General features: G+C 34.7%; 3 protein-coding genes across 5 annotated transcripts; 2 read left to right on the top strand and 1 right to left on the bottom strand.

The window, feature by feature from the left end:
* The first annotated feature begins 18,731 nt into the window (after positions 1-18,731).
* On the top strand, positions 18,732-26,222 carry LOC101898868 (uncharacterized). The gene is made up of 2 exons (XM_005176540.4): positions 18,732-18,885; positions 25,276-26,222. Exons 1-2 carry the CDS (start codon positions 18,853-18,855, stop codon positions 26,026-26,028), a joined length of 786 nt encoding a protein of 261 aa, XP_005176597.2. The 5' UTR covers positions 18,732-18,852; the 3' UTR covers positions 26,029-26,222.
* Positions 26,223-37,202: 10,980 nt separating this feature from the next.
* On the bottom strand, positions 37,203-64,234 carry LOC131804465 (putative mediator of RNA polymerase II transcription subunit 26). 3 transcript variants are annotated; one of them, XM_059127387.1, is made up of 4 exons: positions 64,153-64,234; positions 61,531-62,374; positions 61,262-61,431; positions 37,203-44,368 (listed from the first exon to the last, which is right to left on the bottom strand). In XM_059127387.1, the coding sequence occupies exons 2-4, from the start codon at positions 62,170-62,172 to the stop codon at positions 42,973-42,975; spliced, it is 2,208 nt and encodes a 735-aa protein (XP_058983370.1). In that variant the 5' UTR covers positions 62,173-62,374; positions 64,153-64,234; the 3' UTR covers positions 37,203-42,972. The 3 variants fall into 3 exon arrangements, with proteins under 3 accessions (XP_058983370.1, XP_058983369.1, XP_058983368.1); XM_059127386.1 differs by lacking the exon at positions 64,153-64,234 and adding an exon at positions 63,780-64,143; XM_059127385.1 differs by lacking the exon at positions 64,153-64,234 and adding an exon at positions 63,959-64,143.
* Positions 64,235-65,794: 1,560 nt separating this feature from the next.
* On the top strand, positions 65,795-233,660 carry LOC101898060 (mucin-2). The gene is made up of 7 exons (XM_005176534.4): positions 65,795-65,955; positions 67,329-67,425; positions 133,352-134,859; positions 226,171-228,630; positions 228,722-228,915; positions 230,139-230,547; positions 230,606-233,660. The coding sequence occupies exons 3-7, from the start codon at positions 133,980-133,982 to the stop codon at positions 230,914-230,916; spliced, it is 4,254 nt and encodes a 1,417-aa protein (XP_005176591.2). The 5' UTR covers positions 65,795-65,955; positions 67,329-67,425; positions 133,352-133,979; the 3' UTR covers positions 230,917-233,660.
* The last annotated feature ends 10,946 nt before the right edge of the window (positions 233,661-244,606 follow it).

Below are 244,606 nucleotides of genomic sequence, written 5' to 3'. Positions count from 1 at the left end.
GCGAAATTAAGATCCGATTCCATTCAGACTTGGCACGTCTGAATATTTTCCTCAACACAAGATATGTTATAAAGATGGTAGAGATCGGGCCATTTCTTTTGCTAACAAAAGATCTGTTGTGAAGATTATATATACCTGCAGACCCCTTCTGGTACCTCACCCACAAAGGGTCGCATTTTGCAATATTTTATGTGTCATAACTTACGAAACAAGTCAGCGATTCTTTTAATATTTCTCTCAAGCAGAATCTTGGAATGAATATGGATTTTATGATGAAGTTACACATACAGGGTGAGATAAAAAAACTGCAATAAAGTCAAACGCCATAATTTTTATTTTTTAATTTTATTTAATGATAGCAAAAAGTGTGGGAAACAGAATCAGATTTTAAAATGAGTTTAGATTTGTTCGAATTGGTTAACTTTGGCACGAATTATGGCCTTCAAACGGCCAATGAAACCGTTACACGCTGCCCGAATGTTGCTCTGCGGTATTTTGGCCCATTCCTGGCGAAGCGCTTTGCTTGAGGCGATCGATACTTTGGTATTTTTAGAGCCAACCTTGCTTTCCAAAATACTCCAGACACAATAGTCCAACGGATTGGTATCCGGAGATTTTGGTGGCCATTGTGCGCTGAAAATGAAGCGAGGAACCTCATTTTGCAACCATTCATGGGTGGCGCCTTCGCCTGAGTGCGATGGTGCTGAGTCCTGTTGGAATGTCCAAGGTCTGCTTCCAACATGTTTGCATACCCAAGGCTTTAATACACCCTCTAGAATATTTCCGCGATAATATTTGGCATTTATTCTGATGCCACGGTGGATTAATACGAGCGGAGAGCGACCATTAGCTATAATGGCGGCCCACACTATCGCCATGGCCGGCGCTTGAGTTCTGGTGGCCAACCGAAAGTGCACATTTTCAGCTAACCTCTTTGGCAAGTAAACACGATCATTTTGTTTGTTTACAAACTGCTGGACAAGGAATTTTTTCTCATCGGAGACGGAGAAAACCAAATTCGGCAGTTCACCAGTTTCGGCCAAGCAAAGCAACTCTGTAGCTCTTCTGACTCTATTTTCTTTCTGTTGCGATGTAAGTTCTTGCATTTTTTGGAAATTCAATGGCTTTACCCCGAGCTCATTTTTTAATATTTGAAGAATTTAATATTGCGATATTAAGATCACGAGCCATTTTTCGACCAATGCGACGAGGGGTTCGATCAAGTCGCTTTTTTACTTTTGGAACTATTTCTGCTAATGTTGCTGTGTTCGTCCGTCCACTTCCTTGACGTCGGGCTACGCTACCAGTATCACGGTAACGAGCGATGGCACAAGGCACTAAAGATTTATTCACATTTAAATGCCGGAGTGCTCTAACGATAGCCACTTGTGGTTTTCCAGCCAAATATAAAGAAATCACACAATCACGCTTGAATTCCATCACGAATAACTTTTTTTCTGGAAAATTCTCAACAAAATGCTTTTGTGCGCTTGTGAACAATATAATGAGCTGTCACTGGAATAATTGTAACAGGTGTTGGACGAGTGGCTTAAAAATGACAGCAGTCTTAAGTTGGTTGCAGTTTTTTCATCTCACCCTGTGTAGTAAAACTTAATGAAAAACAAGTTAAAAAGTATCAGTCGGTATTGCCGCCAGAGATATACCCTCAGCCTATGTTCGATTATCTAAATATATTTTGACTAGTGTTAAGGTTATTCAAACGTTTGACCCTCTATGGAGCAGATCCCGAAGGAATGGGCCAAAAGATGATATAAATATTTCGACAGATGTGCCAAGTCTAAATGGAATCGGATGTTAATTTGGCGATTTATGAGCTTTATGGGTACTCAAAATTTCAATATTTTGTGGGGGAGGTACTTGATGGAGTGGACCGATATTGTCAATTTTCACACCTGTCCTAGCACTGACGCAAATATTAGGATTCGCAAAGTCGGAGCAAATTCGGATTAGCCTTTCTTTTTCTGTGCAAAAAATTTGTTTTTTTTTTTTTTTTGAAAATTTCGACCTTTTGTGGGGGAGGTACCAGAAGGAGTGGGCCGATATTGTTCATCTTAACACAACACCTTGGGTTAATATAAATATTGGGATGTGTGAAATTTGAAGACAGTCGGATTCGTACATAACATTTTATGAGAGTTGTAATTATTCAAAATTTTGACCATTTGTGGGGGAGGTATTTGATGGAGTGGACCGATATTGCCCATTTTCACACCTGACCTAGCACTGACGCAAATATTAGAATTTGCAAAGTTGGAGCAAATTTGGATTATCCTTTCTCTTCCTGTGCAAAAAATATATTTTTTGAAAATTTCGACCTTTTGTGGGGGAGGTACCAGAAGGAGTGGACCGATATTGTTCATCTTAACACCAGACCTTGGGTTAATATAAATATTGGGATGTGTGAAATTTGAAGACAATCGGACTTTTACATAACATTTTATGAGAATTATAATTATTCAAAATTTTGACCATTTGTGGGGGAGGTACTTGATGGAGTGGACCGATATTGCCCATTTTCACACCTGACCTAGCACTGACGCAAATATTAGGATTTGCAAAGTTGGAGCAAATTCGGATTATCCTTTCTCTTCCTGTGCAAAAAATATATTTTTTGAAAATTTCGACCTTTTGTGGGGGAGGTACCAGAAGGAGTGGACCGATATTGCCCATCTCCGAACTCGATCTAAGTTTGACAAAAATATTACGTTGTAGCCAATTTGGAGCAAATCGGATACTCCCTTCGAGAGTTATCGTGCGCACCAGCCAGCCAGACAGACAGACAGACAGACAGACAGACAGACGGACGGACGGACGGACGGACATCGCTGGATCGACTCCAAATGTTCTGAAACGGATTTGGTCCAAAGAGACCTAGGGTCTAAAACCGTTATTTCGACTAGGCACGTTTTGGCCGTATCAAATGATATATACCCTCTGTAGCCATATGGCTGAGGGTATAATAACTTTGTAAAATATTTTGACAGGCTATGATCATTCTTAAAGGAAGTTTTAAAAGACCTCTTTGGTGACTTGCTTGAGGGTCAACATTTTCGAACAAAGTAATTTTCGTATCGTCAGCTGCAATATTGCCGAAGACACCAAACACCTAAAATGCAAATATTCCAAAATTTAAAGAAATATAGAAGAGGGGCGAAATTACGTTCCGATGAAGCTCTGAAAACGCCAATACACGTGTCTTCTATTTTGAGCTCCTCTTTCATAATCTGCTGGGTTTCCCCGTATTTTTTTATTTATTTATTTATTTATTTATTTTTTTTTTTTACCTGGTGTTATTGTCGCTATAATGTCTTGGCGAATTTTAAATGTTTTTGTGACAATAAATTATTCTAGGGTGTGGAGCATTTCTATGGAACTGATTATGACTTTCGGTTCTTAGACCGAGAAAAACAGAGAAAAAACAACTTTTAACACCCAACCACTAAAAGTTATAAAATAATTTAATAATAACCTGTATTCTAATTTCGAAATAATATTCTATTGGAATTATTTGCATGGACGTATCAAATATTTTATAATGCGTTCTTTTTTGCGCTTCGTTTGGATTTTTTGTTTTCGAATTTTGAAGACGAAGCATCGTTGTGAATGACAACATGTCTGATGATTTGAAATTTTTGTTTATTTTTGTTAATCATCACCGTCGTCGTTATCATCAGCATTGTCTGTGCCAAATTCACAATCATCAGCTTTAAGCAGTAGTACTGACCCCACCCCGCCACCAATCATTAGTCATTACGTCAATAACTCTATTTTGCATACAACAAGTTCATAGCTGTCATTTTTCATTCTCCGTTGTTGGAGAATCGAATAGCGAGACGGCTAGCCAGCAACCACATGGAAAACTGTAGAGAAATCAATTCATTAATTTTATTTAGTTCCAGAAGCGAGAATAAATGACTAGATAGTTTGTCTTGTAATTTTTTACTTTTTTTTGTAAATGCTTCTATTAAAAGTCAATCAAAAGCCTAACGATAGTTAATTTTTCGTGAATTTCAACTTTTTTTTCAAATAATTCTAATAAAAATTCTTATCGGTTTTTTTAGTACCTATGCATCGTTAAGCATCATTTGTTAATTATGTGAGAGCTATTGCGCAATTTGATGGGGCGGAAAATCCCAAAAACAAAACACCGACCAACCAATAACAAGTCTAATGATCCACGAAAATGTGAAAGGTGAATCGTGGTTATTTAATAGATGTTCCATTGCCTCAGATGGGGAGTGTTGGGTATTCGAATGTTGGGCGCCAGGTCAAAAGATCAAATTGCATTTAAATGATGTTTTAGGAATTATTTAAATAAATGAAAAAAAAAAACAATAGAATGGAGACCAGTGATTCAGAATTTAATTTTCCAGGAAAAATTTCATTTTTTGTTTATTTTTCATTTTTTAGTTAAATATTAACAGAATTTCCGATCACCGTCAATAATTATATTTAAACCAAGTTAAACTAAGTTTTTTTTTTTGATGATATGGTGTGGTCCCTACTCCCTTAGAAACGTCTACATAGAATCGCACTAGCCTTATAAAATAACAAGTTAAAAAGTTGTAAGTTCGGCCGGGCCGAACTTTGAACACCCTCCACCTTTTGGAACGAATTTGAAAATTTCAGAAAATAAAATTATTAAAACATTCTGTTAAAATTTTAAAAATACCAAATATAGCCGTTATATTGAGGTATATACGACGTGGGCCTACATAGGCATTGTTTGTCATAAGCCATTACCATATTCAAATTCGAAACTTGAAATAAACGGTGAATAATGTAGCTGCATAGACAATTTTCTGTCACAGGCTGTAGCATCCATTATGAACTTCAAATACCACATCTCAAACAATTTCGGAGGGTATTGTACCTAAAATTGTCAAAATACCGAATATAGGGATGTACTGATATATGGGACCTATACGAAGACCTGGACCAGCATAGACAATTTTCTGTCTTAGGGTGTAGTATCCAATTCGAACTTCAAATACCAAATTTGAAACAATTCCGGTGAATAATGTCGCTAAAATCATTAAAATATCGAATATCGGGAGGTACCGTTATATGGGGGACCTACATGGCCCATTCACGAACTTAACCTGTCTACTGGAAAACTAAACATGTCTGCAAAATTTTAGAATTAACAACATACTGGGGGAAGTTTAAATCATTGTATGTATAGGTATATCGGTATAGCCCCCATATAATGGTACCTCCCGATATCCGGTATTTTGATGATTTTTGCCATATTTTCCCACGGATTTGTCTAAAAATTGGTATTTTTTAGTCATAATTGGTTCTAGCTACGGTGGCGAAACAATGCATGTATAGGTCCACATTTTGGTTAAGCCCCCATATAACGGTACCTCCCGATATTCGGTATCTTGATGGTTGTTGTCACATTTTTTAAAGGATTTTTCAAAAAAAATGGTATTTGTTGCTCCTAATGGGTTCTAGCCCCGTGGCGAAACATTGTTTGGCCACGTTTTGGTATAGCTCCTATATAACGGTACCTCTCGATTTTTGCCACATTTTCCCACGAATATGTCTAAAATTTCGCATTTGTGGTTCATAATGGGTTCTAATGTTTTCTTTACCCAAAGGTGGAGGGTGTTAAAAGTACTACTAGTTTTATTGATTTAAATACTAAATTATAATCCACTCCCTTGTAATAGATTGAATGCCCCTATCCCTGGATGTATTGATAATAGGGAATTCCAAGGTGTATTTATTAGGTGTCACGGTAAGCTCATCTGGTCTCTTCTTTTGCTGTCAAAGCACAAGTTTTCAATTAAACAAGTTATAAAGTATCAGACGGATTTGCCGACAGATGTATACACTCAGCCCAAGTTCGATTTTAAAAAAATGTTTGGACTTCTGTTATGACTATTCAAATTGTTGACCCTCTATAGAGTAGTTTCCCAAGTACTAAAAACGGAATACTTCGTTTTGGACAAACGGTATTAATTAGAATTCTAAAATTTGCAATGAGAGTCACTGATCGAGTGTGGGATAGATATACCAAAGAGTTTTTGGAAATTCAAATTTTAAGGTTACGAAAATTTCTAAAATGGTACTTAACTTTTAAAATTATACCGTAAGGTATAATGTGAACAGATAGAGCCAGAAACTTGAAATTTTCTATGAGAATCAGGGTTGGAGTAAGTTTGAAACGAGAAGGTGGTTTTGGAAATGGATTCTGAAATGTGTATTATTATTGTACGAAAAGTACTGGTTGGTACTATATTAGGTATTGGATGAAGGGATAAAGACAAAATTCTGAAATTTGAGATGAATGTCACTGTTGGTATCTAGAATTGAGAAGTTGAGGTGGTTTTTTGAAATTTGCACTATAATTGTCTGAATAGTACTAATTAGGACTCAACTTGGTTTTGGGTGAAGGAATAGAGCTGAAATTTGAGATGGATGTCATTGTTGGTATCTGAGGTTGAGAAAAAATGTGTACTATATTTGTACGAAAGAATAGAGCTGAAATCCTGAAATTTGATATTGATATCACTACTGGTGTCTGTGACATAATGTATACTATAATTGTTGAAAAATGTCCTAAGTAGTACTAATTGGGTACTGGCTGAAGTGATAGACCTGGAGTGCCGAAATTTCATATAAAGGTATCTGAAATTGTAATATAAAGGTAGTTTTGAAAAGGTATACTATAATTGTTTGAAAGTTACTAAATTGAAGTTAATGTGGTATTGGTATATGAATAGAGCTGATGCCGTGAAATTTTATATTGCGATAACTGTTGGTGTCTAGGATTAAGATATGGAACGGTTTTGAGTACCAAAATTATACGAAAAGTACTAAATGGTAATTAATTTGGTATTGGGTGAAGGGATAGGGTTGAAATCCTCAAAATTGATATTGGGGTGTCTATTGGTATCTTGAATTGAGATATGGAGGTGGTTTTGGAAATGTTTACTAAAATTGTACGAAAACTACTGAGTGGTACTAATTTTGCATCACCGTTGGTGTTTAGCATGTAGAGGTATAAATTGTTTTGAATATGCGTACTAGATGTTATCCTGAAATTGGATAATTAGGTCTATGTTGGTATCTGTGGTTAAAATATAAACGGATTCTGGATAAGTGTACTATAATTGTTCTATAACTACTAACTGGTACTAAATTTGGTAATGAGTAAATGTGTAGAGTAAGAAACCGAAATTTGATATTGAGGTCTCTGTGGTATCTGGTGTTGAGATGTGGTGGTCGTATTGCAAATGGGTACCACAATTGTTCGAAAAGTACTAAATGATATTAAGATTGGGTCATGGTTAATGTCTTGCATGAATGTCTTGGTTGTTTTAGTTATGTGTACTAAATATTACTAAATTTGGTATTGGGTGAAGGGATAGAACTGGAATCCCGATATTTGATATTGAGGTATCTGTTAGTATGTGGAATTAATATATGGAGGTAGTTTTAAAAATGTGTACTATAAACGTGCGAAAAGTACTAAATATAACTAAATTTGGTATTGGCTGATGGAATAGATGTGACATTCTACTATAGTTGTTCGAAAAGTACTAATAGGTGCTACATTTGGTATTGGCAGGAATCCTGAAATTTGATATTGAGGTCAAATTGGACAAATTGTGTATTTTGAGTACTTAAAAGGCCTTACACGAACTGTTGCCACGAATCTAAAATTTTTAGGTGGACTTTTCACTGACGTTGTAGCGAGCACTTGTTGGTATTTTATAAAACCAAAAATCAATCCCACCTCATTTCTAACAACTCGTAACGGTTATTGCCTTTTTGCATTTTGTTTAAAGTATAACAAGTATTTTTTCTTCTCTGTACAATATTTGTCGAAACACAAAAATCCCAACGCAGAACATTCTAATAATTTGCATAAATCATTTTTTTCGAAATCAGGTTTCTTCAGGCGGACAAATGATGAAGATATTTGAAAATATTGAAGATGATGTAAATTCTATATTAAACAAACGATCTAATTTTAATTTATTTAACCAATTTATTCACACGTTCATATTTGTCATCGGCATTTTTTTAAAGGTGTTAAATGTTTTCCAAATATTGAAAATATTGGATGCGTTTTTTTTTTGATATTGTCTCCCTGCGAAAAGAATTGAAAAATTACTTACTATAGTACCTGCTGGTCTAGATGGTTATAGGTACAGGGAATACATCTGTCGACACACCGAGCGATATTTTCTAACTTATCTACACAGGGTGAGATGAAAAACCTGCAACTAAGACAAACGCCATAATTTTTACATTTTTTAAATTTTATTGAATGAAAGCAAAAAATGTCTGAAATAGCATTAAATTTTAGAATAAGTTTAGATTTGTTCGAATTGGTCACCTTTAGCACGAATTATGGCCTTCAAATGAAACCCGTCACAGGCTGCCCGAATGTTGCTCTGCCGTATTTTGGCCCATTCCAGGCGAAGCGCTTGCTTGAGGTGATCGACACTTTGGTATTTTTTTTAGTGCCAACCTTGCATTCCAAAATACTCCGGACACAATAGTTCAACGGATTGGTATTCGGAGATTTTGGTGGTCATTGTGCGATGGAAATGAAGCAATTAACCTAATTTTGTAACCATTCTTGGGTGGCGCGTGCGCGTGAATGCGATGGTGCCGAGTCCTGTTGGAATGTCCAACGTCTGCGGCCAAAATGTTTACGTGCCCAAGGCTCAATACACCCTCCAGAATATTTTCGCGATAATATTTGGCATTTATTTTGATTCCAAGGTTGATTAATACCAGCAAAGAACAACCATCGGCTGTTATGACGGCCCACACCATCACCATGGCCGGCGCTTGAGTTCTGGTGGCCAACCGAATGTGAACATTTTCACCGTATCTCTTTGGCAAATAAATACGATCATTTTGTTTGTTTACAAACTGCTAGACAACGAAGGTTTTCTCATCGGAGAAACCCAAATTCGGAAGTTCACCACTTTCGGCCAAACGAAGCAACTCTTTAGCTCTTTTGAGTCTATTTTCTTTTCGTTGCGGTGTAAGTTCTTGCACTTTTTGGAATTTCAATGGCCTTACCCCGAGCTCATTTTTCAATATTTGCCGAATGGATTATTGCAATATGTTCAGCTAACGAGCCATTTTTCGATCACGGCGACGCGGGTTTCGATCAAGTCGCTTCTTTACTTTTAGAACCATATTTGCTGATGTTGCTGTTTTCTTCCGTCCACTTCCTTGACATCGGGATACCCCACCAGTATCACGGTAACGAGCCATGGTATGAGATAGAAAAGATTTATTCACATTTAAATGCTGGAGTGCTCTAACAATAGCCACATGTGGTTTTCCAGCCAAATATAAAGAAATCGCACTATCACATTAGAATTCCATCACGAGTAACTTTTTTTCTGGAAATTTCTCACCAAAATGCTTTTGTAGGCTTGTAAACAATATAATGAGCTGTCACTGGAATTACTTTAACAGCTGTCGGACGAGTAGCTTATTCTTTAGAGAGACATGTGGCTCTCTTCCTATGCAGATTATTTTTTGCACAATGTTATTTCCTCTTTTTTTGATCGATTGTATCCTGTTGAAGACTTCAATGGTTTCAACTTGAGTTGACGATTTCTGTTGTTTTCAAAATAGTCACCGCGACTAAATACGTCAATCTATTTCGAGTTAGTAACACATTTATTGTCAACATACATATGTATATTTTTCTATTTTAAATCCCTCCGTTTCTGAATCATCAAAGAAACTCAAAATTAATTCATAACTACGAAAAAAGTTATCCGATAAATTTGAATATTTTAGTTCTAAAGAAATTGTGGTTAGTTAAGAATGAAACAAGATTTCAACTTTTTATCAAGAAAATCACTAGCCAAAAAATAACAATAACAAAAAATATATTTGGGATTGAAATCACAATATTAACATAAATTAATCATAAAATGTCTTCTTGGAAATTTCTTTTGAATCGGCTGTTTTAGAATAAAACGTAGCTGAGGTAAAAATTTCTTTTCGAAAAAACACAATTTTTATGTGTGTATATGTTCTTTGGCGACAATCATTCTATTGATATGAAATAATATTAATTATCACCCGACAACTGCTAAGGAACTCAATATTTTTATTTTTGGAATTTCCTGAAAACACAAAATGTTAATCAATTTCAAAAAATAAAAAAAAAATAATTGACAAGACTACAGCATCATTGCTATTAAATATGATATTGAAATGTTGTAATCTTTTACTGGAATACATTAATTACAGTTCCGATATGAGGAAGACACGCCGGCAACTATTCAACATATTCAAATTAATTATTATGGATTTTGTTTTTTTTTATTTTGAGCAAATTCTATTATTATAATTAATAACAATTGTAGTTAATAAATAACTACTCGTTCGAAAATAGTGATTGGTTAAATAAATGTATGCACGTTTTTTTAGTTTTATAAAATTTTAATAATTTCAATTACTTTTTATGGTGGCAAGGAAACAAATCCACCACATTGACCTTGAAAAACGTCGAACTCCATTACGAGATATTCTTCTATTCAATACGAAGCCAAAAAACAAAATTGCAAAAAAAAAGTTAAGAAGATCTGCGAAAATTGGGCTTTGAAAAATAGTCGCCAAAGTCCTTTTAAAAATCTTTAGAAATCCAACATTATTTAGGATTTCTTATGCAAATGAAAACAAGTAAGCAAAGGCTACAGTCGAGCGGGGCCGACCGTTGAATACCCTACAACACTATAATAAATGATACAGTTTATATAGGCCATATACTCGAAAGAATTCCACAAGATATTGTGACAAATAATAAAAGAAAACCATCAAGTTTCGTTCTCTAATTTTTGAATAATAGCAACTTAAACGAAATTGCTCATTTCCAATTTATTGGTAGATGTTGCACGTAAATGGTCTTCCTAGATCTGGAACCAATATTTCCCAAAGACCTATAATCTCTCAGAAGTGGCAAAAGATTAACATTTATTATTTGTTTTTGACTGAAACGCATCTATATGAGATACAGACATTTGACTATATTCTTCAACGAAATCAGCGTTGACGAAATAGTCAGAAGTGCGACTTTCCTGTATTTGTGAATTCTCCAAAAAGTCGCTGGAATGGACATTTTCGTATTTAGTCTACAAAAGTTGGCAAACTATTTCACACATTGAATATTTTTGGATGGCCATCCAAAACTGCTTGTCTTTTGCAATGTCCATTCAAATGCGATCGGGCGATAATTACGACTTGCTGAAAATTTTGCAGTTTTTTTGTCCATTTCAACCCCTAAATATATGGCGATTTTCTCCAAAAAGAGTGGGCTTCTATTCTGACCCTCATCTTATCCCCATGCAAAATTTCATAAGGATCGGGCCATAAATGCGAACTGTATATGATATCCTGATATCTCAACTACTTAGTTTTGTTAGCTGTAGGAATATTACCAAATGATTAATTCAAAATGAAAATATGACAAAATTGAAAAAATATGAGAAAATTTTCGAAAATTAATATTTTCATCTTTAGAGAGATATTTTTATGCGATTTTTTAGGCGTTTTTTCTTTCCTGCGAAGAGGCTATTCTGAATTAATGAGAATTGTCGAAATCAGTTCAGCCGTTCTCGACATATAAGAGACCTTTCAAGCATATCTTCTTTGATAGTCATATATATCGCACATATTTTCTATATATCCGATTTGTTGGATGTTAACATCAATGTAAAGATCAGAGGTAACCTTGTCATGGCTTTTGATTTCGCCGGGATTTAAAATATTCGCGGTTTAATGAAAAATTTTTACTTTTTTCAACGCAAAAGATATGGTCTATTTTACCCGCTAAATATTATCCGATGACCACCCAAATTGGTAGGCTTCTTTCCCGCCCTAAACTCTAGCTACATGCGCAATTCCGCGTCGATTGGTTTATAATTGCGACCTGTAGAGCAACTGTTTGTTTAGAATGTCTTTAAAAATTCTTAAAAAATCTAACATTTTGGACCAGGATGTCCTTAAAAAACTTTTGCTAGCAATTCGTTTATTTTCTTTTGTCAGGAAATCGTTGAAATCATTCAAAGGTTGTTAAAAATGTCTTAAAAACACATTATTATTGTTCACAGGTGTTCAAAAGGTCGAAGTTTGAAAAAAGTCTTAAAAAGTTCAGGGATTAAAAAAAATTAACATTTCACAAATTTTGACCGGGTTTTCTTGAAAAACATTTATTAAAACGGAGTTCCTAAAAAATCTTATATTTTTGACAGGATATCCTTAAAAATCAGCAATTGTAAAAAAAATTCTATAAATTGCAATTTTTGAACAGGATGTTTTTAAATCTTGAAAAGATACTCGGCTTGGAAAGAAATCCTTAAAAAACCATTTGCCTTTGAAAAAATCTTAAAGAATTCAAGATTTTGGTTAGGAGGTTTTTGCATTTTTTTTTAATCCTTGACTATTGGGAAATTCCATTTTTTTTGTTCAGGAAGCACTTGAAAATTGTTTAGAAAATCTAAAAATTTCCTTTAAGATAATCTTTGTTAGAACAACAACGACAAATTAAACGATTTCTGGTTAAGGGGGCTCTTGAAAAACCTCCCTTCAATTTAGTGCGTCTAAAAAAATTCTTCACAAATTCTTAATTATACCCTACAACACTATGTGTTGGGGGTATTATAAGTTTGATTGGGCCAAACATTATGTAACACCACGAAATATTGATTTCCCACATAGGAAAGTATATATGGATCTTCCTAGCTCGACGAGCTGAGTCGATCTAGCTATGTATGTCCGTCCGTCCGTCTGTCCGTCTGTCCATGTTAATTTGTAATCACTCTACAGGTCGCAATTATGGTCCGATCTTCACGAAATTTAAAATGGAGGTGGGACTAGGGTCAGAATAGAACCCTATTTCTTTTGGTGATGATCGCATAATATTTAGGGGTTGAAATGGACCAAAAACTGAAAAAATTCCTGATTTTGCACTTGCTCTACAGGTCGCAATTATAGACCAATCGACGCGGAATTTCGCATGTAGCTAGAGTTTAGGGCTGGCAAGAAGCCTACCAATTTGGGTGGTCATCGGATAATATTTAGCGGGTAAAATAGACCATATCTTTTTTGTTGAAAAAATTCAAAATTTTTCATTAAACCGCGAATGTTTTAAATCCCGGCGAAATCACAAAGCCATGACAAGGTTACTTCTGATCTTTACATTGATGTTAACATCCAAAAAAACGGATATATAGAAAATATGTGCGATATATATGTTTATAAAAGAAGATATGCTTGAAAAATCTCTTATATGTCGAGAACGGCTGAACTGATTTCGACAGTTCTCACTAATTCAGAATGGCCTCTTGGCAGGAAAGAAAAAACGTCTAAAAAAATCGCATAAAAATATCTCTGTAAAGATGAAAATATTGATTTTCTAACATTTTCTCATATTTTTTCAATTTTGTCATATTTTTGGCATATTTTCATTTTGAATTAAACATTTGGTAATATTTCTACAGCTAACAAAACTAAGTAGTTAGGATATCAGGATATCATATATAGATCGCATTTATGGCCCGATCCTTACGAAATTTTGCATGGGGATAAGAAGAAGCCTACTCTTTTTGGAGATGATTGCCATATATTTGGGGGTTGAAATGGACCAAAAACTGCAAAATTGTCAGCAGGTCGTAATTATCGCCCAATCCTCACGCACATTTGAATAGTCGCACATTGCAAAAGACAAGCAGTTTTGGATGGCCATCCAAAAATATTCAATGTGTGAAATAGTTTGCCAACTTTTGTAGACTAAATACGAAAATGTCCATTCCAGCGACTTTTTGGAGAATTCACAAATACAGGAAAGTCGCACTTCTGACTATTTCGTCAACGCTGATTTCGTTGAAGAATATAGTCAAATGTCTGTATCTCATATAGATGCGTTTCAGTCAAAAACAAATAATAAATGTTAATCTTTTGCCACTTCTGAGAGATTATAGGTCTTTGGGAAATATTGGTTCCAGATCTAGGAAGACCATTTACGTGCAACATCTACCAATAAATTGGAAATGAGCAATTTCGTTTAAGTTGCTATTATTCAAAAATTAGAGAACGAAACTTGATGGTTTTCTTTTATTATTTGTCACAATATCTTGTGGAATTCTTTCGAGTATCTCGCCTATATAAACTGTATCGTTTATTATAGTGTTGTAGGGTATTCAACGGTCGGCCCCGCTCGACTGTAGCCTTTGCTTACTTGTTTTTGTTCTGAAAATCGTAGAAAATCTACAAAAGATATGATTTCCACCTACAAGTCCTTAGAATAAAGCATAACTATTGCCCAGGTAATCTTAAAAACTTTTATTCAGAAAATCAGAATTTTTTGGTTGGGAGGTACCTAAAAAATGTGTTACAGCGTCTTTAGAAAAGGCGTCTTTAGAAAATATTATGATCCTGGGAAATATATCCTAAAAATGTGATCTTCTGATTTTTAGTCAGGAGTCTTTGAAAGATTTTGGAAGATCTTGGAAAATCCAAAAAAATGGTTAATGAATCTTTAAAAAATATTCTTAAATGCAAAAATTCGATATTTAGATTTTTAGTTGGTTGATTTTGATCAGGAGGTCCTTTAAAAAATCTTAAATAATCCAGAATACTGATCGAGTTTTGAGTTTATGTTTTTGAAAAATATCTTTAAAAATTAGTGATTTTTATTCAGGATATCCTCAAAAAAAACTTAAAAATTGAAAAATTCCAGTCAGATTTGTTTTGAAAAACTTTTCTTAAAAATTCTTAATTTTAGGTTGTGAAATCCTCAAAAGTCTTCGATCTTATTTTTAAAAATTGAAATTGTTGGCGAAGGTTTTGTTGAAAATTATTTTACGATTTGTTTTTAACATTCACCAAAAAAATGTTTTTAAATATTTAAGGATATTTGAAAAACATCTAAAAAATCAGAGTTTTTACAAATATCCAGAATTCTTGAGCATAAAATTTTTCAAACAATTTTGATAAATATTTTTAGAACTCCAAAAATTTGACTGGGAAGTTCTATAAGAATCCACAATTCTTAACCAGAAAGTGGTTTAAAAAATCATCGATTACTTAAAAATAAATGATTTTGGACAAATATTAAAAAAATCAAAATTATTAACCAGGAAGTCCTTTAAAAAGTACACAATTTTTGGCCTATAATTGCTTGAAAATATATTATGAAAAAAAATATTTGCAAGAAGTAAAAAATAAAATTATGCTTAAAAATATTGAATCACCAACCTTTCAGATTTTAGACATAGAAAAAACCCTAAAACGGATTTCCTCAAAACTGTTCAATAAATGTATCAAAGCACATATACAACAACGGACATTAGATACGACTTGAGTTGAGAATATTGAAAAGAAAAATACAAAATTAACAAAAATACTTTTTAATAGGGTGACATTTGCCCAATATTGAAAAAATGTATATAAAAAATATTCACTTTTTTATTGTCATATTTAAACGCGATTTTTCTAAGATTTTATCCTTTTCTTGCAATAGACCATTCCGAATTGATGGGAATTATAAAAATTAGTCCAGCGGTTCTTGACTTATAAGCAAAATAAATATGATATAATTCTTTTATATATATACTAGCTGAACCCGGTGCGCTTCGCTACCCCTTTTGATTTTATATGCATTCAAAATTTTATTTACGAATATATGTTGGTTAAAAAAAAAACAAATTTTATAATTAAAAAAAAAATTATTGCACTACTTTAATGCGTAAATATACAAAACCATTAGAAAAACAGTAACATGACATACATACACGAAGGGTTTGTCCTTCTGATTTATTTATTTCATAGCAAATACCAAGCGTGCAGTAAACTGCAATCTTTTGAAGTTGAGTGGCATTTCTGTTGCAATTAATGAATTCGAGATAGCAACATACTTCGCCGTAATATCATATTTCAAATAAATTGTTGTGTTGTTTTTTACTGTTAGCCTAAGGCGTTGTGGGTCAATGGTTCTTATTAAAATCATATCCCAATCTGATCCGATTTAAATATAATTTTAAAAAAATTACTTTTACACCAAATTCCGCCACACCTTTCATATTTCATTGAAATTGGTGCGTCAAATACGTGAAATCGGCCGAGAATATATATATGGGAGCTATATCCAAATCTTAACTAATTTCCAATTAATTTGTCACATTTATTATTGTAACCACACATATGTTAGCTATACCCAAACCTCAACTGATTTCAATAAAATTTGGCAATTTTTTCTGGTGCCAGATTTCGTCTTTCTCGCTTTGGGTGCATCAAATATGTGAAATCGGCTGAGTATATATATGGGAGCTATAATTAAATCTGAGCGTATTTGAAAATAATTTGTCAAATTTATTTTTGTACCAAATTTAGCCACTCATGCCGAATTTCATTGGAATCGGAAATACGTATCGTGTTTTGTGCATCAAATATGTGAAATCGGCGGAAGATATATATGGGACCTATATCCAAATCTGAACCGATTTTAATATAATTTGACTAATTTATTTTCTAATCAAAATCCCGTTACATATTCCAAATTTCTTTGGAATCGAACATACATATCGTGCATGGTGCATAAAATACATGAAATCGGTCGAAAATATATATGAGAGCTATATCCAAATCTGAACCGATTTTACTATAATTTGAAAAATTCATTTTTGCTCCCGATTCCGTTACTTATTTTAAATTTCATTAAATTTGGACATACATATCTTATTTGGTCCACCAAATACATGAAATCGGCCGAAAATATATATGGGAGCTATATCCAAATCTGAACCGATTTCAATATAATTTGGGAAATAAATTTTTTTAGATAAAATCTATCACACGTTTCAAATTTCATAGAAATTGGGTATGTATCCCCAATTTGTGTTTCGTGTTTGGTGCATCAAATGCTTGAAATCGGCCGAAAATATATATGGGAGCTATATCCAAATCTGAACCGATTTCAATATAATTTGACAAATTTATTTTCGGATCAAATCCCGTCACATATTCCAAATTTCATTGGAATCGAACATTCATATTGTGTTTGAGGCATCAAATGAACGAAATCGGTCGAAAATATATATGGGAGCTATATCCAAATCTGAACCGATTACAATATAATTTAGCAAACTTATTTTTGTTCCAAATTCCGTTACACATTCCAAATTTGTATACCGTATCTTTAACCGATCAATAGATATGTGCATATAAAATCTAAATTTTTGGGAGGTACCTCCGATTCTGATGCTATATCTCCAGTTCCAAGTGGAAATTCAAAAATGTATATAGCCTATGTTACTTTCAGGCGATGTTGCAGTATATATGGAAATTTTCAGAAAAATCTATTCAGCAGTTTTCGAGTCCATAAATTACAAACAAACAAACAAACAAACAAACAAACAAACGTACAAACATTTTCCTCTTTTATAGATATAGATATATATATATATATATATATATATATATATATATATATATATATATATATATATATATATATATATATATATATATATATATTGTACCTTTTTTTGCTATATATCCGACATGTTGGCTATCAGCATCACTTTAATGGTCCGAAGTGACTTTTAAATGAATATGTGATTTGGCAGGTATTAGAAATACTTGCGGTTTAGTGGAATTTTTCGTATTTTCTTACTTAAAAGTTATGCTTTAATTTACCCTCTATATATTGTCCGATGACCGTACAAGTTGATAGGCTTCGGCCCGACCTTAAACTCTAACTACATGCGAAATTCCGCTTCGATTGGTTTATAACAGCAAAATCAGGATATTTTTATGTTTTTGGTCCATTTCAACCCCCAAATATTCTGCGATCATCTCCAAATATTTCGAGGTGTTACATAATTTTTATCCCAATCAAACTTATTATACCACCAAAACATAGTGGTGTAGGGTATGAAAACTTAAGACTTCCACATCCTCAACTTTTGTTCTAAGCGAAAAGATAAAATTCCATTTCTCATAACCCTATTAGTTTAGAAATATTATTTAACAATTGATATTTGCATGCATGTATGTCTTTGTGTAATAACCACTTAATATTAGAAACAAACAATGCCAATAATGATGAGGGTGCTAATGAACGATTACACAAAATAATTACAAATTTGAATACGTCTTCCCCATTTGTTCGGTTAATTTGAGGAAGCTACAACATGACCACAGAACAAAACACAACACAAAAGTTTTGATTTGACTGGCAGCGGACGAGAAATGACAAGACAACAGGGCATCGCATTAGAAAACCGGGTTCACAGCAAACGCGTGCGTCTTTTTTTCGTTCCATAGAAATAGAAAACAACAAATTTTGTTCTTGGCAAAAAAAAAAAAATATTGATTGACTTGGCGATAAAAAAGAACATACAGCTTTGTTTTCTTATTTTTTTCTTCGACTTAAAGATGGTGAGTAATAAACCGGCTACGAGAACAAATCTCATCTTCACAGAACCAAATGAGATGACGCTAATGATTATGAGATGGATGCTGTTGGAGAGTATCATCATTGGCTGTTATTTTTTTAAAACGTATTCAGCCATGTGCTTAATTTATTGTTTTGTTGTTTTTTTCAAAACGTTTTTTTGTTTTCTTTTTGCATTTACATTTATTCAGCTTCGATTTAAAGCAATCGTCTATATAAATAGAAAGATTTTTAGTATTTCTAAATCATTAGCATTTCGCCAGTGAAGAGATTCAAATCGGTGTTGAGAAGTAGTCAAAAACAAAAAAAAACAAGTTAATTGCATTGTAGCAACAAGTTCGTGTATTAAGTCTTTCGTTTTAATTACTCGAACATCAAATATGAAGTGTATTTTGTTCAGTGTGTTGTTGGTGGTTAGTATTTAAACTTATTTTCCTCTTGTTCTAAGACAATTACAAAAAAAATTGTATTTCAAATGTGAATCTAATCGAAAGATATCGGAAAAGACAGTTCAAAAATTATGAGAAAAAAAGAGATACAGACGAATTTGAAAAACGAAAATGTGTTAAAAATTCAAATATTTTGAAGTGCTGACATAAAGAATTAAATAATTTTAAAAAATAAACTTGAATGCATGTGTTCGACACAACCTCAAACTATGAATGTGTGGATATGCAACAACAATTATTTGATTCCAAATTCTTTTTAAGTGAAAAGAATTTTTCTTGAAAGTTGCTTGAGTTTAAATTGGATTTTTTTTAGTTCAAAATAAACGAATTTTTGTGAAAAAAAGACATTCTTCGTAAAAGGATTTGCTAAGCCTATTTTCAGAAAAAATACACGTTTTTAACCGGCAAAGTTCCTCCTGAATTGATGTCAAGCGAAAATGTGGTTATCGTAAAACAAACAGTTATGTTTGATAATATCTCTTTCGAGTTGAGCTCTTAACGACCTATGGATATGACATTGAAAATTAAAAAAATCTAAATCTAACGAAGTCCCAAGAATCCAACCAGAATGTAACGCTCATCGCCATTGGTTAAGCAGCTCCTCAGGCATTTTAGATACTATTTAAGTGGCTATACGAAGATAAATTTTTGAAATTTCTACTTTTTCATACCTTATTAGATAAGTGAATTAATGTAGAACATTTTTTTTTTTTTCATTCCAAGCCGGTCTAAAGTCTGACTGCAAAATCCTATTTTAAATTCTCAACCTAAACAAGGGAAGTTTCTTTTTCTAAATGAATTGGATCGGTCTTCCAATTCGGAAGTGTTACAAGTGTGTTGTGGATTAAAACGCAAAGACTCCGACAACACGTTTCGAGAACGTGGATTAAATTTCCAGGCTCATGCTAACAATATTTATATTTGACATTTTTGCCCTATTAGGGCGAATATCATTTTCGAGAGGATATTTGATAATATCTCTGTCGAGCTGAGCTATTAAAGACCCAAGGAGATGGCGTTAAGAATTAGAATCTGACAAAGTCCCACGATGCATAACTTTATTAACCCTTCGTTGGAGGCTATATTAATTTTGTGATTCGATTAATAGCACCCTGAAAGTGTTGTTGATGAACCTCATAAAAGGTTATTTCCAAATCGAAAACTCTAGGGTTCAAAATTGCTTCTTTCCTCATTAAATTTTAGTAACTTTTGGAGGGTTAAAAATCTTTTTATATTTGGAAAATTAAATGCTGAACGTGATTCGTAATACAGTTTAGCCTTGGGCCATTTTATTAATTCAAATCTTAATACTAACATAGGATAAATGGCATAAACCCAAGCAAAGAATTTCGGAAATAGCATCAAATTGTAGAATAAATGAATATTCTGTTGGTTTGGTCACCTTTGGCACGAATAATGGCCTTCAAACGTCCAATGAAACCGTCACACGCTGCCCAAATGCTGCTATGCGGTATTTTGGCCCATTCCCGGCGAAGCGCTTGCTTGATGTGATCGACACTTTGGTATTTTTAGTGCCAACCTTGCTTTCCAAAATACTCCAGGCATAATAGTCCAACGAATTGGTATCCGGAGTTTTTGGTGGCCATTGTGCGCTGGAAATGAATCGAGGAACCTCATTTTAGTTCTGAGTCCTGTGGGAATGTCCAAGGTCTGCGGTCAAAATGTATGCGTTCCCAATACACTCTCCAGAATATTTTCGCGATAATATTCGGGATTTATTCTGATGCCACGGTTTGCCACTATAAACACGAGCGGAGAGCGACCATCGGCGGCTGGCGCTTGAGTTCTGATGGCCAACCGAAGGTGCACATTTTCAGCTGACCTCTTTGGCAAGTAAACACGATCATTTTGTTTGTTTACAAACTGCTGGACAACGAATATTTTCTCATCGGAGAAAACCAAATTCGGCAGTTCACCACTTTCGGCCAAGCGAAGCAACTCTTTAGCTCTTTGAGTCTATTTTCTCTCCGTTGCGGTGTAAGTTCTCGCACTTTTTTGGAATTTCAGTGTCTTTACCCCGAGCTCATTTTTCAATATTTTCCGAATGGAATATTGCGATATGTTCAGCTCACGAGCCATTTTTCAGCCACTGCGACGGAGGTCCAGGCACGAATAAAGTATTTTTCTTCCCTACACCCAAGCCTTTCCATCTATGAGACGAAATGTCAAACCAGAGGGGGAAGGAATAGGCGGCGAAATTTCTGATCATCTGCAGGTAGATCCAGGGCCTAACATCTTGCAAGAAACCACTTCTCACCTTTAAGATTCCACTGTATCTGAAACAAAGACGTTATCATACCCTCAGCGATGATATTATCTATGAATTGACATCTGTCTAGAAAGGAAACTATTTATCTTTCCCACAAACTTAGCCTTTATACCTGATGAGACGACATCTCAAACCAGGCGAGGAAGGCATGGGCGATCTTAGATCTTATCACCTGCAAGTTGATCAAAAGCATAACATCTTGAGAGAGACTACCCTTCATTCTTAAGATTTCCTAAGTCTCGTATCCGAGACATGAGTCTACTCCGAGCATTGATTCAAAGACAGTTTAAACCTTCTTAAATTAGGGAAGACTACACCCGGAGGACCACTTAGGACCGTAGCGCAAAATTTCCATATATTCAACTTTAGGTGAAGGATATCGAAGTACTAGTTAGCGCTCCTACTAACAATTTTATAAGTACTTAGTTCATATGTTATTCCAATGAATCGTCCAATTGAAGTATTTTATTTTCCATAGCCACCTGATGAAACGATGTGTCAAACCAGACCTTCTAGTAGATCAAGAGCACAACATCTTGGGAAGATTCTGAATCATAGAAAAAAACTAGATTGGCTTACCTAATGTTCTTTTAAATTAATTGTTCAATCGAAGTGGTTGATTCGTGAAGTTTACAACTCCATTTCATTGTCCTGGACTTCACTAAATCCTATTATTTCTGGACTACAGAGCAAAATATTGAGATAATCCGCAGTCTAAATCCTAATTTATATATCGCATGTGAACAAAAAATGCAACATCACATTTGTTTAAATTATAGCACAAAACATGGTAATATTAATATTCAAGTTTAAAGAACATCGTCAAATGAGATCTCATAGATCCGGCTTGATTAAATGTGCCATTGAATTGCAAAAAATGCTAATTTTTCGGAATTTGATAACCTTTTCGCGATATCTTCTTCTTGATCTTGTGGTTTTTATTCAACAAAAAAACCCGTTAAATTCTAGTAACTTCGTTGAAGAAACAACAAATGAGTTTCAAATCATATATTAATCGGCTTTTTAACCAACAAGCATAACCGATTGATAGAATAAACACCTTTTTTCGAAAAAGAAAGAAATTATGAATTTATAAATGAAAAAAATTTCAATATTATTAACATCAATCGTTTTCGATCGCACAAAGAGAGATGATCTCAACCCTTCTCAAATGGAAAATAATTCATTCAGAATTTTATTCAGTTAACCAATAAAATATTTCAATATTTTCATTTAGTCTTCCCTATCTATCAGCATGAGGATGAGTAGAAAGTAACTTGTTGGTTTTGTTTTTGTTTAACAATAAAAGCAAAAAAAAATTTGAAACAAGTTTTAGCAAAATATGCGCAATTCCGGGAATTCCAAAAGTGTTAATTAAATAAATAAAAGCGGAAATAATCATAAATATAAATGTTTATTGTTCAATTATTATTTTGCAGTCAGTCTGTGGTTGTTTTTTTTTTTTTTTTTTTTTTTTTTTTAATTGTAAAAAATATATAAACAGTTGTTTTTGTAAGAAAACTAACTTTAAAACCGGATTGTTGATATGGCTCATTATTTTAAAATGTGTAAATATTGTCACCTTTTTGAAATGATTTTATCTTTAAATACCAATCAATATCAAAATTAAGTTTTCCTCAAAAATTCAGTGTGGGTGTTTAATGGCTCACTTAAATTTTATTTATTTCCCGGACTGTCAGAGCGGAACTTGTCGAATTTGTAAGTAAAGGTGGATACCAAAACGGCAATATACTGTGTCTTTAACGCTTTTGAGGTAATTGAAGGTGGAAATTCCATGCCCGCGGATCTCCACTCGGCATTTACAGCATTTATTGACTGCTGTCGATTTAGGACCTAATGGATTCGGGATCTTACCGACCTTTTTTTATTTTTATTTTATTTCATTCCCTGACTGTCAGAGCGGAACTTGTTGAATTTGCAAGCAAAGGTGGATACCAAAACTATAAACATATCGTCGACTGTGTCTTTAACGCTTTTGAGATAATTGAAGGTCGAAATTCCTTGCCCGCGGATCTCCACTCGGCATTTATTGACTGCTGTCCATTTATGACCTAATGGTTTCGGGATCTTACCGACCTTCTTATACCCTCCACCATTCTATGGAAGGTATATTAGCTTTGCCATTCCGTTTGTAACTCCTTAAAATATTCATAATATAATCTAGAAAGTATTTACAGGGTGAGATAAAAACACGTCAACAATTTTTTAATTTTATTGAATGAAAACAAAAAATGTCGGAAATAACATCAAATTTTCGAATTGGTCACCTTTGGCACAAATTATGACCTTCAAACGGCCAATGAAACTTTCACACGCTGCCCGAATGTTGTTCTGCGGTATTTTGGTCCATTCCCGGTGATCGACACTTTGGTATTTTTTAGTGCCAATTTTGCTTTCAAAATACTCCAGACACAATAGTCCAACGGATTGGTATCCGGAGATTTTATTGGCCATTGTGGGCTGGAAATAAAGCCAGAAACCTGAGTCCTATTGGAATGTCCAAGGTCTGCGGCCAAAATGTTTGCGTTCTCAAGGCTTTAATACAACCTCCAGAATATTTTCGCGATAATATTCGGCATTTATTCTGATGCCACTGTCGATTAATACGAGCGGAGAGCGACCATCGGCTAGTATGGCAACCCACACCATCACCATGGCCACCAGAACGCCAACCGAAGGGGCAAATTTTCAGCTGACCTCGTTGGCGACCCACACCATCACCATGTCCGGCGCTTGAGTTCTGGTGGCCAACCGAAGGTGCACATTTTCAGCTGACCTCTTTGGCAACGAATGTTTTCTCATAGGAGAAACCCAAATTCGGCAGTTCACCACTTTCGGCCAAGCGAAGCAACTCTTTAGCTCTTTTGAGTCTATTTTCTTTCTTTTGCGGTGTAAGTTCTTGCACTTTTTGGAAATTCAATGGCTTTACCCCGAGCTCATTTTTCAATCTTCAATTTTCCGAATGGAATATTGCAAAATGTTCAGCTCACGAGCCATTTTTCGGCCAGTGCGAGGCGGGTTTCGATCAAGTCGCTTCTTTACTTTTCAAACCATTTCTGCTGATGTTGCTGTTTTCTTCGGTCCACTTCCTTGACGTCGGGCTACGCTACCAGTATCACGGTAACGAGCGATGATACGAGACACAACAGATTTATTCACATTTAAATGCCGGAGTGCTCTAAGTCTAAAATTTTACATACACGTTTCCGTATAGCCCCCATATAACGGTATCTCCCGATAATCGGTATTTTGATTATTTCAACAACATTATTCACCGGAATCGTTTTAAATTTCGTATTGGAAGATCTTAATGGGTTTTACTAATTATGGCAAAAAATGTTCGTAGCAGGTGCAGGTCTTCGTATAGGCCCCATACATCACTACCTCGCTATATTCGGTATTTAAAGAATTGTAGGTACAATATTCACCGAAACTGTTTGAAATTTCGTATTTGTAGTTCCTAATAGGTACTACAGCCTGTGACAGAAAATTGCCTATGCAGGTCCAGGTCTTCGTATAGTCCCGATATAACGGTACCTCCCTATATTCGGTGTTTTGATGATTTTAGCTATAATTACCCGGGTTTTTTTCAAGTTTCGTATTTGAATATTGTAATAGCCTTTGGCCCACGTCTTCGTATAGATCCCAATATATCGGCTATATTCGGTATTTTTAAGAGTTTAACAGAATTTTAAACGAATTTTATTATTTCGAAAATTTCCAATTTTTTTCGAAATGGAGGGTATTCCAAGATCGCCTCGGCCGAACTAACTGTTTTTTACTTACTACCCTTCCCGTCCCCAGTCGGCAAGACCTCTAAACTGATAATCTATGGACGAACGAATGTATGTGCTCAAGATGCTGTAGCTGAAGATGTTTACTTAGCTTTATGAAAATATCTTGCTTTCATTTTGATTCATCTGGAGAGCTTCCGGCCAGAGTAGTCCTTTTACAGACCTATTTGTAAAATAAAATAAAGAAAAATAATTGTAAAACATTATATATTTAATAATAACAAACCATTTTCTCTTTTTTCCTTCCAGGTCCTTCCAGCCGCCCTCTTGGCAGAGAATATTTTCAAAATTAACATTTCTCCCGAAGAGGCTCAACAATATATTGCTCAGGTCAGCTCACGTGGCCTGAACAACATTGAATATGCTCCCAAGACCGGTGAAAATCCTTTGCCCGAAGCACGCAACGAAAAGGGTGAATTCGTTTATATGGGTCGCGTAATTGAAAATCCCAACGATTATGTCGAAGAACATTACGATGCCCATCAGTATCATGGCCAGGATGGTTTGGGTCAATACGTCTACGGCTACAAGGATTGGAATCAGGGTAAAAACGAAAAGAAAGATGCCAGTGGCACCGTAACCGGTACCTACAAATATGTTCAACCTCATGGCCGTGACTTCATTGCCAACTACTATGCCGATCGTACTGGCTTCCATGTCGAAGATAATCGCCCCGCTCATTTGAAGAATCCCCCCACCAAAACCCCAGCCGTCAAGAAAGCCGAAGAGGAACATTTCCGTTTGTGGGGTGAATATGCTGCCGCTGCTGGTCACAACCCCGATCCTTATGCTGCCGAATATCAAACCGGTGAAGGCCGCTATGAACCACAATCTTCCGATCAGGAATATGTGCATCAAGAACCCGAATACGTACCCGGTCCCGAAGAACATGGCGAACCCAAAGGATTCTACTATGCTTTCGACTACAATGTGCCATTGTTGCGCAACAAGAAGGAACGCGAAGAATTGGAACAATTGCGCGCCATCAACAACAAGGATTAAATGCAATAGTAAAGTTTCTTGTATCTAGGACATGTTTAAGTTTTAATTTATAAATTATTTATTTTATGTATATGTTCTGCAATTAAATTAATTTATATGTAATAGCTACGTCCTTTTTTCCACGTCGTCAAATGCACTACGAATGTACCTCATGTGATTGTAAATAAATAACAAAAAAAAAAAAAAAAAAAAACGACCGTAATAAAATGATGAGATTTTTAATTAATAACAAGAATATGAAATTGCCTTAGGTTCTTCGGAACATACTGGTTCCAGGGAAAACACACGAAAATAATGTTAATTTTATGGAAAAGCGGATGGCTGGTAAATGTCTCTCCCTGTCCCTCTCTCCTAAAAACTCACTTTCCTCTCTGGCAAAATGAACACAAAATAAGGGAAATTTTTGACAGGCAGGTATTTAGCAAAGATTTGCGGAGATACTACTGCTCAAGCAAGGATTTATAAGAATAGGGAAGGTTATCAAAGCAAGAGTCCTTAATAAATACTCAAGCAAGGACTCATAAGTAGGCAGTAGCATACCACCTAGATAACACCTTAATAAGTACTCAAACCCTTACCTACAAGGCTAGGCAAACATTGTACTCCAAGATACATTAATTAGTCCTTAAGCTAGGCTACATATGAACATATAAGGACGCTATATTGAAAGAGCCTTTGATAAGTAGTCAAGTATGGAGCTACATAGATAGGAAAGGACGTCACTGCAAGAGCGATACAATTATAGACAAGGATACTATTCCAAGAGTATTCAATAAGACATGTGCTCTATGGTTAGAACTTTGTAAACTATTGCAGACATATTTCTAAACTGGCTTTTTGTATTTTACAGTCACGAACAAAAAAATAGGGCACCTCTCTCTATTTCTAACAAAATACAGGGTGAGATGAAAAACTGCAATCAACTTCAGATTGTTGTCATTTCTAAGTCACTCGTCCGACAGCTGTTAAAATTATTCCAGTGACAGCTCATTATATTGTTTACAAGCGTACAAAAGCATTTTGGTGAGAATTTTCCAGAAAAAAATTATTCGTGATGAAATTCAAGCGTGATAGTGTGATTTCTATATATTTGGCTGGAAAACCACAAGTGGCTATCTTTACAGCACTCCAGCATTTAAATGTGAATAAATCGCTTGTGTCTCGTACCATCGCTCGTTACCGTGATACTGGTAGCGTAGCCTGACGTCAAGGAAGTGGACGGGAGAAAACAGCAACATCAGCAGAAATGGTTCGAAAAGTAAAGAAGGGACTTGATCGAAACCCGCGTCGTGATACTGGTAGTGTAGCCTGACGTCAAGGAATTGGACGGGAGAAATCAGCAACATCAGCAGAAATGGTTCGAAAAGTAAAGAAGCGATTGATCGAAACCCGCGTCGTGATACTGGTAGTGTAGCCTGACGTCAAGGAAGTGGACGGGAGAAAACAGCAACATCAGCAGAAATGGTTCGAAATGTAAAGAAGCGATTGATCGAAACTCGCGTCGTGATACTGGTAGTGTAGCCTGACGTCAAGGAATTGGACGGGAGAAAACAGCAACATCAGCAGAAATGGTTCGAAAAGTAAAGAAGCGATTGATCGAAACCCGCGTCGTGATACTGGTAGTGTAGCCTGACGTCGAGGAATTGGACGGGAGAAATCAGCAACATCAGCAGAAATGGTTCGAAAAGTAAAGAAGCGACTGATCGAAACCCGCGTCGTGATACTGGTAGTGTAGCCTGACGTCAAGGAAGTGGATGGGAGAAAACAGCAACATCAGCAGAAATAGTTCGAAAAGTAAAGAAGCGGCTTGATCGAAACCCACGTCGCAGTGGCCGAAAAAATGACTCGTGAGCTGAACATATCGCAATATTCCATTCGGCAAATATTGAAAAATGAGCTCGGAGTTAAGCCATTGAAATTCCAAAAAGTGCAAGAACTTACACCCCAACAGAAACGAAAAAGAGACTCAAAAGAGCTAAAGAGTTGCTTCGCTTGGCCGAAAGTGGTGAACTGCTGAACTTGGTTTTCTCCGTCTCCGATGAGAAAACATTCGTTGTCCAGCAGTTTGTAAACAAACAAAATTATGGTGTTTGCTTGCCAAAGAGGCCAGCTGAAAATGTGCACCTTCAGTTGGCCACCAGAACTCAAGCGCCGGCCATGGTTATGGTGTGGGCCAACATAACAGCCGATGGTCGCTCTCCGCTCGTATTAATCGTCCGTGGCATCAGAATAAATGCCAAATACTATCGCGAAAATATTCTGGAGGGTGTATTAAAAGCCTTGGGCACGCAAACATTTTGGCCGCAGACCTTGGACAATCCAACAGGACACAGCACGCGCCACCCAAGAATGTTTACAAAATGAGGTTCCTCGCTTCATTTCCAGCCATTGTGCATCCAAATCTCCGGATACCAATCCGTTGGACTATTGTGTCTGGAGTATTTTGGAAAGCAAGGTTGGCACTAAAAATACCAAAGTGTCGATCACCACAAGCAAGCGCTTCGACGGGAATAGGCCAAAATACCACAGAGCCACATTCGGGCAACATGTGACGGTTTCATTGGCCGTTTGAAGGCCATAATTCGTGCCAAAGGTGACCAATTTGAACAAATCTAAACTTATTCTAAATTTAATGAAATTTAAAAAGAATGTAAAAATTATGGCGCAGTTTTTTTATCTTACTCTGTACAGATAAAAAATTGTTGTGTGCAAAATTGAAACGAACAATTTGATTCGAACATTTATATCCAATTTTATGCTAAATCATAAATTTCACATTCATCTCAGAGACTGGTTGAGAGAAATATTTACAGATATCAAGTGGTAAAGAATCACCGATATAAGTATTGAAAATTTTGACTTTTTGAGTGTGAGGTACCAAAGAGGTTCGCAGGTATATATCATCTTTACAATAGATCTTGCGTTAGCAAAAATATTTGGATGTGTGAAATTTGAAGAATATTAGACGCTTTCGTAGAGAGTTTTGCTTTTCAAAAATCTTGAACCCTAGATGGTGGAAATACCGCACCAGAAGAAATGTTGCAATCTCTACCATCTTTATAACATATCTTGTGTTGATAGAAATATTGAGCTGTGCCAAGTCTGAATGGAATCAAATGTTAATTTCGCGTTTTATGAGCTTCAGGAAACTCAAAATTTTGACCCTATGCGGGGAAGGTACCAGAAGGAGTTACCCGATATATCCCAACTTCACAGCAGACCTTGGTCTAATAAAAATATTGTGATGTGTGTAATTTGAAGAGAACCGGGTGCTTATTTCGGATTTTATGATCGTATTTGTTTATTCAAAATGTTGCCGCTTTGTGTGGGAGCTACCAGAAGGAATGGTCCGATCTCTACCATCTTTATAACAGATCTTGTGTTGATGGAAATATTGGATATACCAAGTCTGAATGGAATCGGAAGTTAATTTCGCGTTTTAAGAGCTTCATGGAAACTCAAAATGTTGACCCTATGTTGGGGAGCCAGAAGAAGTGGACCGATATATCCCATCTTCACAGCATATCTTGAGTTAGTAGAATAAATGGGTTGTGTGACATATAAAAAGAACTTGGTGCTTATTTCGGATTTTATAAACGTTTTGTTTATTTAAAACTTTGAACCTTTGTGGGGGAGCTACCAGAAGGAATGGTCCGATCTCCACCATCATTATAACAGATCCTGTATTTACAGAAATATTGAGATGTACCAAGTCTGAAAGGAAACGGATGTTCATTTAGCGTGTTAAGAGTTTCTCGAATATTCAAAATTTAGGCCCTTTGCGGGGGACATACCGGAAGGAGTGGACCGATATGTTCTATTTTAACACCAGACCTTGGGTTAATAAAAGTATTGAGATATGTGAAATTTGAAGAGTCGGTCTCTTATTTCACATTTTATAAGAGTTATAATTATTCACAATTTTTGACCCATTGTGGGGGACGTATTTGATGGAGTTTAACGATATTGTCCATTTTCGCACCTGACCTAGTACTGATGCAAATATTAGGATCGCAATAAAATATTTTCTTTGAAAATTTTTACATTTGGTGCGAAAGGTACCAGAATGAGTGGACCGATATTGCCCGTCTCCAAACTCGATCAACGTTTGACAATAATATTGCGATGTGCCAAGTTTGGATCAAATCAGATACTCCCTCCGAGAGTTAACGTGCGCACCATCCAGACAGAGAAACAGACGTACATCCCTAGATAGCCTCCAAATGTCCGGAAACGGATTTGGTCCAAAGAGACCTTGGTTTTAAAACCTTTATTTTGATGAGGTACGTTTTGGCCGCCTGAGCCATATGGCTCAGGGTATATAAAAAGTATTATATCGTTTTATAACAGAATATCCTTCTACTTTCATTTCTCAATGGTCCATAAAGCTAAATTATTTGTGGCGACCCTAGCCCCCGCTGAATCTACCCCAGCTTCAAAATAAGAAAACACGTCTTTACACATCATTTGAATTTCCTGTTGTTTTGGTTCGTGTATCATCAGACCAATTTTACGAAATTCATCCTGGATTTAATAGTTTTAGCCTTTTATCCATGTACTTGTTAAGAAGAATCGATAAACTTACCGCTGCAACAAGCCCAACATTTGAATATTTACGACAACGATTTAGAAATATGAAATATATTAAACTTATTGCATAAATAAAACTCTGAGTGTTTTTTGTGTATATATCAGTTTTTTTTTTTTTTGTTTGTTTTATTACATATTCTTTGTTTTTAAGTTCATTCACAATCATATAAAAAGATTTATAATATATTTTCTATGTATATATAATTTGTGGGTTTTTTTTTTTTGTTGTAATATAAGAAAATTAACGCAATATTTTGCTTTTGTATTTCGGGTTGATTGGTTGGTATCTGTTCTTATTTTAATAAACATTCTTTTGCAAATGTACTTAATTTTTTTTGTATTTTTGATTTTTTTTTTAATTAAACATAGAGTATTGAAATTTTGATTATTTATTTGCATTCATTGTTTGTTTTCGTTACATACCTAAAATAATAATAATAATTTAAATACAACGTTATAAACTAAATAAATATATATTTATAGAAAAAAAAAAAGAAAAATAAAACAAAATAGCTAATAGTAGTTTCGTAAATAATTGGTTTTTATGTAATAAATTCTTTTTTTATTTTATAATTTGTTAATACGCTGCCCAAGATTCTAGCTAGTTGTACACGACATGGTTTCAAACTTAGTAGCCAATGAAGAGAAGAGGAAACATATTTGACGGGAATGACTGATGTTGAAAAATTGATTGAAATGAATGGGTGAAAAATTAAGTAGCAAACACTTTTAAATATTTTTTATTTAATTTTATAATAAAAGCAAATGCAATTTTCCTTTATGCCTTTCCAATGCAGTGTGATGTGTTAAAAGGATTTCTTTCTTCTATCGTTGTTTTATTCCATCCAATTATTTCTATTCATACGATTAAAAAGCATTTCCATAAATTTTTTATACAACCCTATAAATTATTCTCCACTTGCTATTTTCTCGATTTCCCTTCCAAAACAATTATTTGTTAGCTTACTATAGTTACGATACTTTAATTCGCAATTGAATATTGCAGAAATATTAAAACAACAACTCTCAAAGACATATTGTGGTATATTGGTTATGAGATTATTACTCTCTGGGTTATTTCTCTCTCATTATGTCTACTCTCATATGTACTCGTTGCATAGGCAATGATGCCTGCCTTACAACGAGAACAGATGGCTGATGACAGTTCAAATAAATCTACAGACAACATCAGACGCATAAGCGGCAGAAAAAAAATGAATAAGGAAGTTAGAGAAAAAGCGATAACCAAATACGACTGAGTTGTATTTAAACAACTAATAGTGACATCATTTGTCACAAAAATATTAAGAATGTAATTTTCTTAAATTTAATAGAATAACAATGTAAAATAAAATTTCAAGTTCAGATTCCACTTCATCGCCCCCAGTGTAGTGTGTCACCATCACATTATGTTGCCATGCATTTTGATGTTCAGTATTTTGTTTTGTTGAGTTGGCCAGTGCCACAACGAGTTCATTGCTTTCATTGTTTCTTTGTTTTCAAAGCGCTACTCATATGAAGTTCATTGCTTCATGCTTACTCATATGTTGGGCGACAGTTTAGAGTTTCCAATTGGAAACTCAAATACTATTGTAATGAATCAGAGTTCGGCCAATGGGAATGAAGAATATCCCAATAGTAAATTTGATTGAGTGAAATTCCAAAATATGAGTATGAATGAAAATATGAAATGCATGACAACATATGTAAAAATATCACATACACACATACAAATATACTTCGTTGTAAAATAGATTTGTAAGAACTCTTTTCTGATTGGTTAACAGAAAAGAGTATTGAGTGATATCTAGATTTAAGAATTTTTGTTAGAATTAAGAATTTTATTATAAATACAAAAAGGAAAAATAAAGAAGTCAGACTTGCTCTGACATCCATCAAGCTTGCTCTATCAGCAAGCCAACAAAACATAAAAGTAACTTATTACACCAGGTTAAGAAAGAAAACCTGGGGATTACAAGTCTCAAATAAAATCCAAACAGGATAAATATCGACGTGGACTCTTCAGTTTAGAACATGTCGATCTTTAATGTTTATAATCGATTGCGTAATACAAAATCCTGAGATGGTAGCAATATTTTGACATCTCATTCCATAGTATAAGCGTAATACTATTTTGCAATTGATGGAGGAAAGTTTAAATTGAAAATTAATTTAAAGACACATTTTCTGGAAAAAATAACTTTAATTTTGCACCGTTTAATTGTTTCACGTTGTAGTAGATATAACTGACTTTGAAATCCACTTGAAATATAGTGTAATAAGTTTTTGGGATTTTGCATTGGGAAAGCCAAATGCAACATGTGCAAATTATGCAACATTTGTAAGTAAGTAAAAAATGGGGAGGGCTCGCATTTAAAATGCCCTCTCCCTTTGGAGTAAACAGTTAGGTGTTCTGTTTAGGAGGTGTTTAAATGTTATTTTTTTGTGAGGAAAAAAGATATGTAAGCTAACATTTAAATGGGCAATAATATTTGGTGATTTGTGATAGGGGTTTGTAGTTAAGATCTAACATTAATAGTTAAAATTCTCCTTTTCTTAAAAAAGGGTGGTTTGTTGTTGAAATCGCATTTCATAAACGATTGTTTTGTTAATATTGAATAAATATACAATCCGATAAACAATTATAATTCACTTATACAGATCGAAAGTATCAATATATCGATTAGCTCTAACGGTAATAATATTCTGTAACTTAAAGGATACTTGTAAATCTCATGTTAGATTGTTACACAAGAATGTGCAACAATTATGGATATTTAATTATAATTTATTTTGTGAAGAGAAAAAGGAGAGGACTATTCCTCCCCCCTTCCCCTCAAATGGCAAGTAACGCTTTGATGTTTATATCATTTTAAAATGAAATAAAAAATTCTTTGCCCATGAATACTTCTGATAATTACCAAAAAGGCTAATCAATAAAGAAGTTTTGTATATTTTTCTTTGGCAAGCAAAGCTTTTCACATTCCAATTAGAGAATGTGGTGGTATATGTAGTGTGTCACCATCACATTATGTTGCCATGCATTTTGATATTCAGTATTTTGTTTTGTTGAGTTGGTCAGTGCCACAACGAGTTCATTGCTTTCATTGTTTCTTTGTTTTTCAGAGCGCTGCTCATATGAAGTTCATTGCTTTATGCTTACTCATATGTTGGGCGACAGTTTAGAGTTTCCAATTGGAAACTCAAATACCATTGTAATGAATCAGAGTTCGGCCAATGGGAATGAAGAATATCCCAATAGTAAATTTGATTGAGTGAAATTCCAAAATATGAATATGAATGAAAATATGAAATGCATGACAACATATGTAAAAACATCACATACACACATACAAATATACTCAATTGTAAAATAGTTTTGTAAGAACTCTTTTCTGATTGGTTAACAGAAAAGAGTATTGAGTGATATCTAGATTTAAGAATTTTTGTTAGAATTAAGAATTTTATTATAAATACGAAAAGGCAAAATAAAGAAGTCAGACTTGTGCTGACAACCATCAAGCTTGCTCCATTAGCAAAGCCAACAAAACATAAAGTCTCAATTTATTACATGGCGATCCTGCCAGATCTTGCTCTTTAGTCAGCAAGTATCCTGCGTTCCATCCGCAGTTCCTGCGTTCTATCCGCAGTTGAAAAAAAAAAAAAAAAAAAAACATTTTTTATTTTTTTATGAAGACACTGCCATACTGTCCGGGCAGTCCGATCCAAGCCGTGGATCGTGGATTTGAAAACACTTAATGTCGGGACCGCAGCCACTAACCATAGATGAATATAGGAAGAGAAACAGACTGATTAGGACAGAGGATGAAATAAAGATCCCGAAGGTGAGCAGACCAAGGACGAGAGGAGGCTACACGTGGAGACTAAAAAAAGAAAGAGCTCTCCTGATACGGGAGATAAATGCTGATCCGCCACCTCCCTGGGAACGTGCTTCCAGGCTCTGGGCACGCATCGATGAGATAGATTTCCTCTTAAGGAACTATCTCAGCACCAGAAATCAGAAGAATAAATAAAACGCTGCATCAATTTGCAGACGTTAGGACCAGTAAGCGCGTTGCGCTCGTGGTCAACAGACTATAATTTTTTTTTTTTTTTTTTTTTTTAAAAAAAAAACCCAATAACAAAAAAAAAAAATATAATATGACTTCATTAAAAATTAAATAAAAACAAAAAAAAGAAAAATATTATGAGTTTATGAAAACAAAAATATATTTTGATAATCATGGGAAGTACCCAAACAAAAATAAGCGAGGTGATACAGGCTACGGCCAATGCACCAACAGCCGTTAGTATTAGCATTGAGGTACTAATATTAATTTGCATTATAATAACCTTGGTGGTTATTGTTAAGTACTTAAAAAAATATGTAAAGAAGCAAGCACGTAAGCAACAAGCTAGAGTAAGCGCGTTGCAATAATTTCAAAAAAAAAAAAAAATGATTAATATTGTAAAATAGTAATAGCAATAAGTCCACTCACACATCACTGTAGTGTGTCACCATCACATTATGTTGCCATGCATTTTGATATTCAGTATTTTGTTTTGTTGAGTTGGTCAGTGCCACAACGAGTTCATTGCTTTCATTGTTTCTTTGTTTTTCAGAGCGCTGCTCATATGAAGTTCATTGCTTTATGCTTACTCATATGTTGGGCGACAGTTTAGAGTTTCCAATTGGAAACTCAAATACCATTGTAATGAATCAGAGTTCGGCCAATGGGAATGAAGAATATCCCAATAGTAAATTTGATTGAGTGAAATTCCAAAATATGAATATGAATGAAAATATGAAATGCATGACAACATATGTAAAAACATCACATACACACATACAAATATACTCAATTGTAAAATAGTTTTGTAAGAACTCTTTTCTGATTGGTTAACAGAAAAGAGTATTGAGTGATATCTAGATTTAAGAATTTTTGTTAGAATTAAGAATTTTATTATAAATACGAAAAGGCAAAATAAAGAAGTCAGACTTGTGCTGACAACCATCAAGCTTGCTCCATTAGCAAAGCCAACAAAACATAAAGTCTCAATTTATTACAATATGTAAATAAAAATCTATTAATATCTGATTTTGTAATACTCAGACTTTCGAAATAGCAAATCAATATTTCGAAGGTGACATTAGTAATCAGTTGTACGACAAGAATAGATGTTTTAATTATTCGGTTATTTGAAGAATGTTTAGACACAGTAGAGAACTTTTGTAAAAGTAAGTTTCAAATAAGATAATTAATTAGTTGCTGAACTCCAATAAAAAGTTCAAAGGAGGGAACTACAAAGTCCCTCCATCAGTTAATATAGATTAAACTCTCGAGATATTTATAAATCGTGTTTTGCTTAAAATTGCGCAGTATATGCTTTATCTTACGATTTAATTTACACAATAAAGAAATTTTGTTGTACGATATCATATTAGTGGTAGAATTTTATCAAGTTCTTTGTCATGAACAGATTCTAAGTTTACTTACAGAAAAGAACCCTTTCGTTTACGAGAAGTTAATGCTGATTCCCCTACCTCCCAGGGATCGTGCCACTAGGTTGTGGTGTAGGATAAACGAGATCGACTTCTGGATAAAAAGCTATATTCTTGAATGTAAAAAAAGAAAAAAAACGCTGCATCAATCTACTGGCATTAGCGACAAGTAACAGCTTGCCGCTCGTGTCCAGAAAAAATTTTTTCACTACATGAATTTGGAAATATTTAAAAAAATATATTATTGTAAGTTATAAGAAAGAATTTCTGAAGTTCTGAACTATGGGAAGCACCCAAACGAAGATAAGTGAAGTAATACAAGCGACCGCGAATGCTCCTACGGCAGCCAGCGTGAGCATCGATGTGTAAATCTTAGTCTGTTAAGCTAGACTGAGAACGCTGCAATAAAATCAAAATTTAATAATTATGGAAAAGCATCGACGAAAACAATTTCTCAATTAGGATTTATACTAAAATTAATAAGAAAAATAAACTCTTTTTGGGGAGTTATATTTAATCAAAAAGTCATCATTATTTGTTATCTTGTGAAATGATAAAAACAATCAATTTTTGTTCTCAATAAAGAAATTTTGTAAAAAGAGATTTTTTTTTAAATCTCACTCATAATCTAATCAATATATTTTAAATAAGAAGATATGAAGAAAGAAGTTATGAATTGAACCAGCGACAAATTATGCTGAGACCATATTACAAGCAGCAGTATTGTAAGCGTGCTGTTGTTATACTGGCTGTGCGTTGATTGTTCTGTCCCACAGTTCTCTCCTCGTTTTCTCTCTTCATAGTTTGTAAGACTCAGCAAGTAAGTCATTATGAATGTAAAATATAGTAAGAATGAATGCGAAATAGAGTATGAACCATATGTTGAAGGAAATTCCTTGATATTTGCAGATCTATGCAGAAATCATGCATAAATTCAATGGAATTCCCTCACAAAAGAAATATCAATAAATAAGACACTGGCCCTTAGGCCATGTTAGAAAATTAAAGTTGAATTTCGTTTATAACAACACTACCCGAATGTAGGGTAACTCAAAACGAATCAATTTTTGATCTCAATAAAGAAATTTTATATAAAGGAAATTTTTAATGAACATTTTAAAAATAGTTTAGAGAACATTTCTGAATTTTATTTATATTTCGTTGTTCTACACCGTTTTTACCTACTAGGTTTAATTTGCTAAATGGATACCGCCTGCTGCAGTACATTGTAAAAAATGAAATATTATTAATTTATAACATTTCTTAAATTCCTTGAGATGAATAATTTGCAAGCTCCGATATCCGGAGTGTTACGTTATGGATTACAACGAAAAAATACAATCTAATAATAATTATTATTAATTTGTATGCTTTTGTATTCTGCGAAGAAAAATCAGTTCAGATCTACAACTCAAAGAAAATAACAGTAAAGAAAGTCTTGCATATTTAGTAGAGCTTCACATAACAATTAATTTTTTTATGGTAGGATTAAATCATACAAGCTATGCACAATTAACAATAAAACAAATCGGACGTAGATATATATAGGAGCTATCTCTAAATTTTGACCGATTATCTCCAATTTCAATTGGATTCGTCCTTAAGCGAAACAAATGATTTGTGCTACATTTAATCTGAATCGGGTAATAAATGCGACCTGTACTTTGTTTACAAAAATACATGGACAGACGGACGGACGGACATACATAAGTCGACTCGGAATGTGATTCAATGCAGATCATTAAAATACATGGACAGACGGACGGACGGACATACATAAATCGACTAGGAATGTGATTCAATGCAGATCATTAAAACGAACTATGGCACAAGGACATAATACCCTTGCCACTATGTGGTGTAGGGTATTAAAAGATTTAATTTCTGTAATCTATATAAAGAGGAATACACTTATTATAGACGAAACTCAACCTATTGATAATGTTGAATGCGATAAAAAAAAAATCACGACACTTTTGTACTTGATCAGTAATTAGAATAGACGTTTACAAACGAATCAATTTTTGATCTCAATAAAGAAATTCTATATAAGCGAAAGGATATACCTAAAAGCAACAGCGTTGTTATTTATAACGAAAATTTTAAAAATAGTTTACAGTACATTTCTATTTAGAAACCATACACCGTTGTGACGGTTGCCGTTGTTGAACAAATTTGTAATAGATTTTTCTTCTCAATCTAATATATATTATATAAATGGATGGATATCAAACTTGATATTATTGCACCTGAAACGATACTTCGCATTGCCATCTGCCCCATACTCAGTCGATGCTGAAAAATGACAACTGGCAATCAAGAGCCTTAATTTTCATAAAAATTTGCATCGAAAGTAGGTTTTTCAATGCTCTACATATTTATTTTTTAATTTTTTATATTGTAAATTGAAATTATATAATTTCAAAAGTCCCTAGAGATGGAAAAGTTGCAAACTTCGATATCTAAAGTTTCACGTTTTTGTATTATAATGAATCAATACAATCATGTATAAATAGAGAGATTTTGTATAAAGGCGACAATATTTTACGATTTTGTGATAAATTTTGAATAGCATATAATTGTTAATACTATGAGACACAAGTTATTAATGGGACTGTATTATGTTCAATGAACATCATAAATAATTTTTGATTGCAATTATCTATCATCAAACGCGTCTGAATTATACAAAGGATCACGCGTTTTATAATCCCACCAAACGAATTGAATGTCCAAGATTTATTCGCTTGGTGGGGGGTGAGTTTCAATTTTACACATATTAAACATTAATTGTTGACATTGTTATTTGGTTTCAAAACACTTTTACAGCGAATTAATGCTACGATACGCGTAACTTCACAACAAATATTACTATGTTATGTTTAAATTCGATCAGAGTGATCTGCGTTTCTCCTGATGCTTCAGTTGACTGTAAATGTTTAATGTACACTCGTCATTAAAAATGTACACACTGCATGAAACATTTCTCTTAGTTAATAGTACTCAAATAAGAAATTTTGTATTAGGATTTAAGCGATAAACTATTCTGTGTTTCGGGACAGTTGTCTTTCTGATTTATAATGTGTAATGAGACTAGGCGTCGGTCTGATTATTCGGTAACCTAAACTTCAAGATGCTTAGGTTAAAAAGAGAAACAGATTGCCGGTGGTCAAATGGTAAGTTCCCTTTAAAATGAGGTTCCGCAATAGTATTTTTCTTAATTATAAGAGTCGATCTGCTCACGTTTTAATTAATATTGCAATATTAAAAATGAAATTGGCTGGGTTTTTCAGATTACTTTTCGGTACTCTCGGAATTGGCATTCAAAACAAATAATTATACATTTTTCTCACACGAAGTGGCCATTCAAACAAATTTAAACTTCAAAAATTCACAGTTGTCCTGAGAGAAATCGCATGATATCAGTTTAAAGTCACTATCAGAATTGTCGTAAAAATAATAATATGGGTAAGGAGATTCAATAACCGGGGACGTGATCTGGAAACCAAGCCAATTCAATTTTCTTTGCATTATTAATATTACAATATTCCTTAAGTGTTGAAAATTGTTAATTTTATCACGTATACTAACATAAAATGCATTTTGTTGACTCAATTGAGAAGTTGCATGAAGAGGGTATGTGTGTGATAATCTATAATATTCTATTTGTAGCCCACAAATATTATTTAAGAAACTAAAAAATATTAAAAGGCCCCATGCAAAGGATAATGAAATTGGATGAGTTTGATCGAAGCCGAAAGGATAATTTTTTACGAAAAAATATATGTATTCTACGACCCAGACTCAATGTTTGGCAATGAATTGTTTTAGCTTCGCCTGTCAGGTGAAACTTTTTGAGCCCAATTTAAAGGTGTGCTAGAGGACTCGCAAAACCACTCATATTCCCCAAAAACGTGCTTACTTTTAATTTTGAAAAATTTAGAAAAGTCGCAAACTTGGCCCTTTTATTTTATATAGTAAAGTAGAGCCCCGTATGACTAGCATATCTTGGTTGATTTCCAAAATGCTTGGGGATAGGTTACAATATAGTTCTTTTTCATGTGGACTTTGTAGTTGATAATAGAAGAAACACACCCATTTTTATAGAGACATATGCGTAATTCACTCACTATGTGAAATGGGTCTTAAGAATTTACTAATTTTTTAACATATATATTTTCAGATTATTTAAATAGGACTTGAAGAATAAATAATGGTGAGATACACATGTAAACAGGCAACAACAATAAATGATGTATGTTTCACCCGTTATTTTTAATTAACATTACGATTCCAAATAAGAAACCGTCAAAATGTTGTTTATTAGAAACACGATAGCACCTTTGTAAAATAGGTACCTCATTCCTCTTTGCGATGAGCAATGGATTATTGTTTTAGAAATTAGTAAAAAATATAAATTTGGCATTAGCAAAAATTGTAAATGAGATATGACGATTTTATGGCCTCTGTTCCAGTTCTCCAAGAATATAAAAAATTTTACTACGATAACCAATTTTCCCTTAATGGTATCGAAAAATATCATAATTAGTAGATTCTTGCAGGTACTGGAACAAAGCATTAAATAGCAAAAAGATTTGCAATTCATTGTGACATGGTGTTTGTTTTGGAAGAAAAAGTACTTGGCAATATTTAAAATACAAGAAATGTGAGTCCAACTTTACTATTTGAAATGGAAACCACATTTAATTGCAAATAATTCATATTAAAATATTCGAATAAATAAAATGGAAATGCTTTTTAATCGTATTAATGGCATGTAGGATGAGATTTAAAGACTTAAATATATAGTTTAAAAAACAATAAATTAATATTGAATGGCAAAAACCCTTACACGGAGGTTAAGTTTTCGCATTCGATATGGACTTTAATTTGATCGAAATAAAGATTAAATAGATGAAAAAGAAAATTTTAATAGAAGCTCTAATATTGGTTAACTATTAGTTTTGACCGAAAATTTCAAATTTATCAAATTAAAATTCACATTTTAAAATTAAGTGCGATATCGAATGCAAAGATTTGGCCCCAGTATGAGCTTTCTTAAATCAACTTTAAACAATAATGATATTTCGAATCAAAATTTCACAATTTTTAAAACACGGAAAGTAAAATTTTGCCCTAAGGAATATATTGTTTGGAAAGAATTCTGTTGTAATATGGACTTTTTTTTGTAAATTGAACTTGCACTGTAAAACAAGCAATGAATTCGGAAAATTTCAAACTCTATTTTATATTGCTTTTTGTTTGTTAATTATTTTCTTTTTGTGTGTGTTTGTTTGTTTTTTCTTTGTTACTTCATATAATGGCACATTTTGTTTGTGATAGTTTTGTTTTTTTTTTTTTTTTTTTTTTTTTAATACTGTTCTAAATACGGATAGAGCTGGGATTGAAGTGTAAAGAATGTGATTCGAGAGACAAGTGTTGGAATTTTTTTATTTAATATACATCTATAAAGATATATATGATTTTTTTTTTGTATTTTGAAACGTGATGAGATGTCTATATTATAATCGAACAAATTTTCTTTGGGTGGAGTGATTATTGGGGGAGAGTTATCAGTTCGGCTCTATACATGTTAAAAAAATATTGAAATAGGCCAACCATGTCCCTTGATTGTGTCGTTATCCTCCATAAGATCATAAGTTTTGATGATCATTCAATTATGCTACAGTGATTTTTGTGTGTTGTTTGTAAAAATTGCTATTATTTTGTTATTGGTTTTTTGCTACCATTCCTTATAGATTGTATATCAAAAAATGTTATATTTTATTGTATATTCCAAGTCTTGTTTAAAAATGCTCTTTGTTATTGTTTTTTTCTTTTTTATACGCAATGTTCGTTCTATGAAAAGAATTGACTTTTTGCTATAGTTTTGTGTGTTTGTGAATTGTTGTTCCAGGTGGTGATGGGCGATAAATAGGCATTAAAAAAAGACAACAAAGTATATATTCGATAATTTTATACATCTTTAGATGTACATTTTGTCAAATAAAAATATTAAAATATTATTAATAATACAACACATATTGAATAGAACTTACATTATTATTAGAGTAGGTGTGTTCGTGTGATTTTTCATTGAAATTAAACATCATTGAGTTGCACAAAAAATTGCAATAAAAAATGAGGGCAGGGTTAAGGCAAATATTATAGCTTCCCCATAGAAGCTTTGATTCGAAATTTGTCAGGAATTTCCTGCAAAATCTCAAATCTTAATGTGACGCATAGATTGTTCGAAATTTGCCAGGAATTTCCTGCAAAATCTGAAAAAATAATGTGACGCATAGATTTCGACTCTCAGGCGAAACTTATTGACTTAAAACGAAACGAGTATGACATTTCGGAATTATCTCATCAGAAAAGATAGTTTAATCATGGTTTCAAATGATTGGAAACTTTCGAAAAAAAAAAAAAACTAAAAATTTCCCATGGGCAATATGGAAAGACGTGTTAAACGAAAACATGCGTTTTATATCTACTCGACTGTTTACTTTCAATGCAATCGATCACACCACCTTCCTAAAAAATTAACGTTTGTTTGTTTGTTTTGCTTTACCTTAAAAATTAGAAACAAAAATGTATAATACAATTTTACAAGATGGGGGAGGGATAATTTTTTTTTACAAACATATATGTATATCATACCTACTAAAGTACACGGCCACGTTTGAAGATAGGTTGTTAGGAAGAGAAGTGTGCATATGTGCAATTTAAATAGCTACACATCTTAGCTGCCAGTGTGTTTTTTGTTTGTTTTGTACGACGCTCCACACATCTAACATGGGGGGAGATTGACATTCTTATACAATCGCGTAATGATTGGATGATGATCCCTAATGAACACCAACTCCGGTATGACTGTTGTTGGAGGTGGATGTAGCTGTCATGTTTGCAGTGGAGGATGATGAGGAGGATGTATTGCCATCAATGTGATTCAAATCCAATTTTTGTACCTCACATTCCAGCTGTTGTAGACAATTCTTTTTGTTGAGGTGATTATTGGTTGAATCGGCTGGCGGTAATGTCGCCCCAGATGTTGGTGACATTGTGGCTATTGTGGTATTGGCAGTGGTTATTGATATTGGTGATGTTGTGGTTGTTGTTGAGGTATTAATCAGTTCTTTTTGTTGTTTTTCATCTTGATGATTTGCAGCGGCAGCTGCGGCTGCAGCAGCGGCGGCGGCGGCCGCCTGTGATTTTTTGTCCTTGGACTTTTTCAAAGCACTTAAAAGAACATTCTTTTCTTTGTCCTTTGTCTTGCCTTCTTTATCCTTATCCTTGTGTTTGTTGTTCTTTGTAAAGCGTGGAAATATACAACCGTTTGGCAAGAAACCACCAAGTTTCTCCTTTTTGGTGGTTGGTGGAGGATTTACAGCAGCAGCCGGTTGTGTTACGGCTGTAGTTGGCTGGGCGGCAGGGTTGTTGGCTATGTTATTAGTGGAGGCAGGAGCAGGTGGAGGGGTTGAGTTATTATGACTATTCTTCGCCGTATTATTTGTGGCCAAAGTACAGTTAACAGTTTCAGCCGAGTTTGCGGCATTGGATTCGGTATTATTTGCATTCGTTGCTATAGCACCATTGCTGATTGTGCCCCCATTACTTATTATCTGAGTTTTAGCATCTAAATTATTTGCATTCAGCTGATTGTTCAACTCATTCCTCTGTGTTATGCCCACAACGCCACGATTTGAATCAGTCGAGTCCTTTGTATTATTACCATTGCTTGTGATGATATCATTTGGATGATTCTCATCGTGTGGCTTTTCAGTGGGTGAGTGTATTTCGTCAGCTCCCAGCGATGATACGGCTGCTGCAGCCTTATTGTCCAAATGTTCGGCCAGTTGGGCCAGGTTAATGGGTTTCGTTACTTCAATGTCACCACCATTTTCTTCGTTTTTGTGCAGTTCCTGTTGCATTAATAATTTTCTACTTCTAGGTGGAGTACCTTCACCCATAAAATTACCAACCAAACCTCCACCCTTGGGGAATATTTGCTGCTGCTGTTGTTGTTGCTGAAGCATTGCTGAGTTATTGCTTAGTCCTGGACTCAAGGAGCCGGGTGGTGCAGCTCCACCATTTGTTGTTAAATTATGATAATGTTGTTGCTGTTGTTGTTGTCGCTGTTGCATCATTTGTTCTTCTCGCTCGCGATCTCTTTGAGCCTGTACCGCATTCCAGACATCTTTCAGTTCACCGGATATATCACGATCTTTAAGTATAACAGCATTTCTGCGAACAAAGAAAAGAAAGGAGAAAAATCAGTTTAAGAAGAATTAACAAAAAGCGATTAGGTTATAGGGTGATTTTTAGCTATACTCTATTAGGCAACACCAGTTTAAACAGTTCATGAATGTTCCGCAGTTGCTTTTTGGACATTCGTTACAAAATTTCGCTCTAAATTTACATTGGTAAGCATTGAACTGGAAAAAATTTCGCAGCTTTATCGGCCAGTGAGAATGATGACCATTACCCAGAGGTGCAAACCAAGCTCAATGAAAAATGCAGCCTATTACGTTGTTATGGTTACAACGTAATGAGGAACGATCACACCTGAAGTGGGACGGGGGAATAGCGTTCCTTTTGCAAGATTCCGTTCAATACAGCACTATCTCACCTGAGCTAATCTCTGGGAATGTATTGGAGTAGCTGTCAAGTATGAAACTGCCGAGGTAGATGCCGCGATTAATGCGGCTTTATTTGCCCGATATTACCTCGCTGGTGGTAGGCAATAACCAACTTGTGCTAGGAGATTTTAATGTCCACCACGAGTTATGACATTCCTTCCTATCTATGTAATGACCAGAGGATATCAGCGCTGGCAGAACAGATTGACAGCTCTACTCACTACACGGTAGGCACCCCCCGAAAAGAGGAGAGTGTCACAGTCACAGCCAGACTTAACCATAGTATCACCCGGTCCGATAAATGACCAGACTTGGCAATCCGTCATTTCTACTAGGTCAGACCATCTCCCGATAATCGTCTCCATAAGCAGAACGCCGTGCTTTCGTTAACCTTGGGAAAGATCACTAGCTGGATTTCTAAGAGTTCACCAACCTTTGCTTCAGAGAATTTCCCAACCCTTCTGATGTGCCGCAAAGCATTTTCCGGAACATCATCAACGCTGCAGCGCCTTGGTAAATACCTGCTAGTCGAATATCCGAAATTAGACCAAATTTCCCAGCAAGTGAACCTGATGATCTCCGTCGTTCCAACCCTACTGATTCCAGAATAAGTGGATTGACAGTGGGTGTCAACCGGTTGGTAAATAGGCATAAGTAGAAAAAGGGTCTAGACCATCTGCAGTGTTGCAGCATTGGAACCGAAGTGAGTAAACTGTGGGTAGCGGTTGAATCGCTCTGGAACCCTGGCAAAAGAATGATAGGAAGAGGAGCTTGTCGCCTACTTCCACGCGAGGAAAATTGAAATATCCGGCAACAAATCAATGGTCACACTCTTTAACCCATGGTATGCGACGATGAGCAGAATGTGCAGGTCGAAGGACATATAATTCCGACCACTAACCTCCAAGATCCTAGGGGTCACATTCGATAGTATTTTCAAGTATATCTGGGTCAAAGGGCAAAGTAGGCACAACTATGTTCTCAACCCGCAATTGTGTTCAGGATGGTGTATTCCTCTTAATTCGTTAGGCACCAAATTACAAAGATGTGTGAAACGTTTACCCGTCGTCTGACACAGGCCTCCGCCACCTATTTAATTGCCCTGCCAAACCTACGCCATTCACTCCAGAAGATGTTTGGCTACAGCCTTCTTTTTGAGTCTGGAGTAATAACCGGACTAGCAGAAATCAAAGAAAACATGTAAAGCTGTTACAACAACGAAACGTGCGTCAGCTGTATATAATCTGTCAAATTTATACCATGCTTACAGATATATTATACCGGGCAGATTCCTCTAGAAACCAATTTGAATAGGGTTTGTCCTTGGGCCATTCAGCTGGGCAAAATTCCATCTCAACCGGGCATAAAATGCGACAGACATGCTTAATTCGACTCAGAATGTGTAATCACCGAAATTAACTGGGGGTCTATCTTTTTACATGTTAAGCACAAATAGAAACAAGCTAAAAAGCAGTAAGTTCGTCCGGGCCGAACTTTGAATACCCTCTACCATTTGGAACTAAATTGGAAATTTTCAAAATATAAAATCCTTAAAAAATTCTGCTAAAATTTAAAAAATACCGGCATTGTTTATCATAAGCCATTACCATATTCAAATTCGAAACTTGAAATAAACGGTGAATAATGTCGCTAAAATCATCCAAATATCGTATATAGGGAGGTACCGTTACCGTATCGGAGCTGTCCAAAGACCTGAACCACCATAGACATAGGCTGTAGCATCCATTACGAACTTCAAATATGACATCTCAAACAATTTCGGTGGGTATTGTACCTAAAGTCGTAAAAATACCGAATACACGAAGGTACTGATATATGGGGCCTATACGAAGACCTGGACCTGCATAGATAATTTTCTGTCCCAGACTGTAGTTCCCATTACGAACTCTGAATACGTAATTTGAAACAAATCCGGTTAATAATGTCACAAAAATCATCAAAATACCGAGTATCGGGAGGTACCGTTATATGGGGGCTATAAGAAGACGTGGACCTACCTGTACAGACAATTTTCTGTCATAGGCTGTAGTATCCATTTCGAACTCTGAATACGTAGTTTGAAACAATTACGATTAATAATGTCGCTAAAATCATCAAAATACCGAATATCGGGATGTACCGTTCTATGGGGGCTACATGAAAACGTGGACCTGCATGGCCCATTTACGAACTTTACCCGCCTACTGGAAAAAAAAACATGTGTGCAAAATTGTAGCCTTCTCTCTCAATTCGTTCGAAAGATAGCGTGATTACAACAGAAAGACGGACAGACAGGCAGACAGACGGACATCGCTAAATAGATTTGAATTTTACGCAGATCAAGAATATATATATACTTTGTTGGGTCTGACATGAGTATTTCGAGGAGTTACAAACCAATGACAAAGTATGGTGGAGGGTATAAAAAAGTATCCTGCACCAATGCGAAGTACGGCATAAATAATTTGGAAGAAATAATAAAATTAATTGTTTCCCTCTTTCGAGATGGGGATACCTCAAATGTTACTTTCTTACTCTAATAAATCGATTCTTACCATCCATCATGCTAACCCAAGTTGTTATCCATGTAGGCATACAGAAAGCGAAAACACATTGACATCCTCACACCATATATATTTCACTAGCAATGTAATTTCATATTTTCCGCCATATTCAAAACTCAACAAAGCAATGGAGGAATACTAGTTGTCACCAAGAATAAATGTCATCATAGCAGATGATATTGGCTTATTAGGGTTGTTGACTGATCGATCTGTACTGCCAAATACTAAACTAAAAAAGAATGTATGATACGAACGGAGCAGAGAAGCTCCGTCACATTTCACAAAGCAAATGTGTTCAACAGGAAATTCCTCATTAAAATATATATGTATGGACGTACATATGTTAAATACACATAAACTCAATGGCTAACATAAAATCGTGCTAAAGAAATGGTCAAAATTTTAGCATAACAAAGCTAATATTTCTTTCATGAATGGCATGCACGCATAATTTTTTTGGCAATGATTTCAAAATGAGGAAAGTAAAGTAGAAGACATTTTAATGTTGGCAAAAGAACTTGCACATTGTCTTGTCATTCATAGAATTTATGTTCCACCCATTTAATTAAGTTATTAAAATCACACATTAATTAAAACTCAATCTATATCTATAAAAGAGGAAAATGTTTGTACGTTTGTTTGTTTGTTTGTTTGTTTGTTTGTTTGTAATTTATGGACTCGAAAACTGCTGAATAGATTTTTCTGAAAATTTCCATATATACTGCAACATCGCCTGAAAGTAACATAGGCTATATACATTTTTGAATTTCCACTTGGAACTGGAGATATAGCATCAGAATCGGAGGTACCTCCCAAAATTTAGATTTTATATGCACATATCTATTGATCGGTTAAAGATACGGTATACAAATTTGGAATGTGTAACGGAATTTGGAACAAAAATAAGTTTGCTAAATTATATTGTAATCGGTTCAGATTTGGATATAGCTCCCATATATATTTTCGACCGATTTCGTTCATTTGATGCCTCAAACACAATATGAATGTTCGATTCCAATGAAATTTGGAATATGTGACGGGATTTGATCCGAAAATAAATTTGTCAAATTATATTGAAATCGGTTCAGATTTGGATATAGCTCCCATATATATTTTCGGCCGATTTCAAGCATTTGATGCACCAAACACGAAACACAAATTGGGGATACATACCCAATTTCTATGAAATTTGAAACGTGTGATAGATTTTATCTAAAAAAATTTATTTCCCAAATTATATTGAAATCGGTTCAGATTTGGATATAGCTCCCATATATATTTTCGGCCGATTTCATGTATTTGGTGGACCAAATAAGATATGTATGTCCAAATTTAATGAAATTTAAAATAAGTAACGGAATCGGGAGCAAAAATGAATTTTTCAAATTATAGTAAAATCGGTTCAGATTTGGATATAGCTCTCATATATATTTTCGACCGATTTCATGTATTTTATGCACCATGCACGATATGTATGTTCGATTCCAAAGAAATTTGGAATATGTAACGGGATTTTGATTAGAAAATAAATTAGTCAAATTATATTAAAATCGGTTCAGATTTGGATATAGGTCCCATATATATCTTCCGCCGATTTCACATATTTGATGCACAAAACACGATACGTATTTCCGATTCCAATGAAATTCGGCATGAGTGGCTAAATTTGGTACAAAAATAAATTTGACAAATTATTTTCAAATACGCTCAGATTTAATTATAGCTCCCATATATATACTCAGCCGATTTCACATATTTGATGCACCCAAAGCGAGAAAGACGAAATCTGGCACCAGAAAAAATTGCCAAATTTTATTGAAATCAGTTGAGGTTTGGGTATAGCTAACATATGTGTGGTTACAATAATAAATGTGACAAATTAATTGGAAATTAGTTAAGATTTGGATATAGCTCCCATATATATATTCTCGGCCGATTTCACGTATTTGACGCACCAATTTCAATGAAATATGAAAGGTGTGGCGGAATTTGGTGTAAAAGTAATTTTTTTAAAATTATATTTAAATCGGATCAGATTGGGATATGATTTTAATAAGAACCATTGACCCACAACGCCTTAGGCTAACAGTAAAAAACAACACAACAATTTATTTGAAATATGATATTACGGCGAAGTATGTTGCTATCTCGAATTCATTAATTGCAACAGAAATGCCACTCAACTTCAAAAGATTGCAGTTTACTGCACGCTTGGTATTTGCTATGAAATAAATAAATCAGAAGGACAAACCCTTCGTGTATGTATGTCATGTTACTGTTTTTCTAATGGTTTTGTATATTTACGCATTAAAGTAGTGCAATAATTTTTTTTTTAATTATAAAATTTGTTTTTTTTTAACCAACATATATTCGTAAATAAAATTTTGAATGCATATAAAATCAAAAGGGGTAGCGAAGCGCACCGGGTTCAGCTAGTTAATTATAATTATCATACACAACAATTACTGTGAAATTTTGCAATCAGCCAAATGGTTTTATATTTACATTCAACATTGGCGCGCCAATTCATTTAAACACACTTTGCAAATATACGCTATTTAATAGACAAACCGAAAAAAAATAATTTGTAAGAATAATCCCAGAAAGAATACACCAACAAATTGCCAAAAAAAATGCCGACAATCGCCGCCGTAATCTAGACACTGCCGACAGACAGTCGACGGTTGCATATTTCAATTGTAATTATTTCAATTGATATTGAGTTTATTTAGCATACTGTGGAATTTGATGTACTCTGACATGTTGAGGTGTTTTCTTTGCAGCATGCCAAAAATTATATGGACCAATGTTTTTCATTTTCGATAAAATATGAAAAACAGATGCCACCAACTTGCAAATGAATGTGTGAGAGAAGACATATGAAAAAATATACCCATGGGTATTTAAGCCCAAAGCAGCGACAGGTAAACACCACATACTACATAGACATGTGTTTATTCAAGTATGAAATGTGTGGAAATAGCTTTTCCCCTTGGAACTCTACATTTCTTCTACTAGGAAAATAGAAAAATAAAAAAATAAAAAATATTAAAAAAAAAAAACACTAAAGAAAGTCCTAAAGTCGGGCGGGGCCGATTTTATGATACCCTACACCACTTTGCTAATTTAGTTGAGCTCCACTTAATAATAAAAAGTTTTTATGGGAGAATTCAATCATACACGCTATGATTACAAGTATAATTTAAAATTCAAAGGACTAAATATGCCGAAGCATTTGTATCTTTTAAATTCGGACTTGTATTGCCCATTTGGTGCAAAATTAATTTGAAATCAGATAAAGATATATATGGGAACTATATCCAAATCTGAACCGATCTCGATAAAATTTGGCAAAGATATTTCTGAGCTGTATTTGATATATTTCCCTGAATATCGTTGTTACGGAGTGCATATTACGGCTGTGGGTAACAAATACAATAAATCGGATGAACAATATATATGGAAGCTATAACTATATCTGAACCGATTTGGCATACTACCTTCTAGACTAAATTAGGTCGTATGTGCCAAATTCCATCCAATTTGGACAAATATTAGACGTTTGGTGCACAATAAATGGTAAATCGGACGAAGTTATATATGGGAGCTATATCCAAATCTGAACCGATCTCGATAAAATTTAGCAAAGGTATTTCTGAGCTGCATTTGATATATTTCTCAAAATATTGTTGTTACAGAGTGCATATTACGGCTGCGGAGGACAAAAATAACAAATCGGATGAACAATATATATGGAAGCTAAAGCTATATCTGAACCGATTTCGATAAAATTTGGCATACTTATTTTCAGGCCTAATTTGGTTGTATGTGCAAAATTCCATACTATTCGGGCTGATATTACACGTTTGGTGCACAATAAAAGGCAAATCGGACGAAGATATATTTGATATATTTTGTTCACAAGAATACATGGACAGACGGACGGACGGACTGACATGCATAAATCAACTCAGAAAGTGATTCTATGCAGATCATCAAAAGGAACTATGGGTCTATCTCGTTTCCTTTTGTCTGTTACAAACAAATGCACAAAGACATAATACCCCGATCACCTTGTGGTGTAGGGTATAATCAGTCGTAAGTTCAGCTTGGCACTCTAAAAGTCTCAAAAGTAGGATGTAACATTCATGGGATGGCGTAATACTCTACCGGTAAGCAATGTTAAACTTTAACAGAGTTACCATCACAAAAAACCTGAAATATCCCAGCAAAAACTAATTCGTTAGGTTAGGACCTATATTGCATTTTTTTATAAAAACCCGTAAAACAGAATTCAGCTGTAGCGCATCGCGGCAAATGTACATTTACGCACTTAAAGCGCCCGATTCTAGATGCCGGATATTCTGGGGGACATCTGCAGGGCATACTTGTATATGTGGTACATTCTAGTTCCATTGAGAAAACCATTTTAATTTATTTTTCCAAAGCTATGAAAACGACTTACTCCTTTCTAGAACGCCTTGTGGACGAGATGGATCACTAGACCTTTAGATCAGTAACAAGGGAATAAGTGAAATACTAAAGAAAAAATATAATTATAGGAAGAGAAAATTAAAAAAAAGCAAGTAAAAAAGCAGCTAAGTTCCGGACCGAACATTTTATAAACTCCACCATTCGGTAGGAACTTGAAAAATTTAAAATAAAAAAATCCGTCGAAAAATACCTCTCAAATGAAAATCTTTGTATGGGGGCTATACGAAGACGTTGTGTTGGACAAGTAATTTTTTGCCATAGGCTGTAGTAACGATTCCGAACTTCAAATACGAAATTCGAAACAATTCCGGCGAATAATGTCGCTAATATCATCAAAATACCCAATAAAGGGAGGTACAATTTTCCGTCATAGGTTGTAGTACCCATTACGAACTTCAAATACGAAACTTGACGCAATTCAGATGAATAATGTCGCAAAAATTCTGGAAATACCGAATATCTTGAGGTAGTATTATATGGGCGCTATAATAAAATGTAGACCTATATATACAATTCTCTTCCAGGGGTAAAGTACTCAGAGGGAACTCCTTGTGTGGATTTTCAGACTATTCCATTGAAAAATGTGACTAAAATCATCAAAACACCGAGTGCCGGGAGGTACAATTATATGGGGATATACGATATCGTGGACCTATATAGACAATTCTTTTTCGTGGACCGATATAGCCTATCTTCGAACTTGACCTGCCTATAGAAAAATACAGATAGGTGCACAATTTAAGTTTCCTATCTTTATTCGTTTGTACGCTAGCAATAGGGTCTATACGACGACATGCACCTGCATAGGTAACTTTTGTCTTAAGTCATCACAATATTCAAATGCGAAACTTAGAAAAATCGGTAAATAATGTTATTTTATAAATCTACTTCATTTTGTTCGGAAGCTAGAGTGATTTTCACAAACGGACGGAAATCACTAAATCGACATAGAATTTTATGCTGATCAAAAATATATTGTCAAGATGGTTTTTATTTAAAAATAAAAGTAATTCTGGGAATAAATACAAAGTTTAAAATGTAATATGCTCTACGCTCCTTAGATGCGTCCGCTCTCGGTCAATGCTCAACGACGACTGACTCATAAACTCATTTTGATAGTTGACAATTCGGCCTCTCCTGACTCTTCGTCCCTCCTGGGCGAACTATCATCAGACTCATCTTTATCTTCGATTTCGAGACTTGGATCACCATAGCACCAGGGCTTCATATGATCGGTCGACATAACACCGCAATATTTCCTTTGCTTCAAACTTAAATCCGGCAGATCCTCTACCAGATAACGATCGTTTCCGATAATTTTCGTGACGATGTATGGTCCTTTATACCGCGCATCCAACTTATGCGATTCTCCTGTAGGCTGCGGTACCGTGTCTATCACCACCAAATCGCCTTCCTTGTACTGAGTTGGCTTGGAATGACGGCTGTCAAATCTTGCTTTCCATTTTTCCTTTTGTTTCTGGATGTTAGCAACAGCCTGCTGTTGAATTACCCTAACATCGAAATTCTCTCTTTCTTCATCACCAACCGCCTGGATAATTCTATTGTAACTGACATCTCTGAGACTAAAGTTGAATATTAAGTCATTTGGACTGAACTTTGTAGTCGCATTCAGCTGCGAGTTAATACTCCACTGTATCGTCGTTGTCTCAGTGTCCCATTCTTTTGTATCACCTACTAGACATTTCAACGCATTCAAAACTGTCTGGTTGATCCGCTCGGCTTGGCCATTGGCTCTTGGTGTTCGGACTGCTGTTTGTACATGTTGTATTCCGTTGTATTCCACAAACTGTTGGAATTCTTTAGACGTGAACGCCGTTCCCTTATCCGATACAATTCTTCGTGGCTGTCCGAAAATCGACATAACTTCTCGCAGCGCTGTTATAACCGGAGCAGTCTTTGTATTCCTGGTTGGCTTTATAAACGCCGTGAATTTCTTGGATTCTTCCTTGACGTGTATCTGGTAATATCCTGATGTCATGTCTAACGTTGTAAAATACTTATTTCCAGATAACAACGAAAGTTGTTCTTCAACCACTGGCATCGAGTACTGCTTTTTGATGGTGACTTCATTTAATGCTCGATAATCCGTACACATACGACTTTCACCGTTCGCCTTTTTGACCAACAATACTGATGCTGCATAGGGCGAATCACTTGGGCGAATAATACAACATCGAAGCAACTTGTCAATTATGTCTGACAGAATTTGTCTTTGAGAAAATGGAACTTGGTATCTTTTACCAACTACAGGCTTGTCCGTAGATAAACTTATTTCCATTTGTGTATTTTTACACCTTCCAAGGTCTTCAAGGGTTTCAGCAAAACAGTCCTTGAACGACGACAGTATTTGGTCTAATTTTTCCTTTTGATGCTCATCCAGACTTTCTCCGACATTAAATGTACTTGGCATTGTTGACCTCACCTTCAAGACACCATGCTCAATTGTAAGTTTTGTTTGCTTCTTACACAATACATCTCTTCCTAAGAGAACGTCATATCGCATCAAGTCATTCGGCACTACATAAATGGTAGTCATTAAACTCTCCTCGTCGATGACAACGTTAGCCTCAAACATTTCCACCACTTCAACAATAGATCCACCAAAACCTTTCATTCTTTTTGACGTTACTTCCATATCGCAACCCTCTGGAACTACAGCTTTCCGCATTAAGGTAAAGTCGCTTCCAGTGTCCACAAAACCTTCATATGTCTTACCATTGACCGTGACATCTTTCATAACCGGTGGGCAGTAATCCTTAGACTCTTCTGTCATTGCTGCCACAGTTGTACCTTTACCTTTGCATTGCGATGCATCGTGACCAATCTTTGCACATTTACTACACTTCGGCTTCTTCAATGGTTGTGGGCAACTAGTTGAGATATGCCCAAACCTGTTACAATTGAAACATTTTACTCCCTTGGTTGGCGCTCCACCTGAGACACTTACGGTTTTGTTATCCTCGTCATTCTTTGTTTGCTTCCTTGCATACGTTTGTATGGTCAAATTCTCCAACGACCTTAATAATTCACTACATGTCTGCGGGTTCATAGCTAAAAGTGTTCTTGTTAAGCTGCTATCATTGAGACCATTTATGATGTACGACAGTATTGATGCCTCATCTACGCTTCCTCTTTTCCCTATGGCCAACATTGCGTAATAATATTCCACCAAAGACTCATTCGAGTTCCGTTTCCTAGCTATAAGTTCACGATGAATGTCAGCAACACTTACTCGACTTGGGAAATCCTTTAAAAATTGTTGTCTGAACTCTTTCCATGTTTCAACCACTGGTAAAGCATCTATCCACATTTTAGCAACACCACTCATTTTATGATGAACTGCAAACAAAGTTGTTTCATCTGACCATCCATGAAGCCTTTGCAACGTTTCAACCTTGTCAATGAATTGGACTGATGTAACATTTCCTTTAATTGGATCGAAGTCTGGTATCATTACTATGTAATCTTTTAAACAACCAGATGTTCCGGAACCAGATTGTCTTGATATTACTTCAGCTGGAACTTGCTGTTCTGTATCCCTTGAATTTAACCCTGCATTTGACGTAATAGCCCTTTCTGTTGAAAGTGTTGTTAACTGTTGCACACTTCTTGCTAGAGTCAACATTATATCCTTTAGCTCTCGCATTTGACTTGTTAGAGATTCATCACCCGTCTCAGCTTCATCAAATCCATGGAAATCCTCCTGTGACTCTGAATCTTCAACTTCCACTTCGTCATTTCCATTGCAAGCCATGAGTCTAGCAATTTTCTCGGACTTATTTCCTGTTCGTGGTAAGCTTCTTGCCAGTAATAATTTGTCTAGCTCCGCAACCTTTAACGAACTTATTTTCACCTTCATACTTTTCCTTGTGAATTTTCCTTTTTAATTCGTTACTTCAGCAAATCTAGAACTATTCCTTTTTTTTAGAAGCCGCACGCCCTAAAAAATATACGTTAACTTTTCCCTTTTTAAACTTCTTCTTCGGGGTTCCCCTCTTGATGTCTTGCTTTCAATCTCCTTGATGTACTATCGTTGTCCTACTCACTCACACTTTTGAGTATACCTTTGTACATTCTCCTTTGATTGATGCTTTCTCCTTTGCTCTCTTTGAGCACGTTACACACTCTCACTAAACTCACTCGAACTTTTGAGTTTAGGTGCCTTTGCGTGGTTTCTCCTTTGGTCGTCGTTGTTGCTTTGCATTGATCTCTTCACTACTACATCACTTTGACGCCTTAGTTTCTCAGCTCTTTGAGTATTTTTCTGCAATTCTTATCCAAAATGATGAAATTCCTTGTAGATTTCTGTTCTTATCCCACTTCTGATTCTGTCAAGATGGTTTTTATTTAAAAATAAAAGTAATTCTGGGAATAAATACAAAGTTTAAAATGTAATATGCTCTACGCTCCTTAGATGCGTCCGCTCTCGGTCAATGCTCAACGACGACTGACTCATAAACTCATTTTGATAGTTGACAATATATACATTGTGGGGTGTAAAATGTACATTTCGAGGTGCTACAAACGGAATGATAAACTCCATACTGCGGTGAAGGTGAATTTTTTCAAGGTCCAAACGTGGATATTTCAAAGATTCTTTTTCAAACTATTTATTTTTTTTTTTACAAGAACTATATAAAACTATACAAAATATATTCTTTGATGGTCAATTGGAGGCCCAAAATTTTGATTTCTTAAAATATTGTTTTCCAAAGGTCTAGGAGTCAAAAACAAGATATTAAATTTTTTTCAAGGGACATTGGAAGTTGAATGCAAATCTTTTGAGGAATATTTCTTCAATGAATATTGAAGTTTCAAATGTAGACATGTTTTTCATAGACCATTGGAGGGCCAACATTTATTTTAAAAAAGGTTTTTTTCAAAATTAGATTTTTTAAGATTATTTCTATTATTATTATAAAGATGAGGTGAAATGTGCAAGGGATGGAATTTTAGACAAAGGGAATATAAAAAAGTTTTTTTCATAGGAGCTGTTTTTTTAATAACTTCTGGTGAGTATAACCCTCAGAAAAAAAACAAGAAACTGATGAGGATTAGTGTCTCTCCGAAACCAAAGTCTTTCCTACCTTATTCTTTGTATCTGATGATGTAATATGTTGCAATAATGAATATATGGTCCAAGACGACAAATAGAAAACTGATACTGACTACTGGAGGCTGTGTGCGGACGAAGAAAAATGTGATCTTTTACAGCAGCGAATGTGACGCCGTCAACCATCCTTCAACTGGCCAAAAGCTTCAATTGACTACAACGCTCCAAGTATCCATCCAGATTTGAATGGACTACTCTTAATATTGCTCTGGTAATCGAATAGTTTAGGTAAATGGAAGGGCAGAGTAACGGAACTCAATTCATTTAACTCATCTACGACTTTCAAAAAAAAAAAAAAAAAAAAAACACACAGGCCTGTGGAAGTTATGGTCATCCATTTAATTTTATTCGAGTCCTGGCGTGATCATTAAAAATTACATTCTCACCGATCTAAAATATATATCACTTTTAGTATTTGAACTTATTGCTACGGGGTCTAACAGTTTAAACGAAAAATTCTTTAGCACAACGAAAAGCAAGGCAATCACCCGGCATCAACTGTTGTTTGGCTAATATTAACGCATACGTGCGACAGTGGAATGTCGTCGGTTCAATAATGTCATGCTTGAAGAACAAAATAGCAAACCCGAGAAATGTGTTGACACACACACTGAATTGTCATCAAGCCATACCGCCGCCATGGTCTATTCCTATTCCCATAAATATATATGTTGGCAGGCGGCAGAAATACTTAGAGACTACATATAATTGAATACGATTTTCTTTTCACTTCAATTAAAGTGTTTTTCGATGGCAAGTGTTCAAATGGATGGTAGTCATCCGACGTCTACATTGCTTAACACACATGAGCCGTTCCAAGCCAAAAGAATGCGCCAATGTCTGTGTGTAATTTGAGCATATATACAGATACATATATGCGTATCTGCGTACTTTTTCTTCTCATTTTAGATAAGAAACGATACAAATGTTAAAGATCATACCGAATGGCTGGGGATGGGATGAGTCAATTATTTTATTTTCAATTGAATGACTACCAGAACCAGTGACAGAAAAATAGCAAAAAAAAAAATAGAAAATAACCCATGAGAAAATAAAGCGGATCCAATGTTTTTCTTCACATACCAGACAACATAGAAATGATATCGCATAACTTTTTTCATACAGTGTTGCGCACGATAAATTTTCAAACATTTCACTTTTTGTTCATCAACAATTGGCAATTTATTTATTAGTTCTCAAGAACAATGTTTTCCTTGCAACATATTTTCTTTAAAAAATGTTCTGAACTGAATTTGTTTCACCATAAGAATCATTTTCGTCTTCTCGCAAGAAATAAATGAGCCAATTTTTTGTTTTTACAAAACCTTAATTTCGATCGTTATGAGTTTTTTTTACTACAACTATAAAAAATGTCAATCAAAGCAAATGCTGTAGATCGGATACAAAATTCATTTCTAGAGATTAAATGTCCTTTAAGGGCAACTATCCTAATTTCTACAAAATTTCAAGAGTCGAACTTTTAATGCCCTTCACCTTAGGGTAAATGAAACATTTTTATATAAAAGTATCTGAATTAAAGCGTGTTTCTCTTTACACCAGACCAATATCCCGAATATCGGGAGGTACCGTTACATGGGGGCAATACCAAAATGTGGACCTTTACATATAACGTTTCACTACCCGAACTAGAAACCATTATGTCCCACAAATGCCAATTTTTAGACAAATCCGTGAAAAAATGTGACAAAAATCACCAATATTCCGAATATCGGGAGGTACCGTTACATGGTGGCAATACCAAAATGTGGTCCTATACATACAATGTTTCGCTTCCGGAACTAGAAACCAGTATGATCCACAAATACAAATTTTTAGACCAAACCGCGAAAAATGTGGCAAAAATCATCAAAATACGGAATATTGAAAGTTACCGTCATATGGTGCTATACCAAAACGTGAAAATATACATACAATGTTTCCATTATACCCTACAAATGCGCACGAGGAAGAACCCATTACGAACTACAAATACCAATTTCTGGACAAATCCGTTAAAAAATGTGGCAAAAATCATCAAAACACCGAATATTGACAGGTACCGTTATATGAGGACTATACCAAAACGTGGACCTATATATCTTATTTTTAGTACCAACTATCCTAGACACAATACATATTGTTCTGGTGAATTTTGACGCGCTACGTCAAATAATGTGGGCTGTGTCATGATTTCAAATGTTAGACAGACGGACATCGTTAAATCGACTTTATGGGGTCTACGACGAATATTTAGGGATGTTATAAACCGAACGACAAAGATAATATACCCTCTTTTCCAAGGTGGAGGTAATAAAAATAATTAATAATTTCATTTATTTATACACGGCTTTATGGGATGACGTTGGAAAGATTATGGTTTAGATTTTTTTATATTGTCTGGTAAGGGGAATTTTGTATAAGGAGACATTATGAGAGCCAGAAAAACTCATACCTGTGTGCTACCTAGGAGTATTCAATTTAAAACCACTTTGTTCGCCATTCCACCTGACCTGCTTAAATAATAATCAATTTTTGCAAATTGAGAATATTTTCTTTCTGTCACACCTGGGTGTAAGATTTCTGTTCGACATATAATGGTAAGGATAACTCACACGGTGGCACCCAAGCAGGTTCTGCAAAAAAGCATATGATTATGCTAACGTAAGAGAATATCTTTCGTTTCTTCATGCAAGTGGTCCACAGAAGTCATGAGGACGCAATCTATTGCAGTTTTCAGGGCGGCATTCCGGCAGGTCTGAATAATTTTCCATTTCGTTACACTCTTATTCGCAGACCACAATAGAACCGTATAGCTAACCACAGACCTTGTTAAATAGGTCGTCTTATAAGAGGTCATCCGCACCCAAATGCTGTCGCCTAGCGCCTTGAGGACTTTGTTCCTACTTTTCAATTTATCGCAGATAGCTGTGGCATGCGCAGTCGACTTGAACCTGCTGTCGAATGTGAACCCAAGGATTTTCGGGTAGTTAGTGGTTGAAATTATGTTCCCCTTGACCAGCACATTCAACTCGAACAGCGTTTTACATCTTGACTTGCATGAAACTATAAATACTTTATCTCTTGAAAAATCACTTTCAAACGTTACCGAAACCGGATCTGTAGAATCTTTTCTAACATGGAATTTGTTCCCCTTTACCAGCACATTCAACTCGAACAGCGTTTTACATCTTGACTTGCATGAAACTATAAATACTTTATCTCTTGAAAAATCACTTTCAAACGTTACCGAAACCGGATCTGTAGAATCTTTTCTAACATGGAATTTGTACCCGAGTCACAGTACCCAATATATCAGGAATGTTATGGGAGTTTTGCGGAGTGGGCCGAAGGAAATTCAAGTCCGTTTTTTCTCTATAAAACTCAAATACCATTTCCCTAAACTTTTGCAATATTCAAATCCCGCACCTACCATCTCTATTTTCCTTGCTTGCAAATTTTGTGTTGTTTGAAAAATTACAAATCATCTGATAGATGACAAGATTTTTAATATTGTCTTTCTGGCCTGAATTATTATTGTTCAAGCAAAATTAATATTTTTATTCATTACTTCTAATATATTTTGGATGCTTTCCCTTTTTGCCAGCTTGTGTGTATACGGAAATACAAAGCCAAGTGGGTTTTGGTTGAGCAAACTCCAAGTTACGTGTGGAATGGGTGACTATTATATACACACATAAAACATTCCTACAAATAACCCCTGCTGATAATGCAAAAAAAATTAAAACTGGTCGTATAAAAACCCATGAAAAAAAGTAGTCGGAAAAAATTAATTTGCAAAAGTGCCTTTGCACTTTAAAAAAGAAATATATGAAATCTTAAAACCTGTTAATGTCTTTTGCATTTTAGAAAATTTAAACCCATTCCATTTTCTGCCAGGGACACCAAGGCATAATGGTGGTTGATTTTCGCTCCACAAAACCAATGGTATGAGATATGCATTAAATGGCGACGTTGCACGCTTCATGTACTTTGCCAGTAAAAAACCGTAGGTTAAACACATATAAAACCTTTCATCTTCATTAATAATCAACAATATATCTTTGATGTCGCACAGTCATATGTCGGGAAAATAAAATATGTCACATCAATTTACGTTTGATAAGGGTTCAAGAAAACCGGACAGCTATGGAAAAAATTCCAAGTATATATTTTTTTGCAAGGATGGTAATATGTATGCATTTGTGTGTGTGTGTGGGAAGGATTTTGTTACAGGGCGTTGTCTTTCATGTAGGTATATACACAAAGGATAGCATCCTTGTTTTGTACAGTACCAATTCGTACTTACCTTACTAATTTAACACCAGGATTCATGGCCTCAACAAAATCACACATTAACTCAACCATGGCACGTCTTTCTTCGGGGTCTTTGCTATGGCGGCCGGAATCTTTTAATACTTCTGGATTGGCCATAACAGCAAATACAATGGGAGGACTACGGGGACTGCCAGGTGGTACCTTGAAACAATACAAAAAATATACACAAATACAGACATTAGACATAATTTCCAAGGCAAAGTTTAGAAACTATTTAATAGGAAAATAAATTTAACTTACCCTCATGCCGCCATACAATGGTATGGGATCACTGGGTTCCTGAGGTATAACAATACGCGTCCAACTCAGCACATTGATGAATAACTCCTCACCGGCCTCGGTTGTGGTACGTATACACATATGGGGCTGTGGGGGATTCTTAAAATGTCTGTAGGCACGCGAATGCCGGTAACTGTGAGGAGGTGGCGATGATGCAGCCGCCGCTTGTAATAAACTTAGGCCCGGACTCATTTGCTGATGATTGCCGGTAACCATGCCATCCCGCTCCAAGGCCCCAGTTAGTGAGTTTTCATTTTGATTAAATGTGTCTGAATTTTCCGTCGTCGCCATTGTGCCTGACTCATCTTCCATCGCTGCATGATGTTGATTATTGCTTGTGTTGTCGTGTTGGTCACTATTGATGGCATCAGGAACATTATGGAGGCTTTTGTTGGTATCCGCATTGGATTTTGTGTCTTCTGTGCCACCAACACTGGAAATACATGTTTGCGGCGGCTGTTGCTGTTGATTTCGGTGTGTATGTTCTTCTTGCTGCTGCTGCTGGTCTGTATCCGTTGAGGTTAGATAACGAAATGAATTCGACATGTTGGAGAATTTTTCAAAGTCCCCGGTTGTTTTGTGTTGATGATTTACCTGATACATATACACAAACGCGCTCTCTCCGGCAACCGAGTGCGCCAGCAAACACGGAAAGAGAACCAACACACGTTCTCACACACTGAATTCACAGAGCAAGAGAGATAGAGAGAGAACACGAAAATATAAGGGACACTTTTTGTTTTGTTGTTTTTCTTTAAAAAGAATTCTTTGTAGATTTGTTTTAATGTTTATCCATGCACATTTCCTGCGAAAATAATAATAACAATTTTATTTATTTTATTAATTTATAATAATTACACAGCAAATAAATGAAAACAATTGCCCAGCCGGCCGGGCCTGTTTACAAATTCTTCTTCTTTGTTACGTTGTTGCCTTTTGTTGTGTGGAGTATGTTCAGTGTGTTATGTCAATGTGCAGAGTTGTATTAGAAAAGTAGCAGAAAATTTGCAAAAGAAACCTCCTCCTTCTTCTTCTTCTTTCTCAGCACAACAGCCCTTTATGGAAAAAAAGTGTTTTAAGAACTTTTTTTATAATTTTCAACTTTTTATTTATGTGAAAAATATTTTTTATATTTATTTGTGTAGTTTAAACTATTTGACAATTATTTAATTGCCACTCTACAGCACTCTCCACTATATAACACACTTCACACACTCTGGCTGTCTGTTTATAGCCTTTTACACCAAAGTTCAAAAGTCCTTTAATGTGTCATTTGACATTTTTACTCGGGCTTTTCTCCCCTAACAATTTCACTTTTACACACATTTAAATAAATCACTACGCGCAATTAATCGCAAGTTTCAATTGCTAGTTTTTATTTTCGTTCGTCGGCTGTGTGGTTCCTTTGTCTGCGGTATGCAAAGTAGGAATAACAGGGGAAATGAAAATTAAATTGTAATCGGCTCTCTGGGAAAATTTTCAATAACACTTTGTAAGAAAATCCTTTCCAGGTAATTTTGTCATAATCCTTCTCGGTTAGGATTTATGTTGTATTTGTAAGGATAAAAACAGGTAAATTACACTTTTACATCTGCAATCCAGTCCACCACCAACACCCTTCATTGATTATGAGCGAAATAATTCAATTTCTTTGTGAGCGTTTTTCATTTTATTGCTGCCTACTGTTGCAGTGACCACAATTGAAGCAAAAACAGAAGAAATAATTACGGAAATTTTTAATTTTAGAACTTCGACTGTTCCTTGGTATTTTTGTTGTTGTTTTTCGTCTTCAAGTGCTTTTTGTACTTTACATGAACAACACTGCCATCATGCGTTGTTGTCCGCTGTTTGCAGGCCGACTACTTGCTCCCGTTTTCCAATTTATTTTTCTTCTTCTACTTTTCTTTACAAGAACAACGACAACAACAACAGCAGCATCGAAGCACATAAACTGGTCCTGTTTTTCTCATCACATCATTGGGTTTCTTCACAAAAAGCAAGCAAATGCACGCACCACACAACACACACCGTTCTCGGGAATTGAATGGAACTTGATGTTTGTTTTTGTTGTTGTACTGTTTCTTTGTTTTTGCTGTAGTTTAATGTTCGCTCATTTAGTTGGATTGCATTCATTGCTGGGATTTTCTTCTGCCCTCCTTCCACTTTTCAACCATTCGACTTTGTAATGCATATTTTTTTGTTTATTTTACCATTCAGCAGACATTAAAAGTTGTTTATATTCTGCTTAAAATGCTTCCAATTCAATTCATTTTCTATTTTTTGTTTCTTTCACCCAGGAATTGTGAAAGAGCACCAACTCCACCACACCACACACTAAATAAACACTTTTATGTAGTCTGTTTTTATGAACTCTTCGTTTTTGTTGTACCGAGAAGTTTTTCCATGCACTTCCTACGCAGCAGTCAGCCAGTCTCCTCTACTCAATAATTATTTTTCCTTCTCTTCTTTTCTGGGCCAATGAAAAGAAAATCATATTTTGAGAGTACACATAAAATGCTTGTTTGAATGAGGTTTTTTTATTAAATTGTTTGTAAAGTAGCATTTATTTTATTAGATTAGCACCTCCACTGTTTTTTCGACAATAGCCGCACTATTTTTAATTAAAAAATGCAAAGAAAATGCGTAAAATTAAGGTTTTCAAGAAAAACAAGTGTACCGAACCGCAAGCTCACACAAGAATGCCGAACAAAGAGCCAATAAGAAAATAGTGAAGAAGAGAAACAAAGCGGAAATGTGGGATAAAAGTAAAAATCAAAGCAAAAACAGCAATTGTTAAAAGGGCCCTAGAAGATTGAAAATTTTCTATAGGGCTCTATAAGATTGACAAGGGTTCTAGAACATTCTCCCAACAAAGCAGCCGTTAAAGATTTTATAGTTTTGAAATATATATTTTTCTTCTTAGTGGCGCAGGGTCATATCTGGAAAAAGAGGGTTCGGCAGCTTGTTGTCGATTCACAATCGACACGCTACTAAAGGCCCGGAATCGAAATATATGGTTTAAAAAACCGACAGTCATGTATGAATTTCAAGAATTTTCACTGGAATTAGTGAGACCATCATGTGCTGTTAAAAGATACAATTGTGACAGACATGCTTATACAACAAAAAACCTGAGCGAAAATATTGAAGTTGTAGTAGTAAATGCAATTGAAAACGTCAATGGAATTCAATTTTAAATAGGAATATTTGGTTTACAGAAAATGACTCGCTCTCCACTTGTATTAATCGACCGTGGCACTCGAATAAATGCCGCGAAAATATTCTGGAGGGTGTATCAAAGCCTTGGGCAGCAATATTCGGGCAGCGTGTGACGGTTTCATTGGCCGTTTGAAGGCCACAATTCGTGCCAAAACTTATCTAAACTTATTTTAAAATTTAATGCTATTTCCGAAATTTTTTGCTTTCATTCATTAAAATTAAAAAAAATGTAAAAATTATGGTGTTTGACTTTGTTTCAGTTTTTTTACCTCACCCTGTAAAGATCTAAGGTTGAGAATACATAAAACCCTGTTTTGACTTGCTTAAGTTATCAGCTGGCTTCTTCGCAGAGGAACAATGGGTTTTAGGTTGACTTAGTTCGATTATGGCCCCACGCTCCTTTGTTCATTTTCGAAGCAGCCAGCCGATGACTTAAGCCAGTCAAAAAAGCGTTTTATGTATTTTCACCTTTAGTTAACTTCAAGTACTTTCGGTTCCCCAAAACCAGGCATTGCTTAGTACTTTTTAGCCCATTTTAATTTTCTAAAACTTCACCATCCAATCAATGATTGAGCAAAAATCTCTTAAATATAATTGCTTGTTTGTGGGCGTGTTACCCGACGGGTAAGTAGTCATTCCACTCGAATACTTTCTGACCCATTGCGATTAATAATTAAATAGTTCCAGAAAGAAAAGAACCAGTGAGGGTGTTGATGTTCACTTTAACACATTTATATAGAACGCCCTCTGGTATCCAAGTTTTTGTGGTTTTAATTAACTACATAAATTCAGACTAGTTCTCACTAGATGGCACTCATGATGTCTTTTTCTAAAATGAAGACAAACAACCTTTTTTGTTTAGCGAATTCACCCATCAACGTATCAAAGAAGCAAAAAGGCAAAAAGCTTTAGCAAAGTTCTCATAACCGTCAACACAGATCAAACGGCACGGCCAGCAACTTGGCTGGTAGCAAAGTTTCCAACTTGAATTCAGTTTATTCGTAACTCTTACAGTTTAAAGCCACACTTAGCGGAAGAAACAGATTGTGTGCTTCGTGTTTTGTGACCGTTGTTAATAAGAAAACAAAAAAAAAACAAGAAGTGAAAAACGAACGACAACGAAGTAGAAGAAAAAGACGGCTACGAGACGGGTGTTTGGAAACATGTGTAGGTTCAAACGCAGCAACAAATGCAATGCTTTAATACACTCCCTCTCCTACTCCACCTCCAACGGCACCATATTAAAAACAAAACGAAATAAATAAAGAAAAATAAATCAAAGAGTAAAAAACAAATACAATCACACACACCAATGCATATTGTGAACAAAATTTTCAAATACATTGAAAAGTGTTTTTAATAAAAAAAAAGTTTTCTATGCAACAACGTCTAACAAGAAAATAGCTGTTAGGCCAAAGAAAATTTCAAAAGAAAATGTATGCATGAAAAGCCGTGTAGTAATGTGTAGTGAAACATAAAAATAAAACAAGTACACAAAAATTGCCATAAAGTTGTTGCAATGGAAAAAAGAAAATGAAAACATGACTAACATAGGTTTTTTCTGTGAATTCAAATTCAATTTCAAATGGTAGTGAGAAAAATTAAAAAAAACACTGTGTGATTGTTAAAGAGAAATAAAAACAACAACAAAAATCTACCTTAAAAATAATAACAATACGAAAGAAATAAAATTTAAAAAATCTTGAAATTGTTTACATCTAATTTCACTAAAATCCAAATTGTTGTTTTTTTTTTCAAGATATCACCCAATTTGCCCGGAGAATTTGTAGAAATTTCTTTAGAAAATAATTTAAGACGATTGTTTTTTTACAATTCAATTAAATGGCTTTGAAAAGTCATGATCTATAATTGCTACCAGTTTTGGCACTACTCTCATTATGTGTCAAGTATTTGATCGGGTTTAGAGTGTTCAAGAGCTACATACGGAGAGAGAGAGAGGAAATTAAAAAAAAAAAACAACAAAGTAAAATCAAATCATAGCAAAACACCACAAATTATAATGTGAAAAGAAAACAACAGCAATTTATGGCACCTACACTGCTACACCTGTTGCTCCATGTTGTATTGTTGTTGTGTTCTACTCCCATATGCTCTATTCTCCAACACACACACTCTCTCTCTCCCATTAACAGTACTCTACGTTTGTTCTGTGTGTATTGTGTCGTTTGATATTTGATTTCTAATGAAATAAACAAACACGACGACAAGTGCTTGAAAGTCTTCGGTTTTTAGTGTTTTTATTTTTAATTCTTTTAATTTTTAGTTAAATACTAGTTCTTTTTTAAGCCTTATGCTGTAAATCATCAATGCATGCTGATAAATTTGGAAAAAGTGTCAAAAAATGTTTTCCCTTTGAAAAAATAAAAATATTTTATTATAATTCAAATTGAAAAAATCATAATAATTTCTTAATGTGTGCAATTGAGAGTTAAATATTTTTTTGAAAAAGTAAACCGAAACGTGTTATGTGTGTTTTAATTTCAAATCTCTGTCTCCCTCTCTCTCTGTTTCCCGCCTAGTTTGGTTATTCACCCATTCAGAATTCATGGCTTGAATATTGTTTGGAGCTAGCTGTTCAATTACAAAATTGGATTACATTTTCAAATGGCAGTAAAGGTAAGTGAAAAGCGAAGTGGTCAATAATTATAAAACGTCAATAGATAAATAGATACACAGTCTAACAAAAGTTTTCTCTCGGCTGGCAATTTTCAGTTTTCTTGGGAAAAATCGTTAAAATGTTTCATTTATTGGTAAAAGATTCAAAATAGATTTTCGAAGAACGTAGTTTTTATGACTTCGTATAAATCCATACATATGCAAGAGTAGTGAAATAACTGACCGACTGAGAATTAACGCCCAGACGAAAGGGCTGAAGCTACAATCTGGAAATTTTGCATGAGGGTCAGTCTTGGTGCGTAGGCTGGGTTTATGGAATTTCATAGTAAAAGGGTACAAAAAGTACTAAAAATTGAATACTTTGTGTTGGACAAACGGAATGAGGTAGATTTTTTGAAATTTGGAATGAGAATCATTGTTGAGGTACAGGATAGAGTTTATGGAAATTCGAACTATGAGGTTACGAAAAGTTCTAAAATTGTACTGAACTTCTTAAATTGTTCTATTTGGTTTTATGTGAACGGATAGAGCTAAAAACATGATATTTGGTATGACAAAGTAAGTTTGATACATGTCGGTTGTTTTTTGGGAAATGTGTACTAAGTGTGCGAAATGTACTACATGGTACCAAATTTGGAACAGTCTGGTTTAGGGTAAATTAATGGTGTGAAATTTTGAAATTTTTTATTGGGGTCCCTGTTGGTACTAAAGATGTGGATTTGGAAATATGTACAACAACAGCACAAAAAATACCAAATAGTACAATATTTGGAACAATTTGGTATTGGGTGCATAGGTAGGGTTTTAAATCTGAAATTTGGTTTAGGGTCGCTGTTTGTGTTTAGTCTGGACATATGGAGGAGGTTTCAGAAATGGTATTAAATTTGGCTTTGCTTCGAGTAATTGGAAATGTGTACTATAAAATGTACGAAAAGTACTAAATGGCACTAAGTTTGGTATTGGGTGAAGGAACAGAGCTGAAATCCCGAAATTTTATATTGAGGTGGTATTGGAAATGTGTACATTAATTGTATGAAAAGTACTACATGGTACTAAATTGGCTATTGGTTGAAAGAAAAGAGCTAGAATCCTGAAATTCGATATATATGTCACTGTTGCTGCCTGTGGTTGAGAAAAGGAGCTGATAGGTGATATAAATGTACTAAATGGTCCTAAATTTGGTAACGGGAAAATTAAAGAGCTGAGATCATGAAATTTGATAATTAGTTCGCTGTTTATTTGTTGCCTGGATATATGTAGGTGGTTTCGGAAATGTGCACTATAATTGTACAAAAAGTACTGAATGGTACTAAATTTTCCGTTGGGGGCTCTATTGGTATCTGCAATTCAAACTTTACTAATTCGTACTATAATTCTTCGAAAATTAAAATGGTACTAATTATACCCTCAGCCATTTGGCTACAGAGGGTATATATCATTTGATACGGCCAAAACGTGCCTAGTCGAAATAAGGGTTTTAGACCCTAGGTCTCTTTTGACCAAATCCGTTTCAGAACATTTGGAGTCGCTCTAGCGATGTCCGTCCGCCCGTCCGTCCGTCTGTCTGTCTGTCTGTCTGGCTGGTGCGCACGATAACTCTTGAAGGGAGTATCCGATTTGGTCCAAATTGGCTACAACGTAATATTTTTGTCAAACTTAGGTCGAGTTCGGAGATGGGCAATATCGGTCCATTCCTTCTGGTACCTCCCCCACAAAAGGTCGAAATTTTCAAAAAAATATATTTTTTTGCACAGGAAGAGAAAGGATAATCCGAATTTGCTCCAACTTTGCAAATCCTAATATTTGCGTCAGTACTAGTTCAGGTGTGAAAATGGGCAATATCGGTCCACTCCATCAAGTACCTCCCCCACAAATGGTCAAAATGTTGAATAATTACGACTCTCATAAAATGTGATGTAAGAGTCCGATTGTCTTCAAATTTCACACATCCCAATATTTATATTAACCCAAGGTCTGGTGTTAAAATGAACAATATCGGTCCACTCCTTCTGGTACCTCCCCCACAAAAGGTCGAAATGTTCAAAAAATATATTTTTTGCACAGAAAGAGAAAGGCTAATCCGAATTTGCTCCAACTTTGCAAATCCTAATATTTGCGTCAGTGCTAGGGCAGTTGTGGAAATGGACAATATCGGTCCACTCCATCAAGTACCTCCCCCACAAATGGTCAAAATTTTGAATAATTACAACTCTCTTAAAATGTTATGTAAGAGTCCGACTGTCTTCAAATTTCACACATCCCAATATTTATATTAACCCAAGGTCTTGTGTTAAGATGAACAATATCGGCCCACTCCTTCTGGTACCTCCCCCACAAAAGTTCGAAATTTTCAAAAAAAAAAAAAAAACAAATTTTTTGCACAGAAAGAGAAAGGCTAATCCGAATTTGCTCCGACTTTGCGAATCCTAATATTTGCGTCAGTGCTAGAACAGTTGTGAAAATGGACAATATCGGTCCACTCCATCAAGTACCTCCCCCACAAAATATTGAAATTTTGAGTACCCATGAAGCTCATAAATCGCCAAATTAACATCCGATTTCATTTAGACTTGGCACATCTGTCGAAATATTTATATCATATTTTGGGTACGATAGGAAATGGGCAATATTGGCCCATTCCTTCGGGATCTCATGCAATGTAAACTTTTAAAACGTCGATATACATCTTTTCTATTTTTGCCTTTACTTTCCTAATCTACTGGATTCTTCCTGTAATTATGTCTGTGGTGCTGGACAGAGTAATTTACGATTATAGCTCTGAAACGTCTTCAATAATATTCCACAATCATCAATTTGTTCATAAAAAATTAAATCTTATTTGATGCCAAAAGACGGATATTAAAATCACTTCTTAAAATTTTTATACGTCAATTGAAAGTCATTATCAAAAAATTCAATTTTTTTTCTTATCCCATCAAGAGGTTCGACTCTTTAATTTGTGATTATTTCAAATCTGCAAATAAGTGCCACATACTTATATAGAATGCTGAAGAAATCACAATAAATGATGCCTTTTCTTTGTTTCCATCTCCATAATTGGATTTCATCAATTCTAAACAAAAGATTACAAAATCTAAATTTTCGATAATTGTGAGTATTTTAGATGGGTGGATGGTGGGACAGACTCTCACATCAGCATCATCATCACATCATCTCACTCCAAACGAACAGTAGCGGAAATATATGCTTATTGTTATTAACATTATGACTATTATTTATTGAAAAACAAACACGAAATCAAAGGAAAGAGAAAACGCCCCGTCAGCGATTATCAAAAATAGATATTCCTTAAAAAAATAAGCAATTTGAAAAGAATTGCAACAGCCATTAAAACAAAAGATGCTGCTGTGGATCAGGTTGTTAACCATTTCAATCAAATTTATCGACATCGACATCGGCGTTATTATCAAACACCCCATCACCATCGTCGCCATCGTCATCATCACCGTTTCTCCACCATCCACTACGTCAGAGTCATAAAACAAATTATTAACAAATTTTGCTGCCAAACTCAAGAAATCTTTTTTTCAAATATGAGGGTGTTATATTGTTTAATTCCAATTCATTTCAGATTGAATTTGATTTGATTTGAGTTTTTTTCTGTCTTTTTCAAATATATTTCACTTGGTTATCGTTTACTGCTGCCTGTTTAGGTTTTTATTTGTTTTGTGGTGCTTGAAAATATCAAAATGATTGACAGGTTAGGTCATAAATAAATAATATCATTCGGATTTTTTATTTATTATAAATATTTCCTTATACGGCAGCTTAAATGGAAATTATTGTAGCCATACAGTGTAAACGGTAATGGTGGGTTGCATTTTGTGCAATGAAGTTTATTTTTTTTTAAGTCTTTTTCTAAGTGCAGTCCCATTATCATTACGTAGGAAAGTCCTATAGTATTCTCTGACTAGCAAGTGTCAGCAACTTCTTCGGCGCAAAGTCCAACTTAATGATTCGTCCACATTTTAGATTCGTTCCAAAAGTTCGTGTTAGGTCTTCTTAGGACTCAAAATGCACAATTTGTTCAGTTTGATAATCATTTTTTAATCAAAATTTAACATATCGTAGTCAATTCTCAGACTTTAAAGGTTTTATATATATTTTTTTTTTCTTTTTCGGAAAGAAGAATAGGATGAAGTATAGTCTTAAAATCTTAAAAATGTTGAAGTTTATTGAGGATGATATTAGTAAAACCATTGCACTACAAACCCACATCCAATTTGTATGTATATCAATATCTCTATTACTTCAGCCAATACCCAATTTTAGTACCCATATCCATCCTAGACATCAACAGTGATCCAAAATTAGTAGCATTTAGTACTTTTCAGACTTCTAAGCCAAATACCAAAGGTGACCTAAATATCAAATTTCGTAATTCCAGTTGAATACGATCATGCAATACAAAATTTATTAACATTTAGTACTTTTTGTATAATTTTAGTTCTCCATATTCAACAGTTATCGCAATACCAAATTTAGTATCATTTAGTACTTTTCGTACAAATATGGTACGTATTTTCAAAACCTCTATATCTCAATCCCAAATACCTACAGAAACCTTTATTTCAAGATTCGGAATTCCAGCTCTGTTCCTTCACTTAATATCAAATTTAGAACTTTTAAGTATTTTTCGTACAATTATAGTACACAGACCAAAACTACCCCCATACCTTCACCTCAGTCACCAACAGAGAGATCTTTATCAAATTTCAGGTACCAAATTAAATTAAGGACCAATTTAAGTACCATTAAGTACATTTCGGACAAATGTAGGATGAATTTCCAAATCGCCGCCAAATCTCAAACACAGATACAAGCAGTAATCTGAATTTCAAATTTCAGAATTTTTTTTCCATTCATACACCTAATACCAAACCTAGTACCATCCAGTACTTTTCGTATAGTTATGGTACACACTTCAAAAACCGCCTTCACATTTTCAGGCTACACATGAATGCCAAATTTCAGATTACAAACACTATCTATTCACCTAATATCAACATGTGCCAATATATAGTACTATTTAGTACTTTTCGTGCACTTGTAGTACATATTTCCCAAACCACCTCCTTATCACAAACCAACCTTTATATATCAGACTTGCTTTCCAACATTGGTTATCATAGTAAATTTCAAATTTTTAGCTCTATACGTTCACATAACACCAAATGGTACCATTTCAGAAGATAGGTACCATTTTAGAACATTTCGTGACCTTAAAGTTCGAATTACCAAATACACTTTGGTACAGCTATCCTGCGATCCACCAGTGACTCTCATTCAATCTGTTGCGCACGATAACCCTCGAAAGGAGTATCCGATTTGATCCAAACTTGGTACATAGTAATATTATTACAAACATAGATCGAGTTAGGAGATGGACTATATCGGTCCACCCCTTCTGGTACCTCCCTCACAAAACGTCAACATTTTCAAAGTAAATAATTTACTGCACAGAAAGAAGAAGCATATTCCGATTTTGCTCCAACTTTGCAAATCCTAATATTTGGACAGTATCACTTCACTCCATCCAGTACCTCCCCCACAAAGGGAAACATTTTTGAATAATTTGAACTCCTATAAAATGTGATATAAGCCTCTGATTGTCTTCAAATTACACACATCACAATATTTTTATTCAGCCAAGGTGTGGTGTGAAGATGGAAAATATCGGTCCACTCCTTCTGGTACCTCCCACACAAAGGATCAAAATTTTGAATATTCATAAACTCATAAAACACGAAATTAATATCCGATTAAATTCAGACTTGACACATCTCAAAATTTCTTTCAACACAAGATCTGTTATAAAGATGGAAGAGATTGGAACATTCCTTCTGGTACCTTCCCCACAAGGGGTAAAAGCTTTGAATAACAAAAACCGAAAAAACCCATAAAATCCGAAATAAGCATTCGGTTATCCTCAAATTATACGCATCATAATATTTTTTATTAACCTAAGGTCTGGTGTGAAGATCGGTCCACTCCTTTTGGTACCTCCCCCGCATAGGGTTAATAATTTTGAAAAAAAAAACAATACGCTTATAAAACGCGAAATAAGCATCCAACTCTTAAAATATGTTCTGAAGATGATAGATATTTGCCAACTCCTTCTGGTACCTCACAAACAAAGTTTTACAATTTCCACTCTTTATATCTGTCATAACGTGCGAAACAAGTCGGCGATTCTATACAATTTATTATTTCTTATAAAATTTTATGTAAATGTTCGATTTGCACATACCAATATTTTTATCTGTATTAGATGATGTGGAATATTTCGGTCCGCTCTATCTGTTACCTCGCGCGTATTTCCACATTTTCCAAAAATTTGCACATATCTCATAAAATGTATGAGTTAGACGATTTAGTTCAAATATGGCACGTAGTAATATTTATATCAGACTTAAGTCAGATACGAATTGGACAATATTCGCCAACTACTTCGAAACCTCCCCCATAAGGGGTCAATAGTTAGAATAATCATAACTCAAGGCTGAGGGTATACATTTGTCGGCAAAACCAACTGATACTTTTTAACTTGTTTTGAAGGCGGATCCGAAATCCTTTATTTTAATATTCACAGACTTTTGGGGTATTTCGAAATCCATTCATTAGCAAATTGAAATACCACAACTCATTGGTTCCCATTACAAAAACAAAATCAAGCTCATCAATTTTCTTAAAGAATGGCTCATTACTTATCGTCCGACCCACTGCGCCATCATTAGAAATCCCATAACAATGACACGTTAATACCTTTATTTGCTACAACAACAAAAGACAACAACTAACAAAACAATTCCAAAGCAATTTTTTTGTCTTTAATGTGTAACAAATTGATATTTTAACTCAACTCCAACAAAAGTCGGGGGTAAAAGTCGTATTTGTTGTTTTTCGTTTTTGTTTCAAACACGTATTGTAAAATATTTCGAATAGCTTTTGCATTGGCTGGGAGAATTGTATTTCTTATTATTTTGTCGTTTGTCGTTCGACATCCCGCCATATGCATATTTCAATAGAAAAACGAAAACACAGGCCATCAAAAGCAGATGTGTTGCTGAAACAGCTCAAATTCAAGGTTTTTGTTTTCCGAATACCAGCAGCAGCAGCCGCCGAGGCACACTTAGTCACACATGGATGTGGCTGTCTATATATGTAGGTATATATCTTTGTAAAATTGCTGAAAAAAAAAACAAACAAACAGACAATGAGACATCTCAAGTGCCATTAAACTTTTTGAATGGTATTACGGAGCGGCAGCTCTGCCATGCTCTGGGGATGGATTCGAGTATGCTAAATAATAACATAACAATAATAGTTAGCAATAACACGAAATAATAACAATAAATTTCAATTCCTAAAAAAAAAACAAATACACATTTATGTATCTGTGTGTGTATATCTTACGTGTGTGTGTATAGGTTATATACACAATAACTTATTTTTAGTACTAATTTCTATAACACTTGACGTGGTTTTTTTTTAACAATTTACCCATGCCAGTCATTTGAAACAGAATTAAGCTTTTGGATTTCAATATTGGGAATTAAGCAATAGGCCGCCATTGTTTCGATAGATGTTTGAAGAACTCATAATCGAGTACCATTTTGTAGGTTTGTCAGTTCGAGTGATTTTTTTGTAATAACCAATATCTTTGCGATCGTTTGAAATGTCATGTTTTTCCATTACACTTTATCATCGCTATATAAATTTGTTAACATGCCGAGGCCGCAATGTCAAACACCTGTTCCGTAAATAAAAATTTATTTGATATGCAAAAGTTCATTGATCTCCAGATTTATGTTTTTTTTTAGGCATTTAAATATCAAATTATAAATAATTGCTCTGATCATTTAATACACTAACAGCTAAGTTCGGACGGGACGAACTTTTTATACCCTCCACCATTCGGAAGGAACGACTATATGATACCCCACACCACTATGTATATTTAGTAGAGCCTCCGTAACAAAACGATTTATTTGAAGTAGATCATATCATACAATTGCTTTCAGAGCGAGCTTATATTGGAGCCATATCCAATTCTGAATCGACTTTTGCTAAATTTGACGGGCATATATTAATCTTTTATAACAAATAACATTGCTATAGAGTACGTGATATCACTTCGAGAAGGATTATATTAAACAAGTAAAAAGCACAATTCTGTTAAAATCTTTAAAATACCTAATTCCGGAAGTTGCCGATGTATGGGAGAATATACGATATTGTGGACCTATATAGAGAATTTTCTGTCAGTGGTTAAAGTGCTCAGAACCCCTTGTGTAACATTTCAGACAATTCCGTTGAAAAATGTGGCTAAAATCATTAAAATACCGAATATTGGGGGTACCGTTATATGGGGGACATACGATATCGTTAACCTATATAGAGAATTCTCTGTCAGGGGGTAAAGTGCTCACAAGGAACTCCTTGTGTGGATTATCAGACAATTCCATTAGAAAATGTGGCTAAAATCATCAAAATACCGAATATCGGGGAGTACCGTTATATGGGGGATATGCGATATCGTGAACCGATATAGCCCATCTTCGAACTTAACCTGTCTGCAGACAAAAGAGAGATCTGTGCAAAATTTTAGCTTCCTATCTTAATCAGTTTAGACTGTAGCGTGATTACAACAGACGGACAGACGGACGGACAGGGCTAAATCGTCTTAGAATTTTGCGCTGATCAAGAATATATATACTTTGTTGGGTCTAAAATGATTATTTCGATCAGTTACAAACGGAATGACGAACTTAATATACCCTACATACTATGTATGGTAGAGGATATAAAAATATGTATCGGAACAGAGTTCCATAAAATGGAAGCGTACGTCTCGAAATTCACTCCATTTGGCCTGATATTAGACATTATTTGTACAATAAACCTGAAATCAGTTAAGGGATATATATGGGAGCTGTATCCAAATCTGAACCGATCTTGATAAAATTTGGCAGAAGTATATCTGGGATGTATCTGATATTTGATACCAAACATCATTCTTGTGCTGTGCACATTACGAATGTGAGGGACTTAAACACCAAATCGGATGAAATATATATATGGGAGCTAATGCTATAACGAAACCGATTTTCACCAAATTTGATGTACTTGCTTCTACACTGAATTCGTTCGGATGTCCTACAATTCAGGACTTTTGGACTGATTTTAGCATTTTGGTGCACAATTAACGCGAAACCAGTTGAAGATATATATGGTAGCTATATCTAAATCTGATCCGATTATCACCAATTTCAATAGGATTTGTCCTTGGTCCAGATATTTTTTTTTGGAAAACTTCATCTCAATTGGATAAAAAATTCGACCTGCATTTTGTTCACAAGAATACATGAACAGATGGACCGACGGACTGACATGCATAAATCGACTCAAGAAGTGATTCTATAAAGTTCCTCAAATGTAACTATGGGCCTATCTCGTTTCCTTCTCTATGTTACAAATAAATGCATAAATACATAATAGCCTTACCACTATGTGGTGTAGGGTAGAAAAAAATTCCGTCGAAAAATACCGCTCAAATGAAAACCTTTGTATTGGGGCTATACGAAAATACCGAATACTTGGAGGTAGCGTTATATGGGGGATATACGAAGGCGCGGACCTACATGACCCATTTTCAATACCAAAAATCTTTCAGACATAACATACATTTGAGTACAATTTTATCAACCTACTTCATTTCGTTCGGAAGCTAGAGTGATTTAAACAGACGGACGGACATAGATTTTTATGCTCATCAAGAATATATATACATTGTGGGGTCTAAAATGTATATTTCGAGGTTTTACAAACGGAATGACAAACATAATATACCCTCCATAGAGGTGAAGGGTGTAATAAAAATTGAAGCCTATTAGAAAATGTTTCAAGAAGCCTTTGCATTATTGCAAGGAATCCTTTTTTAAGAGTTGAAAAATTCATGAAGGTTATACCCGAAAACCCCCCGACGTTTCTTCTAAACAGATATTTAAAAAAATTAGGACCTTGTTGATTTTTCATTATATTATTATATAAAATATTGACCTATTGGGCGGAGGTATGAGGAGTGAATTGATTTCGTGCCAAAACTCGACTACATATGATATTTTATTCGCATTATGTTAACATTTTTGAATCTTTAGGCGGAGGTTCCAGATCGAATTCGATTTAAGTTTAATAAAAATATTATGATATAGAAATTTCGGGCAATACCTCACCAGCCGATAAAACACACATCCAATAGAATACACCTAGCTCAACACCAAATGTCCTAAAACGGATTTCGTCCAAAGAGACATGTGGTTTAAAGCCATTACTTCGATGAGGCACATTTTGACCACAGAGAATGATATATACCCTCTGTAGCCATAAGCCTAAGGGAATAATAACTCCTTGTACATTACATATTTTCTTAACAGGTTGCATATACAACTGCAACCTACAGGGCACAAAAATATTTAAACTATTTCATGTCAATCATTATTAATAATTCTTAAAAACACACCCCAAATACCTGTAGTTATGAACCAAATCTATTATTACAAAAATTACAAATCGTTTTGTCATGGCCACCATTAAGTGAGAGTTGTGCAGAGATTACAGCTGTCCCGTTCCTTACTTAAATATCGTACCCTCCCATAAAAACTGCTCAGCTTAAGAATAAATATCAAATACTGTCCACTGCAGTGATTAAAAGCATTTAAAAAATATTAAATGCAATTTTTCAATACCGCGATTAAGAATGCAACATGTAATTCTTACAACAACAGCATGTTGTCAATACATGTCCGACCAGCAAGTGTATGTATGAATATGTGTGATTATTGTTGTTGTTGTTGAAAATCATGTTTCAAAGTGTTATTAATAACAAGTTTTAATTTTTAAATCTCTTGTTGTCTTTATAATTGTAAATGCATTTTCAAGGTGTTGGCTGGCTGGCTTGCTGAGACGTTGTATTAGCATATATGTACGTGTGTATTACATACATATATACTATATATGTATGTGTTTGTTGACTTGGGTTTGGTAATTTAGAGACTACATTAACTACAGACAAATAACTATACTTGGTAAATGCCAACAAGTTCAAATAATGTTTGGTTAAGGGGAGGTCGAAAAAATATCATCCTTCTTTGGAAGAAGGAAAATGCCTTTGGTCTTTTCAAGGACCAAGGGTCTAATAAATGAGGATTTTTTTTAAGAATATTTTAAGTAGACCATCAAGGCTTTAATCGTGATATTTTTAAAGAATATTGGGGACAACTCTAGTTTAGTAAAGATTCTCAGATATTAAATTTTTTTTTGAGGTGTAGATATTTGTACCCTCATACCAGGAAAGTTTTTTCTTTTGAGACGGACACGGATACCCGGATATTTGACCCAAAAGTCCAGGTCTAAGGCCCAGGATATACCCGGACCTACTAAACCAATATGAATAACATAGGTATATTTTTTTAAATATATTAACTAATAAAGAAAGTCTTAAAGTCGGGCGGGGCTGACCTTATGATACCCTACACCACTCTGCACATTTAGTAGAGCTTCACATAACAATTAAAAGTTTTTATGGATTAATTAAATGATACAAGCTATGAGTACAATTATAATTTCAAAGGATTAAATATGCCGAAGAATTTGTATCTTTTAAATTCGGACTTGTATTGACCATTTGATGTATAATTAATTTGAAATCAGATGAAGATATGTATGAGAGCTATATCCAAATCTCAATCGATCTCGATAAAATTTGGCAAAGATATTTCTGAGCTGTATTTGATATATTTCCCTGAATATCGTTGCTACGGGGTGCATATTACGGCTGTGGGGAACAAATATAACAAATCGGATGAAAAATATATATCGGAGCTATAGCTATATCTGAACCGATCTTCACCAAATTTGACATACTAGCTTCTAGACTTAATTCGTTCGTAAGTGCCAAATTACATGTTATTTAGGCTAATATTACACATTTGGTGCACATTAAAAGGTAAATCGGACGAAGTTATATATGGGAGATATATCCAAATCTGAACCGATCTCGATAAAATTTAGCAAATGTATTTCTGTGCTGTATTTGATATATTTCCCCAAATAGTGTTGTAACAGAGTGAATATTTCGGCTGCGTAGGCCTAAAATAACAAATCGGATGAACAATATATATTGGAGCTATAGCTATATCTGAACCGATTTCGATCAAATATGGTATACTTATTTTCAGGCCTAATTTGGTTGTATGTGCAAAATTCCATACTATTTCGGGTGATATTACACGTTTGGTGCACAAAAAAAGCAAATCGCACGAAGATATGTATATATGGGAGCTATATCTAAATTTTGACCGATTATCTCCAATTTCAATAGGGTTCGTCCTTGGGCCAAACAAATGATTTGTGCAAAATTTCATCTAGATCGGGCAAAAAATGCGACCTGTACTTCGTTTACAAAAATACATTGACAGACGGACATGCATAAATCGACTCAGAATGTGATTCTATGCAGATCATACAAAGGAACTATGGGTCTATCTCGTTTCCCTTTGTCTGTTACAAACAAATGCACATAATCAAGGTATTATTATGTGGTGTAGGTTACAAGAATACCTATCCAACAAGTGGTCACAAATTCGGAAATTGTATCAAAATATAAATTTTTTAAAGTCGGATTTCTTTTTTTAAAAAATCTCCCAAAAGCCGAAGAAGGCACCAATTTGTGTGTCCACGAAATGTATGCCATATTATAGCTTACACAGCACCTTTTTCAAAATTATACGATTTTTGCCATTATCTTTCCTGGATCCAGAGATATGGGTCTTTAAACCCGGACAACCCGAATCTGTTTGAATATTCTGTTCAGTTTTTCTAAATTTTATGCTGTTTTTTTTTTTGTAAACGGAGTTCGACCGGGACTTGGGATTTACTCATCTGGGTCCAAACGGGGTACGCGAACTAAATTTTTTCTAAATTTGATACTTTTTTAGTAGCCGGGCTTGAATTTTTTTCTGGGTATGTCCAACCCCGGCCGCGCAAACCAAATGTTTTCTAAATTTGAAACTTCATTTTTATGCTTGTTTAGGCAGCCGGCCTTTGACCGGGTCTTGCGATTATAACCTCCTTCAATGTCCAACACCGGAATTCGATCGGGTACAAGATCATTATCTTCAGCTCCAAGGAAGATAATAACACATATTGTAGAATTTTTGTAAAGGTTATATGGTTAAATATAATTTTTGAGTACTCCCAAAGTGGGACCTTTTCCGACCTTTGGGGAATTTTTTAAAAAATCAAGGAAAATATATTTTTCTCCGAAATCAGTGTGAAAATACTTACCTCTGGAAAAAATCCCGAGATTTTTTACTAATCTAGAGTTAAGCCGAATATTGTTTTAAATGGACCTCTGATCATGAACCGTAGATTAAAAAAAAATATTTTAATTTGAATTTTTTACAATTGTAGCTTGAAGACTTTCAGATCCATAGTTGGGGATTTATAATTTTTTTTGAAGGCCTCCAGATGTTTACTTTTTGCATTTAAATTTTCTTTTTTTTAAATGTATCAGACTTTTAATCTTGGAATTTAAAAGGAAACCATTTTGAAGACCTTAATTCTGATTCGCGGATTTCCCAAGAACTAGCTGACTAATAAACATGGACCTTTAAAACGATTTTTCAAAGATATTTTATTTTTTATACCCTCCACCATACTATGGAGGGTATATTAACTTTGTCATTCCGTTTGTAACTCCTCGAAATACTCATGTCAGACCCAACAAAGTATATATATTCTTGATCAGCGTCAAATTCTATGTCGATTTAGCGATGTCCGTCTGTCCGTCTGTCTGTTGTAATCACGCTATCTTTCGAACGAATTGAGAGAGAAGGCTAAAATTTTGCACACATGTTTATTTTTCCAGTAGGCAGGTTAAGTTCGTAGACCCACGTCTTCGTATAGCCCCCATATAACGATACCTCCCTATATTCGGTATTTTGATGATTTTAGCGACTTTATTCACCGGAATTATTTCAAATTTGGTATTTATAGTTCGTAACGAATACTACAGCCTATGAAAGAAAATTGTCTGTGCAGGTCCACGTCTTCGTATAGCCCCCATATAACGGTACCTCCCTATATTCGGTATTTTGATGATTTTAGCGACATTATTCGCCGGAATTGTTTCAAATTTGACATTTGAAGTTCCAAAGGGATAGTACAGCCTAAGACAGAAAAAGTACTGCGCAGGTCCACGTCTTCGTATAGCCTCCATATAACGGTACCTCCCTATATTCGGTATTTTGATGATTTTATCGACTTTATTAACCGGAATTATTTCAAATTTGGTATTTGAAGTTCGTAATGCATACTACAGCTTATGACAGAAAATTGTCTGTGCAAGTCCACGTCTTCGTAATTATTTGTTGGGTTTATCAGATTTTTTTTAAAACTCTGCCGAAGTCATAATTGCTAATTTTTGACAATATAAGGAATCAGCTGATCATAAATATGCTGCTGGTAATCTCTCCATTTTTATTTCAAATTGAGTAACAAGTTTAATATGGCCCCCACTCAATTGTATCGCATGTGAATTCAAATATACTTTACTACCAACACACATACACATGTGTACATCCAACCATTCTTGTTTACACCTTGATCGACTGCATTTCAAGACCCGAAGACAGAGTGTTGGCGGACCACCAAGAGACCTCTCCCCCCTCGGCAAATGCATTATGAATGAGTCTGGTTGATATTTAAAAGGAATGCAGCAGTCAACAATCCAAGAAACCTGCTAAACAGAACAACAATCAACAACAAAAAGAATAAAAGAGAACTGCAAACCATTAATCCATTCAACGATCGATTGGCATGATCTGTCGGTATGTCTGTCGGTTTTACAACACCTAAGCGTGATCGTGAACATTTAACGTTTTCTGCAGTCACTCAGTCGTCACACATGTATGCAGCGGCATTTAAAAGCTTGTAATTAATTGTTGATCAAATGGCTGGGTGTTTTGTCCAAGAGGTTGGAGCACGGTTGGATACGGTTTATAAACAAATATGATATAATCATCATCCTCATCGTCGTTGTGGTCGTCGTCTTTATCATCATCTGTTTATATTTAAAACGAAACGTAATATTGTCGTTAGCAATTTGTAATGGCCATGGTCGAATGCAGAACTTTGTGACAGACGTAGCGGGAAGGTGTTATTCGAATGGGTTGCATTACCAATGAAGTTTTTTTATTTTTTTTCACGACAACTTAAACTGATCTGTTTACGTTTTGTTCTGGGTTTTTGTTTGTTTTGTTGGAGCTGTTGAAATGCCTTCTGAAATGTTGTGAATCATTTAAATGCAATTTCTGTCTGTGGGTGTGTGTGTGTGGATTTTGAAAAGGAAAACAATTGTTGTTGAAATGATTAAGAACTGATAAAAATATTATGACAGCTCCTGTTTTCTGGGGATAACATTAGCAGTTAAGTTGATGGATGTATGAAGACGACATGAATGATAGAATTCCTGGATGTTGAACAGACACATGTATTCACGTATGTCATGGTTCTCTAGGTGCATATTTTAAAGCTTTTGTCCTAGTAAAAAAACAATCTCTTGTTTTTAATTGTAATTTTAAGTTTTCAATTGTTTTTTTTTTTTTTTTTTTTTTTTTTTAACTAAATACAAGTTTTGTTATTTTTATAAATGTTTACTTTTTTAATTGTGAAAAATAATGAAACCTCGCCATCTTTCTACGAGATTTGAAAAAAAAATCAATGTGGGTCGAAATGTGACGAAAACCTAGATGTACTTTCGTACAAATATATGACGCATTTCTAAATCACCGAAAAATTTCAAATACAGATACCAACATGTCACTGATTCAAAATTGGTACCAACATTGATCCAAAAATAGTACCATTTAGTACTTTTCGTCAAAATCTCAATCCCAGGTACCAAAAGAGACTTTAATATCAAATTTTGGGATTCCAGTTCCTTTCCTTTCATCCAATACCAAATTTCGTGTCATTTAAAACTTTTCGTACAAATATAGTACACATTTCCAAAACCACATCCATATCTCGAGATTCCAGCTCTATGAAAAACTTTTCGTACAAATATAGTACACATTTCCAAAATCACCTCCATATCTCAATTCCAAATAGTAACAGAGACCTAAATATCAAATTTGAGAACTCCAGTCCTATTCCTTCACCCAATACCAAATTTAGTAGCATTTAGTACTTTTCGTACAAATATAGGACTCAAAAATCCGCCAAATCATAAACACAAATACCATCAGTAATCTAAATATGAAATTTCCGAAATTTGTCTCCGAATTTGATATCCCCTTAACCAGACCATATTTAGTACCATTTAGTACCTTTCGTACAATAATAATGTACACTTCCAAAACCACCTCCAAATGGCAAGGCCAAACACGAACAGCAACACTAATACAAAATTTCAAAGAGCAAGCACTGCTTATTCACTCGTACCAAATTGTACCAAATTTAGTACCAGTTAGTAATTTTAGTACACATTTTCAAAACCATATCTTTATCACAAACTAACCATCAACTGGGACCCTGATACAAAATGTCAAAATTCCAGCCTCATCCGTTTACCCCAAACCAAATTGTTCCGAATTTTTAACCATTTAGTACAGTTTGCACACTTAGTACGCATATCCATAAACACCTTTATACATCGAACTTAATATCCAACCTTGATTCTCACACCAAATGGTACTATTTTAGAATTTTTCGTTCCAAAAAACCTTTAGAGATAAAAAAAAACTGGAAATGAAGCGAGGAACCTCCTTTTGTAACCATAATTTGGTGGCGCGTGCTGAGTGCGCTGGTGCTGAGTTCTGTTGAAATGTCCAAGGCATGGTTCCAAAATTTTTGCATGCCTCCAGATTATTTTCGCGATAATATTCGGCATTTATTCTGATGCCACGGTCGATTAACACGAGCGGAGAGCTACCATCGACTCACACCATCACCATGGCCGGTGATGTTCTGGTGCCCAACCGAAGGTGCACATTTTCAGCTGAAATCTTTGGAAGCAAACACGATCATTTTGTTTGTTCACAAACTGCTGGACAACGAATGTTTTCTCATCGGAGAAAACCAAATTCGGCAGTTCGCCATTTTCGGCCAAGCGAAGCAAGTCTTTAGCTCTTTTGAGTCTATTATCTTTCTGTTGCGGTGTAAGTTCTTGCACTTTTTGGAATTTCAATGGCTTTACGCCGAGCTCATTTTTCAATATTTGCCGAATGGAATATTGCGATATATTCAGCTCACGAGCCACAGCGAGCTTTCGGCCTCATGCGACGAGGGATTCGATCAAGTCGCTTCTTTACTTTTCGAACCATTGCTGCTGATGTTGCTGTTTTCTTCCGTCCACTTCCATGACGTCGGGCTACGCTACCAGTATCACGGTAACGAGCGATGGTACGAGACACAAAAGATTTATTAACATTGAAATGCTGGAGTGCTCTAGCGATAGCCACTTGTTGTTTTCCAGCCAAATATGAAGAAATAACACTAACACCCTTGAATTCTATCACTAATAACTTTTTTCCTGGAAAATTCTCACCAAAATTCTTTTGTACGCTTGTAAACAATATCATGAGCTGTGACTGGAATAATTTGAACAGCTGTCGGACGATTGGCTTAGAAATGACAGCTCATCCGTCATATACATATCTCATCCTGTATACATAAACGGGCATTGGATGAGTCTATACATCTGTGGACAAAACTGACAGATATTTTTAAGCTTTTTTTATAGAATATTTTTTTCATGTTAAGGGATGAGTCAAAATCGTGGATTTTTTTAAATATTTGCTTCGTTTTGGATTTTTTAGTTTTTTGTTTCAATTTGGTGGAGCTCTAAAATTATTTTCTAGTTTGTGAAATCTTAAAACATTTCGTGGATATTTGTTAAATATTCTTTTTACTAGTCTGTGCATTTTTGAAATATTAAGTAGAATTTTTAAATCTATTTTTAAGTATGTTTTTTTGATTTTAAACAACTTTCGTCGATGTTTAAAAATCATGGAAATTTTAATTTCTTTCAAGTATCTGGGCCATTAGATGAAAATACTAAAAAAAAAATATTGGGATATGCAAGAACATGGTTTGTTTAAACTCATATATGTGTTTACGATCGGTTAAATATCTGCGGTATACGTCTGTCGGTAAATCGTCTTGTAAACGTCGATTTTCAATATTTCAATTTTTTTGAACAAAATCACTACAGTTAAGGAACAGGAAGCCTGAACCAAGTTACCATAAACAAAAATCAATTTGTAAATAAAATAAAAATAAATAATATATTTTTATTATATAATTAATAATTGTTTATATTTTCCTTTTCAGGTAAATGTCGATTCGATCTATACTTAAATACAATGCAATACAATTCGATTGATGTAAGTTATTTATTTAAATTACAAAAAATACCCCCCGTTGGGGGTCTGACGTTGTCATTCATTTCTGGGAAAAATTGATTAAAAGGTGTTTACGCTGTTGTTGCTTTGTGACTTCTTCTTCTGGCAAACGAAATGAAATGGGGAAATAATAATATTGAATATTATAAAAATATATATAAAAAAAATTAAAAAAAATATTTAAATGATTAAAATTGAAAGTTCAGATGCAGTTTAATGTGGCGAATATTATAACATTTTCAAAAATTAAAAAAAATTTTAATATTTTGACACTCATCAGCTTATTTCGAATTGCACTTCCCACAATTTTGGGTGTACTTTACTCAAGTAATTCCAATATTTAACTACTTCTCATAGCTTTTTTTTCAAACACACCCAACAATAATCGAAAATATTGAAAACTCATATTTTTTTCTTTCATCCTGTGTAGGCAGGTTATAATACCAACAAATAATAATACATAAATACAACCTCATTCAGGTGCGGCTAGAAAAACAAAGGCTTTAGCAGAAATAAGAAATACAGCAACAGCAAACACCCCATTGAAATGAATATTAAATTTAATATTTTTTTCTTTTTTTTTATTTTATTTTTTTTTATATTGCAATCGCATTGGACACGATGCAACAGTGAATGAATTGTATATTTGTTGAGATTTTATTTAGTTAATAATATTTCTGTTTTTTTAATTTTTTGTTTGATCTCGTGTGAATTGTTGTGGGTCTGTGTTGATTGAAAACAAATAAAAGATACATTGATTTGAAGTGGGATGCCATGAATAAAAATAAGCAACTGAGTACTTACTCTACCGCATTTGAAGTGTATTTAGCTGTCTTTGTTTGATATATATGAATATATGTATGTACTTATAAATATGCATTGTGAAATTTAAAGTATTTGCCGTACAAAAAAATTGAGGGAGTTAAAGTCAAACAAATTGGAAAATAAATAGACATTTTATGGAAGAAACTGAACATAAAATGAAATGATTTTCACAGCTAAAATGCTCTCCAGAAAACTTCTTTGGTTTCATCAAGACAGCAAATTTAAGTCGTTTAGCCAACAGATATAAATGGTCAATTTACGTCCCCAAATGAAAGCCATTCTTATATCACCGAATTAAAAGGATTTTTGTAATTTCACCATTCAGAATACATAAATTTTTGGTAATTATAGAATTAAAAACGATGAAGGATTGATTGCCTAATTAACATTCAGAAGAAATTTTTGGAAATTCGTACTAAAAATCTCTATTTTTTGAGGTAAGAAACTTCAAATTTAGAAGTTAGAAGAAGAATTCGTACTAAAATCTGCGTTTGGGTGTTAAATTCTAGGTTGCAAGTGTAGGTCAAAATGTGGGCGAGGCACCATATGAATTGATGTTTTCGAACATTTTTATAAAAATGTTCTAAATATTGAACTGCTAGAGCTAAATTCTGAAACTTTATACTTGGCTTTGTCCGAAGAAGTCAAAATATTCTGCGAAATTTGATTTTAAATATTGTGATTTTTTTGTACTAGAAAGGAATGTTGTTCTGTCTGATAGTGTTGACATATTTTGCGAAATTTGATGGGAAAAAAGTTGGCCGATATTGGCCAAAATCTCACCTGACTTAAGCAAGACAATATTGGACAGCCCATACGAAACGAATATAAAATATACGTTTTTATGTCCTCCGCCATATCATTTAGCCATGTCCGTCTGTTAAGATAAATAAGGGCTTAAAAATATTGCGTAGGTAACGGTGTTTTTCCTCACATTGTTGGAATGGAAAATGAAATTTCTCGGTCGACAATTAGGTATAGCCCCAAAAAAATGTCCCTTTGATTTTAGATATTTTACGGGCCCAATAGACAACCAAATCAGCTGCACATTTCGGGTTCTTTGTGGACAGATATATATTTTTTTCATAAAATATTCGATGTATAGCCCCCATATAACGGAATTTCTTGATATTTGCTCCCGTTTCATTTTCGACATTTTAAACGTTTGCATTTAAATTTGTAGTTTAAGTTCTTTGTGAGTTGATGAATTCCTTTCCAAAAAAACTCAGTATAGATATAGCCTCCATACAACGGAACCTGTTGATTTTAGGAATATCCACATGGTGGATTGTAATGGTCGTGTGATTTTATTGTCGTTTGTAAATTTTTTCAATTTTGAAGTTTAGTTTGGGGAGGAAGTGGCGGTGGTGGACACCAAAAGTAGTGGGTCATCTATTAGGCGCACACCTTTAACAGATCTCTCTTTACAAATGTCCTATAACTTGAAGTCTATGGAAACAAGACCTTCTGTGGAAAGAAGATTTCACCTGGTCTCCCATAGATAGAAGACCTTCTAATGGTCTTCTATGGACAGTAGACCTTCTATACGTCTGAAAAAATTCTAAAATCCTGTAGAGTTCTTTGAAAAATAGAAGCTCTTATACGGGTCTTCCATCCAAAGGTCTCCACGGATGGTACTTCAACAAGTCTTGTATACATGGAAGACCTTCATTTGAGGGGGGGGGGAGAGGTGTAGTATCAGATGTTTTGGCGCTCTTTTACGAGCATACCTTTAACAGATCTCCTTTTATAAGTATCCCATAACTTGAATGCCTTTTACAGGTCTTCTGTAGATAAGATGCCTTCTGTGGAAAGAGGATCTTCATCAGGTCTTCTATGGATAGAAGGCTACCTATAGATAGCAGGCCTTATGCAGTTCGTCTATGGATTGAATAATTTTTACCGGTTAACAACATATACAATATTCTGTAGAGGTCTTTCAAAGACAGAAGATTTTGCACAGGTCTCTACAGGTGGGATAAAAAACTGCAACAAAATCAAACGCCATAATTTTTACATTTTTTTAAATTTTATTGAATAAAAGCCAAAAATGTCGGAAATAGCATTAAATTTTAGAATGAGTTTGGATTTGTTTGAATTCATCACCTTTGGCGCGAATTATGGTCGAATGTTGCTCTGCGGTGTTTTCGTCTATTCCCGGCGAAGCGCTTGCTTGACGTGATCGACACTTTGGCATTTTTTAGGGCCAACCTTGCTTTCCAAAATACTTCAGACACGCCAGATTGGTATCCGGAGATTTTGGTGGCTATTGTGCGCTGGAAATGAAGCGAGGAACCTTATTTTGTAATCATTCTTGGGTGACGCGTCCTGAGTGCAATGGTGCTGAGTCCTGTTGGAATGTCCAAAATGTTTGCGTGCGCAAGGCTTTAATACACCCTCCAGAATATTTTCGGCATGCCACGGTTTATTAGTACGTGTGGAAAGCTACCATCGACTGTTATGCGGCCCACACCATCGCTATGGCCGGCGCTTGAGTTCTGGTGGCCAACAGAAGGTGCACATTTTCAGCTGACCTCTTTGGCAAGTAAACACGATCATTTTGTTTGTTTACAAACTGCTGGAAAACGAATGTTTTCTCATCGGAGCGGAAAAAAACAAATTCGGCAGTTCACCACATTCGGCCAAGCGAAGCAACTCTTTAGCTCTTTTGAGCCTATTTTCTTTTTGTTGCGGTGTAATTTCTTGGATTATACCCGAATTTACCTTTACCCCGGGCTCTTTTTTCAATATTTGCCGAATGAAATATTGCGATATGTTGAGATCACGAGTCATTTTTCGGCCACTGCGACGCGGGTTTCGATCAAGTCACTTCTTTACATTTCGAACCATTTCGGCTGATGTTGCTGTTTTCTTCCGTCCACTTTCTTGACGTCGGGCTACACTACCAGTATCACGGTAACGAGCGATGGTACGAGATACAAACGATGTATTCACATTTGTTGGAGTGATCTAACGATAGCCACTTTTGGTTTTTCAGCCAAATATAGAGAAATCAGGCTATCACACTTGAATTCCATCACGAATAACTTTTTTTCTGGAAAATTCTCACCAAAATGCTTTTGTACGCTTGTAAACAATATAAAGAGCTGTAACTGAAATAATTTAAACAGCTGTAGGAAGAGTGGCCTAGAAATGAACGTAGTCTGAAGTTGGTTGCAGTTTGTTTTTAGCTCATCCTATATATATTTAGAAGATGTGTAAATTAGACAGGTCACCTATGGTTAGATTAACTTTAATCGGTTTTTAATAGAGAGAGAGAGAGAGAGAGAGAGAGAGAGAGAGAGAGAGAGAGAGAGAGAGAGAGAGGATTGCGCTCTATGTATAGTGTACATTTGGCTAGCCCTACGTTAATAGAATACCACTTACTAATGGAGTGCCTTCTTCCGGTCATCTATGACGAGCAAAACTATGTTAAGCTTTGTGTGTCTTCTATAAAAGACCATTTTGCAGGATCGTCTACAGGACTTCTACAGATAGAGGACCTACTCCAGGTTGTTTTGGATGTAAATTATTTTTAAAATTTTTTACAGCCAGAAGACTGGTTGCAGATTTTTACCAAATGGAAGATCTTTTAAAGGTCTTCTTAATACTGGAAACAGAACCTAAAAAACGTTTTTTGAGTCTACTATGGATATATGATATTTTGGCCATCCCTAATATAGTAGGGCCTTCATGGGTCCACTGCTGTCGATATAAAATTTGCAGAATGTAAAGAAATGCTTTTACAAGAACTCCCAGGGACAGAAGATCTTTTCTAAATATATTTATTAAGGGTCCCTTTATTTTTTTTTTTTTTGAATATCATCTTGCCCGTTTTCTATAGAACCCCTATTTCTTAGCAGATAATATTCCTGTTCATGCTAGCTAATTTTCCAATTTATTACCTAATGTTCGTACGCGTTGAATTTTTTACCCAAAAATATGATGATGATGCGATGGCTTAAACGTCAGCTAATGAAGCCACGAATTCGAATAAATCATTTTGACTATTCAAATGAAAGGTTTCTTTTCTTTACGCTTTCATAAACATATTTTTATTCCCCACTCATACCCAAAAAGTAGCTGGAAGGGAAGTGAAATAGAAGCTTACAACAAAACAAGCAAACAGGCCATTTAAAGATCATTGACTTTTTTTCTTTGTTCCCCATGTTCTCCCCTCTAGATTCTCTAGAGAGAAGGTAATGATGGCAACATAATGAAGCAGAAAGTTCTTATTATGAATTATGTTTGTTTCCCACTAAGATCTGCGAACGCCTCAGGAAAGCAGCTGGAATCCAATGGGGTAGAAGAAATCAGAAACTATCCCATAATTAGATTTCTTGTGGATTTTTTCGCTCAATCAATATTTTTGATAATTCTTTTAGATGATGCTTCGGTTATTTTTTTTTCTTGTCCGCTGTTCATTAGAATTATTGATGTTTGTTCTTTTCTGGAAGGGAAATCGATAAAGCATGTTTAAGGGTAATCAAAAAACTATTTATTGTTGTTATGTCATCGTGGTTATTTTGTCGAGAATGAAAAGAAAAACAAAATTGATGGTCTCTAAAAGCCAGCATCCTCCTCATCATCATCATCAGCCGAATTTGAGGTTTAGGTTTTTTTTTTCTTTTTGTGAATGAGGTTTTAACATTCTTGAGCTTCTTCCACTCCTAGCCAAATATTTCAAATCCATGCTTCATTTACAATTCCAACCGTGGATGGTGTGTTTTAACAATTCTTAAAAAACAAGACAAAGCTGGAAAAACAATGGAGGTCTTAGACATGTGTTTCATCATTTGCTGTACTTTATCATTGCCGCGGAACATAAGGAAACAACAGCAACACCATAATATTTTAACAAAAAATTTAGTTACACCTGAGTGAATTTTGATGATTTTGAAAACCCAAGTACATCGTTTTTTTGTTTTGCCATTGGCACAGGATTTTACTTGGCTGGGTTCAGAATTCTACATTCTGTTTAGATGTTTAAGTTTTTTTGTTTCGCTCAAAAGCTGATTATTTTATCATTTGAGTGTTTTTTTCGTTACTTTAATTAAATATTCATTTATGACCGATGAAATCATAAACTCATTAAGAAACTTCAATTAGATTTTTTTTTCTGTAAAAATAAATAAACGCAAAGTCAGTGGGAGATTTGAAAATTAAATGAATTGTTGCGTTTCGATTTGTCTATGAAATCTAATGAAGAAGAATATTTGATGATTGGGAAAATAAATTGAAATCACTTCTAAATAGTTTATTCCCCCCAGACTAGAGGAAAACATCTTTAGAGGATGGCCTTGAGAAGAGCATGGGTTTATTATGTATAAATAGATTTTATGAAACAATTTTTAATGATTTGTTTCTAGTGGAGGACCAATTGGTATTCTTCTGTTATAAGAGATTCAGATGTTGTTCCCCTTTGGCAAGAAGAAGTTGCCTAGCTCTTTGACTGAAGCTTTGCTTTCCTTGACGACAAATTGGTTCTCTGTCTCATTTCCATGTAAGACGGATTGGTGTTCCTTAGGCAGACCTATAGTGGGTCGCAATTTACCTCCAGAAGGCCTATAAGAGTGATCTAAGGTATAGAATTCCCATAGAAAGTCTTCTATCCAATCCTCTGTCTCTTTGAGGGCATTTTTAAATATTTCCATGTAAGACGGATTGGTCTTCCTTAGGCAGACCCAGAGTGGGTCGCATTTTACCTGCAGAAGGCCTATAAGAGGGCTCCAAGGTACAAAACTCCCATGGAAAGTCTTCTATCCAATCCTCTGTCTCTTTGAGGGGACTTTTAAATATTTCCATGTAAGACGGATTGGTCTTCCTTAGGCAGACCCATAGTGGGTCGCATTTTACCTCCAGAAGGCCTATAAGAGGGCTTCAAGGTACAGAACTCCCATAGAAAGTCTTCAATCCATAAAAAAAACTATCTAACTATTGAATATGTTTTTTTTTGGGAGAATTGTAGAAGTCCTTTTAGTTTAAAGAATAGTGAAGGATCTTATAGCTGCACAAAAAATCTGCAATAGATCTTCTAGCTACTGTTGACCTGTAAAAGTTCTTTACGCTATGATTTGCAAAAGTTTCAATGGATACCTGTAAATTGTCTTTTATCCAAAGTGGACCCGTGAAAGGCTTATTTTATCTTAAGGATCCATCAATGCATAGAAAACTAAACACGCCTCTCTAGTTTGTGTATGGGGCCTTATGAAGATCGGTAGAGGATCTTCCATATGCTTAAAATCTTCAGTAGGACTTTCCTCCATAAAAAAACTTATTTATACAATTTACAAAAAAACTGTAGCAGATCTTTTATCCGTAGATAACATGTTCATTAATAAACAAGTTAAAAAGCAGTAAGTTTGGGCGGGCCGAACTTTGAATACCATCCACCATTTGGAACGAATTTGGAAATTTTGAAAAAATTAAATCCTTAAAAAATTCTGTTAAAATTTTAATAATACCGAATATATCCATTATATTGGGGCCTGTACGACGTGCAACTACATAGGCATTGTTTGTTACAAGCCATTACCATATTCAAATTCGAAACTTAAAATAAACGTTGAAAAATGTAGTTAAAATCATGAAAATACCATACATAGGGAGGTACCGTTATATCGGAGCTATTCGAAGACGTGGACCTGCATAGACAATTTTCTGTCACAGGCTGTAGCTTTACCAACTTCAAATACGACATCTCAAATAATTTCGGTGAGTATTGTACCTAAATTCGTCAAAATACCGAATATAGGGAGGTACTGATATATACGAAGACCTCGACCTGCATAGACAATTTTCTGCCTTAGGCTGTAGTTTCTATTGCGAACTTCAAATGCCAAATTTGAAACAATTCCGGTGAATAATGTCACTAAAATCATCAAAATACCGAATATAGGGATGTACCCTTATATGGGGGCTATAGGAAGACGTGGACCTACACAGACAATTTTCTGTCTCAGGCTGTAGTATCCATTTCGAACTTCAAATGCCAAATTTGAAACAATTCCAGTGAATAATAGCGACATTATTCATCAAAATACCGAATATCGGGAGGTACCGTTATATGGGGGCTATATGAAAACGTAGACCTACATGGCCCATTTACAACCTTAACCTGCCTATTGGCAAAATAAACATGTGTGCAAAATTTTAGCCTTCTATCTCAATTTGTTCGAAAGATAGCGTGACAGACGGACAGACAGACAGAAACACAGCCAGATAGACGGACATAGCTAAATCGTCTTAGAATTGTACGCTGATCAAGAATATATATACTTTGTTGGGTCTGGCATGAGTATTTCGAGGAGTTACAAACGGAATGGCAAAATAATACTATGGTGGAGGGTATAAAAAAGGCAATTAAAAATGGACAAGTACCGGGTTTAATCCTTTATACCCTCCACAATGTGAAAATTTGGCTTACACTGGATGAATGTCAGCTTGGGAATAGAAGAATTCTATAGAAAGCCGACTAGATGATATTACACGATATTTCTGGCAAAAAAATTGGATATTTTGATATATTTTTCAAGTAGCATTTTATATAAATTTTCAAGAATTTCTTGGCGAAAATATTTGAATTTTTGGTAAAAATATGTGTTTTTATACCCTCCACCAAAGTTCGTCATTCCGTTTGTTACTCATCGAAATAATCATTTTAGACCCAACAAAGTATATATATTCTTGATCAGCGTAAAATTCTAAGACGATTTAACCCTGTCCATCCGTCTGCCCGTGTGTTGTAATCACGCTACAGTCTAAACGAATTAAGATAGGAAATTAAAATTTTGCACAGATCTCTATTTTGTCTGCCAGCAGGTCAAGTTCGAAGATGGGCTATATCGGTCCACGATATCGTATATCCCCCATATAACTGTACCCCCCGATATTCGGTATTTTGATGATTTTAGCCACTGTTTCCAATGGAATTATCTGAAAATCCACACAAGGAGTTCCTTGTAAGTTCTTTACACGCTGACATCGATTTGTCTTTATTGGTCCACAATATCGTATATCCCCCATATATCCTATATTAGATATTTTAAAGATTTTAAAAGTATTTTTAGTGGATTTTATTTTTTTGAAAATTTTCTAATTCGTTCCAAATGGTGGAGGGTATTCGAAGTTCGGCCCGGCCGAACTTACTGCTTTTTTACTTGTTTTATTTAAATCGCGGATTTTTTTTTTACTTTTTTTAACTTTTTTGAGAACTATCTGGATGGTGAACTATTTAAGAAACAATTTGCCACTGAAATTTGTTGGGACGTCTGACATCAAAGGAATAGTGAATTTGATGATATTTATAAACATCCTGACCTGGTTTGTTGGCCGACTCCGAATCTAGATATCATAGCTCCCATAGTTGAACTTTTCACTCTTGTTATGTGGCATCAGTACTCATATTCATTTACTTTTAATTTTTAAAACCTTTAACTGCTCATAATCAAAATGTAGCCTTGTTATATTTATACCCTACAACACTTTGTGTTGGGGGTATTATAAGTTTGATTGAGCCAAAAATTATGTAACACCTCGAAATATTGATTTCCCACATAGGAAAGTATATATGGATCTTCCTATCTCGCCGAGCTGAGTCGATCTAGCTGTATGTATGTCCGTCCGTCCGTGTGTCCGTCTGTCCGTCTGTCCATGTTAATTTGTAATCACTCTACAGGTCGCAATTATGGACCGATCATCACGAAATTTAGAATGGAGGTGGGAATAAGGTCAGAATAGAACCCTATTTCTTTTGGAGATGATAGCACACTATTTACGGGTCGAAATGGACCAAAAACTGAAAAAAATCCTGATTTGGAGTTGCTCTACAGGTTGCAATTATGGACCAATCGACGCGGAAATTAGCATGGGGCTAAAGCTTCGGGCTGGGCAGAAGCCTTCCGATTTTGATGGTCATCGGGTAATATTTAGTGGGTGAAAAAGACTATAATATTTGTGATAAATAAAAGTCAAATTTCCATTATACCGCGAATAGTTTTAGTACCGGCGAAATCATAAATAGACGAACAGGTCCATTCTGACCGTTACGTAGATGCCGATAGTAAATATATCGGTTATATATAGCGAAATATATACAATGTGTATATACAAAGGAAGGGGATGTTAGATAGAATGCATGTAGCTCATGAATGGCTGGACCGATTTTGACAAATTTTGTCAATTCAGAATGCCCTCTTGACATAAAAGTATAAAATCTAAAAAAATCGCATAAAAATAAGTCAAAAATGATGTTAATATAGATTTTTTAGTATTTTGTGACATTTTTTTATTTTTTAATATTTTTTATCGCATGCGATTTTTTCAATTTGACTTATAATATTGAAGTGTACATTTTTTAATATTTTTCCACCTTACAACACAGGTTTGGGATATTATATACAGATTGCAATTATCGTCCGATTCTAACGAAAAGGGTAGGGTTAGGCTCAGAAGGGCTACGCCTATTGTTTTCAAAGATGTCCGCAATATATTTAGGGTTGAAATGGACCAACAACTAAAAATGTTCCTGATTTTGCAGGCGTTATAAAGGTCACAAATAGAAACCAAAGGACACGAAATCTCGCATGAAGGTAGAGTTTAGGACAGCGGGTAGAATGGACCACTACTTTTGTCTGAAAAATACCAACATTACTTAGAGGCGTTAGCCGAAATACACAAAATGCGAACTTCTGCCTTTTTTTGCTGATTTCTTTGACGAATGTAGCCAAATATCGTAGACAAGAAGATCGTATAAAAGAGTCTAAATTTGGAGATGATCGCAAAATACGACTTAGTGCGTAAATATTGGGCAAATGTCCCTGGTCAAAATGCTAAGGGTAATATCTGGGCAGTGCTCCGTCACATAATTTCAAAAGCGAAATCTTCCAAAATGGATTTGGACATAAGGGGGCTTCTAACATATTGTAGTGTTGTAGGGTATCACATGGTCGGCCCCGCACGACTATAGCCTTTTCTTACTTGTTTTTGTAAGGATTTGTGTGGCTCATATTGTTTGCTGGGATATAAACCTATTTGACCATAAATGTTATTTTAACACCGTTTTCAAAATACTTTTGGATGCTATTTTTAAATAAAAACACAAAAATGCCAATTTTACAATTTCAATTCATACGATTTTACATTACATACAGCCGATTTTAATTTCATGCAAAAAAAAAAATTAATAAACAATACAACTTAAATTAAGTTCATTACGAAATGACAATAATTAGACGCAAAACAACAAACACAACAGCAACACGTGTCAATCGTGCCAAATTTCTAAACAGACAAATGCATATTATTTCGTTATAAAACAATGGCAACAACAACAGCAACACATCGAAATAATTAATGTAATTGATTACAGTGCTAAAAAAATACAATAAATGGACAGTCATTTCAAAATTTCATTCGAAATTCCTTATGGTGCTGCTGACTGGCTGACTGGCTGGCTTTATTTTTGGATTTATTAGCAAATGACACGTTTAACGTTTTTTTCTCTTTTCTTTATTGTCTTATTATTACATTAATTTGTTGTATTTGTATAGAAAATACACTGAGTGTGTGTGTGTGTGTTTCTACAATTTCATCTGGCAATAATGTAATACTGCCATTGCAAATTTCAACAAAATGTTTTGTTTTTCTCGTTGTCGTTCATTTAAACAATTTCAAAAATTTCATTCGCTCCTTAGCTGAAATGTATCGTCTTATTTAGCCAATATATATTTTTTTGTATTATTCGTAATACAAAATGTATTTTTTTGTCTTTCTCTCTTATTTTGGCATTGTAGCAATGACATAAATACGCAATTTGCTCAGAAGCGGGTAATTACACTCGTATACATACACATACATACATCGTGAGTGCAATAAACATAAATGTTACGAGGTTATAATGACAACAAATGATTGACATGCCTAAGTGCCCCCCACCTGAATGCTGTGGGTGGTAATTGTTGATGGTTTTTATTTGTTCAATATTTAAGCGATTTTGGGATTTTTGTTTATTTAAAAAAATATTATCTTAATGTGGGGGGCAATTGAGTGGCAATATTGGCTGCACTGAAAATTCAAAGAGGGTATGAAGATTATTTTTGGCAACACAATGAATCACTGCATAGCGGCATATACTCTTCAAGTCTTCTCAGAGAGGAGCCCTTTGTCTCCTCCTATTGTACCAAAATAAACTCAAATTATTTTCAAAAAATAAAACAATTTAGAACAAATCAATCGGTATTGTATATATATCCAAAAGCGGGTACATGTAAGGGAGGAAGGAATCCTCCAAACAAATGTGACGATAACAATCTATATTTAAAACAAGTAAGCAAAGGCTACAGTCGAGCGGGGCCGACCGTTTAATACCCTACAACTCTATAATAAATGATACAGTTTATATAAGCCAGATACTCGAAAGAATTCCACTAGATATTGTGACAAATAATAAAAGAAAACCATCAGGTTTCGTTCTCTAATTTTCGAATTATAGAAACGTTAACTAATTTGCTCATTTTCAATTTATTGGTAGATGTTGGGAAATATTGGTTCCTAGATCTGGAACCAATATTTCCCAAAGACCTATAATCTCTCAGAAGTGGCAAAAGATTAATATTTATTATTGGTTTTTGACTGAAACACATCTATATGAGATACAAACATTTGACTATATTCTTCAACGAAATCAGCGTTAACGAAATAGTCAGAAGTGCGTCTTTCATGTATTTTGTGAATTCTCCAAAAAGTCACTGGAATGGACATTTTTGTATTTAGTCTACAAAAGTTGGAAAACTATTTCACACATTGAATATTTTTGGATGGCCATCCAAAACTATTTGGCTTTTGCAATGTCCGGTAACCTCCATTCAAATGCGCGTGAAGATCGGGCGATAATTACGACTTGCTGACAATTTTGCAGGTTTTTTTTCCATTTCAACCCTTAAATATATGGCGATTATCTCCAAAAAGAGTAGGCTTCTATTCTGACCTTCATCTTATCCCCATGCAAAATTTCATAAGGATCGGGCCATAAATGCGATCTGTATATGATATCCTGATATCCTAACTACTTAGTTTTGTTAGCTTTAGAAATATTACCAAATGTTTAATTCAAAATGAAAATATGCCAAAAATATGACAAAATTGAAAAAAATATGAGAAAATGTTAGAAAATCAATATTTTCATCTTTAGAGAGATATTTTTATGCGATTTTTTTAAACGTTTTTTCCATTCTGAATTAATGAGAACTGTCGAAATCAGTTCAGCCGTTCTCGACATATAAGAGATCTTTCAAGCATATCTTCTTTGATAGACATATATATCGCACATATTTTGCTATATATCCGATTTGTTGGATGTTAACATCAATGTGAAGGTCAGAAGTAACCTTGTCATGGCTTTGTGATTTCGCCGGGGTTTAAAATATTTGCGGTTTAATGAAAATTTTTGAATTTTTTCAACAAAAAATATATGGTCTATTTTACCCGCTAAATATTATCCGATGACCACCCAAATTGGTAGGCTTCTTCTCCGCCCTAAACTCTAGCTACATGAGAAATTCCGCGTCGATTGGTCTATAATTGCGACCTGTATAGCTACTGCAAAATCCGACATTTTTTCAGTATTTGGTCCATTTAACCCCTAAATATTTGGCGATCATCTCCAAAAGAAATGACCCTAACCCCACCTTCGTGCCAAATTTCGTAAGGATCGGGCCATAATTGCGACCTGTAGCGTGATTACAAATTAACATGGACAGACGGACGGACATACATGGCTAGATCGACTCAGCTCGGCGAGCTAGGGAGATCCATATATACTTTCCTATATGGGAAACCAATATTTCGAGGTGTTACATAAATTCTGGCCCAATCAAACTTATAATACCCCCAACACATAGTGTTGTAGGGTATAATAAATATGTCTTCTATAGTCAATCCTTAATACACTGCAACAAAGTCAAACGCCATAATTTTTAAATCTTTTTTTAAATTTTATTGAGTAAAAGCAAAAAATGTCGGAAATATCATTAAATTTTAGAATAAGTCACCTTTGGCACGAATTATGGCCTTCAAACGGCCAATGAAACCGTCACACGCTGCCCGAATGTTGCTCTTCGGTATATTGGCCCATTCCCGGCGAAGGGCTTGCTTGAGGTGATCGACACTTTGATATTTTTTTAGTGCCAATCTTGATTTCCAAAATATTCCAGACATTGTGCGCTGGAAATGAAGCGAGGAACCTCATTTTGTAACCAATCTTGGGTGGCGCGTGCTGAGTGCGATGGTGCTGAGTCCGGTTGGAATGTCCAAGGTCTACGGCCAAAATGTTTGCGTGCTCAAGGCTTTAATACACCTTCCTGAAAATTTTCGTGATAATATTCGGCATTTATTCTGATGCCACGGTCGATTAATACGAGCGGAGAGCGACCATCGGCTATTATGGCGGCCCACACCATCACCATAGTTGGCGCTTGAGTTCTGGTGGCCAATCGAAGATACACATTATTAGCTGACCTCTTAAAAACTGCTGGACAACGAATGGTTTCTCATCAGAGACGAAGAAAACCAAATTCGGCAGTTCACCACTTTCGGCCAAGCAAAGCAACTCTTTAGCTCTTTTGAGCATATTTTCTATCTCTTGAGGTATAAGTTCTTGCATTTTTTGAAATCTCAATAGCCTTACCCCGAGCTCATTTTTCAATATTTGCCGAATGGAATATTGCGATATGTTCAGCTCGCGAGCCATTTTTCGGCCACTGCGACGCGGGGTTCGATCAAGTCGCTTCTTCCTTTCTTTTCGAAGCATTTCTGCTGATGTTGCTGTTTTCTTCCGTCCACGAGCGATGGTGCGAAACACAAAAGATTTATTCACATTTAAATGCTGGAGTGCTCTAACGATAGCCACTTGTGGTTTTCCAGCCAAATATAAAAAAATAACACTATCCCGCTAGCATTCCATCATGAATAACTTATTTCTGGAAAATTCTCACCAAAATGCTTTTGTACGCTTGTAAGCAATATAATGAGCTGTCACTGGAATAATTTTAACAGCTGTCGGACGAAGGGCTTAGAAATTACAGCCGTCTGAATTTGGTTGCAGTTTTTTTCATCTCTCCCTGTATATGGACGGTATATTAAGTTCATCATTCCGTTTGTAATTCATGGAAGTAATAATTTTAGACCTAACAAAGTATATATATTCTTCATCAGCACAAAATTCTAAGACGATTTAGCTATATCTGGCCGTCTGTCCGTACATCTGTTGTAATCAAGCTACAGCCAAAACGAATAAAGATAGGAAGCTAAGATTTTGCACAGATCTGTCGTTTGTCGAAGATGGGCTATATCGGTCCACGATATTGTATAGCCCCCATATAACGATACCCAACGATATTCTGTATTTTCTACAAAGGATATCCTTCTTAGTACTTTATGCCCTGGAAAAGTATTGTCTATATAGGCACAGGATATCGTATATCCCCCTTATATAAATTCGGTATTTCGATGATTTTAGCTACATTCATTACCGGATTTGTTTTAAAGTTTCGTATTTGAATATTGTAATGAATTATGGCAAAAGTTCCCTATACAGGTCCATCTGGGGCCCATACGAAGATTACGACCTGCATATGTAATTTTTGTCATAGGCTGAAGTACGAAATTTGAAACAATTCCGGTGAATAATGTCGCTTATGTCATCAGAATACCGAATATCGGGAGGTTATAGGGGGTTATATAATACGAAAACGTGGGCCGACATGATCCATTTACGAACTTAACCTGCATACTGGCAAAGTATAAATATATGTGCAAAATGTCAGCCTTTTATCACAATTCGTTCGAAAGATACGTTTTTACAACAGTGAGAGAGAGAGAGAGAGAGAGACAGATAGACGGTCATCGTTTAATCGTCTTAGAATTTTTCATTGATCAAGTTGGGTCTGACATGAGTATTTCGAGGACTTACAAACGGAATGATAAAGATGGTATACACTGCATAGTATGGTGGAGGGCGTTAAAAGTATAACATATTATTCCGGGTAATAGTGGGATTTCTAATTATTCCCTGACTATATTCTCCGATAGTCGGCTAAAAAAACCCATATCCCATACTACAAATGGACATTATGGATGCGCTTTAAATTTCCAATATCCTCCTTAGGCGTTTCTTAATTTTCAACTTCAAAAATCCCAATTGTAACCCCCTCCCCCCACTAAAACATATCTGTCCAGGAAACATATTTCCGCTTTTTCAAACCAATCGCCATCGAACAAAAACCCCCCATCGCTTACAAAACGTTTTTAGCAAAAGAGAAAATTGAAACAAAAAGTGGATAACTATAGAAAAGACCATAAAACGTAGTAACTTTCTTTGTGTTCAAGTAAAAGTTTAGTTGAACTAATCAAAAGAAAAAGTACAGCAGGCACACTCTCCTAACTTCCACGAGAAACAACAGCAACAACAACTAAAGGAACGGGCAAACCTTTAATCTCTTTTTTTGCAGCTTTGCCATGGACAATTGCGGTGTTTCGTTTTTTCTGCTTTTTTTTTGCTGCAAATATTTATGTTTACATAACCAGGTGCCCCATGCGGGAAAGAGCGTGGGTATTGCAGGTATATTTGCCATTACAGCGGTATGAATGGGCATGCTTGCATTAGCTGGCAAATATCAAAAAATAAAAAAAAGCAAAAAAATGAAAATTGCAAGTAACACTTACGACAACATTGCCACACTCACACAAGAAAAGCACCTACATCCACTCCACACATAGGGTGAGCGGGGCCATGCAATTGCTGTGAAAAGCTGAAAACAGGTTTCCCCTTAAAGAAAAGAAACAAAACACAATTAAAAAAGGTAAAATACAAGAAAACCACCACACTCAAGTACGGGTACCGAGATTTGCAAACCAATCTTCTCCCTCTCCCTGCAGCTGACAGAGGAGGTCGATGATGATGTTGGTATTTGGAGGGAAAATCGCACAGAAATTGACCATTAAACGGAGCTTTGCCATTTCGTTAGATGGACGAACTGCTGCAGTCAACGGTAGTTGTCGATCGGTGGGTTGTTGGTGCTTGGCTGTCGATTTGATTTGTTGCTTAGCCAAGCCGAATTGGAGGTTGCTAGGGTCTGTTGCTCGCCTCGATCGACTCAATGCTGGCCACAAAATACCTGTTTAGTTAACCGTTAGAAACAATGTGGATAATTTGTGGTTATTTGCAACGAACGCACCATACCACCAAATGTGTGGAAGGAGAAGAAAAAAATGAGAAACATTGCCATGGACTTTGCACTGGCACGTGGGGTTTGGCGGAGAGTTTAAATGGGAGATTGGAGGTCTTCCAAGAGACTTCTAGGATCTCTCAAAGAAATTTGGATCTTCTAGGGGAAAGACTTGAGAGGAGAAAGACTTCTGGTCTTCTATGAGAAGACCATTTTTCTGGTCTTCTATAAGAAGACCATCCTTCTGGTCTTCTATAAGAAGACCATCCTTCTGGTCTTCTATAAGAAGACCATCCTTCTGGTCTTCTATAAGAAGACCATCCTTCTGCTCTTCTGTAAGAAGACCATCCTTCTGGTCTTCTATGAGAAGACCATCCTCCTAGTCTTCTATGAGAAGACCATCCTTCTGGTCTTCTATGAGAAGACCATCGTTCTGGTCTTCTATGAGAAGACCATCGTTCTGGTCTTCTATGAGAAGACCATCGTTCTGGTCTTCTATGAGAAGACCATCGTTCTGGTCTTCTATGAGAAGACCATCGTTCTGGTCTTCTATGAGAAAACCATCCTAGTGGTCTTCTATGAGAAGACCATCCTAGTGGTCTTCTATGAGAAGACCATCCTACTGGACTTCTATGAGAAGACCATCCTTCTGGTCTTCTATGAGAAGGCCATCCTTCTGGTCTTCTATGAGAAGACCATCCTTCTGGTCTTCTATGAGAAGACCATCCTTCTGGTCTTCTATGAGAAGACCATCCTTCTGGTCTTCTATGAGAAGACCATCCTTCTGGTCTTCTATGAGAAGACCATCCTTCTGGTCTTCTATGAGAAGATCATCCTTCTGGTCTTCTATGAGAAGACCATCCTTCTGGTCTTCTACGAGAAGACCATACTTCTAGTCTTCTATGTGAAGACCTTCCCGTCTTCTATGAGAAGACTAGAAGTATGGTCTTCTCTTCTAGAGAGTCTTTCTGTCTTCTATGAGAAGACATTCCCGTCTTCTATGAGAAGACATTCCCGTCTTCTTCGAGAAGACCTTCCCGTCTTCTTCGAGAATACCTTCCCGTCTTCTTCGAGAAGACCTTCCCGTCTTCTTCGAGAAGACCTTCCAGTATTTTTCGGGAAGACCTTCCCGTCTTCTTCGAGAATACCTTCCCGTGCTCTATGAGAAGACCTTCCCGTCTTCTTCGAGAAGACCTTCCGGTATTCTTCGGGAAGACCTTCCCGTCTTCTTCGAGAACACCTTCCCGTCTTCTTCTTCTATGAGAAGACCTCCCCGTTTTCTAGAAGACTTCCCGTCTTCTAAGAAGAGAGCTCCACGTCTTCTATCTTCTCTTCTACAGAGAAGACCTGCTCTTCTAAAGAGAAGACCTGCTCTTCTAAAGAGAAGACCCGCTCTTCTAAAGAGAAGATCTGCTCTTCTAAAGAGAAGATCCGCTCTTCTAATGAGAAGACCTTGTGCTCTTCTAAAGAGAAGACCTTGTGCTTTTCTAGTGAGCCTTCTGGTCTTCTAATGAAAGGACGTCCTGGTCTCCGAATGTGAAAACCTTATGAAGAATGATTTCATGATTTCAACAACTTACCTCGTAAATCGCCAAACAGCAACGAAAAAATCCAAATTTCTTGGCGACAAATATGTCCAAGCTCCGTGCACATAATTTTTCACTTAGTCTCGCATTGAGACAAAAACCTTTGCATTCAATTGCAATCGAAACTGAATTCCGTCCGCACCGACATGCAGGCAAGTGGTTTGTTGTCAATGCAGGTAAACAATACCTGCTGCTGTTGTTGTTTTTGCTGCTGCTGGCTTTTGTCGGTTTCACTTTCAATCTCGTTTTTCCAATGACTTTAAAGTTCAAAGGTTTTTGTCTTTATGGTTCTGCAGTTGACTTGTGTTTGTTTTGATTGTCTCTGTAGCCAGAAAAAAACCGAGTATTTTAAGCGTGAGAATTTATTTCACATTTGTTCAATTGCTTGGCCGCTGTTGTTGTTTTTTTTTCCATTGATGTGGGTTTTCCGGTGCAGAATTTTCAATTTTATTTCTACTTTGAAAAAAAAATTAAAAAAAAAATAAATAAACTTTTTAAAGCGACAAAATGCCATTGTTTGAGAAAAAAACAAAAACAAATTGCAAATTGTTTTGTTGGTTACTGTAGTTTGGGGTCAGTTTGGTACTATTATTTTTTTCAATCAATAAATTATATCCATTGTTGTAAACTGATTTTGTGTGTGTTTGGAAATTTAATTAAAATGTAGCGGGTTCAGGGTTAATTGCAAATCCAAAAAAAAGTGTAACAATACCCAGTAGAGAGTAGAAAAAAAGTAATTCAATTCGAATTCAGTTCAATTTTTGTTAGTTCGAAAATAATGGCAGTGGCTGGCAATCAAGCTGTGCCCACAAATTTTTATTGACAGATTTAATTTGGTTTTGAGGTTGCAGTTGCTTTTTTATAAAAGATACATTAGTATATCCATGAGAGGGGTGTTGATTTTTAAAAATTATACACGTTTGAACTAAAAAATATAAAAAAATAATTAAAAAATTTAAAAAAGTCAGAAGTGAAATGGAGGTTTCTGAAATACAGGCCATGTAAGGTGTAGCACAATTTATTCTTTCAGCCTAATGGGACTTATATGAGGATGAATATCAATAGATATGAGTAAAATAGGCCTCAGCAATATCAGGGTTTGAGATTCCACAAGTCTTTGGACTAAATTCGTTTCTTTTCGTTAGTTATTTGGACGACTTCCTCTATAACTAAGGAAGATAATATCCAAATTTGCCCAACATTGTTTACATAGTAATTATATTGTCAAGACATAGACCGACCTTGAAGATGGTTGAAGATCAATATCGGTGACATCTTTCTAAAAATTAAACCCCCCCCCCACAAAAAAAAAAACAAATTTTGATTTTCAAAAAAAAACTTCTTAAAGTAAAGGGAGCGCCAAAACTGAATCACCTACGAAAATAGGACCTATTGGCAATATCTTTAATAAGAAGAACATAAGGAGAGTTTTTAAAACATTAAATATTTAAAAAAACAAGTAAAAAAGCTGTAAGTTCGGCCGGGCCGAACTTTTAATACCCTCCACCATTTGGTACAAATTTGGCAATTTCCAAAAAAAATAAAATAAATAAATAAAATAAAATAAAAAAAATCCTTTAAAAATTCTGTTAAAATCTTAAAAATACCGAATGTCTATACGACGACGTATACCTGCATAGGCAACTTTTGTCATAAGTTATTACAACATTTAAATGCGAAACTTGAAAAAAAATTTGTTTATAATGTAGCTAAAATCATCAAAATACCGAATATCGGGGGGTACCGTTATATGGGGGCTATACGAAGACGTGGACCTGCACAGACAATTTTCTGGCATTGGCTGAAGTATCCATTACGAACTTCAAATGCGAAATTTAAAACAATCCCGGTAAATAATGTCGCTAAAATCATCAAAATACCGAATATCGGGGGGTACGGTATATGTGGCCTATACGAAGACGTTGACCTACATGGTCCATTTTCTGTTTTCTGCTGCAGTATCTCTTACGAACTTCAAATACCAAATTTGGAACGGTTCCGTTAAATAATGTCGCTGAAATCATCAAAATACCGAATAATGGGGGGTACGGTATATGGGGGCTATACGAAGACGTGGACCTACATGGCCCATTTTCTGTTTTCTGCTGCAGTATCTATTACGAACTTCAAATACCAAATTTGGAACGGTTCCGTTAAATAATGTCGCTAAAATCATCAAAATACCGAATATCGAGAGGTACCGTTATATGGGGGCTATATGAAAACTTGGACCTACATGACCCATTTACGAACTTAACCTGCCTACTGGCAAAATATACATGTGTGCAAAATTTTAGCCTTCTATATCAATTTGTTCGAAAGATAGCGTGATTACAACAGACAGACGGACAGACAGACAGACAGACAGACAGACAGACAGACACACAGACAGACAAACGGACATGACTAAATCGTCTTAGATTTTTACGCTGATCAATAATATATATACTTTGTTGGGTCTGACGTGAGCATTTCGAGGAGTTACAAACGGAATGACAAAACAAAATTAATATACCCTCCATAGTATGGTGGAGGGTATAAAAATGAAAGCAGAAAATGGCGGAAATAACATCAAATTTTAGAATAAGTTTAGATTTGTTCTTATTGGTCACCTTTGGAACGAATTATAACCTTTAAACGGCCATTAAAACCGCCACAAATTTCCCGAATGTTGCTCTGCGGTATTTTGCCCCATTCCCGGCGAAGCACTTGCTTGAGGTGATCGACACTTTGGTATTTTTTAGTGCCAACCTTGCTTTCCAAAATACTCCAGATACAATAGTCCAACGGATTGGCATCCGGAGATTTTGGTGGCCATTGTGCGCTGGAAATGAAGCGAGGAACCTAAATTTGTAATCATTTTTGGGAGGTGCGTGCTGAGTCCTGTTGGAATGTCCAAGGTCTGCGGCCAAAATGTTTGCGTGCCCAAGGCTTTAATACACCCTCCAGAATATTTTCGCCATAATATTCGGCATTTATTCTGATGCCACGGTCGATTAATACGAGCGAAGAAGGACCATCGGCTGTTATGGTGGCCTACACCATCACCATTGATGGCGCTTGAGTTCTGGTGGCCAACCGAAGGTGCACATTTTCAGCGGAACTATTTGGCAAGTAAACACGTTCATTTTCTTCGTCTACTACCTGTTGGCCACAAATGTTTTCTCATCGGAGAAAACAAAATTCGGCAGTTCACCACTTTCGGCCAAGCGAAGCAACTCTTTAGCTCTTTTAAGTCTATTTTCTTTCTGTTGTGGTGTAAGTTCTTGCACTTTTTGGAATTTCAATGGTTTTACCCGAGCTCATTTTCCAATATTTGCCGAATGGAATATTGCGATATGTTCAGCTCACGTACGATTTTTTGGCCACTGCGACGCGGGTTTCTATCAAGTCGCTTCTTTACTTTTCGATCCATGTCTGCTGATGTTGCTTGGTTTGTGGTGGTTTTCCAGCCAAATATAAAGAAATCACACTATCACCCTTGAATTCCGTCACGAATAACATTTTTTCTGGAAAATTCTCACCCAAATGCTTTTGTACGCTTGTAAACAATATAATGAGGTGTTACTGGAATAATTCTAAGGCTGCAAATACATAAAAAGGTTGAAGTCATGGCTAGGCATATTAATGCCAAATTATAATGAAAAACGACGGCTGGATTTTAGTGCGGCTCTGTAATTCCTTTGTGAAATGTCACAAAATAGGCCGTGCCATGACTTCAAGCTTCTTATGTACTTAGCCCTTAACAGCTATCGAAAGAGTGCCTTAGAAATAACAGTAGTCTGAAGTGTGTTGCTGTTTTTTCATCTCACCCTGTATGAGATATGTGCAAATTTTTAGAAAATGTTAAAATGTGCGTGACGCACCAGAACAGAAGTATTCCATTTTCGCACCTTATTTGATACATATAAAAATATTGGTATGAGCAAAATTACAGGAAAATCGAACAATTATATCCAATTTTATGCGAAATCATAAGTTCCATATTCATCTAAGGTGACTCGTTTAGAGAAATATTTGAGATGTGCATGGAATGAATGGAATCGAATATTAATTTCGCGTTTTATGAGCTTCATGAATATTCAATATTTTGACTCTTTGAGGGGTAGTACCAGAAGGTGTGGACTGATATATCCCATATTTACACCAGACCTTGGGTTAATTAATATTGTCATGTGTGAAATATGAAGATAACTTAATGCTTATTTTAGATTTTATAATCGTTTTGATTATTCAAAACTTCGTGGGTGAGGTGCCAGAAGGAATGGTCAGATCTTTACCATAATTATAACAGATCTTGTGTTGATAGAACTATTGAGATTTGTCAAGTCTGAATGGAATCGGATGTTAATTTTGCGTTTTACATTAGATTTAATGTCATTTTTCACTATTGTAAAAAATCGACTTCACTGGGAAATATGAAAAGCGCAATTCTAAATATGTAAGAAAATTCCGAAAAACGTAATGACATGAAAAAATGGGTTCTTCACCACTTCAGTAACTCCATAGACTATGTGCATTCAAAATTTTATTTCATTAATGTTTTTTTTTTCGACAGAAAACCTTCATGGCTGAAAAAGTTTTCAGCCATCGGTTCGTTGGTTTCCTACCACATGTCATTTGCATGGCTTAAGGATGGATTGAGTCAGTTTGTGTTGTGGTTTTTGTGTCCAACCAAAACTCATGGCTATTGGGCTGTGGTTGTTTTTTTTCGTTAGCTTCTTTGGGTGTTTATTTTGGAATTAAATATTATTTACTTATAAATTTTCAATAACAAGCAAGTACATATGAATACGGCACCTTAAAGAGCCATCTGCCTATCAGTCTCATGTGTGTGGATGTATGTGTGTGATTTTTGTCCAGCCAACCATTTGTTGAAGTTTCATACTTTTACGTGGCTATAATTCAGTGATGAAAACGTCTTCACTTCACAGTACAAAGCTTGGCGTATTTTTCTTGGTATTTATTTTACGACTTTGTTAATCACATATTGCATACATAATTATTGCCGCGATGATGGGTGGTGTGTTAATTAAGGGTAAATAAAATGCGAAGACAAACAATAATTTTACAAGAAATGCTACCGGTATTTTTAAAGGACAGCAATTACAAGAAAAACCAAGACATATTTTAAAAAACTTCAAGAGGAAAATCTTTGTGAGAAGTCTACATATAAACGTGTAGTGAATTAACTGTCTGACTGGCTGGGAATCAACGGATAAAGTTCGAATCTTGCAATTTTGCCCGAGGGTCAGTATTGATGGGTAGGGTACGAAAAGTACTAAAATGTACTAATAATTTGTATTGGACCCACAAAATGAGATAGAATTCCAAAATTAGGAACGAGAGTCACTGATAGAGTGCAGGATAGATGTTTTAAAGGGTTTTCGGAAATTCGAAGTTTAAGCTTCTAAAATTGTACTAAACTTCTAAAATGGCGTTATGTGAACGGATAGAGTTAACAATTTTAAATTTGGAATGAGAATCAAGCCTGGAAAGTAAAGTTCTGGAAAGTTTGATATATGAAGGTGGATTTGGAAATTTGTACTGCGAACTGCGAACTGTATTAATTGGTACTTAATTTGGAACAATTTTGGTTTAAGGTGAACGGATGAAGCTGCAATTTTGGATATTTTGTATTGGGGTCCCTGTTGGTGGTAGGTTTGTGATAAAGAGGTGATTTTGTAATGTGTACTACAATTGCACGAAAAGTACTTAATTGTACTATATTTAGTACAATTTGGTATTGGGTGAATGGATGAAGTTGAAATCTTGGTAATGGTAATAAGGTCCCTGTTGCCGGTAAATTTGTTATAAAAAGGCGATTTTGGAAATGTGTACTATAAGTGCAAGAACAGTACTAAATAGTACTATATTTAGTACACATTGGTATTGGGTGAATGGATGAAGCTAGAACCTTGGTTATGGTAATGGGGTCCCTGTTGGCGGTAGGTTTTGTGATAAAAAGGTGGTTTTGGAAATGTGTGCTACAATTGCACGAACAGTACTAAATAGTACTATATTTGGTACAATTTGGTATTGTGGATGGATGGAGCTGCAATCTTGACATTTGGAAGTGTATTAGAAATGTGTACTACAAGTACACGCAAAGTACTAAATTGTACTATATTTGGTACAATTTGGTATTGTTTGAATGGATGGAGCTGGAATCTTGGTAATTGTTGGCGGTAGGTTTGCGATAAAAAGGTGGATTTGGAAATGTGTGCCACAAGTGCACAAAATGTACTAAGTAGTACTATATTTGGTACAATGCGATATTGGGTGAACATATAGTGCTTGAAATCTGAAATTTGGTATTAGGGTCGCTGTTCATGTGTGGTCTGAACATATGTTTCGGAAATTAATATTATAATTGTACGAAAAGTACTGAATGGTACTTTTTTTGGTACAATTTGGTATTGGGTGAACATATAGTACTTAAAATCTGAAATTTTCTATTGGGGTCACTGTTCATGTGTAGCCTGGACATATGGAGGTGGTTTCGGAAATGCACACAATAACTGTACGAAAAAGTACTGAATGGTACTCTATTTGGAATTTGTGTGAAGGGATAGAGACAAAATTCTGAAATTTTATATTTAGATTACAGATAGTATCTATGTTTGAGATTTGGCGGTGGTTTGAAAATGCGTCCTATATTTGTACGAAAAGTACTAACGGTACCAAATTTTGTACTGGGTGAAGGGGTAGAGACAAAATTCTAAAATTTGAGGTCTGGAATTGAGATGTGGAGGTGGATTCGCAAGTAATGACAAATAAAAGTATTGAAAATTGTGACCCTTTGTGGGTGAGGTACCAGAAAGGGGTTCGCAGACATGTATTATCTTCTTAAGGAGAGTTGGGTGCTTATTTCGTTCCCTTGATCGTTTTGTTTTTCAAAATCTTGAACCCTATGTGGGTGAGGTATCAGAAGAAATAGTTCGATCTCTACCATCTTTATAACAGCTCTGGTGCTTTTGGAGGTTAATTTCGCGTTTTATGATTTTCATGGACATTGAAAATGTTGACCCTTTTGTTCGGGAGGTACCAGAAGAAAAGTACTAAATGATACCAAATTTAGTATTGGGTTAGAGATAAATTCTCAAATTTGATGTTGAGGTTTCTGTTGGTATCTGAAATTGGAATGTGGAGGTGGTTTCGAAAATGTGTTCTACAATTGTCCGAAAACTACTAAGTGGTACTAAATTTGGTATTGGGTGAAGGGATAGATCTGGAATACTGAAATTTTATATAGATGCCACTATTGGGTCTGTGGTAGAGAGATGGAGCTGGTTTTGGATATTTGTTCTATAATTGTACTAATTTTTGTAATGAGGGAAATTACGGAGATGAAATCCCAAAATTTGATATTAAGGTCATTGAGGCTAAGATATGGCAGTGCTTTAAACGTACGAAAATTATTTAATGCTATTAAACTTGGTATTGGATGAAGGGATAGACCTGAAATCCTGAAATTTGATATGGATATCCCTGTTTACCCAAGAAAAAATGAACAAGCTGTCAATTTCTATTATTTTATAAAAATCCACTTTGATTGGCCTAGGGACTTTCAAACTAATATGAGCAGAAATTTCTAGATGTGCATAAACAACGATCCTTAAAAAATCAACAAACAAAGATTCTGAAAAACTAAACAGCCCATTATGACTGGTCTGATAGTGTTTGAAAAAATATTCTTAAAACATTTTCGATTGTTGTTCTGATGATCCTAGAAATAATCTGAAAAAATAAGGAAATCCTAACTGTATTTTTCAAATTACTATTTATACCCATTATGACTGGTCTGAGAGTGTTTGAAAAAAATATTTCAGAAAAATTTACGATTGTTGTTCTGATGATCCTAGAAATAATCTGAAAAAATTAGGAAATCCTAACTGTATTTTTCAAATTACTATTTATACACATACATATTTACTTGATCTCATATATACAGAGGCAATATTTTGAAATTGTTTTTGCGTTTTCAATTATAAATTCCGATTTAAAACAAAAACTCCATCACTGGGCCAACAAAGACATTACTCGCCATAAACGAATCCCCGCTTAAAATTTGTAATGTTAACCTTGACTAACAGTGGTTTTGTTGTTGTTGTTGTTGTTGTTGTTGTTGTTGCGTCCAATGTTTAATTTTTTTGTTGCTGTTGTACCTAAAGTACAACGCATGACTGCTGTCGCCCATAAATAAATAAAATTTCTATACGCGCTTAACTAGCCGTTCATATTTGCATGACGTATTGGGTGGGGAACGATAGACCATAAACATTTAAATTTTGGAGCTTCCTGAATTGAAGACAGACCGTCAATGATGGTTAACGATTAAATAACATTTGTATGCATATTTGGATGGTCAAAAAGATAGATGGGGGAGGAGGGTCTTTTATTGAAAAAATGTTAACAACAAATATTTGAAATTAAACACCAAAATGTCAAATCAAGGTAATTGTTGTGAAAATCGACAAAAAAAAAAAAAAAAAAAACAAAAACATACGCATGTGCAAAACTGTTATTTTAAATATTTTAGAGGGCATTAGACTTTGTTAACAAATGGCGAGTTTTTTTTTTGTATTTTTGGCATGGATGGATGGTATGTTATTGGAAAAAAAATATGTTTTACTTCAATTAGCCAAAAAAATAATTGGAATATATTGTTATGGTCTATTGATTAAGGGGGTAAGTCGTATTTGGATTCGGAAATAAATACCCAATATGGGAGGAACAGTTATGCAAGAGGATTTAATAATGATTCAAAGCATAATTATTAGGTAATGAAAAAATCTACAATTATAAACTGGAGAGATAATTGTTGGCATATTTTTTAAAAATCACTGAGTACCAAAAAAGTGTATAAATGTAGATTTGTTCCTACAAATCGTATTAGGTATTTTTAACACACAAAATGCATAATTTGTTCACACATCGTACTAAATTTTCAGAGTTTAAAAGTTTTATTTATTATTCACGGTTTTCCTTTTTCAGAAAAAATAATGGGAACATGTTTACCTCTTACAAAAAAAAAAAAAAAAAAAAAAAAATATTCGAAAATCTTAAATTTTGAAATTTTTAGATGAGGAAATTAATAAAACTATTGCAGAATGGAACCACATCAAATTTTTCTGTCCAAAACTATCACTACTTGTTCATATATAAACCCTAGAGAACAACAGTGCCCTCAATATCAAACTTCAGGACTTCAACTCAATAATTTTCCTTATTATAAAATTAAGTATCATTTGGTAAAACTATGACACTCATATTAACAACCAGCGACTTCTCTCAACCACAGATACGAACAGTGACCTTGATATAACATTTTAGGATTTCAGCACTTTATCTATATTATTTTCCCTATTAACAAATTTAGTACTAATTGGTACTTTTCATACACATTTCCTAAACCAACTCCATACATAATTTCCAGATACCAACAGAGACCCCAATATCTAATTTGAGGATTCCAGCCCTATTCTTTCACCCAATACCAAATTTAATACCATTTAGTACTTCTCGTACAAATATATAGGACGCATTTACAGACCACAGCCGAAACTCAAACACATATACCATCAGTAATCTAAATATCAAATTTCAGAATTTTATTTCTATCCCTTCAGCCTATACCAAATTTAGTACCATTTAGTACTTTTCGTACAATGGTAGTACATATTTTCGAAAACACCTCCATGTGCCCTGGTTACACATGAACGGCGAACCTAATATACGATTTCAGCAATATCTGTTTAGCAAATACAAAATTGTACCAAATATGGTACGATTTAGTACTTTGCACACACTTGTAGTACACATTTCCGAAACTAACTCCATATCTCGATTCCTGATATCAACAGAGACCTTTTTATCAAATTTGAGGATTACAGCCCTGTCTTTTCACCCAGATTGAGATGAAATTTTGCACAAATCATTTGTTTGGCCCAAGGACGAACCCTATTGAAATTGGAGATAATCGGTCAAAATTTAGATATAGCTCCCATATATATGTTCGTCCGATTTGCCTTTTATTGTCCACCAAATATGCAATATCAGCCCGAATAGTATGTAATTTTGCACACACAACAAAATTAGGCCTAAAAATAAGTATGCGAAATTTGATCGAAATCGGTTCAGATATAGCTATAGCTCCCATATATATTGTTCATCCGATTTGTTATATTTATTTCATCCGCAGCCTAATATGTACTCTGTAACAACAATATTTGGCCAAATATATCAAATGCACCTCAGAAATACATTTGCTAAATTTTATTGAGATCGGTTCAGATTTGGATATATCTCCCCTATATAACTTCGTCCGTTTTACCTTTTATTGTACACCAAAGTCTAATATTTGCCCAAGTGGGATGAAATTTGGCACTTACGACCGAATTGAGTCTAGAAGCTAGTATGTCAAATTTAGTGAAGATCGGTTCAGATATAGCTATAGCTCCCATATATATTGTTCATCCGATTTGTAGTAACCACAACCGTAATATGCACGCCGTAACAACGATATTCAGGGAAATATATCAAATAAGGCCTGAAAATAAGTGTGCCAAATTTGATCGAAATCGGTTCAGATATAGCTATAGCTCCCATATATATTGTTCATCCGATTTGTTATTTTTGTCCTCCGCAGCCGTAATATGCACTCTGTAACCACAATATTTGGGGAAATATACCAAATGCAGTTCAGAAATAACTTTGCCAAATTTTATCGAGATCGGTTCCGATTTGGATAAAGCTTCCATATAATCCGAATTTAAAAGATACAAATGCTTCGGCATATTTGGTCCTTTGAACTTTAAATTATAATTATAATCATAGCGTGTATGATCGGATTCGCCCATAAAAACTTTTAATTGTTATGTGGAGCTTTACTAAATTAGCAAAGTGGTGTAGGGTATCAAAAAGTCGGCCCCGCCCGACTTTAGGATTTTCTTTACTGGTTATTTATTTCACTACTCTTTATACCCTACAACATTATGTGTTGGGGGTATTATAAGTTTGATTGGGCCAAAAATTATATAACACCTCGAAATATTGGTTTCCCACATAGGAAAGGATATATGGATGTTCCTATCTCGCCGAGACGAGTCGATCTAGCTATGTATGTCCTCCGTCTGTCCATGTTAATTTGTAATCACACAACAGGTCGCAATTTTGACCCGATTCTTACGAAATTGTAAATGGAGGAGGGGTTAGGGTCAGAATAGAACCCTATTGCTTTTGGAGATGATCGCATATTATTTAGGGGTTGAAATGGACCAAAATCAGAAAAAAGCAATTTTAGACCAATCGACCCGGAAGTTACCATGAGGCTAGAGTTTAGAGCTGGACAGAAGCCTTCCTATTTGGGTGGTCATCGGGTAATATTTAGTAGGTGAAATATACCATAACATTCGTGCTAAATAAAAGTCAAAATTTCCATTAAGCCGCGAATATATTTAACCCCGGCGAAATCAGAAATAGACGAATAGGTCAATTCTGACCGTTACTTAGATGCCGATAGTAAAGATATCGGATATATATAGCGAAATATATACAATGTGTGTATACAAAGGAAGGGGATGTTAGCGATGATGTTAGAGATGATGTTAGAGATGAACCCAAAATATTTAGGGGTTCAAATGAACCAAAAACAGAAAAAATATCCTAATCACACAATTGAAACCAATCGACACGGAATTTTGCATGAGAACAGAGTTAAGGACAGGGAAGAAGTCTAGTATTTTGGACGGCCATTGGATTATATTTAGCTGTAAAATTGACCACAACAACTAACAGCACGACGGAGTGCATAAATATTGGGCAAATGTCTCTGGGCAAAAAGCTAAGCTAAAGCTGGGTAGTGCTCCATGACATAATTTAAAAAGCGAAATCTTCCAAAATGGATTTGGACATAAGGGGGCTTCTAACATACTGTAGTGTTGTAGGGTATCACATGGTCGGCCCCGCACCACTATAGCCTATACTTACTTGTTTTTATATAAATATATCGATAGGCTGAGGGTATACACTGGTGGCCAAAACTAAAGCAACTTAAATCGCAAAGACAATAAATGTCCTGTAACTTTTACAAAAATAAACAAATCGTAATTATTTTTCCAGTTTTAAATGAGGGGTTTAATTCACTTTTAAGAAACAAAAAATAAAAATACAAAAATAATTTTGAACGAAAAATAATATGTGGAAAACTAAAATGACCCAATTTTTGCTTGGTCAAAACTAAAGCAACTTTTGATTTTTTATTTTTAAATAATTAAATTTTGGCTAGTAGTCGATAGCATAACCATTATTTTTGATAGCAGCTGCACACCTACGAGGCATTGAATCTATAACACGCTCAATTTGATCCTTGGGTGTGCTTTCACAGGCACCCCGAATTCTTTAGAAAATGTTGTGCTTATTTATTTCCGAATCTCTCTTGATCTTCCTATCTACGATACTCCAAAGGTTTTCTAAGGAGTTTAGGTCAGGTGATTGTGCCGGCCATAACAAAACATGAATTTTTGACTCCAGCAATCAATATTTGACAAGTTTTGATACAAGTTTGGGATCATTGTCATGTTGAAACACCCAAATCAGCCGAATATTTTACTCAGCGTAAGGGAACAACGTGATGTCCAACACATCTTTGTAAACAAACCGATCCACAACTTCCTTTAATGTATAGATAGGCCCAAGTCCATAGAAAGAAAAACAGCACCACGCCATTTTTGACCCTCCCTCATGCTTCACTGTACCTTTGCAACACTGCGGCTTGAGTCCTTCATTTTTTGGTCTTCTCACCGTAAAATTTTTCACGTCTGAGCCTTTAATATTAAACGTAGACTCATCCCAGAAATAATGTTTTTTTCCATTGAGCTTGATTCCACTTAATATTATCGTTTCCGAAAGCCTTTTTGATGTTTTCAGATATAAATGGTTTTTTGATGTCTTACGGACATGCAGACCAGCTGTCACTACTCGTCTACGCACTGATCTCGAGCTTATATCCAATGATTGCTCTCTCACCAATCCAGTTGAACTCTTAAATATTTGTTTTTTATTTTTCTCACAATTTGTGGATCAGTACGGGCTGAAGTTTTCATGGCCTTCATCCGTTATAGACTGTTACTACCGATCCAGTTTCATAAAAGCGACTTAGTATACAGAAAAAAATATGAAATCACATAAATATTTATGAAATATTTCTCGGAAATCATTTTCTGTGATATGTTGTTTGGATAGTCACTGGTAATTTGCTGTTTTATCCAAAATCGGGTTAATTGACTTTACCAAACATTATTTTTTATATAAAAATGAATTTTGGTTTTATGTTTTAGGTTTTTAAAAAGTGAATAAAATATCTAATTTTTGAAAAAGTTACAGGGCATTCATTCTCCTTGTAATTTCAGTTGCTTTAGTTTTGGCCACCAGTGTATATCTGACAGCAAAACCTAACCAAAATTGATACTTTTTAACTTGTTTCAGTCTACGTTTCTATATTTTTGGGTGCCTGAAAAAATATGTTTTTGAGACCGCATCTGTAAATGTGGGTTTCCCATCAAAATTTTCCATTTTTCCACGTTTCTTATTTCTGCTTTATTTATTTTCCACGTTTTTTATTTCCACCTAACTAAATTAAATATTCCATAAAAATGCATACAAATTCAAATAAATTATATAATATTTGCCGTAATTAACAAATTGTTTACAATAGCCATAATAAAATAAACAAACCGACAATAAGAGCAACAACAACAAAACTAGACCACAAGAAAACAAGTGCAGACAAAGAAAAACCAATCACACACTTCAAAACATACAAATGTAAACACACACACAAAAGTGAATGTTGAACTTTAAAAATCAAAATAACCATTCAATACTAAACTGTGCAGTAAATAAACCCTGAAACAATAATCATACGTCTGTCCATTTTTTTTTTGAGATTTTATAATTTTTTTTCTTAGGTCCGTCCATCCGTCCGTCTATCTTAATGGATTTAATTTAATTTTTTTGTGAAATTGAATTTTGGTTTCTCATGCAAAAAGTGTGTGAAAATCTAAATCGCATTCAAATCTTTGCCAAGATGTCGTTTCATTATTTATCGCCGAACGACCGTTAGCTTTGAGAGTAGATAGACCCAGCTCTTGATAGCTGTAAACCAATACCAGTGCAGTTTGTGATTCTGGCTAGAAACTGTTGGCTGGACGAGCATTAGCCGGTGCATATTTGTTGCCTTTAGATTTTTTTTTGCTTTTTTTGTCATATTTCAATTCTATTGATCTTTGAACACTTGGCAGGCAATGGTGCCTGTGGTTGGCTAGCAGGTCCAATGGAGTTTGGTTTGTTATTCGGCGCTAAAATTTATGATTTCGTATGAGCGAAGTTTGGTTTTCTCAATTTATATTGACCCACAAAAAGATGTTGCATGCGCATGCGCATTGAAGAAATAAGGAGTGACGCCGCTCACATCTGTGGACGTTGAAATAATAACGTTGATGTATGTGTATGTGCTCAAGAGGTGCAGGGATGGAAACTGTAGGTGTTCAGAATTTTGAAATTTTGCCCGAGGGTCAGTTCTAGTTCGTAGGTGTGTGGTAAGGCTGGGTTTTTCGAAAATCGTACTAAAAGGGTACGAAAAGTACTAAACTGTACGAAAAATTGAATACTTTGTTATGGACAAATGGAATGAGCTAGGAATTTAGAATAAGAGTCACGGATGGAGTGCAGGATAGATGTATCAACGGGTTATAATTAACGTTTTTTGGAAATTCGGACTTTAAGGTAAGGACAAGTTCTAAACTTTTAAAATAGTACCATTTGGTATTTTATGAATAGATAGAGCCGAAATATTGAAATTTGCAAGTTTGATACAGCGCTAAGTGTGCGAACAGTTGTAAATGGTACTAAATTTGGAACAGTTTGGTTTAGGGTGAACGGCTGCAGCAGAAAATTGGAGTCCCTGTTTGTGGTAGGTTTGCGATAATGTACTAAATAGTACTATATTTGGTACGATTTGATATGAGATGAACAGATAGTGCTTGCAGTTTGAAAATCCATATTAGGGTCGCGGTTCATATGTAGCTTTGACATAAGGAGGTGGCTTTGGACGAACAGTACTAAGGTACTAAATTTAAGGATTCCAGCCCAATCCTTTCACCCAATACCAAATTTAGTACCATTTAGTACTTTTCGTGTAGGATGTCTTTCCGGAATCCATCGCTTCTACCATGACTAAAGGTATTTATTTAGTTTTTTTATACCCTCCACCATTCTATGGAGGGTATATTAACTTTGTCATTCCGTTTGTAACTCCTCGAAATATTCATGTCAGACCCAACAAAGTATATATATTCTTGATCAAAATTCTAAGTCAACTTAGCGATGTCCGTCTGTCTGTCTAGGTCCCATTTTCATATAGCCCCCATATAACGGTACCTCCCGATATTCAGTATTTTGATGACTTTAGCGACATCATTCACCGGAATTTTTTAAAATTTGGCATTTGAAGTTCAAAATGGATACTTCACCCTAAGACAGAAAATTGTATGTGCAGGTCCACATCTTCGTATAGCTCCCATATAACGATACCTCCCGATATTCGGTATTTAGGTGATTTTAGCGTCATTATTCACCGGAATTGTTTCAAATTACGTATTTAGAGTTCGTAATGGGAACTACAGTCTGTGACAGAAAATTGTCTATGCTGGTCCAGGTCTTCGTATAGGCCCTCTATATTTCAGTACCTCCCTATATTCGGTATTTTGACGAGTTTAGGTACAAAACTTACCGAAATTGTTTGAGATGTCGTATTTGAAGTTCGTAATGGATGCTAAAGCCTATGACAGAAAATTGTCTATGCTGGTTCAGGTCTTCGCACAGTTCCGATATAACGGTACCCCCCAATATACGATATTTTGATGATTTTAGCTACATTATTCACCGTTTATTTCAAGTTTCGAATTTAAATTTGGTAATGACTTATGACAAACAATGCCTATGTAGGTCCACATCGTATAGACACCAATATAGCGGCTATATTCGGCATTTTTAAAATTTTAACAGAATTTTTTAAGGATTTTATTTCCAAATTTGTTCCAAATAATGGAGGGTTTTACTGCTTTTTAACTTGTTTTTTTTTCAAACTGAAAAAATATGAGTTTTAAGGACTAAAAAGACCTAACACGAACTTTTGGAACAAATCTTAAATTTTAAGCTGGATTTTTCGCTGACGAAGGTAGCGGGTACTTGCTAGCTGGCTATGAAGTTCTTCTTAAATTGTAGAATTTGTGATGGCCAGTTACATAATGTTGGTCTTCTATAAATGGGCGACCTTTTGCATGACATTATTAAATGCAGATTCTTTATAGACCGAAGGCATTATTTCTGTCGATATTCTACAGATAAAAATAGTACCACCAATCCCTCAATTTGCAACTATTGTAGTTTCCTTTACCCATCCCTGATCAGTGGTGTACCACAACACCTATTCTCATTTCATCACAATTGCTGTGAATAAATTATTTTAGTTTTTTTTTCAGATTTTGTTTATCGCTGCGAATGCGCTCAAAGTAAAAGTTGTTTTTCTGAACATCGATCGTTGTAATCATAAGCGTTCGTTTTTTGTTCTTGTTATAACGGTGCGGCGATGCAGTTCGTTCAATTAGCCGGATGTTATTTTAGAAATCTTCATTTAGAAAACAAAACAAGACAAGTTAACATGCCGGCGGGTGATGCCGCCATTGAATATGCCATCTTCGTGTAAATATTTATGGGAGAGTGTGTTTTTTTGCAAATATAATTTATTCGGCTCTGTGGCGGAAATATGCAACAACGTCTAATTTGTTATTCTTGAGATTAAAATGTTCAATAAAACAAGCCAGAGGGATTGTTGGCCGGTCACACCTTAAGAACTCGTCAAGAGAACATAGATTTTTGCAATTGAATTAAAGTTGGAAAATTCTTTAAAAAAAAACATTTATGTTTTGCATGCCTTTCCAAAGTTCCTTAAATATTTGGAATATTTAATATACTCTGATCAAATTTTGAACTATAGAGTTTTCTCCGAATTACGGTTATGAAAATCTGTTATTTTTTTACGACTTTTAAGTATTTAGTTTAGGCTCAACAAAAAGATATATGGACAATATATCGATCTGAATATATTTATTTGCCAGTTTGGGGTCTTAGTGGGTATAATCTTCTCTTGAAGGAAATTCTCAATATAGGTCCACCAATCGGTATAGGTTCCATACAACAGTACCTCCTGGCTTGACCACAAGTGCCGAACGGATAACCTATAATTTGACCCTTTATCTTTACAGTAGATGGAAACTCGGCTTGCATTTTTTTGAAATATTTTCGGGTTTTTGGAGGTTTTTCTCACTATTTCCACCTAAGGTTCCACTTGCACTTTGATATTTAGTAAACTATCGGTATAGTATCCTTATTCGTTTTTGCATAGGGCATGCTGTGGAATAGCCCAAATATTACAGTAACCCATTACTGTAATTTAGTATTTTTGGTATATTGAGGTTCCATCTAGGTCCCATAAATGTTCCATATTGATGGAGCATGGAGAATATAGCACATGTTGAAATCACTCCAAATATTTGGAGTTTCAAATTTTTCCAACAATTTGGGTAGTTCGTGTTGTGGAGAGAATAAAAAGCTAACGAGACACAGTGATTCAATATCGTTTTTACCCACTTTTTTAATTTTGAAAAAAAAACTCAAATCCAAAACTTAAAGAATTATCAATAATAGAATTCGACATTATACTCAACAAATTTTCACAATTTTTTGATTACATTATTTTTTACTAATTATAAAACAACTCTAAAAATCGATTAACTGTGTACAAACATTTTTGTCACACCTAACAACACATGTGGGACCACTGTGCACCGGGTCAACATTTTTAATATCCATGAAACTCATAAAACTAGAAATGAAAATTTGATTACTTTTCATTCAATTCGATACAACTCAATTAAAATTTTAGAACACATTTTCAAAACCAGTTCCTTCTCCCCACTACATTGACATCCATATAAAATTGCATGATCCCTTCACCAAATATCCAATTTGGTACCACTTGGTGCTTTTCATTTCCAAAACTATCTGCATATCTCAATTCCAGATACCAACAGAGACTTCAATATCAAATTTCGGGATTCCAGTTTTATCTCTTCACCCAATACCACCAAGACCACAGTATCAAAATTTCGGGTTTCCAGCTCCATATCTTCGCCCAAAACCAACAATAGTACCATTTAGGACTTTTCGTACAACTATAGTACACATTCCCAAAACCACCTTCATATGTCCAGCCTACACATGAACAACGACCCCAATACCAAATGTCAAATTTCAAGCACTACCTGTTCACCAAATACCGAATTATACCAAATATAGTATTATTTAGTATTTTTCGTGCACTTGTAGTACACATTTCAATAGCCAACTGTTTTTCACAAACCTAGCATTAATGGGGATTCCATACAAAAATTTTAAATTTCTACTGCCACCCGTTCACCCTAAACCCAACTATTCCCTATGTCGTACTATTTAGTACAGTTCGCGCACTTAGTGCATATTTCTGAAACCACTTCCATACCTCAAACCCTGATACCAAAAGAGACCTTAATATCAAATTTGAGGATTCCAGCTTCATCTTCTCACCCGATATAAAATTTAGTACAATTTAGTACTTTTCATACAGAAATTAGGACGCATTTGCAAAACACCGCCAATTCTCAGACATGGATACCATCAGTAATCTAAATATCAGACTTTTGAATTTTATCTCTATCTCTACACCCAATATCAAATATAGCACCTGGTACCAAATATAGTACTATTTAGTACTATTTGTGCACTTGTACACAAACTGGGGCTGCAGTACAAAATTTCAAAATTCTAGCTTTATCCGTTCACCCTTAATCAAACTGGAATTTGAGGATTCCAGCCATATACCTTAACTCAAAACTAAATTTAGTACCATTTAGTACTTTTTGTACAAATATAGGACGCATTTCTAAACCAACGCCAAATCACAAACACAGATGCCATCAGTAATCTAAATATTAAATTTTAGAATTATATCTCTCCATATAGTACATTTCGTACAACTATAGTTCGCATTCCCAAAACCACCTCCTTATTTTGATATTTTGATGATTTTAGCGACATTTTTCACCAGAATTGTTTTAAATTTGGCATTTGAAGTTCGTAATGGATACTACAGCCTATGATAGAAAAGTGCCTGTGCAGGTCCACGTTTTGGTATAGACCCCATGGTACCTCCCTATATTCGGTATTTTGATGATTTTAGCGACATTATTCACTTATTATACTCTCCACCTTGGAAAGGAGGGTATATTAACTTTGTCATTCCATTTGTAACATCCTTAAATATTCGTCTTAGACCCTATAAAGTATATATATTCATAATCAGCATAAAATTCTAAGTCGATTTAACGATGTCCGTCTGTCTGTCTGTCCGTCTGGCTGTCTGTTGAAATCACGATACAGCCCACATTATTTGACGTAGAGCGCCAAAATTTAGCAGAGCTATTTGCATTGTGTCTAGGATGGTTGGTATTGAAAATGAGATATATCGGTCCACGTTCTGGTATAGTCCCCATATAACGGTACCTCCCGATATTCGGTATTTTGATGATTTATGCCACATTTTTTCACGGATTTGTCTGGAAATTGGTATTTGTAGGTCATAACGGGTCCCTGAGCGTGTGGCAAAACATTGCATGTATAGGTCTACGTTGTGGTATAGCCCCCATACCTCCCGATATTCGGTATTTTTATGGTTTTTGCCACATTTTTTCACTGATTTGTCTAAAAATTGGTATTTGTGTTTCATAATGGGTCCTAGTTCGTGTGGCGAAATATTGTAATTATAGGTCCACGTTTTGGTGTAGCCCCCTTATAACGGTACCTCCCGATATTCGGCATTTGAATGGTTTATGCCACATTTCTTCTAATGTTTCTTTTACCCTAAAGTGGATGGTATTAAAAGTTTGGCCCGGCCGAACTTACTTTTTCTACTTGTTTTTTTTTTTTAAGTTTCGCATTTGAATATTGTAATGGCTTATGATAAAAGTTGCCTATGCACGTCGGATTTAATTTTTTTTTTTTTGAAAATTGCCAAAATCGTTCCAAATGATGGAGGGTATAAAAAGTTGTTTATACCTCAACTGGTCAAAGCATTTCTGTGGAACAGTAAAAATTTGCACACTCGCAGTGACTGAATTGTCAAAATTGCTCCCTCAACCTTTGCATTATCGATCAGCATCGAGTAACAATTTTACAAATTTGTTACAAATTATTGAGTTGTCAAAACACACCCATGTCGTTATTAATGACCTCGACCGCTTTAATATTGAGACATCTATTCCCCTGGAATTTATGAATAAATCTAATTTATTATTTTTATAGGGTTTATTGAACTTCATATATCGCGATGCGAAAAATTCAAACAATTTGGTACTACATTTTATTTGTCAAAATGTTTCAAAAATAAAAAAATTAAAAAATTTGAAAACAAATTGAGTGATAATGGCCATAATGCCGGCAATAGAATGCAGCTGTTGTTTTCTTTTTCATGTAGAGTCAGTATTGTTTATCAATTTGTTCTGGTTTATTCATAAGCGCTTATTAATTATTCCCGGGTTTTATTGAACAGGTATGGCTTTTAAATTTACTGAAATCGAATTGATTTAAAAACATCACAATATTTCTGAAACATTTACATTTTAAACAAGTTTATTGTAAAATAAAACAAAAAACATGATCGGCGTTCAGCGACCAGCATTTATTGAGGTTATAAGCAATCGCCACGAAATGCTGCTGCTGTTTTTTTTTGACAATAAAAATTTTGCGTATTTTCATTAAGCACAGCAAGAGCGAGAAAAAACGTTGCACTTGTGGCAAAAAAACGAGATGCAAAGTTGTCCTTGGATTTTTTTTCGGTTGTCTACTACATCCACACTTACTTACACATATGTATGTGTGGATGTGTCTCAATTTCGGTCAAGTAGAAACAACCTTCACTTCAGCAACAGCTAATTACATGTGTTGAAAAAAGCAAAATTACATATAAACTTTTTATTGCAATCATGAATTTTTGGCAATATTTTTTTTCGTAATTTAATTTAATTGAAAGAAATAATGAAATAGATTTTGAGTTATTTTCTGTTGGCTCCGATGAAATTAATATGTGGATAATAGGTATTTGGAGTTCTACAATCTATATCTATAAAATAAATGATATATATATGGCTGAAAATTGGTGAGGAGGTAGTTAAAAGCCCAGAGATGGAAATAGTATACTTTTTATTTTGTAAGTGAACTAAAAGGCACTAAAAATGTAATCCATTGTATTGCCAGAACCGACAGAGGTAGAATTCTAAAATTTGGGAATTTCGGATTTTTTAAATTAGAATTAAAAGTGTACTAAAGTACTGATAGGCACTATACAGGTTGACATAAAAAAACTGCAACAAAAGTCAAACGCCATGATTTTTAAATTTGATTGAATGAAAGCAAAAAATGTCGGAAATACCATCAAATTTTAGAATAAGTTTAGATTTTTTTGAAGTGGTCACCTTTGGCACGAATTATGGATTTCAAACGGCCAATGAAACCGTCACACACAACCCGAATGTTGCTCTGCGGTAGTTTGGCCCATTCCCGGCGAAGCGCTTGCTTGAGGTGATCGACACTTTGGCATTTTTTAGTGCCAACCCTGCATTCCAAAATACTCCATCCACAATAGTCAAACGGATTGGAGATTTTCGTGGCCGTTGTGCGCTGGAAATGAAGCGGGAAACCTCATTTTGTAACCATTCTGGGGGAGCGCATGCTGAGTACTGTTATAATGTACAAGGTCTGCGGCCAAAATTTTTGCGTGCCTAAAGCTTTAATACACCCTCCAGAATATTATTGCGACAATATTCGGCATTTATTCTGATACTACGGTCGATTAATACAAGCGGAGAGCGACTATCAGCTGTTATGGTGGCTTACACCATCACCATGGCCGGCGCTTGAGTTCTGGTGGCCAACCGAAGGTGCACACCAAGTAATTACGACAAACTGCTGGACAACGAATGTTTTCTCATCGGAGAAAACCGAATTCGGCAGTTCAACACTTTCGGCAAAGCAAAACAATTCTTTAGCTCTGTTGAGTCTGTTTTCTTTCTGTTGCGGTGTAAGTCCTTGCACTTTTTGGTATTTCCCCGAGCTCATTTTTCAATATTTGCCGAATGGAATATTGCAATATGTTCAGCTCACGTGTCATTTTTCGGCCACTGCGACGCGGTTTTCGATCAAGTCGCTTTTTTACTTTTCGAACTATTTCTGCTTATGTTGCTGTTTTCTTCCGTTCACTTCCTTGACGACGGACTACGCTACCAGTATCACGGTAACGAGCGATGGTACGAGACACAAAAGATTTATTCACATTTAAATGCTGGAGAGCTCTAACCATAGCCACTCGTGGGTTTCCAGCCAAATATAAAGAAATTCACGCTCGAATTCCATCACGAACAACTTTTTTTCTGGAAAATTCTCACCAAAAACAATATAATGAGCTGTCACTGGAATAATTTTAACAGTGGCTTAGGAATGACAGCAGTCTGAAGATGGTTGCAGTTTTTTCATCTCACCCTGTATATGTATTTCTTACAAAGGAAGAAATATACAGGTCTTTTGACTATTCTTCTACAATGGATTTTATGAATTCCAATCGTTTGGCTTTGATAGACAATCCTGAAGTTTTTTCACGGACAGATTCTTCAGGATAACAAAGGGCGAGCGAATCGCCAGTGTTGACTGGAGCTCCTCAAGGTTTACTCTTAGGCAGGATATTATACAACATATTTTCCTGCGACATCCCAGCTTCTCCCTCTGGCGGTATCATCCTCTTGGATGATATCCTTTAGCCTTTTCCGGTCCCCTCGCTAGTCCGATCCATAGGCGCACTTACGAGTACCTCGATGCCCTCCATATGTACTTCGTTAGATGACGGCTAAATTTGAATGTAGGGAAATGTTGTGCTACGGCCTTCTATGCTCGACCGGGCATAAAACACTCAAATTTTAGGAGGTGTCAGCCAGTTCTGAAAATAGGCTTGGGCCGGCTGGAACTGTCGTCGCCTATACCTTCCCCTGCCTGGTTTTATATTTCATCTCACCAGATGGAAAGGCTAAGTTTGTGGGAGATATATATACTGTCCTCATTTTTGGGCCTCCGTAAATGTTTACTCTAATTTTTAATTATTTAGTTTTTAAGTTTTTCATAGCCCTTTTTATACCCTACACCACAAGGTGGTCAGGGTATTATGTCTTTGTGCATTTGTTTGTAACAGGCAAAAGGAAACGAGATAGACCCGTAGTTCCTTTTGATGATATGCATAGAATCACATTCTGAGTCGATTTATGCATGTCCGTCCGTCCATGTATTTTGTAAACAAAGTACAGTTCGCATTTATTGCCCTATCCAGATGAAATTGTGCACAAATCATTTGTTTGGCCCAACGACGAACCCTATTGAAATTGGAGATAATCGGTCAAAATTTAGATATAGCTCCCATATATATCTTCGTATGGAATTTTGCACGTACGATCAGATTGGACCTAAAAATAAGTATGCCAAATTTGATCGAAATCGGTTCAGATATAGCTATAGCTCCCATATATATTGTTCATCCGAATTGCTATTTTTGTCCTCCGCAGCAGAAATATGCACCCTGTAACAACAATATTTGGGGAAATATATCAAATACAGCTCAGAAATACATTTGCTAAATTTTATCGAGATCGGTTCAGATTTGGATATAGCTCCCATATATAACTTCGTCCGATTTACCTTTGATTGTGCACCAAACGTCTAATATTTGGCCAAATTTGGCACATACGACCGAATTGAGTCTAGGAGCTAGTATGTTAAATTTGGTGAAGATCGCTATAGCTCCCATATATATTGTTCATCCGATTTGTCATATTTGTTACCCACAGCCGTAATATGCACTCCAACGAGTGCATACCCACGATATTCAGGGAAATATATCAAATACAGCTCAGAAATATCTTTGCCAAATTTTATCGAGATCGGTTCCGATTTGTATATAGCTCCCATATATATTTTTATCCGATTGCAAATTAATTGTGCACCAAATGGGCAATACAAGTCCGAATTTAAAAGATACAAATGCTTTGGCATATTTAGTTCTTTGAACTTTCAATTATAATTATAATCATAACGTGTATGATTGAATTCTCCCATAAAAAATTTTAATTTTTAAGTGGAGCTCAACTAAATTAGCAAAGTGGTGTAGGGTATCATAAAGTCGGCTCCGGCCGACTTAAAGGCTTTCTTTACTGGTTTATAATTCTATTTTTCGGGGGCAGAATAAAAGTTGTAGCCATAAGACATTATGTAGCTTGTGGTGTCCAGAAATATGTTTTGGCACTTTTCTGTTAAGATAATGAAGGGGTTGTACAAATGCATGTTTATTTATATAAATAAATAAACATGCATTTGTATTTATATAAATAAAATAAACATGCATTTGTACAACCCCTTCATTATCTTAACAGAAAAGTGCCAAAACATATTTCTGGACACCACAAGCTACATAATGTCTTATGGCTACAACTTTTATTCTGCCCCCGAAAAATAGAATAGGTTTAAGTAATTTAGCCTATGTTAGTAATAAGATTTAAATTAATAAAACGGCCACAGGCTAAAACTATGCATTTATCTCACATAGACTCAGTGGAAGTTTTTGAGGTTAAAATAAAAACATTTAAAAAATTGCAATAAAATAATATTTCAATTAGATTTAATTAAAAATTTAATTATGTGGTGCTTCAGCTGCAACTCTGTTGCAATCAAACAATCTATAATTTTATATTAATTGATGAAAATTGTGGAAAATTCGCGAAAAAAACAGTTTTTAATAACAATGGCAAAAATATTGTTCAAATTATTATTATTATTGCACAAAGAAAGTATAGACTTCCCACCACTTCTGGATATTAATCATCGTCGTCATAATCATCATCACAATGATTATTTATTTCTATTATTTTATTTTTTCCAACAAATGCATTGTTAAAATTGGGGTGCGTGCTAACAGTCAATTATAAATTGAAAAAAAAAAATCCAGATAGTAGTAGGTATATACTTATAAAACTACAATAATTAATGCATGCAATTAATAAATTAGTATTTTTATCAACGCTCATTTATCTTTGAATCGAAACACCACAACATCAAATATATATTTTTACAATGGCATTCTCCATTGATGGCAGATGCTGTAATACGCTAAAAATAAACAGAAAATTTAAAGAAAATAAAAATAAAAAAATCAAAACCATTCACTTCGTTTTAAAAAAGTATGTATAATTAACTAATAAAAACAATACATTACAATTTACATATGTTTGTTTGTGTGTAAGTCGGTTGGGAATGGAAGACAAAGTGTTGATGAATTGCATTAGTTTATTACGTTGTTAAATGCAAATTACAAGAAAATATTAAATGTCTTAATTGAAAAAGGTGTTTTTTTTTTTTAACCCACAGATGATAAAGGAGTGTTTTTGTTATAAGACATATTAAAAACCAGTATAGAAAGTTTTAAAGTCGGGCGGGCCGACTTTATGATACCCTACACCACTTTGCTAATTTAGTAGAACTCCGCATAACAATTAAACGTTTTAATGGGAGAATTCAATCATACACGCTATGATTATAATTATAATTTAAAGTTCAAAGGACAAAATATGCCGAAGCATTTGTATCTTTTAAATTCGGACTTGTATTGGCCATTTGGTGCATAATTAATTTGAAATCGGATAAAAATATATATGGGAGCTATATCCAAATCGGAGCCCATCTCGATCAATTTTGGCAAAGATGTTTCTGAGCAGTATTTGATACATTTCCTTGAATATCATTGTTACGGAGTGCATATTACGGCTGTGGGTAACAAATATAACAAATCGGATGAACAGTATATATGGGAGCTATAGCTATATCTGAACCGATTTCGATCAAATTTGGCATACTAGCTTCAAGTGCCAAATTTCATCCCATTTGGACAAATATTAGACTTTTGGTGCACAATCAAAGGTAAATCGGACGAAATTATAAATGGGAGCTACATCCAAATCTGAACCGATCTCGATAAAATTTAGCAAATGTATTTCTGAGCTGTATTTGATATATTTCCCCAAATATTGTTGTTACAGAGTGCATATTACGGCTGCGGAGGACAAAAAAAAAAAAAAAAAAAAAAAACAAATCGGATGAATAATATATATGGGAGCTATAGCTATATCTGAACCGATTTCGATCAAATTTGGCATACTTATTTCCAGGTCCAATCTGATCGTACGTGCAAAACTCCATACTATTCGGACTGATATTACGCGTTTGGTGCACAATAAAAGGCAAATCGGACCAAGATATATATGGGAGCTATATCTAAATTTTGACCGCTTATCTCCAATTTCAATAGGGTTCGTCCTTGGGCCAAACAAATGATTTGTGCAAAATTTCATCTGGATAGGGCAATAAATGCGATCTGTACTTTGTTTACAAAAATACATGGACAGACGGACGGACGGACATGCATAAATCGACTCAGAATGTGATTCTATGCAGATCATCAAGAGGAACTATGGGTCTATCTCGTTTCCTTTTGCCTGTTACAAACAAATGCACGAATACATAATACCCTGACCACCTTGTGGTGTAGGGTATAAAAATCAGCAATGAAGGGCATAAGAGACGTTAAAATATCATAACTCTGTCAATTATGAAAATATATCTAAATACAGGGTGGGATAAAAAAACTGCAACAAAGGCAAACGTCATAATTTTTACATTTTTTTTAATTTTATTGAATGAAAGCAAAAAATGACGAAAATAGCAAATTCAAGAATAAGCTTAGATTTGTTCGAATTGGTTACCTTTGGCACGAATTATGGCCTTCAAACGGCCAATAAAACCGTCACACGTTGCCCAAATGTTGCTCTTCGGTAATTTGGCCCATTCCCGGTGAAGCGCTTGCTTGAGGTGATCGACACTTTGCTATTTTTTTAATGCAAACCTTGCTTTCCAAAATACTCCAGACTCAATGGACCACACTATCACCATGGCCAGCGCTTGAGTTGTGGTGGCCAACCGAAGGCGCACATTTTCAGCTGACCTCTTTGCACCGAATGTTTTCTCATCGGAGAAACCCAAATTCGGCAGTTCACCACTTTCGACCAAGCGAAGCAACTCTTTAGCTCTTTTGAGTCTACTTTCTTTCTGTTGCGGTGTAATTTTTTTCACTTTATGGAATTTCAATGGCTTTACCCCGAGCTCGTTTTGCAATATTTGCCAATTGGAATATTGCGATATGTTCAGCTCACGAGCAATTTTTCGGCCACTGTGACGAGGGCTTCGATCAAGTCGCTTCTTTACTTTTCGAGGTTGCTGTTTTCTTCCGTCCACTTCCTTGACGTCGGGCTACGCTACCAGTATCACGGTAACGACGGTACGAGACACAAAAAATGTATTCACATTTAAATGCTGAATGCTCAAACGATAGCCACTTGTGGTCACGTTCCCACTCGATATGGTATGATTTGTGAATAACTCGAAGTCGTGTTGGTGGTATTTGTTCCGAAAGGACGTCATTTTGAATTTAAGTAAAAAATCTCTGAAAAAAATTCTCTAATGTTTTTTATTTCTCCTCTGGGTATATCCAACGCCGGCTACGCGATCCGAAGTATTTCTAATTTTGATGCCGGTGTGGTTAGCCGGCCTTTGCCCGAGGCTTGCTGTTTTTTCCTCTGGCTACGTTATTTCAATATATGAACTTAATCGGCTCGTCCGAGTTCAAAAGAGAAAGATAATAATAAATATTGTAGCATTTTTTATAGTGTCAACACTATACATTCTCTAGACTCCCAATATGGTGCCTTTTTTGACTTTTGGAGGTTCAAAAAATCAATGATTTTGATACAACTCCGGAACCGCTTTAAATAACTCCATCATCAGTGACCACTTGTTGGATAGGTATTTTCATAAGTTTTCAAATGGTTTTCCATTTCCGGGTCTTGGACCGTGACTTTCGGGTCAAATATCCGAATATCTAGGTCCGTTCCTAAAGAAAAAATACTTTCCTGAAATCACTAAAACACCTACCTCTGGAAGAAATTTAAAAAAAAATCCGATAGTTTTTTCTAAACTAGAGTTAAGTCTAAAATAAATATTTATTTATTGTAAATAAAATTAAATAAATATTATAATGATATTTTATTTATAAATAAAATCAAATAAATATATTATTTTATTTATATGAAATAAATATTAATTTTATTTAAATAAAAAATATTTTTAGTTTTTTGTATTTAAATTGTTTAACATATTAATTAAAAAATTAATGCTTGCTTAATTTGTTATTAATTTATTTATTTGTTTGTTATATTTTATTATTTTTTTGCATTTATCTCTGTAATAGTTTTTTTATCTTTTTTTTGAATAATATTTTTATGTATTTAAAACTATTTTGAAAAGTCGTAACCCAATCTTAGCCAAAAAAGATTTCCCCACAAAGAAGTCTTGGCCATATTTGCATTAAATGTTTTCTGTTTTTTTTTTTACTTCAAAAATTAAAATTCCAACACATTTTTCATACATTTTTTCGATTTATGAGCCACAACTACGGTACGAATATTCATGAAACTGTTTTTGTTTCTGTTGTTTTTTCCTTTTCCAGATACCAATGTTGCAACCAGATCTCAACCAACAACAAGTGAAAATAAGTCTACAACAAGACTTGAATTATTGTCGAAAACGCAAACAGCCACAGCTGAGTGGAGCCGAGCAGAAACAACAACACCATCACCACCACCATCAACAGCAGAAGCATCAGCCCAAACAGCAGCCAGATTTTGAAACCGGCATTTCAGGCAGCGGCGACTTTAGTGGTTGTGGTTTGAAAGACAATTACCATAAATGTGGCCTTAAAATAAACGAGAAAATTCTGCATAATTACAACAATTACGAATTGAGATAAAAACAGCAACTACAACAACAAAAAATTAAAACGGACAGAAAATATTGAAAATAGCAAATGATAAAAGGCGAAGAGTGTGAAAAACTTGCTACGAATCAAAAGGAAAAAGTACAAAATATTTTTTACTTGGAAAGCGAAAAAAAAAGAAAATTCGATCAGACTGACTGACTGACAGATCGACAGACAGAAAACCAGGCCCATGAGTGTTAAATTGAAAATTTTCAAAGCCCAAATTTTAAAGAGAAACTCAAGTTAATCGAAATAAAAAAAAAAACAGAAGAAAAACGAAAAACTGAAACAATCAAACTGCTACACCACGGTGCTTATCATGGTGCATTTGCTGATGATGTCTAGAGAGCCGTTAAGCCAAGAAACCGCCAAACCAAGCCAACATCAAAAACAGCAACAACACCAACAACATCAACTTCAAAAATTGCAACCACAAACGGAAAAACACAAAGAGCCTTCTTGTTGTTGTAAATGTGGAAATCAAGCGAATAGTAGAAGACGGAGAAGTCGTGCTGGTGTAGGTGGTGATGCATTGGGAGGAGTAGGCCCCAATAGTTGGAGTAGCGGTGCTGCATCATCGTCATCCCCACTCCCAACCACATCCACTTCATCATGGTGTTATCGTCAGGCTAGTGGCTTGCTCGGTGGCATTTGTTGGTGGTTGGTGTTGGTGGTATTTATGCTGATACTGTGTGGCAATTCAGCGGTTTCACAGCAGCTACAACAACAACAACCAACTTCTTATAATCTCAACAACAATGGCAATCAAAACAATAGTTCCACCGACAGCAGCAACAACAACAGTGCCAACATATCATGGCAAATTGCCACACCAAATAATGACAATGCAGCAGTGGTGCAGCCACAGCCGCTGACTTTAGAAGGAGGCGAGGGAAAACAACAGCCACCACCCGATGTTGTCTTGCCCTCAAGACAGGCAAGATTTTTTAAATTCACCACCACCACCACCACCGCCTCACCGGCATTAAATGGCAAGTCGCTTAACGTGACAACAATTGCAAATGGCGAAAGTGGTGGTAAAAATCGCAGCACTACTTCAAAATCTGTTACCGAGTCGTCGGATCTTAAAGATGACAGTAACAAAAACAACAACAACGATGACGACGAAGATTTGGATACCAATGACGATGATGATGATGATTTAGACAATTCATCTGAATTATTAAATGAATCAGAAGGTGAGTGTTTGTTTGTTTATTTATTTTTTTTTTTTTTTGTTGAAAACAATTTCTAAACATCTGTTCGTCTATTTTTTTTGTGGAGAAAATAATCTCCAAAAAAATTTGGATTTTTTGACAATAATTAAATGTATGCCTGTTATTTTTAAAATATGACATCTCCTGGGGAATGAGCGATTATTATTGGTATTAATAAATATTACATCATGTTGTTATTGTTGGGAATTTTTAAGTATCACATATTAGGGTAAAATTAATTTTACATTTTGAAAACAAAAATTGAAATGCTTTGAAATAAAGAATTAGAAGAAAAGAGGTTACAATAATAGCTGTATATTAAATATTTTTATACCCTACATCACATAGTGGTTAGGGTATTACATCTTTGCGCATTTGTTTGTTACATAGAGAAGGAAACGAGTTACTTTTGAGAATCTGCTAGAATCACTTTCTGAGTCGATTTATGCATGTCAGTCCGTCCGTGCATCCGCTTGTCCATGTATTTTAGTGAATAAGATACAGGTCGCATTTATTATTCGATTGAGATGAAAATTTTCCAAACAACACTTGTTTGGTCCAAGGACGAGAGAATCGATTCAAATTTAAATGTAGCTCCCATATATATTTTCAACCGATTACGGATTAATTGTGGACCATATGACCAATATCTACCGAATTTAGTCTAGAAGAAAGCACATCAAATGTGAAGAAAATCAGTTCAGGTATATCTATAGCTCCCATATATACAGGATGAGATGAAAAAACTGCAACCAACTTCAGACTGCTGTCATTTCTAAGCCACTCGTTCGACAGCTGTTAAAATTATTCCAGTGATAGCTCATTGTATTGTTTACAAGCGTACGAAAGCATTTTGGTGAGAATTTACCAGAAATAAAGTTATTCGTAATGGAATCCAAGCGTGATAGTGTAATTTCCTTATATTTGGCTGGAAAACCACAAGTGGCTATCGTTAGAGCACTCTAGCATTCAAATGTGAAAAAATCTTTTGTGTCTCGTTCCATCGCTCGTTACCGTGATACTGGTAACAGCGTAGCCCGACGTCAAGGAAGTGTTCGAAAAGTAAAGAAGCGACTTGATCAAAAACCCCGTCTCAGTGGCCGAAAAAAGCTCGTTAACTGAACATATCGCAATATTTCATTCGCCAAATATTGAAAAATTAGCTTATCCCGAGCTCCCATTGAAATTCCAAAAAGTGCAAGAACTTACACCGCAACAGAAGGAAGTGGACGGAAGAGAACAGCAACGTCAGCAGAAATGGTTCGAAAAGTAAGGAAGCGACTTGATCGAAACCCCCATCGCAGTGGCAGAAAATGGCTCGTGAACTGAACATATCGCAATATTCCATTCAGAAAATATTGAAAAATGAGCTCGGTGTAAAGCCATTGAAATTCCAAAAAGTGCAAGAACTTACACCGCAACAGAAAGAAAATAGACTCAAAAGAGCTAAAGGGTTGCCTCGCTTGGCCGAAAGTGGTGAACTGCCGTTTTTTTTCCGATGAGAAAACATTCGCTGTCCAGCAGTTTGTAAACAAACAAAATGTGCACCTTCGGTTGACCACCTGAACTCAAGCGCCGGCCATGGACATGGTGTGGGCGGCCGTAACAGCCGATGGTCGCTCTCCGCTCGTATTAATCGACCGTGGAATCAGAACAAATGCCAAATATTATCGTTAAAAAAAATATTCTGGAGGGCGTATTAATGCCTTGGACATGCAAACATTTTGTCAGCATACCTTGGACATTCCAGCAGGACTCAGCACGCGCCACCCAAGAATGGTTACAAAATGAAGTTCCTCGCTTTATTTCCAGCTCATTTTCCACCAAAATCTGAGGATACCAATCCGTTGGACTATTGTTTCTGGAGTATTTTGGAAAGCAAAGTTGGCATTACAAAAAAAAAAAAAAAAAAAAAAAAAAACATAGTGTCGGTCACATCAAGCAAGCGCTTCGCCGGGAATGGGCCAAAATACCGCAGAGCAACATTCGGGCAGCGTATGACGGTTTCATTGGCCTTTTGAAGGCCATAATTCGTGTCAAAGGTGACAAATTCGAACAAATCTAAACTTATTCTAAAATTTGAGGCTATTTCCGACATTTTTGCTTTCATTCAATAACAGGTCGTATTTATTGTCCCTATTTAGATTCGTTATAATCGGTCAAAATTTAGACATAGCTGCAATATATATTTTCGTCGGAATTACACTTTATTGTGCACCACCTGTCTAATATTTGTTCAAGGGAAATGAACTTCGGTAAATCTGACGGAATTCAGCCTAAAAGCAAGTGTTTTACATTTGATGAAAATCGGATCATACATATCAATAGCTCCCATACATATATTTCAACCGATTTTGTTGGAATTGTTTAAAATTGGCTAAAATCATGAAAAGGTTGAAGAAGTATTGAGATATGTGAAGTTGGCAAACAATCGGGTGCTTATTTTGCACTTTATGAGAGTTTGGGTTATACTGAATGTTGACCCTTTTTTGGAGGAGGTACAGAAAGGAGAGATGTGTCCTATCATCTTCACACCAAACCTTGTGTTAAGAGAAATGTTGGGTTGTGGGAAATTTGAAGACAATTATACATTTTATAACAGTTATGATTATTCAAAATATTAGGACCTATTATTTTCGCTTCTAACACTGATACAAATATTATGATTTACCATGTTTGAACTTAATCAGATGAACCTCTCTCTTTCTAAGGTGTAAATTATTTTCTTCAAAAATACTGCACTTTTGTGGGTTGGGTGGTATCAGAAGGGGTGGAACGAAAATGTCAATCTCCAAACTCAATATATGTTTGACAATTATATTGTGATGTGCCAAGTTTTGCCGAATATCCGATGATATTCTCTACGAAAATTATCGTGAGCAATAACCAGACGGACATCCTGAAACGGCTTTCGCACAAAGAGATAAAGGTCTGGAACAATTATTTCTAAGATGTACATTCGGCCGTATATTGATAGATTTAAAATAACTAATTATTAAATAATTATTTGTTAAGATTACAGCAAAATTGTGCAAATTGTGTTACAATTGTAAAGTGGGAAGCTTTAGCTACATTTCGACGACGACAATTGTTTCAGCTCATTAGCGCTTGGGAAAAAAATATTTTGACTAACGACATCTTAACCTACTATTTTTTGTTTGTTTTTTTTTAAATGATGGAAAAGTGGTGAAATGAATTTACTCTCTAATGTTTCCTTTCAAATATTTTCTCCGGAAATAATGAAAGTTTTTGATGAGACTATTTAAAACTAAAATTCTCACAATAAAAATTATATATTTTTTTTGGAAAATGTATGCTAAATTGGTGGTTGGGTAAAGCGATTAACTTGTTCCCATTTTTAAAGCTAAACACATGGCATGGAAGATAATTTTGACGTTGTAACATTAAGAAAGTGTGTTACATCACAATGAATCGCAACTCACATAATTATTAATTTATCGTTTAATTCCAAAATTTTTGGTGCAAATCGGCAGGAACAACCCCTTTCCCAATTGCCTCCAGCTGCCACCTACTTTTTTTGACACATCAAAATTTTTAATAACATCAAAATAAAATCCCTACAAATTCCATCCATTTGTTTAACGCCGTGAGTGCTCTTCAAAATGGACCTGCTGTTGTTTGAAGTGTTTGTTATACAAATTCAAAATTAAACATTGAATGAGAAAAAAAGAAAATAGCTGCAGGCCAATAACATATCATTAGTTAGCCATTGTTCACACGCCGTTGTTAACCAACCACAGAGAAACTATATAAATTATAAATCTGATTTTGATTTGAAGAGAGTAATCAAATTTGATGTGTTTTAGGTTATAATTTATGGAGAAATAAATTTACAAAATTTATTTATTTTTTAGTTTGTATGAACGAAATTATGTAATTTATAATTTATAATCATTTAATATTGTGCGGTAAAGTGTTAACACATTTGAAGGGGTAGGTTTTAGGCTTTTCTCTGCCAAGTCAATAATAATTAATTATTGTTTAGGATAGTTTATAATCTAAATGTAATATGTCGATGTATTATATTACAAATAAAAATTAAACAAAAAAAATAAAAGAAATTTTTTAAATTAGGCAGCTAATATTTATAAACCAGTAAGGAAAAGTCAAAAATCGGGTAGAGCCGACTATATGATACCCTGAATATTTAGTAGAGCTCTTGTAACAAAAGAATTTATTTGAAGTGGATCATACCACCAATCAACATTTGGCTTTAGAGCAGATATATTATGATATCAGAGGGAACTAATATATGGGAGGCATATACAATTCTGAATCGATTTATCCTAAATTTGAGGGAGACAATTTTAATTGTTTATACCAAATAACATTATTATAGAGTGCTTGATATCATTTCGAGAAGGATTATATTAAAAAAATATACATCGGAGTTCCAAGAAGTGAAATCGGAGATTCGCTCCATTTGGGCTGATATTAGCCATTATTTGCACAATAAACCTGAAATCGGATTAAGGATATTTATGAGCTATATCCAATCTTAGCCAATCTCGATAAAATTTGCAAAGATTTTTTCGAACTGACACCAAATATCTGATTTGACACGATATCAGACACCAAATTTGTTGTCGAATGGATATTATGAATTTGAGGGACTTAAACCCCAAATCGGATGAAACATATATGTGGGACCTATAGCTTTATATGAGCCGATTTTCTCCAAATTTGACGTACCTGCTTCTAGACTGAATTCGGTCGAATGTACCAAAATTCAGGACTTTTGGGAAGATATTGGCCATTCGGAGGGCAATTAACCCGAAATCGGTTGAAGATATATATAGGAGCTATATCCAAATCTGGACCAATCTTGATAGAATTTGGCATAGGTATTTCCGAGCTCTATCAGATATCTGGTAACAAATATCATTGTTGTCGAATGGATATTGCGAATGTGAGGGAATTAAACATTATATCGGATGAAACATATATATAGAAAGCTATAGCTCCGATTTTCACCAAATTGGTGTACTTGCTTCTAGACCGAATTCTGTTGGATTCAGGTCATTCGGACATTTGGATTAACCCGAAATCGGTTGAAGATATATATGAGAGTTATATCCAAATCTTAACCGATCTTGACAAAATTTGGCAATGGTATTTCTGGGCTGTATCTGATATCTGGGTGATATCAACGAATGTAAGTGAAGTGCTTCTTACCCATGTGAGGGACTTTAACAGCAAATCGGATGAAACATATATATGGAAGCTATAGCTATGTCTGAACCGATTTTCACTAAATATGACGTTCTTGCTTCTAGACTGAATTCGGTGGGATGAACCAAAATTCAGGACTTTTTGTCAGATATTGGCACTTTAGTGCACAATTAACCTGAAATCGGTTGAAAATATACAGGGTGGGATAAAATATCTGCAACAAAGCCAAACCCCATAAATTCTACCTTTTTTAATTTTATTGAATGAATGCAAAAAATGTCGGAAATACCATATAATTTTAGAATAAGTTTAGATTTGATCGAATTGGTCGTCCTTGGCACGAATTATGGCCTTCGAACGGCCAATGAAACCGTTACATGCTGCCCGAATGTTGCTCTGCGCTATTTTGGCCCATTTCCAGCGAAGAGCTTTCTTGAGGTGATCGACACTTTGGTTTTTTTTAGCTCCATCCTTGCTTTCCAAAATACTCCAGACACAATAGTTCAACGAATTGGTATCCGGAGATTTTAGTGGCCCTTGTGCGCTGGAAATGAAGTGAGGAACCTCATTTTGTAAACATTCTTGGGTGGCGCGTGCTGAGTCCTGTTGGGATGTCCAAGGTCTGCATCCAAAATGTTTGTGTGCCCAACGCTTTAATACACCCTCCAGAATATTTTCCCGATGAATGAAATATTGCAATATGTTCAGCTTACGAGCCATTTTTCGGCCACTGCAACGCGGGTTTCGAACAAGTCGCTTCTTCCTTTCTTTTCGAACCATTTCTGCTGATGTTGCTGTTTTCTTCCGTCCACTTCCTTGACGTCGCGCTATGCTACGAGTACCACGGTAACGAGCGATGGTACGTGATACAAAAGATTTATACACATGAGTGCTCTAACGATAGCCTCTCGTGGTTTTCCAGCCAAATATAAAGATATCACACTATCACGCTTAAATTCCATCACGAATACCTTTTTTTTCTGGGAAATTCTCACCAAAATGCTTTTGTATGCTTGTAAACAATATAATGAGCTGTCACTGGAATAATTTTAACATCTGTGGCTTAGAAATGACACCAGTCTGAAGTTGGTTGCAGATTTTTCATCTCACACTGTTATATATTCTCCATACAATTTAGGTGGATTGTATTAAAATGGGGGACAAAAGTATTCCTAATTCTTGGGTTTTTGTTCTGAATCTTTTGTAAACGAAGAATCGACGAAGTGTCCCCAAATTTAGCTATGAAGGACACTAGTCATAAGGTCGTATATTTGTCACATTCTCCAAGAATAACAATAAATATAGGGCTTAGAATTATTAAAAGTAACTCAAAAATTTCGAATATACCACTATTTTAATTGGAGTAACAGTAGCTCCGCGTGTTTTTTTTTTCCAAATTATGAACTGCTAGCTTAAAATCCGCAACCAGTTAGTGTTGTAACTAAAATGCATTCCAGTTTTTGTTTTCTTTCCTTTAAAACTATAGCCATTAACATTAATATTTTGAAACTTCTCTTTCTTTGTCACCTCGAAATGAGGAAAATATTTTGTTTTCGGTTTCAAATTGCGGCTACTAAACTGGTTTAGAAACCAAATTAGTCGAATACATTCACCATTTGGCGACAACAATTTAAAGTAGCTCTTCGCCGGCGGTCTTGTTTTTTGAAGTTTCGTTAATTTTTTTTCGTTTTTATCTGCTGAGCAATATTTTAGACATGGATGACTGATGAGAACATCTTAAGCTATTGTCAAGTTCAAATTTATTGACATTCTAACTTGACCTACTGTATTTTAGTCCATTAGATTTAGAGTAGACATTGTGTCAAGGAAATGAATTAATAAAATGAAAAGAAAAAAAATGAAAACAATCTGTCCATAAATCATATAATGGCTTTTTATACTCAACTCAGCCTTATGGGAAAAGAGGAATATGATATTTGATACTGTCAACTTTAGTCAACAAAGCTTAAACCTAATTTGTAGGTTAGGTGACAATTTTGTTTTGAGGATCAAAACTCTTGGTGAGTTAATTTGTAAACTGAGAGAGAAATTTCTCCATGGGACAGGTTTCGAGTTATGGTGTAATGAATTTTTCATTTTTTTTATAGGAAACGAGTTTCCCCAAAATTCAAAAACTCGGTTGAATGTGCAAAACTTCATCCAATTTGGACAGATATCACATATTTTTGGGCAGATATTGCAAGGAAGCTATACCAAAATCTGAACCGATCTCGAAAAAAATTGGTAGAAACTGAGGCACTTAAACACCAATTCACTACATCTGACCCAATTTTCAGCAAATTTTATGTACTTGCTTTTAGGCTGAATTCGGTCGAATTCGAATTCGTTCATTTGAACGAATATTACACATATGGCGCACAATAAAATTGAAATTGGACTAAGATTTATATGGGAGCTATATCTAAATTTGGACCTATTCTCATCAATTTCGCTAAAGTTCGTCCTTAGGCAAATGCATTTTTTTGCGAACATTTTCATATCAATCAGACAATAAATGCGACCTGTACCTTGTTTACAAGAATATATGGACAGACGGACGGATATGCTTAGAATGTGATGGATGTCATCCATAGGAACTATGGGCCTATTCAGTTTCCTTCTGCATGTTGCACACAAATACACAAAAACACAAAACCCTGCACCACAGTGTGGGGTAGGGTAAAAAAATTCTGATTGCAAAGCTACCTACCACCCAAACATTTTGCCAAGAGCATGTGGCATGAAACAAACAGTTATTTTTAAGCCATTAATTTCGATAAAATTATTACTTATTTATGGAATTTAGACTTCTAATGGTCAGATATTTGCTACTTATTTCGTTCGACATGTCCTCGTTAAAAATGGGTTCTACAAATCCCCCAAAGTTATTTGGACCCTATTTCCAAATTTGACCCTTGATAACTATACCCTCAGCCATATGATTATAGACGGTATGGTATACATGATACGATTAAAACGTGCCTCGAAATAACGGTTTTAGAATCTAGGTCTTTTTAGACCAAATCCGTTTCAGGATATTTGGAGTCGATTTAAAGATGTCCGTCCGTCTGGCTGTCTGCTCGTTGGGGCGCACGATAACTCTCGAATGGAGTATCCGATTTGGTCCAAACTTGGTATATCGTCATTTATTATCAAATTTAGGTTACATTTTTGATTAACAATTATTTCATTAAAATTGGTAATAGGTATCTGATTTTCTTTATACACTTCTGTTCACTATGTGTGGTTCCTCACGCGTATTCCCACATTTTCCACAAAATATCATATATTTCATATGAAGTGAAGGACAATATTCGGACACGTTCTAATAGTTATATCAGAGTTAGTTCAGGTGAGAAGAGGATAATATTGGCCCAATCCTTCGGTATCTCTTCCGAATAATAATAATAATTTAGGTCAAAATATATTTTAATAAACTGACAAAGCTGAGGGTATACATCTGACGGCCAAACCGACTAAAACTTTTTAACGTGTTTTCAATATTATCTGTAAAATTTCATGAACAAAATCATGGACTTTTAAAGGTCATCTCGGTTAAATTATTGATTTTTTACGAATGTTTGTTCAAGGATTGCCTGGCAATTTATCATAGGATTTTGTACGAATTTTTTCTCAAGGACTTTATTCCCAACAAAATTGGGGGACTTTTTAAGTTTTTTGCTGGACCTTAGGTTTAAATGTTTTTTTTTTTTATCTAAAAACCATCAAAACTTGTAAAAATAATTCTTTGAGAAAATTCCGAATTGACCAAAAATAATAAAAAAACAGCTAAGTTTGGCTGGGCCGAACTCTTACTACCCTCACCATTTCGAAGGAAATTTTCAAAGAAAAAACAAACCGAAAACCACTATTTATACAAAGATGTGGCCCTGTATGCGAAGTTTTTTTTTTTTGTCATAGGCGGTAGTGCCCATTACGAACTTCAAATACGAAATTTGTTACAATTACGAGTATTAATTTCGCAAAAGTCATGAAATTACGAAGTATCGAGAGATGCCGTCATATGGGGACTATAAGAAGACGTGGACTTATATACGATTCTTTTGCCATAAGTTGTAGTACCCATTAAGATACCAAATTGGAAATGATTCCGGTGAATAATGTTGCTGAAATCATAAAAATACCGAATATCGGGAGATACCGTTATATGGGGCTATACGAAGACTTGGGAAATCCGGTAAATAATGTCGCTAAAATCATGAAAATACCGAATATCGGGAGGTACCGAGAGGGCCGACAATGCCCATTTAACCTGCCTATTGGTAAAGTGTGCATGTATGGAAAATTTCAGCCTTCTATCTCAATTCCTTCGAAAGATAGCGTGATTACAACAGACAGACCGAAGGACAGATACACGAACAGACAGACAGACGGACATCGTTAGGTCTTCTTAGAATTTTGCGCTGATCCAGAATATATATACTTTGTAGGGTCTATTATGAATATTTCGAGGAGTTACAAACGGAATGACAAAGTTTAAATACCCTCCATAGAATGGTGGAGGGTATAAAAAGAGTACTTCCTGGCAAAAAGACTTGAATCTTATGTCGTTAATTATTTCTTAACGTAAAATATTTTGGATTTTTTTATTATTTCCGACATGTATAAGGGTTTACTGACTGAAAATTATTAACTTTTTACAACAAAATGAAAATAAACAAGTAAAAAAACATTAAGTGCGGCCGGGCCAAACTTTTAATACCCTCCACCTTAGAGTAAAGGAAACATTAGAAGAAATGTGGCAAAAACCATTAAAATGCCGAATATCGGGATGTGCCTTTGTATGGGGGTTATACCAAATCGTGGACCTACACATGCAATGTTTCGCCACAAGAACTAGGACCCATTATGACCCACAAATACCAATTTTTAGACAAATCAGTGAAAAAATGTGGCAAAAACCATCAAAATACCGAATATCGGGAGGTACCGTTATATGGGGGCTATACCAAATCGTGGACCCGTACATGCAATGTTTCGCCACCGGAGCTGGAACCTATTATGACCCACAAATACCAATTTTTAGACAAATCCGTGAAAAAAATATGGCAAAAATAATCAAAATACCGAATATCGGGAGGTACCTTTATATGGGGGCTATACCAAAACGTGGACCGATATATCTCATTTTCAATACCAACCATCCTAGACACAATACAAATTGCTCTGCTAAATTTTGGCGTTCTACGTTAAATAATGTGGGCTGTATCGTGATTTCAACAGACAGACGGACATCGTTAAATCGACTTAGAATTTTATGCTGATTATGAATATATATACTTTATGGGGTCTACCACGAATATTTAAGGATGTTACAAACGCAATGACAAAGTTAATATACCCTCCTGTCCAAGGTGGAGGGTATAAAAATCGACCTTAAATTTTAAGTAAATATTAGAGATTTTTAATGTATGTCAAAAAATTTTCATTAAATTGGTTGTAATTTTGTATGTAGGGTTTTATGTAAATACTTATTAGCCTCAATTCGTATTTTTTTTTTTGGAAATTATAGTTCAAGTTAGAATTTACAATAATTCAATAGAACACCATAATGGAACAGTATACAAATAAAAAAAAACTATGCAGTTTCTTAAAGACATTTATCATGGCTACCAAACCGAAAAGGTTAACTCATCATTGATAGTAGCTTTTGAGAAAACGCAATATGAAGATATTGGTTCCAAGAGTACGCCTTATCTAAAAACTTTAGTTTTTATATGGCTTCATTAATTCCAACAATATTTTTTATACCCTCAGCCATATGGCTACAGAGGGTATATATCATTCGATACGGTCAAAATGTGCCTAGTCGAAATAACGGTTTTAGACCCTAGGTCTCTTTGTACCAAATCCGTTTCAGGACATTTGGAGTCGATCTAGCGATGTCCGTCCGTCCGTCCGTCCGTCCGTCTGTCTGTCTGTCTGTCTGTCTGGCTGGCTGGTGCGCACGATAACTCTCGAAGGGAGTATCCGATTTGGTCCAAACTTGGTACATCGTAATATTTTTGTCAAACTTAGATCGAGTTCGGAGATGGGCAATATCGGTCCACTCCTTCTGGCACCTCCCCCACAAAAGGTCGAAATTTTCAAAAAATGTATTTTTTGCACAGAACGTGAAAGGATGATCCGATTTTGCTCCAACTTTGCATATACTAATATTTGCCAAAGTGCTAGGCTAGGTGTGAAAATGGACAATATCGGTCCACTCCATCAAGTACCTCCCCCACAAATCTTCAAAATTTTGAATAATTACAACTCTTATAAAATGTTATGTAAGAGTCCGATTGTCTTCAAATTTCACACATCCAAATATTTATATCAACCCAAGGTCTCGTGTGAATATGAGCAATATCGGTCCACTCCTTCTGGTACCTCCCCCACAAAAGGTCGAAATTTGGAAAACATAAATTTTTTGCACAGAACAAGAAAGGATAATCCGATTTTGCTCCAACTTTGCAAATCCTAATATTTGCGTCAGTGCTAGGTTAGGTGTGAAAATGGACAATATCGGTTCACTCCATCAGGTACCTCCCCCACAAAGGGTCAAAATTTTGAATAATTACAACTCTTATAAAATGTTATGTAAGAGTCCGATTGTCTTCATATTTCACACATCTCAATAATTTTATTAACCCAAGGTCTGGTGTGAAAATGGAATGTATCGATCCACTCCCTCTGGTACCTCCCACACAAAATGTCGAAATTTTCAAAAAAAATGTATTTTCTGCACAGGAAGAGAAACGATACTCCGATTTTGCTCCAACTTTGCAAATCTTAATATTTCCATCAGTGCTATATCAGGTGCGAAAATGGACAACATTGGTCCACTCCATCAGGTATCTCTCCCACAAAAAGTCAAAATTTTGAATAGTTGCAACTCTTATAAAATTTGATTTAAGAGTCCGATTATCTTCAATTTTCACACATGGCAATAATTGTATAAACCCAAAGGTCTGGTGCCAAGATGGAATACATCGGTCCACTCCTTCTGGTACATCCCCCACAAAAGGTCGAAATTTTCGAAAAAAAAATATATATATTTTCTGCAAGAGAAGCAATACTACGATTTCGCTCCTAATATTTGCGTTAATTCTAGGTCAGGTGCAAAAATGAATAATCCATCCACACTCCATCAAGTCCTTCTGGTACCTCCCCGCCTAAGGGTCAAATTTTTGAATAACCAAAACGTTTATAAAATCCGAAATAAGCGTCAGGTTCTCTTTATATTTCACATATCCCATTATTTTCACTAACAAAAGATCTGTTGTGAAGATGGAATATATCGGTCCACTTCTTCTGGTACTTCCTCTACAAAGGATCAAAGAAAGCGAAATAAGCATCCAACTCTCCTAAAATTCGACAAATACAAACATTTTTGATAAACCATTATCTGTTGTGCTGATGATATATATCCCCTTCTGGTACCTCATTCATAAAGGGTCACAATTTTCAATACTTGTATCTGTCATAATTTGCGAAACAAGTCAGCGATTCTTTACAACTTGCTATATCTAAATATATTTCTCTTGACCAGAAACCTGATTTATTTATTTATGATTTTCCATAAATTGGATATAAATGTTCGATTTTCTTGTAGTATTGCCCAATATGTTTATAGCATGAAAATAGAATGCTTCAATCGACTATATCTGATAGCCCACGCACGTTAAGATTTTCTAAAAATTATCATATATGTCTTGTAAAGTGGAGGAAGTTACCAATATAGTCCAATCCTGGCACGTCGCAATATTTATATCATATTTATTTAGGTCCGATACGAAATGGCCAATATTGGCCCATTCTTTCGGAACGTACTCCACAAGAGGTTAACCATTTGAATAATCATAACAGAAGTCAAAATACGTTTAAGTAATCGTACATTGGCTGAGGGTATACATCTGTCGGCAAAACTGACAGATACTTTTTAACTTGTTTTAAATTAGCATTGGCAAAAAGAGATCTCTCTAACACAAGGTGTGACCACATAAGACGTATAGGAGGCGAATTCAGAACTAAGGCTTAAATTGCTTTAAATTTTTTTCCTGTGGAAAATTCATCATAAAAGAAGAAATCATAAATATTTGTGTAGGTAATTTTTTTCCCTAAACATATATATATTTATATGTTGACAACACAAGAAGACTGCAACCGGCCTTGTCGTATCACCATGGTCAAACCAATTGAAGATCATGGGTCAGTAGAAAATGAAACATACATTTTCTATGGAATGGGTTTTGTTTATTAACCCCAGAAATTATGACTAAACAAAAGATTTAAGACACAAACGTTAAATGGTGCATGCACAGTTGTTCCACATATGAAGGAGACATTGAAATTTCCTCTGTTTTCCCCCTCAACCCAGTGACCTTGCAAATCATAAACCTCCACTAAGAAAACTAAAATTGTAACATTTATATGCAAGATGTGTCTCTATTCGAATTTCTTGAAATAATTAAGACAATAATCTAGTGAAGGCGAATGAGAGAGAGCGCCCGAGTTACGTATAATCATACTACCCCTGATAAAATTGATAAGTTCTTGGAAACAATTAGCCAATAAAACGTGTACAATTATTGCACTGTAAGCATAAGTGAATTTGACATTCTTTAGTTTGACTTTATTTTATTTTTCCAGTTAAAACTGTCTGGAGCTGAGTATACAATTATTTACAAAAGTGTGTTAATCAAATTTCATTTAAAATAAACTTATGCTAACACTGCAATAATTAATTAACAAATAATACCTGTAGAATAAGTAAATTAAAAATGTAAAAGTTAGTCTTAGTTCCATCCTCTTAGTCGCAAGTCGACGAATAAATAAATAAAAGAAAGAAAAAAAAAAGAAAACAATTTTTCTTTTTTTTTAATAAACATAATTAATCAGGTTATCTAATTGGCGCAGTCGGTAGGATCCTTTAGGAATTAAAAAGGATCCAGTGAAACGTACCTAAATTATAAATAATTAAATAAATTCTGCGAATCCTACGGGACCCTCCAGGATTATAAAATAAACAATAGTGCAGTGAATAATTCAAAAAATTGAACACCACTAAAATAAACAATAGTGCAGTGAATAATTCAAAAAATTGAACACCACTAAAATAAACAATAGTGCAGTGAACATTTAAGTTAAGTGGACACCACTAGATAAAGGAAGTCAATCCTTTTTTTTTTCTCTTTTAAAAGTGTATTCGCAAAGGCAAAAAGTCTTCGACAAACGAAGAAGAATGGAGGAACAAGCTCACATCGCATCCGTAAATGTGGCAGAAGAACTAGCCAGAAAGGATCAACAATTGGAACGGTTACGCCAAGCATATCTAGAATTGCAACAGCAAACACAAGAACTACAACAACAACAGCGTAACCCGGTGTTATATGATACACAATCAAATAATGCAAAAGACAACATTTTAAAAACGATAAATCATCTACCCATTTTCACCGGCACCGGAGAAGTAACGGTGAACAGCTTTTTTAGTAGCACTGAATACTTGCTGTCAACTATACAAGATGAAAATATTAAGAAGGAGGCCATAAGAACAATATTCTATAAAATAATCCAGGGACAAGCTAAAGACGTCATAATAAACATACCCACACCGGACAACTGGCAACTAATCAAAGAGACTTTAAAACTAAGGTATAGACCGAACGTGGAACCACACAATATATATAGGATGATAGCCAACTTAAAAGTAAATTCGGTAAGTGAATTAATAATAGAGTTGCAGAATCTAAAATATAAGGCAGATGAGTTAATAGTTTATTACCGAAATGACCACTATATTGACTTATCAAACGTGGACAGTCTTTTAGTAAATACAGTTAAGGAAATGACACAAGGTACACTGTTAGACAAAATTTACGAAGAAAGAAACATTAATGATATATTAAAAATATTGACAAGAAGGAGATTTGAAGACACATGCATTAGGCCAGAATATAGGAAGTTTAGGACTAAAGACGACGTAACATTTAGACAAAATCGGTCGCAAAATAGGAATAATTTTAATCCGCAGATTAACAGTAATAACCAGGGATATAATCAACGGAATTGGTTAGGACAAAATAATTTTAGGTCGGATATTAGACAAGAACGAAATAATAATGATAATAATAAAACCTATAATAATAATAATAACGATAACTATAATAGGAATAGAAACTTTAATCATTCAGGACAGTATAGAGTCCAACAAAATAACAGTTATAATAATAACTATAATAATAGGAATCAAAATGGAAATTTTAATCATTCAGGACAGTATAGAGTCCAACAAAGTAACTATAATAATATGTCGGGAAATTTCAGAAGGTTTCAGCAACAGGTAGGAAACCCTAGGCCAAATTTCAGCCAAAATCGCTTGAATCAACCTAGGCAAGACCAGCAGGAACCTATGGAAATAGACAATATAGAAGTAGATAATTATCGAGTAGTAGGAAACTCTGAACCAAATTTACATCAGGATAACGGACAAGACCAAAGACAAAATAATTTTTTTCGGAAACAACCTCCGATTGTTTACCTACCATAACCATTACGATTAATAAAAGGAAATATAAAGCTTTGATTGATACAGGCGCAAACTTAAGCCTGATTGACAGTAAGGTAAAAGATTTTGAACGAGTTTTACTAAAACAACCTATAGAATTTAGCACCATAACTAGGAAGGACATAATTAAATTTGAAGTTATAACTGACGCACCTATGGAATTTAACTTACCAAATTATACAAAAATTAAGTGGAAAATGCAAGAGTTAAAAGGAAGAAAGTACAATTTTATTATAGGAGTTGATTTACTAAACCATTTTAACACGATGATAAATTTAATAGACGGACACATAACATTTAATAACAAGATTACAAAATTTCTTATTAATCCATATAAGGATTTGGAAACATGTTCATTGGAAAAACTGGAAGTTGACTTGGACAGAATTCAGTTGAATCATTTAAATGCAGAGGAGCATTTAGAAGTTACGAGAATTTTAAGAAGATTCGACAAAATATTTTTTAAAGAAGGGGACCAATTGACAAGTACAATGACAATAAAACATGAAATAAGAACGACAACAAATGAACAGATAAATTCCAAATTATACAGATATCCGCCACAACATGAAGAAGAAGTACGACGACAGATCAGGGAAATGGAGGAACAGGGCATAATTAGGAAAAGTTGTTCAAGATATTCAAGCCCATTAATAGTAGTACCCAAGAAAATAGATAATTCTGGAGAGCGTAAATATAGATTAGTGGTAGATTATAGGAAGCTTAATGAAGTGACGATCGATGATAAATATCCACTACCGAACATAGATTCAATTTTAGATAAACTAGGACGAGCACAATATTTTACTACCTTGGATCTAGCCAAGGGATACCATCAAATTCTAATAAGAGAACAGGACAGAGAGAAAACAGCTTTTGTGACACCTCACGGATTATATGAATTCATAAGAATGCCGTTTGGGTTAAAAAATGCCCCAGCGACATTCCAACGATTAATGAATGAAACACTAAGAGATTTCATTAATAAAACATGTGTAGTTTATCTGGACGATATACTTATTTTTAGTACTTCTCTTAAGGAACACGTTAAAGCCATAACGGACATTTTCACGGTATTGGAACGGGCAAATTTAAAAATACAAATCGACAAATGTAATTTCATGAAAAGAGAGACAGAATTTTTGGGGCATATTCTGACAAAGGAAGGACTAAAACCAAACCCCAATAAAATTAAGGTTATTCAAGAATTAGATTTACCTAAAACAGAAAAACAAATCAAAAGTTTCCTGGGGTTAACGGGATATTATAGAAAATTTGTGAGAGATTATGCTAAAGTCGCACAGCCAATAACAAAATACTTAAAGAAAGGTGTAAAAATAAATTTAAGGGACCCTACATACATAGAAGCTTTTGAAAAATTAAAATCTTTAATTAGCTCTCATCCAATTTTAAGATACCCAAATTATGAAAGACAATTTACATTAACTACAGATGCGTCGAATTACGCAATCGGTGCTGTCCTGTCACAGGAGGGACATCCAATTTGTTTTGCATCAAGAACGCTTAACAATCACGAAAGAAATTATTCGGCAACGGACAAAGAATTTCTAGCAATATTATGGAGCGTTAATTATTTGAGACCATACCTCTATGGTCGAAAATTTAAAATACTTACGGATCACCAACCCATCAGATTTTTACACACAAAATATAGAGGGAAAGACATGTCACCCAGGCACCAGCGATGGTTTTTGAAATTAGGAGAATACGATTTTAATATAGAATACATAAAAGGCAAGGAAAACAAGGTGGCAGATTTTCTAAGTAGAATTGAGAAAGATAATGAAGATGATACCATTTCAGATAAGGTACAAAATTCGGAGAATAATTCAGAATTGAGAATAATAAATAATATTGAGGATGATGATGATGTATCAATGATTACAATTCATTCAGCTGATGAAAATTTACAAGATCATTTCTTTATAAAAGAAGAAATAGTGAATAAGTACAGGACACAGATTATACTTACAAATGATAAAGTGCAGGAAATAAACATTTACATAATAAAAGGATAATTTTCATAGCGGAAAGTGATTTTCACGAAATGGGGGAAATATTTAGAAAGTATATTACCAAAGGAAAAATAGGTATATTTTCGGAAGTATCGGAGAGAAGCTATAATACTGTTCAGGAAAAACTAATAGAAATGTACTCTAATGAGAAACAAGTGGAATTTATTAAATGCACTATCAGGGCTCAAGATATAGAAACAGAAGTGGAGGCGGTGAAACAGATATCATTATATCATGTAAAAGAAAGTATGCACTCGGGCATACAGGAAACCTATAACCAAATAAAAAATAAAATTTATTACCCAAGATTAATGGAACTAATTCAATTAGTTATAAATCAATGTGAAGTTTGTCAGGAGATAAAATATGATAGAAATCCAATTAAATTGAAATTCTCATACACAGAAACACCGTCGACGAAAAACGAAATAATACATATTGACACATATGTGATTAAAAGATTTCATTTTTTGACAATAATTGATAAATTTTCTAAATTCGGTGCAGCGTATCCATTGAATGATAGAAATCATTTAACAATAATGGAGCAATTAGATGATCATTTTACAAAGGTAGGGAAGCCAAGGAAAATAATAGCCGATAATGAATTTAAAACCACTAGACTAAAGGAATTCTTAGACAATGAAAATATAGAATTGCATCTGACCAAACCTAATAGTCACACGGGAAACGCCGACATAGAACGATTTCACAACACAATTGCGGAAAAGTTTAGGATAATGTATAAAGCAAATAAGGAAATACCGGTGAAACAATTAATTCAGAGATCAATTAGAAATTACAACGAACGATATCACTCAACTATTAAATGTACTCCTAAAGAGGTTCAACAAGGAAAAATGGATGAAAATAAAGTTAGAAAGTATTTAGAGGACAGTAAAAGAAAAATAATAGATAAAATAAATAACTCTAGAGAAGATTATAAGGAAAATAGAAAGAAGGGTTTATAAAAAATTATAAGGCCGTCCGACATAAGGAACAACCGAAATATAAAAGACAAAACTGGAGCGAATACATCCGTGCAATATTAAAAGACCTTTGAAATTTGCAGATTTGGACAATACTGACGATACTAATATGGATACCACAGACTAGAGGGATAATTACTACAAAATTTCTGACAGAACAAAGAGGATATATGGACATTTGCATGGGAAATCAGAAAATTGTTAATGAATCGGACATAATTTTACATATAATCAATCTTCACGAAATTGAAACAATTTTAGATGACATAACAGATAACATTATTCTAATGAAAATCGAAAACAAAGAATTACTTGAGTTAGAACTATTAGATGCCAGAAATAAATTAATGACGTTGATACCCAAACAAAATAGAAAAAGACGTGGACTAATTAACGGTATAGGAAGTATGACCAAATGGTTATTTGGGACGATGGACGATGAAGACAGACGGAACATACAAGAACATCTTCTTAATATTAATGAAATTAAGGAAAATAATAATCAACAGATTGTAATTAATGATTATTTCAATATAACTTTAAGTCATTTAAAGATGGTAATTAAGAATGATAGAAAGAAAATAGAACAAGAATTAAACTCTATAAACAAATTTTTAGAGGAAGAAAATAATAAAAGTTTATACTTAGAACAATTGACTAATATACAATTAATTAAGAATAAGATAGAGCATTTGCAAGACAACGTAATTTCTGCAAAATACGGGATTGTACACCCAAGTATTTTAACAAGTAGAGAAATAAGAAAATATGAAATAGATTATAACAAACTTAAATATATTCAGTTTGGAACAACATTTCTTAACAACTCTTATCTTGTGTTTGGAATAAAAATACCTAAACAATTTATAACAGTAAAATTAAGATTTATTGTACCAATACCAGATAAGGAAAATAATGAAATAGAATCTAATATGGAAAGATTTTTTGAATTCCAAAATAAACTTATAAATTTGAAGAGAATAAACATTTAAAAGATTTAAAGTTAAGTCATCATTGTTTAATAAAGAATAATTGTCAATTGATAAAAAATAAAGACTTTGAAATTATACAGTTAGATATAGACACAATTATAATTAAAAATGCAATAAACACGACTGTAAATCAAACTTGTAACTTTGAAAAAATTTTGTTAAATGGAAATTATTTAATTAATTTTAATAATTGTTCAGTTAGGATAAAAGATTATTATTTTTCAAATATTGCAGAAATTACAAAAGAAAGACAAATAATTGAAAATACAAACAAAACTCAAAATTTTAAACATAAGATATCGTTCGAACAAATTGAAAAAGAACATCAATACAATGTAAGAAATATCGGAAAATTAAAATACCACACTAAAATAACATATGTATGTAATATTTCTATAGTAATTGTAATAATTATTTTAATTTTCATAATCATAACAAAACATAAATATATAACTGTAAAATTAAATAAAAGAATTCAGGAGAATTCTAGTCTAAAGGGGGGAGTAGTTACGTATAATCATACTACCCCTGATAAAATTGATAAGTTCTTGGAAACAATTAGCCAATAAAACGTGTACAATTATTGCACTGTAAGCATAAGTGAATTTGACATTCTTTAGTTTGACTTTATTTTATTTTCCAGTTAAAACTGTCTGGAGCTGAGTATACAATTATTTACAAAAGTGTGTTAATCAAATTTCATTTAAAATAAACTTATGCTAACACTGCAATAATTAATTAACAAATAATACCTGTAGAATAAGTAAATTAAAAATGTAAAAGTTAGTCTTAGTTCCATCCTCTTAGTCGCAAGTCGACGAATAAATAAATAAAAGAAAAAAAACAAAAAAAACAATTTTTTTTTAATAAACATAATTAATCAGGTTATCTAATTCCCGTCAGCCATTGCATGCTTATGAACATCTTTATTAGAGGGCGTAGCCAAACATTTAATTTTTCGAAATGCACGGCGAGGAAGTTTGAAGGGGCATTAAAATAAATTATAATAATATTTTTTTTCTTTGTTGGCGTTGGACTTGCTGATGTTTTTATATAATTAGCATATTTATTAACGGCATATTTATGTTCATAGACATATACGAATGCGAATGCCTGTATGTGTGTACTACACACATATGTGCATTTACATGTTGAGAGTTGATGTGTTGTTTGCTGCTAACACTGTGCCTATAATTTTTTTAGTGGCAGGTGTTGGCATGGATGGGTGTTTGTCGATGTTGGTTTTCTTTTTTGCTTTTTGTTCCATGTAAGGTCTATACCGTATGAGGTGCTTTTGAGGGAATTTTTTTCAAGTATATGGTATTTATGGCCATGTATGTTTATTCACGAATTGCTAAGATGTCTGGGCCATACATTTTATGTTATCTTAATAAAGTAAGTAAACATTGAATCTATCCGCCTCTGGGTAGTAAGGTTTTACATTGTAAGTATAGAAAAAAAAAAAAATAAAAAAATCCAATTTTGGCATTTACGCACCCATCCCTCTCTCCTCTCCTCCCCATCAATTACACTGGGCAACAAAAATTTATATTAATTATCGTTACAAGTTAAAAGGTATCAGTCGTTTTTACCGACAGATGTATACCAGTCTGCCAATACTCGATTATTTAAATATATTTTGACTTCTGTTATGATTACTCAAATTGTTGACCCTCTGTGGACTTGGTCCGAAGGGATGGACAAATATTGTCGATTTCTAATGGAACCTAAAAAAATATGATATAAATATTGTGAGGTGCCACGTATGTGATAATTTTTAGAAAATGTTAAAATGTGCGTGAGGTACCAAATATAGTCGATCGAAGTATTCCATTTTCATACTTCATCTAATGCATATAAAAATATTGGTATGGACAAAATTACAGGAAAATCGAAGATTTATATCCAATTTTATGCGAAATCTTAAATTTCATATTCATCTCAGGTTTCTGGTTGAGAGGAATATTTAGATATAGCAAGCTGTAAAGAATCGCTGACTTGTTTCGCAAGTTATGAGATATAAAAGTATTGAAAATTGTGACCCTTTGTGGTTGTGGTACCAGAAGGGCTTCATCTTCATAGCAGATCTTGTGTTAGCAAAAATGTTTGTTCGTGTGAAATTTCGCTTTCTTTGAGCGTTTTGTTTTTCAAAAATTTGATCCCTATGTGGGGGAGGTACCAGAAGAAATAATCCGATCTCTATCATCTTTACAACAGATCTTTTGTTAATAGAAATATTCAGATGTACCAAGTCTTGAATGGAATCGGACATTAATTTCGTGCTTTATGAGCTTTATGGATATTCAAAATTTTGACCCTTTGTGGGGGAGGTACCTCAAGGAGTGGATCGATATATCCCATCTCTACAGCAGATCTTCATAGAAATAATGGGATGTCTGAAATTTAAAGAGAGTCGAATGCTTATCTCACTTTTGATGAGAGATATAATTATTCAAAATGTTGACCCGCTTTGTGGGAGATAGCAGAAATTGTGGTCTGATCTCTACCATCTTTATAACAGATCTTGTGTTGATGGAAATACTGATGTGCCAAGTCTGAATGGAATCGGGCATTAATTTCGCGTATTATGAGCTTCATGGATATTCAAAATTTTGACTCTACGTGGGGAAGGTACTAGAAGCAGTGCGCCGATATATCCCATCATTACAGCAGATCTTGTGTTCATAAAAATAATGTGAAGTGTGGAATTTTAAAAGAGTCGAATGCATATTTAATTTTTGATGAGAGATTTAATTATCGAAAATTTTGACCCGTTGTGGGGGAGGTATCAGAAAGTGTGGTCTGATCTCTACCATCTTTTGGAGTGGACCGATGTATTCCGATGTATCCCATCTTCACACACATGATAGTAGAATTAATGGGACGTGTGAAATATGAAGATAACAGTATGCTTATTTCGGATTTTGTAATCGTTTTGATTATTCAGACTTTTACCCTTTGTGGGGGAAGTCCGATCTCTATCACCTTTATAACAGATCTTGTTCTGATGGAAATACTGAGATGTACCAAGTCTGGAATAGAATCGGATGTTAATTTCGCTTTTTAAGAGCTTCATGGATATTCAAAATTTTGACCCTTTGTGGAGGAAGTACCAGAGTGGTCCGATATATTCCATATTCACACCAGACCTTGGGTTAATACAAGTATTGTGACGTGTGTAATTTGAAGACAATCATCACATTTTATAAGAGTTATAATTATTTAAAATTTTGAGCCTTTGTGGGAGAGGTATTTGATGGAGTGGACTGATATGGCCCATTTCCCCACCTAGCCCAGCACTGATGCAAATATTAGGATTTGCAAAGTTGGAGCAAAACCTGATTATCCTTTCTCTTTCTTTTCAGAAAATATATTTGTTTAAAATTTCGATAATTTCGTGGGGGGGGTGTACCAGAAGGAGTCGACCGATATTGTCCATCTCCGAACTCGATCTAAGTTTGACAATAATATTACGATGTACCAAGTATGGATCAAATCCGATACTTCCTACGAGAGTTATCGTGCGCACTAGCCAGACAGATAGACGAACAGGGGGACGGACTTTGCTAGATCGACTCCAAATATTCTGAAAGGGATTTGGTCCAAAGAGACCTAGGGTCTAAAACCATTATTTTGATGAGGCACCTTTGGCCGTATCAAATGCAATGCAATGCAATTTTAAAAAAAAAAAAAAAAAAAACTATTAACTTCAACATAAGGTTTGTTTGGAGATATATAGTGAAATATGGTGTAGATTTTTTCTTCCTTTGACACTTTTAGCCTAGAGCGATATTTAAAGCCACTTTCATGAATCAACTCGAAAAATGACGGAGAAAAAAAATTAAAATTCAAAAAATGCTAAGTTTGTTGAAAGTAATATATATATTTTTATAAACCGAGATTGATGATATTTTTCTATGGAATATAATGATTATACACATTTCTTTTGTTCGGAGACTCACATAGAAATTTGATGTAGAATATTTCTTCCTTTGACACTTTTCCCAAAAAATGAAGCATTAATGGAGGTTATGACTTAGAGTGGAAGCGCTTTCATTTAAAATTACACAACGTAAACACATTATGTAATGTACAAGTTTTGAATGGAATTTTCTCAAAATAATATTAAACCTAGACATAAGGTTTGTTTAGAGATTCATGGTGAAATATGGTGCAGAATTTTTCTTCTTTATACAGTTTTGGTCTAAAACAATATTTTATATTGCTTTCAGGCGTCAAGTCGAAAAAAACGGAGGAAAGAGTAAACAAAAAATTTATAAATATTTTTGAGTTTTTGTGGTAGCATCCAGATCTAGATATTTTCTTGATATTTAATGTAAATGGAGATTTGTTTTCGTTGGTGTCTTATGGTGAAATTTGATGAAGAATACTTTTCATGTCATTCTTCTAAAATGATGCTTTGTAGGAGAATTTGGCATAGAATTAAATAAGGTACAAATCACATAAATAAATATATTCGATTTTTCTTCAAAACATTGATGCAAATATGTTTTTGATATATAATGGAAATATATATTTCTTTTCTTTGGCGGGTTATAGTGAAATTTGATGTGGAATATTTTTGTCTTTGAGGTCGTTCTTCTCACATAAGGGACAGCTTCAACCCTAGAACGTGTTTTTAACCATATTTTCAAAAAAGGGCAAAAAGACACCTTCATTGTTTCACTTTAGAGTTCAAATTTTCTACTCGTATAATTTTCTGTAATATTGCGAAAGACTCTGTATACCTTACATAAAAGAATTCGAAGAAAGATTAATTCCAAAATAAAAAAAGTTTTAGAAGGGGGAACTAAGCCCCTATATTTAGATTAATTTGGCGATGTAAGCTATTATATATATTACATTATATATATAAGCTCTTCTTTCATAATATGTTGGAAGTTTTCCAATTATTATTAAAAAATTAAATTTTGTATCACAGTGTTATGTGTGAACATGAATATAAGAGAGAAACGCTAAATTTGCGATTACGCAATTGTCAACGCATTGTTGTTGGTTTTTCAAAACATACCGATACTTATTTCCAATATTTATTGAAGCGTAATTGAATATATGTATCTGTGTGCGTTTGTTTTTTACTTCATGTTCGTTTTCACATTGGAGATTCCATACTTTGTATAAGCCGCAAGCCAATAGCGGCAATTAGTCGTCTTATCCGTCGTCTCTTGAAAATGTTAAAATGTGGTTGGAAATTTGACACTAATACCAACCAGACATGGATTACACGACACATTGGTGTAGTTGGAATCAACAATTTTGTGAAGGAAATGGAGATTCTTATCTCTGCACATCCACATGACATTTGACATGCGTATAGTTTGTTGGCATGTCTTTTTTTCAATTTTGCAAAAAAAACAAGTTTTGGAACAGCCAATGCCATTGGCACAAGATTAGGATTTGCCATAAATTAGACTCAGGCGAGTAAATTATTCCACAATCGAATTGTAATGCGGAGCAATTGAACAGATTTCATTCAATTAGCTAAATATTGGTGTTTGAAGTATCTCGATAAATTTCAAAATATTAGTGTGGGAGTCGTTCAAATCAATAATAATAATAGCAAATAAATGAATCGCTATTTTGGGAGAAGTTTGCATCTGATAAATATTTAATTTTTGGTATTGTGCATGACCTTAATGTCACTCATTGATATGTTTACAAGACATTTAAGTGGATTTAAGAAATTAAGCCTAGTTTGTTCCGTTACGCAAGTTAGAGCTGAAGCCGAACAAATCGAATCTTTAATGGCCTCCATCATCAATAAAAAATAATAAATAAACAATTATACAAAGATGAATGACTGAAATTTTGCATATGGATTATTATTGGGGACCATGGAAGAGATAAGCCTGGCTTGGTTTTGAAATTCCTGCCAAAAAGTTCAAAAACTTATGTTTTTATACTCTTAGCGTAGGTCTCCAGAGGGCATATATGTCTCATTCAGCAAACGTTGTACATTTAATTCGATCTCTTCGATATGTGTATCCAACCTAATACCCTCCTCCCTCTCACAAGTTTGATGACGGCAATGAAATCTCTCCTCTCATTCTTGGAACTCCCATACACATATAACGATCATTTGTCCCATAGAAAGTCAGAAGTATTTTGGGTTCACTCTTTCTGGTATATACAGAGTGAGATAAAAAAAAACTGCAACAAAGTCAGACGCCATAATTTTTACTTTTCTTCTTTAATTTTTTGAATGAAAGCAAAAAATGTCAGAAATTGCATCTAATTTTAAAATAAGTTTAGATTTGTTTGGATTGGTCACCTTTGGCACGAATTATGGCCTAAAACGGCCAATGAAACCGTCACACGCTACCCGAATGTTGCTCTGCGGTATTTTGGCCCATTCCCGGCGAAGCGATTGCTTTAGGTGATCGACACTTTGGTATTTTTTAGTGCCAACCTTGCTTTCCAAAATACTCCAGACACAATACATTTTGGTGGTCATTGTGCGCTGCAAATGAAGCGAGGAACCTGATTTTGCAACCATTCATAAGTCCTGTTGGAAAGCCCAAGGTCTGCGTCCAAAATGTTTGCGTGCTCAAGGCTTTAATACACCCTCCAGAATATTTTCGCAATAATATTCGGCATTCATTCTGATGCCACGGTCGATTAATACGAGCGGAGAGCAACCATCGTCGGGTTTCGATCAAATCGCTTCTTTTCTTTTCGAACCATTTCTGCTGATGTTACTGTTTTCTTCCGACCACTTCCTTGACGTTTGGCTACGCTACCAGTATCACGGTAACGAAAAATATAAAGAAATCACACTATCACGCCTGAATTCCATCACGAATATCTTTTTTTCTGGAAAATTCTCACCAAAATGCTTTTGTACGCTGGTAAACAATATAATGAGCTGTCACTGGAATAATTTTAACAGCTATCGGACGAGTGGCTTAGAAATGACAGCAGTCTAAAAATGGTTGCAGTTTTTTTTTATCTCACCCTGCATATATGTATATAAATGGGCTACTTTCCATTTTTTCCCTTCCCTAAATGTTTATGATTATTGATATATTTTTCCAAACCAAATATATAAATGGAAACTCTCATTTGAAGTGTTAATTGGCCATTCATTTTTTGGGACTTTCAAAAATTGTTGTTGCACGTTTTTTTGGGCTTCTCTGCAGTACAATTTGGAAGGAAATGTTGAAACTTTTATTACTTCATTAATGTTTATGACAACTTTAAATTAGTTGCAAGTCATAAAATTGTATATAGTTGCTGGAATATTTGTTATCACATTATTTCAAAACTTTCAAAAAAAATATGTTACATTCGGAATGGAATTCAGAATTTACAGAATTTTACAAAAACAAACAATTAAAAAGATAAATAAAAATGCAATTAATTAAAATAAATTAATACAAAAACAAATAACTCTGTAAAAGTGTAAAATAATTAATTTATATATTAATTTGTTAATAATGTAAATTAATTAATAAAAAACATTAATTTGAAATAAAGACACAAATTAAAACATATAGAATAAAAAAATACATAAATAAATGTACCCATTAAATTAAATAACGTATAGTAAGTAATTAATATATAAATTAATTAATTATATAAAGTAATTAATAAAGAACAAGTAAGCAAAGGCTAAAGTCATGCAGGGCCGACCATGTGATACCCTACAACACTACAATATGTTAGAAGCCGCCTTATTTCCAAGTCCATTTTGGAAGATTTCGCTTTTGAAATTATGTCACGGAGCACTGCCCAGATATTACCCTTAGCATTTTGACTAGGGACATCTGTCGTGTTGTTAGTTGTCGTGGTCCATTTTACAGCTAAATATAATCCAATGGTCACTCAAAATGCTAGAATTCTTCCCTGTTCTTACCTCTTTTTTAGGCGTGTCGATTGGCTTCAATTGTGTGATCAGGAACATTATTCTGTTTTTGGTTCGTTTAAACCCCTAAATATTTCGCGATCATCTGCAAAAGCAATAGGCCCTTCTGTATCTCTGAGTTTAGACTCATTTATATTCGTCAACGAAATCAGCATAAAGCAGTCAGAAGTTCACCATTTGTGGATTTTGGATTTCGCCTGTAAGTTACTTCCAGCGTTTCGGTAGAATGCAATTTTTTTTTCATACATAATAGTGGTGGTCCATACTACCCGCTGTCCTAAACTCTAATTTCATGTGAGATTTTGTGTCCTTCGGTTTCTATTTGTGACCTTTATAACTGCTGCAAAATCAGGATCATTTTTAGTTGTTGGTTCATTCCAACCCTAAGCCCCTAAATATATTGCGGACATCTTTGAAAACAACAGGCCCCGCCCTTCTGAGCCTAACCCTACCCTTGTGAAAATTTTGGTGAGGATCGGACGATAAATGCAATCTGTATATAATAACCCCAAACTGTGTTGTAAGGTGAAACAAGTTAAAAAGCAGTAAGTTCGGCCGGGCCGAACTTGGAAATTAAAAAAAAAAAAAAAATCTTAAAAAATTCTGTTAAGTTTTAAAAATACCGAATATTGTCGTTATATTGGGGTCTATACGACGTGGACCTACATAGGCATTGTTTTCCATTAGCCATTACCATATTCAAATTCGAAACTTGAAATAAACGGTGAATAATGTAGCTAAAATCATCAAAATATCGTATATAGGGAGGTGCCATTATATCGGAGCTGTGCGAAGACCTGGATCAGCTTAGACAATTTTCTTTCACAGGCTATAGTTCCCATAACGAACTCTAAATACGTAATTTGAAACAATTCTGGTGAATAATGACGCTAAAAACATAAAAATACCGATTATTGGGAGGTACCGTTATATGGGGGCTATACGAAGACGTGGACCTGCACAAACAACTTTCTGTCGTAGAGTGTAGTATCCATTTCGAACTTCAAATACCAAATTTGAAACAAGTCCGGTGAATAATGTCGCTAAAATCATCAAAATACCGTATATAGGGATGTACCGTTATATAGGAGCTATACGAAGACCTAGACCTGTATATACAATAATCTGTCACAGGCTGTAGCTTCCATTACGAACTTCAAATACGACATCTTAAACAATTTCGGTGAGTATTGTACCTAAAATCTTCAAAATACCGAATATAAGGAGGTACTGATATATGGGACCTATACAAAGACCTGGACCTGCATAGACAATTTTCTGAACTTACTGCTTTTTTACTTGTTTTTTTTTTTTTTTTGTTTTTTGGAAGATTTATTTTTTGATATGCAATGGAAATAGAGATTTTTTCTTTGGAGACTTATAATAAAATTTAATGAAGAATATTGTTGTCTTTAGCGCCATTCGTCTGAAATGATTCTTTGTTGGAGATTTTTGCATAACATAAACATAAAGTACGGCTTTAACCATAAAATGTGTTTTTAATATTTATAAAATCCTGAGTAGTGGAGTTTTATGACAAATAATTTTATCGAATATTTTGACTACATTAAAAGTTAAAAATGTCAACGAGAATAATTCTTATATTGTTATCAGTAATATTAACGAAGACACTATATTCCCAAAGTGCCTGGATTCTAAGGAATCTTTATCCGAAAATTTCCAAAAATGTTGTCAGTTCTATTTAGGTTTCTTTGTGATGTAAACACCGATACTCGTTTCTTCTATTTTTAGTTTTACTTTAATAATCTTCTGAGTGTTTCTTCTACTTATTAAAAAAATTAATTATGTCGCATGGTGTAATAATGAAAAAGCTGACCACATGGTCCACTTCAATTCAATTCAACTCTGTGTTGACATATCATCTATGGATGTTAATGGCAAATGGGAACTATGATCAGGTCATATATCTCATCAACACATTTATTTTTATATGTTACCATTTAAATAAAACAATTTGTTACACCACTTGCATTCAAGAGTCTTTTTACTGTTCGTGTCTTAAGTCTTTTGATTTTATGTTCATTTCATTTCATTTTTTTTTTTTTTTTTTTTTTTTTTGAGAATAAACCCGTGAGAACGAATTACCCAGCTGTGTGAATTCATACTCAAAATGATCAATGACTTTACTCTTCAAAACAAGAACATTTTCGTGATTGACCATCGTAGAATCCGCATTTGGACATACGGATGACGTAGATGTGTTGATGTTGGTGTTGCTTTCAATCTACTTTGGTGGGTTGAAAAATTCCCAGCATCAGAAGTCGAAGGCGACATGTACATCAAAAGTACATTAGCAATTAACATACAGCATTGGAAACTATATCCGGTTTGTAAAGATGTTAAATATTGACAATTGGTGTGGACAATTGAAAAAAAAATGTTACAGAGATGTGGGAAAATATTTAAACTACAGTGCCTAGAGAGATTGAAACTATAGATTTGAAAGAGGAAGATATACGATACATTGGCAATTATTTTAAATTCTTCAACTATAGTTTTCGAAATATTTTCCTATTTCCAATTTAAACAAAAAATTCTTGATTTTTAGAGTTTCGCAAGAGAGATGCGTATATTACTTAAAAAAAACACCACCGACCAACTATACCACTCCAAAATTAAAAGCTTATAAAATTCATTGAAATTTCCTCCCCTCTACACCCCAAACCATGTCACAACAACACGTCTCATCACAAAACCCACAAAAAATGTCTATCGACACCGCCGTGATTGCGACTAGTCGCAGTGTAACGCAACATTACATTCGTCACCTTGTTACGGTCGGATGGCTAACAAAACCCGGTAAACAACCTTAAAAAGAAGACACGAAGAATTTTGAAAATTATAAGGCAAACGTTAAGATAGCTAAACTCCACGGCCTGAGCATGTTGTTAAGAGAGATTTTATTTATTGCCAGCTAAACGAACATGCATTTGGATGAGTTGGTGCTAAGGTTTGGTATATATATACATACATATTTTCGATATATTTCTATTTATTAATTAGCGCTAATTGATGGAGACAATGTTTTACCTTGGAAAAAGTGGACTATTAGTGCTCTAACAGAAAAAATACGATTAGACCCGTAAAAATATTTATGCATATACATATAGGCTAGAATCTCGACATTTGGTGCATGAACTTGTGATAAGGTTAGGGTTTTCAAAGTTCGAACTACGAAAGGCTACGAAAAGTATTAACAATTTAATATTTTGCATTGCACAAACGAAATGAGCTAAAATTCTGAAATTTTGAATAAGGGTCACTGAGGGAGTGCAGGATAGATGTATCAAAGGGTTTTTGGAAACTCAACTAGAATTTCGAAATTTGGAATGAGAGTCACCTTTGGATTGTGGGATAGATGTACCAAAGGGTTTTCGGAAATCCGAACTTTGAAGTTATGAAAAGTTCTAAATTGTACTAAACTTCTAAAATGGTACCATTTGGTGTTATGTGAATAGATAGAGCATAAAATTTGTTAAGAGAATCAAGGTTGAAAAATATGTTTGATAGATGAGGGTGGTTTTGGAAATGTATACTTAGTGTGCGAATTGTACTAGATGGTACTAAATCTGGAACAATTAAGTTTAGGGTGAGCGCATGAAGCTGGTATTTTGAAATGTTGTATTGGGGTCCCTGTTGGTGGTAGGTTTTGGTACAATTTGATATTGAGTAAACATATAGTGCTTGAAATTTGAAATTTTGTATTAGGATAGCCAGTCATGTGAAGCCTTGATGTATGGATGCTTTGGGAAATTTGTACTGTATTTGTACGAAAAGTACTGAATGGTACAATATTTGCTATTAAATGAAGGGATAGAGATACAAAACTGAAATGTAATACAGATGATATCTATGTTGGAGGTTTTACGGCGGTTTGGAAATGCGTCCTATATTTTTACAAAATGTACTAAATTTGGTATTAGGTGAAGGGATAGGGCTGGAACTCACAAATTTGATATTGAGGTATCTGAGGTATTTATAATCTGAAGTTGAGATCAAGCGGTGCTTTTGCAAATACATATGCAATACATTTGAACAAAAAGTACTAAATATGTAGTACAAATTATTCCAATGGGTGAAATAATAGAGCTGAAATTCTGAAATTTGACATCGAGGTCTCTGTTGATATCTGTAGTTGAGATATGGAGGTGGTTTTTGAAATGTGCGCTATAATTTTACGAAAAGTGCTAAATGGTACTAAAGTTTTTGGAGTTAAGTTTAGGCTGAACGAGTGGAGCTGGAATTTCGATATTTTGGTATTGATATCCCTGTTGGTTTGAGAATTAAAATTGGTTTTGGAAAGGTGTACGAAAATTACTAAATGGTACTAATACTAATGGTCGCTCTCCGCTAGTATTAATCGACAGTGACATCAGAATAAATGCCGAATATTATCGCGAAAATATCCTGGAGGGTTTATTAAAGCCTTGGGCACGCAAACATTTTGGCCGCAGTCTTGGACATTTCAAGAGGACTCAGCACCATCGCACTTAGCACGCGCCACCCAAGAATGGTTACAAGATGAGTTTCCTCGCTTCATTTCCAGCGCACAATGGCCACCAAAATCTCCGGAAACCAATCCGTTGGACTATTGTGTCTGGAGAATTTTGGAAAGCAAGGTTGGAACTAAGGAACTAGGCTGTAGCAACCATTACGTATTTCAAATACGTCATCTCAAACAATTTCGGTGGGTATTGTACCTAAACTCGTCAAAACACCGAATATAGGAAGGTACGGATATATTGGAGCTATACGAAGACCTGGACATGCATAGACAATTTTCTGACATAGACTGTAGTTCCCATTACAAACTCTAAATACGTAATTTGAAACAATTCCGGTGAATAATGACGCTAAAATCATCAAAATACCGAATATTGGGAGGTACCATTATATGGGGGCTATACGAAGACGAGGACCAACATTGCTCATTTTCTGTCTTAGGATGTAGTATCCATTATGAACTTCAAATATCAAATTTGAAAGAATTCCTGTAAATAATGTCCCTAAAATCACCAAAATGCCGATAATCGGGAGGTACCGTTATATGGGGGCTATACGAAGACGTGGACCTACATGGTCCATTTTCTGTTTTATGCTGTAGTATCTGTCACGAACTTCAAAAAAACCAAATGGGACAATTCCGGTAAATAATGTCGCTCAAATCATCAAAATACCGAATATCGGGTGGTACCGTTATATGGGGGCTACAAGAAGATGTAGACCTACATGGCCCATTTTCAAAACCAAAAGTCCTGCAGGCATAATACACATTTGAATAAAATTTTCTCAACCTATTTCATTTCGTTCGGAAGCTAGAGTGATTTCCACAGACGGATAGGCGGACAGACGGACGGACATTGCTAAATCGACATAGAATTTTATACTGATCAATAATATATTTTTAAGGTTGATTTTTCGCTGTCGAAGTACCGGGCATTTGCTAATCTTTAAATAATTCCACAAATGGACTATTTTTGTAAGCCTGTGGCAGGCTTTTCCAAAACGAATCTTTTGTAGAAACTGTGATATTTCCAAGAAAAAATTTATGATACAATCATGGACACACTTAATGCATATTTTCAAAAGTAATGCCCGGCCTTTCCAGAGACAAAAAACTTCTTCAAATCAGCTTTTGAAGAACATTTAAAAGGCAATCCTCCGTCTTCCGCAAGAAAATTATGCAAGAACACAATCGTAGACAATCCCTTAGGAAATTTTCTGAAGCTCATTTCGGTAAAGATGTCTCTCCACTTCGCTCTGATTTTATAACAACAAATCCATAATTTGTTGTTCCATCATCGCTGTTTGCAATTTATGTTTACATTTTGCAAAATCCACGAACAAAAAATTTATAATTCCGAACAAAACGAAGCAAAACCAATTGCTGTAATAATCATAATAATGGACGCAACACATCTCAACACTTAAATTGGTCAATAATACAAAAGAGTGAAACAACAACTACAACAACTGAAGCATAGATATCTGCGATGACCGGTTTTGCAAAATGTTTTTCATGTCGGACGTTTCATTCATTAGAAATATTGTCTCATCTCTGTGTTGAATTGTGTGTTTGCGAATATTTTACTTTTTTTTTTTGGTTCGGATTGTCATGGCTGCTTTGAGAAATCACAAAAAGAAACTAAACTAAAAACCAACAACAACAGCAATGAAATTTTGAAAACGAAAAATTGGTCAGTAAGCCAAACGATCACCGCCATTATTGTGATTAGTTTTATGGGGACAAACAGTGCGGATAATGTTGGAGATAATTGTCTAACACGAGCATCAGCTCACCATGTCCATCAGCACTTAACTCATCTGTTGTGTTGGTCAGTAGAATGGCCACAACGCTAACTATGCTGTTGTTGGCAACTACAGCAACAAATAGCAACATGGTTTTAAAATGATTTATGTGTTTAAATATTTATCAGAGAAAAAAATTGCACTTAAAAATGTGTTCGCAATAAAAATGAGACAAAATAATTGCAAACAAACTACATTTCATTAAAAATAATCACAATTTGAAAATTATTTTAAAAATTATGTATTACGTCAATTGGAGATTTAAGAGTATTTCAGCAGTTCAGGGGTGTGTCATACAGGATGTTCGCCAATGGAAAGGGTACAAGAGTTGCATTGTTTAACAATACTGAATAATTCAAATTCGTAGTTAAATTAAGATTGATTTTATTGATTTCTAATTTATTTATTGTTATTATTAATATTTGTATGTCTCTTTCTTCTCTCCATTATTTGAGAATAAGATTGATTTATTTAATTCCCCAGTTTTTCAGTACCCATGAAATTTTTATTTTTTCCATTTTTTTGAGAATTTAAAATCTCTCTCTCGATTATTTATGACTTAATTAAGCCCTAATAATGGATTATGCGATAGCATAATTTATTAATTATAATTATTATTTGCTATATTGCATTAATTATGGCGCCAATGGCACAACAAACAAACAAAAGACTTAAGACACAAACCTGATTCAAATTTATTTTATGGAAGCCAAATTCAAATCGCCGCTTGTGAGTAATCTTATTAAAATTCCGTTGAAAGCTACTTGCCTGCAGTTATATGCTTAATATTTCAATATTTCAATGCGTATTCGAATAGCCATAGAGGAACAGTGAAATAAATCTTTGCAATGACCTTAAAGTGACAAAATTTATAAAAAGTGGTAGAATGAGCAGAGGCACGAGCGGAAATCTAAGATTGCTTTAGAAAAATTGGATTTGAGGAGGTTTGAGATTACGTTTCAAAATTAGTTTCAGGGAAAGCTCTGCTATTTTCTCATAATATTCGCTGAAGCTATTTTTTAGAAATGTCGATGATTGCTTTAGAAATTTAGCTTTAGGTGGCCATACGGTTGTCATAAAATTCAGACTTTCTCAGGAATCAACTCAGGAAGCAATTTTTATTTAGAAGTGTCGAGGATTGCTTTAGATCTTTAGGGGGTAAAGTACTCAGGAGGAACCCTGAGTATTTTAAGACAATTCCATTAAAAAAATGTGGCTAAAATCATCAAAATACTGAAAAAGGGGGGGGGGGGGTGGGTTTATATGTTGGTCGATTTTTTAAAAGAATTTGAAGATTCTGTTTTTTAATGATAAATTCAGAAGGCTCGTCGGAATTGTAATCGTTTTTTTTTTTAATCTTTTGCAATGTTCCTCAGACCACCAATTGTTAATTTCCGGCAAAATGGTAACGAAATTTTTACAAGTTCCATGAGATCTATAATTGTTAATTTAATAATGATTTGTTTTCATAAAGGATTTTTTTAAGAGGCTAAAAACTAAACTTCGACTTTTTAAGAAAGTTGGTAATTGACCAATGGATATTAAATCGTCGATTTTTAAAAGATTTGTGTTTTTTTTAGGTTTCTTCAGTGCTCTAATTGTTGTTTTTTAAAGATTTTACATTCTGGAGCCATCAAACTTACAGTTATTAATTTTTAGGGCATTTTTCCAGGGTCTCTCGGGCTATTTTCGAGACTCGTATTTCACAAAAGACATCCTACATATATTTTTGAATTTTCAAAATTTGTCTTTTCATTAGTCAAGATCTTCAGGGGTTATCAGAGCTCTCACCGTAAATTTGAAGTATTTTTTCCCAAGGCGAATTAGACCTTTAATTGAAAGATATTTTAGATCTTTTTCAAGAGACTTCCGGAATTGTTTACCCCAATTCATTCCGAAATTTAATTTCTATATTTGTTTATGACAAATTTTACTTTTTAAGGGTAATTTGGGCCAACTGATATCAAAACAAGTTAAAAAGCTGTAAATTCGGCAGTGCCGGACTTTGAATTCTCTCCACCATTTGGAACGAATTTGGAAATTTTCAAAAAATAAAGTCCTTAAAAATTTTTGTTAAAATTTAAAAAATACCGAATATAGCCGTCATATTGGGGTCTATACGACGCTTACCTACATAGGCCTTGTTTGTCATAAGCCATTACCATATTCAAACTCGAAACTTGAAATAAACGGTCAACAATGTAGCTAAAATCATCAAAATATCGTATATAAGGAGGTACCGTTATATCGAAGCTGTGCGAAGACCTGGACCAGCAAAGACAATTTTCTGTCACAGGCTATAGCATCCATTACGAACTTCAAATACGACACCTCAAAAAATTTCGGTGGGTATTGTACCTACCGAATATAGGGAGGTACTGATATATGGGGCCTATACGAAGACCTGTACAATTTTCTGTCACAGACTGTAGTTTCCACCACGAACTCTAAATACGTAATTTGAAAAAATTCCGTTAAATAATGACGCTAAAATCATCAAAATACCGAAATTTGGGAGATACCGTTATATGGGGGCTATACGAAGACGTGGACCTGCACAGACAATCTCCTGTCTTAGGCTGTAGTATCCATTACGAATCTCAAATACCAAATTTGAAACAATTCCGGTGATAATGTCGCTAAAATCATCAAAATACCGAATATCGGGAGGTACCGTTATATGGGGGCTATACGAAGACGTGGACATGCACAGACAATTTTTTGTCATAAGCTGTAGTATCCATTACGAACTTCAAATACCAAGTTTGAAACAATTCCGGTTAATAATGTAGCTAAAATCATCAAAATACCGAATATCGGGAGGAACCGTTGCATGGGGGCTATACGAAGACGTGGACCTGCACAGATAACTTTCTGTCATAGGTTGTAGTATCCATTTCGAACTTCAAATACCAAAGTTGAAATAATGCCGGTGAATAATGTCGCTAAAATCATCAAAATACCGAATATCGGGAGGTACTTATAAATGGGGGCTATATGAAAACGTGGACCTACATTGCCCATTTACTTTTTATATTTAGTGTAACGGTTACATATATTGGCAATAATTCACCATCGTTACTTTTTCCATTTATTATTTTTAGTTATCTTTTAAAATTAATTTAAAAAGTATCCATAAACATGGGTTTCAGAAATGTATCCAAACCAATCCTTAGACAACCAGACCTGAAATCGTGGATTTTTTCATGGGTCGCCAGAATTTAAATTGTTGGTTTTTTATAATCTTTTACGGATTTCTAACAATTTTTTTACTTTTTATTTTAATTTTTTTTTAATGTTTTCAAAAATCTGATCAAGAATTTTGAAAAAAAAAAAAAACAAAAATAAATATATAATAAAAAAACAACTGATTTTATTATTTAGTTAGTATTTAGACCATCTAGTCGTCATATATTGGAAATATACACCAGTGTAACTAATTAATATTATGTAATTCGTCTCATAGCGACACTCAAGTTTAAAGTTTTAATATTGGCAGCAGCAGTATCTTAACATATATTCAACAGCTTAAACAGAGATGTTTTTTGTTTATAAAAAATTCATTGCAAATTGTCATTGGAATCAAAGGTGTCAAGGGAGAGTTGTTGTCGTTTCCTTTTCGCACTCACTTCCACAACAACTCGTAAAATGGAAGGGTTCATTCAACTTTATTTGCGCAGTGTGTTTTCACTTCTCGTCACTTTTTATGTGTGTTTCATTAGCGGATTTTATGTTTTGTGTCGTTTTTTGCGTGAAAGATTTTATACGGGCGATAAATGAATGTATGTGCATATAATATAATCATATTTAAAATTGATTAGATTCATGTATAAGCTTGTTGACTTTACATTGGAAAGAATATATTATAATTTATAAAAATTTGAAAAAGTTTTGAAATGTTGATTTCAATTTTTTCTTACAACTATTTTTAATTTCCTTTTTCAATTTTTTTTTTTCATTTCAAAATAGAGACACAATTCAAGTATATTTTCAATTTAATTTTGGAATATAACAATTTCCTTTCTACCTCCCCCTTAAGAAATACGACTTCCATCTTTCTTTCATACCTTATTTTATATCATTTTTTATGTTTTCATTGAATCACATACATGAGCTGTACAAGAAAGCTTAAATTGCCTTCAACATGCCATTGTTTTGAGTTGCGATTACATTTTGCAGTCATGTGCAACCGACATCCGTACATACTCTTCACGAGTTCCATTTCAGACAATTGTCCGGAGGTAAATCATTTGAACTCGCATGTACTAGACTGGAGTATCGATACTGGCACCAAATGGACAAAGAGTTCCCATCGAGCGGCAACAATGTTAAAGGAATTGTAATTGTTTTTTTTTTTGTTTCCATTGCATTTACCTTAGCTAACATTGTATGCGATCATGTCCATAAACTAAATAGTTATAATAATTTTGAAGATTTCCGCTTTAAGTTTGTGGAGAACACCACCACTCAACAACATAGTGACCAACAAAAATGTTGTCTGTTTTTTTTTTTGAAGTTTTATGTAACCGGAAAATGTGGATTTTCCGACTAATGAGATACTTTTCTGGTTTTTGTTATTGAAAAAAAAAAACAATGTTAAAAAAAGAAAACACATAAATAACATGGAAAAATTAAAAAAAACTATTACCTGCTGATGTTTTGGTGTAACAAGAAAATTATTCATAATTTTCATGTGGCCAAGGAAAATGAAAATATATTTTTTATTTATAAAAATGAGGTCATGATAGAAATATAATTCAGAATATAAAGTCAGCAGTTAAATGGGGCAAGTTGCATTCGAGTTTATAACATTATTTGAATACTCCAAACACAAAGTTTTGTTTTTAAATTTTCAATTTCGCTTTCTTCTTGATATTAATTTTTATTTACATTAATTTATATATTTTATTGGTCACTTTGATTGGTGTTGCCGATGACGTAGTTAGTTGTAATGTGTTGGCGTTTGTGTCTTAAGTCTTTTGTTTTGTTGCCTGATTTTTAAAGTGGCCAATAAACTAAAAACGTTAATGCAAAACCTAGCTCTCTAAATATAAAATTAGAGAATAGTACTACCCGGTGTAGATATCAAAGCCATGCATTAAAAAAATCGTAAATCGGTGCTCCACAAAGACAATCCGTCTAAATAAATTTGAGGAATGTTTAGATGACACATTTGGATTATATTTTATATACATGAAAGACATGTGACAGACAGTCCTAAAAGAGAACGACCTCTGAAGAAAATATAGTGGAAATAGAGGATCTAAAAGAGACCTTACTACATGGCTTTAAAACGAGAGATGTTATTTGGAGTTAACAGCTGCAGACTTTTGGCAATAGCAATTTTTCAAAAATATTACGAAAATCCATCACGAAAACTTCCATGTGAAGATCTTGAGAAGTGTGGTAGAAAGTCACTTCAGATATTTCATATAGAATATTATTGAATTTTATGTAGAATATCTCCACATTACTTCTCCAGATAGAATACCTCTTAATCGTCCTTCATGCAAATAAGACTACTTACAGAAAATGTTTAAGCTGTAGGTATGGAAAAACTTCTATTCGTCCACTATTGGGCAAAACATGAGAAATACTAACCCTTCTTCAGGTAATTTATAAAAAAATATAAATATTCAGGATTTCTGTGGAAAAAAGATACATCCATATACCTTACCTTTTACGCGTCCCCGTAAAAAAGAAACTTACTACTGGATTTCGTTTGAAAATCATACAGAAGACCACCCGCAATTTTTCTATGGAAAATACTATCATCTAGCTTTCCAAGGGAATTTAGCGGTCTTTAATCAAATAAAGTATACATGTTCGTATTAGCAGAAGACCTTCTGTGACTCTTGCTAGGGGACAGAGTACAAAAAAAAAAAAAAAAAAGATTTACAGATCTTCTAGGAAGAAACGAACTTCCGTAGATATTTTATTGCAGATGATCATCAAAGAGTCTTTTATTAGTTCGATAATTTTTAAAGGTCTTACATAGGTATATATACAGTCCTTCAAAGGTGAGAACAATTTAAGAGAACAATTTGGAGACTCATTCAAAGAAAGAATAATTTCCAGTTTTCTATGTACAAAGTACATAGACAGGCATTATATAGGTCGAAGTCCTTATACTAAAATACTTATACTGATCTTCAATTCAAAAAACAGCTTGGAGAACCTTACCATCGCGAGGTACCATATAACGGTACCTATCGAGTTTCGGTATTTTGATGGTTTCTGTCACAATTTTCAACCACATTAGCTAGAACTTGACAATTGGGTTTTCGGTAGGTCTGTTCTCTCCTTGCAAAACATTTTCGACTAAGGTCCTCACCTTCTTATTTTCGGTATTTTAAACTTTCTGTCACAATTTCTAATCAAATCAGCTGAAACTTGACATTTGGCGTTCTTGAAAGTTCTGTTCTCGTGAAAGATCTTTTCTCTTACAAAAAATGTTCGATTCAGCTTCACTTATTGGTATAGCCCTCATATAACGGTAACTCCAGATGTTTTGGTATTTTGAAGGCTTCTGTCACAATTTCCAACCAAATTAGATGATAATATGGGTTTCGCTATTTGGGTAATTATACCCTGCACCATAAGATTCTGTCCGTCTGTGAAAATCACTCTACCTTCCGAACGAATTGAAGTAGGTTCACAAAAAGTTACTCAGATGTGTGTTTGGTCTGCAGGACATTTGGTACTAAAAATAGATATATAGGTCCACTTTCTGGTATTTTGATGATTTAACCGATATTATTCACCATTCACATTATTATTTCAAATTTCGCATTCGTAATTCGTACGGTGTATTGCAGTCTGTGACAATTGTCTATGGAGGCCCAGATTTTCGTATAGCCCCCATATATCGGTACTTTCCTAGATTCGGTATTTTAATGATTTTAACGACATTATACACAGCAATTGTTTCAGGTTTCGTGTTTATAGTCCCTAATGGGTACTACAGTCTATTATGCAGGTTCACGTCTTCGTATAGGTCCCATATAACGGTACCTTCCTATATTCTGTAGTTTGTTTGATTTCAACGTCATTATTCAAATGTTTCGAATTTCGCATTTGAAGTTCCTAATGGGTACTACAGTTCATGATAGAAACTTCTCTATGCCGGTCCAGGTCTTCCTATAGCCCCTAAATATCGGTACCCCTCCCTATAGTCAGTATTTTGCTGATTTTAGCTACATTATTATTAGTTATTATTTTAATTTTATCTATTTTTTATTTTTTTTTGAAAATTTCCAAATTCATTCCAAAAATTGGAGGGTATTCAAAGTTCGGCCCGGCCAAACGTACTGCCGTTTTACTTGTTTTAATTAAAACTTATTGATTAAGTTAACATATTCCATTCTTTTCACTTCATTTTACTTTGATAAACAAGTGGCGGAAGGTATAAAAGCTGCGGTCCGGCTAAACTTAAAGCTGTTTTTACTTTTTTTGATAAATTTTAAAAATTTTTGTAGGGGTGGTACCAGAAGGATCGGACCTCTGTTGCCCATCGCCTACAATTACGGCAAAATTTGGCACCAAAGAAAGTGTGTCAATTTTGATGGCAATCCAGCCTGAAAATATTTTGGTAGAGTTTGAATAAAATCGGTTCAGATATGGATGCAGTATTAAGTATATATTTCAGGCGATTTTTCAAAGTCTAGAGAAACATCTCAATTGCTTACTTACTTTAAATCGGGACAGGTTACGACATATCTCTCGTTTAAATATCCCTCTAAATTGGATAATCTATATAAATTCCAAATATAAGTTATTATGGGAAAGATCTTTTTTATATATCCGAAGAGGCGTTAAATTTGGTTATCACATTAAAAAGAATTAGAAATTATGTATGTCTCATACACTACGTTTAATATTTTCATAATGCAATCTGATTTGGCAGAAAAAAATAGTTTGCTATCAGTAATGCTAGAAGTGTCCATGTTGATGGCGATGCTAATCTGTAATCGATAACCTATAATAAAAAACGACGTCTTTAGACAAACCATTTATTTTCTATATATAAGCATTTAACAATAGCTTGACTAGCCTCTTAGCCACATCAACTACAGGCCGGTCGTGCCTGCATATCTGACAAGAGCGTGTGTTTCCACCACTCCACCCACTTTTTGTTTTGCGCAATGCTTCAATGCCTCTTTTCGTTACAAAGCTTTGGTTAAAAGCTACTCATTTTGCAGCAAAATTATCAAAAAGAAAATACAAATACAGCAAATACCCCTTTACTCCACTTCACTTCCTCCCCCTCTTCCGAGTTTCTAGCTCACTTAGCCGCAAAACATTAGTTAAAAAGCCATTGAAAATGGCACCGTCTAGCAACGACCAAACAACATCCCAGCCAACATTCATTAGCAACGGAACGGAAGCATTGCTAATACAAACGTTTTCAAACAATAATTGTAATTTGCTGGTATTGTTGTTTATTGCACTATACAATGTCGTTATTGTTGTTGCTGCCATTGTTGTTCTTTGCCTTTTGAACAAAGCCATAAAACAATACATAGACAAATAATTTCATAGCAGAGTATTAATTTGATGGTTAATTCGATATGGGCACATCTCTATGAAAAATGAAAGAAAATAGAAACGAGTAAACTAAAATAAAACAAAACTTAGTAACAGCAACAAAAATAAAAACAACAACCACAATGGCAACAAAATCAAAGTCAACCAAGCATTTATTGGCGTAGCAAACCATGCGAATCGCAATACGAATGCGTCATGTCATTTGCAATTATTTTGCCACAGTTTAGCAAAGTTATTTATCTGGCTATATACCTACATAACTGCAAACATATATCAACACTCAAGAGTAGAGCATGCAATTGAGTTTCTAGTTCGAAAAAAATAATTTGTCATTTGAAAATTTTTGCAATTTGTATCAAAAATCGTATGGATTTTTCTAACAAGGGACCAAGTTGTCATTTAACAGTTTTTTATCGATTCGCCTTAAATTATTGTTTTTTCGCATTCCAATTTCACGGCCTTTTTTAGGGTACATTAAATTCTCTACAATTTCGAAATTAATTTTAAAACGATTTTTTTCCTTTTCAGGTATGTAAAATATATCATTGATGCACAGTAAGTAAATGGAGATATGATTTTTATTATCCCATCATAGAATTAGGACTGTGAAGTTGAGCCATTTTTCGCCAAACTCAGACTCCGAAACCGAGTTCCGATTTATTTATTGTTACGAAAAGATCAAATAATACCAAATGGTATAATTTCAGAAGTTTAGTACCATTTTAGAACTTTTCGTAACCTTAAAGATAGAATTTTTAAAACCCTGGTAAATTAATTCACTCATTTAAGATTTTAGAATTCCAATACAAAGTATTCAGTTTGTACCGTTTTGGACCGTTGTTTTGTCTTTTGTTTTGTGAGAGGATTTCCAAAGCGGAAAAACGATAAGGTCATAAAGTTAAGAACTATATTTTAATTTATCGATATCTTCATATACTACTAGAAACTAGCTCGATTGGGTGTAGCTATTAGAAAATTACAAGGTCAATAATTTAAACGAAGTCTTTCATAAGCAGACGACGAGAAAAAGACATAGAGAAGGACTTGTTGACATAGAAGATGTGATAGAGAAATTCTTTAAACAAATGACTCTACAAAATATTTTAAACGCAGAACCTCCGTAAAAATCACTGTATGCCTAGAAGGCCTTATTTTCGCATGAATTCAAAATAGGTCTTTAATTTGGAGACAATTTTTGGGAGATATCCTATGAGAACTGGCTTGAATCATGTAAATGAATTTACCATCTATTCTGGTTTTTTGTATAGACCCGCTTTTATACATAAAATAACTCATAAGCGTCATCGATAGAAATAATCTTTCACGTCGTCTTCAGATTTTCTAACGTGTCTTCGTGTAATTAATAAAATAATAGAAATATGAACATATTCAGGGTTTCTTCGGAAGGAAGACAAATCAAAACGGCTGTAATGGAAAGAATGTCCTCTACAGGCCCCAACAACTGAGAAACCTTGTAAGGTTTGCTTTTGGAAACCCATTTTCCACAGATTTAGAATTCCAATACAAAGTATTCAGTTTGTACCGTTTCGGACCTTTGTCTGATATAAATATTACCACGTACCAAATGTGAACTATGTCGGGTACTCGATTCGTTTTACGTAAGATATGATTATATATATTTAAATTCCCTAAATCTTGAGGTAAAGAAAATCTTTAAAAATAAAAGAATCGGGATTGAATATTAGGCCACTTGAATATTTGCCAGTGAAATCAATTGAAAAGAGTCTTAAAATTGTCGCAAAGTCGGTGGTACCAGTTTCCTGACAAGTGGTAGTTATATATTGCGAGTCTACAATTCCAAATTAAAACAAGCAAAAAAGCAGCGAACTTTTAATACCCTCCACCATTTTAAAGGAAATTGAAAAATTTTAAAAAGAATTCCGAAAACTACAACTTAAATGAAAACAGTTATATGGGGACTATACGAAGAGGTGGACCTGCAACGAAATTTTTTGTTATAGGTTGTAGTGCCCATTACGAACTTCAAATACGAAATTTGTTACAATTACGGTGAATAATGTCGCAAAACTCACGAAAATGCGGGGTACCAGGAGATACCGTCATATGGAGGCTATACGAAGATGTGCTCCGCATACGATTTTTTTTGCCACAAGTTGTAGTACCCATTATGATCTTTCAATACGAAATTTGAAACGATCCCTGTGAATAATGTTGATGAAGTCGTCAAAATACCGACTATCGGGAGGTACCGTTATATGGGGGCTATACGTTGTGCCCATTACGAACTTCAAATAATTCCGGTAAATAATGTCGCAAAAATCCTGAAAATACCGAATATCGGGAGGTACCATTATGGGGGGGCTATACGAAGGTCTGAACCTGCATACAAAATGTTTTGCCATAAGTTGTAGAACCAATTAGGATCTTCCAATATGAAATTTGAAACGATTCCGGTGAATAATGTTGCTGAAATCATCAAAATACCGAATATCAGGAGGTACCGTTATATGGGGGCTATACGAAGACTTGGGCCTGCATTCAAAAATTTTTGTCATATGTTGTAGTATCCATTACGAACTTCAAATACGAAATTTTAAATAATTCCGGTAAATAATGTCGCTAAAATCATGAAAATACCGAATATCGAGAGGTACCGTTATACGAAAACGTGGACCGACGTGGTCCATTTACGAACTTAGCCTGCCTACTGGTAAACTATGCATGTATGCAAAATGTTATCCTTCTATATAAATTCGTTCGAAAGATAGCGTGATTACAACAGACAGACAGACGGACATCGCTAGAACGTCTTAGAATTTTACGCTGATCCAAAATATTTATACTTTGTAGGGTCTATTATGAATATTTCGAGGAGTTACAAACGGAATGACAACGTTAATATACCCTCCATAGAATGGTGGAGGGTATAAAAAAAATATTTAAAAAATGTTGCTAAAATCACCAAAATACCAAATATTTGGAGAAAAGAAGTCAAAATCCGTTGCAAACTCTGCATACCAAATTTTGAACGATTATCGTGAAAACTGTGTCCAATGCCGAATATCGGAAAGAAACGAAAATTGGGAGTTATAGGAAAACGTGAGCCTGTATAGACAATGTTCTGCCACAGGACATGGAACCCGTTAAAAACTCTATGTACCTAATTTAAAACTATACTATTGCAAAATGTGACCTAAATCGTCAAAAATACCGAATAATGGGAATAATTCCCGAATATCGGGAAATACTGTTATATGAGTGCAAAAAGTGCACAAAATACATAGTGTGAAAAATTTTAGCCTTCTATCTCAAATCGTTCGAAAGATAGCGTGAGTCAAACAGACAGAGAGGGTGACATAGCTAATTCAACTTCGAATTTTAGGCTGATCAAGAATGTATATATATACTATGTTGGGTCTAACATGAGTATTTCGAGGTGTTACAAACAGAATGACAAATTCAAGTAGCCCAAATAAAGCGGGCAAGTTCTTTTGCCACATTTTTGGACATTTTCGGATTTATATTTCTTGGATCATTTCAGGCGCGCTTGAGCGAATTTTTGACCAAAATAAACCTCGTAATGTTATAAGTAATATTGACTAAGCACAATATACCTTTAGTACATGGATTCCAATTTATCGTAATTCGAAAATATCCAAATATATGGAAGACAAGAGAACTTGCTCCCTTTAAACGCCGAAATTTGGCTATTTTTAGCTCTGCTACTATTTTTTATAATTTTAAAAGGAACTTAGAAGGATATTTGAACAGAGCTAAAAATAGAACCAGTGAGTTTACATCGCAAAGTAGGGAAAACGTTTTTCATTCTTCCACGTTTTTGGAAATTTTTGTATTAAGATTCCTTGGAATCCGTTCGCCTTTCGAGTGCCTTCCATCTAAGAGAGATACTTTATATCCCCTCTATAGAAAAAAGGGTCTTCAAACTACTTCCTAAGAAGAATTTTTTTTTAATATGATTTTTTTGAATTATCTTAAATAGACAGAGAATCTAGAAAATAAAAAAATATTTTAAATAAGATCTTTAACTGTTTTCAACGTTAATTTTTCTTATATCTTAATGACCGCCATCAAAAGTGTATAATTTTGTGTTATGGCAATGTCAATTTAATGCTCCATCAAAACCAAATGCTTGCCAGCACGAGCTATGCTATAATTTAGTTAAAAAAAAAACTCTATGGCAAATCATAAACCATTAACATAAAAACAAAGTAGTTTAACAAACTCTGACCCCATGTGCTGGGCGAGGAGGAGGAGGAGGAGGGGTTTGAGAAGCCAAGCAGTGTCGAATCAATTCAAAGTCAAAACGTTTATGCCGATTATCGGAGAGCTGAGAAAATTGTTATAAATGATCATTTGTTAACTATGTTTCTAACATATGTATGTATACATACGAGTGCATATGTGTGTTTACTCAAAAGACAATAGTTGGCCATTTATTCGATATTTTACCAATAATGTGTGTTAATTGCAGAGGTACAGTGTTTTCAGAAAAAAAGAAAAGGAAAAAAAAAAAACATATGATCTTCGCCTTAACAAGGTAAAACTCAAAAAATCAGAAAGTTTGGCCAAATTTGGAACGAATTTTGAAATTTTTAACACCAAAAAAAAAAGAATCGTTTAAAAACTTTGTCAAAATTTGAAAAATACCGAATATAGAGATGTACCGTTACATGGGGGCTGAACGAAGACATGTATCTGCATAGACAATTTTCTAGTAGAGGCTGTAGTACCCTTTACGAAGTACAAATGCGAAAATTGAAACAATTCCGGTGGATAATGTTGCCAAAATTATCAAAATACAGAATATAGGAAGGAACCGATATATGGGGGCTATGCGAAGACCTGGACCTTCACAGACAATTTTCTGTCATAGGCTGTAGTATCCGTTACGAACTTCAAATACAAAATTTGAAGCAATTCCGGTGAATAGAGAGGCACCGTTATATGGGGGCTATACGAAGACTTGCATAAACGTGGAACTACACAGGGTGAGATAAAAAAGCTGCACCAAAGTCAACGCCATAATTTTTACTTTTTTCAAATTGTATTGAATTTGCTTTCATTCAATACATGTCGGAAATAACATCAAATTTTAAAATAAGTTTAGATTTGTTGGAATTGGTAATTTTTGGCACGTGTTATGGCCTATAAATGGCCACTGAAACCGTCCCACGCTGTCCGAATGTTGCTCTGCGGTATTTTGGCCATTGTTCGCTGGAAATGAAGCGAGGAACCCCATTTTGTAACCATTCTTGGGTGGCGCGTACTGAGTGCGATGGTGGTGAGTCCTGTTGGAATGTCCTAGGTCTGCGGGCAAAATGTTTGCGTGCCCAATGCTTTAATACACTCTCCAAAATATTTTCGCGATAATATTCGGCATTTATTCTGATGCCACGGTCGATTAAAACTGCTGGACAACGAATGTTTTCTCATCGGAGACGGAGAAAACCAAATTCGGCAGTTCACCACTTTCGGCCAAGCGAAGCAACTTCTTAGCTCTTTTGAGTTGAAAGAATTCAGTTGCTGTTGCGGTGTAAGTTCTTGCACTTTTTGGAATTTCAATGGCTTCACCCCCAGCTCATTTTTTAATATTTGCCGAATGGAATATTGCGAAGACTTGGACCTGCACAGGCTATTTTCTGACACCGGTTGCAGTACTCGTTACTTAGTTCAAATACGAAATTTGAAACAATTCCGGTGAATGACTTTGGAAAAATCGTCAAAATACCAAATATTGGGAGGTACCCTTTTGTGGGGCCTATACCCTAAAGTCGACCTATATAGTCCATTTTCAATATCAAGAGTACATAAAAATTACCCAGACCAAACACATTTTCGTATAATTTTATCAACCTTATTCAATTCAATCTACTTCAAGATAGAGTGATTTTCATAGACGGACGATCAGACAGTCGGACGGTCATCCTTAAATCGACATTTTATGCTGATCAAGAATATAAACACTTTGTGGGGTCTAAAATGTATATTTCAAGGTGTTACAATCGAAATAACAAACTTAATATACCCTTCATACTATGGTGGAGGAGAATCTCATCATATGTTCAGGATTGATGATGGGGCCATTATGTCCTCAGCCTTATTTTTGGCCATTTTGTAAACCTCCCTTTTTTGTACCCTCCACCATACATAGTTTGGAGGGTATATTAAGTTCGTCATTCCGTTCGTAACTCATCGAAATAATAATTTTAGACCCAACAAAGTGTATATATATTCTTGATCAGCGTAAAATTCTAAGACGTTTTAGCCCTGTCCGTCCGTCTGTCTGTCTGTTTAAATCACGCTACAGTGAAAACGAAATAAGATAGGAAGCTAAAACTTTGCACAGATTAGTCTTTTGTCTGCAGGTAGATCAATTTCGAAGATGGGCTATATCGATCCACGATATCGTGTAGCCCCCATATAATGGTACCCCCGATATTCGGTATTTTGATGATTTTAGTCACATTTTCCAACGGTATTGTCTGAAATTCTTCACAAGGAGTTCTTTGTGAGTACTTTACCCCCAGGCATAGATTGGTCTATATAGGTCCACAATATCGCATATCCCCCCATATATCGGCACCTTACGATATTAGGTATTTTAAAGATTTTAAAAGAATTTTTAATGGATTTTATTATTTTTTTTTTTGAAAAATTTCTAATTTGTTCCAAATGGTGGGGGTTCGGCCCGGCCGAACTTAATGCTGTTTTACTTGTTATAATTCGCATGAGCTTCTGTTGGTTCCATCTTTGGCAACTTTACTTCAGGGACCATACTGTGGAAAGGCCCCCTAACTTAATGCCTTGTCAAAGAATATTAGCTCTCTCTCACTCTTCTTGTGGGATAAGAGGGAACATTCCTAGGGGCAATGTCTGCGTTTTTGTAGATGTGTGTGTGTGTATTTAAATCCACAAAAAATTCAAAATTTTCTTTTTTAATTTATTGCTTCAGGAAATATTTAATTATAGCAATTAAGCATTTCTTCTCTCGACATATACCCACTGTATTACATCAATGCCGAAGGTGGGGAGAAACTGTCGACGGACTTGCTGATGCTGTTGGACTGTAAATAACGATTAAAAGAATAACACCAACAACAGCTTCGGTAAATTATAGAAAATTTATAAAAGACAACGAAAGCAACAACAACAACGACGAGAGTGCCAACCACGATCTCAGGTAGAAAAAAAATAAACATCAATAACTGCATTAATGCCAAAAGGCAAGACCAAAATGAAAACGAAGTATTCAATACCAAAAACAAAAAAGCATTGGAGAAAGTTTTCATGTTTTTTTTTCGAATTTTATTTGAATGTCATGCAGCACGTTGAGGTAGTCAGTCAGGCAGCCAGCCCGGTAATGTTGTCTTTGGCGCATTTCAAACAACGAACACCAACACCTACATGTGGCCAATGGAATACAAGCAAGCTTACGTTTATGTTTTAAATACACACAGATATACATATACAAATAAAAAAGTTATTAAATATAAAAAAATTATATTTATTTTTTCTGCTTTTGCTTTGCTTTTTTATTTTTCTGTTCCACTTAAATTTGTCAGTTTTGCTTTCGTTTAATGTTGTTTTTGGTTTTTTTCCTTTTGAAAGAGAGAGTGAAATATAAGCAGATTTTCAGAAAGAAAGATTTCTCCTTTCGTTGCTTTTTTAAGAATTTCAATGTTCCACTTTGTTGGCGATTGATTTATTTACCTGGGATTCCAAGACCAAGCCAAAGCGCTGAGCTTAAAACTTCCTCAATATGCATACATTTTAAGCAAAACAGAAAAAATAGTGCCGAAATAAATTAGCATTCCAAAATAAAAAATTGCCAATAAATTTCAAGATTTGCAGAAAATTAATGTCCGACTGGCTTTAAAATATTTAAATTGCTGTCACGTTTTGATTCAAAGTTTTGCATCTGTTAGACGGAGGAGAAAACGAAGCGGAGTGTATTTTAACGGAATGGCAAAAAAATGATTTTGCAGCGATTTGCAAAAATTAAACTTAGAATTCCAATAGAATATGAAAAAATCGATTTTTTGACGGATTAGAAAAAATATTTCAGAAAAATCTGTGCTAGAAACATATATTTTGAAGAGCACAGCTTTTGGGAGAAATTCAAGGTTGTTCCAAAAAATTAAAATAATAAATAAATAATAAAAAGTAGATAAAAAATGTAAGCAGTAAAAAATTGTATAAAAAAAAAAAATAATTAAAATTTCAGATATGTTCCATATTCGGCCTTTTTAGTACCCAAAATTCACAATGTGTTCAGTTTGACAAAGTTTTTAAATCAAAACTTCATAAATCCCACGAAAGACCTTCAAGGTTTTATATATTATTCAAGTTTTTCCTTTTTCGAAAGATTCTTTTACCGAGGAGGATTTTAGTAAAACCATTGCACAATGGTTCTACATCCAATTTTATACCCTCCACCTTGGAAAGGAGGGTATATTAACTTTGTCATTTCGTTTGTAAAATCCTTAAATATTCGTCGTAGACCCCATAAAGTATATATATTCATAATCAGCGTGAAATTCTAAGTCGATTTAACGATGTCCGTCTGTCTGTCCGTCTGTCTGCCCGTCTGTCTGTCTGTTGAAATCACGATACAGCCCACATTATTTGACGTAGAGCGCCAAAATTTAGCAGAGCAATTTGTATTGTGTCTAGGATGGTTGGTATTGAAAATGAGATATATCGGTCCACGTTCTGGTATAGTCCCTATATAACGGTACCTTCCGATATTCGGTATTTTGATGATTTATGTCACATTTTTTCACGGATTTGTCTGAAAATTGGTATTTGTAGGTCATAACGGGTCCCTATGCGTGTGGCAAAACATTGCATGTATAGGTCCACGTTATGGTATAGCCCCCATATAAAGGTACCTCCCGATATTCGGTTTTTTGATAGTTTTTGCCACATTTTTTCACTGATTTGTCTAAAAATTGGCATTTGTGGGTCATAATGGGTCCTAGTTCGTTTGGGGAAACATTGTATGTATAGGTCCACGTTTTGATATAGTCCCCATATAACGGTACCTCCCAATATTCGGTATTTTGATGATTTTTGACACATTTTTTCAAGAATTTCTCTGAAAATTGGTAGTTGTAGATCATGATGGGTCCCAGTTCGTGTGGTGAGTCATTGTAATTATAGGTCTATGTTTTGGTATAGCTCCCATATAACGGTACCTCCCGATATTCGGTAATTTGATGATTTTTGCCACTTTCTTCACGGATTTGTCTGAAAATTGGTATTTGTAGGTCATAATATGTAGGTCCACGATTGTATGAAGGTCCACGATTTGGTATAGCCCCCATATAACGGTACCTCCCGATATTCGACATTTTAATGGTTTTTGCACATTTCTTCTAATGTTTCCTTTACCCTAAGGTGGAGGGTATTAAAAGTTTTGCCCGGCCGAACTTAATGTTTTTTACTTGTTCTATTCAAAACTGTTTCAACGTCTCCATATGTAAAACCTACAAATTTCAGAATTCCACCTCTATTCCTTTATCCAGTATCAAATTTGGTAGAATTACAGAATACATTTCAAAAATCTTATTTCCAGATACCAACAGTGACCTCAATGTAAAATTTTGGGATTCCAGCTCAATCCCTTCACCCAATACCAAATGTAGAACTACTTGGTACTCTTCGAACAATTCTAGTAAACATTTCCAAATTCATATTTTAACCACAGACTCCAAAAGTGACAGCTACATCAAATTTCAAGGTTTCAGCTCTATCCCGTCCCCCAATACCAAATTCGTACAATTATAGTAAACATTTCCAAAATCTTCTCCATATTTCAATTCCACCGTCCAACAGAGACCTCAATGTCAAATTTCGGGGCTCCAGAGACATCTATATCAAATTTCAGAAATTCAACTCTATTCCTTCACCCAAATCCAAATTTAGTACTATTTGGTACATTTCGTACAATTATAGTACACATTTCCAAAACCACCTCCATATCTCATTCCAATTACCAATAAAGACCTCAATATCAAATTTCGGTATTAAAGCTTCATTCCTTCACCCAATACCCAATTAAGTACCATTCCGTATTTTTCGAACAATTCTAGCAACTCCATATCCCAACCACAGACACCAACAGTGACATCTATATCAAATTTTAGGATTTCGGCTTTATTCTTTCACCTAATATCAAATTTAATACTATTTAGTGATTTTCGTACAATAATAGTACACATTTCAAACACCATATCCATATCTTAATCCCAGATACCACAGAGACCACAATATCAAATGTCGGGATTTCAGCTCTATTCTTTCACCCAATACCAAATTTAGTACTATTTAGTATTTTTGGTATAATAATAATGCACATTTCCGAAACTACCTCCAGATGACCAGCCTACACATGAACAGCGACCCTAATACCACATTTCGGATTTCAAGCAATATCTCTTCACTCAATACCAAAGTGTACCAAATATAGTACTATTTAGTACTTTTCCTGCATTTTTAGTATCCAACCAACAATACAAAATTTCAAAATTATAGCCTCATTCGTCCATCCTTAACCAAACTGTTTAAAATTTATCAAATATCAATATCAAATTTGGGGATTCCAAACCTATTCCTTAATCTAATATCAAATTTTGTACAATTTATTACTTTTCGTACAACTATAGTACGCACATTTCCAAACCACCGGCAAATCTCAATCTTCTTAGTATCAAATTTTAGAATTTTATCTCTATCCGTTTACCCAGTATCAAATATAGTACCATTTAGTACCTTTTGCACAATTACAGAACACATTTCCGAAACCACCTTCATATGTTCAGGCTACACACGAACGGCGACCCTGATACGAAATGTTAGATTTCAAACACTATATATTCATCCAATACTAAATTGTACCAAATATAGTACTATTTAGTACTCATTGTGCACTTGTAGTACACATTTTTAAAACCTCTTCTTTATCACACACTCACCGCCAATAGTATCAACATTTCAAATTACCAGCTTTTTCAGTTCACCTAATACGGAATTTTACCAAATTTAGTCCAATTTAGTACAGTTTCCTCACTTAGTAAAAATTTCCAAGTCCACCTTCATATATCAAACTTACTTTCCAACCTTAATTCATCAACCTTCTCATTACAAAATTTCAAGTTGTTGGCTTTATCGGTCCACATAATACCAAATTATACCATTTTAGAAGTTTAGTAACATTTTAGATTTAAAGTTCGACTTTCCAGCAACCCTTTGATGCGACAATCCTGTAAACCATCAGTGGCTCTTATTCCAAGTTTCGAAAATCAAAAAATTCCTACATAACCCAATCCTATATTCTAAGAGTAATCTTAATTTCACATTTCCGGATTACAGCTTTATCGGTTCCCTATATTGTACCAAATTTAGTACCGTTTAGTGCACATAAGTACGAATTTCCAAAACGACCTCAGTTCTAGAGTGCAAAAGAAATTTTATTTCTTAATTTCAGAATTTTAGCTCTTTAGGTTCCCCCAAATCGAAATTGTACCAAATTTTACAGTACAAATTTCTAAATACTTCCACCATATCCCAATCCAACACAGCGCCCTTAATTTTAATTCCAAATTTCAGGATTCCAGCTTAATCCGCTTCTCCAAATTCAAATTGTACTATATTTAATACCGTTTAGTACTTTTCTTATACATAAGTACAAACTTCCAAAACTACCGCATTACATCGACTCCACTCCTCAATCTTGATTGCCACTCGAAATTTCAAGTTCATAGCTCAAACCGTTCACATGATACGAACTGATACCAAAGGTAGCACAGGTTAGTACTATTCATACACTTATAGTGCGAGTTTTTAGAAACCCTTAGGTACATCTATCATACTCCCCATCAGTGACCCTCATTCCAAATTTAAGAGTTTTAGCTTTACTGCCTCCTCAAATACAAAATTTACCCTATTAATACTTTTCGTACCGTTCTTGTACGAATTTCTAAAAAACCAGACCGATCTGACTCCTTCGGACCAAGAGTGACTCTCACCTAAAATTTAAAGATTCTAGCTTTAGCCGTCTTATCTGGACGTTGATAAATCGTTCAGTCAGTCAGTTAATTATGTTCCCCTTTTATTAATATAGATATACAGGGTGAGATAAAAAAAAACTGCAACAAAGTCAATTTTTAAATTTTATTGAATGACAGCAACAAAGTCAATTTTTAAATTTTATTGAATGACAGCAAAAAATGTAGGAAATAGCGTCAAATTTTAGAATAAGTTCAGATTTGTTCGAATTAGTCACCTTTGGCAAGAATTATTTCCTTCAAACGGCCAATGAATCCTTCACACGCTGCCCGAATGTTGCTCTGCGGTATTGTGACCCATTCCCGGCGAAGCGCTTGCTTGAGTGATCGACACTTTGGTATTTTAAATGCCAGCCTTTCTTTCCAAAATACTTCAGACGTATGATAGTCGAACGGATTGGTATCTGGAGATTTTGGGGGCCATTGTGTGCTGGAAATGAAGCGAGGAACCTCATTTTGTAACCATTTTTGGGTGGCGCATGCTGAGTGCGATGCGGCAAAAATGCTTCCGTGGCCCAAGGCTTCAATACACTCTCCAGAATATTTTCGCGATAATATTCGGCATTTATTCTGATGCCACGGTTGATTAATCACCATGAAGGGCATTTGAGTTCCGATGGCCAACTGATGGTGCACATTTTCAGCTGACCTCCTTGGCAAGTAAACACGATCATTTTGTTTGTTTACATACTGCTGGACAACGAAGGTTTTCTCATCGGAGAAAACCAAATTCGGCAGATCACCACTTTCGGCCAAGCGACGCAACTCTTTAGCTCTTTTGAGTCTATTTTCTTTCTCTTGAGGTGTAAATTCTTGCACTTTTTGGAATATAGAATTTCAATGGCTTTACCCCGACCTTATTTTTCAATATTTGCCGAATGGAATATTGCGATATGTTCAGCTCACGAACCATTTTTCGGTCACTGCGATGCGTGCTTCGATCAAGTCGCTTCTTTACTTTTCGAACCATTTCTGCTGATGTTGCTGTTTTCTTCCGTCCAGATCCTTGACGTCGGGCTACGTTACCAGTATCACGATAACGAGTAATGGTACGAGACACAAAAGATTTCTTCACCTTCAAATGCTGGAGTGCTCTAACCATAGCCACCTGTGGTTTTCCAGCCAATTATAAAGAAATCACACTATCACGCTTGAATTCCATCACGAATAATTTTTTTTCTGGAAAATTCTTACAAAAATGCTTTTGTACGCTTGTAAACAATATAATGAGCTGTCACTGGAATAATTTTAACAGCTGTCGGATAAGTGGCTTAGAAATGACAGCAGTCTGAAGTTGGTTGCATTTTTTTTTCATCTCATCCTCATCAAAGGTTACCATATTTAGTATTTTTTATACTTTTCGTACCGTCCTAGTACATATTTCCAAAAATCCAGCCTTATCTGACACCTTCGGACCAAGAATTACCCTTCCCGAAAATTTCAAAATTCTAGCTTCAGCCGTTTTATATGGGCGTTGATGAATCGTTAAGTCAGTCAGTCAATTACTTCCCTCTTTTATTGTTATTTGTAAATATATGTATTCATTATAATTAGTAATATTTTTGCCACTACACCCTAATACACTCACACACACGCACACATGTATAATAATAGTGTCACTGCATTGGACTTTAACTTTGTCACATGCTTGTTAAAATTTAATTGCATATTTTGTTAATTATCTAGTCGATAACTCTATAAAACATTATGCCAAAAGTTGGTATTCGTAGCAATGTGTGTGTGTGCATCAGGCCGTTTCATATTCCCATGCAAATTATTTTTATGGCAATTTGACAAGGGCACATTGACAATAATTTACGTGCTACTTGGCCATAAATAAAAAAGCTACAGAAAAAAAGAAAAAAAAATAAAAACTAAAAATCCGAAACCAAGAAAAATGCCAGCAACGTTAGAAAACCCTTATAAAGTTCTTGTCCAAAATAATGTCAATAATTTCGTAATCATTACTACCACCATCAAAATATACATACTTGGGTGGTGGAGGGTATTAAAAGTTCGGCCCGGCCGAACTTACAGCTTTTTTACTTGTTAATTTGTTAAAAATTCCTATATATCCGAATGTAGGAAAACTTATTATTGCATTTTTTAGGGTAACCTTCACCAATGTTCAAAATTAGGAAATTGCACGGTACTTAATTTAAACTTAACAAGGCCGAGATATTTAGAGATTACATTAAATATTATATTCTTCTCAAATATGGTTGTGGTCCAGAGGTGAACATTCTGGGAAAAAATGAACATTGGAGTTATCAAACCAATTTTTTTTCTTCATTTTTAATTTTATACATACAAAATAAATTAAAGACATTTGAATCTAAATAATTTGTACAAGTCTTCAAGTTTAAGGAGTTTTCCTATTGATTGAGACATCTCTAGATTTGTTGGTATGGAAAAAATGTCATATTGATACATACAAAGATGAATACTGATTTTAAGTACTTTTAAGGTTTGAGCGAAAGGCTTAAAATATCTTAAATCAGGTGATACCAAATCGTGAACCGTTAACAAATGCATTTTTGTCCTAAATTGACTTACTCCATGAAAACCGCATATTCCAAAACATTTCAAATGTGCTCAGAACCTTCACAATACCTAAAATCCATTATACAGGGTGAGATGAAAAACTGCAACCAACTTCAGACTGCTATAATTTCTAAGCCACTCGTCCGACATCTGTTAAAATTATTCCAGTGACAGCTCATCATATTGTTTGCAAGCGTACAAAAGCATTTTTTTTATAATTTTCCACAAAAAAAGTTATTCGTGATGGAATTCAAGCGAGGTAGTGTGATTTCCTTATATTTGGCTGGAAAACCACGAGTGGCTATCGTTAGAGCACTCCAGCCTTTAAATGTGAATAAATCTTTTGTGTCTCGTACCAACGCTCGTTACCGTGAAAATGGTAGCGTAGCCCGACGTCAAGGAAGTAGACGAAAGAAAATAGCAACATCAGCAGAAATGGTTCGAAATATAAAGAAGCGACTTGAAACCCTCGAAACCCGCGTCGTACTGTCCGAAAAAAGACTCGTGGGCTGAACATATCGCAATATTCCATTCGGCAAATATTAAAAAATGAGCTCGGGGTAAAGCCATTGAAATTCCAAAAAGTGCAAGAACTTGCACCGCAACAGAAACAAAATAGACTCAAAAGAGCTAAAGAGTTGCTTTGCTTGGCCGAAAGTGGTGAACTGCAGAATTTGGTTTTCTCCGATGAGAAAACATTCGTTTGTAAACAAACAAAATGATGTTTTCTTGCCAACGAGGTCAGCTGAAAATTTGCACCTTCGGTTGGCCGCCAGAACTCAAGCGCCGGTCATGGTGATGATGTGGGCCGCCATAACAGCCAATGGTCGCTCTCCGCTCGTATTAATCAACCGTGACATCAGAATAAATGACGAATATTATCGCGAACATATTCTGGAGGGTGTATTAAAGCCTTGGCCACGCAAACATTTTGTCCGCAGACCTTGGACATTCTAATAAGACTCAGCACCATCGCACTCAGCACGCGCCACCCAAGAATGGTTACAAAAAGAGGTTCCTCTCTTCATTTCCAGCGCACAATAACCACCAAAATCTCCGGATAGCAATCCGTTGGACTAATATAATAATTTAAAGTTCAAAGGACTAAATATGTCGAAGCATTTGTATATTTTAAATTCGGACTTGTATTGCCCATTTGGTGCACAATTAATTTGTAATCGGATAAAGATATATATGGAAGCTATATCCAAATCGGAAGCGATCTCGATCGAATTCCCTGAATATCGTTGTTACAGAGCGCATATTACGGCTGTGGGTAACAAATATGACAAATATGGGAGCTATAGCTATATCCGAACCGATATTCACCAAATTTGACATACTAGCTTCTAGACTCAATTCGGTCGTAAGTGCCAAATTCCGTCCCATTTGGGCAAATATTACACTTTTGATGTACAATAAAAAGCAAATCGAACAAATTTATATATGGGAGCTATATCCAAATCTGAATCGATCTGGATAAAATTTAGCAAAGGTATTTCTGAGCTGTATTTAATATATTTCCCCAAATATTGTTGTTACAGAGTGCATATTACGGCTGCGGATGACAAAAATGACAAATCGGATGAACAATATATGTGGGAGCTATGGCTATATCTGAACCGATTTCGATCAAATTTGGCATACTTATTTTCAGGCCTAATTTGGTTGTATGTGCAAAATTTCATACTATTCGGGCTGATATTACACGTTTGGTGCACAATAAAATTAAAGCGCAAGCAAGCAGACGGACATGCATAAATCGACTGAGAATGTGATTCTATGCAGATCATTAAAAGGAACTATGGGTCTATCTCGTTTCCTTTTGCCTATTACAAGCAAATGCACAAAGACATAATACCCTGACCACCTTGTGGTGTAGGGTATAAAAACAGCTGAGTTCGTCCGAACTCTTATTATGAAATGAATTTAAAAAAAAAATATTTTTTTTTTAAATTAAACCCATTTTACATCCCTTTAACCAATTTCAAGGAATATTCAAAAAAAGAAAAAAAAAATCCGTAGAAAAATCTCTCTCAAACTAAACCCATTATATGTGGGGGCTATACAAAGATGTGTTCCTTCATAAGTAATTTTTGGTCATAGGGTGTAGTATCGCATTTGGCCTATATGAAAACGTGAACTGACATGGCCAATTAACGAACTATTACAATTCGGACATCGCTGGAAAAACTTTTACGCTGATCAAAAAAATAAATATATTGTTGGGTATGACATGGGTGTTACGAGGAGATACAAATGGAATAACAAAGTTAATGAACCCTCCATGAATTGTCGAGGGTATAAAAATGTTGAATGGGGTCTTTGCCACTTTTTTACATTACTTTGCGATATAAACTTTCCGAACGGAGATACACGTGCCTTCTATTTTTAGCTCTGCTTTCATAACCTACTGGATTTTTCCCCTATTTATTGACAAATTATGACCTTTGTTGCACAGCGTAATCCTTGTATTTTTAGAAGTAATAGGGTGGACGGAAGCACTGTATTTGTGTGTATATTTAAGGTAATATAGGATTTAGATTTCAAAACATGTGGTCGAGGGGGGGACTTACCCTCTCTATTTAAGTTACTAGCTCTTCTTGCATTATCTAATGAGACTTTCTAGTTATTGTAGAAAGAAAAAAAATGGAATTTTGTCCCACAGAGTATTTGACTTTTTCGTATTGCAACAATTTATTTGAATTCAAGAGAATTTTTAAATCATTTTTGTTTTATTTTATAAAAAAGAATTAAGGAACAACAATGTCAACACCAATTTCCCAAATGTAAATTAATTTCATTAGATTTTGTTTTTCCGAAAAGGCAGCAACACAATTTTCCCCAGATCCACTGTTATTGTGTAATTGCTAGCTAACTTTGTTGTGGCTATATATTATTATTTTTTTTCATTTTTTGAATTTCCAAGCTATTATTAAATGACATTGTTTTTTTTGTCTGCCGCCGCTGGCTTCTGTCGTCGTCCATTGTATAACCAGAATTCTAAATTCAATGTTGTTGTAAAATTTTCAATTACTTTTTTTTGCTGGAGTTTTTTGTTTTTGGTTGGCCAATTGCAATGTAGCCTTTTGGTTTTTTGGGGAGGTCTCATCACGGTTTCATGATTTTCATTTTTAGTTTTTTTTTTAGCTGTTGTTGTTTTGAATTGGTGATGTGCTTTTTTGGGGTTATTTCGCTTAGAACTTTAATAGCAATTACGCCATCATTTTAATAGAGTCACTGTGGCTGTCTGTCGTTCATTTCGATTTCTAGCCAATTTTCGCTTGTCGATGATGTTGTCTTTTGCAATTTTATGACAATTTGCAGTTTTGTAATTAAGTTTTGTTTTTGGGAATATAAATTGTTGGGAAATAATTCTTTTGAAATCCGGTGCTATCATCGGTTGGTTTCTTGGTCGGTTGGCTGTCTTTTTTTTATTGTCACATAATTGCATAATAAATATGGAAAAATCTATTAAATTTTACCTTGAAAATTGGTGGCTATTGTTTTTGTAGATGTTGTTGCTAGGTCACTTGGTTATGGCGGATTTTGTTTTATTTTAGAATTATGGGTCAATAAATTACATGGAAATCATAAATAACAAAAAATGTACAAGTGTCGAAGTTATTTTTAAGGGCTAGAATCTGCCGATGTCTTTTTGTGAAGGATTGTAAGAGACAAATAAGGGTTCTAAGCTATTAAATGCATATCTTTTCAAAGACTTGAAGTAGTAATAATCGGCAATTTTTTGGTGTGTTTTTTATCCTAGGAACACTTTTTAGAACATATTTTTTTACCATCAGGTTCATAATTGTGGATCTTTGCGGAGTTTTTACATGGACTATTAAGAACATTTTTACCATGAGTATTAAAGCTGTAGCCGTGGACTAATTTGAACGACTTTAACTCAATATTTTCAAAGAATATCAAAGCTATAATCTTCAAATATTCAAAAAACAAAAAAAAAAAAAAAAAAAAAATTAAATTACCATTGGTTATATATATTTTTTTTAAATATATATAATTAAAAAAAATATTAAAGACTTTTAAAACCATAATCGGTTTTTTTTTTAAAATAAATTTCCGAAGCCATTTCGTGGATTTTATAAAACATTTTGCGAGGGATTAATCGGACTAATCTTAAAATATTTTAAAAGAGATTTCTTAATGTTGATTTTCAAATAAATTTTTAGGGAACTATCGGATATCTATTGACCGACTTTTATATCCTACACCATAATGTGATCAGGGTATTATGTCTTTGTGAATTTGTTTGTAACAGGCAAAAGGAAACGAAGTAGACCCATGGTTTCTTTTGATGATCTGCATAGAATCACATTCTGAGTCTATTTATGCATGTCCGTCCGCCCGTCTTTCCATGCATTTTTGTAAACAAAGTACAGTTTGCATTTATTGTCTGATCTAGATTAAATGTTGCACAAATCATTTGTTTGACCCAAAGTCTAACCCTATTGAAATTGAAGATAATCAGTCGAAATTTAGACAAACCTCCCATATATATCTTCGTCTGATTTTCTTTTTATTGTGCACGAAACGTGTAATATCAGCCCAAATAGTATGGAATTTTCCACATAGGACATACGACACGCTATAGCTCTCATATATATTGTTCATCCGATTTGTTATTTTTGTCCTCCACAGCCGAAATATGCACTCTGTGTTAACGATATTTGAGAAAATATATCAAATACAGCTCAGAAGTATCTTTACTAAATTTTATCGAGATCGGTTCAGATTTGTATATAGCTCCCATATACAGGGTGAGATGAAAAAACTGCAACCAACTTCAGACTGCTGTCATTTCTAAGCCACTCGTCCGACAGCTGTTAAAATTATTCCAGTGGCAGCTCATTATATTGTTTACAAGCGTACAAAAGCATTTTGTTGAGAATTTTCTAGGCGTACCCCGACGTCAAGGAAGTGGAGGAAGAAAATAGCAATATCAGCAGAAATGGTTCGAAAAGTAAAGAAGCGGAAAATGGCTCGAGAGCTGTATATATCGCAATACTCCATTCGGCAAATATTCAAAAATTAGCTCGAGGTAAAGCCGTTGGAATTCCAAAAAGTGCAAGAACTTACACCGCAACAGAAACAAAATAGACACAAAGGAGGTAAAGAGTTGCTTCGCTTAGCCGAAAGTGTTGAACTGCCGAATTTGGTTTTCTCCGATAAGAAAACATTTCTTGTCGTGTTTACTTGCCAAAGAGGTCAGCTGAAAATGTGCACCTTCGGCTGGCCACCAAAAATCAAGCGCCGGGCATGGTGATGGTGTGAACCGCCATAACAGCCGAAGGTCGCTCACCGCTCGTATTAATCGACCGTGGCATGAGAATAAATACCGAAAATATTCTATAGGTTGTATTAAAGCCTTGGGCATGCAAACATTTTTGCCGCAGACCTTGGACATTCCAACAGGACTCAACACCATCGCACTCAGCACGCGCCACCCAAGAATGGTTAAAAAATGAGGTTCCTCGTTTCATTTCCAGCGCACAATGGCCACCAAATTCTCCGGATACCAATCCAATGGACTATTGTGTCTGGAGTATTTTGGAAAGCAAGGTTGGCACTAAAAAATACCAAAGTGTCGACCACCTCAAGCAAGCGCTTCGCCTGGAATGGGCCAAAATACCGCAACATTCGGGCAGCGTGTGACGGTTTCATTGGCCGTTTGAAGACCATAATTCGTGTCAAAAGTGACCAATTCGAACAAATCTAAACTTATTCTAAAATTTAATGCTATTTTTGCTTCCATTCAATAAAATTAAAAAAAATTAAAATTATGACGTTTGACTTTGTTGCAGTTTTTTTATCTGACCCTATAGTTCTAAATTTGGTATTAACTGAATGTATACAGCTAGAATTTTGAAATTTAATATATATGTCACTCTTGGTATCTAGAATTGAGATATGACGGTAGAGCTAAAATCCTGAAATGTGACATTGAGTTGGTCTATGTTCGTATGGAGATTGTTTTGAAAATGTGTACTATAAATGTACTAAATATGGTAATAGGGGAAATTGAAGAGCTGACATTTTATATTAAGGTTGCCATTTGTATCTGAGTTTGAGATATGCAGGTGGTTTTGGAAATGTGTACCATAATTGTTTGAAAAGTACTAAGTGGTACTAAAGTGGGTAATGGATGAAGAGATAGAAATAAAATTCTGAAATTTAATATTTAATAACAGATGGTATCTGTGTTTTAAATTTGGCTGAGGTTTGGAAATATGTCCTATTTGTACGAAAAGTACTAGATGGTACTAATCTTGTCCTGAAATTTGAGATTGATGTTTCGGCTCGTATCTGAAATTGAGATATGGAGTTGGTTTTTGAAATACGTACTATAAATGTTCTAAATGGTACCAAATTTGGTGTCTGAGGTTGAGATATGGTTGTTGTTTTGGAAATGTGTACTATTATTGTTCGAAAAGTACTAAGTGTTACTAAATTTACTGTTGAGTGGTTAGATAGAACAGGAATTCTAAAATTTGATATTTAAGTCTCTGTTGGTATTCAAAACTCGTAATAGATTACTCCCACTGTAGCAGAAAATCGGGACCATCGGTACCATCGAGTTTTGAAGATTTTTTACCACCCGATTTCGCGGGCAAAAATGGAAATCGAGCCGATACTCAATCCCGAGACTTTTCTCATGGCGATGGATGTTTTAAGCTCGGCCAACCGGACTTAATGTTTTTTTTTTTTAATATTTTTGGACAGAATTTCATATCTGTAATAACGGAATTTTGGAGTAACTTTTTCTCCCATTATCGCCTAATTTCAGTTTTTCCCAATATTAATTTGATGATCTTTTTAGGAAGATTAGGGTCATAATCTGTGTTTCCTACCATAGATTATAATTTGCTAAATTAATTTTTTTATACCCTGCAACACTATGTGTTGGGGGTATTATAAGTTTGATTGGGCCAGAATTTATGTAACACCTCGAAATATTGGTTTCCCATATAGGAAAGTATATATGGATCTTCCTAGCTCGCCGAGCTGAGTCGATCTAGCTATGTATGTCCGGCCGTCCGTCTGTCCGTCCGTCCGTCTGTCCGTCTGTCCATGTTAATTTGTAATCACGCTACAGGTCGCAATTATGACCCGATCCTTACGAAATTTTGCACGAAGGTGGGGTTAGGGTCAGAATAGAAGCCTATTTCTTTTGGAGATGATCGCCAAATGTTTAGGGGTTGAAATGGACCAAATACTGAAAAAATGTCGGATTTTGCAGTAGCTATACAGGTCGCAATTATAGACCAATCGACGCGGAATTTCGCATGTAGCTAGAGTTTAGGGCGGGGAAGAATCCTACCAATTTGGGTGGTCATCGGATAATATTTAGCGGGTAAAATAGACCATATCTTTTGTGTTGAAAAAAATTCAAAATTTTTTATTAAACCGTGAATATTTTAAATCCCGGCGAAATCACAAAGCCATCGCAAGGTTACTTCTGACCTTTACATTGATGTTAACATCCAAGAAATCGGATATATAGCAAAATAGATGCGATATATATGTCTATCAAAGAAGATATGCTTGAAAGATCTCTTATATGTCGAGAACGGCTGAACTGATTTCGACAGTTCTCATTAATTCAGAATGGCCAATTGGCAGGAAACAAAAAACGTCTAAAAAATCGCATAAAAATATCTCTCTAAAGATGACAATATTGAATTTGTAAAATTTTCTCATATTTTTTCAATTTTGTCATATTTTTGGCATATTTTCATTTTGAATTAAACATTTGGTAATATTTCTACAGCTAACAAAACTAAGTAGTTAGGATATCAGGATATCATATACAGATCGCATTTCTGGCCCGATCCTTATGACATTTTGCATGGGGATAAGATGAGGGTCAGAATAGAAGCCTACTCTTTTTGGAGATAATCGCCATATATTTAAGGGTTGAAATGGAAAAAAAAAACCTGCGAAATTGTCAGCAAGTCGTAATTATCGCCCGATCCTCACGCGCATTTGAATGGAGGCTACCGGACATTGCAAAAGCCAAATAGTTTTGGATGGCCATCCAAAAATATTCAATGTGTGAAATAGTTTGCCAACTTTTGTAGACAAAATACGAAAATGTCCATTCCAGTGACTTTTTGGAGAATTTACAAATACAGGAAAGACGCACTTCTGACTATTTCGTTAAGGCTGCTTTCGTTGAAGAATATAATCAAATGTCTGTATCTCATATAGATGCGTTTTAGTCAAAAACCAATAATAAATGTTAATCTTTTGCCACATCTGAGAGATTATAGGTCTTTGGGAAATATTGGTATTGGTTTACGTGCAACATCCACCAATAAATTGGAAATGAGCAATTTAGCTTAAGTTGCTATTATTCGAAAATTAGAGAACGAAATCTGATGGTTTTCTTTTATTATTTGTCACAATATCTTGTAGAATTCTTTCGAGTATCTCGCCTTTATAAACTGTATCATTTATTATAGTGTTGTAGGGTATTCAATGGTCGACCCCGCTCGACTGTAGCCTTTGCTTACTTGTTTATTTATTTCTTTTTTTGTTTTGGATGAGAATTTGTATATTAATACTCATATTACCTGTCGTAGTGGATTAAAACCAAATGTGATAACAATTTGTTTTTTTTTTTTTTTTTGATATATCAGAAAAAAATAACTAATTCCTTTAATACTTCCGTTTAAAAATATTATTTCCTCATTGCCAGGATTAAATTTGTAATATTTTTTATAAATATTATTAGGTATATTAAATTTTTAAAACATATTTATTTTCTCCAAACACGAAGATTTTATTTCGCCAAACACCATCCAACTCTCTTCAAGTTTCAATTGCAATAATCATTCCGTGTTTTATACATTTTTGCAACACCAATTTCTATGTTTTCTCTTTTTCATTTTGTTTTACATGCCAAAAAGCTCACGCAGAAGAGCAGAGCCAGAGAAAATGCTTTTAACACATCATTGCAATTCGCGTTAAATGAGCTGAGGCTTCAAAACTCACGAAGAAAATGTTGTAGATTGTCTTGTATTTAACATTATTCGCTAGCTTTTTCTTTGTTGCAGTGCAAAAAAATAAACAACACGAATTTGTTGTTAATGTTCAACAAGAAATGCCAAATAAGTTGTGTGCGAAAATATATTCATGTTGTACAACAGAAAAAAAAAAAATAAAAACAATTTTAAAGTAAATATTCATGTAAAATTACTAATGAATGTTTCTTAACGGCCGAGAAAATGAAAGGTGTTTGGTTTGAGTTGAGATATCTTGGTTGCGAGAAAAAATAATAATGTAGAAAAATTATGATCTATGAATATATCTGAGATTAAATCTAACATATTTGGGGATTTTGTTTGCGACCATGTTACTCGTTTGATCTGCATTCTTATATTTGGCAATATATTATTAAAATATATAAATTGAAATTAAGTCATAAATATTATTTATGGATATAGATATCGTATTATATACAACATGCATAACAATACCTAATTTAATTTTAAATGTTTCTTTTTCATTTCAGGTATGTATTTGAATATTATGGAAATGACATTGTGAGTATAAAGGTTAAATGTAAACGACGATAAAAATCCAAATAGCGTTCTTCACAATATTAACCTCCAAGTTTAAAAGCAGAAAGTTCGACCGGGCCGCACTTTGAATGCCCTCCATCATTTGGAAATTTTCAAAAAATAAAATCCGTTAAAAATTCTTTTAGAATCTTAAAAATACCGAATATAGTAGTTGTTTGTCATAAGCCATTACCATATTCAAATTCGAAACTTGAAATAAACGGTCAATAATGTAGCTTAAATCATCAAAATACCGTATATTGGGAGGTACCGTTATATCCGAGCGTTACGAAGACATGGACCTGCACAGACAATTGTCTTTCATAGGCTGTAGCATCCATTACGAACTTCAAGTACGACATCTCAAACAATTTCTGTGAGTATTGTACCTAAAATCGTCAAAATACCGAATATAGAGAGGTACTGATGTATGGGGCCTATACGAAGACCTGGACCTGCATATACAATTTTACTGCGAATTGCGAACTCAAAATACATAATTTGCAACAATTCCTGTGAATAATGTCGCAGAAATCATGAAAATACCGAGTATCGGGAGGTATCGTCATATGGGGGATATACGAAGACGTGGACCTACATACGAAATTTTTTGCCGTAGGTTGTAGTATTCATTACAAACTTCAAATACCAAATTTGAAACAATTTCAGTGAATGATGTCGTTAAAATTATCAAAATACCGAATATCGGGAGGTACCGTTATATGGGGGCTATATGAAAACGTGGACCTACATGCCTTATTTACGAACTTAACCTGCCTACTGGCAAAATAAACATGTATGCTAAATTTTTGCCTTCTATCTGAATTCGTTCGAAAGATAGCGTGATTACAACAGACATACCGACAGACAGACAAATAGACGGACATCCCTAAATCGTCTTAGAATTTTACGCTGATCAAGAATATATATACTTTGTTGGGTCTGACATGAGTATTTCGAGGAGTTATACAATATCTTTATTAACCCAAGATCTGGTGTGAAGATGGGATATGTCGGTCCACTCCTTCTGGTACCTCCCCTACAAAGAGTAAACATTTTGAATATCCATGAAGCTTATAAAACGCGAAACCAATATCCGATTCCATTCAGACTTGGCACATCTCAATTTCTATCAACACAAGTCTTAAAACCAGTAAAGAAAGTCTTAAAGTCGGGCGGGGCCGACTTTATGATACCCTACTCACTTTGCTAATTTAGTAGAGCTCCGCATAATAATTAAACGTTTTAATGGGAGAATTCAATCATACACGCCATGATTATAATTACAATTTAAAGTTCAAAGGACAAAATACGCCGAAGCGTCTTTTAAATTCGGACTTGTATTGCCCATTTGGTGCACAATTAATTTGAAATCGTATAAATATATATATGGGAGCTATATCCACATCGGAACTGATCTCGGTAAAATTTGGCAAAGATATTTCTGAGCTGTATTTGATATATTTCCCTGAATATCGTTGTTACGGAGTGCACTTTACGGCTGTGGGTAACAAATGTAATAAATCAGATGAAAAATATGTATTGGAGCTATAGCTACACCTGAACCGATTTCGATAAAGTTTGGAGTACTTATTTTCAGGCCTAATTTGGTTGTATGTGCAAAATTCCATACTATTCTGACTGATATTACACGTTTGGTGCACAATAAAAGGCAAATCGGACGAAGATATATATGGGAGCTATATCTAAATTTTGACCGATTATCTCCAATTTCAATAGGGTTCCTTGGGCCAAACAAATGATTTGTGGATAGGGCAATAAATGCGAACTGTACTTTGTTTACAAAAATACATGGACAGACGGACGGACGGACTGACATGCATAAATCGACTCAGAATGTGATTCTATGCAGATCATCCAAAGGAACTATGGGTCTATCTCGTTTCCATTTGCCTGTTACAAACAAATGCACAAAGACATAATACTCTGACCACCTTGTGGTGTAGGATATAAAAATCTATTTAAACGGTTGGAAAATTTAAAAAGAGTACAAAAGTAGTCCTGGTTGAAATGTTACTCCGTGACTTTTAATTTTATCACTTCTTAATGAACAGTATTCGAAAATAATATTCGATAATGTAATATTGCAATAATACTGAAGTTTTTCATGAGGGTTAATATTGCTATGTGGGGGTGAGGTTAGGCTGAGATTTTAGAATTTCGAACTAAATGGTACTTGAATATGAATCCCTTGTACTGGCTAAATTTATAGAGCTTATTTAATATGAGGGTCGCTGATGGGGTGTACGAAAGGTTTTTGGAAATTCAAACTATAAGTGTACTAAAGGTACTAAAAATCGCTAAAGTAAAGTCTTGAAAATTTTTAAGGGAAGTAGGCTTGATATAAGGTGTGAAAATGTATGCTAAGTGTAAGAACTGTATTAAATGGTTTTAAATTTGGTACAATTTAGGTTTGGGGTGAAGGGATACAGGTGAGATGAAAAAGCTGCATCCAAATTGAGACTGCTGTCATTTCGAAACCACTCGTCCCGCAGCTGTTAAAATTATTCCTGTGACAGCTCATTATATTATTTACAAGTGTACCAAAGCATTATGGTGAGAATTTTCCAGAACAAAAGTTATTCGTGACAGAATTCAAGCGTGATAGTGTGATTTCTTCATATTTGGCTGGAAAATCACAAGTGGCCATCGCTAGAGCATTCCAGCATTTAAATGTGAGTAAATTTTTTTTGTGTCTCGTACCATCGCTCGTTACCGTGATACTGGTAGATTAGCAAGGGCCACAAAAATCTCCGGATACCAATCTGTTTGACTATTGTGTCTGGAGTATTTTGGAAAGCAAGGTTGGCACTAAAAATACCAAAGTGTCCATCACCTCAAGCAAGCGCTTCGCCGGGAATGGGCCAAAATACCGCAGAACAACATTCGGGCAGCGTGTGAGGCTTTCATTGGCCGTTTGAAGGCCTTAATTCGTGCCAAAGGTGACCAATTCGAACAAATAAAAATGTATTCTAAAATGTTATGCTATTTCCGACATTTTTTGCTTTCATTCAAAAAAATTAAAAAAAAGTAAAAATTATGGCGTTTGACTTTGTTGCAGTTTTTTATCTCACCAAATATCGAGATTGTAGGTCTAGTAATTTTTCTGGGTTCTTAGGAGGCAAACAGTCACTCATCTGGCCAAAATGTGCCTCATCGAGATAACGGTTTTAGACCCAAGTGCATTTGAAGTCTGTCTGCCAGTGAGCACAATAAATCTCGAGGGAAGTATCCGAATTGTATCACAATTTTGTGTATCCAAAATATATGCATCAAATTTAGATCGGGTTTGGATATGGACAAAATTGGCCAATCCCTCTAATAGCTAACCCACAAAAGGTCACCATTTTCAAAATAAACCTATAAAAAGGATATTCCTCTGTATCCAATTTCGTTGAATCTATACATTTTTTAATATATTTATAAGTTTTACGTCAGAGAAATAAATGGCAAAATTCTATGGGGTATATATCTGTCGAGATTATGACTGCTGCCATACATAGTATGGAGGGTATATGAAGTTCGTCATTCCGTTTGTAACTTATCGATATAATTATTTTAGACCATACAAAGTATATGTATTCTTGATCAGCGAAAAATTCTAAGACGATTTAGCCCTGCCCGTATGTCCGTCTGTTGTAATGACGCTCGAGTCAAAACGAATTAAGACAGGAACGAATTTATCTGCAGGCAGGTCAAGTTCAAAGATGGGTTATATCGGTCCACGATATCGTATAGCCCCCATACAACGGTACACCCGGTATTTTGATGATTGTAACCACATTTTTTCAATGGAATTGTCTGAAAATTCACATAAGAAGTTCCTTCTGAGTACATTACCCCTGGATAAGGATTGTATATATAGGTCCACAATGTCGCATACCCCCCATACAACTGTACCCTCGATATTCGGTATTTTGATGATTGTAGCCAACATTTTCAATGGAATTGTCTCAAAATCCGCAACAGGAGACCGTTCTGAGTACTATACCCCCTGGAAGAGAACTGTCCATATAGGTCCACGTCTTCGTATAGCCCCCATAACTGTTTTCATTTAAATGATATTTTTCGACAAATTTTTTTTTAATTTTTCAAGATCCTTTAAAATGCTTTCACGGCATGTGGCTTCACATTCGGGATCGTCTACATCGTGCGATTTAATGATTTTTTGTTTGAAAAACTTTTATATAGCTCTTAAATATCAGACTTTATTAACCCTTCCAATTTCTAAAAGGCAATATTTAAGTTTGTGTTTCCCGTATAAATCTTGATTGCATTTAACAAATTTGGACCAAAATATCCAAACGAAATGATTGTAACAGGTATTAGGTGGTTTAAAGAACCCACAACCATTTCACACACTGGCTGCGGTATGATATGTATTACCCCGCAAAAATGCTCAATCCAGATTTTGAAATATTACCCATATTATGCTAGGGCCTTCAGAGTCAACGTGGCTCAAGCTTAGCTAACTTAAAACATCTTCAACCCATTTTTTTTTGGTTTCATAAATGGGAGGGATGATATCCAATTACAACTTGTTTCCCATTTCCCATATTTAAAAAAAATACTAATCAGATCTTTTCGATCTATATTTCGTTAACCCATATTTATCAATGAAATTCGAATTGCACACAACCGCATTGACAGATGAATGTCAACGGAATGACCCAGGAAATCAGAAAATGCACCCAACTGACAATTCACAACACACAAGTTATTGGTTGTCATCAATTTGTTGTGGTTGCAGTTGCCGAGCAGTGGAACAACAACATCATTTCTGCTAAATAGACGTGGATCGATGTCCATCCAGCAGCATATTTTTATTTATTTTTTTAAGTAAAAGAAAAAATAAATAAAGGCAAGTCACTCTAAAGAAGTTCCAATTGAAAACTGATTCGTATTTGTATTTAACGGCGAGGTTGATTACAAATCCAAAGTGGGTTAGTGATGCTGTGCCGTATTTGCTGGTGGCTGTTGGCTGCTGGTTGTTGTTAATAGCGTTGTGATTTAGCCAGCTCATGTTACGGCCAAATATGAGGCTGTTGAACAAGCAAAACGACAGGCAGCCAGAAAACAATTTATCAAATTTTTTGGCTTTAATTTTCTCTCTCTCTCTCTCTATCTCTCTTGTGTTTCTTTCGCTCCAATGCAAAAGTCTAGTTTGGCTGAGCGTTTTGTTGCTGCTGCTGTCTTCCTTTTCGGTTAGTTGATTCATCGCGCATAAGGTTCATTTGTAATTTTGCTTGTTTTAATTTTTTTATTGGACTTATTATGTAAATAATAGGAAGTGAATTCGCTTTGCTTGTGGCGTTTGTTGTAGTAATTTTTTTATTTTCTCAAGTTAATGCAGATGATTTTTTCATTTCGATTTTTCTTATTTTGGCCGTGTTATTTAAGATGCTGTGCGGGAATGTTTATTATTTTTTTTTTCTGTTTTGCGGGGCAAACTCTCATAACACACAACACTAGTGACCTTTTTCTTTCTCCATCATCATTTCCATTTGTGAGAAACTTTTATTATTTTTTTGCAAATATTAAATTTTACACAAATTGCTAAAAACTTTCGCTGAATTTCGTCGGTGGTGAAGGTGTTTTTTCTTTTTTGCTGTGGCTCTTCTGTTTGACTTTTTCAACCAAAAACATATTAAAATTTAAAACAAAATATTCAGCCAGCACGTTTCGATTTCGTTGTAGGAGTGTTGTCTTATTGAAAAGTGAAATACTATAGTTTGGTCACGTGAGCGGGTTTCATTTCGATTTCCATGGCTTGGCTTATTGCCCTTTGGTGTATGTGGGAGTATGGAGGCCAATGAAATTGAAAAGTAATACTGGGGAAATGTCACAGGGATCACGGAAGATGTTGTAATAAATATGAATGTGATTTTTTATGGTTACGTAAATGGCTCTTTTTTTATGGAATTGTGCCACTTACTGGGGAATGGGAGGGCAATAGAGGAAAAGTTGCAAATCTTCAAAATGGTCCTTTTGTAAACGAAGTGTAGGTTCTCTCGTAAGGAAGTATAGATCCTCTCACATAGGAGCAATAGCTCTTCGAATAGAAGAGTAGTTCTCCTTCCATAAAAGAGTAACAGACCTTCGAATAGATGAGAAATAGCCCTTCAAGTAGAAGAATTGTTGATTTTAGAGTAGGAGAGCAGTAGCTCCTCTAATAGAAGACCTGTAGCTCGGATAGAAGATTTGTAGCTATAGGTTCTCTCACATAGGAGCTATACACTATCTCACAGAGGAGCTATTGGTCCTCTCATAGAGGAGCTTCCCATTTGAGACGAGCTATAGGTCCTCTCATAGCAGAGCTATAGATCCTCTCATAGCAGAGCTATAGCTTCTCTCATAGAGGAGCTATAGCTTCTCTCATAGAGGAGCTATAGCTTTTCTCATATAGGAGCTATAGCTTCTCTTATAGAGGAGCTATAGTTTCTCTCATAGAGGAGCTTTAAGTCCTCTTTTATACGAGCTATAGCTTATCTCATAGAGGAGCTATAGGTCCTCTTATAGATGAGCTATAGCTTTTCTCATAGAGGAGCTATAGGTCCTCTCAATAAGGAGCTATAGCTTCTCTCATAGGGGAGCTATAGATCCTCTCTGATAGAGGAGCTGTAGCTTCTCTCATAGAGGAGCTATAGCTTCTCTCATAGAGGAGCTATAGCTTCTCTCATAGAGGAGTTATAGCTTCTCTCATAGAGGAGCTATAGCTTCTCTCATAGAGGAGCTATAGGTCCTCTCAATAAGGAGCTGTAGCTTCTCTCTCAAAGAGCAGCTGTAGCTTCTCTCTCAAAGAGCAGCTGTATCTTCTGTCTCATAGAGCAGCTGTAGCTTCTCTCTCATAGAGCGGCTGTAGCTTCTCTATCATAGAGCGGCTGTAGCATCTCTCCCATAGAGCAGCTGTAGCTTCTCTCATAGAGCAGCTGAGCCAAATTTCATATTAGATTCAAAGAGCTATTGAAGAGCTCTCTATAGTCTAACATTTATCAAATAAACCAAAAATGGTTTGAAGGGACACCTAACTAATCCTTAGGGACTTCTTCCACATTGTTATGCTCTCCTTTGGGGACCAACCAATTCCATACATATTGCATTTACATTTAAAACTAGTATTCAAAAAGTAATTTTTTTAAATCCCCAAATGACTACTCCAAGTGACTGGACAAATTACGTGTTGTTGTCATGAATAGGGTTTGCATGGCATTAATGCCGCTAATGCCAGTTGCAACATTGCATATTTTTCATGGTTTACAAAATCCTAAAAACATAAACCCAGCTGCAAATCTTAAGCCAAGAATTCATTTTTCGTGGCCTGCCATCGGAAACAATACATGTTTGTTTTGGTATTCGAATAAATTTTGAATAAATTATCTAAACAGCTGAAATCTTATTAGCCTTAAGCTTAAACATTTTTGAGCAGCCCGTCAGCCAGCCAGCCAGTCAATGGTTAGTTGTGGTAGCTGCATTTGGCGGCAGTAGTCGCACAGTTGTTGGTTCCACCATTCATAATCTTGGGGTCATCAAAAGATATTTAAGTAAAGAGTCTTGGATGTTTATTTATTACCGAAGAAACCCCTCCCACCAACATCTCACACCCCTCTTTGCGATGACCAGCTGTTACAAAAATTTGCATGAATATTTTTTTTTGGCCAAACATCCTTAGGTGTTGGTGGCTAAAATTGGACATGGTTCCGTGATGTGGCTGTAAAGCTGTTTCCCACTTCATACATCACTGCGAGAGATCCAACGAGAGCTTCACGACATGTAACGAATGCGATTGTGTGCCTCCGCTAGAGAAGTACATTTAGTCACTGTCAACTTTTGACCAGAGCTATTCAACTACATTAGCCTTTATTACAGCGCTTTATTCATTTGCTCATTGTCTGTGGTCTTTTGATTCTACCTCCAAGACTCATAACGGTTAGCATCGAAACCTTGGCCCAAAACTTAAAAGGGTGCCAACGAACTCTGTGGCTGTCAAAGAAATTAAAATAATCTTTTGTTGGTTTCTTCGTCGTCATCTAGCCAGCGTTGTTGGCATTGTCGTCTTTTCGGATTTGTTTTCGAGCTAGTAATGGTATAATTAAATACCGTTAGAATTATGTCAAAAGAAATATAATTAACTTGATGGTAACGAACCATGAGTGGCTGGGCGAAGAAAGAGAGAAGGAGAAGGCGAAGAAGACTGAAATGATAAATGACTTTTCATAAAATATGTCTTAATAGCAAACTTGACAGTGAAACAGATAAATGTTGTTATCATAATTTACACATTTGACAAGCGTTTATTTCTTATGCTAATTTCGCGGTTCAAAAGCCGATAAGTCATTTTTTGGTGAAGAGAAAAATAGTTTGGGAAAAATAACAGAAAGTGGATGGAAGAAATGAAGAAATACTGGAGGAATAACAACATTCCAACCAAATAACAAGAATTAAAAATAATCAATTATTGTTGTGAAAAAATGAGTGTTTCACGGTGTATGTTAGTATTTTTAAAAGGGTTAGAATTGGATATTTCGGAGATTACGTGGAGTTTTGTCAAACACTTCTATTTCCGATTATGACAATATTATATAATAAAATTAAAAAAAAATCATTCCAATCTCCTCCCACATAAACTTAAAAAAAAATTAATAAATATATCTGGATATAAACACATTCCACTTTGAAATGAAATGCAAATACCAGGACACAAAAAAAAAAGTAAAAAAGCTGTAAGTTCGGGCCGAACTTTGAATACCCTCCACCATTTGGTACAAATTGGGCAAATTTTAAAATAAAAATTAAATCTGTTAAAAATTCAGTTAAAATCTTAAAAATACCGAAAGTAGCCGTATATTAGGGTCTATATGACGACGTGGACCTGCATAGGCAACTTTTGTCACAAGCTATTACAATACTTGAAAAAAATCTGTTTAATATCGGGAGGTACCGTTATATGGGGCTATACGAAGACGTGGACCTGCACAGACAATTTTCTGTCTTGGGCTGCAGTATCCATTTCGAACTTCGAATACCAAGTTTAAAACAATTCCGATGAATATTGTCGCAAAAATCATCAAAATACCGAATATCGGTAGGTACCGTTATATGGGGGCTATACCAAAACGTGGACCCTCATGGCACATTTTCAATACCAAAAGTCCTGCAGACATAATATACATTTAAGTAAAATTTTATCAATCTACTTTAGTTCGTTCGGAAGCTAGAGTGATTTCCACATACGGATAGACGGACGGAAATTGCTAAATCGACATAGAATTTTATGCTGATCAAGAATACATATATACTGTGTGAAGTCTGAAACGTATATTTCGAGGTGTTACAAACGGAATGACACACTTAATATACCCTCCATACTATGGTGGAGGGTATAAAAAAACGAAACGAAAAAAACGAATTTTGCACATACAACCAAATTAGGCCTGAAAATAAGTATTCCAAATTTGATCGAAATCGGTTCAGCTATAGCTATAGCTCCCATATATGTTGTTATTTGATTTGTTATTTTTGTCCTCCGCAGCCGTAATATGCACTCTGTAACAACAATATTTGGGGAAATATATCAAATGCAGCTCAGAAATATTTTTGCCAAATTTTATCGAGATCGTTTCAGATTTTGATATAGCTATATAACTTCGTCCGATTTACCTCTTATTGTACAACAAACGTCTAATATTTGCTCAAATGAGATGGAATTTGGCACATGCGGCCGAATTGAGTCTAAGCTAGTATGCCAAATTTGGTGAAGATCGGTTCAGATATAGTAAAAGCTCCCATATATATTGTTCATCCGATTTGTTGTATTTGTTACCCACAGCCGTAATATGCACTCCGTAACAACGATATTTAGGGAAATATATCAAATACAGCTCAGAAAGATCTTTGCAGAATTTTATCGAGATCGTTTCAGATTTGGATATAGCTCCCATATACATCTTTATCTGATTTCAAATTAATTTTGCACCAAATAGGCAATACAAGTCCAAATTTAAAAGATACAAATGCTTCGGCATATTTAGTCCTTTGAACTTTAAAATATAATTATAATCATAGTGTGTATGATTAAATTCTCCAATAAAATCTTTTAATTGTTATGTGGAGCTCTACAAAATTAGCAAAGTGGTATAGGATATCATAAAGCCGGCCCCGCCCGACTTTAGGACTTCCTTTACTGGTTTTTAAAATAATCCTTTTCACAGTGATATCATGCACTCTATAGCAAACTATAGCTGTTCTAAAGCCAATTGTTGATAGATGGTTTGATCTACTTGAAATAAATTCTGGTAAAATAAAATTGGTGTAGGGTATCATATAGTCGGCCCCGCCCGACTTTTGACTTTTCCTTTCTGATTTATGGTTGGAGAGGAATTTTTACTGAATATTTTTACTATCATTTAGGTTGGTGTATTCGCTTCCTCTTCGAAAATATAGGCCGATTTTGAGTGAATAGAGGAAGATCACATAAATTCCATCTACTTCCTCTAAATTGGCGTAGCAATTATTAAATTTATGATAACCCACAGACAACATAAAATTTTACATTGAAAATCATTAAAAACATTCAAAGTTCAATCCTCCTAGTGGGAGTAACCACACAAACAATAAATGGCAACACATGCCGAACAAAAAAAGAATCATAAATTCCAAAGATAATTTGCTCGTAGTTCATTCACTCTCCAGCCGCAACTAACACAGCATAATCGTTTATTTTTTTTTTCATTTTTTTATTATTCAAAATCATAAAATAATTATACATCCTTGTTCCGTAATTAATGCCATTGATTTCGTTTATTTGTTTAAACGATTAACCCACTGTTTGATTTCGGCAAACAGATAGTTTAATTGCACAAATATTTATTTAGTTATTTATTTGCTTATTGACTTATGCCAATAAGTTTTGACAAAAGCACTTAAAAACCCAAGCGAAAAAAAATAAGCAGTAATTTTTCTTCCGATTTTTTTTCGATTTTTTTTGCTAAATGAATAAAAATTAAAATTCCAAACTGATTGCCATTCCAAATGATAAACAAAAAATAAATGCCCACAATTTAGAGTTGAGAGCTTAAAACAAATTGGGGGCCATAGGATGGTGGGGATTGGTGTTGTTGGCCAACAGTCTTGACTTATTGATTTGTATGCCGTTTCTTTTATTCTTGTCTAAGCAGCCGCTTCGCGTTGATTTAAGCTCTAAAATGCCAACATCGCATGAATTATGTTCAACTTATGTTAATGGGCAAAATAAAATTAATTTTCAATTGATTTTTTTCTAGGCATTAATCAAAGCATAAGACCGTAGTTAATTTGAAAATACACAAGGGGGCAAATAAATGTTACTCCGAATAATTACATTTTGATGCTGATTGAAACCCTAACCACAAAATACTTGTGAGTTATTCCAAAGCAGATTATGAAATTAGAGCTACATGTATGAGACACATGTATCGGCGTTTTGATATATCCCCTGATTATTCCCTACACCAAATAGTGGTATGGGTATTATGTCTCTGTGCATTTGTTTGTAACATGGAGAAGGAAGCGGTCCCATAGTTAAATTTGAAGATTTTCATAGAATCACATTCTGACTTGATTTATGCATGTCAGTCTGTCCCTGTATTTTTGTGAACAAAAAGCAGGTAGTATTTATTATCCGATTGGAATGAAATTTTCCATATAGCATTTGTTTGGCCCAAGGACGAACCCTATTGAAATTGGTGAGAATCGATTCAAATTTAGATATAGCTCCCATATACATCTTAAAATTTGGAGAAAATTACTTATGGTTATATATGTGGATAGAGCAAAAAAAAAAAAAAACTTGAAATTTTGTATGAGAATCAAGGTTGGAATTTAAGTGTGAAAAGGCTGAAATTTTGTATTGGGATCCCTGTTGGTGGTAGGTTTGAGAACTAAAGTTGGTTTTGGAAATGTGTACAAGTGCACGAAAAGTACTGGGTACTATATTTGGAATAGAGAAAAAATTCTGAAATTTGATATTTAGATTACTGATAGTATTTGTATTGGAGATTTGGCGGTTGTTTGGAAATGCTTCCGATATTTGTAGGAAAAGTAATAAATGGTACTAAATTTGTTATTGGGTGAAGGGTTAGGGCTGGACTTCTCTATTTTAAGTGAAGGTGGTTGTTCGAAAATTACTGAATGGTGCTGAATTTGGTATTGGGTGAAATAATAGAGCTGAAATTCTGAAATGTGATATGAATTTCACTGTTGATATAGTTGAGAGAAAAAATGGTTTTGGTAATTTTTCTAGAAGTTCTGGGAATTTTTTAAAAATCCGCATTTCATTTTTTTCTGAAAAAAATTACGATCATTTTACACTTCAATACATTTTCTTGAGAGTCCATGATTATATCTTTTGATTTACCATGATTATTTCTTTTTGCCTTTCAATTTTTTTCCCAAAAAATTTCCGCAATTTTGTTTTAAATCGTTTTTTTAAAATGTAAGAAAAATTACAAAAGTCAACAATTATTCCTTGAAAATCCACGATCTTAGCAATAACTGTCTTTCAAAAATTATAATTTGAAAATCACCGATTACAGCCCTGATTTTTGTTTAAAAAATACTTTTTGAAAGTTTTGATAATTTTAATTGTTTTAATTGACCTTCAAAAATTATTTATGAAAAATCGTCGATTAAAGACCTTTTTGTCCTTTAAAAATTGGTATCTGAAAACGTACGACACGAGCCTTCAAACCCAAAAGTCTTTAAAAAAAAAACACTAAAAATCTTTTCAAAAATATTTTAAAAAATTCTTAAAAATATATTTTTTAAGTTAAAGATTATAGCTCTGAATGTCTATGAAGAATATTTTATCCACGCATTTATTGCCCTGAAAGTTCTTGATATAATATTTAAAAAAATCACGTTTATCCCAATGAACGTCCGTGAAAAGTATTTGCAAAAATCCGGGTTTATTGATGATATTTACGAAATAATATTAAAAATTCCATATATAAAACTTTAAAGAACATTCTAGAAAAGTTAAATATTTTTAAAATCCATCATTTTACTCAGCTATAATGAAGTCCTTTAAAATACTTTTTTTTTAAATTCACGAGTACAGCATATTTTCCTTATAAATATTTCTTTACAAATTTATGAGGTCTCTGAAATATTAAAAAAATTCCATCCAGGTTTATAGCTCCGAAAGTTCTTGAAAAAATTTTTTTTTTTTTAATCTAGAATTTCACCTCCGAAAGTCTGTAAAAAAAATATTTTATACAAATTCAGTAGTAGAGCTGTGGAAGTCCCTGAAAAAACTATTTTTTTAAAATCCAGGTTATAGTCCCATAAGTTCTTAAAAAAAAATATTTCTTTCAATCCAAAATTTCAGCTCTGAAATCTTTTAAAAATATTGTTTACAAAGCCACGATTATTGCTTTGAAAGTACCTTCCAAAGTATATAAAAAATCCTAAATTATAGCTTAGAGAGTCCTTAAAGAATTTTTTTTTTGAAATCTACGATTATAGCTCTGAAAGTCCTTTGGGAAAATATATGGAGACAATTCTAGAGAAAATATTAAAAAATACAATATTTTAGTTCTAAAAGTTTTTCAAAAATAATTTTTAAAACAATCCATGATTTACGGTCTACTAATACTTTAAAAAATTATTTTTAAATACTCCTCCTTTGCAGATGTGAAAACATATTCAAAAATTCCAAATAAAAGATGTAAAAATTCTTAAAAAAATATATTCTTGAAAATTATTCGATTATAGCTTTGAAAGTTCATAATGTTTTTTTTTTTAATTTACTTATAAATCCAGGTGTATTAGAAAAATATTTTTAAAAATATATGACATTTTTTTTAATTCACAAATATTGAATACACATTTTTTCGGTTAAAAACCCTTTTTTTTTTTCTCAAAAAGCCTTTTATTTTAAATTCCAAATCTCGGCTAGTCCCAAAACATGAACCTTTTAACATTCTTCTATTTATTTTATACATTTTCAGTATTATACTTAAAACGAGCAAAAAATCATCCCATAATTATTCTTCAATTCTTAATTTACTCCACATAAAACAAAAGACTTAAGAAACGAACACATCTCTTAACCGAAGACAATTTGTCAATATGGCTTTTTAGCAATCACCTGCAACACGAATACTTGATTTGATGTTCTTCTTAAAAAAACAGTCACGTTTTACTTAAAAAAAAAAACAACGCTCAAGGTTCTGATGCGAGAAATGATAACACAAACAGACACACATACACACAACAACCAGTTTTATGTTCATAATAATAGCCAGCGAAAAAAACACTCATACACACACACACACAAATTGTTAGCCATAAGAATCGTAACGAAACATATGACGGAGTAATGGAATGTGTCTTAAAGCAAGCCCACCTAAAAAGCCGAAAAAAATTAACATAAATGCATTTCAAGACGAAACGTCAAAACGTCACATACTACGACCATAACAAATCATAAAAAAATCAAATGGAATTTAACGAAACGAAAAAATTTCACCCAAAACAGAAACTAGTTTCAATTAAATAACATGTTGTCTCCCCTTAGAAAAACAAAAACACATGACATCTTGTTTTTAAGTGTTTCATTATTTTTTTTTTTGTTCAGTGGATACACGAGTTTGTAATGAGGTTATTAACAAAAATTTAACTAAATATTTTCAAGCGGCATCATCATCATCGCCGCAGCCACAGGCCACACATTACGATATACATAAATGGCTTCTGGTGCTCTTTTTCTCGTGGCGTTATGGAACCGAAAAGATAACAAAAAACGTAACAACGCTTATGACAAAATCACATCTAGACAATGGAATGCATAAAACCCAACAATAACAACAATGGCAACACAATAAATTTTATTTTCAAAATAGTCATCACAATATTTCAGATCAAAGGTTTTTTTTTGTTTTTATTTGCGCTTTGATTTCGTTTCCATTGAGAATTGGTTGATGTTGTGGTTGTTTATTTTATTTTTGGTCACAGTTCAAGTTGAAACGACGCAGGTGATTGATGAATGTTGAGGAGTTTTTTTATTTTATTTTATTTATTTGCATTAATGTGACGAATTCTGTGAATTTCTATAAAAATCTGTGATGTGGAGAGGAGGTTTATTTGATTTTATTTCTAATTTTTTTTTATTTAATTGAATTTTATTTTTCGGCCAGTAATTATTGTTTACTTTTGAGAAATGGGATTTTACACCAAAAGGGGGTTTACGTTGGAGTGATTGAATATATTAATGTGATTTTAATATCTTTTTCTCGTTTTTAGCATATAATTATTGAAGGACTACTAGGGCTTTAATCCTGGATTTAATAAACAAATTTTTGGAAGAACTATCGGAACTATAAAAATATATCACAGAGAAAATCCAACATTTTGTGAAAGTAGAGTTTTAAGCTGGAAGACACATGTATCGGCGTTTTGAAAGGTTACATCGTAAAGTAACCAAAAAAGTGAGGGCAGGTTCTCCACTAATCACACTTTTGGAAATTTTTGGATTAGGATTCCTTGGAATCTGTTCATTTTATGTATATCGTGTCTTTAGAAAAACTGTAGTCAGAAATGCTAGGAATTTTTTGAAAATTTAACCCATTAGGCGAGTCAAAAATGTCGTCTTTTTGGCTCTTTTTATACCCTCCACCATACTATGGTGGAAATACTAATATCAAACCTAACAAAGTATATATATTTTTGATCAACGTATAATTCTAAGTCGATTTAGCGATGTCCGTCCGGCTGTCTGTTGTAATCACACTAAATTTCGAACGAATTAAGGTAGGAGGCTAAAATTTTGCACTCATATTTATTTTGTAGGTAGGCAAGTTAAGTTCGTAAATGTGTCATTTGGTGTAGCCCCCCATATAGTAGTACCTCCCTATTTCCGGTATTTTGGTGATTTAAGCGATATTATTCACCGGAAATGTTTCAGCTCAAAATGGATACTACAGCCTGTGCAGGTCCACGCCTTCGTATAGCCCTCATACAACGGCACCTTTCGATATTCGGTATTTTGATGATTTTAGCCACATTTTTCAATGAAATTGTCTAAAAATAAACACAAGAAGCTCTCTTTGTTTAATTTATCCCCTGGAACAGAATTGTTTATATAGGCCCACGATATCTCATAGCCCTCTTACAATGGTACCCCCGATATGCGGTATTTTGATGATTGTAGCCAATTTTTATACCCTCCACCTTGGAGAGGAGGGTATATTAACTTTGTCATTCCGTTTGTAACATCCTTAAATATTCGTCGTAGACCCCATAAAGTATATGTATATTCATAATCAGCATAAAATTCTAAGTCGATTTAACGATGCATGTCTGTCTGTCTGTCCGTCTGTCTGTTGAAATCACGATACAGCCCACATTATTTGACGTAGAGCGCCAAAATTTAGCAGAGCAATTTGTATTGTGTCTAGGATGGTTGGTATTGAAAATGAGATATATCGGTCCACGTTCTGGTATAGTCCCCATATAACGGTACCTCCCGATATTCTGTATTTTGATGATTTTTGCCACATTTTTTCACGGATTTGTTTGAAAATTGGTATTTGTAGGTCATAATGGGTTCCAGATCCGGTGGTGAAACATTGCATGTATGGGTCCACGTTTTGGTATAGCCTCCATATAAAGGTACCTCTCGATATTCGATATTTTGATTATTTTTGCCACATTTTCTCACGGATTTGTCTAAAAATTGGTATTTGTTGGTCATAATGGGTTCCAGCTCCGGTAGCGAAACATTGCATGTATGGGTCCACATTTTGGTATAGTCCCCATATAACGGTACCTCCCAATATTCGGTATTTTGATGATTTTTGACACATTTTTTCACGAATTTCTCTAAAAATTGGTAGTTGTAGATCATAATGGGTCCCAGTTCATGTGGCGAGTCATTGTAATTATAGGTCCATGTTTTGGTATAGCCCCCATATAACGGTACCTCCCTATATTCGGTATTTTAATAATTTTTGCCACATATTTTCGCGGATTGGTCTAAAAATTGGTATTTGTAGGTCATAATGGGTTCTAGTTCCGTTGGCGAAACATTGCATGTGTAGGTCCACGATTTGGTATAGCCCCCATATAACGATACCTCCCAATATTCGACATTTTAATGGTTGTTGTCAAATTTCTTTTAATGTTTCCTTTACCCTAAGGTGGAGGGTATTAAAAGTTTGGCCCGGCCGAAATTAATGTTTTTTTACTTGTTTCAATTAAATTATCTGAAAATCCACTAAGGATTTACTTCTGAGTACTTCACCCCCTGGAAGATTATTGTCTTTAAAGGTCCACGGTATCGTATATCCCTAATATAACGGTACCTCTCTATTTGGATAATTTTAGCTACATTTTTCACTGGAATTGTTTAAAAATTCGTAATAGAAGTTATTTCTAAGCACTTCACACTTCGTGTAGCCCACGTACAAAGGCACTTCCTGATATTCGATATTTTGACAATTTTGCGGACATTATTTACCGAAGTTGTTTCAAATTTCGTATTTAGAGTTCGTAATGGGTACTACAGCCTATGACAAAAAAAATGCGTATGCAGGCCCAAGTCTACGCATAATCTCCATATAGCGGTACACCCCCAATATTCAGTATTTTCAAGATTTTTGGTACAATATTCAACGAAATTGTTTGAAATTTCGTATTTAAAGGTCCTTATAGGTACTACAGCCTATCGCAGAAAATTGTCTATTTAGGTCAAGGTCTTCGTATAGCTCTGATATAACAGTTACTCCCTATATTCGGTATTTCCATGGTTTTCGCTGCATCATTCACCGATTTTTTTTAAGTTTCGTATTTCAATTTTGTAATGGCTTATGACAAAAGCTGCCAATACAGGTCCACGTCTTCTTCTAAACCCCAATATAACGGCTATATTCGGTATTATTAAAATTTTAATAGAGTTTTTAACGGATTTAATTTTTTTGAAAATTTGCAAATTGTGGAGGGCATTCGGCCTACACTATAAGTCACAAACAAAAACTATTTTCATTGTATATCAAAAAAATATTTGCGACAATATTCCCGAAAAAAGCCAATAATATCTCTTATTTTTTTCTCGAGTTAACGTCTGAAAGTAAAGTGAAATTTCGTTTTAGCCAGAAAGTGTGAAGAGAAGAAATATTCTACACAAAATTTCAGTATAGATCTCAGAATAAATCATATACATAAGTACAATAGTTTGTATGTAAATTCTATTTAAATGTTTTGTTTTACAATTGGAGATTATGTGTTAGCCAAGACAAAGTATATCATTTCTTTTTATACCCTGCACCACAAGGTGGTCAGGGTATTATGTCTTTGTGCATTTGTTTGCAACAGGCAAAAGGAAACGATATAGACCCATAGTTCCTTTTTATGATCGGCATAGAATCACATTCTGAGTCGATTTATGCATGTCCGTCTGTCCATGTATTTTTGTGAATAAAGTACAGTTCGCATTTATTACCCGATCCAGATGAAATTTTGCACTAATCATTTGTTTGGCCTAAGGACGAACCCTATTGAAGTTGGAGATAATCGGTGAAAATTTAGATATAGCTCCCATATATATCTTCGTCCACACGTTTGGTGCACAATAAAAGGCAAATTATTGTGCACCAAACGTGTAATATCAGCCCGAATAGTATGGAATTTTGCACATACAACAAAATTAGGCCTGAAAATAAGTATGCCAAATTTGATCGAAATCGGTTCAGATATAGCTATAGCTCCCATATATATTGTTCATCCGATTTGTTATTTTTGTCCTCCGCAGCCGTAATACGCACTCTGTAACAACAATATTTGGGGAAATATATTAAATAAATTTTATCGAAATCGGTTCGAATTTGGATATATCTTCCATATATAACTTCGTCCGATTTACTTTTTATTGTGCACCAATCGTCTAATATTTGCCCAAATGGGATGAAATTTGGCACTTACGACCGAATTGAGTCTAGAAGCTAGTTTGTCAAATTTGGCGAAGATCCGTTCAGATATAGCTATGGCTCCCATTGCACAATGGACCCTCATCCATTTTTTCTGGCCAACGTTTCAACGTCTCCGTAGGTAAACCTTAGAAACAAGTAGTGACTTCAATATCAAATTTCAGGATTTCATTTCTATCCCTTCACCCAATATCAAATTTAGTAACCTTTAGTACTTTTCGAACAATCTTAGTACACATTCCTAAATCCACTACCATTTCTCAACCACAGACACCAACAGTGACATTCACATCATATTTCATCTCTATTCCTTCTCCCGATACCATATCAAGTACTATTTAGTACTTTTTGAACAATTATAGAACACCTTAATATCAAATTTCAGGATTTCAGTCCACTACCAATGTTAGTAGCGACACCAACAACAGTAACATCCAAATTAAATTTCAATATTTCAGTACTTTGTGCTTATCGAACAATTATAGTACTCATTTCACGTGTCGATACACGTGTCTTTTTTTCTTCCGTAATCTGCTGAATATTCACTGTAATTTTTGAAAAAAATTCTGTTTAACAGTGTATTTTTCGCTATTTAAGAGTCATCAGAACCATATCCAGGTTGATAAATTAATAATATTTGTAAAAGATCAATCTTTGTAATAGGGTTGAAATTTTCAAATATTTTCTTCTCTTCTTTTTTAATCTATTGCAATTAAATATCAAACAACCTCCCCCACCCATCCAACGCAGCGGTAAATAAACTTGTAAGGTTTCTTTTGGGTATTTCTAACAAAACTAGATTTTATTCGCTTCATTGAATCGATCGCTTACACGTAATTGAATAATGATGTGGATAATGAAATGATTTTCCTCCTAACCGTAAAATGATACCCAAGCCCGCTACGAATGTGATGCTAGCGAGAGACAAATACCATTGAATGAACACCGATTTGAAGGCAGTTTATATGGCCTATGAATGACTGGCTATAGGCTTTCAATACATATTTCATATTGAGCATGAACGGCTCACATTACAAGCAGAATTAGCCCCACTTGGCTTTAAGGTAAATGCTTACAAATTAAAAGCTAATAATGATTAATGAAATGATTCTCTGCCAGATTTGTTATAGAAACAAGTGCGTGAACTCCAATCGATTTTATATTCAACTGTATGTGTGTGTGTGTGTGTGTGGTGACCATGTCATTAATGCGCCACATCCTTAGGCTATAGGTCACAATGGCTTAGATGATTTGAAAGACTGGTAATTTAATTGTTTAGATCGAAATTGCCATAAAAATGTAACGTCAAAGAGTAACAACACTCAATTATGTCGATGAGTTCTCGCGGCAGTGGAATGTACGCATACAAGGAGGCAACGGTAATTTTGCGGGAATTATACGTTACACTGTTTCCAAACGAAAAATCGCTGTGAGAAAAATGTTGTCAAATGCAATTTTAAGGCTTGTGAATATTGTTTTGGGGATTTTGATATATCTATATTTTCATAAGAAGCAATCAGATTTATGATCAGGGATATCGTGCGTGGATTTTTGAAATATAATTCTTTAATGGATTATCAGAGTTTTAATTGGTGATTTTATAAGGATATTTTTCGTAAGGATATTAAAATTATTAAATATATTTTTTTTCTAAAAAAATATTACAGATATGATTGACGATTTTTGCAAAGATATTATCAGGGACTATAAGACGAATAATCGGATTGATTTATTTATTTATTTTATTTATTCGGAACTATCGGAGACCTATACTTTTTCCAGAACCATTAGAGCTATAATAGTGAACCTTTTTTTAATATTTGTGGAGCGACTATCTAAGCTATAATTGAGGATTTAAAAATATATTTTTTAGGGCCTACTTGAAATATAAATGTGGATTTTTAAATGATATATTTTTAAAAATATTTTTAAGGGACTTTCAGAGCTATAAGGCCAATAATCGTGGATTTTTCAATAATATTTCTTCAGCTTTAAGCGCGGATTTTTAAGAGCTATAATTCATATATTTATACCCTACACCACAAGGTGGTCAGGGTATTATGTCTTTGTGCATTTGTTTGTAACAGGCAAAAGGAAACGAGATAGACCCATAGTTCCTTTTGATTTCTGAGTCGATTTATGCATGTTCTTTCGTCCGTCTGTCTGTCCGTCTGTCCATGTATTTTTGTAAACAAAGTACAGTTCGCATTTATTGCCCTATCCAGACGAAATTTTGCACAAATCATTTGTTTGGCCCAAGGACGAACCTTATTGAAATTGGAGATAATAGGTCAAAATTTAGATATAGTTCCCATATATTTCTTCGTCCCATTTGCCTTTTATTGTGCACCAAACGTGTAATATCTGTACGAATAGTATGGAATTTTGCACGTATGATCAGATTAAACCTGAAAATAAGTACGCCAAATTTGATCGAAATCGGGTTAGATATAGCTATGGCTCCCATATATATATTTCATCCGATTTGTTATTTTTGTCCTCCGCAGCCATAATATGCACTCTGTAACAGCAATATTTAGGGAAATATATCAAATACAGGTTAGAAATACATTTGATAATTTATTTTGAGATCGGTTCAGATTTGGATATAACTCCCATATATAACTTCGTCCGATTTACCTTTGATTGTGCACCAAACGTCTAATATTTGCCTAAATTGGATGAAATTTGTCACCTACGACCAAATTGAGTCTAGAAGCTAGTATGTCAAATTTGGTGAAGATCGGTTCAGATATAGCTATAGCTCCCATATTTACTGTTCATCCGATTTGTTATATTTGTTACCCACAGCCGTAATATGCACTCCGTAACAACGATGTTCAAATACAGCTCAGAAATATCTTTGCCAAATTTTATCGAGATCTGCTCAGATTTGGATATAGCTCCCATATATATCTTTATCCGATTTCAAATTAATTGTGCACCAAATAGGCAATACAAGTCCGAATTTAAAAGACACAAATGCTTCGGCATATTTAGTCCTTTGAACTTTAAATTATAAATATAATCATAGCGTGTACGATTGAATTCCCCCATAAAAACTTTTAATTGTTAGGCGCAGTTCTACTAAATAACCAAAGTGGTGTAGGGTATCATAAAGTCGGCCCCGACCGACTCCACAATCAGCATAAAATTCTATGTCGTTTAGCGATATCCGTCCATCGGTGAAAATCAGTCTAGCTTCCGAACGCACTGAAGAAAGTTGATAAAATTTTACTCAATTTTGTCTGTGCTGGTCCACGTTTTGGTATAGCACCCATATAATGGTACCTCGAAATATAAGGTATTTTGACGACTTTTTGTCAAATTTCGCATTTGAATATTGTCATGGCTTATGACAAAAGTTGCCTATGCAGGTCTACGTCGTCGTAGAGACTCTAATATAACGGCTACATTCGGCATTTTCAAGATTTTAATAGAATTTTAAGGGGATTTTATTTTTTTGAAGTTTGCAAAATTCGTTCAAAATGATGAAGGGTATTCAAAATTCACATTCGATTTTTCTGCCCCAAATTGTCTCACCGTCTCCATATGCTTACCCTAGAAACCAAGAGTAGTGATCTCAATATCAAATTGCAGCGCGATCCCTTCATCCAATACTAAATTTAGTAACATTCGCTAAACCACCGCCAGATCTCAGCACCGGATACCAGCAGAGACTTCAAAAACAATTTTCACGATTCCAGCTCTATTTATACCAACAGTGACATATATATAAAATTTCGGGATTCCAGCTCGATCGCCTCATCTGATATCCAATTTAGTACCACTTAGCACTATTCGAACAATTATAGACAAATTTCCAAAACCACCTCCATATCTTTTACCACAGACACCAACAGTGACATCTATATCAAATTTGAGGAGTTCAGCTCTATTCCTTCATCCAATACCAAATTCACTATTATTTAGTATTTTTCGTACAAATATAGAAGGCAGATACTATTAGAAATCTAAATATCAAATTTCAGAATTGTGGCTCTATCCCTTCACCAAATATCAAATTTTGTAATATTTAGTACATTTCGTGCAATTCTAGTACACATTTCCAAAACCACCTCTGTATTCCAATTTCAGATTACAACAAAGATCTCAATGTCAAATTTGAGGATTCCAGCCCTATCCCCTCACCCAATACCAAATTTAGTTACATTTAGTATCTTTTATACAAATATAGGACGCATTTCCAAACCCCCTCTAAATCTCAATCTCAGACCCCAACTGTTGTCTAAATTACAAATTTCAGAATTTTATCTTTATCCCTTCGACCAATACCAATTCTAGTACCATTTAGTACTTTTCTTAAAGTACTCATAATCAACTTCTGATACCAAAAGAGTCTTAAATATCTAATGTGAGGAATCCAGCCCTATCTCTTCACCCAATACCAAATTTAGTACCATTTACTATTTTTCGTACAAATATAGGACGCTTTTCCAATCCACCCTCATATCTTAATTTCAAAGACCTTGGTATCAAATTTGATGATTCCAGCCCCATCTCTTTACCCAATACGGAATGTGGTACCACTTAATACTTTTCGTACAAATATATGATGAAATTCCAAGCCACCGCCAAATTTAAGGCACAGATACCATCAGTAATCCAAACATGAAATTTCAAAATGTTATCCCTATCCTATCACACAATACCAAATTTAGTACTGTATCAAATATAGTACTATTTAGTACTTTTTGGGCACTTGTAGTACACATTTCCAAAACCAACTTAAATTCTCAATCCTTTACACTAACAGTGACTAAATTTCATATATCAAGCAATATCTGTACAATTAAGTACCTTTCGTACGCTTTCTGCATGAATTTGAAACCCCAACACTTTATTTTAACCCTACCCACCAGCATTTACCCCAAAAGCAATATTTTAAATTACCAGCTTCTTCCTTTCACCCAAAGCCAATTTGTACCGAAACTAGTACCATTTAGTACAGTCCTAACAGTTAGTACATATTACCAAAACCATCTCCTTACACCAATTCCCAAAAATTGATTCTTTTACCTAATTTTAAGATTTTACCACTATCCGATCACATAATCCCAAATGGTACCAAATTTAGTGCATTTTTGTACTTTTGGTACACTTATTGTTACTATTTTAAAAAACATTTTATTTTTTCGATTCTACGCAACATCAAAGGCTCTTACTCCAATTTTCCGATTTCCAACTCGTTTCTTTACCCAAATACCAAAATTAGTACCATTTAGTACTTTTTAGTACGTATTTTACAAAACTACCTCCAAATATCAAACTTACACAATAACAGTGATTCTAGTGCCAAATTTCAGATATTAAGCAGCAGTGGCCCCATTACCAACATTTTAAATCTCCACATCAATCCGTTGAACCAAAACTAAATTTTAGTGAGTTTAGTACCATTTAGTAGGGTTGTTACATTTAGTACACATTTCCAAAAACACTGCGTCCCAAACATAATTTTTATACCAAATGTCAAGATTTCATATAATATTTATTTTATGACGATCTTATACCAATTTCATCCTCCTCCTATTACTTCTCATTGCAGATGGCTACGAACACTCGAGTGTTTCACCCACAACCTATCGTCCCACCCATCCCTCTGTCAGTCCCCAACTTACTGCCGCTCAGGAGAGAGAACGTCGTCTAATGGATGTTTTGGCGGCTCGTCGCAATGCTCTACATCGACCAGGTTTTCGCAATCGCATTGGCACCACAGGACGTACAGCGACCGCTGTTGAGACCACCTCGAAATCACCCACCGATCCAAGGTCAATATGTATACGAAATTGTACGAAAAATTTCACCCGACGAACGACGGCAAGTTGTATGCGACAATGTGCAAATTTTTCACGTAATGGACCCACCATCATTGGTGGTATTGGTGGTGGCGCGGAAAGTGTGGTGATGGTGAAGAATTCATCGAAAAAGGGCACAGGAACGGCACAAGCTGGTGAAAAGGATACGAACGAAATATTATTCACCGATGAGTCTTCACATGGCCTCTTGGTGATAGCCAAGGAGCAGAATGGCACAGCAAATCACATAACCGATGAGGTCAAGGGTATTGGGGCAGCAAGTAAGCTGAGGGGAAGACGTAAACCTGGAACTATGGTGACGGTGGCCACAACATCCATAGAAGATGACGAAATACAACCGTATTTGTATTTTGGGCAAAAACTTCCGCCTCTGAAACCAAATGCCCTGACCATTACCTCGGTTAGTGATGAACATCCGAAGCTGCTGGAAGTATCGGTGGCCGAGGAATTACCCTCCTCAACGACACCTGTAACTGTGACCTCAACCCTATCGGCTGTGGAAAGGAGTCGGGCAAGGTTTAAGTATAATCCTCGAGGAGGGGTAAGTTTCAATAGGCGTTATACCACCCTGCATAGGGGTACCACACCTGAGGCCCCCACGGAGGTGAAAACCACCACATTGAGAATTGTTACAGAGAAACCGCTAAAGGTACAGCCATTGAAACCGAAAGCGGAAATTGTAACTGAAATATCGGTGGTGAAAAAGGTCGAACCCATTTTGGAGTCCATACCAAGGGAGGCATTGAAGGAAAAAGAGGACAGCATAGTGACAGCTACTCCTTTAATTATTACCGTTTTGAGTGATGAGGAAATGATGACTCCGCCCATTTCGGATATACCCAGTACAGAGTCGTCAACGAGCACAACAGCAGAGAGGGAGATAGCCTCAACGACCAGCACAACAACAACAACAACAGCTCTTGAAACCACAATAACCACAACAACTACCATGGCACCGATCACCACCACAACAACAAGTACCCCGGCTCCCAGGAGATATTCCGAATTTATTCCCAAAACTTCGGCCAAAGTTACACCAACAACAATAACTCCAATTCCAACAACATCTACGACGACAACAACTACCACCACCATTATACCCACCTCAACAACTTCCACAACGAGTACTACAACAACAACCACACCTTTGCCAACCACTACCAGTACCCCAACCACCACAAGTACCTCCACAACAACAACAACAACTACAACCACAACAGAAACACCCACAACCACCCGAAAATCCGATATCATAGAAGAAAATAACGAACTGCTGAGAGCTCTCGGTCCCAGTTTAGTCGAACAACACGATGACGATACGAACATCATTATTTTCGTCAATCGCACATCGGGTGTGTACCGAGGCTCACTGAGCCCTAGCAGTACAACAATGCGACCGTTCCCACAAGGATTTACCACCGATAGTGGAGTAACCAGATCAAGCGCCGGTGTACCGATATCTGGACGATCCACTGAAAATCCTCCAACCAAAGAAAACCCGCCCATTGTCAATCAACCTGCCACAAGTACAACAACGAGACAACCTCAGGTAACTGGGGAAATTTCCTCAAGTGTGGTGACTGATGATCAGGAAATCTCCTTGGAAATGCACCGCATGAATATTGTGACCATGGTCTTGGCTGGCATTGGTATTGTCCCGCTGCTGGCCATAATTCTGTACCTGCTACGTAACTATCTCCTGAAGCCTCCCATCAAAGACGATGAAGATTTCGATGTGTGCATTACCGATCAACAGCCCATAAGTCCGGTTAAAAAGCTTGATGGAAAATATCAAGAGGAGGACGAAGATGTGGTGGATCATCACAAGAAACCACCCCAGCGACAGCATAGTTTACACAGCAAATTGGTGGCACCCCCATTGGCCCGTGATGCAAATCACAATCATGCCCAGCAGCGTTATGATGACAAAAGTTCGGTGACCAGCGATCAGGAATTTGATCGCTCCAATATTCGTCTGAAAAGTCTTTTGGGAGAGGGTAATTTCGGTCAGGTGTGGAAAGCCGAAGCCGATGATTTGAGTGGCCATTTTGGTGCCACACGTATTGTGGCTGTTAAAACCATCAAGGCATGCAGCACTCAGCTGAGTCTCAAGGAAGAGGGGAACATTATGCGCAAATTGGGTTCTCATCAGAATGTTGTAACCCTGCTGGGAGCTTGTGTGGAAACAGGTTAAGTTTTGTCTCCTCTTCTATACCTCTGAAAATTGAATGTTTTTAATGGTATTTAATTTTTGTTAATTCTGTATGTTTTTTGTTTCAGAACCCCACATGCTAATCATGGAGTATGCCATGCGTGGCCGTCTCTTATCTTTGCTGAGGGCAGCCCGCAATGCCACAAATATCCTACCAGCCTCTGTGCCAGGTGGCCGCAGTTTGGCCCCTTTGTCGCCACGTACCTTAGCCGGATTTTGCTTGGACATTGCACGTGGCATGGAGTATATAGCCGAAAAGAGAGTAAGTTTTTTGGGCGAGAGAAAAGAGGGGTTAAAATGGAGAGAAGGTATATCAAATGAATGAAGGATCGGATCAGATTTGGATATAGCTCTCATATATATATCTTCGTCCGATTTCAATTTTTTTGCTCCAAATAGGATGTGTTTCAGCACATCCGACGGGAATTAACCCAGAAACAAGTTCTTTCTGAGTACTTTACCCTCTGGAAGATAATTTTTTATATACAGGGTGAGAAAAAAAGCATCAAATTTTAAAATAAGTTCAGATTTATTCGAATTGTTCACCTTTGGCACGAATTATGGTCTCCAAAGGGCCAATGAAACGCTCACACGCTGTCCGAATGTTGCTCTTCGGTATTTCAGCCCATTCCCGACGAAGCGCTTGCTTGAGGTTTTTTGTAGTGTCAACTTTGCTTGCCATAATACTCCAGACACAATAGTCCAACGGATTGGTATCCGGAGATTTTGGTGGCCATTTTGCGCTGGAAATGGAACCTCACCATTTTTGGGTGGCGCGAGTTGGGTGCGATGGTGCTGAGCCCGGTTGGAATGTCCAAGGTCTGCGGCCAAAATGTTTGAATGCCCAAGGCTTTAATACACCCTCCAGAATATTTTTGCGATAATATTCGGCAATTATTCTGGTTCCACGGTCGATTAATACGAGCGGAGTGCGACCATCTGCTGTTATGGCGGCCCACACCATCACCATGGTGACCATTTTCAGCTGACCTCTTTGGCAAGTAATCACGATCATTTTGTTTGTTAACAAACTGCTGGACAACGAATGTTTTCTCATCGGAGACGGAGAAAACCAAATTCGGCAGTTCAGAACTTTCAAGCAAGCAAAGCAACTCTTTAGCTCTTTTGAGGTCTTTTTTCTTTCTGTTGCGGTGTAAGCTCTTGCACTTATTGGAATTTCAATTGCCTTACCCCGGGCTCATTTTTCAATATTTGCCGAATGGAATATTGCGATATGTTCAGCTGCCGAGCCATTTTTCGGCCACTGCCACGCGGGTTTCGGTCAAGTCGCTTCTTTACTTTTCGAACCATTTCTGCTGATGTTGTAAACAATATAATGAGCTGTCACTGGAATAATTTAGGCTGTCGGACGAGTAGCTTAGTTTGTGTTGATTGCAGTTTTTTCATTTCACCCTGTAGATGTCCTGAAAATTTGTAATATCTTAATTTTTTTTTTCTAATTTTAATATTTTTCTTTTCCCCCAGATTGTTCATCGAGACCTGGCAGCCCGTAATGTTCTGCTCGATCATAACGGCGTTTGCAAAATCTGTGATTTCGGCATGTCCATAGATCTGGATGCGGAACGTAAACGCAAAGAGCTGGAAAAGAATTGTGCCAATGAGATAATGCGCAGTAATTTCAACAAATTCAAATTTGATTTTGGTGGTAAATTCATTATGAATCATTGGACGGCAGCGGGAGGAGGTGGTGGCGGCGGAGGTAGTCCACATAAAGATGGTGGTTGCAGTGAAAAGAAGGGTCAAGATACAATTGGTAAACGGCCGGCTTTGCCAATACGTTGGATGGCGCCCGAATCGCTGCAATACAATTGCTTTAGCACCGAAACGGATATTTGGGCATTTGGTATTGTGCTGTGGGAAATTGCAACATTAGGTGGGGAATTGAAGATGAATTTAAAAAGGGATTCATAATTAATATTGGTTCTTTGCAGGTTCTACCCCATATTCACATTTGACGGGACGTGAAGTTATACGCCGCGTGCCACAGGGTTTAAGACCCGACTTACCCAAAGAGGGACGCCATGAGTTCTATAATCTGATGTCTCGTTGCTGGCACAAGGATCCTCAGATGCGCCCAAGTTTTACACAATGCCGTTTGGAAATCAATCGTTCTCTGCACAAATGGGTCGATGATGATTCAGCTGCCTCGGATTATATGGATGTCAGCGGTTTCAGTGAGGATCTGGAACAGGGCATGGTCTATTTCAATCATCGCATATCGGAGTTTGAATGTGAAATATGACAGTAGGCATAGAACGGCCTTATACCTTTATCCTCCGAGACCTTCCCATTACTCTTCTAACCCATCCATTTTCACCACCCTAGCTTTTTTTTTGTCTCTTCATCACCAAGTGCTCGTAGCAGTATTATTATAATTGTCTCCTTATCTTCTAAATATCCAAAAAAATTCGTATTTTGCAAGTGCTAAGATTGGTGCTTTCATTGTCGAAGCGACAATGGAATACATCTTCGGAAATATTTTGAAAATATTTCGAATTTTAATGAACACATCATATTCGTTTGATTTATTTTTTTTGTAAATATTAGTGTATTATTATTATAATTCTTTTAATTTCTAAGTTATTAAGTAGTTTAGTTTTCAATTGTTTTTATCGAATCTGTACCCATCCCCACTTCGTTTGTTCTTTCTTAGATTTCTAGTCTGTATTCGAAACCCGTACTCTAATTGGTTTGATAGGATTTTTTTGTCTAAAATATCGATCGAAAATACAGGCGAATGAGAGCAAATTTTTGGAATTAGAAACTGTTTCTGTGAGACGATACAATATTGAAAGCAGTAATTTCGGCCGAACTTTGAATACCCTCCACCATTTGGAACGAATTAAAAAAATTTCAAAAAATAAAATCCCTAAAAAAATCTGTGAAAATTAAAAAAAACGAATATAGCCTTTATATTGTGGTCTACACGACGTGGACCTACATAGGCATTGTTTGTCATAAGCCATTACCATATTCAAATTCGAAACTTGAAATAAACGGTGAATTAGGTAGCTAAAATCATCAAAATATCGGGTATAGGGAGGTACCGTTATATCGGAACTGTGCGAAGACCTGGACCAGTATATACAATATTCTGTCATAGGCTGTAGCATCCATTACGAACTTTAAATACCACATCTCAATCAATTTCGGTGGGTATTGTAACTAAACTCGTCAAAATACCGAATATAGGGAGGTACTGGTCTGTCTGTCTGTTGCAATCACACTATCTTTCGGACGAATTGAGATAGAAGCCTAAAATTTTGTACACATGTTTATTTTTCCAGTAGGCAGGCTAAGTTCGAAAATGGGCCATGTCGGTCCACGTTTTCCTATAGCCCCCATATAACGGTACCTCCCTATATTCTGTATTTTCATGATTTTAGCGACATTATTTACCGGAATTATTTAAAATTTCATATTAAAATTTTATAATGGGTACTACAGCCTATGACAAAAATTTTTTGTATGCAGGTCCACGTCTTCGTATAGCCCCTATATAAAGGTACCTCCCGATATTCTGTATTTTCATGATTTTAGCGACAGTATGTACCGGAATTATTTCAAATTTCGTGTTTGAAGTTCGCTATGGGTACTACAGCCTAAGACAGAAAATTATCTCTGCAAGTCCACGTCTTCGTATAACCCCTACATAAAGGTACCTCCCGATATTCGGTATTTTCATAATTTTAGCGACAGTATTTACAGGAATTATTTCAATTTTCATATTCAAAGTTTGTAATGGGTGCTACTGCCTACGACAAAAATTGTTGTATGCAGGCCCACGTCTTCGTATAGCCCCCATAAGAGAGTACCTCAAATATTCGGTATATTGACGAAATTAGCGACATTATGCACCGAAATTGTAACAAATTTCATATTTAAAGTTCGCAATGGGTACTAAAGCCTATGACAAAAAATTTTTGTATGCAGGGCCACGTCTTCGTATAGCCCCCATATGACGGTACCTCCCAATACTGGGTATTTTTATGATTTGTGCGACATTATTCACCGGAATTGTAACAAATTTCGTTTTTAAAGTTCGTAATGGGTACTTCAGCCTATGACAAAAAAATTTCGTAAGCAGGTCCACGTCTTCGTATGGTCTCCATATAACAGTTTTCATTTAAGTGGTAGTTTCCGGAAGTTTTTTTTGAAATTTTTCAAGTTCCTTCCAACTGGTGCAGGGTATTAAAAGTTCGGCCCGGTCGAACTTAGCTGCTTTATTACTTGTTTATTTTGTATTCACTTTCGTATCGTCATACAGAAATATACCTTCAAAATTTGAATAGGATTTTTTATTTCGAAAAATGTGAATACAAATTTTGAGACAAATCAGTTCGTTTTGATTTGTATTCTCTCAAATTCCTCGTGAAACATTACTATCGAAATAGAAAAATCAACATTCACAAAATTTCAAGAGATTGATTTTCGTTCGCCTGGACTCTTGGCAAATGTCTTTATTTTTTGACCATAGAAAGATACCACAGGAAATTCTCGATTTGACAGGAAATTCTCAGATTTCTCCTCCGTTTGCAATTGGCTTTAATCATTCCACAACCCGCCAAAAATGTATTTTCATTCTGTGCACTTTCATTTTGTAAAAATATAATTTAATTATTCTTATCTTAATATAATAGTTATTATTATTATTTGTTTATGTCGAGTTTAAGTTTTCTGTGCACATTCCACTTGTATTTATCCCTATATCTATTAGTTTGTAAATAATCTATAAAAATTAAATTGTGAATATTGAAAATTATCTATATTTGTATCTGTATTGTAAATACATGTGAAAGTATCTATATATTACCGCAAAATAATATATATGTGTCTAACATCACACATTTGTTCTTCCGTTATATGTATTAGGTTTATTAAACAATTTGAATTTTATTTATAAATTTTTAAATTGATATATTTTGTTTTGTTCAAATCAGACACAACAGCAACAACACATGTTCGTATACGTACTGAAATAAAATAATGAAAAATTAAAAAAAAATTGTTGTCGATTTTTTATTTTTTTTATGATCATTAAAAAATATAAGATTATAGCGCCACATTTTATTTCTTCATAATTACAGGAAAAAAATCTGTAGATTGTGAAAATGTAGCTAACAATTTAAAACACTTGTATCGACATCGCAAAGTAACCTAAAACATGTAAAAAATTATCGGTCGGTTTTGCCGACAGATTTATACCCTCAGCCAATGTTCGATTATTTTAAAATATGTTGAATTTTCAATCTATTGACCCTCTATGGAGTGGGTTTTGAAAGAAAGTGTTAATTTTGTCCACTGCGTATCGGACCTAAATAAATATGATATAAATATTATTATAAATATATAAGGAAATCGAACATTTATATCCAATTTATTCGAAATCATAAATTCCTTATTCATCTCAGGATTTTGGTTGAAAGACATATATTTAGATATAGCAAGTTGTAAAGGATCGCTGAGTTGATTCGCAATTTATGACAGATAAAAGTATTGACGGTGAGGTATCAAAAAGGGTTCGAAGATACATAGCATCTTTATAACAGATCTTGTGTTTGTATGTGTGAAATTTAAATAGAGTTGGATACTTATTTTGCTTTCTTTGAGCGTTATGTTTTTCTAAATCTTGAACCCTATGTGGAGCAGGTAGCAAGCGAAATGGTCCGATCTCTACCATCTTTATAACAGATCTTGTGTTAATGGAAATATTGGGATGTACTATGTCTGGAATGGAATCGGATAATGATTTCACTTTTTATGAACTTCATGGATATTCAAAATTTTGAGCGTTTGTGGGGGAGGTACTAGAAGGAGTGCGCTGATATATTCCGTCTTACTACCAGATCTTGGGTTTATAAAAATAGTTGGATGTGTGAAATTTGAAGACAATCGGACTCTTACATCACACTTTATAAGAGTTGTAATTATTCAAAATTTTGACCATTTGTAGGGGAGGTACTTGGTAGAGTTTACCGATATTGACCATTTTCACACCTGACCTGGCACTGACGCAAATATTAGGATTTGCAAAGTTGGAGAAAAACGGGTTATCCTCTCTCTTTATGTGCAAAAAATATTTTTTTTTGCAAATTTCGACCTATTGTGGGGCAAGTACCAGATGGAGTGTGCCGATATTGCCCATCTTAACACCAGACCTTGGGTTAATATAAATATAGGGATGTGTGAAAATTAAAGACAACCGGGCTCTTACACCACATTTTATGAGAGTTGTAATTATTCAAAATTTTGCCCCTTTGCGAGGAGGGATTATTCTAAATTTTGAGGTACTTGATGGAGTGGACCGATATTGTCCATTTTCACACCTGATCTAAAACTGACGTATATATTAGGATTTCCAAAGTTAGAGAAAATTTTGATTATCGTTTTTCTTTCTGTGCAAAAAAATATATTTTTTGAAAATATCGACCTATTGTAGGGGAGGCACCAGAAGAAGTGGACCGATATATTCCACCTTTACAGTAGACCTTGGGCTAATAAAAATATTGAGATTTGTGAAATTTGAAGACAATCTTATATCACATTTTTTGAAAGTTGTAATTATTCAAAATATTGGCCCTTTGCGAGGGAGGTACCCGAAGGTGTGGACCGATATTGTCCATTTCCGCACTTGACCTAGCGCTGATAGAAATATTAGGATTTGCAAAGTTGGAGCAAAATCGAATCATCCTTTCTCTTTCTGTGCAATAAAATATTTTCTTTGAAAATTTCAACATTTTGTGGGAGAGGTACCAGAAGGAGTCTCCGAACTCGATCTAAGTTTGACAAAAATATTACGATGTTCCAAGTTTGGACCAAATCGGATACTCCCTTCGAGAGTTATCGTGCGCATCAGGCAGCTAGACAGACGGACGGACGGATATCGCTAGATCGACTCCAAATATTCTGCAACGGATTTGGTCCAAAGAGACCTAGGTTCTAAAACCGTTATTTCGACTAGGCACATTTTGACCGTATCAAATTGTATATACCCTCTGTAGCCATATGGCTGAGGGTATAAATATATTTTTTGTACTTTATGTGTAATCGATTAATTGATTGATTGGAATGATCAAACGTGGTCCATATCAACCCAAAATATTATATGTGGTCCCTTAAAGTGTATCCTTGCATGTGATCATCGATCAATTATATAACGACATGCTAGGTTTGAAAAAAATCGATCTCAGCAGATTCCAAATTATTAAAATTGTTGGCCCTTTATGTGTGCGCCGATATTATCCAGTTTTGCGATTTCAAGTAATTCGTGAACTCCTCTGCTCGCTCTTAAAATGTTATTTATAACTTTTCAAAATTTGTCTATTTGCGGTGAAATTTACAAAGGGGAAAACTATTTAAAGAAATTTGAAACTAATTTTGAATACCATTGTTTAGATGTCTAAAGTTTTAATTTAAAGGGTTTTTTTGAAAGTTTGGACCTTTTTTCCTGGTGGTACCAAAATGAGTACGATTTGGTAGAGTATGATAAATTCTGTGTGGAGTTGTTAATACTAGGTCGGAAAAGCCAATATTTAATTTTTTTGGGGTGAAAAAAGGGTAAAATCACACTTTTCACCCAACAAAAAAAAAATAAATAAATAAATAAATAAAAAAAAATAAATAAATAAATAAAATAAAATAAAAAAAAATTTAACTTTATCCGGTGCCCTTGGTTCTGTCGGAAGGTCCAACAAACCAAAATATAAATGTTTAAGCCAAATCGATTGAAAAATATGACCAAGAACCTCGAACTAACTAAAATCAGAGAGTAAATTACTACAAGCGCTGTTCCAACATGTGGCTCTATATTGAATATCTTTTGCTAGTAGCGTTTCTACAAAAGATGGAGCGACTAGTGGACAATGACGGGTCATTTAGACCAATGATATTTGAAGTAATCCAAAGCACTCTATAAATGCCAAAGTCATATATTAAATGTTGCGAAAAATTATATTTCAATACATTGGACCCCCTTTGTATACGGCCATGGCCATATTAAGGCCTTAAAAAGTTAAACATAAGATGTTTTGACTGCAAGATTTTTCCTCGAAATCTCCAAAATAAAAACTTCCAATCTGGCAATGCATACTATTGTCTATTTATGAGTATTTTTTTTCCTCCTTAAAATATGCTCCATACATTTGCTTGAATTTAACAAATCATTTTTATAAAGTCTGTCGCATCTAATTTTGATGGATTGAAAATTACAGCAAATGCATGCAACCAAACATTCATTCAGTCGCATAAAAAAACTACCTTCTATCCCCTATTGTGCAACTTGACATTGCATTTTTCACACATCGAATTAACAGTGACTGCATCAGACATGTCATAATAATAATGGTAATATGTAAAACGCCGAACAAAGGAAAAGCATTTTTCTCTGTTGCTGCTTGAATTCACACAATAAATTAAAGTTTCAAAAATAAATGCAATTTAAAAATGTTATATACGACGGAAATAAAAAGTAAACACAAATTAATAATTGTGTTAAAATTGAAGATGAGACAATAATATAAAAAAATTGAGAAGATGATTTGAAAATTGTTTATTTCTGTTGTAATGAATCACCCCAAATTGTTTGTCTCTTCCAGAACTGCAAGAATGTAAAAGTTTTTACTACGATAACCGCTTATGATATCTAAAAAAATTGCAAAACTAGTACATTCTTGCAGGTTTTGAAAAAGAATATTAACGTTATTTTTATACCGTCCACCATAGTGTGGAGGGTATATTAAGTTTGTCTGCATAAAATTTTATGCCGATTTAGCGATGTCCTTTCGTCTGTGGAAATCACTTTAGCTTCCGAACGAAATGAAGTAGATTAACAAAATTTTACTCCGATGTGTGTTTTTCTGCAGAGCTTCTGGTATTGAAAAAGGGGACGTTTTGATATAGGCCACATATAACAGTACCTCCTAATATTAGGTATTTTGATGATTTAAACCGGAATTATTTCAAATTTCGTATTTACATTTCGTAACGGGTACTACAGCTTGTGACGTAAAATTCCCTATGCAGGCCCACGTGTACTTATAGTCAAAAATAGCAATAGGTACTGCAAGCTAACGACACCTCCCTATATTCCGTATTTTGATGGGTTTAACAACACTATTCACCGGAATTGTTTCAAAGTTCGTATTTGCAGTTCGTAATGGAGGTCCAGTTGTTTGCATAGCCCCCATATAACGGTACGTCCATTAATTCGGTATTTTATTTTAATGTTATAGTGTATTAGTGTATTGCGTATTTGAATATTGTAAGGGTCTATGACATTTTTTTTTTGCAAATTCCTTCCAAGTGGTGCACGCTGTTAAAAGTTTCGTAGATCTTTTATGGTTGATTTTACCAAGGATTGACAGAACAATAATCGTTGATTTTGGCATTTCTGTAAGAATTGATCGGGATTTTAAAACAGTATTTGTAAAGGATCCCACAATAATGGTTTGTCTAGAAACCCAAGGACTTTTGGAACAATAATAGTGCATCTTGTAAGTCTACTCCTTTTCGAACTTCCTCCCAAAGAAATTTCACATTTAATAATAATTCTACTGATATTATATCTAGCTTAAAGGTGATATATATGGATACAATTCTTCTGGTACCTTCCCGACAAAATGTCGAAATTTTTCTGGAGTCAAACTGAATATTTATCTGATACCGGCTGATAATTGCACCCTATATCACATAGTGGTAAGGGTATTATGTTTTCGTGCATTTGTTTGTAAAACGGAGAAGGTAGCGAGGTAGATGAGTCGATTTATGCATGTCAGTCCGTCTGTTGTCCGTCCGGCCATCCGTCTGTCCATGCATTTTTGTGAACAAACTGCAGGTTGAATTTACTATCCGATTGTGATGAAATTTTCCAAATAATATTTCTTTGGTCCATGGACGAACCCTATCGAAATTGGTGAGAATCGGTTCAAATTCATATAATATATATCTTCAACCGATTGTGCACCAAATGACAAATACCAGTCAATATGACCGAATTTTGGCACATCCGACCGAATTCAGTCTAGAAGCAAGTAAATCAAATTTGGTGAAAATCGGTTCAGATATAGATTTAGCTCCCATATATAACTTTCATCCGATATTTGATACCGGACATAATCGGTTCAGATTTTTTTATTGCTTCGATATACATCTTAATCTGATTTTATGGTTATTGCTCACAATACAGGGTGAAATGAAAACTGCAACCAACTTCAGACTGCTGTCATTTCTAAGCTATTAGTCCAACAGCTGTTAAAATGATTCCAGTGACAGCTCATTATATTGTTTACAAGCGTACAAAAGCATTTTGGTGAGAACTTTCCAGAAAAAAAGTTATTCGTAATGGAATTTAAGCGAGATAGTGTGATTTCCTAATATTTGGCTGGAAAAACACGAGTGGCTATCGTTGGAACACTCCAGCATTTAAATGTGAATAAATCTTTTGTGTTACCGTGATACTGATACCGTAGCCCGACATCAAAGAAGTGGACGGAAGAAAACAGCAACATCAGCAGAAATGGTTCGAAAAGTAAAAAAGCGACTTGATGGAAACCCACGTCGCAGTGGCCGAAAAATGGCTCGTGACCTGAACATATCGCAATATTCCATTCGTCAAATATTCCAAAATGAGCTTTGCGTAAAGCTATTGAAATTCCATAAAGTGCAAGAACTTGCACCGCAAAAGAGAGAAATAGACTCAAAAGAGCTAAGGAGTTGTTTCGCTTGGCCGAAAGTAGTGAACTGCCGAAATTGGTTTTTCTCCGATGAGAAAACATTCGTTGTTCAGCAGTTTGCAAACAAACAAAATTATCGTGTATACCTGCCAAAGAGGTCAGCTAAAAATGTGCACCTTCGATTGGCCACCAGAACTCAAGCGCCGCCATAATGATGGTGGGGGCCTCAATGATAACCTATGGTCGCTTTTCACTCATATTAATCGTCCGTGGCATCAGCCAAAATTTTTGCCCGCAGACCTTGGACATTCCATTAGGACTAAACACCATAGCACTCAGCATGCGCCACCCAAGAATGGTTACAAACATTTTACATATACATTTTCAACGCACAATGGCTACCAAAATCTCCGGATACCAATCCGTTGGACTGTTATGCGTCTGGAATGGGCCAAAATACCGCAGAGCAACATTCGGGCAGCTTGTGACGGTTTCGTTGGACGTTTGAAGACCATAATTCGTGCTAGAGGTGACCAAATCTAAATTTATTATAAAATTTGATGCTATAAAAAAGTAAAAATTATGGTGTTTGACTTTTTTTATCTCACCCTGTATGTGTAATATCAGATTAAATTGGATAGATTTGTTTCATATTCAACCGAATTTTTCGATTTGGTGAAACTGGGTCCGGAATATCGATTGCTCCAATAAATATTTTTTATATAATTCATATCGAAGTTATATCATGCACTATACAGCAATGGTATTTGAGACTAGAGGTGCAAAAGCCTCTGATAAATTTTTCGAAAATCGATTCAGAGTTGGATATAGTCTCCAAAGCCATGATAGGCATTCATCTAAGGTTCATAGTTGGTATGATCTACTTCTCATAAATTCCTAATATGATTTTTTAATGGAGCTCGGTCCTGCCCGATTTTTTGACTTTTCCATACTGGGTTTTAACTCGTTTTGTTTTTTTTTTTTTTTTTGATAAATTACCACAAAATATAATAAACGAAAGTGAAGTTGTTTTTTTTTTTTAATATCATTCCAAATGTTTGTTTCGATTACAAAATTATGTACTGTTTTTTAGATTTATAGATATTATTACGAAAATTATCATCTAAAAATGTGGTGAACCGCCACATAATGTAAAGATTAAGATTAATATCTAACGATGATTCGTCAAGACTGAAGGCTATTATGTTGTAGAGTCAAAAACAATAAATGCCATTACCAGATTACTCGGCAGTGGTAATTGATTAACAAGTAAATCGGAACAGCAACCAAACGACCAAAATCACAAAATCTTTATGAAAAAAACGGAAAAGGGGTAAGTAGATGTTGCTTTTGTTGAAAGTCAAGACAAGTGATTGACTGACTGAAGCTTAATCATAATAATGTATTCAAATTATTTTAATAAAATGAGAAATACGATTTTTTTTGGTTTCGCTTATTGTGAAAGAGGAAAAGTAAGAGTTTCTCATGTGGAAATGTTTTCTTTCCTGGCCGTTTTATGCATAATTTACGCTAATGAATTGTTAGGAAGTGTTCATCGAATGAACGGGACGGTTGGTTATTATGTGAGAAGTATTACAGAAATGAAGCGAAGTTTTATTGTTTGGAGGTGATGGCATAGTTTGAAATATCAAAATATTGTACTGATATCGGACAAATAAAATAAGTTTCCTATTTGTAGGACCTTTTTTAAATAATTGGTCTTTAGATGAATTACATTTGTCTAATTTGGTCTATTAATACCTCCAACAACTGGAAAGTAATTAAAATAACGATGAAGGTTATATGAAGCCTTTTGATTTAATAAAACTAATAAATTAGGAAATATAATAAGTGCTTCTTTTCAGCTCAGATATTATAAGAATACAATTTTTTTTACTACTAAAAGAAAACAGTATCAGTCGGATTGTTGATAGATATTTACCCTCAGTATATGACTGGTAATAAAAGTGTATATTATCTACAAAGTATTTCCACCTCATGGGATTATGGCCGTACATTATGTCAGTTTATGCCCTCTCTCTCTCCTTCAAAGCATATTTTTTGAAGGGTGACGTCAAAGAAAAAATAATTCCTTAATACTTTATATTTCAGAAAAAGTGTCAAAGGAAATTGATACCCTACACCATTATGCATATTTTGTAGAGGTTTCCGTAACAAATTTTTGTGAAGGAGGCCATACCAACTATGAACCAAATAACATTGCTGTATAGTACATGATATGACTTCGATAAGTATTATATTTTAAAAATATTTATTGGAGGTATAGATATACCGGACCAAGTTAACCAAATGGTAAAATTCGGTTGAATATGAAACAAATCTATTCAATTTGGCTGATATTACAGTGGTGAGCAATTACCGTAAAATCGGATGAATATGTATATCGAAGCTATATAAAGATCTGAACCGATCTCAATAAAATTTAGAAGAGATATTTTTGAGAAATATCTGATGCTCGGCATCAAATGCCATTGTTGTGGAGTGCATATTACGCACGTGAGGGACTTTAACACCAAATCGGAGGAAACATATATATAGGAGCTATAGCTGTATCTGAACAAATTTTTACCAAAATTTGAAGCACTTGCTGTTAGGCCGAAATCCGTCGGAAGAGTCGAAATTATGTCAATTTGGGCTGATATTGGCCATTATTTGCACAATAAAACAGAAATCGGATTAAGGATATATATGAGAGCTATATCCAAATCTGGGCTGTATCTGGTATTTGGTACCAAATATCATTGCTATCGAATGCATATTACGAATGTGAGGGACTTAAAAACTAAATCGGATGAAACCTCTATATTGGAGCTAAAGTTATATCTGAACCGATTTTCACCTAATTTGACGTACCTAATTTGACGTTCTAGACAGAATTCGGTTTGATGTGTCAAAATTCAGGACTTTTGACTGATATTGGCAATTTGGTGCACAATTAACCCGAAATCGATTGAAGATATATGGGAGCTATAGGGTTCGTCCTTCGGCCAAACATATGTTGTTTCGAAAATTTCCTCTCAATCGGATAATAAATGCGACCTGCATTTTGTTCACAAGAATACCTGGACGGACGGACTGACATACATAAATAGGATCAGAAAGTGACTATGGGTCTATATCGCATCCTTCTCCATGTTGTGGAGTAGGGTATAAATATTTAAGACTAGAAAATGCCAGCGGAAAGTAGATTCGTCAGATTTTAGATTCGTTCCACCTGCGCCTTTTTATTTCTTGGACAATATTTCCCAACAAAATTTCATACACCATTCTAAAATTTCAGCTGTACCAGTGCGATAATACTTTATTTATATCCAAGCGATTATTTTTTGCATCAAAAAGTCTTCAAAATCGTTCGTTTTGAGGTTAACCGAAGAGCATATTAGATAAATACTTCTCAATGTCTTTTCATAATAAAATTTGGCCACCAAGAATGACCTCAAAAACAAACTTCAGTTCTATCCCTTCCCCCAATACAAAATTTAATAACATTCATTAGACATATCCAAAACAATCGACAGCTTTACAACCTAGACACCAACAAATATCCGAAATTAGCAGCATTTAGTACTTTTGGAGCAATTCTGATTCTAGTCCAAAATCACCTCCACATCTCAATTCCAGATAGCAACTGAAACCTAAGTAGTTTCAGCTCTATTTCTTCGCCCAATACCCAATTTAGTACCACTTAGTATTTTTGGAACAATTATAGTACACATTCCCAAAACCACCTCCATATCTCAATTCCAAATACCAACAGAGACCTCAATATTAAACTTGAGGATTTCAGGCCTATCACTTCACCCAATACCATATTTAGTACTGCTTGAGGATTTCAGTCCCATTTCTTCATCAAACACCAAATTTGGTACTATTCAGTATTTTTCGTACAAATATAGGACGCATTTCCAAACCTCCGCCAAATCTCAAACACTAATACCGTCAGTAGTCTAAATATTAAATTTCAGAATTATATCTCTATACCTTCACCCCATTCAGTATTTTCCATGCCATTCAGTATTTTTCGTGCAATTATAGAGCACACATATGAACAGTGACCCCTATACCAAATGTCAGATTCCAAACACTATATGTTCACCTAATACCAAATTGTACCCAATATAGTACTATTTATTGCTTTTCTTGAACTTCTAGAACATATTTTCAAAACCATATCTTTATCAAAATTTTAGGACCAACTGGGACAAACAATACAAAATTTAAAAATTCCAGCTTCATCCGTTCACCATAAACAAACCTGCTATAAAATGTAGTGCCATTTAGTGCAGTTCGCATACTTAGCACACATTTCCGTAATCACATTCATATATCAAATTGAGTTTCAAACCTTGAATCTAATACCATATTTCAAGTTGTTAGCTCTATCCGTTCATATAGTACCAAATGTTATAATTTTAGAAGTTTAGTACCATTTTAGAGCTTTTCGTTACGTTAAAGTTCGAATTTCTAAAAACCCTTTGGTTTTTTTATACTGTTCTCCACCATTGCGAATTTCAGCATTCTAGTCCATTCGGTTGTCCAATACAATGTATTAAATTTTTAGTACGTTTTAGTGCTTTTCGTACCCTTTTAGTACGAATTTGCAGCCATTTCGACTGGGGTTGATTCTAGATCATTCACTTTTTCACTACTCTTTTATATATATAGATAACATTTTAAATATATTTCAGTACCTTTCGTATATTTTAGTACTTTTCGTACCATTTATGACACATTTCCAAATCCTTTACCTGCACGTGTTTTCATATGATAGGCAAATTTGCTCTTCCCTATCGCCCTTTATGAATGGTACAAAATATTGTCACTTTTAGTATTATTCGTACACTTTTAGTACAAGTTTCCAATATCTATTTTGTCTACCTTTTTATACCCTCCACCATAGTATGGAGGGTATATTAAATTACCCCACAAAGTATATATATTCTTGATCAACATAAAATTCTATGTCGATTTAGCGATGTCTGTCCGTCTGTGGAAATTACTCTAGCTTCCGAAGGAAATAAAGTAAATTGATAAAATTTTACTTAAATGTATATTATGTCTGCAGGACTTTGGTATTGAAAATAGGTTATGTGAGTCCACGTTTTGGTATAGCCCCATATAATGGTACCTCACTTCCCTTCGGTATTTTGGTGATTGAAACTACATTATTCACCGGTGTTGTTTTAAATTTGGTATTTGAAAATCGTAATGGACACTACAGCCTAAGACAGAGGATGGTTT

This window comes from Musca domestica, unplaced genomic scaffold, assembly GCF_030504385.1.
Source record: "Musca domestica strain aabys unplaced genomic scaffold, Musca_domestica.polishedcontigs.V.1.1 45, whole genome shotgun sequence".
Classification (NCBI taxonomy): Eukaryota; Metazoa; Arthropoda; class Insecta; order Diptera; family Muscidae; genus Musca; species Musca domestica.
This window is presented reverse-complemented; position numbering and strand designations above follow the sequence as displayed.

What these genes read in the sequence shown, in the direction of transcription:
- LOC131804465 (XM_059127387.1), bottom strand. Translation starts at nt 62,172, where the DNA reads ATGTATCAGGTAAATCATCAACACAAAACAACCGGGGACTTTGAAAAA. An exon ending in CATTGTATGGCGGCATGAGG is followed by an intron (nt 61,432 to 61,530) that starts GTAAGTTAAATT and finishes TATTGTTTCAAG; the next exon opens with GTACCACCTGGCAGTCCCCG. An exon ending in CCTGGTGTTAAATTAGTAAG is followed by an intron (nt 44,369 to 61,261) that starts GTAAGTACGAAT and finishes CTTTGTTCGCAG; the next exon opens with AAATGCTGTTATACTTAAAG.
- LOC101898060 (XM_005176534.4), top strand. Translation starts at nt 133,980, where the DNA reads ATGGTGCATTTGCTGATGATGTCTAGAGAGCCGTTAAGCCAAGAAACC. An exon ending in AGTATATAGCCGAAAAGAGA is followed by an intron (nt 228,916 to 230,138) that starts GTAAGTTTTTTG and finishes CTTTTCCCCCAG; the next exon opens with ATTGTTCATCGAGACCTGGC. An exon ending in GTGGGAAATTGCAACATTAG is followed by an intron (nt 230,548 to 230,605) that starts GTGGGGAATTGA and finishes GGTTCTTTGCAG; the next exon opens with GTTCTACCCCATATTCACAT.
- LOC101898868 (XM_005176540.4), top strand. Translation starts at nt 18,853, where the DNA reads ATGAAGTGTATTTTGTTCAGTGTGTTGTTGGTG. An exon ending in TGTTCAGTGTGTTGTTGGTG is followed by an intron (nt 18,886 to 25,275) that starts GTTAGTATTTAA and finishes TTTTCCTTCCAG; the next exon opens with GTCCTTCCAGCCGCCCTCTT.